At 33.1% G+C, this 213,045-nt stretch overlaps 5 protein-coding genes and 1 long non-coding RNA gene across 9 annotated transcripts; 3 read left to right on the forward strand and 3 right to left on the reverse strand.

Annotated features, from left to right (window-relative positions):
* Positions 1 to 18,866: 18,866 nt before the first annotated feature.
* LOC126744922 (uncharacterized) lies at positions 18,867 to 21,952 on the forward strand. The gene is made up of 4 exons (XR_007663373.1): positions 18,867 to 19,012; positions 21,287 to 21,460; positions 21,593 to 21,754; positions 21,813 to 21,952. It is a non-coding gene; the product is annotated as an uncharacterized LOC126744922 (long non-coding RNA).
* A 13,096-nt stretch (positions 21,953 to 35,048) lies between these two features.
* Positions 35,049 to 163,664, forward strand: LOC126744905 (nuclear protein localization protein 4 homolog). Its single transcript, XM_050452493.1, has 12 exons — positions 35,049 to 35,170; positions 35,306 to 35,551; positions 64,869 to 65,062; positions 65,115 to 65,376; positions 65,428 to 65,566; positions 84,182 to 84,405; positions 84,462 to 84,564; positions 84,619 to 84,779; positions 152,329 to 152,502; positions 152,551 to 152,795; positions 163,148 to 163,324; positions 163,380 to 163,664. Exons 1-11 carry the CDS (start codon positions 35,150 to 35,152, stop codon positions 163,290 to 163,292), a joined length of 1,914 nt encoding a protein of 637 aa, XP_050308450.1. The 5' UTR covers positions 35,049 to 35,149; the 3' UTR covers positions 163,293 to 163,324; positions 163,380 to 163,664.
* On the reverse strand, positions 109,362 to 132,628 carry LOC126744911 (uncharacterized). 2 transcript variants are annotated; one of them, XM_050452503.1, is made up of 5 exons: positions 132,326 to 132,628; positions 114,196 to 114,514; positions 113,959 to 114,144; positions 113,773 to 113,902; positions 109,362 to 111,847 (listed from the first exon to the last, which is right to left on the reverse strand). In XM_050452503.1, exons 2-5 carry the CDS (start codon positions 114,499 to 114,501, stop codon positions 110,883 to 110,885), a joined length of 1,587 nt encoding a protein of 528 aa, XP_050308460.1. In that variant the 5' UTR covers positions 114,502 to 114,514; positions 132,326 to 132,628; the 3' UTR covers positions 109,362 to 110,882. The 2 variants fall into 2 exon arrangements, with proteins under 2 accessions (XP_050308460.1, XP_050308461.1); XM_050452504.1 differs by lacking the exon at positions 132,326 to 132,628 and adding an exon at positions 116,517 to 116,665.
* A 17,399-nt stretch (positions 163,665 to 181,063) lies between the features above and the next one.
* Positions 181,064 to 198,702, reverse strand: LOC126744918 (cAMP-regulated phosphoprotein 19). Of its 2 annotated transcripts, XM_050452514.1 has the most exons (3): positions 198,548 to 198,702; positions 198,264 to 198,448; positions 181,064 to 181,551 (listed from the first exon to the last, which is right to left on the reverse strand). In XM_050452514.1, exons 2-3 carry the CDS (start codon positions 198,436 to 198,438, stop codon positions 181,322 to 181,324), a joined length of 405 nt encoding a protein of 134 aa, XP_050308471.1. In that variant the 5' UTR covers positions 198,439 to 198,448; positions 198,548 to 198,702; the 3' UTR covers positions 181,064 to 181,321. The 2 variants fall into 2 exon arrangements, with proteins under 2 accessions (XP_050308471.1, XP_050308472.1); XM_050452515.1 differs by having other exon boundaries at positions 198,264 to 198,639.
* Positions 198,703 to 208,325: 9,623 nt separating this feature from the next.
* On the forward strand, positions 208,326 to 210,777 carry LOC126744914 (uncharacterized). The gene is made up of 2 exons (XM_050452507.1): positions 208,326 to 208,767; positions 209,806 to 210,777. Exons 1-2 carry the CDS (start codon positions 208,478 to 208,480, stop codon positions 210,692 to 210,694), a joined length of 1,179 nt encoding a protein of 392 aa, XP_050308464.1. The 5' UTR covers positions 208,326 to 208,477; the 3' UTR covers positions 210,695 to 210,777.
* LOC126744915 (uncharacterized) lies at positions 208,830 to 211,140 on the reverse strand. Of its 2 annotated transcripts, none has more exons than XM_050452510.1 (2): positions 210,785 to 211,140; positions 208,830 to 209,729 (listed from the first exon to the last, which is right to left on the reverse strand). In XM_050452510.1, exons 1-2 carry the CDS (start codon positions 210,915 to 210,917, stop codon positions 208,915 to 208,917), a joined length of 948 nt encoding a protein of 315 aa, XP_050308467.1. In that variant the 5' UTR covers positions 210,918 to 211,140; the 3' UTR covers positions 208,830 to 208,914. The 2 variants fall into 2 exon arrangements, with proteins under 2 accessions (XP_050308467.1, XP_050308466.1); XM_050452509.1 differs by having other exon boundaries at positions 208,830 to 209,732; positions 210,785 to 211,135.
* Positions 211,141 to 213,045: the final 1,905 nt, after the last annotated feature.

The raw sequence follows: 213,045 nt of genomic DNA on the forward strand, positions 1-213,045 counted from the left end.
GGCCACGACACCCAAAAATGACCACTACACGTATGGTCATCAATCAACTTTGAATAGATGCATGCACTTTAAAATATTTGTTTTATTAGTCTGATAATTTTCAATCTTATAAATCTAAACTTAAACTTAAATCTTATAAATCATAATACCATAAAAATGATGATCTTCATTAAAATTTTTGCTTGTATTTACTTAACAAAGTCAGTTAAAAACATTTTTATATTCTTTCTATTTTTACTATTACGAGTTTTACTTTCCTTCCATGTACCGGGTGGCCAACTAAGAATGGACGTCGGCGATATCTCAGGCCCTAATAGTCGTAGCGCCTTGAAAAAAAAAATTTTTGTAATAAAAGTGACCAAAAAAAAATGCTGGAAATTATTTTGAAAATCATTGGTCAACCGCTAGAGGGCGCCACAGCTTCTTTAAATCTTAAAATTGCATTTTTGCCAAAAAACCTCCAATAACGTACACCTCAAAATATTATATTAATATTCTAGGAAGATTTCCTAACAAAAAAGTTTCTACAAAAATTTCTGTCAGTTGTCAAATAAAGTGGTGGGGGGCATTTTTAGCTTGAATAAAGAAAACAGCTGAAAATCAGCTACGGACCGATTTTTTTTAAACATATTTTTTTAAGTCTATTGTTGCCTTATTTTTTCAACCAAAAAAAAATTTCAAATTACTTTTTCTAAAAGCTAGAGGGCGTTAACTTGTGACTAACCCTTTCTGACGGATTATTTCAAAAAACTTAAATGCAACTATATATATTTTTTTATGTCATTAAAAGCGGGGAAGAAAACCAAAGAAACTGGTTAAAACGGCACTTCTGCACACCTTTCTGCTTCCACGTTTGCGTCTTTGGTCGTTTTGTCGCATCAAATGTATGGTAGTATAAGACCAGGAAGCAAAAATGTTACGGATATCCGAGCGATAAAATACACCTCCGAAGGAATAATTTTATACAAACTAAATTTTAATGATTCATGGACTGAGCTCCCCCAACGGCGATGCCGAAAAGAAGTCTGCCTTATTTGGCCGCCACTAAATTTGACTAAGAAGAAAATAAAAGCTCAAAAGTTTAAACATCCCCAGGAACTTAAATCAGTTATTCCTGTAGATTGCCACGCCTTTTATGATAATTTGAGTCATATGTAGGTTTAGTTGGCTCTGATGTTCCTATTCTTGCTAAAAAATATATTTTTTGCATTTTAATAGTGACATTTTTATTTCAAGCCCCTTAGATGGACCTAACTTACATAATTCTGTTATCCCACATTTGGTCAACATTTAATTTGAGCAATATCTCGTAACCCACTTAAAAAGCTCGAAATAATGATTTATTATTTTTCTTTTTACGATCATACACATATTTTTTTTGTTGAATATCCAGGATTTATTGGTACCGTCGCCACTCACGTGTAGTTAGTTTTTTCTCCTTCTTTAAAAAATGTTCATGGGGGTTACGAGCTATTGCATCTTAAACGACGATATATAATCTTGTATGTTTTGTAGATCGATTTTCGTTATTCAGCAAACCCGTTTCGAAAATCTAATTTTGAAATATCAAATCTTGAATTTAAAATAAATAATTGCCGAAAACAACATAACTACAAAAACGTAAACAAAACAAATCGTAAAAAGCACTTGTCCACTGATATACAGTGCTTTTATTTCAAAACGATCCACCCTTAATAACTTTCTTAAAAAAAAAAAAAACACGTCAAATTAGATATACAGGGGGACGTTTAATTATGCATTTACTGAAGTTCTGTCAATCACCTCCTCACCTCCAGGTAACCTCACTTTAATATGTCAAATAGGAACCCCCATCGTGTGATACATCATAGTAAGGAGCGTAAAATTCTCTATTCAACGGTACCAAAAAAAATGAAATCGGTAAATGTTTAAGCAAATAGTTAGCGAAAATGTCTAAAAATAATGAATATTTTAGTTACGCCAAACTTTGGTATGTCAAATGGCTACCCCATGGTGTGATACAATATTTTAAAGGGCATTCATTATGCTAATTTAATTAGTTTAACAAATTTATTTTATTAAATATTCAAATTGCGCGCCGTTATTACCAAGACAATAAAAAAGCCTATTTTCAAACTCCTTACGAACATTGGCAAGGGTCTGCCAGCTAATTTCTCTGCATTCTTGAAATATTCTATTTTTTAAATTCTCAATACTCTCAGGTGGGGTTTTATAAACTTTGCTTTTTAAGTAGCCGCAAAGAAAAAAGTCTAGTGGGGTTAGGTCCGGAGACCGCGCAGGCCATTCGATTGCACCACGTCTGCCAATCCACTTTTCTCGAAAATTTTCATCAAGCCACTCTCGAACTACTAAAGTGTAGTGCGCGGGAGCTCCATCCTGCTGAAAATGTATAGGGTGAACTGCCCAGTTCTCGGCCACCTAACTGAATTTTTGACTTTGACTGAGAAATAAAATTAGAAAAAGGACAAAATTTGTTTTTTTTGTTTTTTTATGTGAAACCTTATAGTGTTCTTAATTGTTTCCTTTGGTCTAAAAAGGATAAAATATTCCCAGTTTTTATAAATAAATTAAAATTTAAAAAATGTGCATTCTGCCAGATCTCGGCCAGGTGGAATTTTTGTCGGCCTCAAAATGCCGGTTCTCGGCCGGGGTGGCCGAAAAATACTGACTTTCGACCGATCTAAATAAATAAAGTCCAGAAGCAATTAAAAAAGATTGTTTTAATTTTATTATAAGTCGTACAAGTAAAAATGTAATATGTTTTTATTCTTGTATTGAAAAATAAAAAAACGCAACTAAAGAAGCAAATAACAGGGTATATATTTAATACCAACTTAGTACAAACATACTTAGTAGGTACCTACCTAGTTTTGTAGGAACTTCAAATCTCTATAGTTAACAAAAATATAAAATATTGCGTATAACTAATAGTAAATAGTAAAACTAATACCTTACCTACTATAATGTAGGTTCCTAATATTAGGTACATACACAAACAAATAACAGACACAAGTTCTTTTAAACTCTATAGACAAACAAAAAAAGAAACAAAACTCTAACAAAAATAAAAAAAACATTGCTTCTTTTAAAACTTTTCTTAAAACTATTGATACCTAAATTATAAGTACCTACTATAATTACTAGGTAAGTAACGGCAAGGAACATATACATAGGTAGGTAGGTATTTTACTGGCAAGAAATACATATAAAATCTTTGCTTGCAGCTTCTGAATATGATAAATGGGACAATTCAGTGCACGCTAAATGGTACCACTTAGGACAGATATCACAGCCTACATTTTTCAAATTGTCATCTTCTGTATCACTTATAAGTTCGTCCTCGCAAAGAGAACACATAAGTTTAATTTTTTTACTTTTCTTGTTATTTTTCGAGACACTCATATTTTTAGCTATCAGTGTCTTTTTCTCCTGTCTTTCTTCTTTTTTCTTCTTCTGGACATCCAGTTTATTCTGTTTTTCTTTTTCTTGTTTTTGAATATGTTCCCTCCAAGCTTTGGAGGAAATTGCACTTGGCAGTTTATCTCGTTTTTTACTTTCGTTATTTTTTTTAATAGGTTCGGGAAACTTCAGATGTTGAGAAAATGGACTTAAAACTTCAACGTCGTTCATAGATTTTTGGGGGGTTTTTTCGCCAATCTGGATTTTATCTAGTTCATTTTCGATACTTTTTAATGGTCTTTCTTCTCTTGTTATTGCATCTGCTCCTTTAACTTCACATGCTGTTTGGTTGTTAATATTTTCTTTACTACTATTTATGTCATATCCAAGTTCTTCAGGAATATTATTTTTAGATTCTTTAAATAATAATGGTTGCTTGAACTCTTCAGTTTGATTGATGGTATGGCCTTCTTCAATGATAGTTAAGGCATCATTGTCTGCAAGATTTCTTTGGTTTTCTGGTTCACTTTTATTGTCATCTAAACTTTTAGTCTCTTCAATTGGATTAGTAGAGTCGTGACTTTCTTCAATGGTAGCAAGGGTTTCATTTTCTGGTGGATTCTGATCATCTTCTTCACATTTTTTGTCATCATTTTTAATTTTTTTACCGAATTCTTCAATTGGACTGGTAAATTCATGAGTTTCTTTGGTGATAGCAGATGTATAATTTCCTTGTGTATCTTTTTTATTATCATGTTCGGGTTTTTTTTCAATTGCTTCATCTTTGTTATCATTGTCATTTGGTCCTTTCTGTTTGTAATTGTCTTGATAAATATTTATAGAATCATTATAGTTGTGTCTATGCTCTGGTTCTTTGGCTCCAAATATGTCAGTGACAGATATATCCAACGGCAAATCTGTCAATGTTAAATTTAAATCCTCAAATGGAATTATACTCAAAGAATCCATTGGGACAATACTACCAATAGGTAGTGACTCTGACAATGAATTATCTTTATGTATTGTTATTTCCATGTCATTAACAGTTATGTCACTTATAATATTTATCGTTTCATGCTCAGTCTTTACCTTTATTTCATCTATGGTTTGGTAAATGATTTTTGCGTCAACACCTTTGGCAGCTAAGTTTGTTTCGATAAGATTTATCACTTTTTTGGCATTATCAATTTCTTCTTGTTTAATGTCATATTCTTTTTGGACTGGGCGTTTGTTTTTTTCTAAAACATTTTGGACACACTTTGTGTAATCCACATTGTCCGGATTTAATGGAAAGAGTCCACATTTACGAAATCCATTTTTAATGCAAGGCACCATATCTACCTTATCTAAACTTTGCTGAAATATTTTACAAAAATTCACTTTTGTAATTGAACTGGTTACATCATCCTGTGTACTTTGCCATTCCCTGACGGTTTTTTTCCATTGGTGTTTCAATGGCCTAAACACGCTTACATCTGCGGGCTGGAGTACATGGGTGGTGTTGGGTGGTAGTGAGTAAAGAATAATTCCATTTTTTTCACAGAATTCGCTTAAAAATATATTTAAATGTGAGCGATGTCCGTCTATAAATAATATGATTGGCTTTTTAATATTGCCATTCTCAAGCCATTTATTGAAATCATTGCAAACATATTCATAGAATACGTCGCTCTTCATCCACCCACTGTCGGATTTACCAAGAACCCAATTATCAGGCATATTCATAATAACTGATTTCGGGGGCCTTACATACGGAAATACAACTAGTGGGGGGCAAATATCTCCATGTGCATTAAATGTAATAAGAACTGTCAGTGTTTCCTTTTCATTGCCTTTTTTAACTGAATATACGTTCTTAAGACCCCGAGGAGCAATGACTTTTCCTGTTTTAGGATCTAATGAAAATCCTGATTCATCTCCGTTGAAAATACGGGTAGGATCCTCCATAACCTCTTGAAGATTATTCTCTTCCAAAAAATTACTCAATTCCCTAAACCATGACCTAATATACTCTTCGGTGACTACTGCCCGTGCTTTATTAATGCTTTAAGACTCACGCAATTTTAGTTCTGGATGTCTCGAGAGAAATCGCAAGTACCATTTCTCTCCAACCCTATTATTTTTAAAAGAATCGATTTTTCCATTACTAATGGCAACTTTAGTAACGGTCTCCATCAACTCATGTTTTTTTATTGGAAATCCGGACTTAGCAAGCGCTATAGCCCACTCTTTTATGCGTTTCTCACCTTCAATTGTCATAATTGGTTCTGGCCCAGTTTTTTTCAATTCATCTGGTTTTCTTCCAGCCACTCTATCTTGGATAGTGCTCCTGGGAACGCCAAATTCTTTTGAAGCTGCTCTAACGCTCAAGGTTCCTTCCCTCACATGTTTAAGGGCTACATTGAGATTTTCTTCATTGTAGGTGAACATCTTACGGGGTTTTAAAACGTTTAACTTTACGCCTTTCTTGGTAGCCATCTAAATAAAAATAAAAAACACAGAATGTAAATAGGTATAGGCTAGCAAACGGATCTGAAACACCAAAAGAAATGTTTGTTTTTATTTTTTAATTTTTTTTTTTTTTTTAATATTGTTTGTGAAATTTAATTTAAATGCGTATATAATTATATTATAAATGTATTTAAATTAAATTTTAAAATAATAATTTGAAGATAAAATTTAAAAAAATAAAAACAAACATTGCGTCCGGTGTTTCAGATCCGTTTGCCAGACCTACAAGTAGGTACATCTGTTTTTTTTTTTTTTAATATTTAAGATCTTAATTTTTTTAAAATTAATAAAGTAAAAAAACAATATGTTCATTGCAAGAAACTAATTTTTTGCATGCATTTTAATGGCAAAATATAAAAATGGCCGAAAAATAGGCGGATTCACCAGTTCTCGGCCCCCTTTCAAAATATTTATATCTCCCTTGATTTTCGTAAAAACCCGGCCGAGATCTGGCTTGATCTACTAACCAACTGAATATTATTAAAAAGAGAAACCCACTCTAGTCCCTAACTATCAGTAAGTTAAAAAAAGATAAAGAAAAATATTTATATTAGACCGCTTCTCGGCCACCCTGGCCGAGAAATGGCAGAAAAGGTTTTTTTGACCGGTTTTCCGGCCACGTATTTTTCTTTTTAAATATTAAGTTTTCTTGTATATTTTAATCTAATTATTAAAGATTAACCCCTTAGTAACTAAAAAGTCACAAAACTTACCTCAAAACTCGATGTTTTCAGAAATTATATTCTATTTACTTTCGAGCTGCACACTACACTAAACGTAAGAAAACGGCAAATGCAACGCACTCCTGGAGGTACATGTTTTGACTGAATTTTTCTTAAGCCTGCTTTGGCCTATAAGGATGTTGGTGCGTGAATATGGTGCGCGAAGAACTACATTAGTCAGGGGTGATATGTTCATATAAATAAATTGTAGAATGCTCTATTTATTAACTATTTTGTGAAAAAGTGGCCGAGAACTAGGGGTGGCCGGCTAACTGGGCAGTTCACCCTATTATTTTCATTCAATAATATAGCACCATGTTGATCTACTTGATTTTCCATAGATTGGATGATGGAAGGGTATATTGCATTTTCTAAAAGGTTTAAATAAATTTCGCCAGTCAAATTTTCTTCCAAAAAAAATGGCCCGATTATTTCATTCCCATAAATTCCTGCCCAAACATTAATTTTTTGGGGCTATTGGCCTTATATGGTCTTCCTTATATGTCCCTTCCTTATTCCTTATATGGCCTTCCCGAAAAACATGCGGATTTTCATTATCCCAGTATCTAGAGTTATGTCTGTTCACCAGGCCATTTAAAAAAAAGGTCGATTTGTCACTGAAGCAAAAGTTCTTCAATAAATGGGGATCGTCATCAATTCGCTGGCACATCACTTCACAAAATTGAATTCTCCTATCAAAATCATCTCCGAGTTCATGAAGAATATGAATTTTATAAGGAAAGAACTTATTTATTTTTTAAACTTTATGTACGGAACCAGTGGAAATATTTGTTAGTTTTGCGGCCTTTGGTATAGACAAAGTTGGATCCATAGCAAATTGTCCTAGTACTTCAACTTGGCATGCTTCATCGACAACTCTATTTTCATATTGCAAATCGATCCCGTCTCTTCAAATTTTCGTATCAATTCTAATACGTATTTATGGCTCACGTTTTTATCTTGATACCTTTCATTAAATGCTCTCGCGGTTCTGCGAGCACACCGATCTTGAGCTCCATAAAGGAAAATTATAACTTCTAAATAAATAAAAAATTTAACTTCTAAATTGCTGGTATTATTTTTTTTGATGATCTATTATAAAAAATGTAAGAATTTTAAAATGACGAAGGTACCACACTAAAAGTATTCATTTAAAATACCAAAGTTTGGCGTAAATAAAATAAATATTCATTATTTCTAGACATTTTCGCTAACTATTTGCTTATACATTTACCAATTTCATTTTTTTTGGTACCGTTGAATAGAGAATTTTACGCTCCTTACTATGATGTATCACACAATATGGGTTCCCATTTGACATATTAAAGTGAGGTTAGCTGAAGGTGAGGAGGTGATTGACAGAACTTCAGTAAATGCATAATTAAACGTCCCCCTGTATATCTAGTTTGACGTGGATTTTTTTTTTTAAGAAAGTTATTAAGGGTGGATCGTTTTGAAATGAAAGCACTGTATAAATATACATATGCATATTACCTATACATTTTGGGTGGGTCATCTGGGAACACCTAGGGCGATTTCCCTACTCATTTTTGAAATTTAGACTTTATTGGGATCGTACTATTTTAACTGATCAAACTGTGAGTAGTAAAAGACCTGACTTAGTTTTAGTGGATAAGCAACGTAAGATAACATCTCTTATCGAAGTGGCTATTCCCAATAATAACAATTGAGATTTTAGTTTAAAAGCACGCAGAAGAAATTTCAAAGAGTGTGAGCCATTTTGCCTAAAATCACAATAATAATATTAATATTAAAAATAATAATAATAGTAACAATAATAATAAAACTTAGACCAAAACTACAACCATTAACTGAAAAACAACTGGTCAAATAAGGAAATCCCTCGGCCATATTATCTAAAGAAGATTGAAAGGCTAATAATAAATAAATTAAGTTAAGAGCGGATATTTGGATAGTTACAGAATGGAAAAATTAAAGAAGAAACTGAAGCTCTTATTACTACAGCAAAAGGCCCAGTTCTAAGAACTAAATATTAAGTAAAATATTAAGTGGAATCAATCAATGTAACCCCACATGTATGAAGCTTGTATGCCGTATGGCGAAAATCACAGAACACAAATATATATAGTATGGCGAAAATCGGAATCGTATGTCGGCCATTTTGCTTGGCAAAATTGACAGGGAGCTGACAGACAGTTGTTGACATTGACTGATAGAACATCATTTGTCATTGTCATACCATTTGTCTTTGAATTCAATGAATGCAAGCGTGGGTTGAGTTTGCTATTTGTTTTAAGGATGTTATTTTAAATTCATGACTTTTTTTCTAAAAAGGTCTCTTACTCTATTAAGAGTAATGTTTTAATTGATTTGCGGCAGCGGCAAGCAATGGGCTTGGAAAATGTAAAAAAATATATATATATTTTCCTAAAAATAAATGCAACATAAGTTTATAAGAACAATGACGTTTATTTCAAATTGTTAGGGTAAATATTTGCAAAGTTATAAGGCTGCTAGTCAGGGGTTTTTATACCTCCCGAGATTCCGTCCCAATTACGCGCTACGTCATAGACGCCGACGCGACGCGACGGTGTATTATAGAACGCTCGCTAGCCAGCCAGTGCCCAGGCGTTATTTTGACAGGATGGTTTTGTTTGTTGACATTTTGACTTTTAACTTTTATTATTGACGTATTTTGCTTGTTGACTAATTACAATGGAGCAGGGATTTGTTCGTGGTCAGTCAGACAACTTACCCATTATATAAATGTAAATATTTATAAACTATAAATTCTATTCAAAAATAATTAAAAATAAACTTTTACTTTGACACCCTGTTTTTCAAAACCTAAGCATTTTTCTTAGACACGGAAAATGAGTGGACCTGTAATCACGCACCTGAAACGAGCTGCTTGCCACCAAATCTGCAAAAATGTCATTTGGCAATTATTTTTCCTACGAAATTTAAATCAAAACACTGAACATCCCACTTTGATGTAATATCCAAAAAGTATATATATTTTATTAAAAAGTATATATATATATTTTCATGCCATTTCAATTAAAACTACTCCAAATATTGTATTTTTACTATTTTTTACATGAGTTTTAATTAAAGGCGTAACAAAATACAACGAAATAACCATTTAGCAGATTAGTGTTCCAATTTAGCAGATTTTCGATATTCCTCTAGCGGATTTTATTTTGAGGTATTGGCAACACTGGACACAATCACACAATATTGAGTAGGAGCCCAATTATCTCTAGGTAAGGCTTTTAGCCATTTCATTTTAAGTTGTTTATCTTTGGGAAAGCCAAAAACAGATTTACATGCGAGAACACAGCAGGGACTTGACCTGTTTTAAAAGGCAAAAAAAATATTCAATGAATTCCTATATATAAATAAAGCTAATAGATTTACCTATACTTACTAATACAAACTATTAACAAAACCTACATTTTTTTATGTGAATAAAGCAATTACCTTGGCTGTTAGGCATAAGTTTCTAGTTTTAGTGGAACACAAGATATTCACAAAAAATCCGAAATCACACAGATATAAACTTGACAACACAAAAATATACTTGAAAATCGATAAATAGCACAATGACCCACCGACTCCACCTGTGTCTGTTTACGAACAAGGTGTTTATCTTTATAACAATTTATTACTGTTTTTATAGTATATAACACACCGATACTGGCTGTGAGATGTTACTAAGAATTAGTAAGTTATTAGAAAGTTATTAATAAAAACTACATTAACTTTCCTTTCCGAAATTTCACTTAAAAACTCAAATTTAAAAGAGGAATTTAAACGATCCGTATTAAGTCCCATGAGAACTGAAATGAAAACGGATCTGAAAGTCATGTTGCCATTTCTCGGCTTGAATAAAGTCGGCTGTAGAGATACATATTTAGTATATTCAGATCGTGTTTTCGTTCGTTACTTATAGGAAACCGCATAGAGGCGAAATTTTGCAACGTCGCGCGTGTACGAGTGCCTACGACAGAGCACCACTAGAATCCATAAAATATAAACCTACGGACTTGTCCGTAGGTTTATATTTTATGCTAGATAGAATCTAGGGACAGAAAATTCTACTTTGATTTCGGCAATTTTCAGCAGCGTTCGTGGCTATCGTTTTGATGCATGCCTAGCGGTGTTGCTAGATTTAATTTTCTTGGTGGTTTGGTTTCGTCTTTAGTTATTGGCGATTGGCGGCTAAGAGGTATTTTTGAGGTTAAGTGGTAAAAAGTGAAAATTCCAAGTCATATTTTATTACCAAAACTCTTTGTTCTTGTTTAAGGTTCGTTAATTAAGTAATAACCTGCGTTAATTAATATTTTTTGATCGTAATCAGTGAATACTTAAATAACATTAAAAAGGTTTCTACCTAGTGACTTGTGACAATATGAATATGGACAAAACATTCATTTGTGGTGATTGCAAGAAAACTTTTTCAACTCGTTCTAACTTATTTGCTCATGTGAAGAAATTTCATCCAGGTTAGTTTATCAAAATATGGAGAAGGTCAAAACGGGGTACTCGTTAATGAAGTAAATTTTAATCCCCAAGAAGCTTCTTGTTTTTATAAACTTTTTTAGTTATTATTTTAGCTTTTTAGACATTGTTATTGTTAATAATTTTAAAATACAAAATATAAATTTATATACTAGTTGAAAATTATAAAATAAAACAATATTTTTGTTTGTTTTAGACAAACTTGAAACTATCAAGCCCAAGAAAACATATACAGTGCTTTTCTTTGAAGTCCCCCCCCCCATTTATTTTTTGAACGGGTCAAAAAAATTTTTTGAAACTTGGCATAAGTAAATTGGTCTATAGATACTATTTTTCACTATAAACTAGGTAGTTGTTTATTATTTTATGATTATCATTTTTATGATGTATTATCATTTTTATGATTTTTGAATAGGTAAAAATCAGTGTACGAAAATAAATGCGTCACTATTTTATTTTGACATAAAAACGACAGTTCTAAATGTCAAAATAACACATAAGCGCCATCTTGAATAAATGCATTAAATAGAAATCTTGTGTTACCTCATTTAAAAGGTTTTATTGAGTACTTTTAATATTTATTACATGGACTCGGTGGACTCCGTTTTGACCTGTCTAAAAGTAACAGCTAAGTAATTTACCGGTTAAGGAAAAATTTTCGAGTTTTTTTAATAGCTATTTGGTTTTTGGAATGTCTAAATAATGTTCAATAACCTTTAACGTGAAATGTGACATACGAGGGCGGTTCAGTAAGTCTTTAGAAACCAAAAAGTTAATCTTTAAATCCAAAATTCAAAAATTATAAATTATTTGTATATTATTATTAAAAACGTTAATAAAATCGCAACAGTGTATTTTTTTTGCTGTTACTTTTAGACAGGTCAAAACGGAGTCCACCGAGTCCATGTAATAAATATTAAAAGTACTCAATAAAACCTTTTAAATGAGGTAACACAAGATTTCTATTTAATGCATTTATTCAAGATGGCGCTTATGTGTTATTTTGACATTTAGAACTGTCATTTTTATGTCAAAATAAAATAGTGACGCATTTATTTTCGTACACTGATTTTTACCTATTCAAAAATCATAAAAATGTAAAACGTTAAAATAAAAAAAAATACTTTTTTATTAGGCCGCCATTTTGAAACGAGTTAAGATATGGGTCTAATATTTTAGAGTTATAAAGTACTCATTAAGACCTTTAAAATGAGGTACCACACGACCCCCCTTTCTATTTAAAATTTTTTCTCAAGATGTCGCCCAGCCGCCATCTTGGAATTTACAACTACCTAGTTTACAGTGAAAAATAGTATCTATAGACCAATTTACTTATGCCAAGTTTCAAAAATTTTTTTTGACCCGTTCAAAAAATAAATGGGGGGGGGACTTCAAAGAAAAACACTGTATGTACGAATGTGTTACATGTGGAAAGAATTTTAATCATATACACAATTTAAAATATCACCAGTCCAAAGTGAAACATCCTGCAATAATAAGTAACATTGGCGAAGCAAAAACAAGAGAAACTTATCGTTGTGCATTGTGTTTACATACTGCTTCAAAATTAGAATTAATTGATCATTATCAATCATCCCATGACATCAAAATGGAGAAGAAGCTACTAGAATTTAACACTATTCAGGAATTTGAGTTATGGAAAATGGATATTGAAAAATATACGAAATCATCATATGTCAAAGAACATGGTACTTATAAAAGTAAATATTTTACTAGGACTACATTTGTGTGTCACAGATCTGGGTGCTATAAGAGCAAAGGAAAGGGTGAAAGACACTTAAAACTCCAGGGGACTAATAAAATAAATGCTTTTTGTCCCGCTGCAATAAAATTAACTGAGACACAGGACAAATGTAAAATATAATTTTTAGAAACACACCTTGGCCATGAACATGACGTAGGGAATTTATTTCTTTCCAAATTGGATAAAAAAACAATAGCAGCTAAACTTGCAGCAAAAATACCAATGACTGCTATCTTAGATGAAGTAAGAGACTCTGTAGCCAGCGAAGATCTAGAACGTTTACATCTATTAACACGTAAAGATTTGTACAACATAGAACAGCAATATAACTTAAGTTCAACAGCTGTAAGACACAAAAGTGATGCAGTAAGTGTACAAGCCTGGGTGAATGATGTTAAAGAGAATGGATGTGTTTTGTTGTATAAACCACAGGGTGAAATTATAGATTTGTATGATTTAAAGGAAAATGATTTTATGTTGGTTATCATGAATGAAGGTCAAAACCAAATGCTAAGAAAGTATGGACAAGATTGTATTTGCATCGACTCAACACATGGACTTAATGCTTATGGGTTTGAACTCCATACTTTGTTAGTACTAAATGAGATAAGGGAAGGATTTCCATGCTGTTTTTGTATTACAAACAGGTCAGATGTGGAAGCTATGAAAATATTTTTTTCTGCTATTATATAACCAGAGTATATAACCCGTAGTATTTATGTCGGATATGGCTGATTCATACTACAATGCCTGGATTCAGGTGATGGAAGCTGCTACTTTTAGGTATATATACTTCATTTGTTTTCTTTAGTCATTTTTTTAAAAAAAATATTGAAAAATAGAGAAGAATCTCTACTAAAAGAATTAGTAATTATCATTGTAAGACGCCATATTGGATTTTGCAAAATCAAACAGTTCATAAAAGGGAGGCCACACTTTATTTTTGTGTCAAATTTCAACCTTCTAGGTCTAATCCTTGCATACATAGGAGAATTTTTTTTTTAATTTTTGGGTTCCATAATATGATCTAAAATGAGGTTTAAAAAAAGGCAACCCTTTAGGGGAGAAGAATGGGGAAAGCAAAATAATTAACTGTACCCAAAAAATTATTGCATTACCTAGATTTTGTCTATAAGTTCTAATACAAAAATGCCTTTTTTTTAAATGGACATATTTCTTTTCAAGCAATACATTTTTGTGGATATGTAGATAATATGTATGTCAACCATTAGTCATTATATAATACAATGTAATTATTTGAAGGACATTGTCTACAAGCAGTTACGTACCTTAATGCAAGAAACGGACAAAAAGGCATTTGATGCAATGCTTGCCAGTTTTTTGGAATTATTGCTAACCGATCCAGAGACACAGGAATTCTATGAATATTTCCTTAAATATTATACAAATATTTCAAAATGTTGGGCCTATTGTCATAGAATGAAAAGTGGTCTAAATACCAACATGCACATAGAGCGCATGCACAGAACAATAAAATACATATATTTAAATGGAAAACATACAAAACGACTGAACAAAGCTATATCTGCTATATTAAAATTTGTCAGAGATAAACTTTTTGATCAAGTTATTATCATAAACAAAGGAAAGCTTTGTTCTAAAATTAATAGTATTAGGTCAAGGCATATAAAAAGCAACAGTTTAAGTTTTGAATCTATACTACCCCATGAAGAAGGTTGGCAAATATTTTCATCAACTTCCAAGGATTTTTATTACATTCATGAAGAAAGCAAAAATTGCCAATGCAAACTAATTTGTACTGATTGCAATATATGCTTTCACAGATTCTCGTGTACTTGCCTCGATTCAAGTATTAAATGGAATATGTGTAAACATGTTCATTTATTGTCAAAATATCTCAACACTCTTCCTTTTGCCGAAGAAGATATATTTGAAAATTCAGGTAATTTTGCTTATTCAACATTATTTTAAATCTAATTATTATTAGTTTGATATAAATAATAACCGTATCTTTTTTTATACAGCCAACATTTCAATAAACCATTAGGTACTGAAGAATGAAATGGTATATTAAAGTCTGTCATGATAATAGGTCTGTTTTTTTTTGTTTGTTTTTTTGGTTTGGTAATCATATAGTATGAAAATATTTTTCCTGTACAAAATGGTGAATGGTTTTAACTTTATTATATATATTTATACTATTGGGTCCAATGCTTAGCAAGGTATATTTATTGACTAAGACTGAATGTAATAGTTAATGATTGATTTTTAAGCACATTAGCTGGCCCATATGGCTATCTTAAAATTAGTTAAAGATTTGCCCTTTACAGTTTGTACAAGTAGTACTTAATAAACACTCTGTATAGTACGTGTTTGTGTTTTAGATAGATGTATTGGGTGTATGTGCATATAATTTTTTAAAAATTTTATAACAATAATCATTATTTTTAAGAAATTAATTTATATATTTCAGATTCAACACAGGAATTACAAATTGATTTAGAAAGAGGGGATATTCAAGAATCAACATCTGCCCTAGCTACAAGCCTTGTACCCCAAAGTAATGTCCAGAGCTCTTTAATTTCAAGAAAAGAAAAAATTAAGACTGAAATTTTGGATATATTGAATATTTTGGAAAGGGCCGATTCTCATGCAGAAATAGATGTTATTCAAAAAGCTTTATGTCCAATTAAACCAACACTAGCTGCCTTGAAACAGCCAGTAATAGTATCTTTACCCCAGACAAAAGAAAAAGTTAATGAGAACAAAAACATAACTCCTCAAAGAAGATTTTTTCCTACCAAAAAGCAGTGTAAGAAAGTAGACTCGTCTCAGGTTTAGAATCGACTATATTGATCAGATAGAAAATACATATACATTTCGTTAACAATAATATTAATTGGTCTTGATCTATTAACCTACATCAGTGTTGCGATCTAGATTTGACGTTGGGTTATATTTGTTGATACTAAATAGTTTACATAAAGGTAGCACCACAGCAGAAAACAGTTCTACAAAAAAACAAAAAACCAGTTCCTTCTGAAGCGAATTCTATATCTCTTCAACTTTTAAATAAAAATATACCCTAAAAACTTACATTTGAATAATGTTATGAAGTTTTAAAATATACTTTATCGCAACAATTAGAACATTTGATGTAAAAATGTTACCAAGTCTCGCATATATTTGCGAATAAAAAAGGATTTTTTTAAAGATTCCTCATTTTTTTTCTAAAGGAGAAGTTTCAAAATGTATGCTTGGCGAAATTTGAGATCTCGTTCCCTTTTTAGCCAGCAAGTATAAGCCAAACTTGGCTTAATTTTTACATGAAATGTTTTTGTTTTGATTTCAGATATTTTTGCAAGGTTTTATAAAATCAGCGTACATTTTTTTTTTTGTTTAAGTAGGTAGGTTATTTTTTCTTTTTCTTCAGAAATATCTTGAATTTTCTCGTTAGTTCTTCCCTAAACCAGACCTGACTACAAAATTTCAGCTCTCTAAGTAGTTGGGAAAATTAAAATCATTAAAGAGGGGTGGTGAAGGAGGTTAGAAGGGAAAATTTTTTGATTTTTTTCGTTGGTTATTCTCTAAACCTAAGCTGTCTACAGAATTTGAGCTCTTTAAGTCATTTGGAAGTGCCTTAACATTTTGATGATCCTAAGTGAGTGAGTCAATCAGTCAGCGTCAAAAAAGTGAAATTTCGTAAATTAATATTTTTAAAACTAAAATAGTAAGGCGTATGAAATTCTATTCTCACAGCTGAGCCTAATGATTTCTTGCTATAAAAAAATTGTATCTGTATAATTAATCCAATGTATGTATACAATAGTGTAGTCTTTAATGTATATCAAACTTAAACAGTTAATTTCTGTGTTTTATTTAATAAAAACTCGTTTGTTTTTTTTTGTTTGCTTTTTAACCATGTGACCCTATAGGTAATATACAATTTTCTATTTCTACGGAAAGATCATTGTTTAAAAATAAAATAATTAGAATTGTAAGGGTAATACCACAAGTCACCCTTATTTCTTATTCATATTTTATTTGGCTGTAAATGCCACCAAGTTTTTTATTTTCTTATCTTATTTGTTATTTTATGTTATTTATCTGTTTAAATCCATCAGTTTTCTAAACCCAATATAGGGAGGTAAGCACAAAAATTAAGTTTTTGTTGATACAACCGAAATTTTAGTATTAGTTTATTTTACTTTTAATGTACACATATTAATTGAATAAATGCTTTGCTTGAAAAATAAATACTTGTTTGTGCTAAATTAAAATAAATAATACACATTCAAATCAGGAAAATATACTGACGTTTTTGACACGTTTGGCAACCACGCAAAATATTCCTTAAGGTTAAGCGAAGAAAGCCCAAAAGCGCATGCGGAAGCAAAGTAGAATTTTCTGTCCCTAGATTCTAGCACAGATTTAATTAGCTACGCTCCAGATAAACCATAGAGTAATTAAAAGTATATTTAATATTCATTTCTCTATGAGATAAACACTCGCATAGGTAAAAACGTCACCCGAAATGTCGCCTGACTTTTCAAGCCGGTTGACCAACAGCACGTTTTGTTGCGCTCTGTTGCCAAATGTAATAAGACCCGGGCGCCCATACCGATCACCTCGGGCGACCATAAATTTATTACGGTGTACGGCGGTAGGGGTTTTAAGGATTTAAGAGGGTTGCGGTGAGCCTCTTGTATCACAGATTTAATTTTAATCATTAATTTAATTTAATTTAATCATTATTGATTAATTTAATCCAGTAATACTTCATTTAAATTGATTTTGACTATTATTTTGTAAATTGCAGTGTAACTTTTTGTTTTGTGGCTTTACTTACGGGTATAGATGAAAATATTGAATTTTTTTTAAAACAAAAATGTGCTGTGATGACCCAAAACGAAAAAAAATGCCTAGTGGCATTTGATGAAATGAGTTTGAAGAAAAACTAAACAACATTTTGGACTTTATTTTAAGTATATAGTTTAAAGATTATCTTACCTCAGTCTAATAATTTATTTTATTAACTATTAAAAAGTACTACTATCTATATAGGTATATAATGTATCAATCTATACATCTTATCAACCTATAGATTAAAAACAAAAACGACAAATTTTTTTTTTATTTTCGAATTTATCGTTTAAAAATCTTTAATTACCTTTAATATACCATAAAACTTACATTATTATAGTTTAAATATTTCGGATATATCCTTTATTGTTTACATAAAAAAAACTTTTATGATTTATAATCTTTTTATTAATTATACAGTAAAGAAGCAAAAAAATAAAAGAACAGCTTTTTCGCTCGTTTTTATACTTTTCATTTAATTTTTTTTATATTTGTTGCAAAATATAAAACTATCGAATAAAAAAATCGCAAAAAAAATTTTAGTAAAACAAACCTTTTTAAAAATTCGTCAATTATTATTGTCACAGTACCACAGATTTAAAATGTAAAATCTGTGACAGTACCTACTTAGTCAATAAAATTAACCCCGTCGCGTCGGCGTCGCATCGAGGAAAAAAAAGTGCGTTAGTGGCCGACGAAAGCGATGCTACCTTAGAACATTGAAAGGCTAGAATTAGTAAACAACAACTTTGTTTGAGTCCAACATGTGCACAGGGGCAAGAGGGATGTTTTGTTTACAAACATATTTGCCGATTCTCTGTTGTCAAGTCGACGCAAATTTCCAACGGAGGAAATTTGTAGCTATATTTTAACAACCATTATAACGTTAATTTAAATTATTTGTGTTGTATTTTATAGCAAGATTTAAAATAAGAAGTATAAATACCACAATTAACCTATTTTAAGAATAAATATAATATTCTTAAGCAAAAAAAAACAAAATTATTAACATTCTTATCTCTAAAACTGCTTCTAAAAAATTTGAAGCGACAACACCGGAGCTTAAGCGCCTGAGCCATACGCGTAGTGTCATCTGTCAAACAGCTTTATGTTTATTTTCGGGATTCGTGTATTTTCTTTCATTTTTGGTTTAAAAAGGAAAAAGGCCACATTTTAGTGTTTTTTTAATTTGCTAGGATGGCAAAAACTTGTGTCGTTTGTGCCGCATCATGATAAAAGGTGATTCAAGCCGATCTTTTCACAAGTAAGTACCGATACTTTTATAACATCACATCATAGGGTTACCATCATCATAAACGTAGAATAGGGGATCTTATAAATATAAACCTAATAAAAACTTGAATGCGAAAGTGTGCGTAAAATACCAAAATATTTATATTTTTAAATCTAAATATTTTTTTGAACATATTCATCTATCAATAGGCTATAAAAAATATAAAACTAGAATTTTGTCCCTGGTTTTATTACAGGATTTTATGTTTTTTTTTGTTGTTTTGAGAGAAAGAAGGCATAATACCCATGTACCTATCTATATACAGGGTGTCATTGAAATGGTGTAAAAAAATTCGGGGGGTGATAGTACTCCTAAAAATTTAAAAAAAAGTTCCTATAACTATAGGGCGGAAAATGCATATTAAGGGAGTTAGGGGCACTGAAAGGGTAAATTTAAAAAACGGTTTTTTGAAATTGTAGGCTTAAAAAACGAGATAAAATTTCGAAAAAAAATCCTCTGCCATAAATTTTGACCCAAAATCAAATGGTGATACTGAAAAATAATTTGGAAAATCGGAAAGGGTAGTTTTTGCAAGGGTAGGGGGTTAATTCGTGAATAACTTTTTTTAGGTTATTTTTTTCGCAACGTGGGTTCATTTTTTAAAAACTACATACTTTTTCCTACAAAAAAGGTACTCTTGTTGCACATCGCCCAGAACGATGGTTTTCGAGAAAATTGAAGGCAAAAAGTTTGCTCTGATGGGTTGCTAACTGGTTAAACAACATAAACCTATGAAAGTTATGGGGTTTCAAAAGTAAACACGTAGTTATTAAATAATTAATTGAAAAATCTAAATTTTATGATTTTTAAAACATCTTATTGCTTTAAAAAACGAAATAAACCAATTACCAAAATTCCTTATTAAAATAATGCATTTCTTAATTCATTCATAGTAAATGTTCAAAGTGACCACCATTCATTTCAATGCAGACATCTGCTCTTCTTCTCCATGATCTGCGTACCCTGTGGAATATCCCTGGGGTTGTACGAATTTGATTGGAACAGTCGATAATGCGTTGACGTAGTTGCTCTTCAGTATTAATCGGCACTGAGTAAACCAAAGTTTTCAAGTGGCCCCAGAAGTAGAAATCTAATGGATTAAGATCTGGTGATCTTGCTGGCCAAGCTTGTGGACCACCACGTCCTATCCAACGCCTCTCAAAAACTTGGTTTAAATGATTCCTCACCGCTAGCGGAAAATGAGCTGGTGCACCATCATGCATAAAATACGTGATCTGCCTCTGTGCTATGGGAACTTCCTCCAAAAGTGCTGGTAGATCATGTATTAGAAAATTAAGGTAACTTTGACCATTTAGCCTAAAATGTTTATTATTATAAATAACAAGCGACTTTTCAAAAGGTGTCAAATTAACCTCGGGGGTAGAAAAAATGGTCCAATAAGTCTATGTTTATTTCGTTTTTTTAAAGCAATACGATGTTTTAAAAATCATGAAATTTAGATTTTTCAATTAATTATTTAATAACTACTTTTGAAACCCCATAACTTTCATAAGTTTATGTTGTTTAACCAGTTAGCAGCCCATCAGAGCAAACTTTTTGCCTTCAATTTTCTCGAAAACCATCGTTCTGGGCGATGTGCAACAAGAGTACCTTTTTTGTAGGAAAAAGTATGTAGTTTTTAAAAAATGAACCCACGTTGCGAAGAAAATAACCTGAAAAAAGTTATTCACGAATTAACCCCCTACCCTTGCAAAAACTACCCTTTCCGATTTTCCAAATTATTTTTCAGTATCACCATTTGATTTTGGGTCAAAATTTATGGCAGAGGATTTTTTTTCGAAATTTTATCTCGTTTTTTAAGCCTACAATTTCAAAAAACCGTTTTTTAAATTTACCCTTTCAGTGCCCCTAACTCCCTTAATATGCATTTTCCACCCTATAGTTATAGGAACTTTTTTTAAAATTTTTAGGAGTACTATCACCCCCCGAATTTTTTTACACCATTTCAATGACACCCTGTATAGTTATGTTTTTTTAATATAGACATTAGATAGATAGATGAAATTACTAATTTTTTATTGCCTAAAGAATTTTGAAATTTATTTAGATATTGATATCTATGAATAAAGTTAATTTTGTCTTTCCTTAAAATTTGGTAGATAATTTTTTTTCTGTTTTACCATATTGCAACTTACAATAATATATATAGTAATTGATACCACATATTAATTTATTACTGTAATTTTTTTTGCTTTTTGATTAAATATCAAATACTTATTATAGATTGCCTAATCCTAATATATGCCCAAAGGGAACAATGGATTTCATTAATGGAAATCAACACAATTAAAAAGAACATATTTGTTCAGATCACATCCTTAGAAGTGATTTCTTATATAAGGAAGATAATATTATCAGTAGCCAGACTTTATTAAAAAAATCAGCTCTACCTCAAAGGTAATTTTTTTTAAATATATTTTTCTAGCATAAAAAAATCGTTACAAAAAGTATTAGTGTTACTCATATAAGCTTTATTTATATCTAATACTTATTAAATTAGGTATGTGTGTAAAACTATTTTTTTACTAGGATTTCTGATGCACTGGTTAAAAACACAGCAGCCGATAATTCAGTTAATTTACCAAGTGATTTACCCTTCAAAGCTACAGGGGTAGTTTTCCTGAAGAGTGCAAAAAATTCTTTAGCTTCCAAAATGGTATATAGTACAAACAGTGAATCTAATATAGACAAGTATGGATAATTTAAATAGATTAATATTCTTGATACACCAAATTTTGTATAATTACAGATCTGATCATTCATCATCAACAATAACTGCATCTGAGATTAATAGTTACCGTGAGGTCTAGGTCAACAATTACTATTTCTCATCCAAGCCGTTTTTGTTTAACTGCTACACATTCCCTGACTCTGCCAAGGAAAAGGTAAAAATACCCTCAAAATAGACTACTACTTTTATGCTTTTATGCTTTTATGTATCATCCTATTCTATATATCTTATTTAAAAGTGATATAGTATTTTATTGTGTTATATTTGTTGTATTAAAATGTAATTATTGGAATAAATTGGATTATCATAATACATTTTTTTAATTTTTTCTTTTTAATTTAGGTAATACTATATTTTCATGTATATTATTATAGGGTAAAATCAAAATGATATTCTGAGGACCTAAGCAGTGATGATTCCACCGTTTCAAAAGCTAAATCACTTGTCACCAAATTATGGAAAAAAAAATAAAGAACAAAAAATTAAAATTTGAAGATTGCTTCAAACAAATTTGCGCCAAAGAAATTGAATTAGATGTCTTAAGTCATTATGAAAATACTTAAGAAATAATAATATGATTTTCCAGAAAGCCCAACATACTACACATTTTATTTGACTTGTAAAAGTACTTGTTTGTATATTACTACTAATAAACTATCTAATCTAATCTATTTCTATAGTCTTATTTCTATACCATATTACTATAGTCTTTATTCTTAGGTAATCCTTGTTTTTTAGTATAAATTAATATGATATAATAATTGGTATTAGGTCTATAAATGTCTATAAACCATTGTACAGGCTAAATACTCATAATAAAAATCTTATAACCTATAAAAAACCTGCAACTCCTTCACAATTTGAACATCCTTGTAGTTTTAACTCTTACCGCTGAAGCAATACTGTCCCTTTGAAAAAGTCAGCACCATAGAAGTATATATTATATGATATAAAATAAGTGATGTAAAACTGAGTTTTGTCCAATATAACAATAACAATAAAATTTTGCGAAATGTTAAAAATTTGTGTCTTAAAACATGATTTATTAAGAAATCTATAATATTATATTAATAAAATATTTAATTTCCATAAAAATGCTTTGACAAAAATGCTGCCTTTTATTAGGACCTTCCTCTAACGAAGTCCGTTAAAAAAACACATAAATAGCTCATAAATGGTAATATTACTTATACTCGAACTCTATAATAATTAATTAAAATTTAGCAGGTAAATATTTGTTGACGACGTCACTGGTAGAGAGTGCTCGTATCCGTGGCATCAACAATGCGATCGAGCGGCGTTGCGATGCCATTAACGTTTTCTCGTTGCTTCGTACTTTATTTTCATTTATTTAAAGTACATACAGTGGACCACAAAAGTGATGGTACAATAGACAATTTATATATAAATTTTATTTATAATTTTTATATGAAATAAAAATCAATTTATACTTTTATGTATTTATTTTTTCCAATGCCCAACATCATAACATAAACCTATTTGCATAATATATCTAACACACAATAAACAAAAAAATAAAATAAAATTTTCTATAAAAATTTAATCCACAAAAGTCAAGGTACTCTTAATTTGTGTAAATCAAAATATGCAAGTATCTTTTAAATTTATTGTTATTTTGTTATTTGCTAATAAGAACATTCCTCTAATACTATTCTGGCATTCGTTTTCAGTATTCACTAGAATATTTCTTCTTAACTTTGACTGGTAAATACAGTGATAATCATGGGAAGAACCGAATTAAGTGTCAGTGAGCGGAAAATTATTATTAATTTGCATAGAGAGGGAAAATCATACACCAAAATTGCAGAAGTGATTAAAAGAAGCAGGTCCACTATACAAAAAGTAGTAAATCGTTTTCAAAATGAAAACAGAATTGAAAATAAAACGCGAACAGGACGTCCTCGGAAGCTGTCAGAGCGCGAATCCCGGTACATATTAAATGAAATTAAGAAGGACCCAAAGAAAAGTGCCATACAAATATCATCAGAGTTAAGAGAAATGTTTGGAGTATCTGTTCATGAAGAAACTGTTCGCCGGAAACTTAACCAGGGTGGATACAAATCCTGTAGTGTACGTAAGAAGCCCCATGTTAGCGATATTAATAGAAAAAAGAGACTGGAATTCGCTGAAAAGTACAAGTCTATTGAACTTGATTTCTGGGATAAAGTTATCTGGTCAGATGAAAGTAAATTTAACATTTTTGGGTCCGATGGTCGTGTCAAGGTGTGGAGGAAACCCGGTGAAGCTCTTAATCCGAAAAATACAATCAAAACAGTGAAACATGGAGGAGGTGGAGTAATGGTTTGGGGTTGCATGGCAACTTCAGGTGTAGGAAATATTGTTTTTATCGACGAAACAATGGATCAAAAAGTATACTTAAATATGTTAAAAGAAAATTTACGTGCCAGTGCTGAAAAATTAGGGTTGCATGAGAACTATTACTTTCAACAGGATAACGACCCTAAGCACAAAGCTTATACAGTACGTCAGTGGTTGGTTTTTAATACTCCCCATCTGCTGGAAACTCCTCCCCAAAGTCCCGATCTTAATCCTATAGAACATTTATGGGATGTTTTGGGGAGAAAAATTCGGCAACATGTGATTCATAATAAATCAGACTTAAAACAGGTAATTTTAGAAGAGTGGCCAAAAATATCCAACGATGTGACGAAAAAACTAGTTCATTCAATGCCAAATCGCTTAAAAGAGGTTATTAAACTGAAGGGTTTTCCCACGCGTTATTGACAGAACTTTATTAGCCCATAGTCTGAAATGTACCTTGACTTTTGTGGATTAAATTTTTGTAAGAAATTTTATTTTATTTTTTTATTTATTGTATGTTAGATATATTATGGAAATAGGTTTATGTTATGATGTAGGGCATTAGAAAAAATAAATACATAAAAGTAAAAATTGATTTTTATTTCATAAAAAAATTATAAATAAAATTTGTATTGTAATTCTCTATTGTACCATGACTTTTCTGGGCCACTGTATATTGACTTCGATATAGTGTATTTTATCAAAATTATTTTAAAAAAATGCTTGATATTTTATTAAATAAAAAATATAGGGAGCAGTAGTATTGTTTTGAGCCATCGGAAACAACTAAAAATTTTTATGATATTATAAAGTGATTATTGCCATTTCTCTATAAACATTTGGCATCATTGCATCAGAGATTTCGCAAGCAAACAAACCTGCCCATAGTTCCACGGCATGCTACTTCTAGCCTTTCAATGTTCTAAGGATGCTACGATGCGATGATTGAAGCGAAGACCCGGAAGCATACCTACCGACAAAAATTAAAATTTGCAACGCAGGGCCACAATCGGAGCGAAATATCCGTTTTCGGCTGAATCGCGAGCAAGCGGCTGCTTTCTCAGTGGGGACAAATGAAATACATTGGAGTGGTTGTCTGGAGCGTAGCTAGTTAAATCTGTGATTCTAGTGAGAGCACCACCCCGGCCGGCCCGAGGATAGGGAGGTGCGATACTGAGGAAAGTACCGGTATTTCGGATCGTATCGTATCGTTTTAAAAGTACCGGTTGGTTACAATATCGACAAGTTCAGTACCGATATTCCAAGTACCGGTACGATTTAACTAAATATATATATTTTTTAAAAATGTTAAATTAGCGCGGACTGGTATGGTCAATACTGATATTTTTAGTATTATTTATTAAAATATTATTTATTAACAGCATTTATTTCGAAATAACTACAAGTGAAAATTTGACATTTGTCGTCACTTAAATTAAAACCGAACAACAGAAAACATTAAAACGTAAGACAAAAATAATTATTCTAGAAATTGAAAAATAATTACAAATTCCAGTAACTTAATTCTAACGAATTTAAAAATAATAGCCTTGAAAGTCTATCTCCAAGAAGTCTGTTACGGCATTCATCCATTATCGCATCAGCCTTTGAAAATAGGCGTTCAGAAAATGGGTTGCATCTGCCAACACTACGGATAAACATAAACAGAAGGAAACAGGAGTAAATCCGTGCTTCACTGCTTCATTCATATTAATTTATATGCCATTCTTTTAAAAGGGGAAAGATGTGGTGCTACCTTTATGTAAACTATTTAGTATCAACAAATATAACCCAACGTCAAATCTAGGTCGCAACACTGATGTAGGTTAATAGATCAAGACCAATTAATATTATTGTTAACGAAATGTATATGTATTTTCTATCTGATCAATATAGTCGATTCTAAACCTGAGACGAGTCTACTTTCTTACAATGTGGTATCTTTTTGATTAAATTAAATTTATTTCATAGCATTCTTCGATACGGGATACAATAGGTACTGCATAAAACTCAAACAGATCGGACCGTATCGTACGTTAAAGTACCGGTACAAAATATCGAGTATCGGGAGAAAAAATACCGGTACTTGAGAAAATCGTATCGTATCGCACATCCTTACCCGAGGACGGGATTATAGTGAACATCTGACTTTCGTGGGAGCTGCGTCGTTTGGCGACAATATGTCCCAAAATATTACGCGAAAATCCAGGCATTTTTAAAATATTTATTCTAATGCGGGTTTTACAGACATGACAATGTGTAAAACCCGCATAGAATTGTAATCTTAAAATGTTTAATATGCTGTGTTTTGCCTAATGAAAATTAAAGCGTTATTCTAATAAAAAATAAAATATCAACTCTGATAAAAATATAATAAAAAATCAGAAATAAAACTCTAATAAACAAACTTAACAACATATCATTTTTTAAATTATTATATATATATATATATATATATATACAGATATATATACAGATCCTGTTATATATATGTTAGATAAGAATATACCATGAAACCCGATACCAAGGCCAACCCACATGTTTACCGTCTCAACCAGATCCGTAGGCGTTTCCGGGAATAAGCAAACGTAGCACCTTTTATGCTTAGCTGTTGTTTGTTTAAAAAGACTGTGGAAAGAACCTTATCTTATTGTTCTCATGATAGTCAGCATTTTCTGTTTGTATAAAAAGCCATTGCTTGTTAGCTCAAAAATCATTATTATTAAGTATTTAGTGTAAGATAAACCTATGTCGGTTTTTATTTTTGTAATTTGAAATAAAAGTTTTTTTAAAAAAGTTATTTTTGAAATCTACAATCTAACATTGGCGCAGTCGGAACGGATAGTTATACGCCGCGAAAACAGGTTGATCCAAATTCGCGAGTAATATTAGCTACAGTAAGAACCACTAGCACCCTAAGGTAATCCAGCGTCCTCACTCAGCAACAAGGGTACGGAAGGAACACCTGGTGAAGCCCCTGGTATCCAACAAGCAGAGAACAAGACAATGGTTAAAAAGATTCTTTTGTAAGTAAAAGCGTTGAATCATTCGTTTATATTTTTTGTTTTTGTGTATTTTAATATTTTATACACATTTTTTTTTCTCTTCTATTTTTATACTGTTCGATTTTCTAATTTCGTATCTCGAAAAAAGTATTTAAAAAATTATAATGTCTACCACAAACGAAACTGAACAAACTGAACAACATAATCGACAAGCGAATACGTCAGCTCACGATATTCACCTTGAAACTTATAAACTATCTGAAATTTTTTCTTTAATTCCTGAATTTGATGGTGATGCAATATTTTTAGGCTCATTTTTACATGCGTGCGATTGTGCTTACAACACGGCAGTCGGTGAACAACGCGATCTTTTAGTTATTCACATAAAAAATAAATTAAAAGGAAAAGCCGCACAACTTGTCAATTCTAGAAATTTATTATCATATTTAGAAGTTAAGCAATTATTAAGTTTACATTTTGATGATAGTCGGGACCTCTCTTCTTTAATCCAAGATTTGCAAAGATTAAAACAATTACCAAATGAATCCCCGTTAATATTCTTTAATAGGCTTCAAACTCTTAACTCTAAAATGCACTCTGCCGTGCAAAAACAAAATTTAACCGCACCTCAAAAAATAGCACAAACGAATTTAATAGACTCGATGGCTCTAAACACACTATTAACTGGTTTAGACCCACGTATTGGTCACATAGTACGTGCAAGTAATCCCAACAATTTACTTGAAGCTCAAGCTAGAATTAGGCGAGAATTGCAATTGTCCTATTTTGAAAACCAAAAACAAAATAGACCCATACAACCACATCCATCATCCAGACCAAACACTACCTTAAGACGCCCGCAAAATCCTAGTATAAAATGTTTTAAATGCGAAAGAATTGGCCATACTTCAATTGAATGTAGAGTACAGTCAAGCCCCAGACCTAATAATTTTGGAAACCCAGCACCAAATTTAAATAGTAACCCAAATAATTTTCAAAGGCCATATTCACAAAATCAACCTTCATTTCAAAACCCTTCTAACCCCCAACCACGACCAAATTTTGGACAAAGTAGCCAAAACCAGTATCGTCCCAGTGTCATTCAAAGCAACCCAAACTATCAAAGAACCTATCATATGAACCTTGATGATGGTTCACAATATAACTATTTTGACGAAAATAATTATTTTTATGAGAATAGTTATTCTGATAACTACCTCGAGCAGTACAACTATTATTCCGATAATAGTCAAACCTATTATTACGATCAAAATGTCGAAGATTTTTCTAACCAAATTGATTATAATCTATTTGAACAGCCAATAGGAAATCAACACGAACCTAATAATAATTTGGCAACACAACAAAATCCTTTAGCAACGTCAAATCGAAATTTTCCATTAATATCGAACCAAAACCACCCACCAGATCAGAAACAAACAGACCAGACAATGTCGCAAATTGCAACACAAATCCAAACATTGCGGATCAACGAACCGAAACAAAATCCCGAACAAAGCTTTCTTTAAATAATTTACACACCGTAAGCTCAAAAAACCTTTACTATATTTACGATGCTTCCAAAACATATAAATTACTCATAGATACAGGCGCGGGAATTTCAGTTTTTAAAGATCATGTTGCAGCCGGTTTTAAGCAACGCTTTGCGGAAAATATTGTCGTACAAGGTATTACTGATCAAAAAATATTGATCCAAGAATCCACTTTGATTCCTTTTAATGTAGATAATCCTTGTAAAGTTTATATTTGTAACTTAGATATCGAATTCGATGGTATTTTAGGACTCGATTTTCTACAACACTATGAATGCGTTATCGACTTAAAATCAAAAATACTTAAGACAAATTTTAAAGATATTCCTATGTATAAATTTACACCAGAGGATGAAAAACCTGTAGTAAAATCAAACTTAGCTAAAAACTCTTCTTATCTACCTCAAATTCTAACCCCAACAGTTGATACTGAAACTAATCAGCATTTTCAAAATAAAGCAATAAAAAATAAAAATTTAATATCAATAGAACCCCGTACTGAAAAAGTCTTTAAACTAAAATGCAATTTAAAAAACACCGATGTAATTTTATCAGGTCAAGAAAAAGAAAAAGTAAAAGTCCCAAATGCTATTAATCACGTAAACGAACAGGGCGAATTTTTAACAACCATTATTAACCCTAACGCAATTGATAAAATAATCGATTTCTCGAATTTATCTTTTGAACTTCTACCTGATCTACAATCGATAAATAATTTTAATTATTATGAGTCAGCCGAACCTGTTGATAGACGGCAACTAATAAAAGAACAATTGAGAATTGACCACCTTAACGAAGAAGAACGTGAGGAAATTACTAAACTTTGTTTAGAATTTTCCGATATTTTCTATATCGAAGGTGATCAACTTACGTTTACCAACGAAATTAAACACTCGATTGATACTAATAACGCCAAACCCATTTACACAAAATCATATAGATATCCTCATATTCATAAAGAGGAAGTTAAAAGACAAATTTCTAAAATGCTCGACGAAAATATTATAAGACCATCCGTATCTCCCTGGTCAGCCCCGGTTTGGGTAGTTCCTAAAAAACTTGACGCTTCAGGCAAGCAAAAGTGGCGAGTAGTTATCGACTATCGTAAACTAAACGAAGTTACGGTTAACGATAAATACCCATTACCTAATATCTCAGACCTCCTCGACCAACTTGGTAAATGCCAATATTTCACTACTTTAGACCTAGCGTCAGGGTTCCATCAAATAGAGATAGACCCAAAGGATATTTCTAAAACCGCGTTTTCCGTAGAAAATGGGCACTACGAATCAGTTCGAATGCCATTTGGCCTGAAAAACGCTCCATCAACTTTTCAGAGAGTTATGGATAATATTCTTATGGGAATTTTAAACGAAAGATGCCTCGTCTACATGAACGACATCATAATCTATTCTCCTACTATCCACGAGCACATTAACCGCCTACAAGAAGTCTTTAAACGCCTAAGAAAATCCAATCTAAAAATACAACCAGATAAGTGCGAATTCTTACGCAAAGAAGTAGCCTATCTCGGACATTCAATAACAGAAAACGGTGTAAAACCTAATCCGGCAAAAGTCGAATGTATTTTAAATTTTCCAGAACCAAAAAATCAAAAAGACATAAAATCTTTCCTCGGATTAGCAGGTTATTACAGACGGTTTATTTCAAATTTTGCTAAAATCTCGAAGCCCCTAACAACCCTTCTTCAAAAAGATACCCCTTTTATTTGCAGTAAAGAATGTCAAGAATCTTTTAATACATTAAAAACTGCTTTAACCACTGACCCACTTTTAATTTATCCGAATTTCGAAGAACCGTTCATCTTAACTACTGACGCAAGTGCTTTTGCAATCGGAGCCGTTTTATCCCAAGGACCGATCGGGAAAGATATGCCCATCGCTTACGCATCAAGAACCTTATGTGCCGCAGAAACTAAATATTCCACTATAGAACGTGAGTTATTAGCTATAGTTTGGGCCGTAAAACATTTTCGACCGTATTTATTCGGCAGACAATTCACGCTTGTTACTGACCATCGTCCAATTACATGGTTATGGTCCATTCAAGACCCCGGAAGCAGGTTAACGCGTTGGCGCCTCAAACTCGAGGAATATTCATTTAAAATCGAATTTAAACCCGGTAAATATAATAAAAATGCTGACGCACTTTCTCGAATTAAAATAAATCACCTTAAGGAATGCGTAGATTTTCATAAAAAAGTAAACATTTTTGCATTAGAAGAAGACACTGTTATCCCTGAACCGAGCCCTCAACCCTCATTTACTGAAGAAGACGATCGAATCATAACCGAGGAATACAATCGATTTGTTGATAATTATAAAACTAGATCTTTAATCGATAATTCTAAAATAGAGGTTACAAATGACCAACTACTAGACAAATCAAATAAAAATATCGTTACATTCTTTAGGCAAAACAAAATGGAAGATTTACATTTTAAAATTATTGACGACATTCTTGAAGAATATTTAGATTTCCAAGAATTAAAAATTAATGTTGCTAATAGTAAATCAGTTAAAAACCGGAAGTATTTAATAATCCCTTTACCATTTGACAATAATTCTTGTAGCCAACACTTGTTTTATTGTTTATTTAAATATCAAGACTTATTTGAATTAAATGAAGTTTATTGCATTGAAAATAATTTAGATCTACCTTCTTTAGAAATGATGTCATTTATTTTTGCCGACAAAGAAATCAAATTAAAAATTTGTCAAAATATTGTAACTACACCTGATGAAGACCAAATACCTATTATCATAGAACAATACCACCTTGGCAAAAACAATTTACACCGCGGAATTAACGAAACTTGTCGAAGAATTAGACAAAAATACAATTGGCGCGGTATGAATAAGAACATCGAAGACTTTATAAAAAAGTGCGAAATTTGCCAAAAAGTCAAAATTGTTAGGAAAAACTTAAGTAGACCTCTAGTAATTACGGAAACCCCCCGAACACCATTCGAAAGAATAAACATTGATATTTTTGAATACCCAACTCGTAACTACGCTTTAACCATTAACGATGAGCTCACGAAATTTGTTCAAGCTTATCCTTTACAAGACAAAAAAGCTTCTACCATTGTAAATACACTCTTAGTTTACTTCCAACACTTTGGTACGCCCCTAAGAATTCATTGCGATTCTGGCAAAGAATTTGATAACACACTTCTAAAAGACCTATGTCAACTTTTTGATACGAAAATAACATTTTCAAGTGTAGGTCATCCCGAATCGAATGGCTCTTTAGAACGTTTCCACGCGACCCTAGGCGAAATGATAAGAGTAAATCTGGCCAAACATCCCGAAGACCAACCCTTCTCGATTTTACCTTATGCTGTTATTTGTTACAATAACACTAAAAACAGAACACACGGCTTTACTCCGTATGAGCTTGTATTTGGCCACACATCAAATAGACCCCCAGAAACACTTTACAATCAAGAAGCCCTTATTTCAAAATACATCCGCGATCTAAATAATAGAATGAGCTATTTTTATAAAGTTGCTAGGCAAAGAACAGAACATGCCAAACAAAAGTCAAAAGAAAGATTTGATTAACGTATATCGGAAAAACAACCCGAATTCTCCGTTGGTGATAAGGTTTACGTCCGAGAATCACAAATAAAATCCAAATCAGAAAACAAATTTAACGGTCCGTATGTCATAACTGAAATCCTTTTAAATTCAGCCAAATTATTAAACCCCGAAACGAATAAAACAACCAAAGTTAATTTCGATAGAATAAAACCATATTTCGAATAGGTTTTATCTCCCTATCATTTCCTTGCAGGTTACTGGGATTGACTTCGATCGCCAGCAGCCAATACCGAATAACGCCCATTAATAATACAGTTGGACTCTTTTTCAACGAAGAAATTAACATTAAAATTTCAAACGACAAATGGACACTTTTAGTATATCAAGATTTACTTCCCTTTAAACAAGCAATTGAGCATAATGATAACATCCTAAACGGTTTATTAGACAGCCTGTCAATCGAAAAATCTAATCGAATGATGGCAGCTTTTGTTGAAATACAAACTCACACTAGTCTTCTTAAGCAAATTTCGAAATACGTAAACGTCAAATATCAAGAATTAATCATCGGTACTAAAGATATTAATTTAAGAGAAAAACGAGGAATATTTGACGGTATCGGAACTGTTTGGAAAGCAATAACTGGAAACTTAGATGCATCAGATGGACAATACTTTAATGACTGTATTGACAAAATCAATAGTAATGAGGCAAATATCGAACGGCTTATGCAACAACAAATTTCAGTTACAACTTCTGTTATAAAGAGTTTCAATTCTACCATACAAAAACTTAAAATCGATGAAGAAACCTTTAATCAGAATATTTGCGAAATAGAAACCCTAATTGCTTCACTTTCAGATGATCTAGCTTTTTATCGTGCACAATTTAAAATCCTAGACTCATGTGAATCGCTAATGGAAAGCTATACATTCATTAATGACACTATAAATGACGCATTAAATGCAGTCACCTTTGCACGCTTAAAGATATTACATGGCTCTATAATAAAACCATCAGATTTAGAGGATTCACTCGGGGAAATCTCTCACTCTCTACAAAAATACAACTTACCTTTGCCAATTTCAACTTCAACTATTGCTCAATACTTAGATTTAATCGAATTAGATGCTTATCAATCTGATACAAAAATAGTATTTGTTTTAAGAATACCTCTTGTTGAACCCTCAGTATATACCCTGTATCGCCTTTATCCAATCCCGATCTTAGATAATCGAACAGGTCTTTATCACACAATATCAACTACAAATAATTATATTGCGCGTGATTATGATTCATTGTTTTTCACTACATTTCAAAACTTGGACCATTGTAAAAATATCGACAGGGCAACGAAAATCTGTACTAATGTACTTCCGTACCCCATCGACAGTGATGCGATCTGTGAAGCACAACTCCTTAGGCAACATACAAAACTGCCTAAAACCTGTAGACCTTCCATTTTCTATGCAGAGGGTTACCATGTGCAGCCTATCCGTCAAAACTCATGGCTAGTCACAACATCAAGTCCAGTTCCAATCACCATTAAATGTCAAAACAAGGGTATAGTCTCAGAAATTCTCACGGACAATACCATAGTAATCCTTGGAACTACCTGTGGTGCGTTTGTTGGAAGTACGAGGATCCAAGCTTCACTTGAACGAGAAACAAATGAGACTTCGTCGAAGCCAAACTCATCTCCAATATTGATTCCATACTCTTGCTGTGATCAATTGCCAGAAAAAACGAAAATGCCGAAACTGAAACCATTACGCATCAGTGAACTAAATGTTGATGACCTGAACATTGCCGAACATAATCTCAATCAGTATTCCGAACAGCTTGACAAACTAATCAATCAACCCTTCATCGAAAAACACATGAATTGGTTCACCATTACAACAATTGTATCCATAGTTCTGCTCATAGTCCTTTACATTACTTGCAAATGCCGAAGACGTCGACTCCAACCATTGGTATAGTGACGAATAGTTCAAACAATGATGACTTCCCACCATTCCAACCTAAGCCCAGAATACGGACATTTAGAGAGCAGCTTTCGAGGATGGTCCCAAGAAGACGTCCTAGTATCCACCTAGGAGACCAAGAAGAAGCAATGGAACTCAACACCAATAAGAGTTCTGCTTAAAAGTTGCTGTTTAGATTAACACCAACTTTTCTTTTAAAAGGGGAGCTGTTAGATAAGAATATACCATGAAACCCGATACCAAGGCCAACCCACATGTTTACCGTCTCAACCAGATCCGTAGGCGTTTCCGGGAATAAGCAAACGTAGCACCTTTTATGCTTAGCTGTTGTTTGTTTAAAAAGACTGTGGAAAGAACCTTATCTTATTGTTCTCATGATAGTCAGCATTTTCTGTTTGTATAAAAAGCCATTGCTTGTTAGCTCAAAAATCATTATTATTAAATATTTAGTGTAAGATAAACCTATGTCGGTTTTTATTTTTGTAATTTGAAATAAAAGTTTTTTTAAAAAAGTTATTTTTGAAATCTACAATCTAACATATATATATATATATATATAACACGATCCAAAATATAAAAATATATGTTTATTATATTATATATAATTCATATTTTTTACTCATTTTATGAGTTTATAAGTATATGATGAGGTACGATATAACAAATTTTTGTAAGTCAAAGAAATAGGTTCGGCTTCCTAGGCAGGCGAGATCAAATATCAATGATACTTCCGAGAAGATTCCAAGTCAACTATGTTTATTTGTCCACTGTCCACAGAATACAAATATAGTATTTGTCAGTTGTCAGTGACAAGAAATGACAGCTGACATACCATACAACTGAAATCAAAAGTTTCAATTTTATTTTGCAAGTTCTTTATATAAAAATTAGTAATAAAGAATGTCCAAAGAAAAACCACTTGTAAGTTTTTTTTAGATGCAACTACCGGCAAATTTCCAGCTTTAATATCTGTTTTAAAAAATTTGACTTGTCATTCTCCCTAACCTAAAATATCTATTTTCAAAAATATTTTAATATTTTTATCATTCTTTTTAGATCTTACGGGTGCAGAGCCCCGAAGGAACTAAGAGGCTTGAAATTGTACCGTCAGCTACGACCAGACAACTATTCGAAGCGATTGTAGACACTTTTAATTTGAACAGTTTTGCTTTTGCCTTGTACAGACAACAAAACCAAAAAGATGAGATTCCCAGCGGAAATAGTTCTACTGTGAGGAGTTTAGGAATCAAGCATGGCGATATGGTTTATTTGGCCCCCTTAAATGGGGCTGTTTTGTTCAAGGTAAGTAAATAACAAGAAAGTTTAGTAGGATTCATATTGATGAGTATATGATATCTAGGTATGTTTGAAATACATTTGTTACTTTTATGTTACTTTGGATTTACAATTAATGTGTGTGAAGCTAGCGTCCGATCGATATCCAGCAACCAAAATCGAGAACGCAGCATATGCCGGTTGCCAGCGACCAATTTATAGTCCGCGCTCCCTGTTATTTAATCAATATAATGCCCGTATCTCCAAAAATTCCCAAGGGATTTTCATAATTTTTTGTCCAGATATTAACAATGAATACCTAAATCGACTGACGATGGTCTCAAACCTCTACAAACTAAGGTTTTGTTGTGAAAATTAATTAAAAAGTCAAATGGTAAAAAAATTAAAAAGGCTCTAACTCCCAAAATTCCCAAAGGATTTGGATAAAACTTTTTTTTATAAAAGATAATAAATATCTAAATTGATTTTAGATGGTTGCAAACCTCTACAAACGAAAGTTTTTTGGTAAAAAATTGTTGAATTTTTAGATGTACAAAAAAAATTTAAAAGCTATAACTTCCAAAATTCCCAAAGAATTCGAATAAAACTTTTTCATGTAATTACTAATAAATATCTAAACCGATTTCGGATAGTTGCAAATCTCTACAAACGAAAGTTTTTTGGTAAAAAATTATTGAAATGTTAGATGTAGAAAAATATAAACAGCTATAACTCCCAAAACTCCCAAAGCATTCGAATGAAACTTTTTTATACATTTAATAATAAATATCTAAATCGTTTTGACATGGTTGCAAACCTCTACAAACAAAACTTTTTTGGTAAAAAATTATTGAAATGTTAGATGTAGAAAAATATAAACAGCTATAACTCCCAAAACTCCCAAAGGATTTGAATGAAACTTTTTTACGCAATTAGTAATAAATATTTAAATTGATTTTACATGGTTGCAAATCTCTACAAACGAAAGTTTTTTGATAAAAAATTATTGAAGTGTTAGATGTAAAAAAATATAAACGGCTATAACTCCCAAAACTCCCAAAGGATTTGAATGAAACTTTATTACGCAATTAGTAATAAATATTTAAATCGATTTTACATGGTTGCAAATCTCTACAAACGAAAGTTTTTTGGTAAAAAATTATTGAAGTGTTAGATGTAGAAAAATATAAACGACTATAACTTCCAAAACTCCCAAAGGATTCGAATGAAACTTTTTTATACAACTAATAATAAATATCTAAATCGATTTTACATGGTTGCAAATCTCTACAAACGAAAGTTTTTTGGTAAAAAATTATTGAAGTGTTAGATGTAAAAAAATATAAACGGCTATAACTCCCAAAACTCCCAAAGGATTTGAATGAAACTTTATTACGCAATTAGTAATAAATATTTAAATCGATTTTACATGGTTGCAAATCTCTACAAACGAAAGTTTTTTGGTAAAAAATTATTGAAGTGTTAGATGTAGAAAAATATAAACGACTATAACTTCCAAAACTCCCAAAGGATTCGAATGAAACTTTTTTATACAACTGATAATAAATATCTAAATCGATTTTACATAGTTGCAAATCTCTACAAATGAAAGTTTTTTGGTAAAAAATTATTGAAGTGTTAGATGTAAAAAAATATAAACGGCTATAACTCCCAAAACTCCCAAAGGATTTGAATGAAACTTTATTACGCAATTAGTAATAAATATTTAAATCGATTTTAGATGGTTGCAAATCTCTACAAACGAAAGTTTTTTGGTAAAAAATTATTGAAGTGTTAGATGTAGAAAAATATAAACGACTATAACTTCCAAAACTCCCAAAGGATTCGAATGAAACTTTTTTATACAACTAATAATAAATATCTAAATCGATTTTACATGGTTGCAAATCTCTACAAACGAAAGTTTTTTGGTAAAAAATTTAAAAAAAATTACACCAAAGTGCGCAAAGAATTTTATTGCTGGGCAGTTCAGTGGGTAAAAACTTAACTGCTTCTAACAACATATACAAATTCCTGGATGAATTTCCAAAAGGATTTTAACTGAGACCACACACTGCTACAAACGGGGCCTATGTAAGTTTTCCTTAAATACAATTAATGAAACCTCCTCGGGTATACTTTCTAGGCATCCTGGTAGCAATCCAGCCAGTGGTTTTAACGTAATTTTTGATAGGACCTTTGTGGAGAATATTGACTGTTGTCTCCTGAAAGAGAGCGATTACCTAAAGGGAAGACCCGGACTCCCTTTGTAGCACCTGACTGTAGTATCGACGACTTAGAGCTTCTAGCCCCGATGGTTTAATTCCATACTACTATTTGGCTGGACTTGGATCTTGTATTTCTACTCAGAAATCACTATCTTTGTATTTGTTATATAAAATAAACAATTGGAAAATTATTATGGTCTTTTCATTGGTTAAAATAACTCAATTTAATTAGTTTAAATAGAGAATTTTGCAACATGTCTTAAATCTCATCACTTAAAATGTTTATTATTAATATTAAAAAAAAGTTTTATTCAAATCCTGTGAGAGTTTTGGAAGTTATAGCCTTAAGTTTTTTTAATACATCTAAAACTTCAATAATTTTTTACCAAAAAACTTTCGTTTGTAGAGATTTGCAACCATGTAAAATCGATTTAGATATTTATTATTAGTTGTATAAAAAAGTTTCATTCGAATCCTTTGGGAGTTTTGGAAGTTATAGTCGTTTATATTTTTCTACATCTAACACTTCAATAATTTTTTACCAAAAAACTTTCGTTTGTAGAGATTTGCAACCATGTAAAATCGATTTAGATATTTATTATTAGTTGTATAAAAAAGTTTCATTCGAATCCTTTGGGAGTTTTGGGAGTTATAGCCGTTTATATTTTTCTACATCTAACACTTCAATAATTTTTTACCAAAAAACTTTCGTTTGTAGAGATTTGCAACCATGTAAAATCGATTTAAATATTTATTGCTAATTGCGTAAAAAAGTTTCATTCAAATCCTTTGGGAGTTTTGGGAGTTATAGCCGTTTATATTTTTTTACATCTAACACTTCAATAATTTTTTACCAAAAAACTTTCGTTTGTAGAGATTTGCAACCATGTAAAATCGATTTAGATGTTTATTATTAGTTGTATAAAAAAGTTTCATTCGAATCCTTTGGGAGTTTTGGAAGTTATAGTCGTTTATATTTTTCTACATCTAACACTTCAATAATTTTTTACCAAAAAACTTTCGTTTGTAGAGATTTGCAATTTGGGAGTTTTGGGAGTTATAGCCGTTTATATTTTTTTACATCTAACACTTTAATAATTTTTTACCAAAAAACTTTCGTTTGTAGAGATTTGCAACCATGTAAAATCGATTTAGATATTTATTATTAGTTGTATAAAAAAGTTTCATTCGAATCCTTTGGGAGTTTTGGGAGTTATAGCCGTTTATATTTTTCTACATCTAACACTTCAATAATTTTTTACCAAAAAACTTTCGTTTGTAGAGATTTGCAACCATGTAAAATCGATTTAAATATTTATTGCTAATTGCGTAAAAAAGTTTCATTCAAATCCTTTGGGAGTTTTGGGAGTTATAGCCGTTTATATTTTTTTACATCTAACACTTCAATAATTTTTTACCAAAAAACTTTCGTTTGTAGAGATTTGCAACCATGTAAAATCGATTTAAATATTTATTACTAATTGCGTAAAAAAGTTTCATTCAAATCCTTTGGGAGTTTTGGGAGTTATAGCCGTTTATATTTTTCTACATCTAACATTTCAATAATTTTTTACTAAAAAACTTTCGTTTGTAGAGATTTGCAACCATGTAAAATCGATTTAAATATTTATTGCTAATTGCGTAAAAAAGTTTCATTCGAATCCTTTGGGAGTTTTGGAAGTTATAGTCGTTTATATTTTTCTACATCTAACACTTCAATAATTTTTTACCAAAAAACTTTCGTTTGTAGAGATTTGCAACCATGTAAAATCGATTTAGATATTTATTATTAGTTGTATAAAAAAGTTTCATTCGAATCCTTTGGGAGTTTTGGGAGTTATAGCCGTTTATATTTTTCTACATCTAACACTTCAATAATTTTTTACCAAAAAACTTTCGTTTGTAGAGATTTGCAACCATGTAAAATCGATTTAAATATTTATTGCTAATTGCGTAAAAAAGTTTCATTCAAATCCTTTGGGAGTTTTGGGAGTTATAGCCGTTTATATTTTTTTACATCTAACACTTCAATAATTTTTTACCAAAAAACTTTCGTTTGTAGAGATTTGCAACCATGTAAAATCGATTTAGATGTTTATTATTAGTTGTATAAAAAAGTTTCATTCGAATCCTTTGGGAGTTTTGGAAGTTATAGTCGTTTATATTTTTCTACATCTAACACTTCAATAATTTTTTACCAAAAAACTTTCGTTTGTAGAGATTTGCAATTTGGGAGTTTTGGGAGTTATAGCCGTTTATATTTTTTTACATCTAACACTTTAATAATTTTTTACCAAAAAACTTTCGTTTGTAGAGATTTGCAACCATGTAAAATCGATTTAGATATTTATTATTAGTTGTATAAAAAAGTTTCATTCGAATCCTTTGGGAGTTTTGGGAGTTATAGCCGTTTATATTTTTCTACATCTAACACTTCAATAATTTTTTACCAAAAAACTTTCGTTTGTAGAGATTTGCAACCATGTAAAATCGATTTAAATATTTATTGCTAATTGCGTAAAAAAGTTTCATTCAAATCCTTTGGGAGTTTTGGGAGTTATAGCCGTTTATATTTTTTTACATCTAACACTTCAATAATTTTTTACCAAAAAACTTTCGTTTGTAGAGATTTGCAACCATGTAAAATCGATTTAAATATTTATTACTAATTGCGTAAAAAAGTTTCATTCAAATCCTTTGGGAGTTTTGGGAGTTATAGCCGTTTATATTTTTCTACATCTAACATTTCAATAATTTTTTACTAAAAAACTTTCGTTTGTAGAGATTTGCAACCATGTAAAATCGATTTAAATATTTATTGCTAATTGCGTAAAAAAGTTTCATTCAAATCCTTTGGGAGTTTTGGGATTTATAGCTGTTTATATTTTTCTACATCTAACATTTCAATAATTTTTTACTAAAAAACTTTCGTTTGTAGAAATTTGCAACCATGTAAAATCGATTTAAATATTTATTACTAATTGCGTAAAAAAGTTTCATTCAAATCCTTTGGGAGTTTTGGGAGTTATAGCCGTTTATATTTTTCTACATCTAACATTTCAATAATTTTTTACTAAAAAACTTTCGTTTGTAGAGATTTGCAACCATGTAAAATCGATTTAAATATTTATTGCTAATTGCGTAGAAAAGTTTCATTCAAATCCTTTGGGAGTTTTGGGAGTTATAGCTGTTTATATTTTTCTACATCTAACATTTCAATAATTTTTTACTAAAAAACTTTCGTTTGTAGAGATTTGCAACCATGTAAAATCGATTTAAATATTTATTACTAGTTGCGTAAAAAAGTTTCATTTAAATCCTTTGGGAGTTTTGGAAGTTATAGTCGTTTATATTTTTCTACATCTAACACTTCAATAATTTTTTACCAAAAAACTTTCGTTTGTAGAGATTTGCAACCATGTAAAATCGATTTAAATATTTATTGCTAATTGCGTAAAAAAGTTTCATTCAAATCCTTTGGGAGTTTTGGGAGTTATAGCTGTTTATATTTTTCTACATCTAACATTTCAATAATTTTTTACCAAAAAAGTTTTGTTTGTAGAGGTTTGCAACCATGTCAAAACGATTTAGATATTTATTATTAAATGTATAAAAAAGTTTCATTCGAATGCTTTGGGAGTTTTGGGAGTTATAGCTGTTTATATTTTTCTACATCTAACATTTCAATAATTTTTTACCAAAAAACTTTCGTTTGTAGAGATTTGCAACTATCCGAAATCGGTTTAGATATTTATTAGTAATTACATGAAAAAGTTTTATTCGAATCCTTTGGGAATTTTGGAAGTTATAGCTTTTAAATTTTTTTTGTACATCTAAAAATTCAACAATTTTTTACCAAAAAACTTTCGTTTGTAGAGGTTTGCAACCATCTAAAATCAATTTAGATATTTATTATCTTTTATAAAAAAAAGTTTTATCCAAATCCTTTGGGAATTTTGGGAGTTAGAGCCTTTTTAATTTTTTTACCATTTGACTTTTTAATTAATTTTCACAACAAAACCTTAGTTTGTAGAGGTTTGAGACCATCGTCAGTCGATTTAGGTATTCATTGTTAATATCTGGACAAAAAATTATGAAAATCCCTTGGGAATTTTTGGAGATACGGGCATTATATTGATTAAATAACAGGGAGCGCGGACTATAAATTGGTCGCTGGCAACCGGCATATGCTGCGTTCTCGATTTTGGTTGCTGGATATCGATCGGACGCTAGCTTCACACACATTTACAATTAATATTTAAAACTCATATTTATGGAATAAAACTCATATTTATGTACCTCAATTTGACCTGGGATATCCCTAGGAAACTGGCTTACTTCATTCTCTTCAATCAAATCATCATCTATATCCTCTTCCTCAGTCTGACTGTCAGGATCAGGTGGTATTATAATGATATCAGCTGGAACGTTCTTATTTGTGGAACAGATATCTTCTAGGGCAGCTCCAAGCCTTTGATACCTTTTACCATAAAAAGTTGAGCTGGGAATTGGCACATAGGCATCATCATCAAAATCCATTTTTTGTTATCAGTTCTAGCAATAAAAAAAATATTGTTAGACGACAGAGCCAAAGACATATTTTCTATGTTTTTTTGTAAACAATTTATTAGACCATATTTTATCACATATAAATTTTGTTACTTTATAAAAATTAGGACCCAAAACATTTTTCCTAAAATAGACACTGAGTGTCCACTGTACTCAAATAAGTACAGTAAGGTTCGGGGGGCCATTTTGTGACAACTTAATTGTAATATTACTGGCTTACAAAAACAAATACGTTTTATGATCCCCTAAGACCATTATAATCAACAATGAAACCTAGTGATTTATCAAATGGTAACAAAAAACAATAACTTACGTTGGGCAGTCACATGATTTTAACACTATTTGGACACTGACTATCGAAATCAACAACAACAAAATTCTGCATCGCGATAACCACATTTTTAAACGTCTACAATGGGAACGAATGGGATAACCTTAAAATACTATTTAATAGAAAATATAAAGAAGCCAGTATAATTGCATTTGTAACGCTTTTTCAGGTGACTGATTGATCTGTTCTTTTGAATAAAGTTTGACTGTTATCTGAATTTTGTTCTGATATTAATTGATGAAGCCTTCCACTTGAACCTATTAGAAAAAGATGGAAACAAAACACTTGATCTTGGTTAACTCCTCAGATTGTCCATGAGGGTAGGCATCTCAGAAATCTACTTAGGCAATGCTCAATCTTTAATGATCCGAATTTGTCCGGCATGTACAAGGAAATATTAAAAACTATAATCATAAATCAAATATTACTTCAACTAAAAGGGCTTTTTATTCTGATATATTCAATAATTCACATAACAAGTACAAGTCTTAAACGTCATGGCAAATTATTAAAAAGGAAAGCAATTTGATAAGAAAGCATAATTATCCTACACCATTTAAAAATATAAATGATTTATTCATTTATATGTACAATAATACGCATTACAAATAATATGCAATAAGCTTATAAATCAACATATATAAATCAAACAAAAAAGCAAGAAAATAAAGTAGCTACATATATTATCTAACTTATCCCCCTGTTCCTCTTATAACCTTATTTTTAAAACTATTACAAGACTCTCCCGTAAATAGATCATATGAACTATAGTGCATATTATACAATTTTATTAGTTGTTCTGTTACCCCTCTAAATCCATAATTGGTACAGTGAGATCGTTCATAGAAAAGGATCCTTTGATGTATAGACTTTTAATAATATCCTATTTAAAAGATAAGAACTATCTATTTTACCATTAAGTAATTTAAACAAAAAATAGATTCTGGCACTATTTCTTCTAATTTCCAAAGTTTGCAGCCCAACTAGCTGACATCTAATGTTATAACATGTCAATTATATATTATTATATGTTTACAATAGTTTTGTAAGGGAACCTATGTTTATAAAGTAAAAATTTGCAAAACTTATTTTCAACTTTCTATACAATTAATAATAATAATAAGCCCAATAACAGGAAACAGTTGCAAAACAATGAAAAATATAGTTAAAAAAAACACACAAAAACAAACCTAAAAGAATGAAAAGAAGAGAAAAAAGTAAAGTAAAGTCACAATCTCAAAAGTTATCCAAAAAATTAGAACAAATAACTATTAGTATGATATAAAAATCCAATTATAAAAGTTTAACAAGATAATCACATATTCAACAAAATTAAATTAAATTAACTGCAATATACCTACTAACTATAACTTAAACACATGGGTCTTAATCCCAAGAGTAATGATCCACTAAGATATCGACAATCACATAAACCGGAGAGAAATTAATATTGCACATGTGACAGATCCGATTAAATATAGTGCTTATTGTATATAGTGACGATTTCAACAGGATGTTAGTATGAGTCCTTGGCAGAAAGAATGTTAGGGGATGTCTAGCATTAAGCCTAAGCACCATGAAACGTACACCAGAAAGAAGTACAGGACTATCAATGAATCCATTCAGTAACCCATGCAGGAATTTTACAGAGAAGATCATTCTTCTGAGATGTAATGGATGTAGATTGAAGCGTTCCAATAGTTGCCGATGATCAAACTCTCTTACCGGATATATGCCATCCTGCCTGAAGGCCAAAAACTTAGCAAATCTACTCTGAACAGATTCAAGGAGACCAACATGATTCTGATAGAGCGGGTTCCATATAATGCAGCCAAACTCCAGTTTTGATCTCACAAAGCAACAGAAAAGCAGTCTTAATGTAGATTCCAAAGTAAAACTCTGAGAACTTCTAATTATGAACCCAAGCCTTCTCAAGGCTGACTTGACTATGTTTTTGAAGTGTGGAATGAATGTAAATTCAGAGTCAAAGGTGATACCAAGATCAGTAATTTACTCTAATCTACTTAAAATAGTATGATTAATAAAGTAATTAAAATTTAAGGGTGTTTTTGATCTAGAGTAACTGACCATACTACATTTAGCCGCATTCAAACCTAACCTGTCAACAGCGCACCATACCTCCAATGTGTTTAGACAGTTCTGAAGAAAAACACAATCCTCCAAACTATATACATTTAAATATAGCTTCAAATCATCGGCAAAAGCCAGCCAAGTGAGTGACTCAATCAAGTCATTTATAAAAAAAACTAAACAGGAGGAACTGCCACAGGGCTCGAAACCTGTGTCCAGGTTTCGAGCCCTGTGGCACACCCGACGTTACGTTAAAAAGTTTCGATTTAAAGCCCTCATATTCAATATATTGAGATCTACCAATCAAGTAGGAATGAAATAAATTAAATAATCTCCCTGAAGAACCATATTGAGTTAATTTATGCAGCAAAATATAGCGATCTATCCGATCAAAGGCTTTTTGAAAGTCGGTATAAATAACATCGACTTCAGTATTAACATCAAGTGATCATCACAGATGTGGCTAGACAGATAGGATAAGTTAGTAACATAAGATCGCCCGCTAAAAAATCCATTCTGGTCTACAGAGATGAGTTCTTTTGCGTGACTAAATAGCGACCGATTCAGGATAATTTCGAAAATTTTTGAGAAGTTATAGAGTAATGAGATTGGCCTGTAGTTCACGATTTGATCAGAGTCCCCAGCTTTTAAAATAGGTATTATTTTAGCAGTCTTCCAAATTTCAGGAATCTGTTCTGTTGACAGTATTAAGTTGAAAATGTAGGTCAGCGGATCAGCTAGGACACCAATGCAATCTTTAACCAAGAAGCTAGGTACACCGTCTACACCAGATGTTAACTTATTTTTGAGTTTTTTACTAGCCAAAATAATCTGGGAAGCATCAACTTTGGAAATGTCAAAGTGGGGCACAATATCAGACATCGACGACTGGTTAATGAAATTTGATTTTATAAATGCCTTACCAAAGAACAGTGCAAAAGCATCAACTATGTCTTGTGGGTCTTTAATTACCACGTCATCGGGTAGCCTCATCATACCAGGAATCCTGGTGCCAGCCTTCTTAGAACTAATAAAATTCTAAAAGCTAGATGGGTCCAAAGAAATATTCGTTTCGGTGTTTGATATATACAACTTATATTCATTACATATTTGTAGTTTGATAAGGCGTCTAAGAGAATGGAATTTATTTTGAAAGAATGGAGATTTGTACATTTTAAAGTCCTTGAAAGCCTTTTCTTTCCTATAAATGTTCTTAATCAATTCTCGAGAATAATAATTTGGAAATCTTCTTCTACATTGCTTGTATTAATATGTATGTTATAAAATGATGACCAGACAATACATTTGTATTCTAAAACACTATGAACTAAACTATTGTATAAACATTTTATGGTTCTAATATCACTGATTTGATCAGAATGTCTCCTAATAAAACCTAGCATTCTAAAACCCTTCATCGTAATGTTATAAACATGAGCATTAAAAGTCAATTGATGGTCAAAAATAACGTCTAAATCATTAAAAGTGTCTACACTTTCCAGCAAACATCCGTCTATGTATGTATGTGTAAAACTATAAGGAACTTTTTTCCAGTAAAAGGACATAACTTTATATTTAACTTTACATTAAGGTTCAAAAAATTTTCTACACACCATTGATTAAATATATTTCAATCTAGTTGCACTAAGGAACAGTCTTCATCACAGTCAATAGTTCGACAAAATTTTAGATCGTCAGCATATAAAAGACATTCACAGTGTTTAAAAACAGAACAGATACAGCTTCATTTATATATAAAAGGAACAAAATTGGCCTAAGATGTGATCCCTGAGGCACTCCAGAAGTCACTCGAATTTCCCTTGAAGTTGCTCCCCTTAGCTTGACTTGTTGAGTACGACTATTCAAATATGAATCGATCCACTTCAGATATGATCCATACACTCCCAATGATTCAAGTTTCTTTATCAACAGACCATGGCATACACTGTCGAATGCTTTTTGTAAATCGGTGTAAATAACATTTTTTCGATATTTTCACTTAAAAAATCCTGAAAATCCGCTAGGTTTGTCGCCGTTGATCTACTTTTGTAAAAGCCATGTTATTTCTGAGAAATATAGGATTTGAAGGTGTTAAATATTTCATCAGTCAAAATTGATTTAAATATTTTGGAGACAACTGGAAGCAAAGAAACACCCCTATAATTTCCAATCTCAGTTTTGCGTCCACTTTTAAAAATAGGGAATAGAACTGACAGCTTCCAATATGTGGGAAATGAAGATGTATCAAATGACCTCTGAAAAATTAACCGAAGAGGCTCAACCAACATAGATGAACAGTTTTTGATAAACACTGGTGAGATTCCATCAAGTCCTGATCCTTTATTAGCACCCAATGAGTTAAGTTTGTCCAGTATTTCTTCATTGGAAAAAATATGATGTGAAAGAACAGACACCAGATTTTCTGGAACAGATGTAATGCATTTGTTAGAAAAATCTGAATAGCAGGATTGAAAATGGTCAGCTAAAGCCTCAGATACTTTCTCGGGAGTCTCCAAAGTATATTAGAGTATTCCCTTGTATTCCATAGATTTAAATATAAATAATTTAAAGGTATAATTTTAAGGTATTCCTTTATCTTTATGCAGATTGTTAACATAGGACCAAAAATACTTCATATTATCTGGCATCACAAACACTTGATCCCAATCAACTGAAGCAAAATATTGAGTAACTTCCTGATAATTTGCACGCTCAAATAAATGGATTTTGGTCTTAGCTCTATTTTTACATGTGGGAATATTTCCCATGATAACCTGCATTTCCAAAGCTGGATGATAGCAATTAAGCCTACACAATGATGAAGCTTGATTGACAAGGGATACCTTCATGTTGTGGGGCGTGTCTGTTTCGATTGTTTCGCCCAACTTTTTCGGCAGTCGCACAGAAGATATGCATCAAAACCAGACTGAGGTGGAAAGTAGACGACACTAATTAGTAAATTACGACCATGACTCGAACAGATGACATAATTAAAGATTATACTTCTGATGTTTCAGAATTTAACAATTATTTTATTGTCTCTACCAACAGCTATTGTCTAACATGAAGACAAAGAAGTCAAACACAAATAATCAACAGACACTTTTTAAAAGTAGCATGTTTCTAAATCCCACTGACATGTGGGGAAGATGGCATACCATGTTCTTTCTTGTCAAAAATAGCAGAGTGCACAACTCCTCTATTGACCTATCTAATTAATGAGTCATTTAAAGATAGTATATTTCCTAATAGATTGAAATTATCACAGATTTGTCTAAATCCTTTTTCCAAAGTTTATGAGAGGGCGTTTAATGAACATTTTGTTGATTACATAGAGAGTTTCCCAATTCGTCCAGGAGCTCACTTTGGTTTTGCAGCAGGTTGCTCCACACAGCATGCCATAATATCAGCTTTAATGGCTGTAATAAAATCAATTGACGAAAAAAAGGAGGGTGGCAGCCGTATTATAATATATAAGAAGAGAGACGTTCGGCAGCGTGCGTATGAGTAGCGAGATTATAACCTTAAAAAAAACGATTTTTTTTTTAGTAAAAAAAAGTAAGAAAAAGTGCAAATGGATATGACAAGTGACGGCGAAAAGACGGTGTTAAAAAAAGGGACGATACAATATAAATCTACGACATAATAGGGCAAATGTATTAGGATCTATAAAGCAATCTATAAGCAACATCAAAACAGAAGTGGCTATATGCTGCCTAATTTAGAAAATAAATAAATTTATTAGATAAGCAAAAATACTAATTGACTAAACTTAACAGTTCAGAAAATTTAGAACATGCCAATAATTGAAAAATAAATACAGACAAATCAATAAACCGTTTAAATGATACAACACTTAAATAGGGTACACCCAAAACAATACGTACATACATATAAAAGACAGACTAAGGAATATGATGATACCAAATATGCCGCGGCCATACCCCCACCAGGAAATTTCGGTACCTCCATAGAACATTAAGAGTCACGGTATGCCAGTAGACACCAAGTCCCGGTAGCTCCAGAAACAATCCGGCAGGTTGCAGAACCGCACCAAAAAAGCAAAAGAGCATCTAATCTATCACTGAATGCAGTATCAGTTATTCTATTAAGTTGAAAGAATAAAAGCAATTTTCGTTTAGAAAAGCTATAGTTTCTCTCCTAAACACAGCAATACTCTGCATACTTTTAATATTCTTAGGCAATATTCTAAATTCTTCTAAATGTTAATAGTCTTAGGAACTTAATTTGTTCTTTGATTGGTGCCACTTGAATAGAACGTCCCTTAATATCAATAAGTGCCATAAGATTGCTTTTTCTAAGCATAGAAATCCTATTGCTTTTCTTTATAAAAAAAAAATGTAGCAATTGGTGTCAAAACAGAGGTTTCTCACTTAGGAATATTTATTGACTCCACGTTGTCTTTTAAAAGTTAACGTGGTCAATCAGGTGACTGGTAGGATAATAAAAATGCTGAGTTTTATCCAATGGTTTATAACTGATTTGTCTTTGTTTACTTTTAGATTATTTTATTGCTTTCTTGTTAGGCCGATCTTGGAGTATGGCTCAATTGTGTGGTCCCCATCATATAACTGCTACATTGAGCAGATTGAAAAGACTCAAAATAAATTTTTAAGGGTGGCTGCTTTTAGATGTGGTTACAGGAGACAGGAGTATTACTATCAGTGGGTCAGGGATAACTTGAACTTACCCGCATTAGAGTCACGAAGAACATTACTCGACTTATGTTTTATGCATAAGGTTTTAAATGCTACTATAGATTGTCCCGAGTTATTGTCTCTTTTTAAACTTAGGGTGCCTTCCAGATTGAATAGACAATCAGAAATATTTTCAGTCCTATTCCACCCTACCAATTATGGTATTAATGAGCCAATTACACAAATGGCTTAAAGTGCTAATGGTTTGTCAGGACAGATAAGCTTTTTTGACTCTAGGATTACATCTTTTAAGGGGCAGTTAAAGAATATTATTTCATAGGCGCTTTAATTAATTAACTCATCTACACCTTTCATTGATTTATGGATAGTTTTGTATCTGAATATATATGTTTGTATATTCAGATACAAAATTCAATTTGTATGTAAATGGATTCCGTAAATAAATTAATAAACAATATGTGATAAAAGTTGAAGAAGTAGTCTATTCTTGCAGTGGAGTTAATAGATCAATGGGTAACTAAAGATACTTCGGTCATCCTCCATTAAATTTATTTAAAATATTAATCCTACATGTTTTGGACATATAACATGTCCATCATCAGGGATAACAAATTACGAGGTCCATCAATACATCTTACAGGTCTAGTGCCTCAGACCAAACAAGAGTTTACAAACATTTTAAAATTACACTATTATGTAATTTTAAAGTTATGTAGTATTATGTAAAGTTAAGTAATATGATATTTTTCGAAAACTAAAACTAAATGTATTTAGTGTAGCATTATGATTTATCATCCTCCCCGCACAAGGGTTTCTAATATTTTGGAATTTTTTGATGAATACATTCCTACCTTGCTTACTTTCTATGACTTTTCAATTATAATAAATGGGTGACATGCTTAAGCCAAATTCATTATTCAATATTCTAGATGTTCACGGATTAATTCAACTTATAAATGAGCCTACACATATATCTAACTCAACAGCTACATGTCTTGATCCAATTATATGCTGCAGAAATATTTGTCACAATAGTGGTACTATAATTTCAAATATAAGTACTACTATAACTATATATCATTCTGTACTTTAGATATAAAAATAGAAAAACCGAAGCAAAAAATTATTAGTATCCTTTGTTTTAAAAATTTTAATTTAATTAATTTTCAAACTGATTTGCAAAATATTACTTAGGACCACTTATTTTACATTAAAGACATAATTGAAAAGGTTTTATTCTTGCAAAATAACATAACTTTCTTATTTAACATACATGCCCGACTTAAACAAATTAGAGTTAATAAGAAGCCAGCCCCATGGCTAATGGATAACTTAAAATTAATTCTTAATGAAAGGGATAAAGCACTTAAGAAATATAAACAAAGTAAGACACCTGAAAATTGGAGTCTTTACAGGGATAAACGTAATTTTGCCCTTGCATCCATAAAGCGTGAAAAAGCGGCGTATCTTCACCGGTTGGAAGCTATCAAAACTGGTAGGAAACTTTGGAAAGGTTTAAGTAACTTAACTATTAAAACAAAAACAGAATCGGAACTACCAATTGAGCTAGGTCAGCCCAATACAATAATTAATGACTATTTCATAAGCATTTTTTGTCTTAACAAAATTAACTATTACCAAAACCATAAGTTTTGCGCAGATTACAACTTTCATTTTGCCCTGGTGGACCAGATTACTGTTTCTAAAGTCATTGATAATATTAAATCCAATACAGCTGGAAATGATGGAATTATATGTTAAATCCCTTTATATGTTGCGTCTATGTTTGCCTCATCTTATTAATCATATTACTCACATTGTAAACAGTTGCCTGGAAATTGGTTATTTTCGTAGACTATGGTGCGAATCTATAGTATGCTCAGTTTCCAAAATTCCTAATCCAAAAAATGTTCCGACCTACAACCCATAAGTTTCTTACCTCTTGTTTCTAAAATCTTGGAAAAAATAGTACACGGTCAACTGATGAATCACCTTTGTGAGACTAATATCCTTCTAGTTCAACAATCCGGATTTAGAAAGGGTCATAGCACTACTAGTTGTCTTCTAAATATTACAGATAATATCATTAGAGCCTTAGAGACAAAAAGTTGGCTGTGATCTTGGTCGCAATGGTTTATTGTAAGAAAAAAAAAGAGGCATTTATTTCCAACAAGTTTGTTACCCAATTACAGGAAAGAATAAAAAAATTAAAAAAATTACCAAAATATGTATAAAAATGAAAAAACAAAATGCTTAACATTCTATGTACTTAAACAGACTATCTATATACATACTAGAAAGACTCTGCATCACCTATTTACTTTATACCTTTTATAATGGACCTTAAACTGGCAACAAAAATATCGAACCGTTCATGTAAATTATTATTAATATAATTCTGACACATTATGTTAATAGGGGATTTAAACAAAATATTAGTCCTAGCGGGATTTACATAAAATAACTAAAATGCCTAGAGTTTATTCTTGGTACCCAAAAATATTAACCAGCCAAAAGGGTGGACAGTCAATCTTGTTATGAATAAGGTTATATAAGAGTTTTATGGAAAGAATTTCTCTTTTTTTTGCTAAGGGTATAATATTAAATTTATTTAAGTATAATTGACTATCCAAACCTCTGGCTGGAAAGACACCTTCCTCTCTAAACCAGAGATACTTCATAAACTTGCGCTGAATGCGCTCAAAATAAATTGGGTACCAAATTAGAGATCCGTATTCTATTTTTGAGCGCATGTAAGTGAAGAAAAGTAGTTTTAAAGTATTAATATTTTCAAAGTGCCGACAGTTTCGATAAATACTAGTAAAACCCAACAATTTGGCAGAGTCAGAAACTATTTTTGCTACATGGTTTGCGAAACTTAATTTCGCATCATAAGTAATTCCCAGATCATTCGCCTCATCCACTGGCTAACACAATATTATTTGCTCTATAGTCAAAATTGATTAGCAACGGTTTTCTAGAAATGAGAGAATAGAGCATTTATTAACATTTAAATATATATGTCAGTAGACACATTGCACCAATTCTCTACTTTATTAAGATTTACCTGAAGGAATTTGCAATCGTCTTCAGTATCTTGCATTGGATATGATTGATCACGACTTGGTCGTTGCCAAGTTGTCTTATTTTGCTTATGATTACTCTGTCTTATCGTTTTTTAAATCGTATTTATGGAGACGTTCGCAGCGAATACGGGTACAAAATGAATATCCTGAATAAAAAATAATAGTTTCTAGGGTGCCGCAGAGATCTATATTGGGGCAACTTTTGTTCCTAATGTATACCTCCGATCTACCTAATGTAGCTTTAAACTCGGACGCCTACATGTATGCGGTCGATACTCAGATTCGTCACCTATTTAATCCAAATAATGTTCAGCTTGCAACAGACTTCATTAATTTTTATTTGGAACAGATAATGAATTTCTCCAGTGAACATAATTTGCAGATAAACCCTATTAAAACTAAAGTTCTATTGTTTGCGGGTCGCAATCTACGGCATAACATAGAAAATACACTTAATATTACGCTTAGTAATACTACTCTCACTTTTTCAAATCACGTAAAAATTTTGGGTCTCATTGTTGGCAGCTCTCAGATTTAGGGAACACTGCAATATGTTATTACAAAAATGTTTCTACGCTTGTGAATGTTTTATGCAAAAAGTATTTTAAATTACAAAACAAGAAAAAAGCTTTCTGAAGCCTTTATAATGTCTATCATTAATTATTGTATAATTGTGTTATTACCCATGTCTAGATAGAATAACGCAAAATCGCTTGCAGCATATCCAAAACTGTATATTGTTATCGAATATTCTATAAAGATCTATTTTTGGATCAGCAATGATTAGTTGTTCTCGGTTAATTTATTTATCTGATGGAACATAAGTTTTACGTTATAGTAATTTTAAATTTATTTTTTTTTAACTGGATAGGTTAAGTGATAAATAGTAGCTTTTAGCTAATCTTCGCCTGTTCAGGCAAATACTGTAATTTGCAGGGTTTTTTAAATAAAGACAAAAAAAATTATTATTATTATTATTATTATTACGACAATACGATAAACCCATGTTAGTCTCATTCTGATGTATCTTAATTCGTTTTAGCCTTGTCTGAGGCACTATTGATGGAACCCCTTAATTTGTTATCCCTGAAGATGGATATGTTATATGTCCGAAACACGTAGGATTAATATTTTAAATAAATTTAGTGGAGGATGACCGAAGTATCTTTAGTTATCCATTAATATGTGATAAGCTTTTTAAAGCCCTATATGTTGGGTTATTGTGATAAAAATAAGTGTTATGAAAGGGTATTGCCAGGTCCATTCTGCCCCTTGTTCCTGTGGTCATTTCCTGAGAATAGTTGCCCATATTTCTGTTAAAGTACTCAGGATGTTTTCTAACAGATTGTGGAACTGATTTATTTAATTTAACAAGCAGTGAATAATTTTGGTATTGTATGGAGAATTGATTGAAAGTCAGTTTTGCCAGAATTTAAGTTCAGGCTATTGGCATTGCACCAGTTTTGCATTGGACTTGCCACCAGTGTAAAGGACTTCGAAAGACTATAAAGGGATGGATCTCACAGCATTACAGATGCATACCGACACACAAAACCCCCTGGAAGGGCATCGGAAAGTCCATTTACATACAGTAAAAAAAGCAGTGGTTCTAAGATGGAGCCCTGAGGAACACCTTGTGTGATATATGTTCGATGTGAGAAATGTGATTTTCCTTCATATCTCACACAGACCACCTGTTGTCTCCCATTTAGATATGATTTTATTAAAGATAGGCAGTTAGCTCTAATCCCAAATGAGAGCAGCCTCTCAATAAGCAGCTGATGATCTATGGTGTTGAAAGCCTTTAACAAATCGGAGTACAAACCAGCAACCTTTTGCTTATTGTCAAGCTGCTTTGTTATATATCTGACTGCATTAAGAATAGCCAGCTCAGTTGACTTCTTGGGTACAAAACCATATTGATGGGTACCTAATACATTATGTGTACTTATGAAATTCATTACCTGAATGTAAATTGCCCTCTTAAATATCTTTGACACTGATGGCAATATAGAAATGGGCCTATAGTTTTCTAATAATAGTGGATTTTCTTTGTTTGGCATTGGTATTGAGTAAACTATACAATGCTGATAAAAATCCATCCAGCGAGTTTGACAGGTCACGCACATCAGTCATTGCTCCTGAAAGACACAATTTAGATACCAAAAAGAAAAACACAGCTGAAGATATAATAAAATTGTTTATTGAGGCAATAGGGACCGTCTTACTGTTTTCTAAAGACGATGTCCCAAATAAAAGCGGCGTACCAAATTTGAAACGGGCAGCCCTAAAAATAAATTTCCCAGTTAACAGTTTAGCCTATAAACTAGGATCGTTGGAGAAAGACCCAGAGATGTGACCCAGAATACTTTGTTGCAGAACTAATAGAAGAAAATCCCGACATAAAAGTTGAATTTGGAGACTATTTTGGATTAATTGTGAACAACAAAATAACAGTCATCACTAAGAAATAATGCAGAAATAAGAAAAGAGAAAATTGGGTGCTACAAACTAAAGCTGATATCTTTAAATGGTTCATAAAAAATTATAACCTAGGTTTTGATTTAACTAAAGCTTATGTACAAGAATACACCAATCTAGCTGTGTGTTTTAAGTGTTGTTACTTTGGTCATGTTTCTAAGTATTGTAGAGGTGAGCCATGCTGCTCAAAATGTAGAGAAAAACATGAAAGTCACCAATGCCCAGAAAATACTACATTAAACTGCGCTAACTGTAAAAGGTTGAACTTGTGTGACAGAATTCACTCGGCAAGAGACCCAAATTCTCTAGCTTTTTTGCAAAAATTTAACAAAATGCGACAAGTAAACTATTCAAGTGACAATCAACATTTTTTGGACCAAAAACAGGCTCAACTACAACTACCCCAGGTAAAACAATAAATATTAAAGGATCATTTATTATACACCAAAATGTTCGATCAATTGCAAATTCTCTGGATATATTAAACCACCTAATTGAGGAAAACCCCGTTTGCAAATTCATCTGCATAACAGAACATTGGAAGAGAAGGGATCAGCTTCAGATTTTCCAGATTTGAAACTTTTATTTAGCTTTTTCCTTGTAAGCCTTTTTTTTTGACGTAATTTCATTTTATTTAAGTTTTCATGTATAATGTGACTTTGTAATATGAAATAAAGAAATATTATTATTATATTTTTTGATTACATCAGGGCTTTCGATCTGGTAGACCGTGGCATTTTAGTTTCTAAATTGAATAATTATGCTTTCAGGGGGGCTGTTAGGGACTGGATAGTGTCCTACTTGGAAAGTAGATATCAGAAAACATTTTTGAAAATCAATGGTATGCAATATGCTTCAGAGTATAGGAATGTGAATGGTGTGGGTGTTCTTCCTTAAGGAAGCGTGATTGGTCCCACACTTTTTATTGTTTATGTGGCCGATGTATTAGATTCAATTACGGCTGGCAAATCAATCTTGTTTGTAGATGATATGACATCTATTCTGACATCTGATGCCTCATGTCATCATGTCTTAAAAATCTGTCACCAATTTTAACCTGTTGTATCAATCAGGCTTTTGTCTGTAGTGGTAACAATAATTTCGTATGATCCTAAGTAAAACTGTTAAAATGCAATTTAGCTATAGAGAACTCAACCAATCCTTATACGGGAGAAGCAAAAATGAAAAGCATCTCTACAGCAGAAGAACTGCAACCGAATTTCTTGGTCTTCATATTAACTATAAGCTGACCTGATCTAGTCATACTGACCGTTTATTGAAAAAGCTGGCCACTTATTCTTTTGTGATGTGGAAACTAAGAGCATTTGTTGAAAGAATTATTTTCATGTCTTATTACTATGCTTATGTGTATTCAGCATTATCCTATGGTGTGATAGCTTGGGGACACTGTAGACGTATTGATGAGATTTGTATAGCACAAAAGAAAATTGTAAGGAACGTCTTATTCAAACCATTTAGACATTCTTGTAAACATTATTTAAAGGGTTTAATATTTTAACAGTGTCCTCTATCTACATTTTTCAATCAGCAATCTACATTAGAAAATACTTAAGAGACTATTCTTTTGTTGGTGATATGCCTCACAGTTATCCATTAAGAAATACTAATGAGTTGAGTATTCCAAACTTTAGACTATCTTCAACAAACAATAGTTGCTATATAATGTCCATTAGAGTATATAATAACTTACCTTCTGATATAAAAAAATTACACTTCGAGGAACTTGAGGAACTTCAAATCTAAACTTTTAAACTTTTTTACAGAAAAATTTTACTATAGTGTAAAGGAATACTTAACAGATATTTAATATTCACCTAGTCATACTTGTCTTTTAACCATTTTATTAAAGAAAAATGTATCTGTGCATTTATATTAGTATTTATTGTATTTTTGTATTAAGAAATTTACCGAAACTTATGTCTTTGTATTTTGACCATATGGTCTAATAAAAATTTTGAATTGAATTTGAAACATCAGTATCAAATTCATTCATTTGACGTGTAAATTTATTATGACATAATAAAATTACACTAACAAAATAAAAGTCAAAACTCCAAGTCAGGGTCTCATGGATGGTATGTTTCTATTTGGAAATTACACTATTTACCTGCAAGTTAAGGAGATAAAATAGTAATAGAAGATCCTTATCTTTATTTTGTTATTTTTGTTATGCGTACATCTGATGCTATTTACAATTTCTTGGAAAAAGGGGTTGAACGCTGGGGAGAGTGCGGAGGCGGTGTTCTGTGACTTATCTAAGGCGCTTGATTGTGTAAGTCACAGAATACTGCTGCAGAAGCTAGATTCAGAGGAGTTGCTCTCGACTGGTTTCATTCTTACCTATCTGGAAGAACACAAAGGGTATTCTTTGATGAATTGATTCTTGTATATTTGATGATATGTCTTCCCGTCTGGATATGGATGCGGCGGAACAGAACCCTGGGGTACCAGGGTTCTGTCGTCATCAATAGTTGCTCGCTGAAACTCATAATCAGTAACACTAGGCTTTTTATGGTACTTCAGACAGACAGAAATCTAAAGTATTAGAATTGAGCATATAATGAGTTACCGACCTTAACAAAAAAAAGGAATGGTATCACCTGCACAAACATTTAGGTCCCTCAAAATTTTCCAAATATTTAAGTGCTTGTTAACAAAACTATTTTTCATTTGCAATTACAGTTGCATAATTTCTTGATTGGCGCGAATATTTCCAGGCGTCAGCCTATTTTTTTATTTTATAATTCGACAACGGAGTCATTATATATTTCACATTTGGCGTGAACCAGGGTGATCTTTTTTATTTTGTTCATGCATTTTTTAGAGATGAGCATTTCGGGTAAACATATTTTTTTCTTTACACCAAACATGTATTTGTACCCGATTATTTTTAATTCCTTCATAAATAGGTCGCGAGTATGTCTAGTCAGATCCGGATTTAAATAGATGTGGATTTTATATTGCCACTCATACCGCAATTTTCAGTGTCAAGAATAGTCGATTTTCTTATTATTAATAATCGATTTATTATGCCGTAGTTACGAAAAGTTACAAGTACGGGGTTTAGTTACTCTAGAGTACCTTCTACCATTGAAGTCATCAAGTGTAACATGAACGTCAAAGGCGTTATAAATGTTTAACACTCAAATTTTGTAATAATCGTCGCGTTTCAGTCGGATAACTACAATGTTTGTATTTTTCCTAAATTATGTGTCATTTAGCAGGTCCTTGGTGTTACCCATAATCCAAAGCGTTTTTAAGCTTATCAATCTTAGCCTTAAACAGGGATTGCTCCTATTTTTTGCTTTCGCTGGTTCAGACGCTAATATTTTGTTCATTATTATCAACCCGTTAAAGGTTGCTTTAGTTCATCTGATTGCTTTAGTTCATCATAAATTTTGTTGGTAGGATTAGTAGTTTTTAAGGAGTCTCTAAGAATATCAGTATGGGCTAAAATACTTCTACAAACATATCTACACATCCATTATAGGTAAACAACTTGATTGATTCAAGAGTAACATGGGGACTAGGCGCATAAGTCGAAAATTAATTATTACTAAGACCAGAGTAGTTTCTATGTAACCACTTTTCACAACCTCCAGCACACTAAATGTTATAATTAGTTTTGTAATATTTTTATTACATTATCTGCAAACAGTGTACATCTTTTTTTAACCCTCCGTCATTCTCGTATCTGCGCTATCACATTTTAATGTTATATTTGTAGTGTCATTTATTGTATAAAGCAACCAGGAAAAACTTTCATAACATATACTATTCTTTTAAAATCACTAATATTTAGAAGCTCAATAAACAAGCATGTATACTTGACGGTCAAAAATTTATCGTAGTATTATTATTTATTTGACAAGAAACTCCTTTGTTATTTATATTTATTAAGGATTTCATTGTAGATATAACCTCATCAGAAACCTGAAATGGTACAGACAAGCCACTTCCTATTTTTAATTGTTGCTCGTGATTGTTGATCGACAATAGCAAAAGATCACTGATTCCAAGTTTTACAACTTTTAAGGAAATTAACTAAAAAATTATGATTTACTTTGTTAAAGGCCCAACTGAAATCTGTATGAATAGCGTAAGTTTCACTATCTTTTTTAAATGTGTTAAAAAAATAAGAGAAATATGAGAAAAGATAAATTAAAAATGAGAAAAGATGCCCTTTGACAAACTCATTTTCTGGTTCACAATAACCAAAGTTTTGAAATTTTCAACATAATATTAAAAAAAAGCTAAAATGCTGATTAGTATATAATTTGAAATGTCATTTCTGTTTCCAGATTTGCAATATTGTACAAATATTTGATGATTTCCAGTTATTTCGAAACTTTGTAAGTTAAAAATGGGATTAAAAGATAGGTAGAGAAAATTTCAGCATTTTTTTTTAATACCGTCAGGAATCAGATCAGGTCCCGTTCTCTTGGTAATATCTACCATGGAGAATGCAGTTTCTCTTTTACTAGGGCTTACTAATTCTCGAGACACTACATTGAATCTATCAGAATAATAATGATAATTTGAAGCTTTACCAGATTCCTAATATTATTATTATTTCCTATATTCATGTCACTAGTATTATAAACAGAACAAAAGTAAGTAGCAAACAGTATGGCGATAGATAGAACAGACTCAATTTTTGTCTATATATTCATTTTTAATTTAATTAATACATTAAAAAAAATTTAGTAGCACAAATTCCTGAAACAACCCCAGTTCACTATCAAGCGATTATTAATAAATAATACACTTATAATTTATTATTTCTGTTTTTTTGTGGTTAAAAAAAATTAATATATTTTTTGCGGTGTTAAAATTTCGTTATTGGGGTATAAAATTAGGTTTATGTATGTACACATTTTTTAATTGGGCTGACCCACCGATACACGTTACACTATGACTTTTTTTTTCAACACTTACATTGTTTGATGGAGTCGTAAAGACTGTGTTATGAAGTATACCTCAATTTTGTTAGAATTGAATTTTGGCCTTATAAGTGAAATGTTTTTGCGGATGGATTGGGTGGACGTGCGTGGGGTCGGGTGGGTTTTTTGGGGTAATGAAGGATAATCATTTTACGTGGCGAACGGATAACCAACAGAATAAATTGATTATGAGATTTTATTGTGGCACACTCTAACATCCGCTCAGTGAAAACGAATGGTTTTGACGAATTTGTTAATTATATTCTTGATTATAATTACGATATTCTGGGGCTATCATAAACATGTTTAACATCGAATGATGACGATAATTCTTTTAGAACACCAGGTTACAGGTTTGTCAGGCGTGATCGAGCTGGAGAGGGGGTGGTGTGGGAATCTATATAAAAAGTACATTAAAATTTAAAACTATTGATTTTAACATTGCGTCTAATGAATTGAGTATGCTTGTATTAAATTTAACATGATCAAAAAGTGAATTTTATTCATCATTATTTATCGTTCACCATCCTCTAATATTAATCATTTTATTGATTGGATGGAGCAATTACTTGGTTTAACTATTCCTTGCTATGACCAGGTAATGTGTGTGAGAGATGTCAATATTGATTTTTTAAGGCAAAATACAGGAAAAATCAAACTCCAACAGTTACTTGGTATTTTCAATTTAAAGCAAGTCATTACTGAGTCTACACGACATAATTTTACCACAAACACTTCAAGTCTTATTGATCTAATAGTAACTAACTACATAATAAAAAAATCGGGCTCTATAAATATATTAGAAAATATAACTGATCATAATATGGTTTCAGTATTAGATTTTCCTATGAATAATAATAGCATTAAACGAATTCAATATAGAAATTACAAAAATATGGATTTAATTATGGGATCAAATTTATTGCATACCTGATATAGATAAGAAAACTGAAATTTTCAATAAAAATATAGTGTATTTAATAAACACACATGCGTCTCTTTTAATTAGAAATATACGCGATATACCCGATAAGCGTGGATTACCAATAATATCAAATTGCTCATAAAGAAAAGGGATAAAGCCGACCGTAAATATTTAAAACAAAGAACTGACGCACGCTTGCAATATTACAGACAAATAAGGAATTACACGAAATATGCCATTGCTAGGGAAAAAATTACTTATGTTAATTTAATGTCTTAAAAACACGGCAAAGAATTCTGGAGGGACGCAAAAAATTTAAATCTCGGCCGTAACAAGGATTCTGATCTTCCTGATACGTTTTCTGATTCAACGGTGATTAATAACTATTTTACAAATTTGAGTAACACAGCTAATACAACATCTAATGAGATAATACAATTTTATAAATCACATAAACATGATAAGATCAAATCTGAATAAAATTTACTTTAATGGATCAGTCAACTTTACTTAAGATTGTAAAAACCATTCACTTCACCATGCAGTTGGTAAAGACGCTTTTTCTTTAAAAGATTTACATTTCTGTATGCCTTTTTGTTTAAAGCCATTACTTAATATTATGAACAGTTGCATTTTACAAAATTTTTATCCTATAATCTAGAAAAAAGCAATTATAAAATCCTTAGCAAAGATCGGTAATCCAAAGGAATTCAAAGATGTCATGCCTATAAGTATACTCCCGTTATTATCCAAAATCTTGAAAAAATTTATTCACCAACAAATTTGCATATGTTATATCACATTCTTTAATTCCTGAATGCCAGGCAGGTTTTAGAAAGAACTTTAGTTCTTCTACCAGGTTGGTGAACCTTAATGAAATCAGAAAAATTAAAAAAAAAAGAACTAAAATGGCTTGGGTTGTTAGATTTTTAGTAGAGCCTTCGATACTATTAGTCATAAAATGCTATTAGCAAAACTTTATACATCATTATTATCTTTATATACATCAATATGGGGATGATTCCTAACTATATCTTTCGTGTTCATGCCAAAATCTTCCTATAGCTCAATTTCAGTTTAATCAGGATTTAAGGAGTATTGATAACTTTTCACACTTAAAATTAAATGCTTCCAAATCTTATACAATAATACTGGGTTGTGGCAAAACTGCTTTTGAGGTTTCTCCCAATTTTCACGCACAGATTCGAAATGTTCAGCTACCAGTAGTCAATGAGGTCAAAAATCTGGGCGTGTATTTTGACAGTGGTATTACATTTCAAACTCATATCAAAAATAAAATTAAAATTGCATATGTACACCTAAAAAAACTATATGGTCTAAAAAACTATTTACCATCTAATATTAAATATTATTTATATAATTCACTAGTTCTCTCTTTGCTCTATTACTATGATGTTTTGTATTCTGATTCCTTGAGTCAAACAACAGCTTACTCTATACAGAAACTCCAAAACTGCTGAATGCGTTTTGCATTCAAAATACCATTTAGGAATCATATTACTCCCTATTTAAATAACAATTTTATTTTGAATATGAAAAATCGTAGAAAATGTCATATGTACACCTTTATTTATAACATTTTAAAAACTGGAGAGCCACTATATTTAGTAAATAATTAATAAAAATCATCTTCATACGTATAACACTAGATTTATAAATTTATTTGAGTCCCACAGCATAGAAATACAAATTTTGAAAAATCGTTTGTTTTTGTAGCCTCTCAACTTTGGAATAAATTGCCTGAGCATGTTAAACAATTTTCAATAGGAGGAGTATTTAAAAGATGAAAAACAGCAATGGAATGCTTAATTTAATTTGAAATAAATATAGTTAAGATGATAAAAACCATGAAAATACCTGTATACATTTTTTATAGGGCTTTGGTATCCGCTCGCCTCCATCAAAAATTTCAAGTAGCATTTGTTACATGCCACCTTTTTCTTTGCACCCCTTGCGCGTCTACCTACCTCCCTCTGGTATTTCTTTTACTGCTAAAAAAAAACAAAAAAGTCAATTTGCATTAAGAAAAGTACTTATATTGGCCAGGTTAATAGTTATTATTCTTCTTTGTTTTTATTTATTATTCTTTAAAAAAAGGGCTTTGCTATACAGGTTTGCACCTGTGCTAACGGTTTCATAATCGAGGCATGGTCCTATTTATCACAATATTAAATATTTATTGTAAATTGATAATTATGTTTGAAATTTTATTGATAAATACATTTGTTTTGAATTTGAAGCAAAACGCACACAAAGGTAGATTTTCTCACATCTTAAGAGCAACATTGTTTTGGTTGATTTTTTAAATATCAGCCATTAGACTCTCACCAGATCTGTTGGAATCAACTCAATCATAGTCCAATGCTCTCTAGAATACTTAATTTCGCATAATCAGTCTTTTAAATACTTAATATTAATAACAATTAATATTAAGTATTATAATTAATATTTCCATGAACTGTATCAATTTTTATATTCGTCTAACGTACCATCGGAGATCAATCACCTTGTATATTTTTTTGTTTAAGCTTTTTATACAGTGTGGCCATTTGAAAATAAAACAAAGCTTTTTGGTCACCAAATCATTTACTAAAAAACTCACACATCCATCAATTTTTGATTTTAGGGGGAAATATATTTTCATTGTTTCACCCCCAACCCTCAGTAGTGAGATTTTGTTTTTTAAATTCTTACTAGTCAGTCGAGTAAGTAATGGATATGCTGACCCCGGACCTACATTCAATAGTAGATTTTTGTTTTAAAACATTATGAAGCATTTGCGGTATATTTATCAATTTTCCCCGGCAGATCTTCCAGTGATGTGGGCTGGGTGGCATTCAATTTGTATGCTGCCCCAGAAAAAAAATCTGACGGAGCTAGATCCGGAAAACATGGGAGGCCACTTCCTCTTCTTATGCGATACATTGACCTGAAAACCGTTTGATGTAGTTACTAAAAATGCTATCAAATGCACAAACATTAAATTTTTTTGGATGTTTCATATGCACTTTATGAAATATTCTTGGATTTGAATCTAATTAATGATAACTGCGACGATTTAGCGGATCATTTAGGAAAAAAGTGCATTCGTTCAAAAAAAGTGCTCATTTATTGTGTTTTTTAACGAATGCGGCTTCTATTAAATCCATATTATACCCAAATTTTCTTGTATTTGGACTGGCATTTTAAACAATGTGCCTTAAATCACCATTTCTGTAGCTTGACTTCGTACAGCATTTTCCATTTCACGTTTTTTGTTAGCTACTGACCCTGTATGCCGAAATTTTTGGACCAGCTTCAAAATATACTTTCAATGGACTTTTCTATGTCAATTTTGATTTTGGTTGTTGAAACAGTTGTGCAGTTCTATTAGTATTTTAATTTTTCTTAAAAAATATGCATCCTCTCAGCAATTAAGTAAACCATTATCACTAATATGCCGTGTTTATGCCGATTCTACAACAACAAAAACAACTAAAGTTACTACTTTACTACGACCAAAGAATGTGAACTAATAACTGAACGCCACAGGAATAACAATCGTACGTTAGTAATAGTAAAGTAAAAAACACAAAAAAAGGTATAAGCAATTTTTTTCTGGTTGATTTCTTCACCTCAGAACTAAAACAGCGGTTGTTGCAGGATTTATAACCCAAAAATCTTGTAAGTTAAAAATAAAAATAGTAATATCTTATGACTTAAGTGATTAAGGGTCAGTTTTTTTGCTATATGTTTGAAATAAAACAATATAAACCGTGCAAAACCAAATCTTTATCAGCGGATAACCAGAATTTAGTTTTTATTTAGTATGACCATTGAAAATCTATTAGTTTCACCTTTAATTAGACTGGAATTTTTAAGAATATTAATTAAATTAATACCAACTTTAATTGTATTTTTTAACATAAAATTTTATACGATTGACTATTCTACTTTAATAATACTCATCATTCTATTTTTAATATTTAGAACAACACATCCTCTGGTGAACCAATGTCCGATACAGCAGGACCTTCAACTAGTTCAGGCTCCAAAACTGCCGCTGTACCAAATGTTTCAGCAAAAGTATTAGCAACTGCCAAATCTAATATAAAAGAAGACGAAGTTGACCAAATGTTAAGCAAATTGGACGGACGAATTGAGCGAAAACGAGATGAAAAACTGTGAGTTTTTTAATACTTTAATAATATCAAAATATTATCATATACATTTCAGCTGCCGTCATAATGTCAACTCAAAATGTGTACATTGTTCCTCACTGGAGCCATTTGATGAGGCTTATTTGAAAGAGCAAAATGTCAAACATCTCTCCTTTCATTCATATTTGCGTAAAATGATGTCTGGAGTGGATCGGGGCAAATTTTTGGCTTTGGAAGATATATCTTGTAGCATTAAGTCAGGTTGTAAGGATCATCCCCCATGGCCTAAAGGGATTTGCTCTAAATGTCAACCTAATGCTATCACATTAAATATGCAGGTAACAATTTGATAAATTTGTCTAAGGAGGTGGCTTATGTAGTGCTTTTAGGCATATAGACATGTGGACAATGTTGCCTTTGAAAATACGAATTTGGTGGAAAAGTTTTTGAATTATTGGCGTGCAACTGGACACCAAAGAATAGGATATTTGTATGGTACTTACGAAGTTCATTCTGATGTACCTTTAGGTAAGTAGTTTTTTTATTGTCTGTATTGAGATATTTTATAAGCTGTGATTTGAAAACAACTAAAACTGGATCTACACAAACATTAAAATAACATATGAGTCAAATTTTCCCAAGTGGGCCACTCAAAAGTGATTTTTGGATTTCCATGTACCTTTCGATTTCAAATGATAGTTCAAGGGACGAAAAATGATGCCTTAAAGTAGTTGAAAATATACATTTTTTTATTAGTTATAAGCAATTGAAATTTTTTAACAAAGTTTTATATTTTGACAATATCTTGGTTGATACTTGAAAAAAGTGAGAAATCTTACATTCTTCACGTTCTAAAATGTTTTGTGCATCAAGTGTATGCAATAGGCTTTGTCAAAGAAAATAATAGTAAACTATAGAAAATCCATCCCGTATAAATTTTTTGACCACCTAAAAGGATCCCCGCTTTTCGAGCGAGAATCCATCGGTGAAATTAGGCGTTGAAATCTGGCCGATCGCTTGGCTGTGTTGCAAAATTTAATTTGGCGGCTGCGACTCGGCTGAGTAACACAATATTATTTTTGTTATTCGTGATACAGGTTATCAACGCTGGCAAAGCTCTCCGTCGATTTTTGACAAAACTTATTCACAAATAATTCTGTTATTTTTTTAAAATTTTGTCACTGGTTCTGTAATACATAATGTCGGGCAATGTATGCCAATATTATGACTGTAGGCGAACTAGAAGAGAGAATCCTACGTTAAAGATGTTTAAATTTCCTTATAAAAATCCAAGTATTTGCGAACGTTGGATTTTAAATTGCGGTAAGTCCTAGAGTTCTATAAACATACTCAACCTTAACAGTGCCTTAGTAAGTAAGTACAGGATGTTCCATTTAAGAGGAAAAACGGCATATTTTTTGACTTTCCCGGTATATTTAAAAAAATTGAAGATAGCCAATCGACGTATTACTCGGAGAATTTGAAAATCGTAACAAGAAAACAATTCCATAAAAAACAAAAAAGCCTGACGACATTGTTTTCTTATTACGATTTTCAAATTCTCCGAGTTAAAATACGTCGATTGGCTATCTTCAATTTTGTAAATATACGGAAAAAGTAAAAAATATGCCGTTTTTCCTCTTAAATGGAACACCTTGTACGTAAAGTTCGTTTCATGGGTCTTTAACTGTGGCTCCTAGAAGAGCCAGATATGAATACGTGTATTTTTACGCAAAGTTACAACTGAATACCTGTGAAATGAACATCACCTATAATTTTCAATTTCGTGTTTGTGACCCAATATCTTCATATTGCGGAGGGTTGTTGGGTGGGGTCAGAAATAAAACAGAAACCTGTTTACCTAAATGTCGACGTTTCGACTTATATTAAGTCATCCTCAAGACACTAAGTCTAGGTTTTTTAAGTTATAATTAAAACACATTTATAATAGGAGCGTAGAATTATTTTTAACATGGGTTAAATTATAGGTGTTATTGTGGGCAAACTAGAATCAACAATCCACAATAACACCTATAAAACTTTAAAAACCATTAAAACTATTAAAACCTTAAAAATAGTACCATAACAAATAATAATAGTTATTTATTAGAGTAAAATAGGCGTTTTAAAATTACTGCCTTCGCTAAAGCTCGTGTAGTAAACTTCATCATTTTACTCCCTATTAATCATTTTACTGCCTCATCTGTAAAAGTCAATAAAGTGAACTTTTTGAGTGAAGGCGAAAAATATATTATTTTATTTTATTATACTGAATCTTCTGATCTTGACAAACTTTAAAGTATACAAACTCAAAAATTAGAAAGATAAATTGTAACCTTAAATTGTAAAGCGAATCGTCAAATTTAGATCATCAGGTTGACAAAAAATATAAGTTACGCTTTTCTTTTTAAATAGGTAGGTATTATATGATACCGATTTTGGGGAAGTTTGAGGATGGGATCGTTGATATAAATATTTTTGATAGAATTTCTCTTTTGCGCGTCATCGTTTTTTTGTGCTCCTGCAGTTTTGTATACTTAGTGTTGCCATTGCTAAGTGGGACACAGGAAATCCCATGTTATTTTTTATAGGGATTGGCTTTCCTCTTTAACTTAGAGAAAGAAGTATTACAATTTATTAAAGAGCACTAAAATCTACAGCCTATAAAATAGCACAGCAATAAAATAGCACGTCACGCACAGACATTTTTTACTTATTTAAATAGCTTAAATCTCTACCACTTGTTACTTTGATAGTCAAAATACCTTTGACATATATATCAATTCACGCCGATTCTGTGAGCTTTATTAAGCTTTATAGCCAAAAATTTATATAAAAAATTATCTTTTTTTATTGCAATGTATTTACGGGTAACAACCAACATTTTTTTATCTTGACTAGTGGACCGTCAAATAAGTTTGTCATTTTATACATGACTACTGTATTGGTAGTAAATACAGTAGTCATTTGGCTTTTTACTTTGAGCAGTACCTGTAAGTACAGCGTGATAAAAAACTCATTTTGATTTTTGGACATAACCTCTAAACAGACCAATTAAAAAAAATAAAAGTTATTTTGTTAGTAGAAGATTTTATTATTCTTTAATTAACTTAAATATTTTTTCTCTCTACAAAGAGAGTCAATATTTTCCTAGGTCCCTCTTGGCGATGCAACACCCGAAATAAAAATTAATCATCAAACGGTATTTTTATTATTTACCGATTTCAGGAAACGCAACGTTACTTGGTATGGATCTGGAAATCTTGAAAAATAAACACTTGTGTGAGAGACATTTTGCGGACAGCGCTTTTCGGACGGAAAAACGGCGTTATTTAAAAACAAATGCAATACCCGTATTTTTCGTATATTTCCCAACAGATGAACATTTAAAAGTACTATCACCGGAAAGGACCTATTCGGGGAAAAAACGGGCTTTACCTACAGACAGTCTGACAACCAACGAAAATGTAACAAAAAAATTACATTTAAACGAAGGCGATCATAATACAAAAATACTATAGGAAATAATTAAACTTCCAAATCATACAATGACGCCAAGAAAATTAATGTTAAAAAAACAAATAAAAATTCTCGGAAGTAAATTAAAAAAAAATTAATTCCGTATGCGACTTTTACAATTAAAACAAAAAAATAATAAATCTTTAATTTCAAAAGTAATGCCGTTGTTAACATTTCTATCAGTAGTACCAAAAACATTTATTTTGATGCAATTAAATGGACAGTCTAGAAAAAAATGGAACAGGGAAAAAGAAAAGTCTGTGTCAATTTTTTATAAATCTCCTACGGCATATATGTTTTTGAGGCGTAAAGGTTTTATTTTACCGTCCGTTTCAACAATACGAAGATGGATGAGCGAAAATTTATTTAAAACAGATATTGACAATGTTTTAAAGTATCATCTTAAAAAAAATGTGTGTTAGCCTTTGACGAGGTTAGCATTAAAAAACTAATTGAATACAACAAAAAACTCGATCTCATTGAAGGATTTGAAGATTTAGGTGTCTTAGGGCGTTCCTCAAAAAAGCAACACATGCTCTCGTATTTTCGATTAAAGGCCTATATAAGAATTGGAAGCTTCCGATATCCTATTATTTTTTTAGACCATAACTTTAAGTTTTTTCATAAAAATAATATAGGTACTAGTAATGTTTCTTTGATTTTGTTATTTAAAATGTTTGTGAGAATTATTTTCTATTAAAACATATTCCTCCACTTTGTTCCTAATTAACTTCAAATGTCAACTTTAAAGATTAAGGCCTTATCAATAATAATTCTGCGATGCGGTACAAAGACAAATCAATGCAAAAAATGCCAAAAATTAAGTCTTATAGATTTGGAATCGTTTTATTTTTCTAGGCACGTGCATTTTTTTTAAATTTTAGCGTTTGAAATAATAATGGAGAAATTTTAATATTAATGCGAACAAAACCAAAATGATGACGCAACAATTTTTCGCGATTTTTACAATTTTTTTCAATGCAATAATATGGTAGGTGTAATATTTTATGTAGTACATTTTTACAGAGGCACATAATGCAGGCGACAAAACGTCACTATATATTAAGGCCCAAGCAATTTTATCTCAGTGTATCTAAATAAATAAGGCAAAAAACATAGTCACAAGTTTCTAATAATAAGTTAAATCAATATGTTAAGAATAAACTAAAAATTAATTAAAACATCCATTTTCCCAAAACTTAATTTTTGCGAATACCTCGTTCTGCCTTTATACGGCGCGGCGCGAGAGAATTATTCACTAACAAATTTAAAATGTTATCAGTAATGTCTCCTTGTCGGTTCACAGCTTGCTATTTACGTGGGTTATCTATTCGTTAGTATAATTATCTTTGGGTTTGTAAATTTAATTGTTTATTCATCACAAAAATTAATTGTACAATAAACAAATACAAAATTTTGCATGTTTTCATATGTTTACGGAAAAAATGAAAAAATAACATTGCTCAGATATTCATAATGAACATTTAAGCAGAAGAAAATTTTTGCTGAGTATGAATAAGCAAATACGCCGAGCGTTTGTTTATTCACATTCCAGCGCTCGAATCACCTTATGTACAGACGCATTACGTGTTGCGGTCTAGACTAACGCAAGTCACTTAATTCCAAGATTCTGCACAAAATCTGAATACTTAAATACATGTAAGAAAACTCGATAATTAAATTAAAAATTATATTAATAATAAAACTGCGACGTTACGAACAACAAAAATACATGCTTTCCTAAAGAAAGGCAAAGAGCGAGTCCCTTCTAAATTGATTCCGTCCCAAAAAGTAAACATCATGATCATACTAAAAAATGTAAAAACACTAACGTAACCATAACTTAAATTCTAAAGGAAAATAACTCTTAGGTCACTAGTAATAAACTATAGCTATTAATTAACAAATAACTTATAATAAGTTATTGCCCCGCCGACATAAGTATCCCAAAACATAAATATTGGGGCGACGATCTATGATGATGACCTAGCGTCGCGTCGTCGTCACGTCGGTACTTCTTACATACAGTTCTACACTTTGATTTGCTGAATATCACTTTTTGTGTAAAGTGAGAAAATTTTACATTTTACTTTATTTTCATTTACAGGTTGATAACAATGATACTGTCGTGTTTGCTTTATCGTTTTCGTTTCAGCAAATCGAGATTCCAATTTTTTTCGGTGTGTCTCATACTCAATAAGTTGATTTTCTTAAAATATCCCCGTGCCCAATCATAAAGTTCTTTGATCGTCGTAATTCTTTCGGTATTTTTTTCCTGTAAACTAGCACGATATGCGCACCTTTTCACGGTGCCGCCAATGCCATCGCACGCCCCTTTGCCGTGTGCAGTGGCGAAAAAGTGCCACTCGATGTTTTGAACTAAATATCTGGTCTATAATTATAGCTACAATGGCTCTTGCCGGTCTTTTGAATGATCCTTTCATCGATTAAAAGATTAGGCGCCATCTTTTTATTATTCTGGGTCGCATCCAGTGACGGCTTGTGCTTTACAAATCTGGGGGTTGCAACTGTAGGGAGCCGTCGGTGATCGCGAATGAAAGACTAAAAAGATTATCGCTGGCGCTTTGGCGAAGGCGAAAACATTTTTCGGTGTCATACCCACTTTTAAACGGCCAAAATAAGCAAAAAAACTGGAACTTTTAATATAATGCAATAATTAAATTAAAAAAAACACAAACGAAAGAAAAAAAACTTTAATGACATAATACCCTAAAAATAGATAAAAAGCGTATGTCGTAATTATAAATGATTTAAAAAGAAAATCCATCCGACGTTCTTTAGACTCGGCAAATTTATCAATTACTCTTTGATTGAAATCAGGAATGCTTTCGATAAGATCCCTTTCTTTGGAAAGCATTGCCAAAGCAGAAAGTCTTTCTTGGCTCATGGTGTTTCATAAAAATGTTTTTATCCTTTTGAGAGTAGAAAAACACCGTTCTGCTTCAGCTGAAGCCATTGGAATGGTAATTAAAATTTTTAAAAGCTTAATAGTTTCACTAAATGTTTCACTAAGCTTACCATTCTGAGAAATATAGTCAAACAGCACAAGTAGTCCCGAGATTGATCTAAATTCCTATGTTTCATAAATAACTTTTAGTTCTGTTCGGAGCTTTTGTTCTATAAAAAATGGGTAACACTTTATTGTTTCTTTAAATTTTATTTCAGGAAAATTAATACTATATTGGTTATAGTGCTCCGAAAAAAAAAGATAGCGGCGACTAAGTGTTCGGTAAAACTGAATCGCTCCTTTCCTTGACAAATAATAATGTCACATACTTCTTTTGCTTCTCGACAAAATTCTGTAAAGTCATCCAGCCTACGTCGTTTGGACGTGGATGGCTCCGATAGAGATGGCTCAATAGCGTCCGTGATATTATTTCTAATTTCCATTAATTTATTTTCAAAAGATAATATGTAGGTATTTGCAATAGCAGCGTCAATTTGCCTCAATTGAAATTTACTAAATAAAATATCCACATGAGGCATTATCTTATAAAATAGATTGAGCCAAAAAACAAAATTTCTACTTTGAAGAATTTTCACATACCCTGATGCCTGGTTTGTGGTGCTAATATTTCTGCTTTCATTTAAAATTTGTTTTATTGTCTCTAAAATGCCATCTTTGTATTCAAATACAGTACAAACGACTCTAGAATTAAAATTCCACCTGGTCAGGGCTGAGCGTGGTAAGCGTTTTTTCACAATCTGGTCCAGTACTAACGATCTCTGAGGACTATAGGAAAAAAATGAACAAATTCCTTGTAAATTGGCAAAGAAAATTCGAACGTTTTTGTTTGCAGAAGCAGCATTGAACATTATTAAATTAAGTTGATGTGCATAGCAATGCACGTACGCAGCATGTTCATAAGATTTTTTAATTATTGCTTGCACCTTGTTAGACGACCCGCTCATAACTGATGCACCATCGTATGTTTGTGCAATGAGTTTGGTTTTGTTATCTTTAACATGTTTGTCAAGCTCTGCCAGAATAACCTAAGATAAAGTTTTGGCGTCATGATCACAAGGCACCAAAAAATCCCAAAAACGTTCAACTGGCTTACCGTTTACGATGTTCCGAAAGACAATTGCCATTTGAACTATATTTGATACGTCACTAGTTTCATCGGCTATTATGAACAAAAAATTGTTTTATTTCCTTACAAATTTCTTCTTGGCATACATTAAACATTGTTTGCAAAATCTCATTTTGGATTGTCTTCGATGTACCTTTAAGTACTGATGCTTTTTGTAAATGTTGTTTTAGAGCACCATCTAATTCAGCACTAAAATCAATCAAGCCTAGGAAAACCCCAGGATTAGAAGATGACATAGACTCATCATGTCCTCTTAAAGCGAGTTTGAAAGCTCTACAAAAACGTACACAATTAATAATAATGTTTAAAATATATCGATTTTGTTTTACATGTTCGTTATGCAGGTCAATATTTCGACCATATGCACCACTTAATTGGGCCGCTACATTGACACTTCTAAAAAGTGAATATTGTACGACATTCTTCATATGTGTTGCCGATGATGAATGTTTTTTAATGCGGTCTCCTGAGTGATTAAGAACAGTAAAAACTACTTTTGTCCAAGAAACTTTGCCTCCAAACAATAAACAAGGAAAACAAAACAAAGCATTTTTTATTGGACACCCACAAAGCCACGTATGTTTATTGTACAAGTCAGGATTAAACGTTCTCATAAAAATCCTTTTTTTGCTAGACACAGATTGTTCTGTTTTTAAAGGCGGAGTAGGCCTGCCAAGTCTTTTTATCTCAGCCTTATCATTTAAAGATCGGCTACAGAACGGCTCTGCAATTAAACTTTGCACCGAATTCATTTTTACCACTAAAGCTTTAAATTAAAATTTATTTTTATAAATTGTGTTTACAAAACAGTAAATTAATTCTACACATAAAAACACAACAACGTACCGCGCCGTAAACTGAATCAATGATCGGATTTTATTAAATTTGTCGGTAAAATAAACAAGGTTTGCACTATTCTTGCAACCACACGCACCTTATGAGAAACATTATAGCCGCCTCCTCCGACGTAGGCAACTTACAATACGCCGTTATACAATGTATGTATAATCGAGTGGTTTTCAGTTTGTGTGCATACCGCCGACCGTCCGTCAGCGATCTCGATGCGACGCGAGTAGTATAGGAAATGATTGTTTTTTAAAGGGTGTTTTGGTAAAGTTTTATATTAATACTTGATTGCAATTTACAAGGGTTGCGCAAACCTGCAAACCTAATGAGCAGCCGCCACTGGTCGCATCTAGGTGCTTGGACTTCTGACTCGCTCGAATAATAGGAACCGACTGGTCGGGATGAGGTTTTGTTACTTGTATTTAGAAGGTCTGGGTGTGATGTTATTGGACGCGAGCCTGCGGAGCAGACCACGCCCCCTCAGACTACGGAACTTTTGACTGATGAGAAAAGGTCGGGCGGAGGTGTGAACGTAGGTCTTTTACGGTGTTTTGGATGATGTTTGGGTTTTTGACGTTTGAGTTGGGTTTTATGAGGGGTTTTGTGGTTAGTATGGATGGGATTTGGGATTTGAGCACCCAAGAAGGAAATGAATGAACGCTGTGGGGACTTAGACCACGGCTCCTAGCAATACTTTGAACGCCGGGTTTGAGTTTAATTTTTCGAGTTTTGCCGAATGTGTTGTTTTCTTAAAATATTCCCGTGCCCAATCATAAAGTTCTTTGATCGTCGTAATTCTTTCGGTGTTTTTTTCCTGTAAACTAGCACGATATGCGCACCTTTTCACGATGCCGCCAGTACCATCGCCCGCCCCTTTGCCGTGTGCAGTGGCGAAAAAGTGCCACTCTGCTGGCTTGTTGTATTTGTTTTTATACTGGAACCCGGCGCCATCGGAAAAATAATAAACACCAATTCGGCCGAATTTCTCTTCCAAAAATGCGATAAACTTAGTGTTATATAAATAAACTGCAGTGGCGTCGTGGTTTGATTTTTCGGAAAAGACGACATAATTAGCGTGTTGCAAATCACCATCTTCTTTGAAGTACACAACGTAAACATGGAGAGTTGCTTAGTTTTTCGACCAATATTGTGATGGCATTTTGGACCTGGAATGAGTAATTCTCCGAGAAATCAAGTGTGACGATGAATTCTCCAGCTGTGATTGATTTTTTGAGTTCCTCAAGATATGAAGCCTGGGATTTTGCCAGAAAATCATGTTTTGCAACCACAATAAGATCTGCAAAAAGATTACGCACAAAAATAGCAGTTTTCTCGAAAACAGTTACAATCTGGCATCTGTAAAATAAATACTTTAATCTTTGGAAAAAAAGATCAAAACTTGTTTATATGCCGATTCAGATTTTGTGCAGAATCTTGGAATTAAGTGACTTGCGTTAGTCTAGACCGTAACACGTAATGCGTCTGTACATAAGGGCATTCGAGCGCTCGAATGTCAATAAACAAACGCTTGGCGTATTTGCTTATTCATACTTAGCAAAAATTTTCTTCTGCTTAAATGTTCATTATGAATAACTGAACAATGTTCTTTTTTCATTTTTTCCGTAAACGTATGAGTAAAATTTTGTATTTGTTTATTGTAAAATTAATTTTTGTGATGAATAAACAATTAAATTTACAAAGCCTATGATTCACTTGATGCGCAAAACATTTTAGAACGTGAAGAATGTAAGATTACTCACTTTTCTCAAGTATCAACCAACATATTGTCAAAATAAAAAACTTTGTTAAAAAATTTCAATTGCTTATAACTAATAAAAAAATGTTTATTTTGCAAAACTACTTTAAGGCATCATTTTTCGTGCCTTGAACTATCATTTGAAATTGAAAGGTACATGGAAATCCAAAACTCACTTTTGAGTGGCCTACTTGGGAAAATTTGACTCATATGTGATTTTATCACAAAAAAATAAAAAATAAAATCACATATGTAATTTAATGTTTGTGTAGATCCAGTTTTAGTACCTTTCTCATGCATCTTAATATGCCATTTTTATTTATTGTTAGTGGTTTTAACCTTTTGACCTTGCCAGAAGCCACTATAGCTTTTTATATGTAACCCTCAATTTATATCCCTGATGATGGACATGTTATATGTCTGAAACATGTAGGATAAATAATTTTTTAAATAAATTTAGTGGAGGATGACGGAAGCAATTTTAGTTACCCTTTGACATATTAACTCCACTGCAAGTATGGACTACTTCTTCAAAGACTTTAATTTTTACGTGACCCTATAAAGAAAATTCAAGGGGGTAAGATCGGGAGATCTAGCAGGCCATTCTACGGTACCTTTCCGGCCAATCCATTGTCCAGGAAATACGTCATTCAAAAACTGTTAAAACATCAGTTCATTTTCTTCATCATCTTGTTCAAGTAACTCAGTTATTCTGGGATTGATGGCGTCTTACAGAAGTTCCGAATAATTTTCCGCATTAGGATATGTATTAATAAAATAAAGTCCAACAAGATCGTCCATGATACCAGCCAGCACATTAAGTTTTTGAGGTCGCTGCGTATGTGTTTCTCGAAATAAATGAGGATTATTGTCGCTCCAGTTTCGACTTTTGTGTCTATTGACTTTACCATGGAAGTAAAAGGAGCATTCATCCGAGAAACTGACATTGTACAGCAAATTTCTCTCATGGCTTAACCTACTACTAAAGTACTCCTAAAATTGTATACGACCACCAAAATCATCTTTCTTTAGCTTATGTACTAGTTTGATTTTGTAGGCATAATATTTGTGTAATTTTAAAATTCTGTGAATAGCAATTTTAGATACGTAAATTTTTCGAGCAGATGTATTATCCATTGGTTCCATCTCAAGATGACCCAAAACTGCAATGTCCACCACTTCCCATCATTTCTCACTGGATGCTGAACTTCATTTTTTTCTGTTTCGTACTGACCCTGTTTCTTGAAACTTCTTCATCAAATCCGTTACATATGGATGATTTACGCTTTTATCTGGACGATTACCAATAAAAGCACATGCTGTTGCTCTAGCAAAAGTAAGGGAACCCAAGTGGGGATTTAGCGTGTTACTCAGCGCGTCAGAAAATTATATAGGAAGAAACCTTATAATCTATAATATAATGTACCCCTACCATATATGGATCTTTACTATAGAGGTGTGCGTTGATAGCAGTTCGTCAAATTAGTAAAAAAAGATCTATTATCAGAAAATCTCGAGCGCGTCAAATTAAGACATGGTAACTTAAGTACATGGAGAAGAGTGTATATTTCAATAATCTGACGATTTGAGTGTGACGTAAGGAAATAGGCGAGTCACAAAGTTGTAAAAAAAACCTGCGTGATTGATGTTTTTTTTTTATTTTAAAGAAAATCCTTTAATAATTACGGAAAAAATATTATCTAACGATTTTCATGGGGCGATGTAGCTAAAACCATAAATTTAGCGTGGAGGGTACAGCTACTGAGAATTGTATTTCCCACTTCGCGTCTCTCTTACCTTCTCACACTTACTCTATCTCCCACTCTCTCGCGCCATCCCCACTCTATCGTCTGCCGCTATAATGCCATTTCAGTTGAGCACAATAGTACGTGTTTGACGCTCCGATTTGTTTGTTGTGTCAAAACGATTATGTTAATTTAATGCAATAAGTTTTATATGCATTACAATAATGAGTGATGTAAGTGTGAAATGTGTATTTTGTGGTGAAAAAACGGGGTTAATATATAATATAGTAATACAGTGTCGAACTTTTTTATCAGAAAATTTATTCTTATCTAGATAAATACGTTCCTAAAACCTCGAATAGAAAACGCACATATCCGCCCTAGTTTGCTCCACAAATATTAAGACTAATTAAGCAAAAACATAGAGCCTATAAAAAATATAAGCTTTCTGCCAATTAATAGGACTTAAGTAACTTTCGCAACTTGCACATACAAATAAAAGCAGACATTGATCACTTATATAAATCTTACTGCTCTAACCTTGAGCAGTAAGATTCATAAACATCACTTCACAAAATAACTGACCCCCAAAAAATAGCAGACTTTTTATATGCTCAATTTTTTATAACTTATCCCAACAGAAGATAACTGAAATCAACTACTCACATTGTAATACTATTAACATCACATCTTTTACAGAAAATGAAGTACTAAGTGCTTTAAATTTAGTTAAACCCAGAGCTATAGTTGGTCCCGATAAAATACCTGCATTTTTTTTCTTTGACTGTGCGTATGCTTTTTGTAAACCGCTAACAATATTGTTTAATCTTGCCCTCAGAACTGGAGAATTTCCTGTGCTCTGGAAAAAATCTAAAATTATTCCTGTTTATAAAAAAATGGTAAAAATCTTATCTATAACTATCGACCAGTTACACTTATTAACAACTTTTTTAAAGTTTTTGAGCGGGTCCTTCATTCAGCATTATATTTCCTATAAACCTTGATGTAGTCTTAGAGATTTCTCGAAAGCTTTCGACCGTCTTGATCATTTCATTCTTTCAAATCTTTCTTACCAATTTGGCTTTTCATCTCGTTTAACTTCTCTTATTTCACTAAACGTCCTCAACATGTTGAATGCTTTGGACACAGCTCAACTGAAATAGTCGCTCCTTCAGGCGTACCACAAGGCTCCATATTGGGACCTCTATTTCTCAACTTATTTATTTATACCATTTCTAAGGACCTAGAAGTAAACAGCTTATTATACTGTGATTATAAAAAAATTATACTGTAGAATTGATATTATTGAGGACTGCATTAAACTCCAAGCGGCCATTAACTCAATGAACGAATGGTACAAGAATAACAACTTGCCTCTAAATGCTGTGTGGTCTCCTACTACTTAAAAAAGAACTGTGTTACTTACCAATACAAAATTGATAATGTGACGCTACCAAGATCAACCCACTTCAAAGACTTGAGAGTCATTTTTGATAGCTCACTTTCATTTAGTTTTCATATCGAAGATATCATAGAAAGAAGTTATAAAAGGCTGGGTTTTGTTGTCAGGAACTCTCCATTCTTTGAGAATATCTCTATCATTAAACTCCTGTACTTTACCTATGTTCTTGCAATTTTAGAATATTCTGGCCGCCATACTATCAGAGCCTTATTTAAGAGCTTGAAAATATACAGCGAAAATTTCTTAAATTCCTTTGGTTTAAATGCAAAAGAGTGTACCCGGAAATCGGCTTCTCACATGATCGTTTGCTTGAAAGATTTCAGGTAAAATCCTTACAGAAAAGAAGGGATTCGGTAGATTTACAGTTCTTACATTAATTAATTAATTAATTAAATAATTAATTAAATATATACAACTCTATACAGAATCAATGCGATATATTTAACTGTAACCTAGCCGAAATTAAAAGAATTCGCTTAGTTTAGATAATCTTGTTTTCTTCTTTTTTATATATTAATAATTTATCATATCTATAATATTAATTTTATTTTAATAAGATGATTTCATGTTTATATACTTCGTTTCCACTCTATTATTGGAGTTTCTCTGTTGAGTGATGTACCTACATAAATAAAATAATTAAAATGCTTCAGTTAGTTAGTTAATCCTTGCTCTTTTTTAATATGGGTAAGCACTAAATGTTTTTTGAATGCTCCTTCATGGGCTGCTATAACACAAACAAGAAACTTTCATAAAAAGTGACTTTTTGACCATAAAACTTTTTAAAATATTATGTGTAATACATCGTTGTAATTGTTATTAAATATGCTTTCATGCACAGGGTGTAGTTTTTTCCGGTCCATATAATAATAATAATAATAAACGTCTTTTATTTAACAAACAAATAATTTAGGGTATCATACATACGTTTCTATAGGGATATAAGAGAGGCGAAGTCTAGCCGTGTGGCTACTCTTACTTAACCTAACTAATCCCTCTAAAGTGAAAATAAAACAATATCATGCAACTTATTAGCGAATAGCTCTTTAAATGTACGCACACATTGTAGAAAAAGAAAGTTACTTAAAGAATTATTATACACAACGACAAACCGTGCGATACAAAAGACCGTAATATAATAGCTTTATCCAGTAGCAGGTAGAGATTTTCTTTATAAAAATTAGATAGTTACAGTGAGGGACAAAAGTATTGGCACATATTGATTTTTATTAAAATTCGTATCTGTCCTCTTAAGGTACTAGACCTATTACATTTAAATATTTTCTAATTTAAAGTGTATACCCAAGAGCATTCGTTTCTTAATATTTAATACAAATTTAATGAATAAAGGCTTTACAAAAGAACCCATATTAAAATTCTATCAAAAATCCCATGGACAATAGTATTGGCACACATGTTTACAAAGTGTTTAAAAATAGGTGCCTTGTATGTGAGAATTTTGAAGCAGCCCTTTAACAGAATATTTATATGAAGTAAAATATTTCTTTAGGTTTAGTGCTTATTTTAAGTGCATACATTGCAAATATGGGTCGCAAAGGCCAAGAAACGACGGAATCCGAGCGAAAAATAATTGTACAGCAACGAAAAGAGGGTAAATCGTGTTCAGCGATTTCCCAAATTGTGAAGAAAAGTCGATTTACTGCTACGCACAGTAAATGTCTTAAAAAGGTTTGAAACTGCAGAAAACTTCAAAAATAAGCCTAGAACTGGACGTCCGCAAGTTAACGGAGCGGCAAGAAAGAAAAATTGTGAATAAAATTAAGCAAAACCCTCGAACTAGCGCTTCTGAAATTGCGGCTATATTGACAGAAGAAGATAGCATCAACGTGAGCTCAAAAAAGTACGAAGAGTTCTTCATAGGGCTGGATATAGTGCCAGAGTAGCTCGGAATAAACCATTTATTAATAAGGTTAACCAAAAAAAGCGTCTTGAATTTGCGAATGCACACTTTCATCAAGATAATATATTTTGGGACAAAGTAATATTCTTTGATGAAAGTAAATTCAACATTTTTCATTCAGATGGGAAAGTGACTGTGCGGAGGAAGCCCAATTGTGAACTAGATGCACAAAATTTGCATAAGACTGTGAAACATGGTGGTGGTAGTGTACTAGTGTGGGGCTGTATGTCATCGGGAGGGGTCGGAAATCTGGCTTTTATAGATGGTATTATGGACAAAAATGTTTATTTAAATATTCTAAAAAAAACTTAAGAGCTAGTGCGGAAAAACTTAATTTGGCAAATGATTATTACTTTCAACAGGACAACAATCCGAAACATACAGCCTATATAGTCAAGCAGTGGATTGCGTTTAATGTCCCTCATACTTTAAATACACCTCCTCAATCTCCAGATGTTAACCCGATCGAAAATCTTTGGAGTGAGCTAGGAAAACGAATAAGGAAACACCATATTTCCAGTAAGGAAGAGCTTAAACGTGTTTTGCTGCAAGAATGGAATAGTTTTGAGCCTTCCTATACGCAAAAGCTGGTCCATTCAATGAAAAGGAAACTCACTCATATTATAAAAAGAAAAGGAGGCTCACTCATATTATAAAAAGAAAAGGAGGTCCTACAGAATATTAGAACTGGGATTAAATCTTATTTTTATTTGGGTGTGCCAATAGTTATGTCCATTTTAAATAGAATGTAATTTTGATTTTTTTGTTATTAAAAAAAACTTAAGAGCTAGTGCGGAAAAACTTAATTTGGCAAATGATTATTACTTTCAACAGGACAACAATCCGAAACATACAGCCTATATAGTCAAGCAGTGGATTGCGTTTAATGTCCCTCATACTTTAAATACACCTCCTCAATCTCCAGATGTTAACCCGATCGAAAATCTTTGGAGTGAGCTAGGAAAACGAATAAGGAAACACCATATTTCCAGTAAGGAAGAGCTTAAACGTGTTTTGCTACAAGAATGGAATAGTTTTGAGCCTTCCTATACGCAAAAGCTGGTCCATTCAATGAAAAGGAAACTCACTCATATTATAAAAAGAAAAGGAGGCTCACTCATATTATAAAAAGAAAAGGAGGTCCTACAGAATATTAGAACTGGGATTAAATCTTATTTTTATTTGGGTGTGCCAATAGTTATGTCCATTTTAAATAGAATGTAATTTTGATTTTTTTGTTATGCTCTCGTTATGCTTAAGGAAATCTTTTTTATTTTTCATTATTATTATTGTACTAAATCTTTTATATGTTTTTAGTTAGATAGTTATTATTGGGTTACATAAATATAGTAAACATTAATAAATTACTTTATAAAATTATGGTGTGCCAATACTTTTGTCCCTCACTGTATATTGTGAAATAATTTCAAAACCTAGTCCAGCTAAGCATACAATGCCAATACCTGTTTATAAATTCTTCAAATATATTATAAGGTTGGTTTATTACACAAGTTAGATATGCTTTTCTTGGTTATTTTCCCTTTTTTTTCATTAAGTATTACCTCAACATGCTTATTTTAAGTGTCTTTTTGTCTTTAATAAGAAAAAGATATCCTTTCTTATTCATGGTGAGTTTGTTGATTAAATAAAAACAAACGCATTTTGTATTTAAATTTAGACATAGATTTGTGTGTCATCCACGTATGCTTGTGTTTTACAGTATTTAGGTGCGAGAATTATATCAATGGTGTAAATAATAAATAGAAGGGGTGACGAAATAGCTCCTTGTGAATGCATTGGACAGACTATCCAATGCATTCGACGTAATATTATTATAGACCACCTTTTGCGACCGTTTGCTTAGAAATAATTAATTATTTGAACAGAATTCGCGTCGAACCCATAATATTTTAGCTTAGCTAATAGGAGACGGTGATCCAAAGTATCAAAGGCTTTGGAGAAGTCTAGAAGTACCAAAATATTTATGTAGCCTTTATCGCAGGCCTTGACTATATCATCAAGCACAGATGCTAAGGCAGATACTGTACTAAAATTCTCTCGAAATCCACATTGATTATCAGGCAGGATTTTATTAACAGTAAAATAAGGGAATATTTATTATAAAGGATTCGCTCAAAAATTTTTGACAGGGTGGGAAGAATACTTATGATCCTCAACTCAGAAAAATGGGAGGGCTGAGTATTCTTTGGTAGTGGGATGCCCAGAGCAGTTTTCCAGATTGTTGGAACTTGTTTCTTCTCTATGGCCGTGTTAACAATGTGTAAAATTATATGATTTATTAAATGGCTACATATTTTTAGCATTTTTGCATTAATTTGATCTGTACCAACAGCGTTAGTTCGGATGTTATGTAGAGCGGAGTGTATTTCATCTATTGTAGCTAAAGAAAATTTAAAGTTAATTTCTGTGTTGAATATGTGGGTATTACAATATAAAATTTTATTATTTGAGGGATTTGATATGGATTGCAAAAAGGATGTAAAATAAGTATTAATTTTATTAGGATTTGAGGGGTTACTTGGTATAATGTGATTTTTTTTGTGAGCGAACATTTAATGTTTGAAGAGTTTTCTAGAGTTAAGCTGTATTGTTTAATTGAGAAGTATTTATAATATATCTCTTTTTTGCAGCTCTAGTGGCAGATAATGTCTGGTTACGAATATTTTTATAGAGTAAATGGTCAGCTTCCGATCTAGTTTTTCTATACTTTTCCCAACTTTAATAAAATAAAAGTTGACGATAACTCAGAGACGAAACGTCGGACTTAAACTATTTATACATCAAATTGTAAAGCACAAAAAGTGGCAATGAAAAAGTTCTTTCGGTTTTTTGATACGTGTTGAAATAGAGCTGGTAAAAAATAAATACCATTTTACCAAATTTTTTTTTTTTTTCGGATATCTACGAAAGTATTCAAAATTTTAAAATGGTTGAAACTGTATTTAATTAAGGATCGAATTGCGCAACTTTTCTCTAATTTAACCGACCTACCGTTTCCGAGATCGCCATGCAGTTCATCCTTCTCTTGGACACCCTGTATATAAACATTCCTAAAAATAAATTCTACAAAAAATCACCAATCTATGTATTTAAGTTTTTTTAAAATTCGGTTTGATTGTTTTATTGGTTTAATATATAAATGATTTTTTTTGGCAGTTATTAACAGAAAAAAAGTCAATCTTAGAGGATAGGGTCAAAAAGTATTGTAGTTGTAATATTAAAGAAATAACATGAAAAAATATATTAAATAATTAAACAATAATATATGGTTATTAGAGGAAAATTTTTGGAAAATTCTAAAGAAACAGAAATTAAGACCCAACAGACATTAAAAATTTTATCTTACCTTAAGTTAAAACTTAACTTAAACAGAAATACAGATTAAAATCAGTGCCATCGAGGGCATACATTTATAATTATCTAAAATCGCGTAGATAGATTTCTCAACATTTATTTGTTTAATAGGAAGGTAAAGTAAGAAACTATTGTACTATTATACTATGTACTACATTGAAGACAAGTATTCATTTGATCAAATCTAGAATAAAATTGCCGTGAAAGAGACGAAAAGCTTACTTACATAATTGTTGAATATTTTTTATATGATAGTTAGATTATTATTAAGTCAAGTACATTGACATAAAAAACATAGCAAGGCTAAATAGGAAGAAATATTTAGTAAAATAATAAATTAAAAAAAACCATTTGCCATGATTTTATCTATAATTAAATTAGATTAAATTCATTTATTAAAACAGGTATAAGGGCCAATGTGGTTGCCATTTACGAACCACCCCAAGATAGCTCCCGAGATTCAATCCGTTTATTACCGGACGAAAAAGAAGCTGTAGTGAACGAAATTGCGACAGCCTTAGGATTACGACCTGTGGGTTGGATTTTTACCGACTTATTGCCTGACGACATTCAAAAGGGCACAGTAAAACACACTAGGAATGTCGAATCACATTTTCTTTCGGCCCAAGTAAGCCACAAATGATGTTCTAAATGCAACGTTTTAAACAAATTTTTATATTTTAGGAATGCATAACGGCCGGATATTTTCAAAATAAGCACCCGAACCCGTGTAAATATGCTTCAAGCGGTTATTTTGGCTCGAAACACGTCACCGTATGCGTAACCGGTGAGTTTTTAATCTTGAAATTTCTGAACCGACGCAAGACAAAACTGCTTTTAGGTGACAAAACTAATCAAGTACACATGGAAGGTTATCAGGTGTCGAATCAGTGCATGGCTTTGGTTAAAGATAATTGCCTGGTACCGACCAAAGATGTTCCTGAGTTGGGATATGTGAGGGAATCCACTGATAAGCAGTATGTCCCTGATGTGTACTACAAGGTAAGTGTCTTTGGTTTTTCTAGAATCTAGATGTATTTTCCTCTTAAAGTGTAAAGACGGCTCTTTTGTTTATTTCTTTTTCAACGGACTTGGAATGTCTTTATTTTTATAAATGATTTGGTTATTTTTTAAATGTTGAGGTATTTAAAAAGCTTGTAAAATTGAGCTAGTAAGCTCGTAATTACTTTAGAGCGGAATTAGCCATGCAAATTTTAAAGCTAAAACTGTCGATGTTAAGTGCCTAATTCTGCAGCTACGAGAAGTAAGTACTTCTTAAATATGTTCATAGGAAATGTCTTCACAAGGTTGATAATTATGATAAAACCCATTTGATTCTGTCTTAACGCAGGTATTTTTTTAAAAATCCTCAAGATGTACCAGTACTCTGACGATACTCAGTTAATTTATTATTTTGATTCAGATGAAATAGAACATGCTTCTGAAAGTATAAATAGACACCTAAACTTAATCTTGCGCTACTCAAAAGAAGACAATCTATGCCAATGAAACTAAGTTATTACTTTTTGTCAATAAAAATTTTCGTGCTAATATGGAAAAAAATAGAATACGTTCAATTTGATAATAACTCTCTGGCTTTTGCTGAGAGCGTCAAGATTCTAGATTGAACTATTGGTTCTTCTTTAAGATTCCAAGGACATATTAGTGCTGTCTTGCCGAGGTGCTATTTGCATATACGTTTGCTCTATGCTAACGAATATATTTTAAATTTTAAGATAAGAAAAAAATTCTCAGTATCGTTAGTGTTATCCATTTTGAATTACTGTCTTATTATTTATTATCCTTGTCTTGATAAAATAACCCAGCAGAAACTCCAACACGTACAAACTACGTGTTGTCGATTTGTGTGTAATTTAGGAAAATTTGATTATGTGTCGATATACAGTGCATCCGTAAAGTAGCGGATAAATTCAATAAAAATGAAATGGACCGTTTCTGAAAAAATGCCCGAAACCGTCTATTGTCTATTTGGTTTAGGGTTTTTCTACGTGGTGACTAAAAAAAAAGATATGACGTCATCAATATGTTTTTTAAATGGAAACCACAATTTTTTTAATGCAGAATCAGAAAGATCGCATTTTTTACAAAGGATATGGTACAAATGAATAGTGGTTACATAAGCAATTTTGAACGAAAAATTATGATTAAATGATAAATTAAAGAATAATAATAATAATAATAATAATAATAAATGCCTTTATATTACGCAAATAGTTACAAAAGTTATTAACCAAAAATGGGGCGAGATCTAGCCTGGGGCTACTCTATCTAACCGCACTACTAACTTAACATACGAAAGCATAACAATGTAAATAATAAATAAATTGAATAAGTTTTAAACATTATGAAAAACATACAGAAAAAAAAATAATAAGAAGAGAAGCCTAAAATTATAAGAAACCTAAAATAGAATTTTGCTTAAATCACATGACGTAATTAATTATTAAAATAATTATAATTATATCTAGTTTATAAAAGAAAGAAAAAAAAAAAGAAAAAAGTAATTAGTGATATGACTTAAAATTAAATGAAATATATTTTTTATATTTTAGTTATTAGTTCGCAGTGTTAGAAAAGTAAGATTTGACAGCTTTTCGAAATAAGACAGCCGAGGTTTTAGCTTTAAGGTTATTTGGCAATGAACTATATACCTTAACCGCACTATAACTGAAAGACCTTTGGAATTTGGAAGTTCTATGATTTGGTATCAAAAGGTTTGCAGAGTGGCGCATTTCACGGCCATGTATGCTGTTATGACTGGATAATTTGTCATATAGATATATAAACAAGAACAGCCATATTGATTTTATAAAGTTCATCCAAATTCAACCAGCCAGAGGCAAGAAATAACGGCGTGACGTTATCAAATTTTCTTCTATCGTAGCAAAACTTTAGGAAAGCATTTTGTAGTTTTTGTAGGCTTGACAAGGCTGACTTCATTTGAGCAAGAGCTGGCCAGAAGAGTACACGACCATAGCTAATTAAAGAAAGAACCAACGAATCACTTAATTTGAGGTTAACATCAGAAGATAAAATATCTTTATGAATGTATAGAATTTTCAATTTATAATAGGCTTTTTGTAAAATACTGGAAATATGTTTTACAAAATTAAGCTGATTATCAAGAAGAATGCCTAGATTTCTTTCGCAGTCAGATGGTTGTATAATATTTCCATCGATAATAACATTTAAATTCAAATAATAAGATTTAGGCATTCCAAAAAGTAATAGTTTAGATTTAGTACGGTTGAGAGCCAGCCCATGAAAATTAGACACCTGTACAATTTGATTTAAATCGGTATTAATGCGTGCTAAGCCAGTATTCAGTTCATTTATCGGAAAAGCTGAGTAGAGTTGGACGTCATCTGCATATAGGTGAGACTTGCAGTTATGCAGGAATTCAGAAAAATCACAAGTATAAATCGAAAATAGTAGTGGCCCCAAAATGCTGCCTTGAGGAACTCCCTGATTAATATTTAAATATTCTGAAAAGGTGGAATTTAAGCGCACTCTTTGCTTTCTATTAGAAATAAGAAATACCTAATCTAAAGAAATACCTATCAAAATTAAATATTCGAATTGAGCACCGTTAACAACCTGACAACCAAGGCGATTTAAAAATTCTTTTTGAACGTTGTTGGAGTAATATTTCTAATTTCCTGGCGTATTTGTCCTTTTAAATCTTCTAGACTCGCTGGTTTAGTGATATACACTTCACTTTTGAAGTATCCCCATAAAAAGTAATCGAGAGCAGTTAAATCTGGTGGTCTGGGTGGCCATTCAATGAACCCTCGTCTACCTATCCAACGATTTGGAAAAACTTCATCTAGATAATTGCGAACGGGTAAAGCATAGAGTGGCAGGGCTCCATCTTGCTAAAAAAAAAGATCACGTTGGTGCATGTCGGGTTCTTCCAAATCCGGATACAAAGTTATCAAAGCGAGGCTAAGATCTCTGGTGAGAGTGTCATCAAAAAAGTGAAGTCCTAATAGTCTTCCTTTCACTATACCACACCACACATTGACTTTTTGAGAATGTTGTGTATGACATTTTGTGAGCCAGTGAGGGTTTTCGGTCGCCCAGCATCGATTATTCTGTCTGTTCACATGGCTGCTTAGAGTAAACGTTGCTTCGTTAGAAAATATCCGTTTTACAAAATTATTATTATCATTACATAATTGCTGCATCTGCTCATAAAATTCTTTTCGGCGATCAAAATTATTTTCCGATAGCTCTTGAAGTAAGAATATTTTATAAGAGTGGTACTTTGCTTTTTTCAATATTTTATGCACAGTAGATCGCGATAAATTAATATTAGAGGCCATGCCTGGGATTATCTTGGACCGTTAACAGAACGTTAAGCACATCTTCTTCAGTTATTGAACCCCGACTAGCTTTTTGAGTATCCCGAACATGCTCGAATTCACGAAACTTTGCTTCAACTCTGGTTACCATGCTTTGGCTAGTAGGCGACCGATCAGGATGAGTTGCATTAAACAACTGAACTACCTCCTTCTGAGTACGCGACATATTCAAAACCAATCATGCAAAAGATCTCGATTCTTTCACGTTCGGTTAATTTTCTCATATTTCATACAATAACACAGTGTTACTCAAACTTTTTTCGCAACGGAACTCCTTTTAAAAAACTAAATTTTTAACGGAACTCTAAACTAAAAGCAAAAGCAGTTATATGTGAATTGTTTATTAATAATCATACAAAAAAAGATCGATACAGTAAGTAGTGAGTTAGTAAACAAATGATAACACTAAGTTCATTTAATGCGAGGCATGTAATTGTTTTTGTTCCTCATCAGCTGGGTAATATCAGGCTTGATAGAAAACAGTTGAATTTCATGTCTGGTTCGGTATCCAGTCTATTGCGGTATTTTGTTTTTGTAGCGGTATATGCTGAAAATCCCGTTTCATACAAATACGTTGTTGGGAACGGCAGAAGAACATTCAAAGCTTCTGTGGCAAGTTGTGGATATTCATCACGTCTTGAACAACGATTCCATGTTGTATCCGATGTCATTTCTGGAAATGATTCATATATCTGATTTGACATATTTTCAGGCTTCTGCAATTTAGATGAAAAAGGGTTTTGAATCCATGAGTTTATTTTCAGTTTTGTATTCTGTTTTTCAGGAAAGTAAGATTTAAAAGTCCCTTGCAGATCATTAAGATATTGCACCAATTCAACAAATATTTTATTTTGAAATATTTCTGTATCACTAAGACTATGGTGACTAAGGAACTCACTTAGCAACGAAAAGCTTTCGATTTCTCTCTTACCAAAATAAGTAATCCAAAAATCTAATTTTTTTTAAAGGCAGTTATTTTGTTGTTAGCATTGAAAACTGTTGTCTGTTTTCCTTGTAGTGACAGGTTTAATTCGTTAAGTTTTCCAAACATGTCTGCTAAAAATGCTTGTCTAAATAACCAGCTTTTATCGGACAAACGGTCTTTTAAATTAAAAGGAACATCTGAGAAGAGAAAAGCTTCTAATTCTGTTCTTAGTTCAAAAAGCCTTGTCAAAGTTTTACCCCGAGACAACCATCTCACTTCAGTATGGAGCAATAGTGTTTTATGATTGCTACCATAATCTTCACATAATATTGAGGGACAATAGGGATTGTAGTGGACGTGACTTGATAAAATTAATTACGAGGCATGTCCAGAAAGTAAGTGTACTGAGCCTGTCACGGCGGTAGGGAATTGTTTTTCCACATGTTGGCTGCACTGCCGCATAGCGTGATTTCTCCCCTCCACAACAAGACCGCTTCGAGGTCAGTACGTTGAGAACTATAGACGCAGCAACACGTTTAGTGAGAAATGTCAATCCAATCTCCCGCCAAGTGTGAAATACGCGGCGTTATCCGTTATCTCGTTTGGAAGGGATTAACTCCGGTTGAGGGTTGTAATGAGGTACAAACTGCATATGGTGATAAAGCTATGATATTATACTACACACCAGAAACCAAAAGGCAGTCTCAACAATGGCGTCACACCTCTTCACCCTCTGCCAAAAAGTTCAAAACGACAATTTCATCCAAGAAAATCATGGCATCCGTGTTTTGGGACTGTCAAGGCATAATTCTTATTGAATATTTGCCTCAAGGGGAGACCATCAACGCTGCAAGATACTGTCAGACCCTAAGAAAATTACGGAGGGCAATTCAGAACAAGAGGAGAGGCATGCTGACAAAGGGAGTCTGCCTGCTGCACGACAATGCCAGACCACACACAGCTAACGCCACGAAAAACCTGCTCGCCTCGTTTAAATGGGATGTCCTGGACCATCCTGCGCATTCCCCTGACCTAGCACCGTCAGATTACTACCTCTTTACCTCCCTGAAGCTGCACATGGGTGGAAAAAAGTTTTCAACCGACCAGGAGGTGAAGGAGGAGGTGGAGAAGTGAACGAAGGGATTGGCGAGAAACTACTTCGAGGAGGGCATCAAAAAACTGATACCCCGGTACACCACCTGCATTGAGAGGAATGGTGACTATGTCGAAAAATAGTTTAGATATGTACTAATGTAAACAGATATTTTTTTTGTTCGAGTAAAAAAATTTATAACCCATAAAAATTTAGTACACTTATTTTCTGGACATGCCTCGTATTTTTACTGACTCATCAAGAACCAATTTTAGATTTGGTGGCATTTTGTTAACCGCGAGTGATTATCTATGCAGAATGCAGTGGCTGGAACTACAATTTGCCGCTTTCATTTTTATTCGCGATATTGATCCTGCTGTTCTACCTGTCATTGCCTTGACTCCATCGGTACAAATATCAATGCAATCATTCCATTCGAGTTAGTTTTCTTCAAAAATTATGTTAATCGTGTTAAAAATCTCTTCTCCGGTTGTGTTGGTAGGCAGCGATGAGCACATAAGCAAGTCTTCTTCGAGTGAATGTTTATATGGATATCGCAGAATTACTAGCAAGATGGCCAGTCCAGCAACATTAGTCGACTCATCCGTTTGCAAGACGAATTTGTTATTTTGAAGCCGTGAAACCAGTTTTTGTTTTATGTTTGCTGCAATATCCCCAATTTGGCGCAGCATACATTTTGTTATGTCTACCACACATGGTTTTATTGAATTCTTAGCGATAGTGTGCGCTTCTCCCGCTTGGGCAATGCGGTAACTTACTAAATACGATGGTTCCGTGGCCTTTTCATTTACAGTCTGAGTCGCATACGTCATAGTTTTTTAGCTTCTTAATAATTGTTCTTTTTTTACGTAAGAAAAATTCTTTACTTTTGTTTTTGAAGTCGGGATGTACAGTTTCTAAATGTCGGCGCATCTTAGCAGGTACCATCGAACTATTAGGAAGAAGTTTGCTGCACAACATACAAAGAGGCGAGCCGTTGGAATCAACAAATCCGAGTTTAATGTATGATTCGTCTTACTTTCGTTTTTTCACCCTCAGTGTGTCATTAGATGTTTTACTACTTGAACTTAAAACCATAAAACTAGAACTTAACGCCGTCATATCACCTTGATTTGAATTTGACGCATCATCCAAGCGAACCTTATATTTTGCAACACCTTTAAGCCAGCGCTCCATTCTTCCTTAACACTAATTTGATTTGGTCAATTTTATGACATAGTATCTCTATGTTATAGAATAGTATCTCTTGACGCACGAAATACAAGATTTTACAACCACTACGAACAACAACAAGATAAGCCAACATAAAATACTGAGCGTGGTGTGAGTAAATTTTGCGGTACGTTGCTTGATTAATAAATTCGCCGCGCCAAAAAATCTTCCTTTCTATTATACCAGCAACCATCGAATCATCTCGAATTCCCCAGAAACTTCGGAGAGCCAGACGGATTATTGCTCAATTATTATTCTTGCTCTGACAGTGAAAGGGGGAAGTTAAAATTAACAGCCGCCTTAGCAGACTTCAGAGAAGATAAAATTCCACATTCGCGTTGACTTAAAATCCGACTACCAAGTAAAAAAAAAAGTGATTAATACAGTATATAAGAAAAATGCCCCCGCCCGGACGGCGGTATTGGGTAATTTTACAGTGATAATGCACTACTAAAAAAAAAAAAGGTGGCTAGTAAACACCAAAACACCAATGGGTAAGACTGAAAAATCCTACCTCCCACACAAAAATGTCCTCACCCAAAGTAGCTGAGTCGGCATTTTTATTATATCACAATATACTATTTCTTATTTACTCTTTATAATCTAAATAAAAACATCTAAATTAATAAAAATGTTGATGTAACTTACCTAATATTTTAAGTATAATTAATGTTCAAATAAATCACAAATCTTCTAATCATCACCTGAGAACAAAATTATCAAATATTCAATCAGCGGTATTACCAAGCGTCTTGCCTTGTTAAAGTATTACTAAGCTTTAATTTTTTCCTCATGTGTTGAAATTTAAGTAAAAAATATTGAATTATAACTGATTAATTTCGTTAAATTCTCTAGCGCAACGAAAAGAGGTGAATGCAGAAAGTAGTTTGATTGTGATCTTGGAATACCTAAAGTTAGCCTTGTACGTAAGATGTTGGGCGTTTATGAGAATATGATGTAGACAGAAATTAGACTCGAAGTCAATATTTACTATTTTGTAGATAAACATTAACTTAAAGTATTTACGTCTATTTCCGAGTGATTGTACAGGATGTCCCATTTTGGGTACTTTTGCGGGATATCTCCGTTATTTTTAGAGATAGAGAGTTGCGGTTTTCGCGACACTGTGCTTCTTTTTCATAAAACTAAAGATGCTGTTAACAAAATTTTCATAGCTCTTTTATTTTTGAAGATACAGGGCTTTTTGAAATTTTTGCATTTTGGGACCCGTTTGTATCTCCGTTATTTTTAAAGTTTTTGTAAAAGTAAAAACTCATTATTATAGATCTTTTTCCGTAGAATCTAGTGGTATAGATATGTTTTTTCTTTTGATTAATTGTTTTTGAGTTATAACCCAAAGTTATGTTTTTTTTAAATGGAACATCCGATATATTTATAATTCATAAAATTGGCCTTTTTTTTTACCTTTTCAAAAATATATAACATTATGGACTTATTTAAAAAAATACGCAAATAACTAACAATTTTCTAAATTAAATGCATAATTTAATAGTAGGCTATGAATAATAATAGACAAATAAAAAGTTTCAAATTAATTACGACGAATAGGGAATTGCATCATTCTTATTTTTTTTTAAATAAAGAAACATAACAAACAAATATATAAATTTAATAAACACTATAAGAAAACAACCATATAACAAAACAACATTTTTACAAGAGATGTTCAAAATGACCACCATATATCTTCTCTGATACAAAATTGGCACATCTTTGTAACCCTTTAAATAGCATTCAAAATAATAATTTGTCTCCTTCTTAGATTTTGAAATGCTAAATAAATTGCATCTTGAAGTTCTATTAGATTATTGCATTGTCTTTTATACACTTGATCTTGTATATACCTCGATAAAAAAAGAGGCCATCTAACAGGTCCGTTGGTACCTATCCATCTTTGAGCAAAGTTATTTTAAGAAATGCCCTTATTAGCCCAGAATTATGACTTGGGGCACCATCTTGTTGTAGGTAGACAGTGTTATATTGGGCTAGAGGGATATTTTCCAGAAGTTCTGGAATAACTTCCTCAAGTATGTCTAGATACCTACGTGCAAAAATTCGGTATACTATTTGTTTTCCCAAAATAAAACAAGACACTCCAACTCCTATTTTCTTTATTGTATGCTTTAAAATAAATATTTTCGTTATTCATTCATAAGATAGTTGACATTAATCTATTTATTTATTTATTTATTAACGGTATCCACCAATTTTACAAAAATAAAATAATACAAAAGATACTAATATTAATTCAACTTAAGCTTGATAATACTAAGACATAAATCAATGTTACAAATTAATTTAAAGAAACATGTTAATTTAATTGTCATTTTTTTGTTTCTTGTTATAAATAGCCATGGCCTCCCATTAAATTATGAATTTGATCATTTAAATTTAGAAAATTGTTATTTATTGGCCAATATTTTAAACTATAGATATATAGGGTGTTCCATTTAAAAAGCAAGTTTAGGACCCAAACTTTGGGTTGTAACTCAACAACTAATAATCAAAAAAAAAAATATATCCACACCACTGGATTCTACGGAAGAAATCTATAAGAATGAGTTTTTACTTTTACAAAAACTTTAAAAATAACGGAGACACGAGGGGGGTCCCAAAATGCAAAAAATTTAAAAATGCCCTATATCTTAAAAAATAAAAGAGCTATGAAAATTTTGTTAACAGCATTTTTAGTTTTACGAAATAGTGGCACAGTGTCGCGAAAACCGCAACTCTCTATCTCGAAAAATAACGGAGATATCCCGCAAAAGTACCCAAAATGGGACACCCTGTACATTATAAAACTTCAAATTAACGATCATTGTATGTACACTATTGTCTCGGTCTATTAAAACGGTAATTAAGAAAATGTATGAATTTTATTTGTATAGTGTCTATCCGTGTTATATATACTTGATAAATGGGAGTTCAAATAATGTGGGCATACTCTCAACCATGATCTTTTAATAAATATTTTGTCATTTGTTGGTTTAGGGGAGGGGGCATGCGCGTTGATTGCTAATTATCTTAGAGATAGGTATCAAGCTGTTTCTTATAATGGCGTAGATTCTGGTTTTTTAGAGATTTCTTCTGGCGTGCCTCAGGGCTCCATCCTTGGGCCAATCCTTTTTTCAATCTATGTATCAAACATGGCAAAAATATTCATATCATCTAAGCAGCACTATTATGCTGATGATACTCAAATATATCTCTCATTTGAACCAGGTGAAAGTTCCCAAGCAGTGGCTGCCATTAATTATGACCTTGCCAGCATTTACGAGTTTTCTAAAAATCATTGCTTACAATTAAATTCTATGAAATTAGCATTTATGCTGTTTGGTGGCAAGGGTTAAAGGGTAGCCGTAAGACTTTTTTACAGTATTATAGGGACCTAATTCATATCAATAACGTGCCTATAAAACACGTCGAGCACTGCAAGAGCTTGGGTTTGATTCTGGATAGTGACCTGCGATTCACGCAGCACGTAAATTCATGTATTCAAAAAGGATTTTTAAACCTTAAAAATATTTATACACATCGTTACGTTTTAAATAGAATAAAAAATTCTACTGTGTGATTCACTGGTCCTATCACAGCGATGCAGTGTATGGTCCATGCGAGAGTAGAAACTCCAAAATGCGTGCCTTAGATTAATATAATGGCATAAGAAAGCGCAACCTCATAAAACACAAGCTTAAGGAAACCAGGTGGTTGACTATGCACAACAGAAGGATTTTTCACGCATCTTCAATGTTTTTTAAAATAATTAATTTAAGATTTCCACCTTACTTATATAATAAAATAAAATTTTGCACAGATGTTCACAATATTAATACCCGGTATAAAGGAAGGCTAACACCTCCGCTTCACTCAACTGAAACTTATAAAAGATCATTTTCTTATCAAATTTCAAAAATTATAAATAGCTGCCAAACTAATGCCGAAAACATTTTTAGCTTATATTCTTTAAAAAAATACAGGTTTAAGAAATTACTGCAGGAACAATAAAGCATAATTTAGTGGTTGTTTCGTTTCTTTTTTTTTTCTTTTTTTATTTTTGTATTTTCTTTTCTCTATTCCGATGATGATAACAAAAACAATTAATGCAATAGACTATAGACTAGACTAGGTTATGATATACATACATATAACAGACTGTATCTTTTGCTTTGTGATGTGTTTTGTTTGTGGGGTTGCATTTGTTTCTTTTTCCTTGTGTAGGCATATATGCTGTCACATTTTCTTTTTTTGCTGGTTGATGTACTCTTTATAATTTATAGCGTTTATATTATTCCTATTTTGAAACTAGTATAGTATAGATAATTAGGTTAGATGGAAGAACAGGCATTTAGATATCTGAATCTTTGTGCGCTGAATCGCCTTTAAACTATTAAACTTGTAATTATTATATTTTTTTTCCTAAATAAAAAGACCTTTATTATTATTATTATTATTATTATTATTATTATTATTATTATTATTATTATTATTATTATTATTATTATTATTATTATTATTATTATTATTATTATTATTATTATTATTATTATTATTATTATTATTATTATACTCTAATGAGTCTTACTAAGGAATTATAAATTACCAGTACCAAAGAAGCTTTGGAAAAACTTTTTGTAGCTCACACAATAAATCCTATGTTTTTTATAGCTCTTAGACAGATTATTTCTTGGTGCTGTTCAAAGGTTAATTTGCTATCATATTAGTAAGAATCGCCCTCTGAAAAAGCCTTCAAAATCAATCGATTGTAGGTTTAATATCAAAGAAAAGTTGTTCGAAAATAAGTTGTTAAAAAATCTTACCAAAATCACTTAGCACTGATATGAGTCTGTAATTACAAACATTGATTTTTTTCATCAAATTTATGTACTGGAACGATTTGAGCAAATTTCTACAGTTTACGATATGTTCCTATCAAAATACATTTATTATATATGATAGAAAGAGGTTGACTAAAGCTTGGACCTAGTTTTCAAAATGAGGCAGGTAGTCCGTCAGGACCAGGAACTTTACTTGGGTCTAGTTGGGATAAAGCTTTTATTATGGTGATTTCTGAAATATTTTATATGGTGAAACTATTAGAGGATAAAATTGGTTCTACGTGGGAGTGTGTTACATTTATTTTAAATACACTGTAAAAATATTGAGAAAAATGTTCACATATTTCATCACTTTTAGTGCCTATCGATTTACAATTTTTTTTATTATTAACCAAAGACCAAAATTTTGTTGAGTCTGTTATGAAATTATTCTCAGTTGTATCAATGTGCTGTTTATAATCAATTATCATACTATTTTTTAAACGCCTTCTTAAGTGGGACAAATGATTATAATCATTTAAGTTTTTATGTATTTTCCATTTTTTATGAGTTCTTTCTTTTTCTTTGATCAGTTAATCGCATTTCTTGAAAATCATATCGGATATTTCAATTTGGTTACATATCCTTTTGAAATGGACATATCAATAATATCATTAATATATTTCTAAAACATTGCAACATTACCATCGACATCGCCAACCCTAAAAATATCATTCCAGTTGTAATTTAGTAATTCATTATTTATGGCAGTGTAATCAGCTATTAATTATTTAATTTTTCTAAAAGAATTAAAGTCGAAATTATACCCATTTGTAGTTACGTCATCCAGGTGAGAAAAAACGTATGGCGTAGATATTTTTGCCAATCAATATTAGGTTAGAAACTTTACCATCGCCTTCAGAAATTAATAGTCTGCTATGTATTTTTATACGTTCAGAAATTAACAAATGATTTATTTTAGCAGCATATTATTATATTTTTATATTCGTGTATATACTTTCATTCCCAAAAAATTTAAAAAAATGTTGTAGTATTTATTGTATTATTAACAAACTTAACAATTAACAAATATTATTATAATTAATCATAAATAATGGGACATAAACAACAAGTCCGAAACGGAATTGCACTTCAAATTGAGAATAAGATAGAGCGAGCCGCAGATACAACAAAATTGAGCACAACAACGATCGCAAATATAAAGAAGAATGGGATAAAATCAGATCAGGATTACGCTGCTCATATATTTTCCAAGCTAAAGACCGCAAAAACCAAATCTACAACATATTTGAAAAGTAGAATTCGGCACGAGCAGTAGACGTAACAAAACCGTTCTTACAAAAATTGTGAATAATGGTATAAAATTATTTTAACTCACTGGGAAAAATTTAAATACTGACAATTTAATTTACTTGTTCGTGAAAAAAAATGCTGCTTGAAGGAATATGTTAACACATTAAAATGAAAATACCATTCCAAAAAATAAAACATACAAACTCAAAAAAAACATGCCATATTGCATTACCAAGTTAATGAAATTGCAACGATATGATTGAATACTTAAACGACGATCATAAATTAAAATTTGCTAGAACAAAAAAAGCTTAATCAATTTCGTCAGTATTGTCAAAGTCAGAACTGAAATCAGAGATATGTCTTCGTCATCGTCGTCTTCGTCAGTCGTAATCACAAGTGGCAAAATGTCATAGGCATCACACACTTGTATTGCCTCCCAAGCCTTTTCAATTACCTTTTCTGTATGAAAAACATATTTTTGCCAATGATCTATAGAAATTTGGTTTATTACCCTTTCCCATGTAGTCAGAACTTCTGGAGGTGGCACCTTAAAATTGGAAATATATTGATCATATTTTCGTTTACATTCCGACTATACCATTTCAATTGCATTAAACTGGCAATGATATGGTGGCAGTCGCAAAATTTTGTGTCCTAAAGGTTTAACATATTCATCAAGGAAGTACTTTTTTTCACTAGGGCAGTTTCTGCGTGCAATACTCCATATTTTATCTTTCATGGCTTTTTCTGGAAAGCCAATATTCTTTTTCTTCAACCATTCGGTCAGTCTCTGCTTTGTCCAAGATTTTCTCGGGAGTTCTTCTAATAAACCAGAATGGTAACTTGGATTGTCCATGATTATAAATGACTTTGGGGGAAGATTTGGAACCAGCTGAGTTTTAAACCAGTTTTCGAAATTTTTCCTGTTCATATTGTCATGATAATCTCCCGTCTTTAATCCACTCTTGAATATTAAATTTGCACCCTTGATGAAGCCATCTTTGGTTCCGGCGTGACCCACGATATAACGATGACCTTAAAAAGAAAAGATAATTCAATTCTCTTCTTTTAGAAATCATTCTTCCAGAACATAAATTTAATATAATTAGTATGGAGTTAAATTCCCTCATATTGTGTTAGAGAGAAATTATATGAAACTATGAAACAGATGAAATTATGAAGTTAGAGGGCCCTTACAAAGGCAATAGTTTTTATTCAAAAAAAAAATCTAAAAAGATAACCAGATAATTTTTACCTTCACTGTTTTTCCTTGAATCCGTGTGCTTGGTGTCATCTTGCCAGCTACTACGAAATGATCCCTTGCTAAAAATCCACGTCTCGTCAATGAAAACTGGAGTAAAACCTTCCGGACCTACTACATTTCTATTTTTGATATACTCTCTTAAAAAATTGATTCTTTTATGAACAATATTTGGCAAATCCATCAAATATTTTCTGTTATTTGATTTTTTCCACTTAAAGCCTCTACTATTGATCCATCTTCTTAAGGAGTCAATGGAAAACTCAAAATATTCAATTTCTTCCCTGAACTTTTCTCTTATTGTTGACAATATTACATATTCTTTTCTGGCGTACATAGAATAAATTGTGTCCCGAATTCTATGTTTCAAATATGTTGTAATTTTGGTTTTTGCTATCTTTTGCTTGGAAGATATACGGGCTGCGTAATCCTGATCTGATTTTATCCCATTCTTCTTTATATTTGCGATCGTTGTTGTGCTCAATTTTGTTGCATCTGCGGCTCGCTGTATCACATTCTCAATTTGAAGTGCAATTCCGTTTCGGACTTGTTCCTTTTCCAGTTGAAAAAAAGCCAATATATTTAAAATCATCAGCTGCGAATGTTCATTATACCTATTATATCTTTTTTTAGGCATTATCTAACACTTTTCGAAATAACTTTCAAGAACAAGTTGACAAACCAATATTTTTGATTGGCAGTGACGGATATTTCACATAACCTAGTATATAAAAGATGAATAATCATCAGACACCAATTTTTTTCAAAAGTTTGTTGTCGCCGCTGTTTGGAATATGCTAAACAAAGATAAACAAAAATGATGTCATTACAAATGGGTATAATTTCGACTTTACTTACAAGATTTCTGATTGGATTTAAGATTATTGTAATGTCAAATCCCGAGACAGTTTTACCTTTAACCAAAAGTCTTTATTTTACTCTGGACACGTGTTTCGCTAACGATGTTAGCATCTTCGGAAGAAGATTAAAACTAAGTTTAATTTTCAGTTCCAGTTTTCCAGATGAAGCACAATGTGTTTAGAGGTTAATAGTGGTTTTTTTTAAACATTTGTTAAAACAGCGCTATATTTAAAACCATGTTAATGTAGGAAATTTTTAAACTCGCATTCTTTGACGCATTCGCTTATTTTCTGTGTCTGTAAAAAAATAATATTTTTAATTATAAAACAAGTTGCTATGAATAATCTTGTTTTATAATTTAAAATATTATACAGTGACCGCCTAAAGTTCCGCATAAATTCGATAAAAATTAGAGACATGATTTTTTGAGAAAACGCTCGGACCCGTCGATTTTTATTTTAAGTTGCGCATTATTTCACATACATTTTTGTATACAGGGTGGAACAAAAAAAAAGATATGACGTCATTGGTAATTTTTTTAAATGGAATGCTATATTTTTTATTGCATTTATGAAATATAGACAAAGTTCCAAGCAAGTTTCGTATAACACAGCTTATCTCAAAACTCAACTGTTTTCGAAATATTTACATTTAAATAACAAGAAAACAAATAAGTACGTCTATTTACAAATTAAGGTGAAATCGAGGATAAAAATAATGTTATAAACACTGCCAATTGTTTCTATGTCCATGGTTGCACTTGTAAAGAATCTCCATTTTCGAATGTCACTGTCAGTTCGAAAATTAATAGTTTTTATCAGAATAAATTGTTAGGAGATTTTTATATTTCAATAGTTAGCTCGCCATACCCACGGTTTTTAAATACCTCATACCATTTTGTATCACTCGACATTCCCCTAATTCGGCAGAAGTGCTCGTGATTTATGGCTTCGTACCCGGAAAGCACTGAAAAATACGCGCCGTCAAAGGATCGGTTCCCGCGATAAGTTCGAGCCGCCTGTAATAAAAAAGAAGTAGGGCATGCAAAAAATAATAGTTGTAACGAGTCTGAATTTGGGTTTTCGCCTTTAAAACAGTGGTTGGAGAGTTGTCTTTGCGATATGTTAGACCAGGTGGTTGCATATTAGACATGTACTGGGCTCCGCGCTCTTTTATAAAAATCCATAAAATATAAATAGTTGTATATAAAGTAAAGTGTAAAATCAGAGATTGCCGCGATTAACCAGTTAAAGCTTAGGAGAATAAATTAATTTCTCGTAACCAATTACACGACTTTCTTTTTCTGTCTACAAGTCGAACACCCGACGTAATCCCTAATCAAATAGGGTGGAACCTAACATAACATTTTGATCCTTCGTGCCTGATGTGGAAAATATGGAAGTGCAACCCATATTTAGTGTATTTTCGTCGATGTTCCAGCAACCAGTGTTACTAGTAGCAGGAAAACAAGTCAATAATTAAAGGTTAGTCAATTATAACCCAAGTAATTAAAGCCAGCAGTAAACCTAGGGTCATCCTGACTTCCAAACCGTTACCTTAACGTTTTTGATGAGCTGTTTTGTTCAAATTAAGCTAAGATTTGTGCAAGTTGGTTTTAATTACACCTATATAGTTTGGTTTTTATTTTCTATTTACATTTTAACCTTCGTAACCTACAGTAATTAAGCTGTTTTGTGGATTTTTACTTGAAACCTATATTTATATTTTAACCTAGTTCAATAAATGCAACCATAATTTAATGTAGAGTTTATATAACCCTTAATAAACTAAATCTTTCAACCCTAAAAACCTACTTGACATATTATAAACTACATTTTTAGCTCTAAACCTTATTTTTTTTATTTAAACTTATATGTTTTTAATGTTTTTAAGATTAAAATTCTCATATTCACCCTTCTAAGAATTGAGTTATGCATTTTAAATAGATTTTTGCATATATAGCCTTAAAAACAAAATATTTGTATCCAGCCTACTAAACTATTGATGATAAAATTTTATAATTTAATTTAAATTTTATTTGGTGTGTTTTTAATCTCTTTCAGGTTTTGTAAAATTTGGTTTAGCCTTGGTTGTTTAACCCATTAATTTTTATATTGTTGTTTTAAGATTTTTAATCTTTAATTTTTCTTTTTTGGCATAGGTAAATAAGTGCAAAACTTTTTATTGTTTTCTCAGTTACCATCAAAATGACGGAAAATCTTAGTGCAGAACAAATTTTAGATAAAGCTAAGGCAGAAATAAGATTCCTCATTAACAAAAGAGGTCACATTAAAGCCTCTCTAACTCGTTTCCAAACATTTTTAAATGCCTTACCCCAACTCGAGCTTTTAACTCCTTCAGACCTCGTCCAAATTGAGACCAGGTTTAAAGCAGCTGATTCCCTTTTGCAGGAATTTGAACAAATTCAATTGGGTATCGAAGACATTTGTTTAATGCACAAACTGCCTGATGCTCAAGATCAGACCGAGGTCAGATCAGACTTCGAGGAAAAATACTTCTCAATAATTTCTAAGGCAAAACTTATATTACAAGCCACCAACTTCAAAAATGCTAGCAACAATCCTGGTTTAACCGTTGAGACTCACCCTGAGCTCAGCAACAACCCTATAAATAATATGGCTAGTATTTTATCCACTAAATTACCTCCATTATCCATACCAGAGTTTTCTGGTTCTTACGAATCATGGACCCAGTTTCATGAAACCTTCGAGGCTCTTATTGATAAAAATCCCTCTTTACCCAAGGTGCAAAAATTTTACTATCTCCAGTCTGCCCTTAAAGGAGATGCTGCCCAGATAATTAGCTCCCTTACAGCTACCGATGGCAACTATGCTGTTGCATGGAATTTACTCAAAGAGCGCTATGAGAATAAAAGGGCCATAATTCATGCTCATATGAAAGCAATTTTCAGCTTGCCATCCCTCAAAGAAGATAACCATATCCAGTTACGCAAATTCTTAGATAACTTTCAAAAACATTATCGATGTTTAAAAAATCTAGGTGAAAATGTGGATAACTGGGACACACCCTTAATATATCTACTTACCTCAAAATTTGGCCAACTTACACGTAGGGAATGGGAAATCTATTCCAAGAATTTTGATAGCCCTTCAATCCTTAACCTCATTACATTCCTCACGGAGCGTTGCCACCTCTTAGAGTCAATTGATTTTAAAGTGCAAAATAAACATGATCCGAATCCTCAAAAGAGTTATGGTACACCTAAGACATTCACCAATGCCGTTTTTGAAAATAAATGTCGTGTTTGTAAAGATAGCCATTTTGTCTATGCATGTGAGAAATTCCTCAAACTTCCTGTGAGCGAAAAGTACAGTGAGGCGAAACGTTTAAAATTATGTACAAATTGCCTACGTCCAGGTCATTTTACATCTGTTTGCACATCCAAACATTCTTGTAGAGCTTGCCAGCGAAGGCATCATTCATTGCTACATTACCCCAGAAATAACTTTGAGAAAGATTCCAGGCACATAACCTCAAATGTAAATCCAAGTATTATTAAGCAACCCCCTCAAAATACGCTTTCTGCCCAAATAAGGGCAACCTCAAGCAATAACCATGATGGTATTAACCCAACACAGTTGCCCAATCCTCCAAGAGGTAACATAAATCCTCATCTTTGTGAAACCCCGAGTTTCTTGCCATCGAATCAATTACCCCACGCGACTTCACACCAAGTGGTAGTAGATCAAAAGGTTTGTAATCCTCAACAAGAGAATAATCTTCAGCCTGATTTGCCTATTGATTACAGTTTTGCTTGTGCTAATTCTGTACCAAATACTTTTGTGCTCCTATCTACTGCTTTAGTTTATGTTTATGACAGCTGTTCAAGACCCATACCCTGTAGAGCCTTACTTGATAGCGGGTCACAGTCTAATCTTATATCAAAGATCTTGTTTGATATCCTAAACCTCAAGTGTGAGAAAGTGCACATCCCTGTTTGTGGTATAAATCAGGGAACAACCTATATTAATAAGAAAACCTCATTAACGATTAAGGACTTAAGTAAGAGTCATCATTTTAATTTGACTGCCTTAGTAATCGATAAAATTACCGATAAATGTCCTCAGCAGACGCTAAATGTATCTAATTTCATTATTCCCAAAGAAATTACTCTGGCAGACCCCACTTTCTTTGAATCCTCTGAAATTGATCTCCTTATAGGAGCTAGTCTATTTTATGACCTGCTTATTTCAGGTCAAATGAAACTTGGAACAAGGAATCCTATCTTGCAGAACACCAAACTTGGTTGGGTAGTTTCTGGGCCTATGCATGTTTCCAAGGGCTTTACACCCCTGAAATCCATATCCGCTTTTTCCTTGAATAATGAGTTTGAGCTAAAACAATCACTTGAGAAGTTTTGGCACATTGAAGAACCCTTCCATGAACCCTGTAAGTTTACCCCAGAGGAAATGGAGTGTGAATCCCATTTTAAGAGTACCTTTACTCGAACTTCTTCGGGTAGATTTGAAGTTAGTTTGCCCTTAAAGGGCACGGTATCCAAACTAGGTGATTCCCAAGAAATTTCCATGAAAAGATTTTTGGCTATTGAAAGAAAACTTACAAGGAACCCTGAACTTAAATTCTCTTACACGCAATTTATTCAGGAATATGAAAAATTAGGACATATGTCAAAATTTAATTCCCAAGAAAAAACGTCAGACCCCATCTATTACTTGCCCCACCATGCCATTGAGAAATTGGACAGCAATACTACCAAGTTAAGGGTAGTGTTCGACGCCTCATCTAAAACAGCAACTGGCATTTCTCTAAACGATATTCTAATGGTTGACTATTGGTATCACGTGATTTCGTCACAAAATCCTGCAGATATCGTCTCTAGGGGTATGAACCCAGTTGATTTGGAGAGTAATAATCTTTGGTGGCACGGACCCTCCTTTTTATTGAAACATAAAAGTTTTTGGCCTGCAAATAATCATGTGTCGAATTACGCTCGACAAAATACCGAGAAATCTAAAATAATCGACATTAATCCTAAATCCTTAATATTCTTTGCAAAGGAGAGCAATGATTTTGTTATGAGCCTATGCTTGAAATATTCCTCTTATTCAAAGCTCATTAATGTAGTCGCCTATTGTTTGCGATTTCATTTTAACTTAAAATATAAAGACAAAAGAATTACTGGCGCCTTATCCCAAACTGAGGTAATACAAAGTGTCAATTGCCTTGTAAGGTTAATTCAGAGTTCCGCGTTTCCTGAAGACCTATTCAGCCTAAAAAATAATAAGACGATAAGGCCTAGTAGTAAGCTTAGTACTCTCAACCCTTTTCTTGACAGTGATCTCCTCCTACGAGTAGGTGGTCGATTAAACCATTCTAAGCTGACGTTTAACCAAAAACATCCTATATTGATACCTTATAATCATCCCTTTTCTAAGCTTGTTGTCACCCATGAGCATATCCGCAATCTACATCCAGGAACGCAAGCTACGCTGTCATTTGTGAGGCAGCAATTTTGGCCAATAAATGGCAAGCAACTGGTTAAATCAGTGATTCGGAAGTGCATAATTTGTTTCAAGTCCAATCCTCGATCATTAAAAGCCCAAATGGCAGCTCTACCCAGTGTCCGGGTTACTCCCTCCTATGCTTTTTACAATACCGGTGTAGATTATGCCGGACCTTTTGTTCTAAAGGACTCCAAATTTAAAAATAGAAGGCTTCTTAAGTGCTATATTTGTTTGTTCGTGTGTTTGACAACCAAGGCAATACACCTCGAACTAGCTACAGAGCTTACCACTCAATCTTTTATTTCTGCATTTTTGCGCTTTGTATCTAGAAGAGGTCTATGCAAAAATCTACATTCTGATAACGGTTCTAATTTTGTTGGGGCTAAGAATGAGTTTGACAAAATTAACACTATTTTAAGGGATGAAAGGTTTCAAAATGCGCTAAGGGATAATAAAATTCAATGGAGTTTTATTCCTTCTCACTCGCCACACTTTGGTGGTCTTTGGGAAGCTTCGGTAAAGTCCACCAAACAGCATCTTAAGCGTGTTTTAAATAATACTCCTCTACACTATGAGGAATTCTATACCCTGCTTGTACAAATCGAGGCCATACTGAACTCCCGACCGCTCACTCCTCTCAGTGATGACCCGAATGACCTCGAGGCGCTGACACCAGGGCATTTTCTTATTGGTCGCCCTCTTAATAAATATCCAGAGCTGGATTTATTGGACGTTCCTGATGGTCGCCTCTCCAGGTATCAGCACCTGCAAAAGATGTCTCAGCACTTTTGGCAGAGATGGTCTGATGAATTTCTGCATACCCTGCACCAAAGGTTCAAGTGGAAGTCCAAGGTCAAGCCATCGGAGCTATTAGGTTCTCTGGTCCTATTAAAGGAGGACAACCTGCCTTCCTTGCAATGGAGAACAGGCCGTGTTGTCGACTTGCATTCTGGAAGTGATGGAACAGTTCGTGTAGTGAGTGTGCGAACTTCTAGTGGTGTTGTGAAGCGCTCTATAACGAAGATTTGTCCCTTGCCCATCGAATCCCCCCGTGACATTCGCGAAAGTGAATAAAAAAGGGCTATCCCCTTGTTGACGCTGTAAAATGTGTTTATTTTGCTTAATTTAGTATTATATGAAATCTATATTTTAAGCTAGCTTTTAGTTATGCTTTGTTCTTCCAGTGGAATAATCATTTGTATTTATTTTACGAAATGTTCATGCTAATTTTTAATAATACAGTCCACTTCTCATCCTATTTGTACTAGGAATATAATCCTTTTAGTTTAAGATTACCTATTTGTTTTTTGAAAAAGCAATGATGCGTCTATTTTTAAGCGTGATTTGGTAATGTAATTTAAAGCACAAATGTTTTTGCTGGTGTATATATGTTAATTTAACTGCTTATGTAAATCTTAGTCTTAATTTTGCAGTCTCTGATTTAGGTAAGCATCTCATCTCCATTTTCTGATTATTTTGAAAGATATCTCCCGGATACTTTCAAGGGCGGCGGTATGTTAGGAGATTTTTATATTTCAATAGTTAGCTCGCCATACCCACGGTTTTTAAATACCTCATACCATTTTGTATCACTCGACATTCCCCTAATTCGGCAGAAGTGCTCGTGATTTATGGCTTCGTACCCGGAAAGCACTGAAAAATACGCGCCGTCAAAGGATCGGTTCCCGCGATAAGTTCGAGCCGCCTGTAATAAAAAAGAAGTAGGGCATGCAAAAAATAATAGTTGTAACGAGTCTGAATTTGGGTTTTCGCCTTTAAAACAGTGGTTGGAGAGTTGTCTTTGCGATATGTTAGACCAGGTGGTTGCATATTAGACATGTACTGGGCTCCGCGCTCTTTTATAAAAATCCATAAAATATAAATAGTTGTATATAAAGTAAAGTGTAAAATCAGAGATTGCCGCGATTAACCAGTTAAAGTTTAGGAGAATAAATTAATTTCTCGTAACCAATTACACGACTTTCCTTTTCTGTCTACAAGTCGAACACCCGACGTAATCCCTAATCAAATAGGGTGGAACCTAACATAAATTATGGCTAATTTAACGGAAACCCAACGAATTGAAATTTTGATGATGCTAGGGTACGGGGATCGAGTGCGCACGCAAAAAGAAGTAAGTGAACTGTTTAATGCCAAATACCCAAACCATCCTATTTCTCAGTCAACAGTAGAATAGAGCACAAATTCATAACTTCAGGTCATGTTAGGGATTTGCCAAGATCAGATCGTCCAAAAATTTCTGAAGAAACAAAATTAAACGTTCTGCTCTCTGTCGAAGAAAATCCAAACAATGCAACTTCACAAATTTCAGTTGATAATAATATAGCCGGAACGTCAGTAAGATGCATCTTAAAAGCAAATGAATACCACCCTTATAAAATTAGACTAATACACGAATTAAATGAGGACGATCCTGATCGAAGAAACCAATTTTGCGAGCAAATGATGAACATTTGCAATAATAACCGTCAGTTTGTGTTACGAGTTTTGTTTTCGCATGAAGCAACTTTTTATTTAAACGGTGTCGTAAATCGGCAAAATTGTCGGTACTGGTCAGTGTCAAATCCACACTGGGCAACTGAGGCTCATACACAGTACCGTAAATCTATTAATGTTTGGGCTGGTATCGTGGAAAATAAAATAATAGGGCCATACTTAACAGGACAACACTATTTGAATTTTCTTCAAGAAGATGTTATCCCTGCTTTGGCTGCCCTATACCCAGACGAACAAGACCCTGCTGTTCCGACAGTTAATTTGTGGTTTCAGCAAGACGGCGCACCGCCACATTTCTTTCGAGATGTCCGTAATTAGGTACTTGGATACAGTGTTCTCAGGAAGATGGATAGGACGAAGAGGGCCAATAGAGTGGCCGGCCAGGTCACCAGACCTAAATCCCTGCGACTATTTTCTATAAGGGTACCTGAAAAGTAAAGTTTATATTGAGAAGCCAAACAACGTAGAAGATTTGAAAAATAGAATTAGATATGAAATTAGACGTATATCACCCGAAATAATTGATAGTGTTTTACATGAGTTTGGAAACCGTCTTGCTCTCTGCCAAGAAGTAAATGGGGATCAGTTTGAACACTTGATAGATTAATAAGAGTTTTCACAGTTTATAACATTTTATCTTAATTTGTAAATAGAGGTACTTACTTGCTTTCTTGTTGGTTAAATGTAAATATTTCTGAAACATTTGAGTTTTGAGATAAGGTGTGTTATACGAAACTTGCTTGGAATTTCGCCTTTATTTCATAAATGCAATAAAAAATTAACATTCCATTTAAAAAAATGACCGATAACGTCATATCTTTTTTTTGTTCCACCCTGTATACCAAAATTTATGTGAAATAATGCGCAACATAAAATAAAAATCGACGGGTCCGAGCATTTTCTCAAAAAATCATGTCTCTAATTTTTATCGAATTTATGCGGAACTTTAGGCGGTCACTGTATATAAAACAAGTTAAATTTAATATAACAATAAAAAAATTTAAATTTTCATTGAGTAACCATACAAAAATTTAATATTTTTTCTTAAACTTTGCTGTATTTATTTAAAGTAAGGGGATATCGGACTTAAAAATAAGTAACGTATAATGTTTAAATCTTACTGTCCGTAGTATGTGATGACCCCTGCTATTGTCCAATCGGTAAAAGTATTATTATTGTATTAGGCCCTTCAGCTAAAGTTACTAATAAATCTTTGACTTAGGCGTATCCGATTCTATTTTAATGCTAATAAATAAAAATATTTTTAGAAAGCTAGAATTAGCAGATATGAGTGTGCATCGTATAGAAACAAGGTTTCCTTCACTTACAAACAAGTCAACTTTGACTAGCTTTATACAAAATTATATATATTTAAAGTTGCTGAAAAAATAAACGTATCTTGTAAGATTGGCGAAAATTTTACTAAAATAATGAAGTTGAAGGGTCCTCGTTCAATTTCTTTTTTCCAAAGCGCCATCTATGCTCGCACCTTTAAATTATGAGTTTTCAGTGCCAATGAAACTACAGATTTCTGTTTTTTAGAAGATGCTTCTGAATGAGTATTAATGATTAAAGAGGTTACTTAATTATGCAAAATGTGAACGCCAGGTTAAAGGTTTATGTAAAAATGTAAGCAATAAAAGACCAAAATTATATTTGCACCATTTATTTTCGTTTTCAATGTACACATATAGCGAAACATGACATTTAGACAAAAATACCGACTATATAACGAGACGTCCGATCATTACAAAAAGATTCTTTTTGGTTTAAATATTTGAAACTCCGGAAAAATCCGATTCTAGGAGTGTTATCATATTGATGTAGGACCGGACTTGTACGCACTACTTTTAAAAATACGTTTTGCGTTATTTATACTAGGCTAATAGGTATACGGTTTCGTAATATAAAATATAATTTAGCAAAATTAGAATATCGATTTTACTACTCTCTTTTGTCGTTCAGTCACATATACCGTATGTATTTTGTACTTTTCGCGCTACGTCGCATGATTTTAAACCATAAATTCCAAAGTAAAAATTAATTTTTGATTTAATTCATACGTTGATATTCATATTCGATTTTCGGGCTATTTAGGCCATTATGTTTATTTGCTAAAAGAGTGTTAATATAATAATATACAGGGTATTTTCTATTTTTTTAACAAACAACGAGAAGCTTTGTAAAAGTAATCTGTCGTGTTTTTTTTTAATGCTACGAGAATGGGGTAAAATTAGCCAAAATAAACACCCTGATATTTAACAATTTATAAATAAATGCATCTATATAGGAACAAAAAAAACTATACGCTATTAAAAACAATACCTATGTCGCATAAACTCTGAAAGCTTTAACGGGTCTCTAAACTCTCATTTTCTCGATGATAGAATAACACTATAAACCATTTATTTTGTATGTTCAAAGCTAAAAAAATAGTTAACAGTAAAGAATCCGATTATTCTTATACGAAAATATAATTTATTTATAATATATCGAAATCCGTTTGTTTAAGCTTAGATAGGTAAACACTGATCGCGAAGTGTGTCTGAAGCTATACATATAAACATCTATTACACCGAATAATAATTAATTATGCTAAATACACGATAGGCGAGAACATTTTGTTGTGTGACGCAGGTTCTTGTCAGACTCGCCAGTTTCACATTTGATTATATAGACCATTATAACTATTCTTGTTTGATACTGACAGCCGTCTATTGTTTAATATAGTCGTGTAGATGTAAAATAAATATACTAATGCCCATTCTGACAAATTTTATAATTGTCAAAAAGAAATCCTTAGTCTGATGAATCCAATGGCTAGTTAATTAATTTTATAAAGGATCTGATTTTTAACGTTTTGTTATCCGAGCGACATATACGTAATACAATGCATGAATCAGGATCAGTATTTCTACATGAGACTTACGAAATTGTTTAAAAAAATTAAATGAAAAACAAACTGATAATTGGTTAGCAATTGATACTTTTTGAGGTGACCCACAAAAACAGACAATATCGGCATTATTGCCGGTATATTTTTTGCCACTCAGCGAAAATCAACTTGTTTCGAAAGTAAATATTTATCGTATCGCTCGAACACGTAATAAAAACAAAATATTCATCTGCATCCCATAACAACTAAGCATATATAAAGCGATATTTACCCTATTATAGCTTTCCACACTTGGAAATAACGATATTTTTTGTGGGTTTCCCGGCGGTATCCCCAAAAGTGCTGATTTTGTCAACCAATTCCAAACCCTCAGCCACATGACCAAAAATACCCGTGAACCCTCGCATCTCTTGAAGTATTATCCGAAACTGTGAGCCAACCATGCCGAGATTATCGTGTCTCTTTTGCGTTCTGCGCATCCCTACTGCGCCTCTTGATGCAACCAATTTTGTATCGTCTGGTAAGAAATAACCATCTTCATATATCGATCGACCTCCTCTCCCATTATTCAACTCGTAGTCCCCGGTAATTACACTTTCCCCCTCCCAACATTGGAAAATTTGGCAACCCTTGTAACTTAGCCCTGCCTCCCCTGTTGCCAACTTATCGAAATTCTTAGCCATTTTCGGCGCAACGTCTGCGCGAACCTCTATCACAATCCTACCCAATTGCGTCCCATTCACGTCTATGTTAAAGTAATAAAAGGGACATGGATTGGTAGGTTGGCGCATCTGCGGACTCGGCAACATCGCGGTATAATTATCTTGTTGCGTTGCCAAGTGATGCTGATGATAGTTGATCACCTGAGAGGGTAATAATTGATGAAAATCCAGGTTTTGTTTGCTCAAAACGTGACGAGAGTACAATTGAGCCATACAATAGTTGGCCAAAAACAAAATCGGGTTCTGTTGCGGATTATTCGTGTTAATTAAACGAGTGTTTAGTAATGGTTCGCCATGGTTGATGTTACTGAATGCTTGTTTGAGCAGTTGAAAATCGAAAATGACGGAAGCGGTCCGGATGAGGTCGTCCAGTTGACACTGCAGGTACATTTCGTGGTAGCGCAGCTGTAATCGGTGTTTTTCCATCGTTAGGTTCGAGTAGATGTTGTGCACGTCCGTCAATGTATCGGCCATTGACAGTTTTACGCGGAGTTTCGCCAAAAGATCGCGAGTTTCGCCTGGAAAAGGATTATTAATATTAACGGGAGGATATGACCAGATAGGAATTGTGCATATGACCTATGGCAGTTCAGCGACCCCTCATAGCAAAAGCGTCTTCAAAAAATTAAAAAAGATGTTTTTTAATTTTTTGAGATAATAGGTCTGGCCTAATCTACGGTTGAAGTGAAAATGACTATTAAATATATATATATCAAAATTGTTGATGTGATCAACAAACGTTAAAATCGATTTGATATTTGCGTTTACTATGAGAAAAATATAGTCGCCGCCAGACAAAATGCATTTTGGTCACCTGTCAAAGAACTTAGTTAAACCTATTAAAGTACCTGACAAATAATGTAAATAGCAGGTGGCAATATAGTTGTGATAGGATAGAAGCAGAAGTTTTGACAAGCGTTCAGAATTAATGATATCTGGCCGCGACGATACCATAGCATGCCGTCTCGACTTTATGGAAACAGATTGCCTGGTAATAAAATTGCAAGCTTCATCTAAGAGATAAGTTGCTCTATGTCATACAAGATGAGGCGTTGTGTTTGTTTACGCGTGTTATTTTTCTTATGTTTACATGGTTCCATATTCTATTGCTGTATTTTCAATTTATATTGACATAGGAAAGTAGGGTAAAATCAGACCTCCGGTAAGATGGAAGTTTTCTTCATGTTTTAAAAGTAAAATGTGCTGCCATCTACTCTACACTACTTTAACAGTTTGCTATTATCATTCTAACAAACTTTCATCGATGATTGCGTGCAGTCGAATTATTAAACAAGTTTTATAGCCCTTAACAGTTTTTAGTGCTTTAGAGGACAACTTCTTTGTTTCAAAAAACTTCCTGCCAAAACTTGGTTGCTATTACAAAGCAAGTGAGTACCTGGTCTTATTTCGTAACTCAAAACAGCAAATATATCTATAATACCTTTTTGATAGTGATATTGTCGACCAATAATTAGTTGCAAAAAGAAAAAATGCACTTCGGTTAAAATGGGACCCTATTATGTCGGGAAAACGGGCCTTTGGATTTCTTTTCTTAACACGTTCTTTATTATTGGTTATCGAAATTATTGTGAACTTTATTTGAAGTAGTTGTTGTTTAGCTACTGCATATATAGGACTTCGTGAAAATATCTACATTATTTCAATAAAACACACATAAAAAATCGTATATGCAAAAATAAAAATTAATAAGCAGCTTCTGATTGCAAAATGTCCTGAAGTTTTACAATTTGTCATGCACACGATTTTTTAGGAATTTCGTTAACTTTTTCAATTTCTACAGTTGAAACTATGTTTGAAAAAACGGTAAGAAGTGCATAGATAGAAGATAAAAGAGGAAAAAGGACAGCAAAAGTTACTATAAAGTAAAAAGTAACAAAATAATATGCCACAAATAAAATTGACATTCGTTTCCTATTAAAATGTATATGTGCAACAACTGGGACTTTCAAGGTTAAAAGCTCGGAGATAAGCTCAAAACTATATAATAACATATAATAATCTGTACAAAAAAAAACTAATCCTTGATGTCACTTCGATTCACAATAACATGTACCAGGCTGAAGAAAAAAAGATATTCTTTTACATATTGTTACTAGAGGCATGACTGCCTGAAAAACCAACTTTTTTTTTATTTCAGTACAATTTACAGGATACAAAGTAAAAAGGTCCCATATAACACTACTTTTCTATTCATCTATGAAATAAATATAAAAAAATCAGACATTTGCATATCTGCATATAATATATGCATAATCTGCATATAAAATCATGAATCATCTTCATCTTCTAACGCTGAGAGTTGAAATTATTACATAATTCTATCTCTTGATATTTTACCAGGCAATCGACAACTTTTGTAATATTCTGACCAATCAGCAGCCTGGGCATAATATGGACGTAACTAATTATTTTTGTTACTAACCGATTTCGAAGTGTGACGCATTATTCGTAAGTTCGGATTCGACGTGTGTCTTAAGCGTGACGCACGCTTCGTGGATTTTTAGCAGGAATTCGCGCTGCTGCATCGCCAGTCTTTGGATCTCGGATAACATCTGGAAAAAGATAGATTAATTAAATGTGGTTACATTGATGACCTAATTGCGCTTACCTTATTCATTGATGTCAAATCGATTTGCATCTCGGCTACCAGATGCTCCTTGGCTTCGCCCTGAGGTTTTATTTTGTGTGTCGTATGTTCTACAGTAGACGCGCACGCGCGACATAACGGTATGCCACACGAGTGACACCATAGTACCAGGGGCATAGCGTGGGTGAGACAATTTTCTGAACCAACCTAGACAAAAAAAAGTCTAAAAATACAATAAAAATTATTTAAAATTCGTACTTTTTGAGTCGACGGTGTTTTGTCGGGTGGCCTCGTTCCCAAACTCATCTGTCCGAAATTTTTGGCTAGGCACAGGGCGGGACTGTAAGTGGGCAACGATTCAGGGCCCATATCGCCCAATTCGGTCCTTTTCCAACAATAGACGCAATACAGTTCTTGGCCTTTGGTCATGTTAGTGCGGGTGCACTGCAGACAAAAATAGTGTTTACACGATAGGAGTTTCGGGCTTAGATCGCTGTCGTTGTACTTTTGTTTGCAGTAGCCGCAGAGCATCAGTTCTTCGAATTCGGATACTACCAGCTCCATTATCTATGAATTTCTGAAAAAAAATCATAATACCATTACTAATTGGGTTTTAGTCAAAAAGAATACAATATTTATTCGACGATATTAAGGGACTATAATAGTTTAGGAATGAATATAAAGGGTGTTTCTGAAGTTGAAGAAAAACGCAAAATTTGAATTTCGCGCCATGATTGACAATCATAATGTCACATGATTGTGACGTGACAGATCGAAAGTTGATAGATGGCATAGTTAATAAACATGGAGCATTACACTGTAGGACAACGCATACTGATTATTGAAAATTATAAAAATGGTTAAAATTTAATGGCCACTAAAGGGCGTCCATTATTCGGTCGAAATATTGTTCCTAATTAATCTACTGTGAAAAGAATAATCAAAAAAATTCGAATCAGTTAGTGACGTGCAACAGATGATACGAACTCGTAGAGGTCATTGAGAACAAAACATCACGGCAGTTTGCAAGAGTGTGACAGATGGACTAAAGACGTGAATTTGTCATTGGGCACAAGGACGTTTAAACAGGCACTCTTCAGCGTCTGTCACTAAAGATTTACTCAGGCGAAGAGAATTCACCAATTGGACACCAAAAACCTGCTCATTTTGCAAACAAAATCATTTTCAGTGATGAAGCCATTTTCGCCTCGATGGTTTCGTTAATAGGCAAAACTGTCGCATTTGTGGCATGGAAAATCCACGAATGATTCATCAGAAATCGATGCCTCCACAACGTATGGTGTGCATTATGGTCTGGAGGAAATTTGATAGTTTTTCTTCTTATGATAACAGACAGTGCGTCATTTGGGAGCTATTAATCTTGACATGTTGTTTCAGCAGGACGAAAGTGGTCGCGTCATTTCCCGATTTGGTGACCAGAATTGGCCTCCACGGTCTTGCGATTTAACGCCTTTAGGTTTCTAACTGCATGGTGTTATCTGAAGTCACAGGTTTATGCCAATAAGTCTGCAACCATCAAAGCATTGATTCAATTGAAGACAAGCCGAAATTAGACGCTGTATCAATAAAATACCACCACAAGTATACAATAACGTTTTTGAAACTTTCGTTAAAAGGGTACGCATGTGTCAGCAAATCTATATTTTCTAAATCCATAGATATTTCAATAATTTGCTACAGAAAGCTTGTTTTATTGAATACTCAAATCTTGCGATCTTATTGAAACACCCTTTAAGTCTTTAAAAATACAAAATTCTGTACATTAGGCCCATTTTTAAACATGGGTCTATTTTGAATCTTAATTGAGAAAATATACTTGCAAGAAATAATGGTCTAGAATTAAGGATAATAAATAAAATGCAATTAAAATAGTAAATAAGAATTAAAAAAATAAGAAATTGTCGATTGAACGCTGAAAGTGTCGTCTAAAAAATATTAAATATTTTTTGTTAGTTTTATAGGTTTGATGTAAAGTAAAATAATGAAAGTTTTATTTTAAAGACAGTTTAAAATCTCCAAATTCATGGTATTCATGTAGATGATATTTTGCGAAACACACTTTTTTCAAATTAGGTTGAAATAACACTTTTTTAACTATAAAATGTTAAATTGTCTTAGTGGTAGATAGTGCTTTTCTTGAATCCCGCAACAAATAACTTGACATTAAATTGTTCAACCATTCCCATACAAATGGATTTATATTAAATTGTATATAAAAATCTTAGCTCGTATTGGTTTCATTTTCCATACTATAAATTTAAATCACTCTGTAGATTTCTGGTTTTAAATTTACCGTATAAATAGCAAGGAAAATTCTCATATGCTTACTCGTATAGGAAATGACAAAATAAGAATTTTTTTTTTAAGTAAATTTTTACACATTGTACGAAGTTGCAAGATAACAACTTCCTTCGTGTTTTGATAAGAGAACGAAATGTAGATGTTGATGACCCTTTCACGACCAATGACGGACTTTTTTAAATAGATTGGCCCCGCTGTTAATTTTAGTATTTATCGTATAAATATTAGCCCAATAAAAATTCGCCATATAAACCTACCGAATGTACGCGTTCGAGTTTCAAGGTCTCTCGCGATTCGGATAAATTGGCGTAATTATTACGACCACCATTATTATTATCAATATTAATTTATTTGTTACGATAGAAATTTAAACCCGAAAAAGTATTGATGAATTTAATCTAACACTAAAAACCAAAAACTGTCTGCACGTACATACGCTAGTAAATAAATAAAACGTGTGTATAATAAAGTGCCAGTTCATGTCGTCATACATTTATGTAAAGTTAAAGGACAGTTCGGCGACAGCGAGGAATCGATTTGCATTCATTTACGTTCATGTTTTTTTTGTGGCAAAAAAAAATCGAATAGAGGCTGAATCATAGATTTTAAAAAGAAAAGTCTACTGTTAGTGGCAGATAAAAATACATTTTACGGGATAGGCAATGTAAATATTTTTTCTAAAAAACCCAATTGATCTGTGAAAAATGCCTTCAAATATGAGACATAATCAAACTAAATAATATAAACTTTACCCGAAAACTCGTAGGTAGTAGTCATCAACAAGTGGTAAAATCGATATTAGAATTACGCAACAAGTCCGGATCCAGTTTTCCAGAAATGCTTGTTCAAAGAAGAGTTATATACATAAAAGTATCGATTTGTGTAATTATACATTAAAACTATTATACAATTTTTCTGGATTTCTGAATAGCTGCGTAATTTATTGTGTAACGTGTTACTTATTACACCGTGTTTATTTATATTTATAATAAAAGATTGATAACTTCACGATTATATTAACACTTATTTAATTGACTTAAATAAACTTAACCTACTATAAAATTGAATTTTGGCTGTGAAGGTCGACATTAAAAATATATTTATTACGCTTTAAAATAACGACATTTTTGGTTTAGATGATTATGTAAAATTTTGAAAATAAAGGTAAGGGTGGTGCAGGACAAAATTATTAATTTTAGATTCAGCAGTTTTGTTCTTGTTCCTTTTTGCGTTCCTATCTTAAGAATAAAGGCAGCTAATCGTTTTTTTTTATTGTAGCTAATCTGAGGTTAACTTCTTTCGCCAAAAGAAATTGTTTGTGGAGTAAAATAGGTATTTTTTGTTATAATAACGGATGTCCCACAAAGAATCTCTCTCGGTTGTATCTAGGGAATCATTAGTGTGGAAATTATTTTTAAGTTCCCAGAACTACCGTTAGGGAACCGCAACTTCTATGGCAAATAAGAAAATGACAATTTGCAAAATTTTTCTTTATGAAAAGGCATTATAACTAATGGCACGATTTTCTTCAGTACATTTTTATGTTTTTTTTGTTGGAAACACTTTGTATGTCTGCGTAAGTAAAGTGATGGGAAAAGTTCTGTTTTTATTTAAATATTATTAACTCCGGATTAGATAATCGGCATTAAACGAGCTAGCTATCGTTTAAAAGTGTTTTTGCTAGATATTTTACTTTAATAACAATAATAAAATGCATATGAGAGTACACACTAGACGGCACTGTCTTACGACTTAACATGCATGGTGATTTGTTTGATTCCTATTATTCGGTCCGGAGTTAATAAAAGCATATCTAGATTAGAGTAGATTAAAATAATAGTGAAGTTACACTTGGACCTATTATAAGATCTATTAGCTATACAGGGTGTCCCAGTTCATGTGGGAAATCTCTCGGATCCAGGTAGAACATCGAAAAATAATAACGAACGTTCCTATAAAAAAAATTCCTACAGGCCTTATTTACGAAGCTACAGCCTCCTAAAGCACGCTGCTGGAAATTGGTTTTTCATAAATTACTTTTAAACTACCCGGTAGAATTTAATAAAAATTTTAGGTGATGAACACTATTAGGGACCTCTTAAAATGACATCCTTAAAATACATTTACCTTGTTTACTTTACCAGGGGCGGACTAGGTTGTACACTTTAATGCGTATATTTTTAACACCCTGTATAAAAGTATAAAAAAGTATTTTTAGGACACCACTGTATTTTTAGGAACATGTATTATTTTAAATTAAATGACTTACATCGAAATTTCTCTGTTCTTTAAATAACTAGCGCACTTATCTTATTTAAAAAAAATAAAAAAAAGCATTGGCTCGTTTATTATTTTTTTTCTCCAAAACGGTTCATTTTATCGATAATGAACAAGAGTACCTTTTTTTTAGCCAAGGTATCCAAATTTATTTTTTTTTAGACTTTAACATACAGGGTGTTAAAAATATACGCATTAAAGTGTACAACCTAGTCCGCCCCTGGTAAAGTAAGCAAGGTAAATGTATTTTAAGGATGTCATTTTAAGAGGTCCCTTATAGTGTTCATCACCTAAAATTTTTATTAAATTCTACCGGGTAGTTTAAAAGTAATTTATGAAAAACCAATTTCTAGCAGCGTCCTTTAGGAGGCTGTATCTTTGTAAAGAAGGCCTGTAGGAATTTTTTTTATAGGAACGTTCGGTATTATTTTTCGATGTTCTACCTGGATCCGCGAGATTTTCCACATGAACGACACCCTGTATATATTCCATATCGCTTGATGTTAGCCTTAAGTCAAATTACTTCTTACAACCATATTGCTTTGATAAAGGCAAGTCATTCGACGGTTTTAGTGATAAGATTACTCTTTCTAAAACTGCATACCTGCCACGATTTTCGGAAAGTTTCTCATGCAGTTACTAGGTGTTCTGCGTCTCTTCCTCTTCCCTAAACCTTTAATTTCCTTAAGGTCTTAATGCCCCGTTAAAAAACCTGTGGGAATATCTAGTTTAGTTTTATTTAAACTTACTAGAGCTTTAGATCGTTTCGGATTGCCTCAACTCCGGATGATCATCCTAGAGGCATTCTCTGAGTTGCTTGTTCATTTTGAAAGCTCATCTATAGGTAAGTATTCTTGCATATGACACAGAAAGGTTCCCGTCCCACAAATTGAGAGTCGGAACCCTTTCTTGCGAAAATATTGGCTTCTTTGTTACCCTGCTCGCCCGTGTGTAAATATTCCTGTGTAAAAATATTATTGATATAAATATGTTATTGTGTAAAAATCTCCTAGCTCACTAAAATTTCCTAAATAGTTTCTTATCATTTTAGAACTGATGACATGTGAGCTCAGTGCTATGGCTGGTATGGCCACCATATACAGTGTGGTGACTTTAACTGGAATAAATTCAGTTAAAACTAATCAAAATTTATCTCGCAAAATTCCTGAGACCCGTCGATTTTTGTTTATTTTTTTTCACATTTCATGATAGTTTTTGTATTTTTTCACCTACAGGGGGGGGTCCAAATTAACCCAAACTTTTGTTTTCAAATGGAAAGCCACTTTTTTTTAAACTCTCATTGAAAAGAGCCCTTTTTCCTGATTAAATTGCCCTATTTACTTTTGTGATTATCTAAAGGAGAAATACGAAAAAAAAAATAAAAACCATTAAATTATTAAAAGTCTCGAAATATTTTGTTTAAAATATTTGTGTTTAATAACTTTATTGAAAAAATTCCTTATTTATCCGAATCCCACAAGATTGAAATCTTATTGATGATTGGTTATAGGGACAGAAGTCGTACTCAGCTAGAGGTTGTCCACTTATTCAGGCAGAAATATCCAGATTTGCCACCTATTAACCAAGGTACGGTTAGTAAAATCGAAAGCAGATTTCGAGAAGTTGGGCACGTGAGGGATGTTTCAAGACAAAGATCTTCTAAAATCGATGAAAACATTCAATTAAATGTATTGTTAGCGATGGAAGAAAATCCGGCAACTGCAGCCAGAAGAGTAGCTCGCGAAAACTCTATTCATCATAAATCTGTGCTAAAAATTTTAAAAAGTGCAAACAAACGACCTTATAAAATGCAACCCGTTCAAGAGTTATTGGAAGGCGATCCAGATCGCAGAGTTCAGTTGTGTGAATTAATGATGAACGCCATTGACGAAAATCGCATATCTTCGGAGTGGATCCTTTTCTTCTGATGAGGCTACATTCACCCTAAATGGCTATGTTAATAAGCAGAATCATTAGCGACAACTGGTCTAACGAGAACCCACACTGGGTAAAAGAAACTAATACACAATATCCCCAGAAAACTAATGTTTGGGCTGGCATAATTGGCAGGCAAGTTATAGGGCCCATATTCTTCAATGATACTTTAACTGGGGAAAGATATCTAGAATTTCTTGAACATGAACTAGTTTCAGCCTACGTGCCTTATATCCGAGTCAGTTCGATCCAGATTTGTATGATGAAAAAATCTGGATGCAACAAAATTGTGCTCCCCCACATTATGCCCGTAATGTACGCCAGTATTTAGATGACAATTTTCCGAACGGATGGATTGGTAGAAGGGGTGCAATCGAGTGGCCGGCACGTTCTCCCGATCTCACCCCACTTGATTTTTTTCTGTGGGGACATTTGAAAAGTCAAATTTATATGAGCAAACCAGGAAACCTAGACGAACTCAAAGAACGTATTAGGCAAGAAATCCGACAAATATCTCCAAAAGTGTCAGAAAATGTCAGAAACGAATTTTATTATCGTCTTGGGCTTTGCCAACAAGTAAATGGTGCTCATTTTGAGCATCTTATACATTAAACGCAACTTTTAATAATTTAATGGTTTTTATCTTTTTTTCGTATTTCTCCTTTAGATAATCACAAAAGTAAATAGGGCAATTTAATCAAGAAAAAGGGCTCTTTTCAATGAGAGTTTAAAAAAAGTGACTTTTCATTTGAAAAAAAAAAGTTGGGGTTAATTTGGACCCCCCCTGTATGTGAAAAAATACAAAAACTATCTTGAAATGTGAAAAAAAAATAAACAAAAATCGACGGGTCTCAGGAATTTTGCGAGATAAATTTTGATTAGTTTTAACTGAATTTATTCCAGTTAAAGTCACCACACTGTATAGATTGCCTGTTAATGAAGATTGCGATGTCCTGCTTGAGATAGTATCTGTCCAGGCTTAATTGAGCGTATCTTTCTATAGCGGGTATTTCTGCCTGAAAGTCGCTGGTGTGTTTCCACAGCGACTCTTAGCATTTGGTGCCAGGCTAGAATACTCCAACTTGTTATCAATTTTTCTGGGAGAATTTTTTACAAATGATATTGCGTAGTTATATCGTCCTTAGGAAGATCAAGCAGGGGAATAGATCTTGTTTCAGATGTTCAGGCGCTCTGATCGATATTCTTGCTGTTCTTTCTATCCCTGGCTAATTTAAACATGGCCCTTTTAGCAGTGCCGTATACCGTTAGATTAAGGTTTTGGGAAAATTATAACTTTCAGTGCGATATATTCTCATAGCTTCTGATGCATACCCATGCGAGTCTTTGCACTTTATTAATTTTATGCCTTACTGTGATTAACTGTATTCATACCATTGTCCCGTAGGTGATTACGGGTTTTAACATCATTGTGTACATTGATCGGACTATTATGGGGGAACATCCGGAGGTTTTCTCCGCTAGGTTTCTACAAATAATAATGGCTTTAGTAGCTTTATTTACTCTAATTTCTAGATGTTCATTCCAATTAATTTTGCTATCCAGTGTCACTCCCAGATTTAATTACCGCTATTTTACTTCAATCGATCTATGTACAAGCTGTCCGTCCAGGTAGATATCACTGGGATCATGAGTCATTGAGATCAATGAGTCATTCCATGGTTTGTCAATATTTGAAGAAGTTCATCGACTACCAAATTATAAAGTAAGGACAGAAAAAGAAAACCTCACGTTTTCTCTCTTTGGGGCGTGCCACGAGTAGTTGATGCTAGCGGTCTGCTCGCCCACAGTTATTTCAGCTGTAGATACATGTAGCATTTGACAAATCCATCGAATTGTGGTTTTATTGGAATTTCTCTTCTCTAGGAAAGTTTTGACCGCTACACTTGTGATTGTATTATCAAATGTTCCAGGTATATATAGAAAGCGCAGGCTATTTATTTTTCATTCATTTGTTTTTAAATATTTTGTGGATGGTTTCTGTAGATGTACACATCACACAAATGTAGAGGTAATCTCTCCAGAATGTAATTTCTTATGTGATTGTAATATTTTCCATTGTTTTTCGAATGAAAGATGTACCTAAGACTGATAGGTCTAAAAGATTTGGGGTCAGTCCATCCTTTTTTTCCTATTTTCAGTATGCAGGTGACTTTTGTCGTTCGCCAGCTACAGGAGACGTAAAACATATCTAAGTTTATTCACCATTTTATATTTTAACAGGTAAGGCAAAACGGTTCAAACAAAAGAAATTTTAAACTGAGATTATGATGTCATGAGATTATGGTGTCATTATCTCTGACCTAGGTAAAATTCTGTTTTTCTTATCAGCCATAAGAGTAACGCCCTTTAGCGACCGCTCTGAAAAAAAAATATTAAAAATAGTTTTTATCAATTTATGATGGCCTCTTTGATAACAAAATGTTTTTCCCGAGACACAGTCGAAAACTATTATTAGTGGTACTTCTTCCTTAAAAGTTTAGTCCCAAATACATTAAATAAGCTCATTAACTATGAACTAATTTTACCTTTTTTGACAGAATATAGAGGCATTGTTACCATAAAATATACACAAATTCCAGATGTTCCAAAACATTTAATTAATAAAAACGAAACCATCCAGCATATGGGGCGTGAAATATATTTAAAATCTTGATCCTTAAATGCCTATAACTTATAAATCAGGCGCCAAAAATCTTATGCTACAATTAACTAAACGTACTCTTTAATATATTTCCAGAAGTAATCAAGATGTTAATTATACATACATCAAAATGTTCTAGGGGACAAAGGTATTAAAAGACAATTAAATCAGAATTTGGAAAATTATTTAAAAATTATTGAAATTAATCACATCGGAATTCATTTTGGGAGAGACTGCTAAACATTAGTTTATCAAAATCACAAAAAAAGAACATTGTAGTATACCTGGAGAATCATAATGTATGAGTATTTAAAGAAGTAACAGATCGAAAATTTTATACAGTTCAGCAACTCCTCCCTTGTATGAAACACGAGTCCTTGATTTAAAACAAACCTTTTCAACATATCCCAACTGTGTTCGATAGGATTTAAGTGAAGGGATTGTGCAGGTCATGGAAATACTTGAATATTGTGTTGTTTGACGTTCAGATTTCGATATTCGTTCGAAAGTTTAGAATAATTCGAAAAATTCAGATTTAGATTTCTGGGATGTCGGCGGATCTTCATACTATCCTGTATCACACAAACAGCTTGTAACTGTTTTACGATCAAGATTCTGAATTTGCATATTAACTTTGTTAAAACAAATTCTCACTATACTAGCAGTAAAAATTATAGTTACTATATTTTTTTAGTTTACTACATACGCCTTAAAGAATTTAAATTAATTATTTAATATCAACAAGAATAACTCAATATGATGAATGTGATAAATGTTCAAAGGAATTCCCAACAATAATAAACATGATTTATCTTAGAAGCAAATTTTTTCATCTAAAAATAAAACGGCTTTTTTTCATTGTTTCTTGGACCATTTTAATGTGTGTATTAGTTAAGTTTTATATTTCCGAATGGATCTCCATAATGTAATATTCCAAGACTCAAAAGAACCATATAGAGTAAACAATTATAAAGATAATTAAACCCAAAGTCAATGAAGAATGTTGAGCAAGTGACGCAATTTATGTATCTGGACTGTATTTGAACCAAAATTGGGACCCGGAACAAGAGATTAGATGTAGAATAGAACAATCAAGAGCAACCTTCCGTAAACTTCAAACTAAGATACAGAAATAGATACTGATATAAGACAAAGAATGTTGAGAATATCATAGATAGACTACATAAGAAATGAAGAAGTTCTTCGAAGAGCACAAATAGAAGATCGTGAGCTTTTCGAAGTAATAAAACGCAGAAAAATATCATACTTAGGACATATTATGAAAGGACACCGCTAAGAATTCCCGCGCCTTAGCCTTCAACGTAAGACTGAAGGAGGAAAGAGGAGAGTAGGACGAAGGAACCGTTCTGGTTGCAAAATATTAGAAAATGGACGGGGAAGCCGTTTTTAAGAACTCCAATCCAAAATTCTGAAATTAACAGAAGCATGTGACGAACGCCCATGCAAGAAGAAATAAAGTCAGTGGTCTCAAAGTCATTTTTGACCACCAAGAGCCAGGAAAAGAAAACCCAACCTTTATATGGCAAACACGTGGCTGTTATGACAATTGTGTGATCTGTCATTCTTGATAGTCAGAACTGAAATTTCTTAACAAAATTTCACTACCCATTAAATATGTGTACAGAATTTCTCTTGGCTATAAAAAATAGCGTACTCTATATGCTGTTACATAGGTGATGCGCGACTCGTTGGCATTGCTTCGGTTTCAGAGCCTTTTGCCCCGAAATTGCTTTGTTCAATAATATTAATTAGCGTTACAGTAAGTAGGTGAGATTAAGTAAATGAACATCAGCATGCAAGGCGAAACTAGGCGATGTACGCATTCTTGATTTTCTCCAATAGTTAGTTTACTATCTTCACCAGAATTTTGTCAAAAATGTTCCACTCAACCCCACCATTGAACACCCCAGAATTCGTGATACGTCTCCAAAGGTAAAAACAGGGGTTTGATCTCTTATAGAAAACATTAAATTTAAGGCTGTATCCAGATAACTTTCTTATTTATAAAGTTTTTGCTTTGAACATTTTTCAGTGGATTTTTTGACAAAGATCCTATCTTTTAAACTATTGAGTTTCTGATTTCTGAGCTAAGTGTATTTTTCATATGGAACACTTTTATTTAAATTTTGATTCTAACACTACAATTCACTGGAAGTTTGAAATGTGGTTTAGACAAGCGTTTAGGAAACTAACTATATTTTTGTCGATTTTAGAGGTTATATGTGGGTGTAATTATTGTAATCTTATAAATTTATCTGGATCTCGATATAAGAATATTAAATTATAATTTTTTGCAATGCTTAATATAAAGGCATTTTCATTTTATGTAATATTTAATTGTAATTTTTGCACTTTGCACCTAATAAATCCTCATACCTATTTAAATAAAAAATCGACTACATTTTTTTATAAAATAATTATTACACACTATGCCGTATCCGAAACCGTAATTACGAGAACTTGTTACTTTAAATACTCATTTAATAACGTGTTGCAAAATGCTTAATAGTCTCGAACTGAATTAGATCTGAACATTTTATTAAATTTTTTGGAACCTTTACAGTTCCTAAAAGCAAGAATTTTCGGATATACCCTTTTGTGTCTCACTTTCTTTGCCTTTCTGTCTCTAACATTATCTTATAAATAATCTATTATTATTTGAAGAGGACTATTGCATCATGACGCATGACAGAACATAATGGGTTTTTATTTAACGCTTACTGAAAGTAGTAGATTTCAATACAGAATTATAGCAACAATTATAACATGTTTAAAAGATAATATTAAAATGCTTACCAATACCCTGAAACAAAAAAAGGCGATTATATTTTTAAATGGCAAACACATGACATCACATATCGCGCAAAATCTACCTTTCTTATCTATTGTTCACAAAGTAGCATCTAAAAATAATTTCATCTTTTTATTGAACAAAAAAACTTTTGCTTTAGTACATAACAGTAGATCCAGTTGATTGGCATTCATAGTTTAAAATAAAAGTTGCAATAAGAGGATCAATTCCAACTCTTAAAAATAGTGGTCTCACGTGGGAAGACACGTAGATCACTTGATCTCCGAATTAATGTGAACTAAGAGGATTTCACTTAATGCAGTCTGAAGACTATAAAAGTCAAACGTGGCTTATTTAGTCGCCGACCAAAAGTGGCGAAATATTGTCTTTTTATGAATTAATAAAATTTTTGAGGCAAGGTCTCGAATGTGTCATATATAATGAGTTCTAGAAGCAAAATTATTTGATGTGGGGTTAGGTGGTGTGCAAAATGGCATGGAACCTTTACATCAAAATTAATGTCAATAATATACACTTTTCAGTAGGATGTTGATCCGAAACAGTCCCCGAAATTTGGTCATAAAGTGGGTGCAGAATAATAATATTAGTCATTTATCCTGGTCCTCATACTCATCTGATGAAAATAATTGGCAGAAAAATATTTTACAAACCATCAATGACCTAATTCAATATGTAAACTTAATATTTTCCAGTTTTCTTAGGAATATTTAACCGTTTTTTAAAAATTTGGTGTTTTTTTCTAAGTAAAAAATATCTTGGAAAACAAGAATTTACGCAAAGAAAGTTTGAAAATAAGCTTTCGAGAGAAAATGGAGGTACCATATAAGATAAAAATAAAATTATTATTTTGTTGTCAACACCGAGCAATTACTAGATTAACATTCACTCCGTATTATTAAGAAAAAAAAGATAAAGCCGCAAATTTGTTAATGAAATGACCTACTTTACACCTAGTATAGGAAAAAAATTTGGCTTGAGATTACAAACTAAAAACCTTGTAGAAATTCAGTAAGCTATGGCAGCAACATTGGGATTTAATATTTCGTTTTAGACTGTGGTCTACTTTAAAAAAAATACATATGTGTAAGTAAGGGTATTAAAAACTTAATTTAAAATCATCCAATCTTTAAGTTGCTTAAATGTCACCTAAATACATTAATAGTGTCAAAGAGTAAGTCTGCGTAGAAATTTGCAAGTTCAAATGAATGAAATTTCTAGCCCCTCCAAATAGTGGAGAGTTTGCCTATTACGCAGAATGTAAGGGCTGGTACAAATACATAAGTTTTCTAAACATAAAGGGGAGTCAATTTGATTATTTATAATAAGTTTTCAATATAACTGAGAAAATGCCTAGGTCGATTAAGTCTAAAATTTAATATAGTTACAAATTTACGTTGTACCCTTTCCAACTGATCAATATTTTTTTTTTATTAAATTTACGAGAATCCCCATTTTACATGTACAAAATAGATTATTAAATAATAGATAACTTAACCTAGTGAGTTGATACAATGTAAATATATATATATATATATATATATATATATATATATATATTATTATTATTATATATATATATATATATATCATAAAACTGAGTTGACACCATTACAGCCATAGTCTGCTCAGGCTGTTCTTAAAAACGTACAGTGAACTACTACATAAATAAATGTTATGAGCGTTTAAGACACTCAGAGATCTATCGATAAGAGAATGACGGCCATATTCAGTTCTGTGCATAGGAACATGATAAAGGTCAAAATTGCGTAGAGTTCTATTTGGAACATTGAGACCCACTCTTGAAAGAAGGTCAGGAGCATTAATCATGCCGTTAACCAGCTTAAAGACAAAACAAAGATCAGCGTTCACACGCCTTTTGGCCAATGTATCCAGGTTAAGTCTTACTCTCATGTCCTCACGATGGTACTCGTCAAAGCTAATGCCCATTCTAAATGCAGCACACCGTAAAAATCCATCTTGCACTCTCTCAATCATATCTATTGAATTCTGATATAGAGGAGACCACACTACTGAAGAGAATTCAAGATTAGATCTAACCAGTGAGACATAAAGGAGTCTATAGGCTTGCAGAGAGAGATGTGAACTATACCTGTTTAGAGCACCCCACACTCTTAGTCCCTTTAAAGTTATTTTAGAGATGTGATGAACAAATCTCAGATGCTCATCGAACCACACGCCCAAATCCTTGACTACATTCACATACTGCAAGGACTTACCAAGGATACTATATGTAGAATTGAATCTCTTCGAACCTCTATGAAATGATATGTAGCAACGCTTGGAAATATTGAGCCTCAATGCGTTCATCACTGACCACTCACACAAAGCACCAATGTCTTCCTGAAGTTTGGCTATATCATTCACCTGCTTAATCTGCATGTAGAGCTTCAGGTCATCAGCAAACATACTTACAGAACTATGATTGATCACATTAACAATATCATTCACAAATAGATTGAAGAGCAGAGGGGCACAGTGAGATCCCTGAGGAACCCCTGAGTAGTAGGTGCAAAAGTACAGCCATGCACCTTCACACGCTGAGTTCTTCCTATCAGAAAACTCTTTAGTCATTTTAAGAGGAAGTCATGAAAACCAGCACTTTCCAACTGGCCAGTAAGAGACCAAAGTTCACCCTGTCGAAGGCCTTGGAGAAGTCGGTATAGACCGCATCAGTCTGAACCCCCCTCTCCAAAGCCCCCAACAGATCACACTCGTATTGAACCAAACTGCTGGTTGTGGATTTCCCAGAAAAGAATCCTGACTGTTTTTCACTAATGATTCCTTTGCATTACCATGTTAGCTGACCGCAAACCAAACTATCAAACAATTTGGCCAATGAGTTTTGAATACATACTCCACGATAATTGGCAATATCCCCCCTATTGCCAACCTTAAAAATCGGCATGATGAAACTGTGCTTCCAAGCTTCTGGGAAGGTAGAGTCCTGTAAAGACATATTAAAGATCATCTGGAGAGGCCTACTAATTGTATAAATACAGTTCTTTAAAAAGACATTAGGTCCTATATTACCTGGCCCACAGATAAACTTGTTAGGTAATTTCTGGATCTTAGAAAATGCCTCCGAAAGAGTGAAGCGTCCAACAATAATATTCTGGGAACCAAATTCAAGAGAATCAGGAATGGGATAAGTAGAGTTGTCGTAAACTGTAGCAAAAAACTTTTCAAACAAATAAGTAATTGCTTCCCTAGACTCTGCCATTTCCTGGCCCAAACACATCGAATTTGAAAATGCATTGCTCTTTCTTTTATTATTGACAAACCTCCAAAAGTAACGACTATCATCCACCACTGATCATCCACCACTGACCTCTCCACTTTATCAATATATTCACTAAAGCAACGATCGTGTTCTACTTTACATCTAAGGGTCGAAAAACGAGCATAAGAGTCAGGTGTGGGAGTAGACGTATATTTCCTGTGTGCAGCCTTCTTTTTACAAATTAAGTCTTTAAGTAAAGGACTAAACCATTTAGGAAAAGATGAAGACCTTAGTCTCTTTTTAGGAACATACAAATCATGTGTGATACCTCGGATTCCAAACAACTGTTGCATACTCAAAGATAGGCCTTTCTAACGATTTATATAATAAAATTAATGGTTTAATTTTATCAAAACCGGTAGTTATTCGAGATATATATTCTATACTTTTAATTGCTCTTTGAACACAATTCTTTTGATGTAAGTCAAAGAACAGCCTGGAATCCAAGGTTACACCCAAATCCCTAATACAATTCACATACTTTAATTTAGTTCCATCAAGATAAACATCACATTTGTTCTGTACTTGCGGTGATTTCCTTGTGAAAAGTTTATAGAGACATTTTTCTGGATAAATACATAATAAGTGCAGTAATGGACAAAGTTAGAAATGCATTGTTTGAAAATCTGATGGATTTTTAACAGCTTTATATATTTTCAAATAATTCCAGTACAAAGCGTAATTACTATCAGAAAAACATTGTCCAATGTCATCAAACGAAAATAATATCGGACCCAAATCAGATCCTTAAGGCACTCCTAAACTCACGCCAATACTCTTAGATTTAACTCCATTTATTACGATAAAGTGAAAGCGGTAAGTTAAATAGCTTTTTATCAGGCTGAGAAATGCGCCATGCATACCGAAATTCTCAAGGTTCATAAAAAGCGTTAGATGATAAACCTTATCAGATGCTTGAGAGAAATCAGTATGTATACCCCGCATGTCTCGAGACCTTGTTCCATGTTTTTATTTATATTCTGAACGAATGGTATCAAATTAGAAAGACCTGATCTTCTCTGGATCCATGTTAAATGACATCAATTACTGTCTTTATTTCAAAAAAGAGTAGTTTAAAAATGAGCAATTCAAAGAGCTTTCAATTCAAAGTGACTTAATAAGGAATTTGATCTATAATTCGCCACAGAACTTTTATCTTCAGATTTATAAATACGTACAATTTAGGCCATTTTCTAAACTATGTGCTTTTTGATAGTTGTAGATTGCTGAATGTACAATGGTTAAAACATACTGGAACAAGATTTCAAAAAACTTAAGGAAGACTATCAGGTCCAGACAGAACAAACGATATTGCGGTTCTTTTATATCTATGATTTATTTTAAAATATTGTGAGAATTCTGTAGAACTTTATGACGATGGTTCAAAAGGCTGCTAAAATATTTTGAAACAAATTCAGAAATATCTTCATTATTTGACGCTCCCAAATTATTAAATTTTACTTTAAAAAAAATATTTTTCGTATTTTTTTGTCATGAAGAGAAAAGACCAAAAGTGTTTTGTACCTTTTTTAATATTTTCTTTCAAATTTTTATACTCTTAGTTTTAATGCTCAGTCATATTCAGTCTGCCGTTTAAATAGTTTCCAATGTTTATGTGCTTGCAATTCATTTTTTATCAAACTTATTGTATGTTAGGAAAACCATAAAGGGAATTGATTTTTACCCTTGGAATATGTTTTTAGTGTGCCGTTGGAGAGAGGACATTTTTTCATTGATTGTGTTTGCCCTGTTAAATTTTAGCTTAAGTATATCAATTACAAGAAATATTTTTTTCACTTACTTGATCAAAGCTTATCTCTACAGACATGTGATGGTTATCTTCGAGTCCGAAAAGATTATTACATTTATCTATACGCATTTGTCAAGGAATTCGACATTACAAGATCTAAAATCTTGTTTAGAGAGTTAAAAACATGATATTAAAATTAAAAATTTGAGGTGTGCTTAATATAGAAAATATCATAATGTAAATGTTTTGAAAAATCAAGTTTAAAGGTTTTCTAGTTAAAATATTAACAAGAAACATATTAACTAGCGGCTTTCACCTTAGCACGTTTATATTTATTTTTGGTGTAACCATTTATAAAAATATATTATTATTTTGTTTCTACTGTTAAAAAAATATATTACAAAAAATATACCGAGTGTCGCAAGCAATTTTTATTTTTTCAAGAGAAAACTTTTAAAATTTGGTATGAATTTAAACTGAAATAAAACCAATGCAATTTTTCATATATTTTGCCAGTAATGGCTGGAAACCAATATATTTTTACTTATTTTGATAGAAAATAATGATGAGAAAGTGAAAGTGATTTTTTTTTTTGAAAATGATTTAAAAAGTGAATATTTTTTTTAATTTAACAAAAAGTGCCTTGAAAAAGACATTTGTTTAATTATTTTTATTTTTAGTACTCGAGCCGTTAATAATAATATTAATGCTAGGTATCAAAAAATAAATAATCAGGGATATCATTGAATACATAATATGTTGGGTGTCATTAAAAATAAGAAAGTGATGCTCATTTCTGGTAACACATAAATTGGCAAAAAGGAATTGAATGCATCGTTTAATCCAGATTTAGCTTATATGAGTTAAACTTGAAAATATATCAAAAAATAAAAATGTTATAGTGGAAAACACTTGCTTGCGGCATCCGGTATATGCCAAGTCTTATAAAACACCTTTGAATATATAGAGGTAGAAAATATAACCTTTAAAGGATTTAAAGTGTTAAGATGCTCCCTATTTTAATATATGGTGGCACCTTGTTGACGTATTTAATATATTATAAAACATCTAATATACCAATAATTAACTCAAACCTAATAAATTCACTGACATAATAATTTTCATGTTGGCATTCATAATGAAAAACCATTATAATAATTTCATCGATTAATTAAATCCGGAAATTAGGCTAATAAGTCGCCCCCGGTTAATTAATGTCAACTGTTGCTCGCTAAACTGATCGATTGAACACAAAGTTCTATTGGCGCCAAACATTGCCGTTATCATGTTACTTATTTGTTGGCTTACCGATTTTTGTTTTTCGTTAAATTCTATACGATGTGTTACACAGCCTTCGGTAAAAATATAAATTATAATAAGTTTCCGTTATTGTTGGTCGTTTTGAGGTTAATAATTAATGAAAATTAAACAGGTTTATTTGTACTGTATTTTGACGGGTCCGGACTCCGGAACGAAGAACGGGATATTCACGCATCGGCATTTAATCCGAAGATTTGACGAGATTTCGAGAAAATAAAAAGATGTTTACGGTTGGTTAAGAAAATGCGGCCGCTACGCGACGTGCCACATCATTTTAACGACTGAAAAGTCGCGGATTTTGCCTGCGGTCTCGCTCTCTACGTTTGCGCCATGCCCGCAGTGAATTGAATCCACACGTAGAATTTTGTTTGCTTATAGAAATATCGATGTATTTTTGTGTCTATGTAGAGGCATCTGGTGGACGCCAGCAGTACCTGAAACGTATTGATTTTGTAGATATCTGTAGTATGTTTTTTTTGGTGAAAGAGTAGCATTATAGCGGGTGTTTCTCGAAGGTATTTCCCCCTATAACTTGTTTATTTATATTTTCAATAGCGACGGATATACAGGAAGAAAAGGAAAAAAGGGCGTTTTATAAAAATTCTTTATGAGTATCTGTTTTTTTTTTTTTTATAAAAGATGCAATAACTGATGGAAATCATGTGGAAACCCCAGACAAAAGGATGAAATTGTAAATAAAACTACTCGTTGTAAGATCTTATAAACAACACAAAACACAAAAATATAGAGAAGTAGTGGTTGCAGAGAAAAACAAACCACCGAGAAGCGACAAAACCCGCATTTACCGTTGATTTTCTGAGGTCCAATTTTGGTGCCCTTGAGCGGGCTTAAATGACTGGCGCTACATACAGTGTGTCCCACTTAAGGGTTAGCCACCCCTCTAAAATTTTTGTTTCTTGACCAATTTTTAAAAACTTTTTTTTGTTGGATAGATGGTCAAAAATGGCACTTATGAACCAAGTTCGACATTTAGAGAAAGCAGGTCATGGCCTACTGTATTCAAGTTTGAAGTGCGAAAAATCGAGAAGTAGTATTAGCGATATTTATTTTTGAAAAATGGTACTGGATTATTGTTCAGGACCACTTAAAACATAAGTGTACCAAATTTGGTTATGATAGTATACAGGGTGTTGAAATAAATTGGAGTCAAATTTTTAAAAGGCGCAATAACATTCTTAATCAAATACGAATATTTTGTAAATTTTTGGCTAATTGGCATCCGCCAACACCAAAGATAATAATACTACTAGTATTTTATCTATGCTAACACTCAAATTTAAAAATTAATGCCACAAAACTAAATATTAGTTCCTTCAATATGTCCTCCATTAATTCTTATACATTTTTCTATGCTATGTCTTCTGTTGTTTACTACCACCCTTCTTAACTGTACCCTGCTTATTTCATTACACTCTTGTCTAGTGCGCTCACAAAGATCATGTAGAGTTTGCGGTATTGATTTGTACACTTTGTTTTTAAGGGTTCCACAAAGAAAAAAATCTAAGGGAGAAAGGTCGGGGGAACGTGCTGGCCACTGAATTAATGGACTGTTTCGTCCCCTCCATCGATTCGGATGTTTCTGATTTAGCCAATTCCGCACTACCACTGCATTGTGGATAGGCGCACCGTCAAATTGTATGTGTAAGTTTCTTGTTTCGGCTAACGGCAAATCATCGATTACGTCACTAAAATCACCTTCCAGGAATCGAAGAAAATTAAGTCCATTTAGATTTTCATTAAAGAAAAACGGCTCGATTATACGTTCGTTCAAGATACCGCACCATACGTTAATTTTCTGCGAATACTGCCTTTTACATTGAATCACCCAATTGGGATTTACGTTACTCCACATTCTAATATTTTGAGATGACACTATGCCGTTTGTAGTAAATGTTGCCTCATCGGTGTATAAAATATTTTTCAAAAATGTAGGGTTAGCCAAATACTCGCCTTGTAACCACAAACAATATTCCATCCTGCATTCTTCATCCTCGTGTTCCAAAGTGTGAAGGAATATAGGCTTGAAAGGCTTCTTGTTATTTTTTTTTAAACACCTCCATATGCAATTTTTGGAAATATTTAAGCTGGCAACTCTAATGCTAGAGCTAACGCTATTAGCATTAAAGTATTTAAGAATTATTTGGTTATTATTATTTGCTCGATTACGATGTAAATGAGGACGTACTCCGCCTACTGAACCAGACTGATCAAACCCGTAGTTTATTCTGGCTATTGTTGAATGGTGGATGTTTTTACCAGGATTCTCCTGCTAAATTCCGCCGCAGTTTCACGAAATGTTCTAACTCCATCGCTAACTAGCCGCACTACTTCAACTCTTTCGTTTAAATTATAATCACCCATAATTGTTCGACAAGCAGTCAAAATGAACTAAATGCATGAAAACTTTGACAAACTGTCAGGAACATTTTCTTTCATAGCATACTTGGGTAAAATTCCCACAAAATAATTTTTAACCAGACACAATCATATCTTTGGAATTTAACAAACAAACTCATAAAAAAACAAACAAATTGAGCCCAGAATAGAATGATAATATGATCGATTGTTGTTTATTGAAGGATATTTCCAACCTTTGTGTTCTCAAGACGCATGCCAATTAGCTAAAAATTTAAAAAATATTCGTATTTGATTAAGAATGTTATTGCGCCTTTTAAAAATTTGACACCAATTTATTTCAACACCCTGTATACTCTCATAACCAAATTTGGTACACTTATGTTTTAAGTGGTCCTGAACAATAATTCAGTACCATTTTTCAAAAATAAATATCGCTAATACTACTTCTCGATTTTTCGCACTTCAAACTTGAATATAGTAGGCCATGCCCTGCTTTCTCTAAATGTCGAACTTGGCTCATAAGTGCCATTTTTGACCATCTATCCAACAAAAAAAAGTTTTTGAAAATTGGTCAAGAAACAAAAATTTTAGAGGGGTGGCTAACCCTTAAGTGGGACACACTGTATAAAGTAACCGAGAAAAATCGTTATGGCAATTTAATAGTTCCGTACACGGAGAGAAATACGACAATTAATAGATTAAAAATGTTATTGGGAATTTGAAATCAAAACTATTACATTATTTTACTGCTGGTATAGTTAAGTTATCCTAATACACATAACAAATGTATGAAAAAATATACTGGGTGTCCCATTTAAAATAAGAAAGTTCGTGTCATTTCCGGTTCAACTGGAAGTGATCAAAAACAATTGAATACGTCAAAATATGCCTTTATAACCATTCTATTGACATACCAAATTTCATTTGTTTATCTTGAAAAATAAAAAAGTTATTGCGTGTTCCCTTTTTCCTATGTCACCCGGTATAGTGCTAACTATAAAAATTACAATTTAGGATAAATAATGGAAAACAAAAAATCTTCTAAACAAACTTTTATTTTTTGAGGAAATAATATTGGCCCATTGTATAATGAAACACAAAAATACATTGGCAATAATTAAATTAAACGTCTTATTAGTTCTGTCATAAGGAGAATTTTTTTCGGCAATACTTTGCTCGGCCAACGTTGCTGGTTTCATAATTGCAGGCTGTATTAAAATATCTAAAAAGAAGAAATATAATAGATACAAAATATATTTTTATGTGCAAAATAGGGTTTCAAGCATAAAATTAATATTAGTTAGTAGGTAAAAATTATAGTAAGTTAACCCATCAAAAGCTAACCTGATTGAATTTTTATGTCCTTTTCCTTTGAGACTTTTTTTGGCGGTCCATCCTCAAGCTGTTCACCTTCACAAGTCCTTTTTGTGGGATTAGGAAATAATGTTGGTAACGCGTTAGGTAACAAACGCTTTCTTGAGGGCCCTGCACTATAAAACTTCTCATCAAAATGGTACTCACAGAGCTTATAGTTCCTGGTACGTTGTTCTCTAGGTATCGAAAACAAGTCTATTCTATAGCAAGCTGCCAGCCATAACTTGGCACTGAAAGTCATAAAATTACACTTCCTGGTACGTTCCTGGTACGTTGTTCTCTAGGTATCGAAAACAAGTCTATTCTATAGCAAGCTGCCAGCCATAACTTGGCACTGAAAGTCATAAAATTACACGTTTAATTCAAAAGCTAAATTTATGTATTTTTTTTAATTACTGCATAGATAAATACCTCTAATTACTGTAATTACGAAAAACAAAAAAAGAAACAACTTATTTTGAGTGGAAACAATTAAAAGAAAAGTTGAACTTACCGATCTTCTTCCTGCGGAAAAGCAAAGAAAGAAACACCACACCCTGTCTTTGAATGACATCCACGAAAAGCACAGGTATAAGGCATATTATACATTTTTTAATAAAATAAAGAGCACAATGACAACACACACAAAAAATAAACACAGAGAAAAATTCAGGCAACACTTGACTAGACTAAACTAGGCGTCGAATATTACCGGACTAACCGACGGCTGGCAGCACAGAACACAAATATAGAGAAATGCGTGTTGCCTAATGAACAGACAGAAATTCTGTTGACAGCTTTATTGACGTTGTTGACAGAGACGGGGGCAACCATCTTGGGTGGCATGTGGCGGGAAATTTAAGCCTGATTTATTGCCTGATATTTAAATTTCCAGTAATTTGCAGAATTACAGAAGTTGACGCGTTAACTGACGAGTGATGAGATATATTTATATAGAATTTTATTTAAAAAAAAACAATATGCTTATCAATTTAGAAATACCCACATTTAATTAAAATCGTTAATTTTGCTGAGAAAAAAATAAAAATATTGCATCTCAGACATACCTCATCACTTTAATCAAGAATTAACACATCAACTAAAATATTATTTAATTTAAATTTGGTTCTCAAGACATTGCTTATTAAGATATTTAGCTATAGATACTTACCAAGAATTATAAATTGGCAGGATAGATATGGGACCAAATTTTAAATAAAAAAAAACAAAACTAAATTGTCTTTTAAATATTTTATTTTAAGATGAAATAAAATAAATTTAACAAAGGGTTTTAAAATGCATAAAAAAAGTTACAATATATTCTAAATTAAATACTGCAAACTGTAAGTATGGTATTAATAAGACCTTTTTATGTAAAAAATAGAATTGTTGCAGGTATAAAGCATAAATAAATATTTAAATGAAAATACTAATTTCTGGATTTTCAAAAAAAATTATCTGCTTTTTTTGTTTCCATAAGTGTATAAAACATTATAAGAAACATGTAACACACATACCTAAATAAAAAATTAAACATATATATTTTTTAACCATCTATACAATAGTAACAAAATAATATATATCCACATATTATGGAAAACAAAATATAAACTCTTAAGACAGAAACTGAACCTATCTCTTGAAATAAATCTGGCTTTTCATTGTAAATAAGTTAATTAATATGACTAGATATAACACAAATACACATGTACAAGTTAATATGCATGTTTTTTTCCATTTTAATTTTTTAGTATAAGAAAATAAAAACAAAATATGACTTTTGATTTTTGGTTAGTCATAATTGGGTAAAGATGTCAAAAGTCAGTGCCGTTGTCTCCAGTAAGTATGGAACATGAAACATAAGAAAACATATTAAGACAGTGTATTGTGTATACTGTATACAATATTATATTTTAATTGGGTTAAAATTAAATCTCCTAATAAGTATTTCATCCTAATGATCCAAAATACATAAGTCTTTATTATTAGTAAGTATTGATTATCACATTAGTTATGATTACAAATTAAGGTTCTAAATAATACCAAAGTTTACAGAATAGAATACTATTATATTGTATTCTATTCTGTAAACTTTAATAATACTTTAAACGATTTTTATAACATGATTTTAATTATGGGTCAGTAAATAAAATAAGACTGTAAACAGCATAGCATTTACTATCAAAATATCTTAGGTAATTTAGGTATTTTAAAAAATAAGATATTACATACTAAAATCTTAGCTAAAAAGTTAAAAAATAAAATTATTCTGATTGTGTATCATGAGTATTAAATGAGGATATTCAAGATAAAATTTTGAAGACATTTTAGATTGTCAAACCTTTCTGTTTTCTAGAATGACCAACACTTAAAGATTGTTGTTGTGGTTTTGAAGTTGGCTTTTGATTTTATCCTTTAAATATTTATAAACCAACCAAAACTTTTTCTCTAAATTGACTAAATGGCTATCCATAAATGTGCATAGCTTAAGGTGGATTAAGTCGATTAGGAAAATCAGTTTTTGAGAAGGATATGACAATCTTGATTTGTCATTATTTTCTTTAAATTGAACAAATAGGTGTTCCTACTCCATGTGAATATCATTTCTACCCAAGAACCAGAAAAGTGTTTGGAGCAAACTCGATAATTGGTGACATTTTTAGTCGGACTTACATGACAGACTAAGATTTTTGTAAGGATGGATTCAATGGAAATTAAGAAAATCTATGATTTCTGTGACAGTCTGGGCAATTCCTAATATACAAACTACTGCATAAAGGATATTTGCCTTAACATCTTAATCTAGATGAAGACAAGGAAAAAGAAATAGTTGATATTTTCCCAGTGAAGGTTCAAGAATTAGAACTGAATTGTAAAAAAAAAGTTAAATTGAGAATGGTGACATAGATATGTCCAAAATAGGATTAAATCTATTGTATTATCATCCTGGAAAATGATAATACATCCAAGATGCACCTAAACATTATTAGAAAACACTTAGGTATGTCATAATTGAAATTTACCTGTCTCCTGCTCTATGTAGTTGCACGATGATTCGATGTTGGCACGTTTGTAAAATAATTCATTAACCCAGGACTCAAAAAAACTACAAAAAGCTATAAATTTACTTAAAAATTTTAAATTGGGAGATAATCATGAGGCTTGGCTTGTTTACCACCCAAAGAGAACTTAAAAAATACGATCGGCAAATACGATAGTTAAAATGTCATTAACGTCACTATTGTCATATTTGATGTACGTCAAAAATTAGACAATGATGTACGTCAAAAATTAGACAGATTAAATCGGCCATCTTGGGTGGCAGACTATGTCGCCCCACCACATTCAACCTTCATACCGGTGGCTGGCAGGGGACCGGCAATAAGACAGGTATACCAAATAAGCTCGCACATGCGCAAGAAAAATCGGTCCCGGCTTTGTCCCTTCTCGGTGGTTTGTTTTTCTCTGGTGGTTGCATACAAACTGATCGAAATTCTTCTGACAAGTCAGCTAGCGTCCTCTCACTCCTCTCGCTTGGCAACGGAAACTGTTGTAACTAACTTGACAGTTTGACGTGCCTAATTGGACCAATCAAAATGGTAGAAAGGCGTGGCCAAATTAAGGCGGGAAACCAAATTTCATTTAATCTGACAATCTTATCGATGGTGTAGCGTGCAAATGTGTTAAGTGCCAAATTGCTAATTTTCCAATAATTAAAATTTAAGCTTTAAGATTTTTCGCATATTGTGAGATCTCTTAGGACCTTTTTTAGGATATAAAAAGTCTAAAAATGCTAGTGTGTCCAGAAGTAATAATAATAATAAAAAAGTTTGTTGTTACTTAGCACCTTTGTAGTACCAAAAAAAAAATTTTTTAAGGAAGTTAATACCACATTGAAAAAACTAATATTTTTATTCAAACAAACACAAAAAATAGTTATCTACCAAAGACAAAGTAAAAAACTTAAACTAATCTTTTATGAGATCTTTACAAAAAAAATGCTAATCAGAGAAGTCAGACTCTTCATTTTGACTTGGAATATTAGACACAGGAATTTCATTTATAATCTGGGTGTATTTATCGGGAATTACTTTAGATTTTAAAAGATAATTCAAATCTTTTTTCTTTTTGTGAAACCGGTAGTCTTGTCATATATTTTTGGTTTAACTCAAAGTTTGTGCTTGTTCTTTTTCTTCCAGCTCTTCCCTTGCAACTTATGTCTATTTCTTCAAAATTTTCTTGAGACAAACTGTATTTATATCGTATTATGGATGGTTTTTCTTTTTCTAAACGTAACCACTTAATATTTAACCAATTTACTTTTTCTTTTTTTGTGTTCATGGTTGTATTAAAAACATAATTATTTACCAGGCTTTGTAAAGCGAAAAAATCGTTAAACTTCAAATTTTGTACAATGTGTTGTTTTGGCCGTATTCTAGAGGCTGCAACTAGCAAACACCACTCGCGGGTCGAGTAGATTTTTTTATGACGCTTAGAGCGTTCGATCGTCGCATGCATTGAGTCGGCCTCTAGATAGGAATGTCCCGACTCCATAAATTTCAAGTCAATTATTTTCAGATGGTTAATATTACTTACTGCATATAACATTGCTGCCGCAACATTTTTATTCCGGTTTTGACCACTATAGGTGTCTGAAAATGATGCAACGTGGCGAACTGTTTCAGTTAAGCCTTTGAGGTATTTTAAGAGACAGGTACCAGGTACCTATCTCCGCACTACCTTTATTACCGTGGGTTGGGTTGGGTTGGGTTGGGTTGGGTAGTACACATTAAGTTTATGTCTATAAAAAATTTGACTATCTCCGGCATGTGGTAGAGGTAGTATCGCCTGGAGATCAAAACTAATTGAACGGAAAGTTTGGCCATGTTCGCTAGCAGCTCTTTTTTTATCTTCAGATTTAATAGTCATTGATTCTTGTTCTCTTTTTTTGTGCTTGTTATACTCTTCTGTAAGTAGTTCTTTGTTTGTAGCGTGATGGTATGCATTGCACTGTGAGCACTGGTCCTTTTTTGGAACATGAAAAGCCAATGCTGGCTCAAAGTCATGAAAAATTTTCTGATATACGAAAAGAGAAACAGGTTATATTTTCTTTTCATTGAAAAAGTGCTCTTTATACAGCCTGTACATGATTGAAATGTTTAATTCTGGCGACAAGTAAAGTTTTTTTGAATATTTTCTACAATAGTGAGACTCTACTTTAGGAAATGAGTCTATATGTTGCCGAACCAACAGTTTTGCCTCATCTGATGTTGTGTGTGGTGGACGAGAGTTTTTCCTTTTGTCAAAACCGGTGTAGAAACCGGTATCAGAACTAATGTTTTTGGCACAATTTTCTACAATTCTATGAGAAATTGCGAAAGTGGTGCAAAAAAAATTACGGCAAACTCTTTGTGGGTTTCTATTTCCATCTTTTAAGAAGAAAACTCTAGACGTTTGCCTATTTTTTGTTTTAGGACTATTTTCCTTTTTAGATATTCTTTTAAATTTTTCTTATTTGATATTTTAAGGAAGTATCTTGTAGTGACAGGGCCCTATAAAATTGTGTTTTTTTTTACGGAAAAGTGAGAATGGCCCCGTAATTCGCTCATGTTAAATGTGGGCGCGTATTTTCTACCAGATTTTAACACTAGGAGAGCTGTTAAAAAAAAAGCTGTGTGAAAGTTATTTATTTATAAGCTATACTACGAACTTCAACCAACTTCAACACATGTAATTAAATGTTTACCTTGCTTTTTTTTCTGGGGCTTCATATGGAACTTCAAGAGCTTTTTTTAATATTATAATTGTTCTGGAACTCATTATCACTAATTAAAACACAAAAAATTAAGACCACGATCCTTCTAAACGTTTACGGGCAATTTCAACAAAATAATATAACCTCACTTTTACATTGTATTTAGTAGCACAAATATGCTAAGTAATGCACTTATATCATATGAAATATTTTCATGAGTTTCAGTTAGTAGTACAAATGTTCTAAGTGCACTTAACACATAAGTTGTAGAAACCTGCATGTAAGAAGTACTTGTTCCTTTTGAAAGATGGCGCTAGACGCTAAAATATACAGTTTTTACTTAGCACATGTGTTCGCAAGGTAGAAATAATAATGTCTTAGAGGGTTTAGGTATGTCAAATAACACGTTATGACCAAAATTGGTACTTAGCACCTTTGTACGCTAGACCATCGTTATCATTTAATCGTCATATCTAAAGCAAACGCCTAATCAAAAAGGTTACTCATCGAGAAAAGAGCCTTTTTGATTAGGTGTTAGCATCAGATATTGATCCGAATTTAAATAAAACTTTTCAGCTTTTTTACATATCTAAATGAGTTAATTTACTGCAATAAATTAACAATAGTGTATGACATATCACCAATTGACAAATGAAAATAAAACAATATTTTTCTTTAATACATTCATTATTTAATTTTCCTGAAAAAAAAATTACTTAAAATAGTATACATAATATACAATAATTTATTATAACATAACAGACATTATATAAATTAGAATTAATCTAAAAATGTTTTAAAGTATTTTGTTAGCACTGAACTACCCTAATTTTAAACAGATTAGAAAAGGTTATCAAAATTATTTCTCTTATAATTATAATATTTTCTCATCATACATCTAAAGGATGCCTTTATTTAATATGTAATTGTATCGGTTTCCTAAAGAAAACTTAATCAGATTATAAAAATTAATTTAAAATTCTATAGCAGAGTTTATCTTAAAATTTTATTTATTATTTATCTAAAGAAACAATATATCCAAAACAAAATAAACTCTTTTAAAATGAAAACAACTTTTCAGTATAAACATATTATGTCACTTACATAGTATTATATATGTATATTTGTTGGTCTCTTTTAATACTAACATATCTTGGAACTATAATATTAATAAAAACCCAATCAAGGACAAATGTTTACATAAAATAAAACGAAACTCTTTAAAAAACACAAGTTGTAAGAAAAACATTAATTCTGATCCATTCCGGGTGCTCAGGTCTCTTAGTCTCTATACCTATGTCTCGTCTCAGTGAACACAGAAAGTGGTATGATATGATTATTAAATAAAATTAAAAAAATAGGCAGTGTAAACCTTATAAATCAATTTACTAAATGATTCATGTGAAAAAAAAGCCAAAATAAATGTTTAAATAAATATGTATTGTAGTGTAAAGCCAGCAGTATCAGCATTATTAAAATTTGTGGAGAACTGATCAGAAGAAATTCTATAGCTCAAAGTCTTAATAAAATTTACATTGCATATCTTGCGCTCTCCATGTTTTTCTTGTAATATGAACTGAAGGAAATTAAAAAAATCTTTTATTACCATGTTTCTCAGAACCATTTAAAATATACATACTCTTACATCAAGGAAATTGTCAGGAGAATTTTAAATCAATTTTTAATGATTGAATAGAAAGTGAGAAGCCAGACATTTTGTAATATGTATTTATAATAATCAAGTTAAAAATTAAATACTTGAAAAGCGAAACTTCTTCATTGAAATCAACTGAATTTGTCTTTATTAAAGCCTAAAGATTGACAATACAAAAACATAATAGTAATAAATAAAATCAATTTTCTCACCAGAAACCTGGAATTGCTTGCTGCAAATCAAATAAAACATTACTCCTAATATTGAAAGAGAACTTTTTAGAAAAAAAAAGTCACGAATTTAAAATAACATCCTTAAAACAAATAGCAAACTCAACCCACCCTTGCATTCATTGAAATGAAAAACAAACTCAAATGGTATGACAATGACAAATGATGTTCTATCAGTCAATGTCACCAACTATCTGTTAGCTCCCTGTCAATCTTGCCAAGCAAGATGGCCGACATACGATTCCGGTTTTTACCATACAAGCTTCATACATGTGGTTTGCGCCATACTCGCAATGAATTGAATCCACAGGTAGAATTTTGTTTGCTTATAGAAATATCGATGTACATATTTTGTGTCTATATAGAGGCATCTGGTGGATGCCAGCAGTACCTGAAACGTATTGATTTTGTAGATATCTGTAGTATACTTTTTTTTTGTCAAAGGGACGTAGAACTTTCAAAAAAATGATGAGAAATTTTAAAATTTGGGACTTAAGTTTAACTTCCATCATCCTGATAGAATTATTATTCTGCAAGTTGCCTATTGGAAATAAAAGTGTTCGGTGATCACGGTGATCTGAGGATAACAGTGATCTCCGAAGAGGAGCATACATTTTTTGATTCTCTTATAAAGGTATAGGATGGATACAAATTGCTTTATTTTCAATAGCGTTGTTTCTTAATAGTTGATATTGAGGTTTTGGCAAATGCGTATTTACCATTAGAGCAAGTGCCTTATCGGAAGAAACCTGGGAAGAATAATTATTAAGAACGTATTGCTTAAGAAATTTGTTGCGGGTTTAATTTGTTGACTTGACGACTCAGAAGTCTTAGACAATAAATTTGCTGCTAACCAATTTTTTAGAAGATCTAAACAGTATCTACTCTAGCAGCAAATAATAGCTCACTCGTTTCATAAGATTTCATCAGAAGTTTTAATCTATTGTTATCTTCCTGCATAGCCCAGATCCTCAAATTGTGATTTTGGTGCTCCAACAGAAATTTTAACAGTCAACTTAACAGATAGTATATTCAAACCTTTTTTCATCTATTCCTTATTTTGTGCCATAAATCTCGTTTTTGTTCTCTTTTTAGCCAGCCATCTCTTCTTAAATGAATGAAAATAACGATTCGTCAAAGTTGAGACCTGTTGCTTATCCTGCTTTCGGCATTTTTCGCACAAAATAGTCATCAATTTATCTTTAACATGATTTTTTTCATAGCTTAAATAACATTCATGTTAAAATTTTTTTGTAAAGTAACAATAAAAAAATCTTTTGCAATATTTAGGCTATATTTTTAAATAAATAAAACGAAAAATTCTCAAGTTCTCCGCCACTGAAAGTTTATTATAAGCAAATTTAAATGGAATTAACCTGAAGTCTAATAGGAGCGCGGGACCAAATATTAAGGAAATCGGAAATATATTTAATAGATTATGAGGAGATGTTAAAATATCTATTTTTAAAGCTGTTTATTTGATCAATAGCTATAAATAATTTTAAAAAAATGTGGAGTGGTACCTGGAGGCAATTTTGGCTTGATTGATGGCTCTTTAAAGTTGTCTTTATTTTTGGAAATAGAAACGTCACACGCGTTTTTTTCGGATTGCTTCACGTAAACATCGTTAAACTTGTAGGTAGTACTTCTTATTGACCGTTTGGCCTCATGGCAAGAATTCATATTGTACTGTGTAATTAAAATCGAAGAATAGGGTAAAAGGAGGAGAGATGGACCACATTTAAAAAAATTAAACGTGCTTCTTTAATAAAAAAAATAACAAAATTGGAAAAAATATATATAACATAACATAACATTGGTATTTCTTTTGGTATAAGTAGGAATTAAAAATATTAATTCTAAGCCCTTACAAATATACATAATGGTTGGATATACGGACCATGCTATACTTTCTTTTTTTTGGTGGCTACAGTTTTTCCACAAATATTGCAAAGGTTAACGAAGCCAGAACAAGTTTCATGTAACCAACGTTTACAAATAATACATTGCAGCCATTCGTCTTTTTTAGACGTTTGGTTATAGTCCTCCTTGCAACCGACACATTCATTTTCTAAATCACTAAACTTTTCTTCACCACTGGAACTGTCATCAAGAGTAACGTCATCTTCAGACACTGAAAATTCACTCACCTTTCTCTTACTTTTTAATTTTCTTACAGGTTTTACGTTCTTTTTGAGTTGTGCATCTTTCTTATTTTTTATAAATTCCTTGGCTGTTATCTCTCCGGATATTTTTTTACGAACTCTTTTCACTGCTGCAGATAAAACAGGTACTGATGACTTGTTAGGGTTGATGGGTAAGGCTTTTAGATTTTGAATTCCGAAGGGGCCTGGTTGAGGAGACTCAGCTCTAACTGATAAGTTATCCGTCTGGACCGTCTGTAATGTTTCTGTTTCAGGACTTTCAAGGGGTGTCTGTGTTAAAAAAGCATATTCCGGGATAATTAACGGATTAAATGGATAAATCCCAGTGGATTTGAATGCAGAGGCCGCATTTTGAACAGTTACTGAGTTTCCCCATGCTCGACCTAACAGCTAACCAAATTGAAGACGATTAAGGACCCTGTTTGGGTTATTTTGAACCATAAAACGGCTTTCAGCGTAGAAGTTGCTTTTAAGAGATTTAAAGAAGGCGCGATCAAGAGGCTGCAGGTGAAGTGAGTGGTATGCGATGGTAAACAAAACAAAATTGTATCATTTTGCTCAGCAAATTCTAGTAGGTCCAGGTTGGTCGTATGGGACGTGTGGCCATCTACTATTAGTAAAGTTTTACCCGAGGGCGAGTTAGCAGATTTTTCCGACATTCTAATTTTAGAACCCAGTGGCATACCTTCATGCCAGTATTCTTTTTTATTTTTTCCTTTGAAAATACAATATGGGGCGAAAAGAGTGCCTTCTGCGCTACAACATGCTATGACACTAATTGTCTCACCCTTTTCCCCAGGGCTTACGCTTGGAACACATTTTGATCCTTTTTCGGCTTGTGCCTGACCAGCGCTAGTGTTCAGCTGTAATCCTGTTTCGTCTGTATTGAAATGCTCGGGTTTATCATAAAAATTGTGTTCAGTGATAATTCTCTGTAGATATGAAAAGTAATTATTAACGGTTTCTCTTGACATTCCCAAAGCTCGCGCAATTGAGGTGTTCTCGGATTTTCTGATTGAAATTTCAGGTCTTCGCTTTAAAAACAGTTCTAACCATTTTTGGCCAGCTTTACCTAAAAAAGACGATAATAAATTAGCAATGTGGTTTTAATTTTTTTTAAATACCTTCTTTTTTATTAAATTTATTTGGAATCCCCAATCGTTCAGCTAAATTAAACGACATGATTCTTACTTCTGTTCTGGTGGGTGCACAGCCTTCCTTTTACAGTTTTTTTATGTGACTGACTATTTTTGTTTCGACGTTCGAGCCCAAAGAACAATCTGGCCCTAGACGATTACAGCTATCGATGTTATTTGCTTTTAATCTGCGCTTAAAAGTTGTTTTTGGGATTCCAAATGCTTTCGCGGCTTCGTTAATGCCCATACCGCCATTCTTCACAGCATCAACTGCATCACCTAATGCTCTAGCCGTCCAAGAACCTCTTTTAGGTGCGTTTTGTTTTCGGATATTTTTATTGGGCATAATCCTAAAACAAAATAGGCTGGTCCAACTCTCCTCCACTTAAGTGGGCCATCTATCCTTAAATAGGAGGATAGATGGACCAGAGTCTAGGTTCTAAAATATGCCGATTAGAGCTACGATGCTCTCTAGTACATCTTGTATATGGTATTTAAACACTAATCCAAAAAAAATCGGTTAAACTTACCTGATTTAAAAAAAAAATAGGATTCTCAAAACTGATATAAAATGTTTGCACGTGGTGATTTCAGCTATCGTAAATAACATTCGCGAAGGTGCGTTATAATGCGTTCCAGTCGCCGTCTCAAAGGCAACTGACGCTAAGAAATAGTGATGCGAAGAGTCCGGATTAATCGTCCGTTCAATCCGAATATCAAATTAGTCCGAATCAATCCGGATATCTAAATCGTCCGGATACACGCCGCCCGTTCGACCGACAATGAAATAAAAGCTTGCACGAAGTGACACGAAGTTCCACGTTCCACCGGCTAAGAGAATCCGAATTAAATCGTCCGGACAAATAACCCGGCAATCGGCAATATAGTCGCGTCGCCTTGTCTAAACCTATTGCTTTATCTATCCTTATTGTACTCATTTAGAAACATAAGAGACACTATGAGAACGCTCAAACTTTTTAAGGGTCGCCTGACCTTCAGAAGTTTTTTTGTAAACAAAGCATTTTTGTAGGGATATTTTGCATAGTTTAAAATACACTTGATTTATTACATACATAATTAGCTATTTTAGTTTTAACATCATGTAAAAATGCGTAAAAACGAAATGTCTAATGGGTTGCATAATGCATACCTTATATTCGAAAAACAGCTATAAAAAACGTTTATCGGACGGTCGAGCATCGAGCCCGAAACATGGCATAATTTGCCGAACGGGCGAGACATCGAGCGGATGAATTAATCCGGATGAAAAAACCGAATTTTCAATTCATCCGAATCAATGCTGTCCGGACATTGAATTAATCCGGATTTTTACAACACTACTAAGAAACAGAACGGGACAGGTTACTCTTGCCCTGTTGCCAAAACTTGCCGGATATTTTGAGTAGACCGCCTACCCTCCTGGTCCATCTCCCATCCTTTTACCCTACAGTGACCATAATCTTCAATCATGTTTGACCACAATTGTCGAGCCTTTTTCGGTCTGGGCGATCCAGAAGGCCTGCACTGGGACGATTCAGCCTAGTTTCGACTTCATATTTTAAACCCCTATGTTTTGTCACCTGTTATAATACGTTTCAGTAATTCTGCATCGGTGTTGACTTCATTAAGTGATTCCATTCGGTGCTGTTTTTGTTCAAAATTCAACAATTTTGAAACAAATTTTGCTGCTATGCGTTTCATACCGAAAACAAGTAAACTCACCAGGTATTTGTTAACATTTCACACACTTTTTACACTCTTCATTTTTTACGTAAACGTTGATACAAATTCTTTGAATAATTTTTCTTTAACAAACGAAAATCTCCGGGCTCATATAAACACCTTGCCACTAATAAAATAAGCAATCAATACACCTGAACATTTTATCATATTGGCAATGCAGCGAATAGCAGCTGTGCTTCGTCATTCCAGAATTTTCGCAGTGACATAAGCGGGTACATTTTTTTGTGCACGTCTCTGGAACCGCGTGAAAGATCAGCGAACCTTCCGGTACCATGGTCAGCTGAAAAGCTCATAAGGGGCCGCGGCACACTTGAAATTAAGTTGGAAATATTGGCGCGATATTGAAATTAAATGATACAATATTTTAGAGACATATGTGCCAACATTACTTAAAAAATGGACTCTCCAAACCCTCTAAATTTAAAAATTCCCTTTATTTTCTAAACACATTTTTCAAAGTAATTTTTTTTTTTAACACTTGATAAAGATATTTTACAATTAATAACGGACAGTTTCAGAGGGTAAATTATAAATTCATTTATAAAACTTTTTCTGGAATTTAACTAAAGTTAAAAAAAAATAAGAAAATGTATTTGTAACTTTTTGAGGATAAACTATTTGAAGCCTTTAAATTCTTGATATTATCGCATAATTTCTTATAAAAAAAACTGTGATTTAAAAAAAAAATTATTTCAATTAACTATGTTTCAAAGCGGGCAATAACTAGGTATTAATTTTAAATATTGCTAACTCGGTTAAAGTATCAAGGAAAAAAGTTTTTCTTATTATTATCGAAACAATAGTATAGTTTTTTGTTCCACTATGTAATTGTAATATTTTGTTATTACAGTACTTTTTGAGGGTTTCTAAATCAAATTCAAGATTTTTTACACTTTCAGTACACTCGCAACAGGTGAAAGACAGAACGTATTTAATATATACTAACCTATTAGTAGTATTAATTTTATTATGTTGCCTTTTCGAATACTTTAGTACGAGTATATTATGTCAATACAGGGTGTTGAAATTTTTCAAAAAAATCGTCAAAAAATAGTTTTTTTTTCTCTCTATATTAAAAACGCTTAAAGCGTTTTAAATGGATTTTTTAGGTTTTAAATGATAGGTGGTGAGTAAAATTTAACTTGTCCAGGGAGTACACCACTGTTTTTTTGAAAAAAAAAAAATTTTTCTTTTAATATCTTGTTTATTTTTAACAAAACACAGCCCTTGCATTTTTGCGCTCCGACGCACCGTTTTGGCGCAAAAAAAATAAAATTCATACCAGGGTTCTTTATTTTTTTATTTTTATTTAAATTTTAGCCAAATTTTTAGGGTAATCTCCTATAATAAAATAAATAATAATAATAACAAAGTGTGTCCATGTTTTGTTATGTTTAGTGTCGATGTAAACCTACTATGGTATTTTTGCGGTATGGCATTCACTTTTATTAGGAGATCGGATCGAAAGTCAATTATTGCAGAAGATCGAGATACCATAGCCAATTGCAAATAATGTTGTCAAGAATATAACATGAACAAGAGAAAAATAAATGACAGTTATCAAACAAAAGTAAAAAATTTATTAATTAATTATTAATTAGTTGTCTCTAACTGTTTTAAAAGAAAACTGGTAAAAATCAATCTTCTTGGATTGGATGAGCTTGCAGATATGCATCTTCTGTATGGAGAAGTGCGAGGAAATGCTTTGTTAGCACAGTGTTTTCCAGATCGCGAATTTCTCGAACACAGAACGTTCGTAAGTTTTATTAGAACTCATACATGATCACTGGTAAAACTGGTTTTTTCCCTATCACATTTTTAGATAATTAATGTTTTAAAATTCGATGGTTTTTCACTACAGATTGATCGAATAGTTGCAAGGCGGTGCCCGGTAAGAGATGCTATAGGGGATGAACTTATGGGACGTATTCAAATTAAGCCCAATAGTAGCAGTCGTAAGTTAGCTTCAAAAGTTTGTTGTGCGAAAAACACCGTGCACCGAGTACTGCATGCACAGCCATAATCTTTATCCATTTAAACTGCAAAAGGTGCAGCATCTTATTCCTGCATATGCTCCTCGTCGTCTTAAGTTCTCCAAATGGTTTCTCCGTCAAACAGAACAAAACGTTAATATTCCACGTTTAATCCTCGCAATAACCACGAGTGGAGCGATCAAAACTCCTAATCGAACACACTAGAGCGTATCAGCAGAAATTTCACATTAATGTTTGGGCAGGTATTCTTGGCGACCACTTAATTGGGCCGTATCTTCTACCAGATTACCTTGCCGGTAATAGTTACTTAGTATTTCTGTGAGATGTTTTGCCGGGCCTAATGAAAGATGTGCCTCTCTAGTTGCGGAGGGAACTCTGGTTACAACATGATAGCTCTCTCTAGATCAGGCTTACAACAACAGGTGGATTGGTAGAGGTGGTGCAGTGCCTTGGCCAGCAAGGTCACCTGATCTGGCACCTCTAGACTTTTTTGTCTGGGGCGCCATGGAACAGCTTATCTACGCAACACCTGTAACCAAGAAAACCTAGTTGCTTGAGTTGTGGTGCCTGCGGACTTTCTGAGAAACGATCCAGGGATCTCACTCGCGTACGGGCACCTTGGGTTAACAGGTGCAGAAAATGTTTGGAAATGCCTGGAGGTCACTTTGAGCATTTGGTTTGGATTGTTTTATTTTTTTATTGTTTAAATTGTTTTTTTTTTATTATTTAAATTGTTCTTTTTCAATTGTTTTTTAATTTTTTTCTGTTAAATTGCTTATTGTTTAGTTAAATTATTAATTTTTTATTGTAATGATATTAAACTTTTCGTTGTGACAAAAAAGTTTTGAAGTTTTAGAGAATTTTATGTTATTGCACGAAAACGGTGCGTCGGAGCGCAAAAATGCAAGGCATGTGTTTTATTGAAAATAAACAAAATATATCGATTTTTTTTTTAAAAAAAAACTGGCGTATCTTTTTTTTTATAAAAAAATGAACATAAATGTGCCGCAAATTCGTCCCTGGACAGGTCAAATCACCTGCAATTTCTTAAAAAGTGCCTCACCACCTATTATTTAAAACCTAAATATTTCATCGCTATAAGCGTTTTTAATATAGAGGAAAAATATGTCAACACTCTCTGCCTCTATTTTGGAAACGAGGCACTTCCGACCAGCAATGTCCTATCTCAAACTACTTTTTTATGGCTCCTGTATATACTCTAGCATTTTTTGACTATTTGAAAGGGGACAATCTGTATAGTTACAGTTGTTTTATAAATTGGCGTAAAAAATAAAACAAATATATGAATAATGTACCGTTTTAAGAATATGAACTTTGGCCCGATATCCCTAAAGCGCAACACTGTGTATCGTACCTAATTAAAATATAAAAATAAATAATTCTAGATATTAGAATCTGGTAAATGGTTTAGATGTTGAAAAATCGTTAACTTTTACGTTCTCTACCGAGATCAAGTGCTTTTCCTTTACATTTTAATTGTAATTTTCTCTATATCAGCGTATTTAAACATCATAACTTCCGTATAAAGTATTGAATTTTTATTAAAATGTTTTTTTTTCAGGAAAAAGATTCCTACGGCAACGAAGTGTCTCGATTAGCCAGACCTCTTCCGGTAGAATACCTATTGGTGGACGTCCCAGCTTCCACACCAGTTACGCCCGTGTACACCTTCAATCCGGACCCTTCCAAACAAGCATTTCCTGTCGAAAACCGTTTTATCGATGGTCACATACAAGTAAAAACTACAAAGATATGTGAACCACTCTAAAACTTCTTTTTGTAGGACTTTAACGCTCTGGCATCGTACCTTCAACAATTTGCCTTTGATGAGTTTTATGAAGCCATCTGCGATTTTCACCTGTTGATTTACATTGCTACCATGGACATGCTGCCCATGAAAGATTCTTTAGGACCCCTTTTGGAGGCTCTCAAAAAGAAGGATGAAAAAGCGGCGACAGATTGGAGCAGGTCAGAACAGTGGGCCACTCTGGAACAGTTAATTGCTGCCAGTTCGCCACCACCTTCACGGTAAGTAAAAATAAGTATATTTTAATAAAGGCAATGCATAGTTGCCGTCTACGATCATCGCTTTTTGTTTCATCTAAGCGGAATAGTGCAGACCTTTAAGAATTGTTGAGTGCTGTATATTATACAACATGTACCAATATTTTTTAGCATTATTATTTTTTTTTCATAATATTTTTTACAATTCAGCATATCTATGTATATATAAACTAATTTTAAACACTATTAATAAAAATCATCTTTTTGGTAAGAAAAATAGAACTGTACTTAATATAATCAGAAAGATAATTGACTAATATACATGGTGTTCATTTGAAAACTTCCCACCACGGATTTATCGAAAACCACTGTTTAAAAAAAAACGCCGAAATACGTCAAAAGGTTTGTCAAGGGAGAGACAACTTTCTAACCTAAAATTACTTCACCCCCTTTCACCCATTGCCCCCCAGGGTCATCCCCTTAAAAATTTTAAATGGCAAGGGTTATCGAGTAATAGCTTGTTTAAAAGGTCTTTCGAAGTCTTTTATTTTGGCGTTTGATTTTTTTAAGTCGGTGAATTCGTTTTCGAGAAAATTAGAAAAATCTTTGTTTATCTTAATTTGTTCAGATAGAAAACAAAAACATGAAAATATCAGTTTTTATTTCAATAAGTGTGCAAAATGTTGCCCGTGTTTGGCCAAACAATGATATAGGCGATGTTCAAATTCCTGACGGACATTTTCAAAAAGATATTGTGGGATATCATATGGCAGCTGTCGATGATGCGTTGACGAAGTTCATCCAAACTTTCATGTTGGGGAGTAAACACAATAGATTTCAAATGACCCCATAGAAAAAAGTCTAACGGCGTTATCTCAGGAGATCTATCAGGCCATTCTATAGGCCTCCTTCGCCCTATCCATTTTTCTGGAAACTCGTTGTCTAGCCATTGCCCAACGGGAAGAACATAGTGAGGAGGAGCGCCGTCTTGCTGAAAATATATTTCAGCCTCATCAAGTATAGGGTTTCCATCATCATCGATTTGGTTTTCAATGGATTCAGTGATAAGCGGATTGATGGTATTTTCCAACATATCCAAATAAATGTCTCTATTTAAATTTCCGTTAATAACTAATGGCCCAATCACTTTATTTCCTTAAATGCCTGCCCATACATTCATTTTTTGAGGGTACTGGGTATGCCCTTCTACAAATGCATGAGGATTTTCATTGCTCCAATATCTACAGTTATGCTTATTAACAAATCCATTTAGATAAAATGTGCATTTATCGCTGAAGCAGATATTCTTTACATGTATAGTTATCATTAATCGCTTCAGTCATTTTTTCACAAAATTCAACTCGCCTATCGAAATCGTCTTCGGTTAACTCTTGCAATATTTTCATTTTGAATGGATGAAATTTATGAAGTTTGGTAACTGTGTGAACAGAGCCTAATGAAATTCCAGTGGCAGCAACAATTTTGCGTAATGAAGTATTAGGATTTATTCCAAAATGACCCAAAACTTCAACTTGAGCAGCTTTATCCAAAATTCGCCGATGATCACGTTTTTTATTTGCAACAGATCCAGTTTCAGTAAACTTAGTAACAAGGTCCAAAACATATCTATGCGAAGTTATCTTCTCCGGATGTTTGGCGTTAAATTAAACGTGCCAGCAGTTTGCCGAGCACATAGATTTTGGGCACCATAAATTAAAATAATTTCCACTTTTTCGGCTAGTGTGTAAACCATTTTGGAAGTAAAATCTTCAATTCAACAAATAAATTTTCACTATTCCAAGACTGTCACAAATCTAACTGACGGCAAAATAAATTCTTTATTTTCCTTAGCAACTATGAATAACTAAGCAGGTATAACAATAAATACAGTTCGCCCAGGATATCTGTGTTGATGAAAAGAATGCGGAAAAAAAATCAGGTTATTTAGTTTTTTCCACGTCTACTTCGGAATTGCTGTTTATGTTGGTAGTTTTCGTTTTGAATTATAAACGAATTGTAGATTAGGCAAACCCTAACGGGCAACATTTTGAACACTTATTGAAATAAAAACTGATATTTTCATGTTTTTGTTTTCTATCTGAACAAATTAAGATAAACAAAGATTTTTCTAATTTTTTCGAAAACGAATCGACCGATTTATAAAAAAAATCAAACGTCAAATTAAAAGATTTCGAAAGACCTTTTAAACAAGCTATTACTCGATACCCCTTGCCATTTAAAATTTTTAAGGAGATGACCCTGTGGGGCAATGAGTGAAGTAAATTTAGGTTAGAAAGTTGTCCCCCTTGACAAACCTTTTGACGTATTTCGGCGTTTAAACAGTGGTTTTCGATAAATCCGTGTTGGGAAGTTTTCAAATGAACACCCTGTATGTGAACGCCGCGCTCGACACCACTCTCCACCACTAATAGAAGCAAAAATATGAAAAATGTTGTTTTTTTGTATTTTAACTTGTGATTTAGATTTTTTATGGCAACTTAATGTATTGATTTTCGGACATAAGACCTGAGATGGCCGAACCGATATAATTATACAGGGTGGTCCAGATCTTAACCACGTATTCTACGTTAAAAAAAGCCCCCTTTGTCATATAAACATGTGCTGAGAAATGCTTCTTCTCCGAGATACAGGGTGTTAAAATTGTGACGTCCATACTGCATCAAAACTGAATATTTTTAGACAAATAAATGAGAGAACAGTGGTTTTTCCATAAAGAATAATAAAAATTACTCTTGAAATCCTCATTTAATTTAAACATCTGATATAGCAATAAAAAGCTTACTGCGGTTTTGTAACAGTTTTCTAAGACTAGGCAAATTCAACACACACAGACGCAACTGCTATTTTTACGGTAGTAGTAGCCTTTTCGCCAACCCCAGAATCACCCACCCCTACGCCTCCACTCCCAATGCGCGGTCTTCACTGAGTCGGCCGGTCCTTTTAATAAAGCCTTGCACGTTGTCCCAGTCCAGATCTTTAAGATCTTCCCGCTAGAGTGTCGTTGCTCCGAAAATTTTCCTTCTTAGGCGACTCTACCTATCACAGATACCTAGTATGTGGTATATGAAGTTTCCTCCCCTGTACCGCAATTCGGACAAAGTGGGCTTTCTCTTATACCAAGAAGGTGTAGATGCATGTTTAGACTGTTGTTCCCGGTCAGGATTCCCACCAAGTCTTTGATACTTTGTCAGGTCTTTGTTGGCAGTCGCCTTGCTTTAGAGCCGTCATGGTCTGGTATTATTTCCTTGGCCTGTCTACATCCTTCTGTCCTTCTCCAATTCTTCTTGATTTTTCCCAGGCCCAATTATTAAGTGCCTGGGAGATTTGTTTTTTGCTAAGACCGAGACAAGGTTCGGAGCCTACGAAGGGGTTAACGGAACCTTGTCTTGCCAGTTCGTCGGCCCGCTTATTGCCCTCGACACCTTGGTGTCCTGGGACCCATGTCAGTCTCACTTCCTTGTGTGCTGCAACCCTTTCCAAAGCGTCTCTGCATTCCTGGACTAGCGCTCAGCTGGCCCTGGGTTTCTGAATCGCCTTGAGGGCAGCTTGTCTATCGGAGTAGATGCAAATCCCCTCATTATCTTCCAATGCCTCTCGTTTGTTGGCTACTTTGAGTATAGCAAACACCTCCGCTTGGAAAAGTGTGGTGTGTTTCCCTAGCGGGAAGGATTCCTCTGTGTTCGTTTCCATCCTGTATACTTCGGCTCCGGCTGAATTGGTCCTCCGTGTACCAGGCCTGGAAACCACTTGGCTCTTTAACTTGGTTCGCCGACCATTCTTCCCTTGCCGGGATTTCGACTTGAAACCTCTTCTTTAACCTTAGTTTGCCACTTTCTGTAGTGCATCTGGATGTCAGAATTGGTATTGTTACATGCAGATTTTGCCCTAAGCATGTAACATGGGATTTCATATAAATTCGGGCAAAAGTTTAGGTAAGGTTTTGGTATTGGCTTGAAAGGGTTGTGTGATTTACAGTTTTATAAATGGAATTTGGAGTTTGATAGTAATGCAATTTATTGCTTGCTATATTTCCCTTCAATTCTTCAAGTTAAGTTTTAGTAAATAAACGTGCCTTGACATCTGGTTTCTAACCCTACCAGCCGATTGACAGTAATGACTATTGACACACTTGTTGTTGTGGAGGTTTGGCAGCGTTGCTGTTTCCCATTAAAGTTTGGTTTCCATTTGGCGGATGACGGAGCGTCATAAATCAGGCAGAGCGACGTAAGAGGAAAATTGGAATTTCGTAGCCCCGTTGGGAAAATGTTGTTAGTTTTCCACGTTTTAGTATCCGAGCAGTATCATTTTGCTGTGGTATTGCGGAATTTCTATTTTGATAGAGTGAGGCTCCGCGTAGTTTGCACCAAGAGGCAGGGTCAGATCGTGTTGAAGAGAGAGACAAGTTCACTGCCAGTGTCACCTGTCACTGTCTGGTCAGTTGTCAGTTCCTTGTCCAGCCTGTAGCCATCCCGTTATCAGAAAGAACAGTCGACATTTTGTGGTTTTAAGGAAAATTTAAGTTCATCTTGCCGGTAATTCGGTTGAATGGAAAAATATTCCTCCCAAGTTTTGGGGTTTAATTTGATGAACGTCTAGTGGGAAGTTGTAGCCGAGAGGATTTCGGATTGACCTGATATTTTTGGATTTGGTCGGCTGCTCCCACACCATTTATGGGATTTTGAAATTTTCTAACCACAAAACGAGACTCTAGGCCTCGCTCACCACCTTAGGTATGTAGCAACATGTTGGTAATTGCCATAGAATTGATTGTGTGTTTATTTTACTGATTTTTTTTGTCCTCTATTTTAGAGGCCTCTCCTTTTTCTCATTCTCTCCTCTATTCTCTGGTCTCTTCCTATTCTCTGGTTTTTTCTGGTCATCCCAACACTGTTGGCAACCGGCTGAAGTGAGCCTCAACACAGCCTGGACTGAGCATTGTACTGTGGCTCTGCGATTTTGGATTGGAACTTGCCTGAAATCGACTTGCCCATGTGGTCGTTACCCTGGTTGTAGCTGACTGGTTCCAGAGCTGTCGAGTTAAGCTACCTTAGCCAAAATACACAAGAGATTAGAGGACACGCAAGTTTTTGCACATTTTATTTTATTTTTCTCTTATTGAACGGTTTGATTTAGGGTTGGGGGTTGATTTATTAATTTGAATTTTATGGGTTTATTTTCTTTTATGTAAAACAAAAACGTTAAGGAGTTCTTGCTAAGTCTATTAACATTAACCTGAGGGTTTTCATTTGAGTCGAGCATCGACATAATTGGTTTTGACATTGAGCCTGGATCACCTTGTAAGGGATCGGCTACTTGCTACAAATAACATATTTAGTCATAATGTTGGTTGTTGATTAATAGGTTTTATTGCACCAACGTACCATTAATAGGCTTTCAAAGTCGAACCTTACCATTTAAAAGTTTTATTTATTAATGTGACTTGACTAGAGTTTGTAAAAGGTATTTTAGGGCCAGTGAGGTATTGTGAATTAGGCTCCAAACATATTACTTCTTGTAAACAACACGTGATCACGTTTTGGATTTTCCCCTTGAACAGTAGTTCAGTGCGGATTTGTTTTTTTTTCTTACTAATTCCTCGCCTTAAGCATACCTCAAGTAACTCTTAATTCTTTTATCAATTTTTTTTATTTACTTAAAATTACTACAGTATTACATTTTGAATAATTACACTGCACAACAAATCGAAGGTTATTTTATGTTGACTGAAATATTTTTATTGTTGTTTACTAATTCGAGGCATCTGATTTTGAATCTGTCGTCAGTTTTACTCTAACAGCTCGAGTTGTTTAGATATAGCTACGTTCTTCTCATTTATCTTTATTTTTGGTTTTTTATCTATTATAGTCGCGTTTTAGATAAATTATTGTAATTTTCATCATGACTTCGCTAAGAAGGGTCTGCATTAACGATCCGAATTGTTTTTGTTATATTTGTGGTGAATATGTTTTTCAAAAATTTCGATTGAATATGTCAGACTTTGTGAAACGAGCGAATTTAGAGTGTTTTGGTTTTCCTTTGGACACAGATAACAAGTGCTGGGTGCCCAATATTGTGTGCAAAATTTGTGTTGAAGAATTACGTTTATGGGCCACTAAGAAGAGACTCTCTTTTAAATTCCAATCCCCAATGATTTGGCGTGAACCTTTAAATCATTACGATGACTGCTATTTTTGCGTTGTTAATATAAAAGGAATCAACAAGACGAACCGCTCCAAATGGATTTACCCCACATCAACATCAGCTGTGAGGCCTGTAAGGAGCTCAAAAGATACATCTTTACCATTACCATCTACATCTACAGAAAGTTCTGATGAATTGAATGAACTGAGTAGCATGAGCGATGACGAGTTTGTTCCAGAAAATCTCTTTGAACCAAAACCATTCGATCAAAGTGCACTTGATGATTTAATTAGAGACCTTGGACTATCCAAAACTTCGTCTGAATTATTGGCCTCCAGATTAAAAGAGAGAAATCTTTTAACTAAAGAAACTAAAGTTTCTTATTACCGCACTCGAGAAAAAGACTTACTTCCCTTTTTCGCTGAGGAGGATAATTTTGTATTTTGTACTAATATTTCTGGTTTAATGACTGCCATGGGCTTGCAGAAATATGAACCAATCGATTGGCGTTTATTTATTGACTCGTCAAAACGGAGTTTGAAGTGTGTACTATTGCACAACGGAAATAAACTAGGCTCCATACCAATAGCACATTCAACTAAAGTTAAGGAAGAATACCCCACAATAGCACTGGTCATGAACAAAATCAAATATAACGATCATAAATGGGTGATTTGCGTTGATCTTAAGATGATGAACTTCCTTTTAGGACAACAAGGAGGCTACACTAAATATCCTTGTTTTATGTGTTTATGGGATAGTAGAGCAAAATCAGAACATTGGTCAAGAAAAGAATGGCCCTCTAGGGAAGCACTACTTCCAGGTAGTCTTAATGTTATAAATGAACCTCTAGTGCCACGAGATCGTATCATATTGCCACCCCTGCACATTAAACTAGGTTTAATGAAGCAATATGTTAAGGCATTAAATAAAGATGGTGAATGTTTCAAATATATTTCAAGGAAATTTCCAAGTCTAAGTTCAGAAAAACTCAAGGCAGGTATATTTGATGGTCCACAAATTCGCAAGTTGGTAAACGATCCTAATTTCACCAGCTCAATGTCAGAAATTGAGAAGAATGCATGGGATTCCTTTGTTTGGGTTATCCAAAATTTCTTAGGTAATAGGAAGGGTGATGATTACATTGCGCACGTCGAAGAGATGTTGTCGCACTTCCAGCGACTTGGATGTAACAAGAGCATCAAAGTGCACTTCCTACACAGCCATTTACACCATTTTCCTGAAAATCTCGGTGACTGAGTGAAGAACAGGGTGAACGATTCCACCAAGATCTTCGAACCATGGAGAAACGATTTCAGGGTCGCTGGGATGCACATATGTTGGCCGATTTTTGCTGGAGTATTCAGAGTAGCAGTTCATCCAAAACTAGTAGAAAATCATATAAAAGAAAATTCCTGAGTGTATAGTTCTTGTAATTAAAAATGTTTGTACGTTGAGTGTATTTTTAATTCCCAAAAAATACTCCCTCCTTTTAACTCAAAAACTAGAGCTGACACATATAAACTGATGACATTATTTAATATCAGCATTAAAAATAAGCCTAGAATCATAAAAATATTCCATGCAACATACATGCTGTTGGGCGGTGTTATCTAAATTTAAATATCTCAGTGGAATTTAATTTTTTTATATAAATGGAAGTGACTATGTAAATTCTTGGATGATTATAACAATCTGGTGGAACTATGGATTGTTATTTGAGTTTTTCCCAAATTATTTTCAGCTTTAAGGATCTAGGTATAAGCATAAATATAGGTCATCATTTTCTTGATTAAGGGGGGCTTATATTACCATCATAATATATCAGGGTTTGGTGTAAAATATTTAAATCAAGTGGCGCTCTTATTAAAATTTCTCCCACTACCTTCTCCACTGTCTAAAAGCTGGCGGCCACCAAATCTTTGAATCTTTTAAAACAAAATTTGCTTGTCTGGACTTAGTTTTTTTTTGTGGTTGGATGGTATGTATGACTCACACGGGTTGGAAATAAATTGGTTTGAACCGAGTTACGCGCTACAGTATGTTCTTACACCTGACAGCAATCGTCATATGTCCTTGTTCTAAGTGAACATTGCGCCACCCTCCGCTATCTCTCATCCTCTTATACGCCGAAATGGCCTCCCTCTCAATCCAGACTGGGAGGTCCGGTAGCCAAGAAGAATATTTAGTGGTGTCGCAGGTGTTGTTCTCATAGCTCCAGTAATTCTCAAGCAGACCAGTCTTTGCAGTCTGGTCAGCTTTTGGGCGTTGGTGACCTTTAATACGGCTGGCCACCATACCACGGATCCCTACGAGATCCTCGGTCGTATGACTGCCGTATAAAGCTAGTGGAGAACATGGGGTTTAAGATCCCATTGTACCTATTGTTCGCCGTAATTGCCATATTAGGGCCGTTGCCTTATTTGCTGCCTGCTCTACGTGAGTTTTAAACGTGAGCTTGCTGTCTAAAATGACTCCCAAGTATTTGACCTGCTGCCTCAAAGTTAGGCGAGTCTGATACATAATGGGAGGTTTAAAGCCTGTCAAATTCCGCCTCTTATTAAAGAGAATGAACTCGGTCGTTTCGGGGTTGACCGACAGCCCTGTCTCCCGACACTACTATTCCACTATCCTGCACGCGACTTGCATTCGCTCACAGACTGTGTTCACGAATTTACCCGTGACCATCACTAGTCCGTCGTCCACGTAGAATCCCTGTGCATAGAATCCTTCAAGTTCTAGCTTCCTGAGAAGACCGTCCATCACTGTCTTGTATCTCCCAGTGTATTTTTTAGGGTAGAATAATTTAATTAAAACGTACAGTAACTATACAGGATGTCAATTTGAGAACTTCCAATGCAAACATCCCTGCTAAAATCTAAAAAAGTTATACAGGTAGGGGGGAACTACAACCACCATATTTTGGTTGTAGGGTGAGTCATCCCTTGGGCACGATTTACCCCAACCCCAAAATTTTAAATGACTCTCTCTCTTTTGTGGTACCTTAAATTAAAAGTCTTTTGGAGTAGTATTCACCTGCATAAAAAAAATTCCTAAATTTTATAAAATAAACTCTGTTTTTGTGAAGTGTTATTTTATTTAATTAGATGCTTGAGAGAGATAATTGAGACGCTTAGATGTATTTGCATTGAATGTTTTCAAATTAATACCCTGTATAGTACAGTAATTATGCCACTGTGACAAGTGGGCGCCACTGAGTCCGGAATAAATCGGTATCTATTTCTCCTATGAAATGGCAAATGTAAACTGGGCGAAAGCAGGTAGCAGGGAATATTCCCGGTCAAACGCCATCCGCATGATGGATAGCGAAGGTTATTCTTTTGACAATGGAGTTTTCACTGAATTGAGCGGAATAAAGTATTCTTTAATACCATATTATGGATTATTAAATAGGGTTTTACAATTTCTAATAGCAGAGCATGCCAATATATGGGAAAATATTCCGCTATAATTTAAATTAATGGCTTGATTTCAACTTGACGGGCGTTCAGCCCATTTTCCTAGCAATGTTAAAAGAAGGAACTAGTCAGTTGGCCTCCACGGTATTATCTCTCCTCATATGGAGGTTTTGAGGAAAGAAATCGTATTTGCAATTTCTGTGAACTCAGGGAAAGAACTTATTGGTCGCGTTTAAAATGCTTAGGAGGAATTAAGAAATCAAAATTTAATAGCTGCTATCGAATCTATTAGACGTCAATGTGAATTATTCAGCAATATGGTTCATACGCGAACATCTTCTTTAAATTCCTATTTAGGTGTGTCTGTTAACTCTTTTTTAAATGCATGTTTCGTTTAAAAAGATAGTCTTATTATTATATTATGAAACCGAATGCTCTCGAAATTAAATGAGGATTTGAAAAGTGATTTTTACTTTTGGAAACACCAGTGGATTATTATGTTTTTGTCTAAAAATATTCAGAAATTTCCTGATACTTGATAAAAGCTTCATCCAAAATTTCATCGCAATATTTCAAGCAGTGTAAAAGTAATAAATTAAAAAACTGTTTTTCTTATAATCTTAATACCCTGTATCTCGGAAGGCACTTCTCGACATACATTTAAATTACAAATTTGGTCTTATTTCTGTTGTAGAATACGTGGTTAAATTTTCTTGGACCACCCTGTATACTACAAGTCTAAAATAGTACATCTCAATTTGTATGTTGTGAATTTATACTAGATTTTTTTTCTAGACCGGGTAGCGTAGCTTCAGGTGCTGTAAATAACTCAGCTGCACCAAGAGGTGGCGATAAGTGGCCCTGTCCATTCTGCACTTTCCTCAACGAATCGGACGTGCAAAATTGCGCCATGTGTCAATTACCAAGGTCGCAGGCCTGATTTTCAACTCTCATTCGATCTTTTGTTAATATGTATTTTGAAGCGACTATTTGGATATACAGAGTGTTACAGTACACCTTTTTTTAGGTCAGAACACTTCTTAGATCTTTTCGAAAGACGTGTGAAAAAAAGCTATTTGCAGAAGAACAATGAGGAGATCGATATTTTTCTAAATGATGTTTCGAGTAACCCAAATGGTGTGTTAAAAAAACGCGTTTTTACTAATGATTTTTATTTATTTTATGCTGTAAATAGCGGTTATTATATCTTTTATTTGTTTTTCGTTTTTAGAATAGGGTTAATATGAGTTATTCTAACTCATGTAATATTATTATTGAATTGTATGGTGAACTAAATAAATTTTTAAAAGCATTCTTTTTATGTATTCCCTTATTTTTTTTAACAGTGTTCGGATGTGGAATGAAATTCGACAAAAGGTGGCGACAAAAAGCGAGGTGTTTTAAAGACCGACAAATACAATATCGACTATTTGATTTTAATTTTATATTCCTACATAAAACAACCCGATAAGGAAATTAGGAGGTTAATAAAATAAGGATGAAAGTGTGAAAAACTTATTAACGAGGTAATGTACCGGGTGGCTAACTAAGAATGGACGTCGGCGATATCTCAGGCCCTAATAGTCGTAGCGCCTTAAAAAAAAATTGTAATAAAAGTGGCCAAAAAAAATGCTGGAAATTATTTTGAAGTTCATTGGTCAACCGCTAGAGGGCGCCACAGCTTCTTTAAATCTTAAAATTGCGTTTTTGCCAAAAAACCTCCAATAACTTACACCTCAAAATATTATATTAATATTCTAGGAAGATTTCTTCACAAAAAAGTTTCTACAAAAATTTCTGTCAGTTGTCAAATAAAGTGGTGGGGGGCGTTTTTAGCTTGAATAAAGAAAACTGCTAAGAATCAGCTATGACTGGACCGATTTTTTTTTAAACAATTTTTTCTTTAAGTCTACTGTTGCCTTATTTTTTCAACCAAAAAAAAATTCAAATTACTTTTCCTAAAATCCGCTAGAGGGCGTTGACTTGTGACTAACCCTTTTCGGACGGATTATTTTAAAAAACTCAAATGCAACTATATATTTTTTTACGTCATTAAAAGCATGGAAGAAAACCAAAGAAACTGGTGAAAACGGCACTTCGATATCACTTGTTAAACTAAACTTATTAACAAAATAGTGTCCAATCGAAAATAAAAGTGATAAAAATGGCCATAAATTACTATTTGCTTAGACAAGCTGAATAAACTCGTATTAACTAAGTATTTTTAAAAAGAAACAAACTCAGTAGTGTTTTAGAAAATCCAAGATATAGAATTGATCGTTATACGTTTATTTATACAGGGTGTTAACTAAATAAAGTTTACCAAATTGGCCTACTTTGGGAAAACTGTGTATACAGTTTATAGTTGTTCTATAGGATTGTTTTGAAAATTTGGCACCATACCATAGAAAAGTTAATTAAATATACAACAATAAAATAATTTGACACTTGTAACAATTTTGATGATACCGGATGTAAATGAAAACTTGCTTATTTTAAATAGAACACTGTATAATATGTTATTTGATATTTAAATTCTAAATACAATTTTAAGAAATCTTAGGTGGTACAATAAATAATATGTTATACACATAATTTATTTAGTGCCTCCCCAAATGTTCAAAATGCATTCCATCATTTTCTATGCACTGAAACATCTTATGTTCTGTAGACAAAACTGCAGTCTCTACCTCAGCAAATGAGAGAGTCTGCATGCAATCCCTAATCCGGCCAATCATAATTTGTCGCGTCGTAGGTCTTGTTGCAAAAACAATTTCTTTAACTCGACCACATAAATAAAAATCCAGGCACGTTAGGTCTGGTGATCTAGCCGGCCATGGAAAGGTACCGCCCCGTCCTATCCATTTACCAGGGTAGGTAGCATCTAAAAACTTCCGAACATTTCGGGCGAAATGTGCTGGACAGCCATCGTGCTGGAACATTATTCGTTGGCGAATTTCAAGGGGCACATCCTCTAATAAAATTGGCAATTCCTCCCTTAAAAACTGCAAATAATTTGCACCATTTAGTGCGTTGTTAAAAAAAAATGGGCCGATAATTCGACCTCCTAATATTCCTGCCCAACAATTTAAAGACCAACGGCCTTGATGCTGCACATCTCGCATCCAGTGCGGATTCGTTGGTGACCGGTAATGAATATTGTGGAGATTCACGCCTCCATTGCTGTGAAATGTAGCCTCATCTGTCCACAATATGTTTGAAAGCACCTGAGGATCCTCTGCAATCATCCCAAAAGCCAGTGACAATGCTCCAGCCTTCGGTCAAAATCTTGTGCACTTAATTCTTGATGCAGGACTAAATGATATGGATGAAACCTGGAACAAGATAATGACTGCTGATTCAACAGAATAGACCAATTTGGTGCTTTTCGTGTAAAAATTAAATAATTTTACATTTAAAACATCATCATCAAAAAATGAACTCTCCTTAGGAAAATTAAGTCTCATCGCGTATAGTGAAGATTAATATCCAAAAGATCGCTTACCTGTACTCCTTAAGAATATTCTGAACAGTAGTTCGACTTACTCCCAGGTCGTGCGCTATTGTTCTAGTACTTAAGTGAGGATTAAACTCGACGCAGGCTAAAACATTTATTATGTTGTCTTCGGTGCGTCCCGTGCGTTGTCTCCGAAACACAGGCAGCCGAACGTTTCCAGTCGTTCGCAAACGATGTATGATCCGAAGAAAAACTTTTGCAGCAGGATGGCGTCTATCAGGATACTGATGCGCATACACCCTTGAAGCAACTGTGGCATTTCTCATACATTCAAAATAAGTACCTATTATGTCAAACGCCTCTTCGTTTGTGTAAAGCATTGTTAAACAAAGCAATACAAAAAACAAAGATAAAAAGTTAAAACACAAAAAACTTGAACAAAACACAAAAAACTGGAATAAAACAGGAAAAACTGGAATAATACGAACAACTGGCACAACACGGAAAACTGGAAAAACAAAGTTCACAATACGGTGAACTAACGAGAAAACTATTGGATGTTATTAGCGAGACTTAAAAACGCTTTAACAATCGCAAGAAGAGACGCTAAAATGACATTTAACTGAAATGATATTTTGCTTCCATGGTTACCTGCCACTTTTGTTTCCATAGCCTACTAACTCAACTTTCCTATGCACAGTTTTCCCAAAATAGGCCCATTGGGTCAACTTGGTTTAGTTAACACCCTGTATAAATAAACGTATAACGATCAATCCTGTATGTCGGATTTTGTAAAAGAGTACTATGAGTTTGTTTGTTTAAAAAAATACTTATATAAAAGGAGTTTATTCAGTTTGTCTAAGCAAATAGGAGTTTATTGCCATTTTTGTCATTTTTATTTTCAAATGGACACTTTTTTTTATAACTTTTGTTGAAGAAATGATATCGAAGTGCCGTTTTCACCAGTTTCTTTGGTTTTCTTCCCCGCTTTTAATGACGTAAAAAAATATATATAGTTGCATTTGAGTTTTTTGAAATAATCCGTCAGAAAGGGTTAGTCACAAGTTAACGCCCTCTAGCGGAGTTTAGGAAAAGTTTTTTTTTTGGTTGAAAAAATAAGGCAACAATAGACTTAAAAAAAAATATGTTTAAAAAAAATCGGTCCAGTCATAGCTGATTTTCAGCTGTTTTCTTTATTCAAGCTAAAAACGCCCCCCACTACTTTATTTGACAACTGACAGAAATTTTTGTACAAACTTTTTTGTGAGGAAATCTTCCTAGAATATTAATATAATATTTTGAAGTGTACGTTATTGGAGGTTTTTTGGCAAAAATGCAATTTTAAGATTTAAAGAAGCTGTGGCGCCCTCTAGCGGTTGGCCAATGAGCTTCAAAATAATTTCCAGAATTTTTTTTGGCCACTTTTATTATAACTTTTTTTTTAAGGCGCTACGACTATTAGGGCTTGAGATATCGCCGACGTCCATTCTTAGTTGGCCACCCGGTACAATGGCAAAAAAACAAAAAATTTTTTGCTGTAACATTTGTAAGGCCAATCAAAACTGGATTTCAGGAACTTTTCAATTATACAGGATATTAATTAATGCTAGGCAGATATTTTAGGGAGTGATGATAGTCCTCGTGAAAATAAGAAAAAAGAAGGATAGCCATGGTCTAAAGGGCGTCGTATTCGTTATACAGGATGGCAAAGTTTTCATTTTTTTTCAGTCTCATCTTATGTTCTGTGATAATTATTTTAGTACATCACTTATTTTTTTTAAGCTCAACAATAAAATATCCGTCGGTTGCAGTATACAAGATGTAAGATCAATAAGACCCCTACCGAAACACCGGTGTCAAGCAAAAAAAAGAGGCAAATGGAAAAAAACATATACCCAAACGGCGTAAAATTTTAAAAGAAGTTGAAGAAGAAAATGCTTTTCTTAATGTAATAAAAAATAAATTATCCAACGAAAGTATCCGTCCACAAATTAATTATGACGAGGATACAATGTTTTTGTCATCATTGGTTCCAGAATTAACAAAAATTCCAAATAATTTTAAAATGCATGTAAAAATGGAACTCATGAATGTTTTTAAGAGAGCAAATTACGGGTTTCAACAAGGTTCTCTATTTCCTGCTACCTCGCAATATCCAGCGTATCCACCGAACTATTCACATCATCATAATCTCCCAGGTTCCCATCCACCACAGACTACACTTCCAACTCTCCATCAGACCCCGATTAATACCTTGAGCTTGACATCTCCTACAGATTCACAGAGCTCATATTACAGTGATAATTCCTTTATTGATTTTAATCAATAATGTATTATCTTTCGTAATTTGTAGTTAGTCTGTTTTTTACTTACTTTAATGTAACCATAAGTTTTTCTTTTGGCGAAATAGCTTTTCTCAAAATGGTATCTTGTTTTTGTAGGCTTTCTTGTAATAAATTTAAAAGTTCATTAAAAGAACCCGTGGACATTCGGAAATATTGAAAAAAAGTTCTTTCATCTTGCTCTAAGTCTAGCAACAAAGTATTAAATAGCCCTTTTTGATGTCTGTCACTTAACAATGGATGTATCCATAGCTTTTTAGGATTATTTCTTCTTTGCCTACGCCGCCGTCGAATTATCAATAATGCAGCCGACATCAAAACTGCTTCCTCTATATCCATTTTGGAACTATTTATATTCAGAGAAATCTGCTCAGTTTCTGTCGCAGCGGCTGTGGCGCGATATGGCGGCCACCAGTGTCAGACACCGGTGGCGGCGAAAAGTGGCCCGGTGCGAAACGGGTCTAAGTAAAGACAAATGTAAAAACATTTTTTTGAATCTTTCATCTATTTTTTTGGAGCATCTTCTATGAAGTTCAGCCTAAAATTTGAACTCTTTGTTTAGCTTTCTGGTTTCTTGCACCCTCTTCATATTTTTCAAAATTAGTCATTGATAAGTAATTACTAGTCAATAGTTTTATTCATGTTAATACACAATTTTGTTTATACAGGTCAAGTATAAAATAAAAATACGAAGAAACTATCAACTTAGACAATACAATTATTTACAATAAAACTTCCTCCAAATTTAAGAATAAAAATATATAATTCCGATTTTTGGTAGTACATTTACTACATATTTTTTAAACGGTCATTGTTTGATAGGCTCCTTACAGTAATAGAAAATGCATTAAAAAATTTTGGGCCATAAAAACTTTGACCATCCTGTGACCTTTTGCGATGACAATAGTTTGGTAATATGTTTTAAGTTTGCCTGATATCATACTAATGAAAATCCCCTTGAAATTACATAACCATTCATGCGCTTTTTATATGCATTAGGTTCTCTAAAACAGACATTCTTGATACAGGTAATATCCCCAAGTTCACAAATGCATTTACACAGTCTTCCTTGTAGGCCAGTCAAGAGACCACCTGAGTGCCTTTGTCTGAAGCATGAAAATTTTTTCTTATTGTGCAGAATGCCTCCGTGCAAGAAAAGCATATGAAAGTCTACAGTGAAACAGGCTAAAGTATGCTTCTGTTAGTGTATTCAGAAAGACACAATGTTTCCGCAACAGATATAAACTACTCTTCAGTCTACATACCACTGAGTCAATGCACAAAGCAGCCTAGAATCAAGATTTAATTCCCAGAAACTTAACACCTGATGTAAAACTTTCACTAAACATTTCAGTATCCGTTATAAAAAAACACAACCTGGGTTGTTTTTTGTCAGCATTAAAATGTAGTCCATTGATTGCTTAGTACGACGTACTCACCCTTCTCTGGTAACCTCGATAAAAACCAAGAATAAATGACACCAGACCCATAACACCTTTAGTAATATTTCTACCTTTTCGGAAACCAAACTGGCTTTCTATAAAAGAATTATTATGGTTAAAATAATTTTTATTGCCATGCATTTCTTCAAAATTTTTGAAACCACGGGTAACGAGACTGTCCTATAATTTTCAGGTAAGTTTGAATCACCCTTTTTAAATCTTGGAGTTACCAATGCTTTCTTTACCAGAGCAAGAAAAGTGTTTTCGTGTATGCAGAAATTAATTAACTTTATAAATAAACATCGTTATAGGTTTTTTTTCAAATAAAAGCACTATATAGCACATAGGTATTTATATGATGCTGGGAAAAAGCCTGCACTTACCTTTAGATGCAAATAGACCATAACCTTCTCATTCAACGTAACCTTCTCGTTAACAAAATTGAGCTAGCTACAAAGGCCATTTACCCCAATTGTCTAAAAGTTGCAAAAATCATACTGATACTTAAAAAAGGATCTAAGATGGAGCCCGAGAATTATCGGCTAATTACTTCAGTCCCAATTTTGGTTCAAAATGCATGAAACCGTACTAAAGAGTCAAATGGAAAATGAGCTTAATCAATATGACTTTTAGGCTTGGTGGTGTAACAAGAATTTCATATAAATTTAAGCTATACAAGGTGTCCCGAAAGTAATGGGACAAAGAACAACAGTAGATTCCTTACGTCAAAATAACGTGATTAAGGTCAACTTGCCTTATCCTAACTTTATTACTAACTGAAATACAGGGTGTCAAAGTATTATTTGATTTGTCGTTTTTTTCTCGTTCAGGTCCTGAACCAAATGACATACTGACATGAAATTTAGAACATACAAATCTTTTAAAAAGAAAAATAAAATTTCATATACAGTTTTCGTGTTTTCGGTAGAGGGCGCTCGTTGCGTTAGTTTTTACCTTTTAAATCCCCTAACTTTTGTGCAGCTCCGTATATTGGTTTGAAAAGTAACAAAATAATTTCCTTTTTTGAGAAAAATGCGCTGGCGCTCCATCTTGCATAAAATACATGTTCTGCCTAACATATAATGGTATATCTTCTAAAAGACCAAGTTCATTTCGTAAGAAATTTAAGCACGAGTCTTCATTCAAATTACGTGGTAGTTCAAGGCCTATTATATGGTTTCCAATTATACCACCCCAAATGTTAACTTTAAATTCATGCTGGAAATGAGTACTGACAACTGAATGGATCTTTTCAGTACCCCAAATATGAGCATTTCTAAAGTTAAATACGTCGCATCTAGTAAATGTAGCCTCGTCTGTGAATAACACTCTGCTAATAAGCATTGGATCTGCGTTTTGCATATTTTTAAACTGACGACAAACCTGTGTTCCGGCTGGCAGATCTGGTGGGATCAAACACTGAACTGGTATAAAGAGGCCTTCTTTCTGACGTACTTTACCAACACGTGATTTGCTTACACCCGTAGCTGCTGCTATTCGCCTAGTACTTAACCTCAGATTTTCTGCTATGCGGACTAAAATTTCTTCTTCCTGTTCTTGGGAAATATTTTTTGGGCGACGTAAAACAGGCATTTTTGGCCGAAATGATCCAGTTTGTCTTAGTCGACTATAAATTCTTTGGAATAATTTATGGTTTGGTTGTTGTTTATCTGGAAAGATTTCCTGATACCTGCGTCTTGCATATGCATCCATTAAAATTTACTTGCGCGTAAAACACAAAGCATATCACGCATCTCCAAACTGAAAACAAATTATGCCTAGGCATTACTTAAAATGATTAAACTGAAGAGAAAAACTTTTTTCCTCTTTTTATATGACATTCAAAAAGTTTGACATGAATAATACAAACACTTCACTCCAACGCCAACTGCCAAAGATGCGATTTAAATAAAGTAGTAAATAATTATTATTTTCAACATTTTTTTGAAAAATGGTGATTATGTCGAAAAGGAGCAACAACCTAGCGACTTTAATAAGTATATCTTATTTTTGATGTAAAATTTAAAAAAAAATGAAGAATTATAATTTGAGACATCCAAAAATAATAACTGTTTTGAAGGTTAAAGTGTATCTAGATATTAAGAATTAAATATTTCAGTAATTAGGTTAATTTAGCTACATTATCAACATCAGAATTAAGAAGTCTTTGACCAGAAAAGGTAATATTTTTCTGAATTAAATTGTTTGTTTGCTACCAGCAAGTAACAATAAAAGTAAACACTTACGGGTTATTTGTTATTCATCGGACGTGAAAACTATGTACGTATCCACTTAGGTTTTACCCTTATTTCTTGCAGATTTAGCATTATATGGCCCTAATTTAATGAAAATTTAGGTGTAAATTTGCGCTTAATATTTTACAGTTTTTTTACGGAAATACACTGGCACAAAAGGGCAAACTTTAAACTTTTTTTATACTATTGGCGGTATTCCATCAGAGCCGGTGGCCTTCTTAGTGTTCAAGCTTGAAAACCTTTTCAAGATCTCCGTGATGGAGGACTCGATCTTTGTTATCGAAGAAGCGTTTCTTCGCGAAGTCGGTGGTGTTTTGCTTTGTGGGTCTACGGTAGAGTTTGATGCGAACATCTGACCAAGCAAGTTTGGCTTTTCTATTACGGTCAGTGCAATCGAACAATCTACCCTAATTAATGGTGGAATTTTGACCTACATAAACCTTGACCAATAAAGCAATAAAGTTGACAAAATTTGCACAACTTGGGTCTTGGTGCCATTTGCGATAAGCAGCATTTTCGTTGTTGACTGAATAATATTCCTGCCGAAACAGTTGTGGGGAGTTCTATAAACAGGATCGTATATTTTTCAACACAAACCGATGGTATTTAGAACATTTGATTAAATAGACACTTTTTAAGGTTAAAGAATATTTTTTTCATTCTTACTAAAATTATTATTAATTTTGTTTGAAGAATATTTTTGTTTACGACAGAAACTTACTTTTATTTCACTCAGTCCGTAACAAAAAAGGAGGTGCGAAATAAGCAGCCAATTCTTAGACAGACAAGTGAGAATAGAATAAAATGCGAAAAATAATATGGTTTGGATTAAACGATCTTATCTGCTGCTGAAGAAAAATGCTTAAGTAAGGGGGGTTATCACTGCAGCCAAAAGAAATTTTCGGCTTACTGTTATTATGGATTTAATACTAATAGTGAAAATGTAGATCGCGTTGCAAAAACGGTTACATTTTCCACAGTAACATTCCGGGATATAAGCAGTCAAAGAATTTTGTTACGAGACATGAGTTTGTTCCTTAGACTGTCGTCAGTCGCTGAAGTGTCATCAACCGTGATAAAAAAATATTTTAACAAACTTTACCAATCTATTGAAAATGTTTCTTCGGAAAACATGGTGAACTACAATTAACTTTTCCGATGATCCTGAATACAATTGTTGCAAAAAGGAGAAAAGCATTGTGATAGTATTATGGATAGCTCCCAAACTAGTATTTGCGTTTGTGACGCAGGATCTGGTTATGTTCTTCCTCCATATACCAGCTATAAAGCGCAACATTTGTATGCTACTTGGATCGAAAATGGTCCACTGTGTCCACCATGTATAATCGAATTACCAGGGGCTGGTTCGACCAGTCTAGTTTTGAGGTTTAACCTATTTTTGTAAGCTTCCAGGCTCAGAGAGTCTTCTAAGTGACAATCTTTCAAGCCATATGTCGGTATCACTGATAAAAAAAAATATAGAATTTATACTTTTACCACCTTAGAACATTTAAAGGCTAGAATTAGCATTGGCGTGGAAAGTTTGTTTGCTTGCAAAATCTCTGTTCTAATGATGCCAAATGCTTATGTAGAAATGGCAGAAAAACACTTTATAATATCATCAAAATTTGTCATTTATTTCGACAAGGATAAAACACTACTGTAACAAAATATGAAGCATTTTTAATAAAATATAAAAATACTGTATAAGGAAGTCAATATTTAAAGTTAAATGAATGCAGATACGTATAGTAGAGAAAAATCCAACCACATCGCAACGCCGCTCGATCGCATTGTTGATTCCACCGACACAAGAAATCTGTAACAGTGATATCGTCAAAAAATATTTACGCGATAAATATTTGAATCCTATAAAAACAAAATCCGACAAATCCACTTTTAGAAAATTTTGGGAAATGAGAAAAAACGATAAGGGGAAGTTAAAAGCTCAATATCTTTTTAAGTTTTTTTATATACATAGAACAAGTCATCAAGCATCTTATTTTGAACAATTCAACCTGGAAAAACATCTAAGTGTAAAGTTATTTGAAATTAATTTTTTTTGTCGGGTTTTAAAACTAACAAACCCATTTGTCGGATTTTGAAACTGACCATAGTGGATTTGTCGTATTTTGTAAAAAAAAACTTTTGTTTTTGAAATACGTATTTTATTAAGGAAAAATTTAACAAACATATATACTTATACCGACATTATTTAAAAAATAGTTTAAACTAACAAATCACTTAAATAAGGCATGTTTTCATACAAATTCTATTCATTTTCTGGAATTTCTATGTCCAGATTTTCCAATTCGTATTTTTCAAGAATATTCTTATAGTATTCCAATTCATTCAGTTCTTTCCATTTATCTCCATAATGTACCTTTTTTCTACTGTATACCCTTTTGAACTAATACTGGTTTTATGTCGGTTGGTGGCTTGCCCTTTTTTAAGACTGATTTGAAAACACCCAGATCTATTGTGATTTACAGGACTGCTCTCCTCGAATCGTAACCTGTCCAGAACTAGTGCGATTCAATATGTACCTCTTGCATGCATTAAATGAGAAGTGCAATTGTCCAGTAGGTTTTACTGTTTCCTTACAAGCTTTCTTCCGATTGTGCACTTCTAAGTCAGATCCAAATCGATAAACTTTACCGTGATCAGCAAAAATATTTAGGTACTGTTCTACGGAGACTAAGACTTCTTCTTTTTTTATATTTTTTTCAATTCGAGCGAACACACGATCTGCAGGGAGAAAAGAATGCCCAACAACTGGAAAGATAATTTGTAATTTTGAGACTGACTGAGGAGCCTTCTGACTAAGCCACATGGTACACATTGTAATTAAAGTAGAGTTTTTATTCTGACCTGCACATCCCTCAGCAACAAGTCTTACTTTATTTTTATTCCTAAGGTGATAAGGTCTAGTTGACAAAGTTTGTAAAATACAGCACTTGCTATTTCATTTGATCCCTTATGGTATTCGTCTTCGGTCCAAGAATAAATTGACACATTATTTTTAGTAAGAGGTGAGTGTGAACTGCCAGTAACAATGGTAAAATTGTAAATATAAAGCTGGCGGCTATAATAAACTGATTGCTCAGGAATCTTTGGTAGGACTTGATTTTTCTGGCAATCAAATGATATTGTAATTAGTTCAAGTTTTTCGTCTTTTAAAGAAAGCCTTGGCGCGTAATTTATGTACATGTCTTTCCGTCATTAGTTTATTTTTTATTTTCGTCTTTTTCATTTTTTATTTTTTCTGTTAATTGGAGACCCACGGAACACACATCAGTGCGTGGTGAACCAAAGCCAATGTTGTAATTAGTATTAAAAATCATTGTAAAATAACTTTTTTTAATAAGGAGGGTTGGTATTTCTTTCAATGAATTTCATTACTGACTCTTTTTTCGCACTATATTTTCCAGAAATTCTGTCGCCACCCCTTGTTTCAGACGCCATTTTCCCGGATTCTTTAAACCTCTTTAAAACCCCATTAATCTGATCTTTACCAACTGCCAAAATTTTAGTAAATGCATTCCTGCAAACTGGAACCAGTTTTAAAGTATTGGCCTTGGGAATATTATAAACAACTGAAAAACTTCTTTTAGACGCGCCTTTTTCATTTTGGGTCCTTTTGCGTTTAATATCTCTTATCAGGCAGTGCTTTAAAATTAGGTTGTCTTGCTCAATTTTAGTTCTGTGAAGATAAAAAGTGTTATGAAAATTTGAAACATCGTCCATTGACTACCATTGATACGATTTTGTCGCGTTTTCACATTTTGGATACTCCGGCAAACTTTTAAACTTTTTTTCTTGTATCTAGAATAATGAATATTATGCAAAACACTGTCAATGAGTTAAAAAAAAAACTTTCTCTCATTTTGCTCTCGTTTTCTCTTCCAAGTTTCTAGTTTAGCCACTCTTTTCCTTGCTAAGAGAGGCATCGTAGGTTTTATTGACTCTGCCAATTCCATTTCATAGAGTTTTAGGCACTTAAAACTTATTATTTAATAAAAAATTGGCAATAATTAAATAAAAGTACAAAATACTACTGAGTCCGCGAACAACGTTATACTAACAAACATCGTAACAAATTCGCGCGTAAAATTATTATTATGTGGACGCCGGGAGCGCCGTGATTGGTCGAAATGGATTTGTCAGTTTTGTTACGACGCGTTGGATTTGACATTAGGATTTGGCGGATTTTGAAACTATCAAAATCAATATTCTACTTTAAATTTTAACGTATCTTGACGGTTTTTGATACCACAAACCTATTTAAATCTGCAGATTTTTATTATGTAAACAGTTCAAAACAATAACCTCGTTTTTGACCAAAACTGGATTTGTCGGGTTTTGCTTCTATAGGATTCATTTATTAATAATAGGATATTATGCTTTACATTATAAGAATATTACCGTTTATACACTCTTAATGCGTTTTTTTAATGTACTTCTTTAGAATAAAGGTACTTATCTAATAAAAAGCATTTTTATGGAAATTAAATATTTAGACGACATTAGCCCCCCACACACGAGGACTCCAGCGCGCGTGATTGGAGTGTGCCATTCAAAAACCCCGCGAAAAAGTGTCAATTAGTGGTACAAATCATCACGGTTTGGAGTGGCATTACAGCCGACACGAAACGAGGCGTCTTAAATCAGTTAAAGCCTCCACAAACGAAGACTTCATCGTGTGCGTTATCACGACGTTCCGGTGCAGTGTTGATCCGTTTTTATTTCTTTTTAAAAGGAACCGTTGTAGTAAACCATTGTTATTAAAAATCAGTGATACTATATAGGTAAGTAATAACAAAATAATGCAATTCATAATAAGGAATATCGTAACCCAAAAATTGTCTTTTTGTCAATTTTTTTCTAGCCTCAACATTTTATTACTAATTTTCCGTTTGCATTAATGTTTCTTATTTTTTTTTATTTTGTACGGACGATATATATGCATATTATTCCACAAGTTACTGCTCTGCGCCTACTTTTATTTTTTAACGTTAACATGAGTTTAACTAGTGTACTCTGTCGAACAAGCAAACACTACCAACGCCAATCCTTTTCAAATTTCTAAAATGCCACACGCCCCGCCAAGTCTACAGAACTCGACACACTTTTCTGCCACAAACGTCTTTGAATGTGAAACTCATAAGTGTGAGAGTGTCGGATTTACCCGCGCGATTATTTTGTATGTTTGTGACTGGACACATTCTTGGCCCGCAACGTGCCAATCCTGTGCGTTGGAGCAGCACACTCCAATCACGCGCGCTGGAGTCCTCGTGTGTGGGGGGCTATTAGCTTATGCTTGCGGTGTTGCCATTCCAAATTTTTTAGAACATGAATTAAAATAGGTTTTAGAATAAGAATGTTAATATTTCTTTTGCTTTGAAGATGTTTATTTTGCGCTTAGAATAAGATATATCAATTTCTACTTTTTAGTTTTAATCTAAAACCTAATAGCAATAAGTTAAATCACCGTCTATAGATTACAACAACAACGATTACAACATTGTAATCTATAGACGGTGGTTAAATTAACATTATTATATATAGCTAAAAATTTCTTGTTTTTTGAAGGTGGTAGACAATGGTACAGTGAAAACATCTTGTCGAACTTGCATTGTCTTATTTATTTAATGTAACACGACGTTTCGGTTGGTAAGTATCTCCAACCGTTATCAAGTGTAAACTGACAGCAAACTACTATTCTATAGGCTTATATACTAGATGTGTGCAGCGATGTGGAAAGGAAAGTCATCCGTGAAAAGAGTTGGGGGAGGACACGCCTCTCTCTAGATCCTACACTGTCCTGAGAGTAGAGGCTTCCAGATGTTGGGTCAATCGACGCTTGGCTGGCTGAAGATCCCCTGATTCTGTGAAATGAAAACTGCCTCTACGAACTTCCTCTTCCGCCAGTGCTGTTCCTTGTGCAGAATCTTAGCTTCTGACCAATGGATATTGTGTCCATTATGCCACGCGTGCTCTGCTATTCCGGATTTGGAAACCTCTCCTCTTTGCGTCCAGCTGCGATGTTCCTTCGCTCTGACTTCTAGGGGGCGCTTCGTTTCACCTATGTATGAGTCACCGCACTCACATGGGATCTGGTAGACGCAATTTTTGGTATCCAACAGGCCATCTGGTTTGGTCTTTGATACCACGCCTCTGATAGTGGTGCTAGATCTAAAGGCAGTTCTAATATTGTACTTGCTGGCAATGCGTCGGATTTGTTCCGATGTACCCCTAATGTAAGGTATGGGTAGAAGTCTGGTTGTCGTGATGGCCTCGTCTCTGATTTGATTTGGACGCGTCCTTTGGATGGTCCTACTTATTAGCTTCTTTGGATATCCATTCTGTTGTAAGTCTTTGTAGATGGTATCCACTTCAGTCTTGAGATCCTCGTCGCTTCTACAGATGGTTCGAGCTCTATTGTAGAGGGATCTTATGATGCCTACTTTGGTGGTTGCAGGATGGTTGGACTCATAGTGGAGATACTGGCCCGTGTGTGTTGGTTTTCTATAAACTGAAGTTCGTAGATTTCCACCGACCTTTTTAACGAGGACGTCTAGGAAAGGTAGAGCTGAGTCCTTCTCTGTCTCCATCGTGAACTTGATTGTTGGTCTGAAGTTGTTGAGGTGAAGCAGAAACTCCTGAAGTGCTTTTTCCTCTTTGTCCCAGATGATGAAGGTGTCGTCCACATATCGAAGCCAAAGCTTGGGTTTGCAATGGGAGGCATCTATTGCATGTTCCTCGAACCATTCCATGAAGATGTTTGCTATTACTGGGGAAAGAGATGAACCCATCGGAAGTCCTTCGTCTTGGGCGTAGAATCTATCCTTGACCTGAAAGTAAGAATTACGAAGACAGATCTCCAAAAGTTCCATCACCCCGTCCAGAGGCAGTGTGGTCCGAGTTGAGAAAGCTGCATCCTTGCTTAGTTTGTCTCGGATGATGTTAAGAGACTCTCCTATGGGTACATTGGTGTAGAGACTTTCGACATCAAAACTCACCAATCTGTCATTGGTTGTCAACTGTTGTCTACTGACCCTGTGTCATAGAGTAATTAAAAGTATGTCATAAAAGTACATTATACAATAAAACAACAAAAAAGCTTCTACCTATATGATGAAATTACACTTTAATGACTTTAAGCTACATTTTTAACTATTTTTTGTTGAGAAAAAAACAAAAGAACACATCCAATGGACGCTCAAATAAAAAGGAATAAGCAATGGCGACGATCGATGATGCGAAGGCGGGTGATGGCAAGGAACGAAAGAAAATCGATAATCTAATGACAATTATGACAGAAGTTGGCCCTGGATGCCGTCTAACCGAACTAAATTTCTTTTAATATTAATTTCTCTATGCACTGTGTTTACAGCTTTCCACATTGCTAACACTTTTTTTCCTCTGCATTGTTGACTTTGGATGTCAGTATAGTAAACAATGCGTTACCGGCATAACATAAGGATCTACCATCATTTCTAAATCATTTATGTTAATAGTTTTCGCAATAATTTTTTGTTTGAAGGTGAATGGCCATGTACCTGTAGATGCATATATTACGTAATTTTTTCATTTGTGGTTCTTCTATTGAACTCCTTATCTTGTTTTTTTAATTTCCATATTGTCTAACACTTCATTGTCATCAATATCATTGTTAAAATCCAATATTATCTTATTTTTGCTCTTCAGAAGTTTTGCTCGAATGTTGTTGCTAAAGTAATTTTCTGAAATGTAACCATCCAATGTTCTTATCCCTTGAATTATTATCTGAAAAGGCCCTATGGAATATATTTATACACGATTACTATTACATTTCCGTCACAAAACATTTTTCATGGTTCGTCGGGAATATTGCAATCTGTGATGTAATGTTTTCGATCAAAGTTTTTGTCACTACTCACAAGAAAAACATTGCAACTTTGCATGATTGCAAAAATATATTTTTTTGCATTAGCCCCCCACACACGAGGACTCCAGCGCGCGTGATTGGAGTGTGCCGTTCCAACGCGCAGGATTGGCACGTTGCGGGCCAAGAATGTGTCCAGCCACAAACGTACAAAATAATCGCGCGGGTAAATCCGACACTTATGAGTTTCACATTCAAAGACGCGCGTTTGTGGCAGAAAAGTGTGTCGAGTCCTGTAGACTTGGCGGGGCGTGTGGCATTTTAGAAATCTGACAAGGATTGGCGTTGGTAGTGTTTGCTTGTTCGACAGAGTACACTAGTTAAAATCATGTTAACGTTAAAAAATAAAAGCAGGCGCAGAGCAGTAACTTGTGTAATTATATATGCATATATCGTCCGTACAAAATAAAAAAAATATGAAACATTAATGCAAACAGAAAATTAGTAACAAAATGTTGAGGCTAGAAAAAACAATTTTTGGGTTACGATATTCCTTTTTATAAATTGCATTATTTTGTAATTACTTACCTAGTATCACTCACTTTTAATAACAAAGGTTTACTACAACGGCAACGGTTCCTTTTAAAAAGAAATAAAAACGAATCAACACTGCACCGGAACGTCGTGATAACGCACACGATGAAGTCTTCGTTTGTGGAGGCTTTAAATGATTTAAGACGCCTCGTTTCGTGTCGGCTGGAATGCAACTCCAAACCTGCGTGATGGTTGGTACCACTAATTGACACTTTTTCGCGGGGTTTTTGAACGGCACACTCCAATCACGCGCGCTAGAGTCCTCGTGTGTGGGGGCATTATCTTAAAAGCAAGACATGATCAGAACAAATGAATGTCATTTTCGAAATCAGCGACTCCAAATTATCGAAGAAAACATGTTCAGAACAGTAGTACAGAGTGTAATATTTTATCGATTATTAGATCCTGTTTGAGAAAAATAAAACTGCCTTATTTCTTAAATCTTCATTTACTTTTCTTTGATTTCACTGTTTCATAAAAGACTTGTTTTCTTTTTGTTTCTAGTTTTTAATTTGTTAGACATTATAAGATATTGTCCTTATACCAAATATTTTTATTTGGCTGAATTTTTTCATTGATTGTTAAAGTTTTGTTTTAAGTTAAAGATTAATTTTAACCAGTTATCCTTAAATGTATATTTTTCCAACTTTAAATATTATTCCTTTTAACATTTTGGTTTATATAAACAATTCACTTTCTTTTTTGTTGCAACAATTAGCAAAATATTTTCTGAACAGTTCAAAAAGGACAGAAAAAACAATAACTTCCATCTATTTATACAAACAGAACTTAATACTAAATTTAATTATCAGAACGTAATCATTAAACGAGCGCAGGTCCAATACGCTACTGGAATTTAAATTACGGTATCGCTATTATAAAAACTACAACTTAAATATTTATAACAAAACTCACTCCTAACCCAAAAAGAAAATATTATTTCCTCCATAAAAAGTCTTGTATCTACTTAAAAAACACCGGTTACTGATCACAACACTTTGATGGTGCAGATTTAACTTATATTGGGTCCATGTCCAGTTGGTGTGGTGGCCATAGTAATGCTACTAGTGCTAGTAGCTAGCTTTGATGGTTGCGCAAGTGAAGTTTTTCTTATCGGAACAGTTTCTGGGGTAGGAATGGCTTCGCCTGTCTGGAAAATGGGTACTTTCAAGGGTGGTTTATTAATTCCACCCATTTTCTGTTTGGCCATTTGGTAGTCTCCAGAATCAAAGAATTTCTGACCTATAGAATAAACTTTAAGTATATTTCCGTAAAAAGAATTGGGAGATAAAATAAATAAATAATGTCATTTATTAAGAATAATAACACAATTAGATTATTAAATCTTAAAGGGCGAATTCTAGCTTGTTTACTCACTAAACCGCTACTCTTAAATTAACCCTTAAATTATACACGCATTTATTAAATGTCTATAAGAAAAAATAAATAAATACTAATACGCCCTCCTATACCAATAATTAATACTACAATCTACTAAAAGGTGAACCATGAATTTTATAATATGCAATGTAAAATTGTAATCTTAGTCCAACTGCAAAAAAAACTAACTACACATTTTGATGAAACATCAACACATTCTTTATATTTTTTCGGAAAATGGAGATTATAGAAAAAAATTATAAAAATTATTATACAGAGTGTCTACTATAAAAACCGCCAAACTTTAAGAGGTATATAAAATTAATATAACATTTGAAAATTTTCAATTTTTGTGGTTTTTTTTCTTTTGCCCATGATATTGCTGTGAAAACAAATAGCTATCACAAAAATAAGTATATCATTGGAAAGTATATTAAGTGCAGTAGTTTTTGCTGAAAAAAAAACATGTCCCTATTCACTAAATTTTAGAAAAACGACAACAAAGAAGATACCACTAATTTTGCACATTTTCCAAATAACATTTACATTTAACTTAACACCCGGTATAAAAAAATTCTCAAAAACTTAAATACACCCATCTTATAGCAAATTTAATTCTCTTTCAGATGGTATATCTAAATTTTATGTGGTGGTAAGAATAAGGGTATATATTTTTGTTTATATGAGAAAAAAAACAAAGAAATTTGATAAAATCAAAAAATGTTAAATACTACAAGAACTAACAACTTTTCGAAAAAATGTTATATGACTTTTTTGTTGCAAATGACTTGTTTAATCACTTCTTAAAGTTTGGCGGTTTTTATAGTAGACACCTTGTATAATAACACAGCTATGAACGAAAAACTTCTCTAAAATAATGCAGTAGTATGTTGTGGCATAATTAACTTGTTTCTAACTGTCAAAGAGCGCCGATGGGTCTCATCCCTAAATATTAATTTCGATCTTAAGTATAAAGGCAAGTTTGTATCTAGAATTTTATAAATAAACATTAAAAGAAGATACTTAAACAAATTCTCGACATTCAGCCAATTCAACTGTTGTATCTTTGATGAAATGTGGTCAAATTTCTTGAGTCCATAAATAAATCGACAGCAGTTATTTTGCATCCTTTGAAGCCTCATTTTTTCAACCTGAGCAATACATGGGTAAAAGAGAGTTAAACCGTAAGTCAATTTTGAAGTTTAAAATATGTTTGTTTGCGTATAAAATTTTTAAACTCACATTATGTCCTTTTACTCAGTGTTGAAATATGATCCTCAAAGCAACAATTCAAAAATTTTTACAATTCCCAAATTTTTAGCTGTGTTCGAGTAGACCAGCAGCTGATCCTCCATCTCAAGATGAATGTATACCCTGAGAAACTCTGAGTTGGGGCTTGTAACGTAAAGAGCAAGACCTTGGTTTTATCAGTATTTAACCTCAGTCCATGCTTTCTTCTATACTGCATATTATACAAATGTTGAATAAGTCACTGTTTGTTTCGGTTTCTGCATCATTATAATGTTTAGGATTAAAGGTGTATAACACTTGTGTGTCATCGACATAAGACTGTATTTGGGAGTATCTAGTTGTTTTATACATATTAAAGGTGTATAATAGAAATAACAGAGGTCCCAAAATGGACTCCTGTGGGACTCCAGATTTTACAGTGCCCATTGCCGATATTCCCACCTGCGTACGTAGAATCTGCTGCCTACCACATAAATACGATTTAAAAAAGCAAACCACTCTATCCGAAAATCCAAAATACTTTAATTTAGCACACATAAGATTATGATCAACACAATCGAACGCTTTTGAATAATCGAGTAAGACTAGTAGTCAGTAGCCAGCTTTTTATTCATGGCTGGAATTATTGAATCATTTAAATTCATTAAATTTCTTGTCGTATTAAAACCGGGACGAAAACCTGACTGAGTGGAAAGCAGCAAACCGGCACTATCAAGAAAAGAAAACATTTGTCTGTACACCACTTTCTCAAGAAGCTTACTCAAAACAGGTAAAAGACTCACAGGTCTTAAATCGGTAAATCGAGATGGTAAAGTTACTTTAGGTAAAGAAAAGATAACAGTAGTCTTCCAAACTGAGAGAAAACATCCGTCCTCTAGGCATACGAGGGTGAATCAAATATGAACCGGACTTTGGTTTTAGTAATTTTATTGGTACAGTAAATAAAAGTTTGAACACATGTTATTTTTGTACATAATCTCCTCTCTTATTTACGCATTTTTCCCACCGGATCGGAAGTTTTTTAATTCCTTCATCAAAGAATGAAGCTGGTCGTGTCAGTAACCAATTGCGCACAAACGTTTCCACACCTTCGTCGTCGTCAAAGTGATAACCTCCCAATTCTTCTTTTAGTGGCCCAAACATGTGGTAGTCACATGGTGACAAATCGGGACTGTAAGGCGGGTGTTCAAGTGTTTCCCAATGAATATTACGTAATTTTAAATAGGCGATAATAATAAAAAGGCGAGGAACCCATCTTGCACACACTTTGCGGTAACCCAAATTTTCTGAAATGATTGATTGAGCACTTCCGTATGATATTTCGACGTGTGCAGCAATTTCCCACAATGTAAGGCGGCGGTCACCTTCAATCAGCTCACGGATCGCACGAATGTTCGCCTCATTGATGCTTGTCCTGGGTCGGCGTGCATGGCTCTCGTTTTCCACTACCTCTCGGCCATCGGAAAATTTTTTGTGCCAGTCGTAGACTTGAGTCCTTGATAAGGTTTCATTACCGAACTGTGCAGTTAGTCGACGCAAAATTTCGGAAGGTTTTACGCCCTCACGCGACAAAAATTTTATAATAACGCGTTGCGCAACAGACGTGTGTACCTCTTGTTCAGACATGATGCTACTAACAGCTCATCTACTCCGGTGCGCCAAACCGACTGACTCCCCTCCTCTTGACATCCCTATCTAGCATATATCAGGACGTCGCGCCACTCGCTTCACCTATGGCGCGCTAAACAGAAAAGTCCGGTTCATATTTGATTCACCCTCGTACATTAATTATATGAGTAAAATGATCCAATAGAATAGGGATGCTAACCTTTACCATAAAAAGTGTCATACCATCAATACCCGGCGCATTTGACTTCAACTCGTCAATGCCTCTGCGTGTCTCTGCCTGAGTAGGTAACGAAAAGTCAAAAGCAGAGGAATCACGTCTATTTGACTAAAAGAAATCTATGAGACCCGGATCAGCTCCATTTTGTTTAAATATTGATAAACAATAGTCATTTATCTTGTCACGATCTTGCAGCTCTATAGGCAGTTTCGGCTTTGACCCAGTCATGACTCCAGCTATCGTTAAACGTTTCCATATAATTATGGTATCCCGATTAGAGACGTATTTCAGGTAAGCAGCTTTTTCTCGCCTTACGGATGCTAGGGCAAAGTTCCGAGTAAAAGAGTTTAGTACCTATTTAGTATTATATATTTCGATTATTTTTTAAGATGGGGTGACGCATGGCAACAATTATTCTTAGTAGTCAATGAGGGTTGTCGTCGGGTGGTGTTGTTCGAACGTGAAAAAGAATGTCGTCGATTAGTCAGGCAGTTCATTATTTTCTGGTTTATAAATAAAGTTAGTAACTGCACACAATTATAGTATTATTTAAAGGCTTGGTTGGTTCAAGGGTGGGATTATATCTATATAATATTATTATTACATTAATATTATATTATTATATTATTTGTATGCCCTAAAACAGTTTATATGACAATTTTTGGAAATATCGAAGAAAAAGTTCAGCAAATTCTTTTTATCAGCTGTTGAAAATCTTATTTTGTAGGTTTTGTTGCTCAGATCAGATTTTTAAGACATTTTAGAAAACTTTCTGTGTTTGAATTGACTTTAGATTATTCATTGAAACGGTCAAGTTTGGCCAAAGATGTTTTAAATACTGTCACTTGTAGGGATAGACAACTTAAAATTACTTAAACCAGTTAATAAAAACCTATTTATTAACTATTTAAATGAATTTTCACGAAAATCAACGCATCACTTAAATCGTATTATTTACCACTGACATTTTTTTATTTTATTAAAACATATATGTATGTAGAGTCCTTATAAAAAAAATAATCGACTCTACATATGTTTAAAAAAAAGATAAAAAAAGTCGGTGGTAATGGTTTCCCATAAATTTAGGTGGAAAAAAATTTAGGTGGTTTCATTTAAAAAAAGTTCAAATTATGTACCAACCAAACTAATTTTAAAAAGAAGCTCCTCTAATTCAATTAAGATTCCCCCTATTAAAGGTTTTTTTTCCGGTTTTCAAGATTTAGCCGCAATCGAGCACCGCGATATTAAATGAATACCCTGTAGTCAATTGTGTATTTTAGTTAAGAGTGCGGTCCACCACGTGACAAAATCGGTTTCGAAGCGCGACAGTAGTTTCGTGGCCGGTGCAGTTTTCGCTGAAAGTAGCAACACTGGCTGCCATAATTACCCACTCCACCGTTCCCTTCTCCCTGATATATCGAATCTCGATTACCAGGGACGCAAGTCAACTGGTCTTACTTCTTGTTAGGTTTATTAACTACTTTTTATGTTATAAAGTCTTACATTATGTACATACAGGGTGTTTCGGGAGGAAAAGGAAATATTTTGGGAACATGTTCAGAAGGTCAAAATAAGATAAATTAACTCATATGTTCTAATCCGATTCTCGACCGTTTCAGAAATAATCGGTTCTGAAGTTTATTTGTAAGATTGTTGGCCGTTTTGTTCAAACGTGGCATGAGGATTTTCATCTGACTACCGATATTCATTGTGTCGGTTATTAATTCCATTGCGGGTAAAATAAGCTTCATCGCTAAATAAAATGTAATTATGTAGGTCTCGATTTTGTGGGATCCATTCACAAAATTGAACCTCTAAGCCAAAATCACCTCTTTTTCCTAAGTGTCTTCCAAACGTCTACATGTGATACTAATCGAAGTTCTTTTCTAATCCGCCTCGTACTAACACTCGGGTTCTCTTCAGCCATATCCGCCTCTCGTTCAGAATTAATTCTTATGCTTGGAAACATTCCTGTTTCCTGAGCGTTTGCAAAAACTGTCTGAAAAACTTTTCGATTAGGAATTCTTCGATTTGGAAAACCACGTCGGTATTCATCAACAGAACGTAATGCGCTACCATTACAGAAACCATACACGAATAATACTCCCTATGGGTGAATGTGTGAGACATTACATAATGGAACCGTTTGCAACGAGGTTTCAGGCTAATCACGCGCTGCTGGGATATACACTAAACTAGTTTCAAACCATTCCAAATATTGTGCTAGAACAAACCTAATGATTATATTGTATTATAATAATATGTTTGATTCTTTTGCTTTGTCTCTAAGTGGTATTCCTTTTGGATAAAGTGGATCAACTTCCGGTAAAAGGTAATGTTCATAAAAATATTTTAGTTTGGGCAACATTTTAACTCTCCAAAATGCTTCATTACGAGGAATCTTCAAGAAAAACGACTATTAAAAATTATAAGGCATAGCTATAATGAATAATGGTGATGTTTCATATTTTAAAAATCATAGTACATTTTTTAAAAAAGAAATACATTATGTAGTATGTAGTTAAAGTAAGAGTTAAAATTATACCTTTATCGCAATATTATTGATCTTATAACATTTTTTTGAAATGTCCTCAACGAAAGTTAAAATTTTTATACTGTTAAAATTACGGATTATCGGTTGAATGAGAACTTATTAATACAATGATTTACCTTCTATACCATTAATCCAAGAGGGCTTTATACTACAAAGAAACAGAATTTTCTTTTTGTAACTTGCAACTGTCCCTGGATTTGATAGTTATAGTTGTGGTTCCTTTTTAGATGTAAGGAACCATTTTCAATGATAGCAAATGTAATTCCCATTTCAGTACTAATTTTTGAAATTACAAATGGGCATTTAATTTTAATAATTTGAACGGAGACTCGTACTTAGAGATAAACCATTAAATGTTAAGCAGAACATGTATTTTATGTAAGATACATGTTCGCGCATTTTTCTCGACAGGTACGCAATTATCTTGACGAATAATATCCCGAACGTTGGATTGGCCGTGGAGGACCTTTGCTTTGGCCTGCGCGTGGTCCAGACTTAAACCCCATGGACTTCTGTATTTGGGGATATTTGAAATCAATTGTTTCTGATAGTCCTATAATTAATAATCTAAATGAACTAAATATAAAAATTGTAAAATCTGTAAATATGTTAAAAATAATGAGGATCTTCTTTTTAAAATACGGCAGATATAAGAATTAACAAAAGTCGTAATATTTTTTTAAAAATAATCTTAGGTATTAATTTTATTTTATTTAGGATTGCATTGCTAAAAATCTAGTAAATTTAAGTCATTCACATATTATGAAAACCTAAAAGTGCGATTATGTTCTAAAAAAGTAAAAACTAACGCGACGAACGCCCTCTACCAACAACACGGAAACTGTATAAAACTCCAAGTCACCGGTCGCAAATAACTTTAAAATTGTATAATAAATAAAATCGGTTACATATTTCGCTCTTATTACGAGCATCTCTAGACCATATACTGGGACACCTTATACACTTATTAATTACAAAAAAAGCATTATATTTATAGTTTAGGTGAAGTTACTTGGACAAGTATAAAAACTAAAAACGTTTAGCACGCGGCGGTTTCTTTATAGGGCATTGGCGTGCATATAACGTGTTGTTCTCTGGCTTAATATATATAGTAAAAATTTAGTTAAAAGTTATTTTACAACCAACAAAAACATTTATCAAGTCACGCAAAAGTCGTGGTTAGATTTAATGAAATATGCACAGTTTTTTTTTAATTATTAAAAAAATTGTCAAAAAGTTGGGTGGTTTGTTGTTACATAGGTATAAAATAATGTCGTGGCCGTGCTGCAATAGAATATTGTTATACTTGCCTCCGCTGATATTTGTTTCGATAAGCCCAAAAATTTCCGCTGAACAATGAATTTTCATTGAAATGAAATTGAAAATGAAATTTTTGGGCTTATCGAAATCAAATATAAGTGAAGTTAACTATGTATTCATAATTTTGCACCCACATTTTTTTACATCCAAAAATGCTTATCTATTTAGCATCACTATCCATCTCTTCAGAACTGGATTCGTCATTGGCATGAATTATAATTGGATTCATTCGCGGTATCTATTATATCTATTTAAATTATTGCATTTAAGACTTATTGAACTTACATTAAAGTAAATATAACGAAAGGTTTTGTTAAAAATTTAAATTCAAATATATTTTAAATATGTAAATAAGTCTATTTTCTTCTTCTTTTCAATATTTGAGCGTATGAGATAGTATTTTCTAAATTGATATTTAATATAAGTGACATAATACCCAAAATAAGTGACTTGTTAATTTTAATGTCAAAAATTTAATTTAACCTTGAATTTTTATCTTAAAAAAACAGTACTGTATTTTTTTTGTTATGCAAATATTAATGATATTTTTTAAAGTACATTATGTTTAAAAATTATAATTCAGGTTTAAAATATATTCAGGTCAAAAATGACACGTGTTAAAAAATTGATGCTCTCTTAAAATTTGATCGGTAAAGCGATCATAAACTAACAGATTATGAAATGCCTAAAAATACCTATTTACCACAACTATTCGATTCATTATCACTAGTATTAAAAGGCCGCAAAAATTTCATTTTTATTGTTCAAAAGTTGAGACGAAAGTAAATAAAAGAAAACATCAACAGTATATAACAAATAGAATAACAACAAGAACTACAGTATAATATAAACGCGAAACCGATTTTAGGGTGAGCCAAGTCTTCACCATGCTAATTTTAACACACTCACAAAATTCAAAATTGTTTTAATTATTACCATATACAGACCTATATATTATGGCAGGCATCTTAAGAAATGGTTGATTCTTCGCAACATTATTTCCACGTACAAAAAAAAGGGGTGGTCCAATAGCGCCCCAACAAGAAATATAAATTTAAATATTTTTTAAACAAATTTTCAAATGGCACATTTTTAGGCTCAAAAATGCGAAACTTCGTCCTAAATTTAACCATCTTCGTAACTCTTATATTTACCGAGATCCCAATAGTGAGCTAGGAATTTGTAACACGTCGTATAATATATAATATCTAATAAAAAATTACGTTTATAAATAATGGAACACAATAAAAGTTAATATTTTGCTTATATTTGTTTAGTTGAAGAAAACTGTAAAATAAAAATAATGAAACGTATAAAATAATTGCATTTCCTATTTTTGAGCACGCGACTGTGTTTCCTATTTCCGGCCCTTCCACAATTCAATCCCAGCAGCATCGAGAGAATCTCGTATCTTCGTCTGTTTCACGTTATCCGCGCCGAACTTGCCTATCTTTATCTGACAAATATTGATTGTTGAACGGGCCGCCGCGCCGGAGGCTGTGCTGGAAAGACTCGAATCACAGATTTAACTAGCTACGCTAGTTAAATCTGTGATGAGCGTAGCTAGTTTAATCTGTGCTCGAATCCACCGTAAATATATACGGGAATCGATCACTAAATATCGTAATATATTTTGCAGTTTATTTTAATGCATATATGTAGTATGTTGATTGTATTTTGTACATACTCAATTTTGGAGCTTGACCAAGTCACTTCACCTAAACTATACCAGACGTTTTTTGAAATACGTTTTTTACTTTTACGAAAAGTAGCTAAACCTAAATGTTTTTTATCCACAACGTTTCGTTTATTACGACCCATAACGAAAATTTTTAAACAACGACGAAAGTACACAATCACGAAAGAACAAAACACAATGCACTAATAAAATAAAGGAAAATAATAATTGCGAATATCACATAGAATAAAATCAAGACTACTTAGCACTACCCGTTTATCAAAACCGTTTCGACCAATGAAAGCTGACCGGCAAATATTGTGCGTCCTAAGAAACAAGAACGGAGTTGCCAGATCTGCCTAAATATCCTATGGAGACCCAATTTTTAGCCAAAATTATTATTATTTTTTGGGTTAGGTTTTAAAAGAAACCAAAAATGTTTACAACATATATATTTCGTGTGTTATGTTTTATTAGATTTAAGGAACAGGGGATGGTCAATTTTACATTGTTTTAATAAAAAATAAAAATTTTCAACATTGTTTTTTTTGATTTTCAAAATTTTAAATAGCATCCCGTCTAGATAATCCAATAAACAATCCCTACACAAAATTTGAGCTTTCTAACTTTTTTTGTCTTGGTACAGGAGCTAACCCCGTTTTACGCAGGTAGACCTCCCTCTTAAGTGTAAGAGTTGTTCGGCGATCCTTCATTGCATTTTTCGATCTATTAGTAAGGCCACTTGTAAGAAATTTTAGTTTAGCTTTAACCTTCTCCCGAAGATGCTAACATCGTTAGCGAAACACGTGTCGACAGTAAAATAAAGAGTTTTGGTTAGTGGTAAACTGTCTCGTCATTCGTCTTGGGTGTCCGAATTTGGTTGTTAAAGCGAAGTCTCTCCGTTATTTTAAACGTTAGTGGTACGCATTTTTCGCAAACCGTTGTTATTTTTTATAAAACAAAAAAAAATGGTTACCAAATTTTTCCTAGCGACCTTTCTTTATAGGAGCCGGTTTCAAGACTGTTGGTTTTTTTTTATTATGCTAAAATATGATAATTTCCCCATTTCAGTCCAATTTTATTAGTAGGCTTGAAAAAAAATCATTAATTTATCATTCATAATTTTGTTTCTTACAACTTATAATAATTTAATTAAACGAGTATGTGAGATTTGTGCCTTTATACCTCTTACCTAAATTTTGTCAATTGTGACTTAATTTAGTAACCTAACTGATTCTGTTCTTAATAAATGACATTGCTCTGTGCTATCAAGTTTAAGTTGTTATTTGGATTTTGTTTTTTAAATACATTTTGTGACTCTTAAGTTTGAAACTCTCAATGTAATTTTTCTGGCAGAATATTTTGCCTTGTATATGTTATCTTTGATGATGTGCATCAAAGTTTATATCCACCAATTTCCTGTAAAGTCTTCAATACATTGCTGATATATTTTGTGAGCAGTGTGTGTGTTATTTCTAATTAAAAATTGTTGGTATATTTGAATAAAATATTAATATATGTATACTAAATGGTTAATATTAATTTTTATAATGAATTGCAGATGAGGTGGGATCTTTATATACAATACATATTGTTATCTAATGAACTGAGTTAAATTTATTTTAAGTTCGTTTTGTTTATTAGTATCTAACTATATGTAATCTTACAAGGGTAAAAAATAGTGAAAATTTAAGTCTTTCCAATCAAAAATTACTTTTTAAAAATTTTGATCATTTATTGTTACAGGCTTTCAAAAAATAAACCACAGACCGCAGCATATTGAAAGTCTCGTGTAATATTAATGCAGAGTCTTGTTTTTGATTGGTTTGTGAGGGATCGATTTACATTATTGGATCCCCCATAAGTATAATCCCATAGTCAGCCTGATTAATGTTTTATATCAAACATTTATATTCTAAACAAAAACTAAATATTCAAAAAATATTCTAATTTTAGATTTTAATTAATTGCAATTAAAAATTGTTTATTAAAATCAAAAATTAAAGAAATTAGCCCTTAATTATTATTTTAATTTTTCTTGTGAACTGTTTATCGTGACCTCAGTTTATAAGTTTGCTTAATTTTTATTTTTGTTGGGTAAAATATAGATATATTTATAGGTCAAACAAACTACATCAGACGATCAATTATATATTTTGTCGACGTTTCGATCTCTATAAGATCATCTTCAAGACTCTAAAAGATCTATAAAAAACAAATAAAATCATTAAGTTTAAAATCAGTGAACCAATTTTATATAATTAAAATCACATTAAATAAAATTAATTATTTCGAAAATTTATTATAAAACTTAACCAAAACACTCCATACAATCTCTAAACCTTCAACATTTTAAAACCAAAAGGTCATCGTCACAACAGATAATATTAGGAAGATTCTATCAAAATGAAAAACTTGTATATACACTTACATAGTAGGTATATCGTAGATTGTTCTTGTCAATAATAATAATTGTAATTAATATAAGAAATTGATAGATCCTTCCTTGTTTGTTGTAAATTATAGTAAAAATTTTGGTGCTTCTTAATCATCACATATCCTCTTCCCCCATGTTCAATACAGCTTATGTTTGAAAGATGAAGAGAAATGAATCGGTGAGTGAAAGAACCATGCAAGCGACAAAATATTACATTTAAAAGTGAAATAGCCAAAACGCTTTAAATACATTAATATACCATCGGACCAAAGAACAGTGCATAGACCATTGCTGGTACCTAAAAATTAACAATGCCATTTTCTCAATGAGTGAACGAACAATATAAGTGCGGCGCTTATGCTATTTTTTCACTCAATAGTCGTCACACGTGTCATCGCATTGTCTAGTTCAGTTGCAAAAACATGCGGATTGCACTTAGAACATGGAAAGGCCTTTCAATGTTCTAAGGGATTGCAGCATTTTAAGTCATTCTATATTTGGTAATTGACACGAGTGGTAATAAATACTCAAATAATATAGACCCGTATTCGCGTTAAATATTTGCTCTCAAGAAGGAATAATGTCTAGTACAAGCAGTAGTAGTAGTGAAAGTGACTGTCTTGATAGATCCTTGTAGAAAAGAAAAAAAATAATTCCATACTTGGAAATAAAACCAACGTTAATATGCCCAATTACATGGCCATGAACATGTAAATACAGCCGGAAAAGTTATTGAAAAGAAGACTTCGGTACCAACTGAGTAAGTTATCTCTTAGTTCCAAACAAAATAATAATGGAAACATTATAAAATATTTTAGGTGTAAAGAAGAAAGGGATGCATACTATCGCGATTCCTGGAAATAGAGTTTGAAAATGCGCCGGATATACATTTAACTGGTCTTATGGAAGCCAAGCCAGTGACAAGACGACGCACATATACTTTTACTAAAAACACAACGTTAGCATACTACATTAGACAAGAAGCTTAACGAGTCCCAGTTTGTAAAAAAGCTTTTTTGAGCCTACATGCTATTACCAATTTATGGTTGCAGGACCTAAATAAAAATCTGGAGATTCTCCAATAGATTTGCGCGGAAAACGCAATGTTCGGAGGCATGCAAAACCAGAGGAATACAACATTAAAATCAAGAACACATTTGGACGTCCCCAAGTAGATGTCTGTAGTGACTGTGAATGATTAGAGCCAAGACTAAAAATATTCAAACCTAAGCGATAATGCAAAAAGGGTCACCGCAGCCGAATTAATGGTACACAAACGTCATGCTAAAAATGTTTATACGCAGTTCCAAAACTTAACAAAACTTTGTGCTGAAAGAGAAGACATTTCTGCAATAACAAACATATTTTTAGATGGATGTCCTGACAAAAAATGTAACCACACAATGAAGAGGTTTTTGTTGATACTTGCTGCCAAAGTTTTTAAAAAAATATTTTTTGATCTCAATATTTTCCAATCCATGCACACTCTTTTCCGATGTGTGATTGAGATTTTGGAACAGGTAAGAAAGTAATAAGAAAATGTGATCAGAGTTTATTTATAAGTACTACAATAATATGATAAAATCTTCCAGGAAGACTGCATATGACTTCATAGAGGGTTGTAATTCCTACACATTTAATAATAATAATAATAATAAGCATTTATTTGATGACGGGTCCATCAGGAGACCTATATGCACTAGCAGCCCACTCTTTTGACAATTTCAGTTTTAAGCTTTTATTTCAAAGAGGCAACTTAGCCTAGTAACAGGAAACAGTTACAAAACAATGAAAAATATAGTTTAAAGAAAAAAAAAAAGACACAAAACAAACCTAAAAAAAGAAAAGAAAAGTTACAATCTCAAGAATTATCCAAAAAAATTAAAACAAATAACTATTAATATAATATAAAAACCCAATTATAAGTTAAACAAGAATTAACAAGATAATCATATATTCAACAAAATTAAATTAATTGTATGCAGTTAATTTACTGCAATATACCTACTAACTATAACTTAAATCATAGGTCTTAATCCCAAGAGTAATGATCCATCAAGATATCGACAATCACATGAACCTGAGAGAAATTTATATCACACACACGACAGACCCGATTATATAGCGCATATTGTATACCGGGTGACACAGAAAAAAGGGAATACTTAATAACTTTTTTACTTTTCAAGATAAACAAATGAAATTTGGTATATCGATAGAATAGTTATAAGAGCATCTTCTGATATATTCTATTGTTTTCCATCTTTAACTTTCTTATTTTAAATGGGACACTTGGTATATTTTCACGTACTTCAATAAAAAATTATATTCTGAAAACAATAATACTGGATTTTCTACTTTTTTGTTTTATACTCATAGAAATTTTTTTTTTTAAAAGTAGGGTGCCATGAATGGGTTGAAAGTTTTATTTTTTAATCAAGTAATCATGGAAAAATAGTTTTCATATTGTAAATAGCACATTATTGGGAACAACCACTTTTAAAATGCGGTTTCTTTTTCCCAATAGTTTGAGATGATTATTTTTTAAATTGGTTGATAAATAAGCCCAAAAGAAGATTAAATTTATAAAAATTGCATAGAAGGCTTTGATTGAATAAGCTGCGTTTTGACGCGTTGTTCAATTATTTTTCAATTAACATGATACATGACATCCTGTCAAGCGCAATTAGGTATTATTTGTTATTCAAATAAATTTGCTAATATTTGAAATGTTTACCAATGAAGAAAAAGTTGATATGCCGTACGCTATATTCCCGTGCATACGTACTTTCATTAGACAAGAGGATGGTCGTTTTGAAAAATACATGTAAACTTGTTTACCTTGTTGTTAACAGAACATAGTACACACTCTACTTGTGTGTACCTATGTTATGTTAGGTAAATGTTAAATAAAACATGTCGTATTAAGAATATTAAGATACTAAAAAAAATATTGCGTTGAAAAATTTGTTCTTTTATTCTCAAATAGTAATATGACATTTGACAAAATATGATCAGTTGAAAAAAATAGGCAGGCATGTCATTACAATGCTTTCTGTTCATTTTTTGTGAATTAGTTTTTTCTTCTTATGGGCCTATTTATCAACCAATTAAAAAAATAATCTTTTCAAATTATTGAAAAAAAGGAACCGCATTTTAAAAGTGGTTGTTCCCAATAGTGTGCTATTTAAAAAAAATAAAGTAAAAGCAAAAATTAATGGTTTGGACATTTTAAATAGGCATATACAAGATTTGAGTCATAAAATGCAATGAAAAATATTTTTCCGTGATTACTTGATTAAAAAAAAAAACTTTCAACTTGGCACCCTATTTTAAACTTTAAAAAAATGATTTTTTCGATGAGTATACAAAAAGTGTCCCATTTAAAATAAGAAAGTTAGTGTCACTTCCTGTTAAACCCGAAGTAGTGGAAAATAATAGAATATGTCAAAAGATGCACTTATAAGTATTCTATCGATATACCAAATTTTATTTCTTTATCTTGAAAAGTGAAAAAGTTATTAAGTGTTCCCTTTTTTCTGTGTCACCTGGTATAGTGGCAATTATAACAGGATGTTAGTATCCTTAGTCAGTTAGAGTCCTTGGCAGAAAGAAAGTTAGGGGATGTCTAGCATTAAGCCTAAGGAGAAGTACAGGACTATCAATTAATGCATTCAGTAACCCAAGCAGGAATTTTACAGAGAAGATCATTCTCCTGAGATGTAATGGATGTACATTGAAATGTTCCAATAGTTGCCGATGATCAAACCATCTAACTGGATATATGCCATCCTGTCTGAAGGCCAAACACTTAGCAAATCTACACTGAACAGATATAGGAGACCAGATGACCAGAGAAGATAAGGAGACCAATATAGTTCTGATAGAGTGGATTCCATATAATGCAGCCAAACTTCAGTTTTGATCTTACCAAGCAATAGAAAAGCAGTCATAATGTAGATTCCAAAGAAAAATTCTGAGAATTTCTAATTATGAACCCAAGCATTTAAAATTTAAGCTGATAAAACCAAATGTCCACCATCAACTCCTAACTTTAAAGGCATATCAAAAACCTGTAGCAATAAATGAAGAAAATAGCTGATATTAGAAAGGTTATACAATACATATCAGGAGAAAACTTTTAGAGAGTTTTACTTTAAGAGTTTTATTACTATATTATTTCATGGAAGGTTATGAAGAAAAGTGACAAATAAGTCTTTGTGTATATTTCTGCTATTGTAACGTTCATTACAAACCTTTAAATAATTTAAATAAATAATCATATTAAAAAGTCAGTATATGTAAATTATTATGTTTGTTTGAAATTTAAAGTGAATTTGGAATTTTTTAGTTTTTAGGATGCTTGTACACAAGATTTTGTTTTGTCTTACATAATATAGCACATTTTCTTTCTTTCTTTCAAATTCAAAACAAATGTATTTACCAATAAAATTACAAACATAATTATCAATTTAAAATAAATAAACCATTATGATAAAGAGGACCATGCCTTGATTGTGAAACCTTTAGCACAGGTGCAAACCTATGTAGCAAGCCCCTTTTTTTAAAAAAGAATAATAAATAAAAACAAAGAATAATATAACTATTAACCTGTATATAAGTACTTTTCTTAATACAAATTTATTTTTTTGTTTTTCTTTTAGCCGTAAAAGAAATACCAAAGGGAGGTAGGTAGACATGCAAGGGGTGCAAAGGAAAATGAGGCATGTAACAAATGCTACTTGCAAAGAAATTTTAGATGGAGGCCTATAAAAAAATGTATACAGCCATTTTCATGGTTTTTAACACCTTAATTATATTTATTTCAAATTAAATTAGGCATTCCTATGCTGTTTTTCAAGGGGATAATTTTGAATATATTTTTTAAATATCTTTTGTCTGTACAAAACTTGTTTATGTGCATTTTTTCACAAATTAAAATTTGTCTTCTTTTTGTAAACTACCTACTAGATATAGAATCTTCCAATACATCAAAAAACTATACCTACAATAGTTTTTTACATGTCCACTTTCACTTCATTAACTTAAAAAAAGCAAATTGTTGCTTGTACCGTTCTTTCCATGTACGGATTCAATTATAGTCACCATTTTCTCTTTGTTGTAACACTATAACCTCAAAAAAACAAACAAGATGGGCAAACAGGGTTTCCACTCCCCTCAAAAAAAAAATCCTGCATTAAGCTTAGTATATCTTTCCCTCTTAAGTCATACATATAGAATTTCATTCATAAATGTTTGGATAGCAAGGTATGTTAAAAATAAAAGTATGACAATCCACTGAGAGCAATAGAATATTAGCCTGAGCACTTCTGCATATTAAATAAAGGAGTAAAAATCTTTTTATCAATGATGTCGCCTTCATGTAGGCAATATTATTTTTTCAGGGTTTATGTAAAATTATTAACAAATACTAATTTGTCAAATTACTAGTATATAATAAAAAACTAAGCATTGCACAAATTGGTACCTTTGGCTAATCTCTTCTGTAAAAAGGCTGAATGGCCTCCTCGCCCAAGCCCACTACCAGTCATAACAGGATACTTTGCCTTAAGTTTAGCCTCTTCCATTTTCTCCAATTCTTGGGGAGAAGCTGGTGCTTCCCCCTCATTTTCTTGGATGCCCTCCTGCTGTTCTTGGCTCATGTTTATTTTCCTGTTAGAATATAAACAAGATGCAACGTCAAATTGAACTGGTGCATATACTAAAACGCTTAAAAGCGTCTCTGAAAAACTAGTCAAGACTATCACTTACAAATGTTTAAATTTGATCGAATACACACAAGATAAACGGCGGATAAATAAAAAAATTGAAATATTTTGAGATATGACTTTCTTTCTTGACAATTGCGCCTATTATTTTATATTTTGACTTGACGTTCTCAATTGTGTATTGACGTAAATCGCCGTTAAAGTATTAGGCTCGATTCGTGAACCGAGTTCGATCGGTTTGCAGTGATCCGGTCTTGAGAGCGGTAAATCGACGAAATGAAAAGCTGCAAATCACCATACTGATTCGTTGAAATTTGGAGCCAGCTACAGACGATGCGCCCTAAGGCTAGAGGAAAACTATTCCTGTGCTCTGCCTGATCGGTGTCCGCATATTGAACATAGATTGTTTTTGCGTGTTCCTGTGTGTTTTCGTCAATTTTATAAGAAAATATGGATCCAGCCGCTCAGTTAAGCTTACTTTTGGATTTGTAATCAGATTCGGAAATAGAAAATGTTGTGTTGTTATACAGTTGGTCCAAACGGCATAAAAAATCAACATGGAAGAACGATTATTTAAGAAGAAGAAGCACTCACGAAGAATTCAATTTATTAAATGATAATCAAATGAGAATGTATTCTTTATATATATACTCTATTTCAGAAGTGTGTAACCTGTAAATAATAAAACCTCATTAGGTATGCAAAAGTGGTACCTGGTGATCCACCAATATTTTATGCCACTACCTTAGTTGGGTATTAGTTTCAATGTAAAATTCTTTCTTTTCGTTGATTGCAGGTAGTGCCACCCGGTTTTGGGTCAATTTATGAGTTTTGCCCATTGTTACCCACTGATAAACATTGAAAACGGTTCGCCAAAGGCGTGCAACTGGGACTTGTTTTTTACCTTATAATTAATGTACTTAAATGCTATTTTATTTTAGAAAGTTACTTTTGTTTAAATGGAATAATATATTTTTTTCACAAATTTATTGAACATAATATGTAGAGTAAAACAGTTGAAAATGTCACTTTTGGATCTGGCACTTTTTGAACAGTGTATAACAATTTTAAATTATAATAGATTGTAGTCTTCTTCGTCATCTGACGAACTGTCATCACCTCTTGACATTATAATTAAAGGATCGACTGTCTAATCGATGAGGTTGTCAAGATCCCACATTTTGTCCTCTTGCTAAATTACATGCTGGACTGCTTTTCGCCAATTCTCTGGTGTCGCTTCTGTAATGGCTTGATCAAACAGTAGCTTAATATCTTTCATTTTAAAAGTCGTGTTTTGTCTTGCTACAAATCCTTTTACCTGCGCCCATATCAGTTCTATAGGATTTAGTTCGCAATGATATGGCGGTAAGCGCAGTACAGTTATATTATATTTTTCGGCTATATCTTCCACGGCGTATTTCATGAAACGAGTTTTGTGTAAGTTTGCTATTGCCAGCAGTTATTTTTTTATCAAATTTGCTTCAAACGCAATACCTTTTGCAGTCAGCCAATCGATAATTTCTTGCTTTTTCCAACTTGAAGTTGGCGTCTTCTCTATTCGCCGTGAATGATAGCTTGCGTTATCCATAACCACCACCGAATTAGCCGGAAGAAATTTTATCATTTCACCAAAATAGTCCTCGAAAACGTCTGAGTTCATGTCTTCATGGTAATCTCCTGTGCGAGTCGACTCAAAGGTTAGCAGACCTTCTTATAAAATCCCTCTTCGCTTCCAATATGTGTGATTATAAGTCTTTTTCCTTTTCCCGAAGGTACTTTAATACCCGTAGACAGGCCTTCTATGAAAGCTTGGCGAGCACTGGTTATATTTTTGTCTTGCCACATTTTTTGGACTATATAACCTTCGTTAATCCACGTCTCATCAAGATAAAAAACTTTCTTTTGCTTCCTGCGGTACTGCTTGATACTTCTCAAGTATTGTCGTCTCCAACAAACAATTTCGTCGCTCTCCAGTAAAAGTGCTTTGCGGTTATGCTTTTCCCAGGCAAAATCCATATTTTTTAAAGTTTTCCATAAAAGTTTTCTACTTATCAACGGAATACTGTCATCTCGGCCAAGCTCCATTAAAATTTTGTCTAGGGTGGGTATTTCCTTTTTAAAATAAAAAGAGTGAACTTTTCTTCAAATTATACATTTAGCATTTTCATCAAGGACTTTTGTAGGTCGTCCTGGCTTTTGCTTGGGAGATTCCACTTGACCTGCTACTTTTCTTTCCCGCAACAATTTGAAAATGGTGGACTTTCCAATTCCACTCATTCGAGAACATTTTTCAACAATTTCTTGCACAGTAAAACTAGGGTAATCGCGTTTTATGCAATCATGTACATTTAAAATAATAACTTTTTCACTCAGCGATAGTGGAGAATTTTTAGTACATCTTTTCGTTGGACTGAATACCTCCATTTTTTAAATATTGGGATAATAATATTGTGATTACACTACAGCGTAGCAGTGACTACTAACGTTTAAAATATGATTTAAAAGTATTTATAGTCTGTATATATTACCTGACCCCATTTTTGCATGTTACAAAGCGTTAAAAGATAGGTACCTATACAAAAGGATTAAAAGTATTTATTTAGTATTTAATCTCTTTCAAAATAAAGGCATTTAATCCGTGAAAATTAAATTCATAAATATTATAAGTACCTTCGCCTATGAACTACCACGAAATGTAGCCAAACAGAACGGAATTCCCCAGTTTATTGCTCTATACACTTCTGAAATAGAGTATAGTAGAATATATTTATAAATTAAGTGCTGCTCCGACTGATGGCAACTCAACACGCCATGTCTTATTGAAGAGAGAGGGTTACATGAAATTTTCGCGGCATTGTCACATCTATACCAGACATACCGGCCCTCTTGGAAGTACCATGTACTTTCAACAGAACTTAAAAGATAATTACATTCTTAAATAGTGACATACTTAAAATACGTGAACACTATCAATTAGCAATGAACAAAATGGTCAACTAAACAACGAAAACAGGATAAATTGTGGTTAAACAACTAATTTCATATTTTACCCAAATACTTCAAAGTATAGAAGTAAACAAAGCCACTAAAATCTTAATTCTAGTACACTCCAACTTAGGTATACTAAACCAACTAAAACAATAAAATTATTTTAACGATCATATATGTGTATTATGAATTTATTATTAAGATTGATCACTGAATGTCTTGAGATACATTGTCGCTCATTTCTATGGGCATCGGACAAATTCGATTGACCCCACAAGTTAAAGTTCCTCCGTTGACCTTTATGATAACGACACGGACAACTCCGTCTTTCCCTGGTCGTAAACTGAGGATTCTTCCTAGCTGCCAATGAAGCACTGGTGCGCTCTCGTTTTTAAGTAACACGAGAGTGCCAACTTGAAGATTGGACTGGTGCTGTTTCCATTTGGTCCTAGTTTGGAGTTCCGCCAGATATTCGACCTGCCATCTTTTCCAGAAGTGCTGGACCATTGCTTGGAGTCTTTGCCATTTGGAAAGGCGACCACTGGGAATGTCTTGTAGATCCAAATCAGGAAGGTTTGTAATCGGCCTTCCTACCAAAAAATGGCTTGGCGTAAGTGCTGCTGTATCTTAGGGGGTCGTCAGTAACTGGAAAAGTAGGGCGCGAGTTCAAAATACCTTTAATCCGTGCTAAGATGATACCGAATTCTTCGAAAGTTCAAGCAGTATCTCCAATAACGCGTTTGATATGATGTTTTGCGCTTTTGATTCCCGCTTCCCACATTCCCCCAAAGTTAGGTGAGCGGGCAAGGATAAAACTCCATTTTATTTGATCATCTACGAGATAATTAGCAATGTCATTTGAGTTCTTATTTAGAAAATCATAAACCTTTGAAAGCTCATTATTCGCTCCTACATAGTTCAAAGCATTATCAGAGAAAATTCTAAGTGGCTTACCACGTCGAATAATAAACCTATGTGAGGCAGCTATAAATGCTTCAGTAGTCAAGGCCGACACGGGTTTAAGGTGCACTGCTCTAGTGCTCATGCACACAAACAAACAGATATAAGCTTTTATAAGCTTAGGATTGCGAGTTTGGCGATCCTTTAAATGGAAAGGACCTCCAAAATCGGTACCAACGTTATGAAAAACTGAATCTGACGTCAATCTTACTTCAGGTAAGTCGCCCATCAAATACGACGCGTCTCTTGGTTTTGCACGAAAGCATTGGATGCAATCCCGAACAATCTTTTTACGGCTATTGCGCCCTGAAATTGACAAATAAGTTTCTCGGACAGTATATAGCAATGCTTGCACACCACAATGCAACAAGCGCTCATGTTCTTGTCGCAAAAAACGTAGGACATTTTTGTTTAGTACATTTCCAATAGGAATGGGAATTACGAAGGCAATTGAGACATAACTTAAGCCTATTTACGGCTGCTAATCGATCCTGCACACTTAAACTTAGAACACTTGTATATACCGTGGTTGCGATCATGGCAATAAAAACACTTCCTAATAAATGGAACATCTGTATTTACATTGCTCGTAACTGCATAGCTTTGACTTTTTTGATGCTTGTAATGTCTCGGCTGAGCAAACTGTTGAACGGGCTTATTAAGTTGGGAGATTTCTAGTTTCTCCAGAACCTCTCATTTTGACTTTAAAAAATTGTTTAAGTCATCCATGGTGGGTAATTCACCAGGATATTTATAGGACTCCCAATCTTTACGAGTAGCTAGGTCAAATTTATTACATAACATGTAAATAATTAATCGATCCCAACTTTCTGTTTGCTCACCTAGACTGTTCAAGCATCTCATATGTTTTGTGATGGAGTCGAATAGATTTTTGAGATCAGAATATGACTCGTTCACCAAAGTGGGGTGATCAAAAATAGCCCGAATATGGTTATGGATTATCAATTTTTTATTTTCAAATCTGTCAACAAGAAACTTCCATGCAATATTGTAATTGTTATTTGACACATCCATGGACTTAATTATGTCGAGTGACGACCTGAGATAATAGAACTTTTGGATGTCTGTTAGACTCATATCGTTGTCTACCAACGTTTTAAATGCGTCCTTAAATTCAAGCCAGTTACAATATTGACCATCAAATGTGGGCAATCTTATAGCTGGCAACTTTACTAAAGACTGCGAATGACCTAGATTTGTATTACCTGCTTCCGTGACAGAAGTCACCTGACCTAACCTAGAAGTATCGGCTGAAACTACCGAAGTATTAGACTTACCAAACTTGTTAAGAACTGTCTGTGCTTTGCTAATTACCGTAGAATGGGGCTATTTGAGAATTTTTTTGAGGTTTTTGAGCGATATCTATAAGACAAAAGTAAGCATGATCAATTTTGTAATGGCGTTGGAAAGACCTATGATAGAGGTATCTATTTCTTATATTTGACTAACGGCTTCCTCTTCTGGGAGCCGTAAAAAAAATTTTTTAGGGCCTTCTCAAATTGCCCCATAGGGTGGGGCTTTTTGAGAATATGGCTTAAAATTGCATAAATCATCATTTATCCACTGAAGGGGATATTTGGAAAACAAAAAAACATTTTTAAAAAAATAAAAAACATGTTAACATATAAAAAAATATACAAAACAAAAAATATTTCTTGCAACATTGCAAATTACAATTAAAATATGTAAACAAAAAAACATAAAGTAGAAAACTCTAAAAAATGATCAAACAAAAAAAAACAACTTAAAAATAACTCTGGTTTGAAGGTAACAAAGGTTTCTTGAAGGTTACAAACAGTGGTAACTATATGTTTATTTTATGTTTAGTTCTGAAAGATTATCCGAAAAGGTAAAAAATTGCCTGGTCCCTGAATCTTCAATCTTAGGAGGGCTAAGTATCATGATAATCATTTCGGTTGTTACCTCGTCTTCATCTAACTTAGGAGGAGATAAAAATCTTTCCGTTTTGGAGGATTTTTTTAAAAACGATGTTTTGAAAACCCGTTCCCCGTTTAGCAGGGTAACGGATTTTATTTGTCCTATATAACATTGGCTTGAAATTGTTGCCGTGTATCGAACAACTACCCAATCATTGACCTTAAGATTACTAAAGTTTATAAGAGGATGGTCATCATCGTCACTTATTTCTTGCTGATTTTCATTATCATGTTCTTCTGGTTGGATTTCTTTATAAGGTTTTTTCAAATTAAAACAGGGAAGGTCTTCATCGTCAATATTTTGTAGCTGGTCTTCTTCATCATCTGATGATTCGCATGAACTTATTTCAGAAACATTTCTACTAGTAGACGGGTACAAATCAGATGTAGAAACACTTTTTCCTGCTTCTACAGTAAGCTTCTTGCGACGCGGTGCTTTACGCTGCTCACAACTACCCATACGTATTTCTTTTAGCACATCCAAAACTGAGCTTGAAATGCTTGAATCTAAAATATTAGAATCTGTACCTGTGGTGGACGATGCAGGTAATCTTTCCTTTGGTTGCGCAGGATTTAGAGGGTGCAATCCAGTTTTGGTAAATCCGGAGATTAAATTTTGCCTTCCTTTGCCATTCTCTTCAATCTTGTTATGGAGCTGTGCAAGCAATCTAGGGAATACATCTTTTGAGAGTGTAGTCATTTTCCGCCCTTGGCCTTTCTTCCACGTTGTCAGAATTTCGCGCCAATATTTCTTAAGTGGAGAATAAAATGCGACGTCTAATGGCTGCATGACATGGGTCGCATTGCTTGGCAAACAAATAAATGCAATATCCATTTTCTCGCACGTTTTAAGGACGTCTTCGGAAAAGTGAGAAGATAAGTTGTCCCCAATGAGAGCCTAAAATGAAAATTAAATATGGGTAAAATGACTTAAACCTCTCTGTTATACCTACTCACCTTTTTTCCAGGTTTATTTTTAAAAAATGGAACTACCACAGTAAAAAACCAATTTCGAAAACAAGCGGAATCGAACCACCCGCTTTTAGACCAATTATATCTGGCACCTTTAGGGCCTCCTTCAGTCCATGAGTCCCAAAGATGCTCACCTTTATACACTACATAAACTGGTAATATCTGTCCATCAGCAGTACCAGCATACATTAAGCTTATGGCTGTTTTTGTCGAATTTATCACTCTTTCTGGGTACCTTGATCCTCTTTTATAAATATATTTCTTAGTGCCTGGGTTGTCGGTAAGGTTTGTTTCATCATAATTTATCATTAAACTAGGATTTACCGCTAGTAAAGTATCTCGGGCATTATCAAAAAAATTATCGATAACTTCTGGTGAAAGTGAAGCTCTTTTAGTTGAAATATTGGATGATAGACGGTTTGATATGAGCTTTTCGTGTCGTTTAAGAAAAGCTAATGCCCAATCTCTACCAGGAAAGTTATCCTTCAAACGAACCTCCTGTACACCTTTTTTATCCAGGTAATTCTTCGCAAAAAGTCTTAGATCCAATATGTCAAAGGGAAATCCCCAAGCTGCCACAATATTTAGGTATTTCACAAACTGTTCCTCTTCTTCCTTGGAAAATATTGAAGGTCTTCCCGGTTTTTCAAATATATTGGTCCCCCTAGCACGTCTGCTTATGGTGGCGATGGGCACTTTGAAATGCTCGGAGGCCTTAGCCAAAGTTAACCGCCCTTTTTTTACTTCTTCTATTGCTCTGGCTAAGGCTTTCTCTGAGTAATGCCTATATGGCACGTAATTTTTGCCATTTCTGACATGGCTAAATGTTTTTTTATAAGTGCGCACCATTATCTCATACCATTCTAAAAAAGCCAATTTCATTTGAAAGCAATTTCTAACAATTTTCAAATAGCCCCCATGCCTTCTCAAATAGCCCCCAGTCACTTCTCAAATTACCCCACTCCAGAAAATACTGAATAAAAAAAAACAAAAGAGTCCTAAAATGTTTATGTTACCAATACACCTTCCTAAAACCCCATACTTTTATTTGGATTAAGTGCCAATATCATACAATTAATCGGTTTAGATTTACAGAGTAAAGTTAACCACTTACCGTTGTTTCACCAAAAAACACGTGTTTTTCCTAATATTTTTACGCGCCAAAATAAAACAGCTACCTTTCGTCGATCTGCGCTCGAGTACGCGGTTGCATGTGTACTAATGGCCTTGCGCGGCGTTTGCGTATTGTTATTAACTCTGTGGGCGTTGTTGCCGCTTTTAACATTTTTCGGATGAATTCTCAAATTACCCCTGATTTCCAGAATAGCCCCATTCTACGGTATGTCAAAATAGGTGTTCTCAAAATCACCTCTAGCTTTTTCGTCGGAAATAATTTCTTGTTCAGTTTCATTTTCATTGGGCGTTAAAGATAAAGATTCGATTTGAAATTGAATGTCATTAAACTCATCAAGAAGTGGAGTTATTTTATCATATCGCGCGTTTAATTGATTGATAATTAAATCGTCCAGGGTATCTTGATCAATCTTTTCAAAATATTGTTTAAAACGCGTTAACTTTTGCTTTATTATGGTACGAGAGGAACGAAATTTAGCTAATTCGGCCATCTTACACGATTTAAAATAGGTATATAATTTGAACCCACTTACTTGTCCTTTTTACTTCGTTCGACAATCGACCCCCTAAACAGAGCACACGGACACGACGCAGTGGTGCCAGATCTACCGTTTTTGCGGTAGATCTACCGTTTTAGCGTTTTGTCTACCGGTCTACCGCAAAACATAAAATATCTACCGTTTTTTGTACGGTCTTAAAAAATGAGTAACTATACAAAATTATACTCTTAATTTTTTAATAGGAAAACGAAGAATGTAAATTCAAACTTTATTTTTAACAACCCGTGTAACAAGCCGAAAATGCAAGTGCCAATACTGATCGCTCTGCCTGATTGGTCGGCCGTGACTGTAGCGGGGATTCACAAGAGCATTAGTTTGCTGTGTTTGTCGACACTTGTTAATATTGTCGAATTAAGTCAGATTTATGCCGTTTATTTACTTACTGTATTTTAATCAGAGATATTCAATGTGTTAACAGAGATTAGTGCAAAGTTATTAGTGACCTTCTTTAATATAAAATATCTATTAATAAGCATTACAAAAAACTGAACTTTTAGAATAATGAGGTAAGCGATTATTTGTAAATTTATTATAAGGAATTTTCAATGTAGTCTTGAATAATTAGTTGTAGTTCGGATGAAGAAAATAAAGGCACCTGATCAAAAAATATTAAAAAGCGAAAATATAACTAGCAGTACAAGAAGGAATGGCAAATTGAGTTTAAACACTGGTTAGTGCCTAGTGCAAATAAAAATGAGGGGTATTGTACAATATGTAATAAAAGTATTAATGTAAGTTCAGGAAAATTACAGTTAGTAAGGCACCAAGATAGTGAGGCGCATAGAAAAAAGTGTAGGGCGGTTGATTCTACTAGTCAGGCAACATTAACATCATTTGTTGCTCAAGGCAAAAATAAAACCACAATGGACACGGTAACCAAGAAAGCAGATTTATATATCAGACTTGATGAGGCTTCACAATAGCCAAATGTACAAAAAATCAGACACATTATCTGATTCGGATTCAGAATAGTAATAAATATACAGTAGAACCCCGATTATCCGTGCGCGCGTTATCCGGGCGGCGGATTCTTCGTGCGGCATTTTAAATTGATCATCCGTGCGCGGATTATCCGTGGCTGACGGCTCGAGATTGACAGCGCCGGCGCCGCCTGAATGCTGAAACCGTGCAAACGCTCGTCTCGGGGAATCCCCAAGTTTCTTTCGGGGAATCCTTCGTTTATGTTTTTACCTGTTATTTTCGCCAACTGGCGAGTATTGGCGACCGGCTCATCGCTTATTAGTTAGGCTACGGTTATAGTGCATGCGTGTTCTGACGAACTGGCGTTCGGCCGAAAACGTCAGAATTCTTGGTCAGAACAAAAGTGGTTAGTTTGTTTGCGTATTGTGACGAACTGATTTTAATTTTTACTGGTTTTGTTGCCGTCGCAAAATATCCGTGATGGATGACGTGGACGATTATCTGTTTTTAGAAAGTCCTTTGTTAAAAATGTTGTTAATGAATGAAAGGACTATATGTATAAACGAAATGTTTGCTTCAAGGAATATTAATGGTGAATTTCACACCCTATTTGAAGAACTTTTACGCCAACCAGAAAAATTTTTCGAATACTTTAGAATGTCAATACAAACTTTCAACTATATCCTAGAGGGGATCGAAGAAAGTATAACTAAGCAATCAAACTTTCGAGAATGCATATCAGCTAGAGAAAGATTGGCCCTAACTTTGAGGTAAGTCTGTACTTAGTAATACTTACAAATACTTCCTTAGTTGATTGTCAAAGGAATAAAACTTCTTATTTCTTATCTACAAACCATATTTTTTAAATACAAAATAATACTGTTAATACATTTTGAAAAAGTTTATACGAAATCCTATTACGGTCCAGGGTTATGTGAGGAAAAAAATGTTGCTAAGTCTGTGTAGGTATTAATATTGTCATGCTCTGCGGTTTCTACACTGCTAGGTCCAGAAGGGGTAGTCAGGAGGGAACATGAAGAAGTCGGCCTAGTGTTATGCATTGGCTCTGAAGATTTATTGTAATATGAATAGTGTGAAGATGGATAGGTGTTTCCACAGCTTTTTTGTTGTTGAAAATATTGCTCATCGCAAAATACTTGCTGCAGCTTATTTCTCACGATCATTTTCCTCTCTTCTGGCACATTTTTAAGGTATGGCAACAAGCTCATCAAAAAATGATAATCAGCATCTTCTTGGTCTACTTTCTTGGTAACCGGAGCGTTTTTCTTTTTAAATTCCTCCAACTTTTTCTGTTCAATTTCCAGAAGCTTGGAAAAAGCACTTGACTTTGCAATTTTGGCACGTTTAGTCTGAGGAGTTATGTCGGGATTGTCGGGGGCTACACGCTGTGATTGTGACCGAAAGTTTTTCTCTGTTTTGGAATTACTTGATGCAATTGCGCTCAACTGTGACTCATCATCCAAGTCATCTTCACTGCTATCATCGAATTCTCCAACATCGTTTTCAAGCTCTCCGTCAGCCTCGGGTTCTGGAATACTACTTTGCATAATTCTAGGGGCGAATTGATCTTTCAGAAACAGCATAGCTGTATAATACGGCCATGTCGATTCTTTTCCTCTGCCCCCTTCTTGGCCCGATCGAGTTTCTGTGCATTTTTTAAATTCTTTGCGATAGGTGTCTCTTAGACCACGCCACTTATTTTTGACAGTTTCTACTGAAATAAAAAAAAATTTAATAGAAGATGTTCACTTTAAAATTTTATTATTATCATATTATATTTTTTTTAGGTATCTATCTACGGGGATGTCTTTTAGGGCACTCAGTTTTTCATATAGAATTTCCCATAGTGCAATACGATTAATTGTTTATGAAACATGTCTATCAATATGGAATAGCTTTCGGGAAAAACACATGCCTATGCCTACTACAGAACATTTAAAAGCTATAGCAAAAGACTTTTTCACAAAATGGAATTTTCCTAACTGCGTTGGCTGCATTGACGGAAAACATATCAGAATTAAATGCCCACAAAATTCAGGATCGTTATATTATAATTACAAACAGTATTTTTCAATAGTGTTACAAGGAATATCGGATGCCAGTTATAGATTTGTGACTGTAGATGTGGGAGCTTACGGAAAGCAAAGCGATGGAGGCATATTTTCGCTTTCGAACGTTTATAAACATTTAGAGCAAAATACGTTTAATATCCCAGATAACGACTATATACCATCAACAAAAATTATGGCGCCCTTTGTACTATTAGGTGACGACGCTTATCCGTTGAAGTCGTATTTGTTAAAACCATATTCAAAACAGAATCTTTCCCGTGAAGAACGGATATTCAACTACAGATTGTCTAGAGCTCGGCGCTGTATTGAATGTGCGTTTGGGATATTAGTTAGTAAATGGAGATTTTTAAAAACAGAACTTCAGATGTATCCTGAAAAAGTTGACATTCTAGTGAAAAGTGCAACCTTATTGCATAATGTAATTATCGACATGGAAGGAGTCCCAGTACTGACACAAGAACAACATGGTCTCAATAAAAAGACATCTGTTTCAAGGCGATACAATCGCTACGGGGCAACAGCGGCTCAAGTAAGAGACATTTATAAAAATTACTTTTGGAGCCCAGCAGGGGCGGTGCAGTTTCAGTATAACATTTTTAATTAATAATTAAACCTAAATTCCTAAACTCATTTCTAATTTAATGTAAGTACTATGGAATATATGTAATATTAATGTACCTAATGTAATACTTACGACTTGTATTCATTTCCTGTGCAATCTTTTCCCATTTTTGTCGAGATTGATCTCTATTATGGTAACTTTTGTCCTTCATGTCCCATAAACTTTTGTTTTCAAGAACTAAACTAATTAATTTATCCACGTCCATACTTTTACAATTCAAATTCGCATTTACATTCGTCCGAAAAAACAAAATTATTTGAAAGATCTATTCTTCTGACGAATTCGTGCGGGTTCGGCCGAACAATTCGCTCCTAACGTAACCACTATAGTTTGCTGCTGTTTATTTGTTTGTTCGCGCGTGTTCTGACGAGTTCGTCCGAACGCCAGTTCGTCAGAACACGCATGCACTATAACCGTAGCCTTAAACGTAAACAGGCGCACAAAATGCAGCGTACGGGTGCTAATGAAAAGCGGAAACGCAATGTTTTAACTATTGAGCAAAAAATGGACATTTTAAAACAGTCTGAAAATAACATAAGTGGTGCTATTTTGGCTAAAACATATAATATTGGAAAACAAACGGTTCGTGACATTGTGAAGAAAAAATCCCAGTTACAGAGCTTTGTAGCAAAAGCTATTTCTGACGGGAAATCTCTAAAAGGGTCTACGTTTCGAGAACTTGATGATGCTATGACCAAGTGGTTCTTGCAGAAAAGATCAGTGGGGGTTCCGATATCAGGACCTATGTGTACTAGGCAAGCTGAAAAGTTTCACAAGCAGTTGAAAATTAAAGGCAACTTCTCGGCATCTTCTGGTTGGCTTTACAGATTTAAAAAATGTCATGGAATACGAGAATTAGCTGTTCAAGGGGAGAAATTAAGTGCTAATGATGTAGCTATGGTAGAATTTTGCTATGATTTGGAAAATCTCATAATAGAGCATGACCTAAAACCTGAGCAGGTGTACAACGGAGATGAAACTGGACTCTATTGGAAAGCAATGCCGAGAAGGACACTTGTTGTAGCCTCAGAAACTAGTGCACCAGGTTAGCGTTACATACATATTTTTTTACGTATAAAATATTTCTCAAAGTTGTATTTTTTTTTAGGTTTCAAAGTAAGCAAAGACCGTTTAACAGTTTTATGCTGTGCTAATGCCTCATGAACCCATAAGCTTAGGTTAGCCGTCATTGGAAAATCCAAAAATCCTAGAGCTTTTAAAAATATAAAAAGATTGCCTGTGGATTATTATAATCAAAAGGCAGCTTGGATGGATCGAGTAATTTTTTGAAAAATTTATACCTCAAGTTAGAGCTTATCTCAAAGAAAATAATCTTCCACCAAAGGCTGTACTGTTACTGGATAATGCGCCATCGCATCCTGATGTAGAGCAACTAAAGTCAACAGATGGGAACATATTCGTAGCATATTTTCCTCCGAATGTAACATTTATTGCCCAGCCAATGGACCAAGGTGTTATAGAGACCATGAAGAGACTTTACAGAAAAGACCTCATGCTGCAACTGTTGGGAGAAGATAACATTGTGGGCTTTTGGAACGTCTAAATTTGAAAGAAGCAATTTACGCTGAAGCTCGTGCTTGGAGTGATGTGAAAGTGGATCACATTAAAAAATCATTTTATAAAATAATGACTTTAGAACATGAAGACGGTTCTGAAGATGAAAATCACTTAAATGAAGGTGAGCTGTCCGTCGGAAATATAGCAACTATTGCCTCACAAATCAAAGGTTTAGAAGAAATAGACAATAAAGAAATACAAGAATGGATAGAATGTGATCACCAAGAAACGGGGTATCAGATCATAGATGACGATTATCTACATAACAAGAGCTCTGCAGAAAGTTCTGACAAAAGTAGTGATGAGAATGAGAGTTCTGATAAAAATGATTGCGTCATTATGACGAGTCATCGAGAAGCAAGGGATGCAGTAAACATACTTATTCAATATTTTGAAGAACAGCCTGTAACTGATGACATTCATGTACTTCAGCTTAGAATGTACATATGGATGTATATACATATAATATGTATAACCTACATAATATTTTTTATAATGTATGTATACGTTTATACATAGCAAATACATTATGTCTAAATAGGTAATAAAACATTTTTTTTGTTGCATTATGTTTTATCACGTTGTTTCTTTTCGTCTGGCACATGTATTTGTTTAAATAAATTATGTATTAAAAAAATAAAAATGAGACTTACATGTAAAACCCCTAGAAAAGTCACACTTATAGAATTAATCATCAAAAATCTCTTTTTTACATTTGGGCAACTTATCTCATTCCCCTCTACTTTTGTAGGATT

The sequence above is a fragment of the Anthonomus grandis genome, chromosome 15 (assembly GCF_022605725.1).
Source record: "Anthonomus grandis grandis chromosome 15, icAntGran1.3, whole genome shotgun sequence".
NCBI classification, from domain to species: domain Eukaryota; kingdom Metazoa; phylum Arthropoda; class Insecta; order Coleoptera; family Curculionidae; genus Anthonomus; species Anthonomus grandis.

Excerpts from the sequence above, each read along its gene's own strand:
- LOC126744915 (XM_050452509.1), bottom strand. The coding sequence starts at position 210,917 with ATGGACGTGGATAAATTAATTAGTTTAGTTCTTGAAAACAAAAGTTTA. Across the intron at positions 209,733-210,784 it reads ACAGGAAATGAATACAAGTC|TAGAAACTGTCAAAAATAAG; the intron begins GTAAGTATTACA and ends TTTTTATTTCAG.
- LOC126744905 (XM_050452493.1), top strand. The coding sequence starts at position 35,150 with ATGTCCAAAGAAAAACCACTT. Across the intron at positions 35,171-35,305 it reads TGTCCAAAGAAAAACCACTT|ATCTTACGGGTGCAGAGCCC; the intron begins GTAAGTTTTTTT and ends CATTCTTTTTAG. Across the intron at positions 84,565-84,618 it reads CGTCACCGTATGCGTAACCG|GTGACAAAACTAATCAAGTA; the intron begins GTGAGTTTTTAA and ends AACTGCTTTTAG.
- LOC126744914 (XM_050452507.1), top strand. The coding sequence starts at position 208,478 with ATGGATGACGTGGACGATTATCTGTTTTTAGAAAGTCCTTTGTTAAAA. Across the intron at positions 208,768-209,805 it reads AGATTGGCCCTAACTTTGAG|GTATCTATCTACGGGGATGT; the intron begins GTAAGTCTGTAC and ends TATTTTTTTTAG.
- LOC126744911 (XM_050452503.1), bottom strand. The coding sequence starts at position 114,501 with ATGGAGCTGGTAGTATCCGAATTCGAAGAACTGATGCTCTGCGGCTAC. Across the intron at positions 113,903-113,958 it reads ATTTGACATCAATGAATAAG|ATGTTATCCGAGATCCAAAG; the intron begins GTAAGCGCAATT and ends ATCTTTTTCCAG. Across the intron at positions 111,848-113,772 it reads TGCGTCACACTTCGAAATCG|GCGAAACTCGCGATCTTTTG; the intron begins GTTAGTAACAAA and ends ATCCTTTTCCAG.
- LOC126744918 (XM_050452514.1), bottom strand. The coding sequence starts at position 198,438 with ATGAGCCAAGAACAGCAGGAGGGCATCCAAGAAAATGAGGGGGAAGCA. Across the intron at positions 181,552-198,263 it reads ACAGAAGAGATTAGCCAAAG|GTCAGAAATTCTTTGATTCT; the intron begins GTACCAATTTGT and ends TTTATTCTATAG.